This window comes from Aspergillus costaricaensis (assembly GCF_003184835.1).
Source record: "Aspergillus costaricaensis CBS 115574 unplaced genomic scaffold BO79scaffold_18, whole genome shotgun sequence".
NCBI classification, from domain to species: Eukaryota; Fungi; Ascomycota; class Eurotiomycetes; order Eurotiales; family Aspergillaceae; genus Aspergillus; species Aspergillus costaricensis.
Genome location: NW_020291818.1, coordinates 1 through 209,242, shown reverse-complemented (window position 1 = coordinate 209,242; position 209,242 = coordinate 1). Strand labels below are relative to the sequence as shown.

The window sequence follows — 209,242 nt, the reverse complement described above, 5'->3', positions numbered from 1 at the left end:
CCATTGCCCCATTGGTTGATAATAAGGCGACCAAGGAGTGCTATATGAAGCTGGACATGATGTAGAGAAGAAATCAATATTATTCTAAAGCATTTTGGATGGAGAATACAGTAGGGTTTTGGTCTTTTCTAGGAGTACTCAGACTGGTAAGTGGTTAATGAAGGGTTAGGTGGGTAGGAAGGGAAGTCCATTGACTTTTTCCTGTCGGATAATGGAAGAATGAGGATTGAAAAGAGATAGAATGAACAATGTTCTAGTTAGTATTTGTCCTTATCTGCTTTCCATTAATGACTTTCGCTTTGTCTATCTCTTGGCGCAGGCAAGTTCATATTAGAATGGTATCGGAAAACATGTGAAATGTAGTCCTAAGTCCATCATCATGCCGGAATAAAATGTTCTGTGGTACTATCCCTACTAACCATGTCCAGGACATATTAATACCTCACCAAGTTACTGGGCATGAGTCAATCGATCGATCTACTCCATATGCCTGCTGTAAGCATCTCTAACCACTACTCCTCCCTCATATCGTCAAAACCCTAAACAATGATCACTAATCAAGGGGCAATGGCGCATCTGGGAGCGCGTCAGACTGAAGATCTGGAGGTGGCCGGTTCAAGCCCGGCTTGCCCCATCCTTTTTTGTTGTGAATTTTTCTTTTCTTTATCTCTACGATTTTTGACTGTGGATAATTTGCATCTTGTGGGTGGAGGAGATGTTGTGGGGTTGTTGTAGATTGCGCTAGCTGTACATGGTTAGTCAATGTTCATGAGAGTTTCTGGTCGATTATGTAATTCGTTAGTTGGTGGGTTGGCTGTATGCTGGTGAGGGAAGATTCCTTTCCTGTGAAGGTTACAGCATTATCCATTCAAAGACAATGTTCAAACTCAATTTGTGGGGAATAGTTTGCCTTGGAGTATGTCAGGGAAGGACAAGTGTCGAAGCAGTCGCGTGGGTGGGGTGATATTGTAGAGCGGATTTCGCCGGTTTGGGAACTTCTTGAGGCTGAGGTGGATGTAGAAAGTAAGACCCAGTTGAGTACTTGCTTTGGAGGCATGGTAGACAAGACAGATATACCATGAAGTGAAGTGATGGGCAGTACGTGGTTTTGTTTAACATGTTGCAGAGCCTGATTGTTTCAGTTGGGATGTTCTTAAGCAACTCCGTGGCTTCCGAAGGACTGGGCAGGGAACGAGCAGTTTAGGTGTTTGCGTACGGGGCATATCTGCGTCAGTTGCAATACAGTAAACTGAAAAAAGATACATTCTAGTCAAGTTCAACAGTTAGATGCATGCCAATGTCATCATATCGATCTTGGTGCAAATACCATTAGTAGCAGACAGTCGACGGCGCCTAATGTTAGTAAATGCCTCAGTCTACAGCCGTACCAGCCAACTCCAAATCGCAATCACCCATAAATAACACCACTATAGTATGCTGAAAGTCATCACAGAATAATAAAAACAAGAAAGAATAATATATAGTGCGAAAACTTCACACTCAACGGTCGGGTTCGCTGCATAATGTATACTTTGACGTTTGCAAAAGGGCCTACAAGAGTAGTTAAAATGTGTCACCTTTCACATAATCGGGGCAATGGCGCATCTGGGAGCGCGTCAGACTGAAGCTTTAACTTCGGCCCACAGGCTTCGTCCGAAAGGATGTCTCTGTAAATCTGAAGGTGGCCGGTTCAAGCCCGGCTTGCCCCATTCTTTTTTTTTCCCCGTTCTTTTCGGACACGGATCGATCCCGCACCATCATCCACTTCAACGTAATCTTCTTTCTGGGTCAGACCTCATTATCTTTTATTTGTTTATTATTTTTGTCTCTTCTTTAAATTCGGAATTTTCTTACGCCGCCCTTTTATTTAGTTCAAGCCCCTCAAACCTTTTCGATTATTGCATGTTCTCCCATCTACTTACCTCACAGATAATCCAGCCACCCCTGACTTGATGACGGTCTAAAGCCGCAATTCAACATGCTTGTCTTATTACTTTTGACATTCTTTCGGACATTCGCGGCATGAATATTCAGAAACCTTGTTTTAAAGCCGTTGTATGTCTTTGGTCATGCGAACGTCCAGTCTTGGATGCACACAAACAGCAAGAGCTTAGCTTGATTCATGTACTCACAGTTCGAATTAATTATTTCGTGAGATAATGAAAGTGGCACATATTGGAATCTCCAGATGGTTATGATGCTTTCCCTTCTTCTATTTCCGTCTGGGCTGCCACGAGAAGTGAATCAAGAGCGAGGTAAAGAGGGAGTGTGCGTCTACTATACGAATATGTAAAGACAGGGCCGTGACTTGTTCTCACAATTACACATTGATGGCTGGGAACACCCACTGCATATCTACTAAGACACATGATAAAGGCTTGTGCATACTTTATGCTATTGCTTTCATGTGCTGCTGATCTGAGAGCAGGTACTGCTGATGGTCATTCACATCTGCACAGCAGTAGATCAGTAGGGATCCCCCGACATATTGGGTGCGACTGCTGCACCTACCATTCAAGGCACAAGTTGAGGCAATGGCTTTTCAACATAGGAAGAGTTTCCATCAAGCCAAATGGAATGAAACAAGCAGAAGGAACTCGGAAAGTCCATGTACATCTGATGTAAACTCCATGAATATGGATAACTAGTTTTAGACACGCTGGGATATAAATCCATCACCATCCCCATTCATAAATAGACGCAAGAGGTCATGACATCCAGCAGCGAGTGAACGAACTACAACCCGAAAAGACCAGCGTCTGAAACTGATTGGGATAGTTGCTCTTCAACACCACTACACCACCCTTGTCTCATATTCAAGATGGGTTGGAAATCACGGTTCCCGCCCCCTAAGCACCTCGGTGGGCGACAGCTCGAATTTGGATCTCAGATAGCCAAGTTATTGGATCATGCTAAGATTCCCTACGTGGCCTGCGGAGATTTAATGAACTTGCATTACCATAATGAGGGCATTGCGACTGTAAGGCAAACCAACCATATAATAGACTGAGAAAGAAATTGAACAAGGCTAACTGATCGACAATAGGCATGTGATATTTGCTTTGTGGTTCCAGACGATCGCCTGGATGCCACTATACGAGCGTTGCGAGTTGCTGGTTTATCCGAGGATCCTTGTACTGCTGGTGACATTGGTTGCTGCTGGGCTAAAATCCCAATTGAATACCCTTATCCGTTCCCGTGGCCTGCCAAACACTTCCATCGCTATGTTAAGGGAGGATTCGACGAGAAAGTAACCAGGTGCTATTCTGTCGGTTTGCTTCGGAAGTCCCAGTGGCTCTGGCTCATGCCCGATCTTCCCCTTGAATTTCCGGAGCCCAATGACCCTAATTTCATTCTCTCTACAGACCGCCGTCTTCCTGATTGGGATATGGATGGTTTCGGCAACTCCTTCTATCCCATAAAGCTGCTCACTCCGGCGCGTTGGATAGAGTCATTGTTTAGCCTGCATATCAGAGATTTGAGTGTAGATCAACATTTTGACGAACCCTGGTACCATTATGTTGTGGAGTTCCATGAACGACTTGCAAGACTACTTCCTCCGGAACTTTTTCATATTGACCTCATTCAACAACCTTTTCGCACCTTATATATAGAGGAAGCGGACTGGCGTAGCGAATTGGACTACAAGCACTTGTTGATGGACAGGTTGTGGAAAGAATGGCAGGAAGCTGGTTCTATGCCAGACCCCATTTACCCGTTCAATATCGAAAGGTATAAGAAGAATGTCAAGGAGAACAGAAATGTGTGGTTAATGCAAGAATGGATTGATGAGATCATGTCCAGTTAAATTCCAGAGTCGATCTTTCACTTACCCACGATACCTTCCTCCTTTCCGCTCTTCCCACCAGAAGATGGTTCCATCGAGAGCTTATCGAACAGAGGGGCTAGATGGGGTGAGCTTAGGCTTCAAAAATCAAATGTATCATTTTAATATAGAGCATGATTACTTACCAGGTTGTTTTCTAGAAATTAGTGATCAAGATGCCTGCCCTTCCGTTTGCGTCTCTCCTTAGTAAGGAGTACACTTCCTTTTCCTGGTTTGTCCCTGAAGAGAAAGTAATGAAACCCACTTTCCCAGCTTCTTAGTAAAAAGTCAGAACGAAAAAAGGGATGAGACAAGTAGATAATTGAATGGCATATGCTAATTAACGAATGGATGTTGTATGCACTACTATATCACTTCAGCTGTAGCGCTTTCCCGGTCAGAGATACTACTTTGTACTGAACACATAGCTGCGCGACACCACAGACATTCTGGCCCTGCCTTGACGTGATGTTACGAAGATACCTGCTCACTAAATCCGCCAAACAAGCGGCTAATACACCAGAATCTATTATATCTAATCTAGAAGATGTATGTATTCAAACAAGCAACTCTGGCATGAGATAACTGGTGAGGACCGGAAAATATATCCGCACTTGGGGCTTGGTGAACATGGCAGACGTTACTAGGGTCTATCATGGCCTTCGGGGTTGTCGTATTCATTAGTATTCCTAAAAATGGATGACATCGTGATTAACATTTGCTTAACTCTGAATTACCGTGTACCCTTGCATGAAATGGCTCAGAGCCTGCTTGGAAGTAGTCGGCAGTCCTCTCTCACTCCCTGTCATCTCTGCACGTATCAAGACCATAACAAAAGTAGGCCAAGGGAAGGTGTGCTCCTTGTTCGCTCCCCACCTTGGAGTCTCTTCACCAAGCTCTTTCTGTGCCTGACATTGTCTTAACAAGTGATTAGGAAGTACTAAACCGACTCCTTGTTGTTATTCAAACCCTACTCCTCTCACTTGCCGTCTCCCCTGTGCTGGTTCACAGCACACACTATGCTAACCCCTGCAAAAAGCAACCCACGAACAAACCAGAAGCACTCAAATACCGCTAATAAAGACTTAAGTAAGTTACCAGGGTACAACGCTGTTCTGCTTGCTTATCATTCTGGGCTTCCCATTGATGATCCTTGCTAGGGAACTACTGCTAGTAACCAGGAGTCTCCACTGGCCATTGCCACAGGCTTAAGTTTACGTGGCAGGGTGGCAAACGCGGAAGACAGATTCCGATCAGATGCTGTTGGAGGTTTAGATAATAAGTTAAGTAGATTGACTAGGGACTCTCTGCCTATCGCGTTGCTCGAGCGGGCTGCTGACCGAAATCTGACACACTGACCGTGAATATAGGACTGCCCTAGATCATATGTTCTGGTAGACTTGAAGATTGGACAAAGATAGAGATTGTAATCAGAATTGGGCAAGGGATGGTCCGTGGTGATTACTCGTTTGGGTGGGTGCTGAAGGTGGTTGGCGCCCAGTGCTCTTTTCGAACGGGCCAGACACAGGGTTCATACCAATCCATAGCAGACTTGGAGAGACAAAGACGGCTCCATCACCACGTGTACAGTCACACAGTCACTAAGTAGACAGAAAAGACAATCTTTCGCGCGGCTGCCGGGTAATGCTTCCGGTAACAGAGACAGCAGTTGAATTTAGACGGCTGACTCCGTCTCGCCCGTCGACCCACCCTCTCAACCATGGAGCACCAGCTGTAGCCAAAGACGCTTATGCGCCAAAAGCACGTCTGTACATACGACAGTCAGGAGAAAAAACGGCTAAAACAGGGAACTTCGTGTCCCAAGGATCCAAGTTCCTTGATTTGCTCCATGCCTCTGTCCCCCCTCTCTCCCCTCATGGGGCCGGGTCCCTGGCTCCTATTACGGAGATGGAGGGTGGGGACGACTTCAAGCTCGGTGGTTCTGTCGATTTGGGGCCTTATCCCGAACTGACACGGCAGGCCATGGCTTTATAATGCTGCATAATAACTGTTTCACCGCAGGTCATGATCATAAACGCTCATCTGTTCTTCTTTCTCTGTCTCAGGAACTCAGAACACTATCCGGATAACATGGAAGGCTTCAACCGCTCCGAGTTTCTAGGCACGGTATTCGAGTCTACAAAGCGGTAGGTTCAGCTAGCAGTAACTTGACGCTAAGGAATAAGTCTGACCTTGACCGTAACTCTGTTGGGTAGATATGGAAACTTGCAACCCATTGGCTTGGGGGTGTATGGCCTTGTTTGGTAGCCTCTGCCCTGTTTTTTCTTGATTTCTACTGGGAAGGGGGAGAGAGAGAGGAATTGTGAGTGAGTGAGGGTGAGTGAGGGTATGGCTGACATTTCAATCCAGCTCGGCACATGATCAGATTACGGGACAGGCAGTCGCCATCAAAAAAGTCATCAAGCCGTTCGAGACTGCCACAGTGGCAAAGCGTACCTTTCGAGAGGTGAAACTCTTGAAGCATTTTCGACACGAGAATGTATGGCGGGCCCTATCCATCTACCTTTAAGACGCCTTCTTCATTCTGACAATCTACAGCTCATCGGTCTTTGTGACATTTTTGTCTCTCCACTGGAGGACATGTAAGTACCCACAAACCCTCCATGCCATCACACTGGCACTGACCACTATCTCTCAGATATTTAGTGACTGAACTCCTTGCGACGGATTTGAATCGGTTGATGAGATCTAAACCCCTGGAACCCCAGTTTGTCCAATACTTTACCTACCAGATCTTGGTAAGTCAGCGGAGTGGTAACCCCAACAGAGTACCAATGCCCAGAAAGGACTAACTTAGCCTCCATAGCGTGGTCTGAAGTACATCCACTCCGCCGGCGTTATCCATCGGGACCTCAAGCCTAGCAATATTTTGGTTAACGAGAATTGCGACCTGAAAATATGCGATTTTGGGCTCGCACGAGTGAAGGAACATCAGATGACCGGCTATGTGTCTACACGCTATTATCGAGCACCGGAAATCATGCTGACATGGCAGAGATACGGCGTGGAGGTAGACCTCTGGAGTACCGGGTGCATTCTCGCCGAGATGCTCTCTGGAAAGCCCCTGTTTCCCGGGAAGGACCATATCAATCAATTCTACTTGATTATCGACCTCTTGGGCAACCCTCCTGATGAGGTCATCGATCGAATTTGCAGTAAGAACGTACGTTTCGAGAAACCACCATTATAACAGCCCCATGCTCACCTGAATGATAGACGGTACAGATAGTTAAGTCACTTGGGGATAGACAGCCACGCTGTCTAAGGACAATGTTCTCGAGCGTCGATGAAGCTGGTATGTGATGTTCTGTTTAGGCATGGATGATGGACTCCCCTACTTACCGAAACTTGCGGTACAGCCGTGGACCTCCTCGACAAGTTCTTGGTCTTCGACCCACACGCCAGGATATCGGCCAGCAATGCTCTAGAGCACCGCTATTTGCAGATATATCATGATCCTACTGATGAGCCCAGCGTCGAAAGACCATTCGATTGGTCGTTCGACGGCGCTCGACTCTCCAAGGAGACCCTCAAGCTTATGATGCACGTTTCCCCGGTGTCTTTAATCTATGCGTACCATCTCCTAACACAGAGCATGCAGATATGCAGAAGTGCTAGATTACCACCAATCCGACGAATTAGCCCACCCAGTTACCCTTGCTGAGGAGCCGATGTCCGGAGCTGATCTACTCCCGAATTTCAGCACATTTCCCGTGCCAGGACGGGAGACCGATACAAACCCGGACTCCACGTTTAGCCTCTTGGAGCCTTGGTCCACGTGGGACATTGGAGGCCTTGACCTATCATTACCAGCATCAGATTACGTGGATCCAGCTGGTCCTAGTTTACCGACAACAATTGGGTGAGCATGAAAATACCAATTACAAGGTTAAGCCCGGGGTCGAGCAGATTTCTTAGGTTCGATACCCCGAAAGAAATATCTAAATGGCATGATGAAATCTTGGACTCTTCCTTCACCCTTCCCTGTTGAGAGTACTGGATTATATGGGACAGATTAGGAGCCACATCTTGGCCCGCGCGTTGTAGTGGAGTCGTGCACATTCCCCAGCTCAGTAAAAAGCGAAATACTTTTCGTCTAAGGGTGCGAACAGACAACGACAGTACTGGTGCCCCAAGAAACGGGATAGTATGGGTCTTCAATACTTCTTGACGGCCATTCCGACGGCCAAGCCAGTCGTACTCTCAAATCCGCGGAGTTGCGCGAATCTTCTTTGACGGGCATATTCTGGAGCGTTAATGGTAATTCCAGTCATGCATCAGGCATCCTCAACGATATTATGTACTGAGTCGGAACTAGGGCGTTCGACCGCATGATTCGCCGGGAAATTAAGCATTGGACTGATAATTCATCCCATCGCGAACGTCGCAGCACGCCTCGATCTTTGGGGAGATAATACGGAGATGTGGACAGCCAAACTGGCCCAGTTCAATCGATTATAGTAAAGAACCCACCGCTGACCAGATTAACGCCCCGGCCGAAGGTGTCCGAAGGATAGATGCACCTCCTTGCCTCATTAAGTCTAGTTGTGTACATCTGAACTTAATCTGGTAAAAGCATCACTCGCCACCTTGGTTACCAAGTGCTTATTAACCATAGGCTGTTCAACAGGCGATGCCACGGCACAGCTCAGTCGTCTGACAGGATAATTTCCAAAGTAGCTCACAGCTAACTTGGCTGATTAGCAAAATCAGCCCTTAGTAAGTGGTTGCGGTGTACACAGTAAGTAAATGGACCTTTTTCCAATGGCCTCGTCAGTCCGAGGGGGGTGGCAAGAGACACCCACCCAAGAGAGTGTGTACTAGAAAAGGCCTCCCACGCAGATCTCGTACGGTGGGGCTGACTAGGCGATAGGCCATCAGATCTATCTAGTCTAGATCTACTCTCTACGGTTTGAGAGCCTAAGCGAGGTGGGGAGTGGAGACGGTCATGCCCGGTGTGCACTGGGCCACCCGTTATCTGAGTCTGGGAACCACCAACGAACTAGTCTAGTCTATCCCCAACACTTGAACACACTAACACCATGTCAGTCAACCCTTGTTGAGTATTTCCACTTGACTGACGGAGAGTCATCACAGTTAAGCCCCGTTTTTTTGACTCCACTGTCAGGTGGCAATGTTCGCCCTGCCAATTCCGTCTCGTCCATCTACTTTTCGACTGTGTACCACGGGAATAAAAGCAGTAGTCTAGTCAAGTCAGTACTCGTACTCAACAACTAGACGAGCGTCATGTCTTATTCTCCACTGACTTCAAACGTTCAGCCCTGGTGGATGAATAGAGCACTTGAAGTACGATAGCATGCTGGCGGCTCTGTCAGCCTCTGTGGCCGCCAACAAGGGCATCCAAGGCGTCGTAAAGCTCCCATAATCTCTTCCTTTCATGTCCCTCCTTCAGTGTGGAGATATCACCATGGGTTTGCCTACAATACCAAACAGCACGCTCTTATCTGTCTTCCACCGCAGCTACCCAAGAAGGGTGGCATGCAAATATGCTGACATGCCTCAACACAAGGACGGTTTTTTTTTGATTCGGAAGGCTTGTGTACGTACTGTGAGCACCTTTCGGTGCTGAAAGCCGTCTTCGGAAGTCCCGAAGCTCAGTATCTGCTACCAGCCCCACCGATAATACTTAGAAGATGCTAGTACTGAAGCCCTTGGAACCACCGCCTCGTCTGTACGGGGTAAACGCATTTCTCTCCTGTCTGACTGAGGTAGGGCTCGGCAGTGCTTTTCCGGCCAAACATCCCAGGTTAACAAACTCTATCATAGAAGATATCTGATCTTCCCTCTTGCTGCTATCAAAGTGTGGACAGGCCACATGGGCACGTTTTGACGCTCCTTGGGGGGATGTTACTTCTTATATTGTGGAATTGGACCTTGCAGCTGCACACAGCAAATTCAACCACCTCCAATGGTTGATGAGACGGCGAACGATACGCACTCGTAGATGTCATCATACGACGTTCAGCTTTCTGTGGATTTCGGACCTGATACCTGGTCGGGCAATCTTCTCCCTGTCTCCAACTCTGCAAGAGGCTTAGCGGAGAATTGCTCGGGCCCGAGATCGGCCAACCAATCCCAATCATCATCAGTACGTGTTAAGTACCACTTTTCAAAAATCACCTGCAAAGATTGAAATACTACTGCTTATTTACATTGTACTATTATCTGTCTGGTACTAATTAATCTTCCTTCCTCATTAGCCAATCCACCTGGGCCAAATGCATCCATCTATCGATGGGTTCGGATCGGCAAAATACCACGAGGGGTCCACATGATAAGCATCATCCTCCTATGTATTACCCATCCTGAGCCTACTGTGTATGGTTTAGGACTGAATCCCGCCTACTCCGTTAACCCCTCTTGAAGTTACCACTAGACTATGCCATGCCATGGCACATGGCCTTCCTATAAGTGAAACACTTGAGCATATTTTCCCCCGTGGAGACCACATCCCCACCTGAAAACCGGAGACCTCCACTTTCTGGTCTCGACCTCGATCCACAGACTGGCTGGACTTTCCGCATGAAGACGTCCTTACTACAACCACGTTCAATGCAGACCAAGATAGAGTCCATCCACCACATCTTGCTAGAGGTATCAGAGGAACCGACTGATCTCTACGTCGCAATGGAACTTCTTTTATCTACAGCAGCGAAAGCTCCCTTGTCGCAAACAAACGTGTATACCAAGGAGTGACATTTCTGATGCAAATAAAAGCTGGTATGCTAGCCATCATAGCAAAAAGTGTGTCATAATGATGAACACCCATTTCGTCCATGTATTGTGCCTTTTCTCAGGAGTCTGGGTTTCCCGAAGGAAAAGAAAATAGAGAACAATGATGAACGCCATTACACCAACGCCAACACACCAAGAACGCCAGGGCATGACATATGGCATAGGGAGGTTGGAAGACAAAGGATTAGGATTGTTCTCAAGGGGCTCATCTTCCAACCCGTCTGCCAGATCATCCTCTCCGTCCATGGACTCATCTCCCATCCCGTCTGCCAGCTCATCCTCTCCGTCCATGGACTCATCTTCCACCCCGTCTGCCAGCTCATCCTCTCCGTCCGTGGACTCATCTTCCACCCCGTCTGCCAGCTCATCAATATGGAGATGGAGGGCCGCACGCCACTCTTCACGCGTCCTCTTCTCATAGTTCCATCCCAGATCTATGAGCCTTGTCAGCTTCGCCTCCAGAGCGTTCCTCTGCCCATCCTCCCACCTAAACTGTGGATCAAGCCTTTTGGCTAAGTTCCACACCTGGGAGGATTTGATGATTGTTTTAGTCTCTGAAGGCAACAAGACCTCCATCAAAATGACGGAGGGGAGGTCAGCAAAGGGAATCGCCTCTCGCGGAACATATTGCAGCTGATGTACTTTCCCAAAAGCCTGGTAGCAAATTTGAAGTTTGAGGTCCCTAGCCGTGGGCGACAGCTGCCGTGGGGATACAGTGTCCAAGGTGCAAGAGATGCGATTGGAATCTTCCACTTTCATATTGAAAGAGCAGCCGTCAGCATTCGACATACTCGACATTGAAAAGTATCCGGATTGGTCGAATATGAGGTCCGCCCGGAGCGTGACTGGCGGAAGTTTTGTGTTGACGAGTATTTCGATTTTCTATTACACCACAGTGAGAAAGCTTTTCAATCAAATAGCTAGGGGTGACAGAGATGGGTAACCGAATGGAGAAGGTTTTCATACTTCCAGTGACCTGTCTTTGAGATGGTGGCTAATGCACGCCTTTCCGACGACTAAGACCTTTGCGGATTTGAAATCCTCATAGCGTCTTAATACGCCGAACAGCTCCTGCAAAACTTTGTGTGAAGCACCATCGGATGTCGAGGTCATTGAGGGATTTGGTAGGGGGTCGGCGGAGGTGGCAGTAGCAATGGCAGTGGTGGTGGTGCGCTGGGGGTGGCTCATCTTGACAGGAGAAAGAATCTCAGGTCAAGTAAGATAATAAACTAGAGTGGTTGAGTTGAAGGAAACTGAAAATGAGGTAGAGGACTTGTGTATTATGACAATGATTGTCTTGCAGCTTTGCATTGCCGCAGACTACTCTATACTTATACTAGATGATCACTCATGATGGAAGCAAAATGGCACATTTGAGAGTGCGCCTCCGACGCGGCAACCCCCCCCCCCCCCCCCCCCCCCCCCCCCCCCCCCCCCCCCCCCCCCCCCCCCCCCCCCCCCCTCCCCACCCCCAAAAGTCACCCCGACCACCACATCCCTCAAGCCCGAATGCATGCACAGCGATCGTGAAGTGATGTGTTGGCATCAATAGGGTCTGTGACTGCGCTTCGCTTAACGTAACCTTCGTCATCGTAAAGACGATAGCGGACATGTTGGCCTTTGAAGGTTCAACGCTCCAACACAACTGGCCCTGTTTCTCATGCAAACCCGGGCAGCAGCAGTAGCCGAGACCGCTCCGATGAAATAGATCGTCCGATCTGAGTTGTTGGGCTAACCGGTGTTATTGAACTTTGCAGTTGGTGTGGAAAGGCACCGCGTATGTTACACTAAGTCTTAGTCGAACGCTCAATGGCTGGTAAGCGATGTCCGCTCCGGGACTGAGTGAACCGATGAGTATCCGGGCTATCATCAGATTTGGACCGCTACCAGCCATGCAACCATCATATCAGCAGCGTCGGTATGGTGAGGTACGATGCTCTATGAAATTTTGTCAGCCAGCGAAGGGGGAATAGTCAAGTCATATCATAGAGCTCTAGAGCGAGCATAGTGTGATAGAGACGATGCATCGATGAAGGGGAAGGGGAGTTTGGTCCAAGCGAGGAATGCGGGAGCCAAGCCTCCATGACAGGCTATCCATGTCCAGTATATTGAGCTTGAAGCTTTGGGTCGATCCGTGTTGACCCGGGAAAAAGGAATGAAAGATTGACGAGTAAACCATTAAGTGCTGCTTACTGCTAGAGACTGGAAACACAGAATGTGAGACATAGCCTACCAGACCAGATCTCTCGTATAGACCGCTTCCTGCTCTTTCTACCTTTAGCACTTTTCTCTTTATCCGCTCAAGCCGCCATATGTATCTTGGATGGCTCAAGTAGGCCTGCCAGCTCCGTGACCAGCCGTAGGACCTCGCAATACGTATAATGACACATGGGATACATGGCGGACTTACCGTAGATATGGATCGCCGCATTCTAAATGTATTGTATTAAACAGCAGATGGATAGCCAGCGGAACGAGGGATTGTGAAGAAAGCTGGAAAATGCTGAAACAATGACCAGTGTGATCTATCTCTCCTTAAGCTTTTCGCCGTTGGATGAGAAGAGAGGCGCTGGTGCTCCGGACCCGGTGGTCGAATACCACACCGTACTGTAGGGAGCCTTCAGCCACAAAAAGACATTGAATCCTGTGATTATCCGGAACAACCCGTCCTCAGAAGCTTCATCGATGCGGTCAGAGCGAGCTGACGAGTCCAGAAGGCTCAGAGCAAACGGTTTGGAAACGGCGTGAGATAAGAAACGAGAAATCACAATGACAGGCGTTTGAATGTAGTCAGCATACGTCACGCGAGCAGCTTTACAGCTCTGGGAATTGACAGGGTTGGTAGCTCGCGGAACAGCCTATGAGAGTTGACCTGGCTAGACACAAATCATACCTCTCCATCCTCAGCGAACTGAGCAAGCAGCCCTCACCCACAAAGTCGGAGGAGCAGGCACTTCTCAGGGGTAATCCAGTTCCCCGTAGAGGTTGCACTTGTCCAGTCCTACTCAATCATGTCAAATATTAGAGGCACAGCAAGCTCTAACCGATCAGGTCACGGACTTCAAGCCACAGCACGCAGTAACTGACGGCCATATCCTCCGAGCAATGTATGCTCGGGCACTAGGCCTGACCTGGTCTGTGTGCTGCTGCTTTCTACTGGCTATCTCGCCGGTTAAGGATTGTGCGACGATCTACTGTCGTCATCCTGTGGCTATCTTTCATAGCAAGGCAGAGCGCACCATCGCCCTCTGAATAACCTTTGGGGGACGGCTGAACTGGTCATCTGGTTTCGCGACGCCACCTAGATCCAGAATCGTAGAGGTGTAAGATACTTATCAACTTGAGACACCAATCACAAGTCACACCAAGTATTGCGCCCATTCCACCTATCAACCTTTCCAGGGAGATGATATCATTGAGCAAATTCGGTCGCCGGCTGCAACTTTAGCGGCGTTACTCATCAGTTATAGTACACAGACACAGTGGGCCCTTTGAATGGACATCCGGGTATGGCACCATGACATCGGCTCCAAACAGCCATGCAGATCCCCTAAGCTTTCAATCAGCCATAATCCCAATAAAACTGAGAAGAACTGAGTTCCTCACCTCACATACTCTACGTTAGTAATGATCTTCGGACTTTGTATCACTTAATAGATCGACAAGAATACGGGCCCTGCAGTCTGGTTCTAAAAGTGGGCCTAGGCTCTGCTATGGCGGGATCAGTAGAGTAGAGAAACTGCATGTACGTTTGCTGATCATTTCATTCTTAGTTGAACTGGCTTGTCAGTAAGTAGATTCTCAGACCGATCGGTCTCTGGTGGCTGTCATCGTCCGCTTTTCTTGGCCCTTCCTCTTCTCACTTCAGGAAACGGCTTGTATCAGGACGAAGTGGGAAGAGAACGAGCACGTGCAAAAGACGCTGGCTTGTTAAGCGGTGTGGTAGAATGTGGAAGCACGCATCTTTTGGACTTGAGGAGGGCTAGGGTGGTGAGATGATGAGCGTGTAGGGAAACTTGCGGTTGAGATGCATGGCGGGTGCATCACCTGACCTGCTTTAGCATGGATTCTATAGACGGGTGCCCAAAGTCCCTGATGCGATCTTTATATATCTGAGAGGCTACTCCGCTTAGCTTTGAATACGGTTTGATTATGCGGCATAATTACGATAAAATGAGAGAGGTAATAGCATCTTCAGCCAAGGGAGACATATTTAATAGCATCCTCTAAGCTGCAGCAGGAGTAGATACATAGCATAATGACGACCCGGAGATCGTGTAGATAATCGTGACGATGACCGAATTAGACATAGATACCCATGTTCGTGTCCTTCTTCTTCGCCTGTACTTCCGAAATGGCATCCACGTAGTTCTCGTGTCCTACTTTGCTCATGCCCTTCCGGAGAGCAATCATACCCGCCTCCACGCAGACAGCCTTCAGCTGAGCACCGCCAAACTCGTCGGTACTGCGGGCCAGTTCCGCCCAGTTAACCCGGTCATCCACGGCCATTTTGCGGGAGTGAATCTGCAGGATGTTGGCTCTCGCCTCCTCGTTGGGTAGCGGGAACTCGATCTTGCGGTCCAGACGACCAGAACGGAGCAGGGCGGGATCGAGAACGTCGACACGGTTCGTGGCCGCGAGGACCTTGATGCGATCATCCGAGGCAAATCCGTCGAGCTGATTGAGCAGTTCAAGCATGGTTCGCTGCACTTCACGGTCACCGGACTTCTCGGAGTCGAAACGCTTCGTACCGACCGCATCCAGCTCGTCGATGAAGATAATGGAAGGTGCCTTCTCCTTGGCAAGGGCGAAGCAGTCACGAACAAGTTTCGCACCATCACCGATGAACATCTGCACCAACTGCGGACCGGCGAGCTTGAGGAATGTGGCGTTCGTCTCTGCTGCACAGGCTCGGGCAAGAAGTGTCTTACCCGTACCGGGAGGTCCGTACATTAGAGCACCTGTGAAGTGTGTCAGAAAGCCCGTACTAGGCTGAAGAGACCAAGGATTGCATACCTTTCGGTGCCTTGATGCCAAGCTTCTTGAACCTGTCAGCCTCCTTCATAGGCCATACGATAGCCTCCACAATCTCCTCGATTTGCTTATCCAAGCCACCAATGTCGGTGTACTTCTCCGTCGGCTTCTCATCGACCTCCATGGCCTTAACACGGTTATCGTACTCGGCAGGTAGCGTATCCAGGACGAGGTATGAGTCCTTGTTGACACCAATGAGATCACCAGGCTTCAACTTCTCGTGATCTACTAGACCAATGAGAGGGAGATAGATAGTCTGGCGGGTCGACGTCTTGATGACAGCCGACTTGCCCACCCGTGTAGCATCAAGGTCAATGTTCGCCCCCTCCTCGGCAGCCTCAGCTTCAACATCCAAATCCAAAAGCTCGACGACGTTTCCGACCAGGTAGGGTAATTGCCTATCAAGAGAAACAGTTAGTAAATGACCCGAATTGCGCCGCAATTGCCACCGCGTCGAACAGACGCCAGCGGAACTGAAGGCCACGGGACTCAGAGCTTACCTGTTGTTCTCGATCTTTTCTTGGTTATCCTTAACTTTCTCTCGCATCGTGTTTTGCTCGTGGGTCAGGCGCTGGTATTCGCTCTTCATTATACGCAGCTCGTTCTCCAGCATCCGCCGTCGTTTGACGATGTCCGCTGTGCTCGAGCTAAGGATCTCTTCGTCCAAGAGTCCATCATCCTCATCTTTCTTGGCATCGGCATCTTTCATCTCAGCATCTCCTTCACCTTCGGGCTTCCTGCCTTCGCCGTCATCTCCCTGGTCCTTCTTCTTGTCTCTCTGCTCACGCTCAAGGTCGTCGAGGTCTTCCAAGGTCGACATGGTGGAAAACTAGAGTGCGGGCGTATGAGGTTAAAAATCGTAATAAGAGCGGAAAGGGTATCTGGATCGGGGGGTGGGTGTGTTTTGTCGAAGGTGATGGACCTAGGGAGAAAGGGTTGGGGAACTTGAGCTGTGTTGGAGTCGTGATGCTTGAGCTCCGGCCAAACAACGTCAGCTGTCTTGCCTACGTCACGTGATACCATTACAAATAGCTTGCGCGAGTCCGCTTCGGTAAACACTGCCAACAACGCTCAATGAGCTTTTCTAAGCCTTGAAATCTACAAAGGATCTAGGATATGTACACTAGAACAACCAACTGATGTTAATGTACAGTTATCAGCTGCCTGCACATACCCCCACGGAACAACAGGTTCAAATGTAGTAGTTGGGGTTATCCAGGGACCACTGGTCATTGCCGATGTTTCTTAGGACCTCCTCGCGACCGAATTTAAGAAGACGGTATCGTGAGATGAAGTCATCATTGTTTACTGTCCAGTGTTAGCATGTTGATTTTTCAGGACAGGGATACGATAACAAGAAGCATGTAACGGAAGGCCAGCAAAACATTCAGAAAAAGGAATTCACAGCAGTGAAGGATACTTACTATATCCACCGCACATCCTGCGCTTTCCTGTAAATTCCGAGCGACCGTGAAGCATTCTCCAATTGTCGAAGACTTGGGGAAAATTAGTCCTGTTCGCAAACATCGTTCCCTGCAACACTTACTGAGGGCTGTCCCTGGTTCAAGCTGTGTCCAGATCTCCATGTCTTTGCGACGAATTATCTCGTCCCAGTGCCGTGCGGCCGTATACCATTTGACCTGTTCCTCCCAGTTCCAATTCTTCTTGGCGGCTCTGTCATAGTTGTTCCAGCGAATCTGAAATAGCCGTTGTAGTTCAGGGTGAACCTTAAGGACTGGAGCTTGCTCCGCCGGTTGCACGCATACGTCCTCATTGCCACTTGAGTGGTAAGGGTGGTTCGTTGACATCAATACCTCGAAGTCTTGTGGGCTCTCTTCACGAAGAATCGAAGCAGCCCGGAAACCATCAACAAGTAGGCTGGCGCCGCCATCTCCATTGGTATGGGATAGAAGGTGGAATAGCTGGAGCCTCGCAGGATCGGTGAAATAGGTGTTGTCCGTATGTGCTCCGAGAAATTCTGTCGTATATGCGGTGTCCTTGAAGGTCAAGTCGGCTGTGAAATCCCAGAACCCACCTTGTAAACGGGAGAGAGTCAGAAATCGACACAGTAACGGCCAAGGATGTTGCCTTACCGTAATGAGTGTTTCTGATGAAAGCAATTCTCTTTAGGAGAGCTTCAGTTGATTCGGGGTTGGTAGGAACTCCTTGTACAAAAGCAAATCCCCAGTCGTACTTCGCAGTGTAAGCAAGACTTTCTGGTTAGCAATGGAGTCATAGCTTACAATTCCTTCAAGCCAGTCACGCAGAGCACCATCGTCGGCCATGATATCTGCGTAAGGAAATGTGGGAAATGTACTGTCTCTGCCCGGAACGTATGATTTGATCTCTCTGAGTCGAATTAGCATTTCAGCAAGGGTAGCCACTGCAGCTCAACGGTTGAAGTACCTGAAATGTAGTTCTGACTTCGGTTCCAGCTTGGAAACAGGCTTGTTGGAATGGCTCTTGAGCCACGGAAATGGATAATAGGCATGATGCCCGTCCGACCCTTTACAAAGTCAACGTCCACTGTAATATGACGGGATAATGTTCGCTTACAGTCTACCTTCACACCATCCTTCTCATAACTGAGATCTTTGATACGGATATCATCAGGTATCTGTATCAGATAATCATCAGTAACTCCATCCGTAACAAGACATTAACTTACTGACTCACCGCAAACGTATCAACAGTTCGTTGTCTTGTGTCTGGATGGATGCATTTGGAACATTGGCAGTTGTCCCTAAATATAAGTAAGTTACTGGTCGTGCACATGCGCTACTCTAGCTTTTGGAACGCCCACCGGAGCCAAAACGTCCCACTGTGTGATATTAGCATCGTGATTCAATTGATTCCATATCAAGGATCCTTACAAATTGCTGGCTTGACCTTCATGACCGAGCTGCAACGCCTCCCACTTTTTGTTCCTCAAGTGGAGAGGCCAGGGATCCTCGTTATCGCTGCTAGAGGGTGTGGCCCGGGCATTTGCCACTGATGAATTCGCGCGTACTAGCGAAGGGAATCGAGTTGAGACGGATGATGACTTGTAGGTCTTTGAAAAGAGTGCACCCCGGTATCAGATTGCTACTCTCACTGGATTTGGTGATCTGCCTCTTACCATTCTAACATATTTCGGGGTAAATGATGACACGGCACGCGATGTGCTAGTACCTCGGTCAATCATCACTGTATGTGCGGGAGTCCTTGGGCGTCATACCTTGCATGATTCAAGGGACCAAGTGCCCTAAGGAAGGAGAGTCTGGCCACACTGTACATTTTGATCTTACTATACACAAAACTGAGGATTATTGATGGGAAACAATGGATCTCCACAGTGTCACCCCATATCAAGCCCCACGTCACGTGCGGCCGTCAATTAGGCCTCGGCCCGCCATTCTGATCTTATCTTTCGTTTGATTCCAGTGTACACGTAGTAGATGGCCGATGAACTCCATTTTATGATTGATTATCCATAAAGTTGCTGGTTATTAAATAGAAAAACAGCTAGCGACAGATCTCTACACTCATTGAATACACCACAGGTGCCAATCATAGCTTGCTTCTTGGGTTGGTAACCTTCATCAGACAGCAGCCATTGCTCAGAACTGCCTTGCCCTTACCATTCTTGGTCACGAATCGAATTTCTTCATACCCATCTTGAAGACTGCCCGTTCTCCAGATCTCAGTGATAAGCTTGTCACCAGGTATAACTGGCGAAGCAAAGCGCGCTTGGATCTCCTTAAGATTCTTCGGATCACTACCACCGAGCTCTCGCAGAACACCATGGGCAGCGGAATTCCAGCTGAAGAGGCCATGGACGATGGCGCCACCGAAGCCCATCTTCTCGCCAGGCTCGGGAGTAGCATGTAGAGGATTGTAGTCTCCGTTGAGTCTAATCGGCGGTATCATTGTCAGCATTCAAGGATCCACCTTGTCCACTACGCTAGTACTCTTATGTGGCTGGGGCGGTATCTTACCGATAGAGATGGGCTGTCTCCGGATTCGTTTGGACTACATGAACGGCATCTGGCTGCTTGCCTTCAGGTGGGGCATAGTTGGCATTGCTGGGGCCTAAAACCCATCGCGTCAATAAAAAGGATATTTGATATAACAAGTGCTTTTGGAAGCCTTACCTTTCGGTCCACCCCAGTTACCCTGGCCAACGAAGAAACCGCTGCTAACAGTTCTTGAGTAGATCTCGCCTGTCTCATCCACAATAGTCTGTTCTGTTTCGATGACAGTGCCAGGCTTGCCCTTGTCATAGACTCCAATGACCTTGTTGCGCAACTCGAACTTCTTACCCTCGCTCGTGGGGGGCAAGGGCTTAAGGATGGTGAGCTTGCGCTGGCCGTCAACCACGCGGCGATAGTCGAACTTTGGAACACCAGGGATAGGGGATCCGCCAGAACGGGCATAGAAGTCCGTTACTTCTTGATCAGTGAGCTTAAACGCTGTATTGAATACGTTATTAGCGAGGAATTCATGTCATGCAGCTGAGGGACATTAAACCCAGAGAGTTCATATCCGGAACGTAATCCTTGAACACCGCGATACTTCACTTCGTAGAACCGGGAAATTATACATACGAAGAATTATAGGATACGTGGGAAAGACCGCGAAGTTCGGATGGAGCTCCTGTGCGAACCTCAGTAAGAAAATTGTGTAGTTAATATGAGCATATAGAATGGAACTCACGTAGAGAAAATGCAGCTCATCGGCCTTGCAGCCGATACTGTAGGCAAAAAGTAGAGCGTCACGCTTGAGCCAGGACACCTCCTGGCGAGGGAATTCATGACCAGCTCCTGGGGTTGACATTATGGAAGGTCGATTAAGATGCGATAAATTCACCAAACACAACTAAGGACAATGGTAGGGCCTACGGGGGACGCTTCTTTATCTGGAGGTCGAAGATAGATTGATGCGGAGAAAGGCCCCCAGAAGGGGCAGTTAGTGTAATCCATGCCGTTGCGGGGCTCCGGCCAAACCGAGGCTCGATCACGTATCAGCCGATTTGGCCGAGAACATTCCCTATCCTATTACTGATTGTTTTCTACCAGTGACGAGACTGTCATACCTTTCAATGCACACTAAGTTTTGTTTCTTATCATCTGAATGGCAAGATGAATGTAATGACTTTAAAAGAAATTATCAGAGGTAGTGAACCGGTTAATTGAACTTCGTGAGATTAATGGACCTGAAGCTAAGTAATGCATAGACAGAACGTCGGAGGTGTGAGACTGAGCGTCGACTCGGGGTATCTACTTGGGAAATTCGAGGAGCTTCATAATCGTCCTTTGGAAATCTTCTCTCCGTACCGCGCCAACTGATGATGCCGTTGCCTTGCCTTCCGTATACGCCGAGAAAAATGATGAAAAATGGCATGACTGAAATCAAAGGAAGTCCAAAATATAACCTTCCATCAGACCGACATCCATACAAGTGAACTTCCGTTAAAATGCTATGCTGCCCACAGGGCAGAACCACTTTATGTTACTGGTGAACATAAATCGACTCCAAGCAAAATAGCTAAGCAACCGAAGAAACAAGGGATGGCCAAGAATTTAGCACCTGCGAGGGTTAGCACATGATGAGTTACTCTGACAAGAACGATTACTCACATCCTGTAGAAGCAGCTGCCCTCGGAGTAACGGTTCGGATCCGTGGTCTCGAACTTGTAGGAGATGCTGATGTCAAGGTCGCGCTTGTTCTTATCGTTCGGCTTGTTCTCGAGAACACCGGAAACAACTTCCTCCTCTTCGACGGTCAGAACATCGCGAAGATAGAAGACGGTCTGCTTCCAGTGCGTGTATTTGGCATGGGGACCGGTGGAGAAGGTGATGGGCTTGTGGCATGCGCCAAATTCAATATCGAACCAAGCGATCACTGCGTGGATGAAGTCACTGCGCTTGGCAGGAAGCGAAAAGGGTACCTTGAAGACCAAGTCGGCCGGAGTGACAGTGTAAAGATCAAGGGTGATGATGGGGCAAGGGTCGGTAACGAGCGCCTTCATCTCGACAGTGTCGACAAGGGGCTCGGTAAGGGCAATCTGCTTCATCGGGCTGTAGTTGAATCCATACACATTGTCCCAGACTAAGATCCATTAGCGTCCCAAGTTCATCGAAAATAGTGGCGCCAAGTGAAGTGTGCTTACATCCAATTTTGTCATCCTTGTACTCGCCATCCTCGATGGCAGCCAAGTACATGGTGGCCTTGTCGGGGAAGATCTTGCCGCCAGGAACAAGGTAACGGTCACGGGCGTAGAGAACGGTGTCCAACATGCTCTCATAGAGAAGGAAGTAGCCCATCCACTCGGAGATGATGATATCAACCTTGGGATAAGGGAGGACAACCTCCTCCATCTTTCCCTGGAGCAGGGTGATCTTGTCCGACAAGCCATTCACAGCAACAATCTCACGAGCCTTCTCAATGATCGACGACATATCGACACCAATCACATGCTTGGCACCTGCCTTGGCGGCGAACCTTTTGAACCAAATGTGTTAGAAATATCCCGTTGTTGACCAGTCGATCGGCTTGAACATACATGCTGAGAATACCAGTTCCGCAACCGACATCGAGAACGACCTTGTCCTTGAAAATGTGACGGTTCTGGTAGATAGAGTCACGGTACGATCTAGTACGAACATCATCTTTCTAGAAAACCAGTGGTGGTTAGCGATAGTCAAGGCGTTGTAGTTAGAATTGTACTTACAAGCATCTCCTCATGAATGCCTGAGCGGGGTCCGAGATTAGCCACATCCGACTAAAGTTACTTAGGTCATTGATAGTATTTACCATGGTGATCATAACTGTGATTTCTGTCAGCATAAATGATGCGAGGAAGACTTCTTATCTTGGCCATACCTCGTGAAATAACGCACTTCAGCGTGGTCCATGCCTACCATGCGATCAGCGCTGCTGGTGGTCATGGCAGCAGAGTCTGCTTCTCCGGCCATATTTGCGGATCGGTCGATTTGGTGATGGTCGATAAGACAGAAGGAAGAAGAGGCAGAGGCACAGTAAGAGAATAATGTGCAAGGGGAAAGATAGGAAAAGCCGAAGAAAGAAAGAAAAAAAAAATGCTATACAGCTATGTTATGGAGAAAAAGATATGGGCGCCTCAAAGATCCCTTCAAGCGCGGCCCTCTTTTTTTTTAACTTTTGCCTTGTTAGGAATTTCTCCTCTCGATGGCAACTCCCGCTAAATCCGATAAGGTTAGCTCATTTCATTGAGCGCTAGTCCCAAGTCGGACGTATCATGTGACTCATTAGCCCTTTGTCGTGACTAGGGCTATCCCAGCCAGCATGCCAGTTGGCGGTTAGTGATGGAATTTGGCGCTGGCCTGCTGTTTTCTAGAATGATTGAATGATTTGGCCACCGGTACAATATCTAGGGGATGCCGGTTTTCCAAGACTAGTTATTTATCGAATGTCATATAAAGACTCGTATGGTCGCGCAACTGGTTTTCCGTATGTTGCATGCTACTGGTGGTTCATAGTAGTACCGCGTAAGATTCCCTAGCATGAACGGAAACAAGCACCCCAAGCCTGGTGCTGAAACAGATACACTCCGGGAAAGTGGGGCTGGATTGCCTACTTTGTAGATTGAGTAGAGTTCACAAATGAGCTTGAAATGATCTTGCTTCTAATACTGACTATCTACATAGTACGTATAGTGTACGGAGAATAGATGCCTTAGAAGGCGTTGCCAAGCTGTTGTTCCATTGTTGCCGTGCGCGATGCCGCTCCGCCCCCGCCGGAGCTACACGCCGCCCGTCTAGCGTCTAAGCTGTTAGTTTCACTCCTGAAGCTTCCCTTCTCAACTAGAGTGCCATACAACAACCACGAAAAAGCACCATGTTTATAGGAACGATAAGGAGGAGTACTTACTGCTGCTTCCTTTTCCTTCTCATTGCCGCTCTTATTGGTAAAACGACAGCCTCTCTTGGTGACCACCTTCCCGACTTCAAAGAATGCGTTAAGGTACATCAACCGGAACCTCATAGCATCCACAACCCGGGAGCCAATGGCTAAGCAACGAACAGGTTTGCCAGGCTGAGAATTGCCAGGATGGCAATGAAGTAATTCGTGAGTTTTATGAGCATTGCTTTTTGCCAGCTTGGCTACTAACCAATTGGCTGTCAGCTCTCCATCTTCGCCTCATGCTGTGGACATGCCCTTCCGAATGCGATTATACCTGCCAACATGTCGTGACGGACCGCCGTGTCGCTCGTGATCCTCCCATGTTGAACCCAGTATTACAATTCCATGGTAAATGGCCATTCCGCAGAATCCTGGGGATGCAGGAACCATTTTCCGTTCTCTTCTCTTTGTTCAACTTTCTTGCCCACTGGCATGGGATTGGACGCATTCGTGAGACGGTACCAGCTTGGCACTCCCTGCGGCCCTATTACATTGCCTTCGGATACTGCGGTTTGGCATGCTGGACCTTCAGCGCGGTGTTCCACATGAGGGACTTGTCCTTGACCGAGAAGTTGGATTACTTTGGAGCGGGGGCTAATGTCATGTATGGGTTCTACCTTGCACTTCTTCGGATCTTTCGTCTGGACCAGGAGAAACCTAGACACAAACCAACTTTACGTCGTCTGTTGACCACGGTCTGTGCTCTGCTCTACACATTGCATGTGTGCTACCTCAGCTTCTGGTCGTGGGACTACACATACAACATGATCGCAAACATCGTGATAGGGATGGCCCAGAACATCCTATGGGTGGCATTCAGTATTCACCGCTATCGCAAGTACGGCAAGGAATGGATGGCCTGGCCCGGAATGATTGTGGTGTGGATTATTTTGGCTATGAGCCTCGAGTTGCTGGACTTTCCCCCTTGGCACGAGCTGATTGATGCGCATAGCCTTTGGCACCTTGGAACTGTGATCCCGACTGCTTGGTGGTATTTGTGAGTTTATGCTGGAATCTGACCATAGGTTTACTTCGCAGCTAACAATTGCGATAGGTTTCTCATCAAGGATGTCCAAAACGATGTGGCGGGCGATAGGCTGAAAGCCTAATTCAGCTCAATGGCTCGATCCGAAATATCTGGACACGCATGACCATTTATCACCCGGTCTATTGGTCTAGCTTCGTATCACCAGTGCAGGTGATCGGATAGTAGTAGCTTGTATAATATGATAGAGTAGTAGTTTTCAAACCAACCGCGCCAGGTAACCAGCCAATAAATTTGGGCATTCCTAGTATTTATTATGGGCGATTCTTTTTGCTATAGTTATGCTCATTGAATACCAAGTCTAATCAAGACAAAAGAGAGAGGTGAATAGACATGCCGTGCCATGCAATGCTTCGACTCCATTCCTCCCGCTTCTGCATTGCACCACACCATGCCATGAATTGATTGTTGCGGGTGCCTCACCGCCCACCGCTCGGGACCCTGGGTACGTAGGCAGTAACAGGGGAACAGGGGCAGGAAACTAAACCTGAGCTGGACGGAGCGTGTCTCACCCAATCTTTTATTTGACCCTCCCCCTCTCTCGTTTCTTTTTTTTATTGTGGTTCTACCCCCCCCTTTCGCTTCATATTATATGTTCTCTGAACCCCCGAGGTCTCAGTTTTTCAAGTCCTTTTGGTGCTAGTCAACTTATCCTTGGTTTAGTTTGCGCCACAATGGCGTCCCCGGCTATCAGAAAGGCGATCGCTGAAGCGGCGTCGCAGTACTCCAAGCCCGAAGGGAAGGTCTTTCAATATGGTACCGCGGGGGTGAGTTCGTTACTCCATGAATTCCGACTCTTTCAGATATGAAACAAGATGTACTAATTACCTCCCTTACTTGCAGTTCCGTATGAAGGCGTAAGTTGCTCCCCTACCGATAAACACCTCGAAGGATCGACCCCGCCTCCACAATACCCCGCGACCGCCCTCTTGTTTACACTTTGACCAACGCATTGCCAGTGATCTCCTCAACACCGTAGTCTTCACCGTGGGCTTGCTTGCTGGGCTTCGTTCCAGAAAGCTTAGTGGACAATGGGTTGGTGTCATGGTCACTGCCAGTCACAACCCCGCGGAAGATAATGGCGTCAAGTTGATTGATCCCATGGTGAGTCCGCTGTGAACCTCGCCAGCTTGGAGTATGTGCAATGACATGATAAGTGGCTAATACTGTATAGGGTGAAATGTTGGAGGTAAGCTCCCGGAGCTGTAGGATACTGAAATGCGACGACTTTCTCACATCGCTGTAGGCTGAGTGGGAAACTTATGCCACCAGACTTGCCAATGCCCCGCTTGACAAGGTCGGTGATGTCTTTGACGAACTCATCAAGGAGATCGATGTCAGCATGGAGAACCCCGCTCGTGTCGTCTTCGCTCGCGACACTCGTGCCTCCGGCTCGCGTCTGGTCTCCGTCATCAATGCCGCCCTTACCGCTTCGGAGGTCGAATTCATCGATCTGAAGTACATGACCACCCCTCAGCTTCACTATGTTGTGCGCTGCAAGAACACTCTGGGCACCCAGTATGAGTATGGCGAGCCCACAGAGCAGGGCTACTATGAGAAGCTTGCCGAAGCTTTCAAGAGAGTTATGCGTGGTGTTAAGGTCAAGGGCTCGTTGACCGTGGACTGCGCGAACGGTGTTGGTGGGCCCAAGCTGAGAGAGCTCATCAAGTACCTGCCCGGCCCGGAGGAGGGTGGCATGGATATCAAGATAGTTAATGATGATGTCATTAACCCTGATAGCCTGAACTTTGAAGTGCGAAACTCCCTCTGTTCATCCTGCTTCTATCTGCATACTGACTGGCTTCTAGTGTGGTGCCGATTATGTCAAAACGAAACAACGTGCCCCGCCTTCCTCCAAGGCAGCTGCTCTTGACCGCTGTGCCTCGCTGGATGGTGACGCCGATCGTATCGTGTACTACTTCATCGACGAGAGCAACACTTTCAGATTGCTTGACGGTGACCGCATTGCCACCCTTGCGGCCTCCTTCATCGGCGATCTTGCGCGGAGCGCTGGAATTGCGCAGAAGCTCAAGATCGGCGTCGTCCAGACCGCTTACGCCAATGGTTCCAGCACGGACTACATCGAGAAGGTCCTGAAGTTGCCTTCTGTTTGCACCAACACTGGTGTCAAGCATCTGCACCATGCGGCCCTGCGCTTCGACGTTGGCGTCTACTTCGAGGCCAACGGTCACGGTACCATTACTTTCTCCGAGACCGCCTTGAAGACCATTAAGAACACTGAGCCCCAGTCTCCTGCCCAGCAGCGCTCCCTTGAGTGCCTTCAGGCTCTTACTGACCTGATCAACCAGGCGGTCGGTGATGCCATCTCCGACATGCTTCTGGTCGAAGCTATTCTTGCTCACAAGGGCTGGAGCCCCAAGGAATGGCTTGCTACTTACACCGACCTTCCCTCGCGACTTGTCCGCGTGGAGGTCGCAGACCGCTCCATCTTCAAGGCTTACGATGCCGAGCGCAAGCTCGAGTCGCCCCCAGGCCTCCAGGCTAAGATTGAGTCCCTCCAGTCCCGCTACAACAAGGGCAGAAGCTTTGCCCGTGCAAGTGGCACGGAAGATGCGGTGCGTGTCTATGCCGAGGCAGCAAGCCGCTCCGAGGCGGACGACCTTGCTACCCGTGTCGCCAACGCCGTCCGCGAGGCTGGCACTGCCAAGGAAACATTGCAGTCTGCTTGAACCCATACTGCCTTGGAATGACGGACTGCTCTAAATAGCAAAGCCCGATTCACCTGCAAAAAGATATCAGATATACTTACACAAATGGCAAGCGCATGAACAGGAAAACTCTGTTCTGCCTTGCAAGCATCCTGGGAACTTTTACGAATGAATTTATGAAATTAGTCTAATCTGCATTGAAGCAAAAGAAGTTGCATTTGATGTTCTCAGATCCGTTTTTATGTTTCAGATACATTCTTCTAGCATTTCTAGTTGATTGAAGCCACATCTAGACTTTTATAAACAAACGTCGACACAGCAAGCAGGTGAACAATCATCAATTTTGGGTATTAACTTCGTAAAATGCAGCCGAGAGGTTAAGGTCTTTCAAGCCTAACCCTCCTCTTGATCCATCTCATCCCGAGACCGTTTACCACCAAACTTCTTGCCCCTGCCTCCCTTCTTCTCATTGTAATCCTTCATATCCATGATCGCCTGCCTTTGCGCCTCCGCGACATTCTCACCAAGCACCATGACCTCGTCCTTAGGGCAGTCATACTCCTTGAGCTTCTTGCCCAGAGCACCTTCGATTCTCAGCCAGACCTCAACATCGTACTGGGCGACAAAGCTGATAGCAAGACCACTCTTTCCGGCACGGGCAGTACGGCCGACACGGTGGACATAGCTGGGAGAGTCTATAGCACATTATAACATTAGCCGAATCCAACAATATTACACCCATAACAAACGATGGGGGGTATACATACCACCCGGCAAATCAAAGTTAAGCACAACATCAACCGACGGAATATCCAAACCACGAGCAGCCACATCCGTCGCGACAAGGATATTCCGACTACGAGCACGGAACTTGCCCAGCGCACCAAGACGAGCCGACTGCGAAAGCTGGCCATGTAGCGGAATAGCGCCGAAGCCAAGCGCACGAAGCAAGAAGGCAAGTCTCTGCGTCTCGTTCACCGTCCTCGTGAAAATAATCGTACTTTGGCCGGCGAACTCGTTCAACAGGTAGACGAGGTACAAGTCCTTGTGCTTCTGGGGAATGAAGAGGTAGGATTGGAGGAGAGTCGAGACGGTCTGGTATTTGCTTGTGGAGACGGAGACACGGAGCGGGTTGGAGAGGGAGGCACGTTGGAGGGATTCGACCTTGGAGCTCATCGTCGCGGAGAAGAGGAATGTGCGGCGCTCGCGGGGCAGGACTTTCAGGATCTTGTCGAGCAGGGGTCCGAAGTCCATGTCTAGAAGTCGATCCGCTTCGTCCATGACTAGGTACTTCAGGTTGCGGAGGGAGAATCCCTTGGTGTTCTCCAGGTGGTCGAGAAGACGACCGGGGGTGGCCACGATGATATGGGGCTTCTTGCCCAGGGAAATCGATTGGGATACCATGTCCATACCTCCGACGATGACGCAGCTTCGTACGCCCAGGCTGGCGCCTAGGGACTCGAAGGATTTGGAGATCTGGTAGGCGAGTTCTCGGGTTGGGGCGAGGATGAGACCGAAGAAGGGCTGGGGCTTTTCCATCAGGGCTGTGCGAGGATGTTAGTTATTTGTTCTAGTTATATTTTATAGCGCCCAAGAAAGGCAATGCTGTGGCTAGAAACTTACCCTGTAGGATGGGAAGAGCAAACGCTGCCGTCTTTCCACTTCCGGTCTCTGCAAGACCGATCAAATCACGGCCTTGAAGAGCCAGAGGAATCGACTCCCGCTGGATAGGCGTGGGCGCTTTGTAGCCCATGGTCTCGCAAGCCTCGCATAGCTGTTCAATGATTCCTAGCTCCTTGAATGTCTTGGTCTGTCCCTCTTCTTGTTCTTGCTCTTGCTCTTGTGCTTCCGGTTCTGGGGATTGCTCTGGGGTGGAAGATTCGACATCGCTCTCTTGTGCGGGCGCAGGCGCAGGTGCAGGTGCCTCACGGGCGACCTTGCGCTTCTTGACTCCAGGCATAATTTTTTGTATGTGTAGAGAATATCTTTATCTGGCAGCAGCGAAAATTCAAAAAAACTTGTCGACATCATTGCGAAAGTAAAATAATGTATAATTTTAGGCGCCGCAAAATCGTTGATCCGGGCTCCTCCGCGGCTTTGCTCCGCTCATACTTTTTCTTCGGGTCAGAAAAAAAGTCACTGCCCTGAGAACATCCCGCCCGGAGCGATTATTATTCCTCCGTTGTTTTCTTTTTCATCTTTTCGCTTTTGTCACCATGGCGAAGGCACGTACTAAGAAGCGCACTCATGTTCGCGCGCAAAATGCTACGGCTGCTGCTGCCAAAGGCGGCACCGCATCTATGAGCAAGACTCCGAAGTCGATGGTTATCCGTGTCGGCGCTTCAGAAGTTGGTTCTAGTGTCAGTCAGTTGGTCAAGGATGTGCGAACGATGATGGAGCCGGATACGGCTGTTAGATTGAAGGTGAGTTTAGAATTGTTTTGTTGACAGGTGGATGAAGACTAATGGTATCGGTTGTTAGGAACGCAAATCAAACAGACTAAGGGATTACACGACTATGACTGGTCCCCTTGGAGTCACACATCTTATGCTTTTCTCCAAGTCGGCATCTGGAAACACGAACATGCGTTTGGCGCTTACGCCCCGTGGTCCGACATTGCACTTCCAGGTCGAAAACTACTCCCTATGCCGTGATGTTGAGAAAGCTTTGAAGCGCCCGAGAGGTGGTGGTCAGGATCACAAGACGCCTCCTTTGTTGGTCATGAACAACTTCAACTCCCCCAACGCCACCGAGGACTCTAAGGTACCTAAACGTCTGGAGAGTCTCTCAACGACCATCTTCCAATCTCTCTTCCCCCCGATCAACCCTCAAGCCACTCCCCTCTCTTCCATTCGCCGTGTGATGCTCTTGAACCGTGAACTCGCCCCCGAGGGTGAGGAAGAAGAACACTATGTGTTGAACCTCCGTCATTACGCCATTACTACGAAGAAGACCGGCGTTTCGAAGCGCATTCGCCGCCTCGATCCTAAGGAGATTCGCAACAGGGAGAAGAAGGGAGCCGCTGTGCCCAATCTGGGTAAGCTGGAGGATGCGGCGGATTATCTGCTGGACCCGTCAGCTGCTGGGTATACCTCGGCCAGTGAGACGGAAATGGACACGGATGCTGAGGTTGAGGTGGCCGAGAGCACCACGAAAAAGGTCCTCTCGAAGCGCGAACTGCAGCGCATGAAGGCTGGAGAGAAGGAGAAGGCACAGAAGAAGCTGAGCAATGCTCCGGGAGTCGAGAAGCGGGCGGTCAAGTTGGTTGAGCTGGGCCCTCGTATGAAGCTCCGCCTGCTCAAGGTTGAAGAAGGTCTTTGCGAAGGTCGCGTGATGTGGCACGATTTCATCAAGAAGTCGGAGGAGGAAGTTACCAAGTTGGACAAGAACTGGGATCAGAAGAAGAAGGAGAAGGAGCAAAGAAAGAAGGAACAAAAGGCGAATATCGAGAAGAAAAAGCAAGCCAAGGCTCAAGCTAAAGCCGAAGGCAAGGAGGTTGAAGATGACGACGAAGATGATGTTGATATGGATGAGGATGATGAATGGCTCAGTGATGACTTCGAAGATGACAATGCGGAGGAGCAGGAGAACGATGATGAGGATGAGGACGAATCGATGGAGGAGTAAACAGGCGCATTTTCATCACCTTGAAACGGACTCTCAATGTCAAGCAGCTCATAGCCCAGCTGCTACATCAACATCCCACGCATTACTTGCTTCTGCCGTTGACCCTGAGAACTGGGCGCATGCATGTGAAGCTATGATAGTGGAGACCAGTTACATTTCAGTGACGAAGCCTGCGATGACAGACGTGACTCTTTCTTCCTTTGCTCGTTGGCATTGGGAGTACTGGTGGCCACGGACGAGAGGGACTGAGTTTTTTAAAAAGTCTCGATCAGAATGTTACGAGCCATGACCGGAAGTCTCTCGTGACGTTCAGCAGGCTGGCCATGACCGATAGAAGTACCAAAATATACCCACAAATCCTGCCTATGATTTTCTATATTCGTACATGGAAGAAACTTTCTCATATCATATCCCTATTTACACGTAGCAAAAATGGCTCGTAAACAACACCCATGATCATACTAGTTCCCTCCCTGCAAACAAAACACGGATCCTCTACCAATACCCACCCATCCACCTACTTCCTCAACTTCTCCTCGACAATCCTCTCCACCATCTTCTCCAACATCTTCATATCCCCACCGGCAGTACCAGCAAAGTACCCCTGCACACTCTTCTCCACATACTTGCCCACAATATCAATCTCCACATTCACATAATCCCCAGGCTTCTTCGCCGCCGTGACAATCTTCTCCTGCGTATACGCAATAAGCATCACCTCAAAGTACCCCTCCTGACCATCCACAACATTCGTCACCGTCAAACTAGCCCCGTCCAGCGTAACATATCCCTTCTCCACGATATACCGCATCACGCCCACATCGCGCGGCTGCATACGGAACACCAGCGCATTGCCCTCCGGTGTCACGGAAAGGATCTTGGCGATGGTATTGACGTGGCCCTGCACGAAGTGGCCGCCCATGCGCGTTTCACCCAGGACGGCGCGTTCGAGATTCACGCGGGAGTTTGTCTGCAGGGAGCCGAGATTCGTGCGGCGGAGGGTTTCGGGGGCGACGCCGACCTTGAACCAGGTCTTGTCGAAGGCGGTTACTGTTAGGCAGGTTCCTGTTTTTATGTAATTTTATTAGTTGAATGGGATTTCTCCTTGGGCTCCTTGGGGGGTGCTCGTGGGGGGTTCGTGGGGGGGTATTGTTTCGCGATTTTGGATGGAGTGGGGGTAGGGGGGAGGGGTAACGATGGAGAGAGAAGGAAGCAGAGGAAAAAGTAGAGATCGAATGCAATGGGAATGATGGTGAGTGTAACAATTGATATCATGCGATGCGATTCATACCATTAACGGCTATACTGTCGCCGAGATGGCAATCTGTGAGAATCTCCTCACAGTCGGAGATGGTCAAGGATGTACCCCCGCCCCCGCTTGAGGAGGTATCGAGAGGCTCGAGGGACGAGACAGCTGCGATAGAGAAAGGCAATTAGTTTTTAATGTTAGGGTATTCATGATCGCAGTGTAAAGAACTCACTCCCGATTTTCTCAACAAGACCGGTGAACATGGTGGAAATGGGTACAAATGTAAAAAGGTAGAGTCGATGCCGTGGTTGCGGGCGGAATCAAGCGGTTGTGAGAAGGAAAGTTGAGCGGAAAGCGGACTTAATGTACTTGACCTCGGCTGCGAAGCTCCGTCGGCGAGGTCCCCGAATGGGAGCCAGCGCTTCTACTTGATCTCCCCTGTAGCTTATTTGGAGAACCTTGCATTGTCGATTATAATTTATCTGCCCACTGTCCTTTTGGCTGAATATTGCTCCAACTATCATTACTTTTATGGTCTATCATATTATTTAACATCGCATCTTTAAGCCAGCATTAGAATCAATCATGAATCTCACGGCCGCATTGAGGGTACAGCGGGCTTGCGTTGCCCGTCGCAGCATCTATCTTCCCCGGCGGACGACGCAATGGCGCAGCTATTCTTCTGCTGTTTCGGATGATACACTTCCCTTGAAAGGTATACGAGTTTTGGATATGACACGAGTTTTGGCTGGTGTGAGTAGTAGGATTGTCGTCTCCAACAGCGTTGGGTTGGAGATGTAACTAACATTGTCCCCGCAGCCATACTGTACCCAGATTTTGGGTGATTTAGGGTATGTTCTTCCACATCTCACAATTACTATCAAGGCAGTGGGGGATCTGACCGGGATGATACCATATAGAGCGGATGTTATTAAAGTCGAACACCCCGTGCGCGGGGATGATACTCGAGCGTGGGGTCCCCCGTACGCCACGTACACGGATGGGTCCGAAGGTCCAGGAGAGAGTGCCTACTATCTTGGAGTATGTTATGCGGTCTGCTACTGCCATACCATCAAGAGCGCAATTGACCATTGTGACTAGGTAAACCGCAACAAGAAATCAATTGGTCTGTCTTTCGCTCATAAGTCCGGTGTTGAGATTCTCCACCGGCTGGCGAAGGAATGTGATGTCCTCGTGGAAAACTACCTTCCTGGTAGCCTTAAGAAATATAATATGGATTATGAGACCCTGCGCTCCATCAATCCTAAACTTATCTACGCCAGCATCACCGGATACGGTCAGACTGGGCCATACAGTAACCGTGCGGGGTACGATGTCATGGTGGAAGCGGAGATGGGTCTGATGCACATCACGGGTAGTAGGGAGGGGGAGCCGGTGAAGGTAGGCGTTGCTGTGACCGATTTGACGACTGGTCTGTACACATCGAATGCCATCATGGCTGCCTTGCTTGCGCGAGCGAGAACTGGTAAGGGACAGCATATCGATGCGTGTCTGAGCGACTGTCAGGTTGCGACCTTGGCGAACATTGCCAGCTCCGCTCTGATCAGTGGTAAGAAGGATTCGGGAAGATGGGGAACCGCACACCGTAAGTGGATTATACCATGTGTTCGAAATCTAGCTACTGACTGTCTGTAGCATCCATTGTGCCTTACCGAAGCTACAAGACGCTCGATGGCGATATTCTTTTCGGAGGCGGGAACGATAGACTGTTCGGTGTGTTGTGCGACCGACTTGGACACCCGGAATGGAAGACGGATCCCCGATTCGTTACCAACAGTGATCGAGTAAAGCATCGTACGGATATTGATGGTTTGATTGAGAAAACTGTGAAGCAAAAGACCACACAAGAGTGGCTTGAGATCTTGGAGGGCAGCGGCATGCCCTATGCCGCGGTCAATGATATTCAGGGAACGTTGAACCACTCCCACGGTATGTTATACATCCAACATAAACCGACTCCGTGATTATACCAATGTGCTGATAATGTATACATAGTCCAAGCACGAGGCATGGTTGCAGAGGTTGACCATCCAGCCTGCGGACCCATCAAATTGGTGAATACACCCATCAAGTATTCCCACGCAACCCCTGGCATCCGGACACCGCCCCCAACCCTGGGACAACATACGGACGAGATATTGGGGGAGGTACTGGAGTATGGCAAGGACGATATTGCTCGGCTGAAGAAGGATGGCGTAGTAGCATAGATTGTATCATACAGTAGCTCTGATCGTCCGACTTATCGTCCGACTTCGCTTGGTCGATTGGTCTAGACTGCGTTGAAGAGCCGGTGGTCCGGAAGGTCACGCATCTGCAGGAATAATCCCTACATGGTTAGTTTTTCGTGCGACTACCGGCTCATCCGCGCTGAAGAGTTCCGGATATCATAGAGAGATAGCTAGAAGAGAATAACCTCAAGCCAGCCATGCATATTGGACAGTGTGCCGCTGGCAGTTACGCAATTAAAGGAGCATTATTGCTTTTGACAATAGAAGGGCGGTTCTGTCAAGGGCGCGGGGGATGGATTCCTCAAGATCACGTGATGGTATATAAATCTGGGTCCGTTCATGATGACTTCTCTTGTCGCACTCCGATAACAGTGAGGACTCAGGTGCAGTGTCCAGAGCAAGTCTACTAAGACGACTGAGCAACTGTGCACATCGACCCGACTTGGGGATATGTCACCGCACAATGGAGCTCCTTCCTCCCAGGCGTCTATAGAAACAGCGCCTTCATCAGCCCACGGAACACTTCATACCACTACCACCACTTCTGGCTCACCCCCTTCTGATTCCTCGCGCAGCGTCAGCATTGGTTCCTCCCTGGGACTGCCTACCTCCTTACCCGGACGGCCGTCGAGCGTACACTCAAAGAGGGTGGAGATCCCCCGGCTCTCTGCAGCTACTACCGAGTTACTGGCGCGGGTCACCGGGAACCTCAAAGGACCACGGCAGAGAAATGATAATGATAGATTTGTTACATGGAACCCATCAACAGTTACTCGGACGTTCGAAAGCCAGAATAGCAACTCCACAATGGGGAAAATGAGGGCCTCTTCTACAATTATTGAATTGCCTACGGCGCCGTTCGTATATTCGAACACTGTGGCGCCACCGGCGGTTCCTCAGCCTGCCTCCCCAGCGCCTCAAGGAACTACAGGAGACATAGTAAAGCCTACAAATCTACCCAACCTCGCCCCAAAACCGCCCAGCACAACACCAATTGACGCAGTATCAAGACATTCAGGGTCTCCAGTCCCGGTCAATGTCGACCTAAAACGCACAAGTTCAACGCCCGTCGATGCAGTATCACGGCAGTCGGCGTCTCCAATTCCAGTCAATATCGCTCCAAAACCAAGCACAACACCTGTTGGTGCGGTTTCAGCACCAACACAATTAACTACACCCATATCAGCAGAACCCACAGCTGAGATCAAAATTGCCCCTAAACCAAATGGGACATTGTCGAATGGTGCAGCACCAGCACCAACACCTTTGCCTACACCACAGGAGCCACAGCCAGCAGCAAAGTCCAAGAGGCCACAAACCGCAGCTGGCTCGCGCCAGCGAAAGGGTGCGGCAAATGGTACCAAGCGCGGCAAGAAGCGCAAACGAAATAATGATAGTGATGGGGAAGATATCATAAGGGCCGGTGACTCCAGTAGCGACGAATCAGATGTTGCACCAACAGCGACGCAAACAAAATCTGGCCGCTTGGTCAACCGGCCTTCGTTATATGTACCTGCACCGTCAGCTCCTGCGGTAGCCAAGGAGGTAAGCAACTCGGCGGACGCGTCTGATTATGCAGCCATCGCACGAAAGCGTAAACGTATCCACCGCCGAGGGAAAGATGCGATCATCACTTGCTTGCATTGTCAGAGGGGTCATAGCCCATTGAGCAATTCGATCGTATTCTGTGACGAGTGCAATGCCGCATGGCATCAGTTGTGTCACGATCCTCCTATTGGCGCAGACGTTGTTGCGGTCAAGGAGAAGGAATGGTTCTGTCGGGAATGCCGGCCTGTCCAAATTTCTGTCATTCAGCCAACAGTTGTGCGGAGCAATCCTGACCTCACATCTGGGCCATTAGTCTCTAATTATCCTCCGCTATCAATTCCCAAAGGCGAGGTGGGTGCAGCGGAATTTTCGGCTGATGAGCGACGAGGCTTCCTGTCGGGTCTGTCGCATGCAACCCTCGTTGAGCTCCTGATGACTATTTCGGACAACAATCCGATATTGCCGATGTTTCCTGAGAATATGAGGGATCTCCAGTCATCCAAGTTCGCGTTTCGATTGCCAATTTCCGACGCCCCGACTCCGTCGACATCGGTGTCGGGTAATGTTTCGACAAGCAATGGTACAAGGGATTCCGCGTCTGCGTCTACTGAAGTAAACAAACACAATGAGGACTCTATACCCGAATCTACGTCTTCCTCGTCTGCTCGAAGGCAGCATGAGGAGATCTCTGATGACGACTCGGAATATGAATTTCAGGAGCACCGGTTGTATCCACGCGCTGGGAACGGGTTCCGGCTATCGCTAAATGTGGATGACATGGATATCATGCGCGAAGACCCTGCTTGTCCTACCTTCAGCTATTCGCTACACGGACCTGCGCAGGTACGCGCTCAGCTAAACGAAATGGTTCCAGTGTGGGGAACATGACACCAGCGTCAACTTCATTTATATTTACGTTCACCTTTGGGTCTACTCTTGACATTGGGCACCCGACGTCTTAGATTCTTTAGATCATCTTCATCGCTTATGTGGTCTAGCGAATTATAGATATGTGAAGCGTGTGAAGCTTTGGGTTAGCAATACAATACACTATCTGCTGTGCAACCTTCAATACGCCAAAGATGACGCCTCCCGATAATTCGCCGCTACACAAAGTCAAACGCAGATTTCGGACACATTGAACATGGAGAAGCCTTTAGTTGACCACCAACTACGAGCTCTCTGCCAGTCTTGGCTGGCGGGTCCCAGACAATGCCTGCAACACCGTGTCGCGGTCTTGACACGTTACAACCGGTGTCATCCACATCATAGAATAGCAGAATATCTGCACGACTTCCCTGGTTCAAGGCCAAGGCCTCGGATGACGAAAGTCCGATTGCTGCGCGAGCTCTGGTTGACACGCATTCGTACAATAGCTCGGCATTCGCCTTGGTCCCGGCTTGATAGACACCCACTCCTAGACACGCCAACGACAGGGGATCTTCAGAGCCCCAGGGCGTAAAAGCGTTGCCCACATTGTTGATTCCGATCACCGTGTCCAAACCAAACTTGTTTATCATCTCCAAGACCTGCAATGTACCCCGTGGTCGATCATGGCTTTTCGAAGATGGTGGAGAGGCCATGTACATGTCGCTCGTCGGTAGCCCAACAAAGCTGACTGGAAGGTCATTGTCCCGGATCTCTTGTGCAAGAAGCCCCCATTTTTCATCACTGAACAGCGTCAGTCGCGTGCAGTGCCCCAGCATGACCCGCTTATCTGTTGACTGCGATGTCCACCCCTTTTCCTTCAGCGTGTGCAAAACAAACCATACCAGTGCCTCCTTCCCAGTATCGAGGTTATAGTCGAGATGAAAGTCCACATGCTTTCTGCACTCTAGGGCACGCTCAATCGCCCATATAATATTCTGTTTCGATGCATCGATCGACGACTCAACGTATGGTGTTGTCCCGATGACATCCACCTGCGGCTGTCGCACGGCTTCTTCCATGAGCCGACGGTTATGGTTCCCGTGCTCACCCGAGAATATCGGGTCCTGCGCAAATGACACTATTTGCACTGCACATGCCTCTTTCCACTCATCCTTGAGAGCGATACCGGCTTCAAGACAAGTGAGGTTTACAGTATGATCTACCTCCACGAATGCCCTCATCGCCGCGACTCCTGCGGAGACAGATCCGGCAATCAGCCATTCTCCGCGTCTTAGGAGATCCTCCCGCGTAAACTGCTGCTTTGCTTTCGTGGTAAAGGATAGCGCTTCCGCGAACGAGCCGGTGGAGGGAAGAAGATGTGCATATTCGGGGGAGTTGTGGATAAATGCTTTATCGAGGTGGATATGTGGGTGTGTCAGAGCTGGGAGGGCGAGTGGTGCGGTCTGATCCAATTCAGCATTGGGGTGCGGGGTGATGGATGTGATGATGCTGTGCGGAGAATCATGGGGGCGCGAGATGGCAATGTCCCAAGTTGAGTCTCTGCTGAGGAGTCGGACATTCTGAATGCGCTTGACGGGTGTAAGAGTAGGCGGAGGCATTTTGGTATATTATATTATATTGGGTTAAATGTTGTGGGTGATAGAAAGTGGTGTTTCGGGTGATAGCAGTCTATGGCGGAGCTCGCCGCACTTTGTATGTATCCATCGGCGATCATGGGTCGCTCATCGGCTGTTCATGACACAGCTGACGGCAACGTAAACATAAGATTTAACTGAATTATCAATCTTTGAAATCAAAAGTTCCAGATAATCAAGGCAAATGCACTATGCATGCCTTACACAACCTTAACTCGGCCACGAGCTGAGCTGAATTGAACTGAACCACTCCATCAGCAGCCCCACATCTCAATCATCTGGCCGGAGCTTCAATCTTTCTCCTCATTCCCTCCTCCAAGCTCCGACTGTCATAATCTCCAATTGACACCCTACAAACCAGACCAGAAGTCCACACTTAATCCTCATCTACCACCGCACCCAGTAAGTCACTTATCACACCCTCTATCTAAGCGCCGACAACTCCTAACCAACCAATCACAGACCCCCAACCCACCACAGAAGCCGCAAAACACCACCACCACTCACCACCACCACAACCACTGCTATACACAACACCACAACCCCCTACCATGCCCCCAACCACACCTAAACCATCACCCAACCATCCCTGATACTCCCTCCCGCAAAATGACCACCCCAAAACTCATCCAGACCCACCCCCTCCAACCTACCACCAGCACCACCAACAATCCCAACACAAACCCCCCCCTAACCATCGACCTCCTCCTCACAACCCTCACCCGCACCATCCTCCACCCCATCCCATCCTACATCCTCCTCCTCTGCCTCCGCGCCCAAGCAACCCCCTACACCTCCCTCCCCTTCATCATCGCCATCATCTACTCCGCCCTCCTCACCCTCATTTACATCCTCGGCACACTCAATCAGCAATTAGCCTACGGGGCCCCGCGCACCGTCGATCTCTCCAATGAAGTGGTGGTCGTGACGGGCGGTGCGAGCGGGTTGGGTTTACTCATTGCGAGGATATATGCGCTGCGTGGCGCCTCCGTAGCGGTTTTGGATCTTCGGGGCATATCGGATGAGGAGGTCGAGGAGATGGGGTTGGGGGGGTGTTTTGTTTGTGATGTTTCGGATAGGGGGGCTTTGGAGGGGGTGGTGGGGAGGGTTGGGGTGGAGGTATGTATATCTCTTTCTTTCTTTTCTTTTCTTTTTTTCACTTCTACTTATGATATATCATATATGGTGGGAGGAAGGGAGTCTGGTATTTTAATTGATTGATTGACTGATGGCTAACTAACTTGATGGGGTGGGTAGTTGGGCACTCCTACCATCTTGATCCATTGCGCAGCTGCAAGAATCAACGGTCTACCCTTGCAACAGCTCTCTCCCGAGGCTTTCCAGAAAACTATCAACACCAATTTACTCGCCGCCGTTCATGCCTATCAGGTTTTTTTGCCGTATATGCTGGCTGCGCCGGACGGTGGAACCATTGTTACGGTGAGTTCGGTGCTCGGGCAGCTGTGTGCGGCTGGCTTGGCGGATTACTCGGCTAGTAAGGCTGGGTTGAGCGCGTTGCATCGCTCGCTTGAGGCCGAACTTCGACAATCCGGGGACGATGCAAAAGTGAAGATGGTTCTGGTGGAGCCGGGCCAGATCTCAACGCCGCTGTTTGAATCCGTCCAGACGCCCAACCGGTTCTTTGCCCCCGTGCTAGAGCCAGTCCAGGTCGCGCAGGCTATTGTCTCGGCTGTCGACAGCGGCAGGGGTGGCGTGATAAGGTTGCCTGCGTTTGCCATGCTGGTGAACTGGTATGCGGTGTTGCCGGCGAGCGTGCAGCGCTTGGCGCGGTACCTGAGCGGGATTGATGGCGCGGTAGCACAGGCGTCGTCCAAACCCGGCAGGGCTGATTCGTCCAGCCAGCAGTTGCAGACGGAGTTGGATCACGTGAAAGAGGACTGAACGACGAAGCTGAAGAACAGCTGCAATAAGAATATACCCCAACTGTATCATGTCCATGCAATGTATATATACTTGAGACACAATTTAATTGGTCTCTGAGCGCAGCCGTTCCGCACGATCATCCAGATGGACGTCCCGGGGAGAGCATTTATTGCTCCTTGGCCAGGATCATCTTCTCGCGCTCGCTCTGTCTCTTGGGCAGGTTCTCCTTCTTGGTGTGCTTGCGCACGTTCTCCTCGCGTCTCTTGATCGCCATCAGCTCCTCCCGCTTGATCTCGCGCGCCTTCTTGATCGGCTTTGGCACGTGACGCTGGCGGCGGATTCGGCGGATTTCCGGCATGTGCGAGTATCTCTGGATCAAGGCCTGGTCATACTCGAGCTTGGCCCGTTGACGAGCGCTCTTTACTCCGCTGCGGTCGGATGCGTTTGCGCGCCAAAGGCGGATGTTGCCGTCGTCGGAGCCGGACAAGACGTACTTGTTGTCGGGTGTGAACTTGGCGGAGAAAACACTGTAGAACATAGTCAGCATTATGGTTTCTCGGAAAAGGGAACCGAAAGTAGATACATACCGTTGCATACGCTGGGTGTGGTAGATGTCGCGAGAGTGGCCCGTGGATCTGTTCCACAAGCGGATCGTCCGATCGTAAGAGGCAGTGACAAGTTCCTGACCGGTGGGACTGAAGTCCACATCCATCACAGCGGCGACGTGGTCCTTGAGCACGTTCAATGCGCGATCCATCTTGCGCATGTCGAACATGTAGACATTGTGGTCTTCGTTGGCAACAGCAAAGTTGAACGCTTCCATGGGGTTCCACGAGATCGCGTTCGACGCCAGGCGGAGAACCATCTTGTGGAGAGGGGACGATGTCCGGAGGTCGTACATGATAATCGAACGGTCAATACCGGTAGAACCAAGGATGGAGGTCTCTGTCTGGTTGAAAGCGATGGAGGTGATGGTGTCCACGTTGGTGGGCCAGTGAAGGGTCTGGGACGGAGTGGAGGAAGGACGGGAGAGATCGTAGATAGAAATCTGAGAGGAGGATGCGGCGAAGTAGGGCAGATCCCGATGGTGCGTGAGGCAGGTGAAAGCGCCCTGGCCCAGGTAGGTTGCTAGCGGTGGTGCTTCGGGTGCCGAGTTGTACGGGTCGAAAAGCTTGACGGTCTTGTCGCTCGCGCAAGAAAGCAACTTCCGATCGGGGGTCCAACACACACCCTTGACGATGTTGTCGTGTGCCTGGGTGTTCCAGATCTCTCCCTGGGTGGTCAAATCCCACACCTTGACTACACCATCACCGCTACCACTGGCGAACCGTTCCAGAGAGCCTGGATCCTTGGCCATAGTATACACACCGTCCACATGGCCTTCGCCCATCTGGCCCAAGAAGGGCGCAGCGAACAGGCGCTCTAACTTGGTAGCATTGAGAGCACGGGTGTATTCACGAGCCCGCTCGAATGGATGCTGCGCCGGGTCGAGGTTTCGGGGCTGTCGAACGACAGCGGTTCCCGGAGCCTGTTGCGAGGAAGTGGGACGAGAAAGAGCTTTGATTTTCTGAGAGATCTATTAGTACCTATCCGGAAGACTATGAAGCAATTTAGATTGACTTACCATGGCGTCCGGTGGTTTTCTCTGCAAAGGAAGCTGGAGGAAAGAAAACTAAAACTATATCGGACATAAAATTTCCAGGCGCTTTTTTTCTACTGGGCGGGTACCGCCGATTCTGGTTGGCTCGCCAAGCCGCGGGCGGTGAGGGCGGCAGCTGCAGCTCCAACCGCCAGTGACGATAGCCAAACCTGTAAGCTTCCTGTCCTGCCATCATCCTCTATACCTCATCATCTCATCTCTCATCGTGTCTAGGGCCTTCCTGCTCTGTGCATTACCTGTCACCCCGCTGGCAGATTGAAGACTACCCGCAATCCCTCCAGATTTCCTCCGCCGCCCCTCACAGCCCCGATCTAGTCATGGCACCCTCTTCGACGACCGCTGGGCGGATAGACGAAGCCCGGGGTCTCGTGAAGAGCGACCCTTCCAAGGCCGGGAGCATCCTCAAGGAAATTCTCGCGCAAGGTCCCGGTTCGTCTGAGGCCTCATCGCGCGATTACGAGAATGCCCTGGTGTTGCTGGGAGAGCTCTACCGGGACCAGAAGAAGCCCCACGAGATTGCCGAACTCATCAAGACCAGCCGCGATTCTTTCTCTTCATTCGCCAAGGCAAAGACGGCTAAGCTGGGTATGTTGGACTGACCGGGTTAATGTATTGCTTCCAGGATTGCTAACCACCCGTCCTCTGATAGTCCGCCAGCTGCTGGACCTGTTCAGCGAGATCCCGAACACCCTCGATATCCAAGTCTCCGTCATCCAATCATGCATTGAGTGGGCCATCGCCGAGCGGAGGTCCTTCCTTCGTCAGAACCTCCAGACTCGCCTTGTCGCCATCTACATGCAGAAACAGACCTACTACGATGCGCTCACCCTCATCAACTCCCTCCTCCGCGAGCTAAAGCGCCTGGATGACAAGCTCATGCTAGTTGAGGTGCAGCTGCTGGAGTCGCGGGTGTACCATGCATTGGGCAACCAGGCCAAGGCACGTGCTGCTTTGACAGCAGCCCGGACATCGGCCGCCTCCGTCTACACGCCGCCGAACCTGCAGGCCGGTCTGGATATGCAGAGTGGTATGCTACACGCCGAGGACAAGGATTTCAACACGTCATTCTCCTATTTCATTGAGGCTCTGGAAGGGTACAGCTCACTTGATGAGGGAGAGAAGGCCACTGCGGCCCTCCAATATATGCTGCTATGCAAAATCATGTTGAACCTGGTGGACGATGTGACGAATTTGCTGGGATCGAAGCAGGCTCAGAAGTATGCCAGCCCGCGACTCGAGGCCATGAAGGCTGTGGCGCGTGCTCATGCCAACCGGTCCCTAGAGGAGTACGAGAAGGCGCTCTCGGACTACCGGTTCGAGCTGGGCAGTGATACATTCATCCGCAACCACCTCCGCAGACTGTACGATGCCATGTTGGAGCAGAACCTGATCAAGGTTATTGAACCTTTCAGCCGGGTTGAGCTGGACCACATCGCCAAGATGGTTGGACTGGACACGCAGCAGGTGGAGCGGAAGCTCTCCCAGATGATCCTGGACAAGGTGATCATCGGAGTGCTTGACCAGGGGGCTGGATGCCTGATTGTCTACGATGAGACGGAGCGTGATCAGGCATACGATGCTGCATTGGACACGATTGAGAAGTTGAGCAATGTGGTGGAAGAGTTGTACACTAATCAAGCATCGCTGCTGGAGTAAGTAAGAAAAGGCAGATGATGCGTGGAGGGGGAGGTGGTTATTGAGTTAATGGCTTGGAAATGAAACAGCATTACTACAAATGAATATATGAGGATCGTTGATCCTATAACTAGAGAGAAGTAATTATACAGAGTAGAGTGTAGTTTGATGTGGTTACTGGACCATCCCAAAGAGGAATAGCGCGACCGCGGCAAAAGAATCGCGAAAGCAAGTGACTGACTTGCTTCTGTTCGTCCGCCCAGCAACTACACGCCCATCTCTCCGGCCCTGCGCGGTCTGTCTCATCGCCCCAAGGATCTCCATCCTCCAATTCGCGGATCTTCCCTTGCGGCCTCACCGTCTCATCACGGACCAACCATGAATGCCCCGATCCCACCCAACTACGGCCGTGGGTTCCCCCCACAAGCCGCCCAACGCTCCCCTGCCACGCCTCGTCGCGGTCCTCCAGGTCCTGGTGAGCCTCCACCCTGTAACCCAATCAAACCCCGGCGGAACTTTTTCTTCTAACTCCTTCTTCTCCCTCGTATAGCTGCTGCGATGCCTGTCCCCATGCCTCAGCACGCCGTTCCCCCTCAATACATCCCTCCCCAGCGCAACATGCAGCCTCCCAATGACGCCGCCCTGCGTCGCAGCCGCAAACCCACCGACAAGAACATCCCCGACGGCATTGAGGAAGTAATCATCGGCGAAGGCGTGCAGCAGTACAAGAGCCTCCGCGACCTGGAGAAGCGCCTCGATGCAGCCATTGTCCGTAAGCGCCTGGACATCCAGGACTCCATCAGCAAGACTGTCAAGAAGTACCGCACGATGCGCATTTGGATCTCCAACACTGTCGAAAACCAACCCTGGCAGACTGCCAACGGTGCCGCCCCCGGAAGCAACCCCGGCTCTGGACGGTACAAGGTGCGCATCGAAGGACGTCTTCTAGACGACGACTCCGACCCGACCGCCCCGGAGGACAGTGACGACGAAGCTACCGAGCAGACGGACAACGGCGATGCAATGGAGCAAGATGGACCTAACGCCAATGCCACGACCAAGAAGTCGTCCAACAAGCGCTCCAAGCAGCGTTTCTCGCACTTCTTCAAATCCATCACCGTCGACTTCGACAAGTCCTCCACCGCCAGTCCGGAGGAAGTCAAGCCAATCACCTGGACCAAGCCGCAATTACCCCCTAACACCGTCACCCTGCCACCCACGGCAGACTTCGACTCGATGCAGTTCGCCCGCGCGTCACAGGAGAACCTGAACGTGACATTCAGTCTCGTGCGCGACGAGACACCAGAACGGTACAAGCTCAGCAAAGAGCTAGCAGAAGTACTAGACGTGGAGGAAGAAACACGAAGCGGCATTGTCCTCGGCATCTGGGACTACATCCGCGCCATGGGCCTACAAGAAGACGAAGAGAAGCGACTCGTTCGCTGTGACCATCGTCTCCGATCGGTACCTTAACCTCCCCTCTCCGTTTCCATTTAAATCCAACATCAAACTAACCCAACCCAACCACACAGATCTTCGGCCGCGATCAAATGTTCTTCCCCCAAATCCCCGAAAGCATCGGCCCACACACCAGCCCCATCGACCCCATCCACCTCCCCTACACCATCCGCGTCGACGAAGACTACCACAAGGACCCGACCCCCACCGTCTACGACATCCAAGTCGCCCTGGAAGACCCTCTCCGCTCCAAGATGCTCGCCCTCACCCAGAACCCGCAATACACGGCATCCATGCGCCAGATCGCCACGCTAGATGACCAGGTCGCTCTCATCGTGCAGGCCCTGACGCACTCCCGCGCCCGTCACTCCTTCTACACGGCTCTCAGCAAGGATCCCGCGACTTTCGTCCGCCGCTGGATCAACTCCCAGCGCAGAGACCTGGAAACTATCCTTGGAGAGGCGACGCGTGGTGGTGGCGAAGATGCTAGTGGGCCTGAGTTCCGTCGTGGTGGTACAGATGGCGTTTGGGATACGACTGTGGCGAGGGAAGCGGTTCGGTATATGCTTGCGAAGCCGGAGGCGGCGATGGGGAGGTGATTCTTAACTAGGTAGTTTACTCGTTAGGATTGGGTGCTAGGAGAACATGTGGTATTAAGTTAGTGATGTGTGAACTGGTGTATTATCTGATCAGCGAGGAAAATAACTCTTTACGAACGATACTAGTTTAGTTAGTCGGTTGAGTTGGGCTTGTTTGTTTGATGGGGGCGCTTTCGTGGTGTTTTTTGTCTTTGGTTGGTTTTGATTCCGGGATGGATTGTTTCTCTCAGCTTTTTTTAGTTCCCTTGTCATCTATAATGTATTGCTTGGTTGAAATACAGATCTTATCTGCCGTGGCTGTAGTAGATATATATATTTGGGATTAGCAGTATGAAGACCGTATGATAATTGCACAGGTCTATAGTGGTGTATGGTTATATATATTGTAGTAGTGTTGTATGCCGTTACTCGTTTCATTTATATTTCTGATACTGTACTGTACTGAGATCTAAGCAAGATAGCAACTGCACAAGAAAACAAAACAAAAACAGACTAAAATGAGCAAACCTATTCTCCTATCCAGATCAACTCCTTATCGAAAAGACATGAATGCATGGATTTCGAATCAACTAGCTTTCCCATAACATAACATCGCGTTATATAAAATATATCCTCTGATGCTTGGAAGCCGGTCTCGCTGACCTATCTGGTCGGCTGTAGTAGGTGTAGATATCAGTCAACAAGCTGTGAGACATGCCCTCGCGAGCTACGAGGCTGTCCATAGTAGGACTGACGGTACGATGAGGGATGTTGTTCCTCTTTGGTTTGTTGCTGCTGCTGCCGCTGCTGCTTTATTGAAGCATGTAACAGAAACAAACTAGGATGACAACTGGACCTTCCTCTTCCTCAGTTCCTCGAGCCCCGAGTCGACAGCCGAAGCGACTTTCTCCTCGGTAATTCCATCGAGGAAAGGGCTACCCTCCTCCTGTTCCAGCTTGGAGGCCGCTTCCAGGACGACCTTCTGCGTGATTTCCTCCTTCAGGTTGCTTATTTGCTCCTCCTTGGAGGGCTTACCGGCTGGTCCGGACTTCTCAGCAGGCCCGCGGAACCGCTTCAGGACGGTCTCGACCATCTTCGAGAACCAGAAGTAGTTCAAGAAGTTAAGGACCACGTTCGAGATCACGTAAGTCAGGACCAGCCAGGTGGGGACGCCGCCGGCGGTGAAGGAGGCGTACTTGGCCATTTCACTGCCGCTGCCTCCGCGGACTTGGAAGACTTGAGAGGTGATATCGACGGGTTCAAGGGGAGTAGCAGCTGCGGTGGCATCCCAGGTCTGTTTCAAGGCGTACCACATGTCCCGATAGACGGCGACGGACTGGTAGGTACCCCAAAGGAGACGGCAGCTGAAGAAGGTGAAGAGAAGCATCATGCCATTGTACCACTGCAGGTTGCTGCCGGTCATGTTGACCTTGTCGAGGAACCAGTGGATATTGAGGAAGGGGCTGGAGAGCTCATAGAGGATGAAGACAGGGGAGTAGAAGTTCACGAATGGTCTCTGTGATGATAGCACAAGTCAAATGATTAGCTTATTGACGCATACCGTAAATCTAGAATAGGTCACAACTCACAAATCCGAAACTGAATACCCACAGGGCGCTAATGCCATGGAAAAGCATTCCGATTCCAAAGAGCTTCACGTAGATCGTGCTCACGATCAGATCGTAGACAAAGTATCCGGCAGCGAAGGCGGACACCAGTCCGCAGGCACCGGTGTATCCATAGACACGTTCAGGAGTGTTCATAGAAGCCCGGTCTTCATCGACAAACATGACCCAAAGGGCCATGCCATTGATGAAGGTGCTCTGCACCAGCGAGACGACATGAACATCCCAGTTGAGCTTGGTCCGGGGATTGAGTTTCGGGTAGTGACGGGGAAACAACACCGGAGACAGAACGGGGGACAAGATAAAGTGGATAAAGAGGTAGCCGGCAAAAGCAATAACGACTTCGTGAGCATGCTCCGTCAGAGCCGGAACGTTGTAATAAAGCGCCCAAGGCTCGACGAAATCCCGCAGCCATGCTGGCGGGGGTGGAAACGGATCCAACATGCCGGTTGACCGCTCCTCCGACCAAGCGGAGAGAAGTTAGGATGAGAGAACCGGAAAATTAACCACTCTTGCAGAGAGGAGATAGGGGAGCAGGAGAACAAGACAGCAGAGGAGAGAGCAGCAGGAGGGCGGAGACTAGTGAGGTTAGTTGGTCTAGAAACTAGCCATGGTGGAGACCGGAGACGTTGGAGTTTACCGACCGAAAGGAGAGAAGTAGTAGTAGTAAATGAGGAGTGGCCAGGGACAGCAGGCACCGAGGATCTATTTATCTCTCGCCGTCGGGCCAGCCAAGGACGGCAACCGATGCAGGCATGCACGCATCCAGGATGAAGCGAGTAGCGACAGTTGATGCAGCAAGGATTGAGGAGCCAACCTCTAAACACAAGAAGCGCCGTGAGAAACAAATCCGTTGGGGATTCGGCGCTGACTCAGCCGCGGTGCATGACCGTTGGCCATGTGACTCGTTGCTTCTTTGATCTCCATCTTCTACAGAATAAATATATTGAATCGTGGTTTTCCCTCAAATCAGCATATCAAGTCCATTATTAACTTCCACTCGCTGAATAAGAAACATAGGTACATCATGCATAAACAGTCGTAAGAAACATAGGAGAATACAAAAGAAAGTAACCCGTATCCAACCCCTTTTTCGGATTCATGTCCGACACACCAATGATCCTAATCTATACAGCACTCAGCTCAGCCAAATGCTCGGATGATTCGTTTCAGGAAAGCTTCCAAATCATGCTGCTTGCTCTCATCCCTTCATTACTAGGGTCATGCAGCAGAGTCGGGAGGAGCCCTCGTGCTCTTAGAGTTTCATGCCGCGGCACTCGTGACCTCGGGTCCAATACCACTATCGCTGTGCTGTCCGTAGACCACCATCTTCGAGCCCTCCTCATCCAGCTCCAACGCCTCGTCCGGCTCATCTGCCTTGGGCGTCTGAGCGTCCTCCGCATCGGAGTCCTCCGGTTCGTCCGCGACCGAATGCAGCCCTGTGGAGCTAGCGGCGCTTACCCGCCGATCGGCGGAGACATGGCTACTGGTACCATAGATCATGCTATCCGCGTATGTTCCTGTGTAGCTGGTTCGTCGCTCCGTGCCTGCGTCACTCTCTTCCCCATCCTCTTCAGGAAAGACCTCGTTTTCTTTATTGGCAACGGAGCTTCGGCCTCCCCAAGATGCCTTCCGCTGAGAGACGTTGGATCTGACGGAATGGCTCCGCTTCAGACTGGCAAACCCACTGGCGCTGCTCACCTGCCGATCTCCTGCACCGCGATTGCCTGTAACGTTGCTCAGACTGAAGATACGCCGTTCCTTGCTGGTGGTAGATGGTGCGACAGATCCCGCCTGGGACCCATTCGTTCCTCGCTTTCTCAGCGCTAGCCCAACGCTACTGCCGAGGATGCTACGGGCATCTTTGGCGGTGCTGGCATTGCTGGCAACACTAGGCCCGCGGGCGCGAGATCCGCGCTTCTTTACGCCATTCGGGCGACTCAAGAGAACACTGCGAGCGTGGTCGAGAACGCCTTCCAGGATTCGTTTTTCGAGATGGTCTGCACGATCCTCCATAACTTGCATTTCTTCATGACGAAGCTCGAGTGCCATCTCCAAGCCAGCGACTTCCTTGCTGAGCTTGGTGGTCTGCTTAGCAAGGTCATCCTTTTCAGATTTCAGAGTCTGGATGATGTGCAGCAGAGAATCCTTCTCCTCCTTTAGGGTCAAGATTTCTGCCTCCACCTGCTCGCGCTGGGCGTTGCGCCTCTCCAATGCAATCGCTGCTTCTTCGGCCTCCTTACGTCTCCGCTCGTTGTCTTCAGCCACCATGGCGGTCTGGGCGGCAAACATCTCGTTCATCCGACGGGATGTGTCCATGATATCCTTGTGCATCTCGTCCAACTTCATCATTTGCGTAACTGATTGATCATTATTGGTCGCATGGTCGATGAGTACATCAAGCTTATCGTGCACCGGCCCAGTAGAGTTAGTGGCGTGGTCCAGAAGCTCGCTCAGTTTCTCGTAGACCTGGCCATTGGTACTCGTAGTATGGGTCAGAAGTTCGTCGAGCTTTTGATGTACTTGGTCATTCGTAACGCGTTCGACGAGGGTATTCAGGGTCTCTTGGACCTGGCTACTTTTAGCACGATCGAGGAGGTCATTGAGCTTTTCCTGAACATGAGTATCATCATATTTCTCGGGCTCAGGCGGTGGCAAAGCAGGGAGTAGAGGAGTAATGGCGGAGGGAATCGTAGAAAGGTCCATCTTGAGGTCCTGCGCCGATCTCTGGGAGTGGTCGTAGTGCTGTCCGACAATGGAAAGGATCTCTTGAATGGACTCAAGCACCTGAGGGTGGAACTCGTGTAGCTGACTTTCAACACGATCGGTTGCAGCTGCTGCACGCTCGAGATCCGAACGAGCCTGCTCCTGTTGAGTCTTGACTTCGTTGTGCATCTCTTCCATCTTGTTGTAGGATACATCGACCTTTTCAAAGAATGTTTGCGCATCTGTGCACATGCGCTCACAAGCCTCGTTAACGCTGTTGCCCATGGACCCAATGACAAGCCTGATGTCTTCGGCCAGAGCCTTGGTATTGGTAACAGCCTCAAGATGCGCATTATCACGTTCTGCGCTCTCAGAGAACTTGGAGTCGATAGCAGTCTGAATAGATGACTGGACCTCGTCATACTTGGCCACGATCTCACCGAGCTTTTCGTCAATCTTCGAGCCCAGTTCGACGATAATGGCGGCTCGGGTCTCGTCATGCTTGACCATCGCAGCAGCATCACGCTCTTCCTTCTCTAGTTTAGTCGCATCCTGTTCGCCCCGGGCGCGCTCGAATTCGCGGTTGATCAGCTCCGTGAGTTCGTTGACATTCTCAACTGTCGTGAAGCTTTCGGCAGACGCTGCCAGGCCTTCAAGTAGCTGCTTGAGTTCACTAAGCCCCTCATTGCTACCATCCAGCTTGCTCTTCAGCTCGTCTCCGAGCCCCTCCACGACAGCCCGAGCTTCCTCGATCTTTTCGGCAAGCCCGGCGTGCTCAACCTTTCGAGCATCGAAGGCTTGTCCCGTCATCTCGTTGTCAGCATCAACCTTCTCGCGGAACTCAGTAACAAGTGCCGTAAGATCTTGAATATCGGTCTTGGTCGGCAACGTCTCAATGTCGGGAAGCTTGAGCTCCTCGACCTGCGTCTTCACTTCAAAGATCATGGCTTCCACGGTCTGCAGGTCCGCCTTGACCAACTTTTCGGCATCGTTCTCCTCCTCCGTTCCCTTGCCCTTCAGTTCGTCAAGAGCGATCCACATGTCTTTCATCAGGGTCTCCAAAGTACCAATTTCAGACTTTGTGGGGCCGTCCGATTCGAATCGAGTGCGAAGTTCAGACATGGCTTCTTTAGTTTCTTTGACGATACCTTCGAGGTTTGAAAGCTGCTCCGCTCTTGCGATCTCGTCAGGGGCAGGGAACGTCATCTCATCAAGCTGTGCCTTTGTGTTGCGCAGCAAGGTTTCAATGGCGTCCGTATCCTCCTTCTTGGCTGTCGCCTCATCTGCAGGCTGATCACGAGCGACGATGCCTGTTACTGAGCTCTGAAGTTCGTGTAGTCCAAGGAGGACTTCATCGAGGTGCTCTTTCTTCAGCATGTCTTCAGGAGCCTCCGCAGCGCGGGGAGCTGACTCAATTGCCTCGACTTTGACTTGAAGTTGGGTGATAAGGGCCTTCAAACCTTCAATATCGTTGCTGCTGGTGGAATCAACGGGTGGAGTGTCACTTGCAAGCATCAGTTCACCTCCACGAGTCGTCTCGACTTCTTCGCTCTCTTTCTGAGCTTGCCTCAGCATCTCAACATCTGCCTTCAGACTGCCAAGCCCTGATTTCAGCTCATCCAGCAGCTCCGAATAGTCGAACTCCACGTTCTTTTCCATGAGTTTTGCAAGGTCTTCACGAATGGTGCCAACACCATCGTTCAAGGCTTCGATTACTTCACCATTAGTGAAGTTGTCGCTTTCGACAGTCTCTTTGGGCTGGCTTTGCTCGCCCTTGAAGCTGTCGAATCTTTCATGCAGCGCAGCAATAATCTCATCCTTGTCGGTCTTGGGCTCCGTAGGTTCCGCACGGACCAAGGTCATGTTCATTGAGTGACGGAGTTCCTCAAATTCTTGTTTGATAATGTTCGTAATGTCGTCGATATTCGTAGACTTGTGCTGCTCAGACATCTCCCGGATTGCTCCAAGGATTGCATCACTGTCTATGCCCTTGTGTTGCTCGGACATATCGCGTACAACAGCAAGCACATCATCATTGTTGGCTGCCTTGTGTTGCTCTGACATTTCACGGATTGCTGCAAGAATCTCCTCGGTGTTTGTGCTGTTCTGCTTTTCGGAGATTGCATGGATGGCAGCAAGAATCTCCTCGCTGTTCGTACCGCTTTGCTTCTCGGACATCTCACGGATGGCAGAAAGAATCTCATCACTGTTCGTGTTGTTCTGCTTCTCGGAGATTTCACGGAGGGCAGTAAGAACTTCATCGCTCGGCGCGTCGGGTTTCTGTTCGAACGCTGCCGCAACTGCGGCAAGGATTGCATCATTGTTGGCAGACTTGTGCTCCTCCAACTGTTCACGAAGAGCTGCAAGGATATCCTCTCCAGGCGTACCCGCCTGCTTCTCCGACAGCTCGCGAATAGCCGCAAGAACATCATCGTTTTGCGAAGACTTTTGCTGTTCGGAGATGTCGCGGATGGCGTCGAGAATTTCGTCCTTTTCATTCGGTGCGTTGTTGCGAATTAACAAGGAGCTCATGGTCTGGCGCAGATGCTCAAATTCTTTCTCCATGGCATCAAGAAGTTCTGGAGTATCCGGGTTACCGCGAGGCGCATTAGACATGGCGGTCTCGGTGATCGTCTTCTCCATGTCAGCCTGCAATAGGCGGAACCCTTCCTTGACAGTGTCCATGATCTCATGCTTCCCGGAAGCTTCAGCTGCAGTTGAGGCGTAGCCTTCCACTTCCTGTCGCACGACAGCAATGCCATCTTTGATAGCGTTAAGCAACTGCTCCGAGCTCTCTTCACTAGCACCGAAATGTTGGCCCATTTCCCCCTTTATGCCATCGAGCTGCTCCTGAACACGTTCCAGCATCTGCTCGCCGACGCTTTGGTTCGCCTCATTGGCCTCCGCCAGACCAGCCGCGATAGCCTCCATAAGATCATCCCTGTTGAGTTCGATCTCTCTCGTGATTGAGTTCTGGCTTTCCATGCCTTCAGCGATGGCGTGCAGAATCTCTTCACGGGACACAGTAGGTTGAACGTTGGTGCTGACGACCGACTGTTGTGCAATGAATGCTTCATTTATCACATTGGCAACGTCATCCTTCGTGATGTGAGGGTGTTCGATGGCTTTGGTCGCTCCAAAATGCGCTTCTAGTCCTTCCGAGAGAGCACTCAAAATCTCATCACGACCCAGCCCAGAGTCCAGGGTGTCTCTTGTTAGAGCACTTTGGGACGTGACGGAGTGTGTGACGGCTTCTAGGATCTCATCGCGCATGCCATCAAGGTGTTCGCGCTCCACGCCCCGAGGTGCAGGAAGTTCGAAACCGGCAAGGCATTCGTGAATTGTTTGTACGATCTCTTCTTTCGTAATGCTGGGTGGTTGTGCGAAGCTCTGCATTCCAGCCTGGACAGCCGCCAAGACTTGGTCGTAAGTAACGGCATCCTCGTGCTGCGGCCTATACTCTCTAAGCCCTTCTGACAAGCACTCCAGGATCTCGTCTCGTTCCAAGCCGAAGTTTTGCAACTCGATCTCAGGCTTATATGTCTCCCAGGCTTCCCTAACGGTCTCTAGGATCTCTTCCTTTTCCATATTAACACCGTGGGGCTCGGCACGGAACTGAGACAAGTCAAGCTCATCTAGAGCCCTCTTGACGACAGAGTAGAGTTCGTTGCCATTCATGGCGGCTCTGAAATCCGAGATGGATGAAGAGTGGTGCCTACTCTCATCCATAATTGAGGCGAGTTGGTCTCTAAGCTCGTGCAGGCTATTTTCGACAATACCAGCCAGCTCTTCATGAGTGGGACGATCCGGCCTATCTTCTATAGCGCGGGAAGTCCCAACTCCTTCGATTTGGCGAGCCAGATTCCTTCCCATTCCTAAAACTTCTCCTCGTAGTTCTCGTACAAGAGCTTTGACCTCGTTCGTCATGCCACCCCCTTCAATGACGCTAGTCTTTACTCGTTTCATGATCGCTAGCATCTCGTCTGCCATTTCGGGATCGGCGGGCACCAAAGAGCGTTCCGCGGGCCGGACGTTGTGGGTTTCTATATCGGGAGAGTATGCATGTTCGTCGTCCAGCGACCTTGTTCCGGAACCATCTGGCTCTCCCTGCGGAGGGACGCTGTCGGCGCCGGCCCAAGCCTGAGAGCGTACCAAAGCCTTGTTTCCCGGGTCGTCCTTCACATGCTCGAGAATCTCTTCAAGCATCCTCGTGATCGTCTCATCAGTTGATACTTCGTGGGTTTCGGAGACAGGCCTGGCTTTGATCTCCTCAACCATTTCTATAAGCTTGTCTTGACCTTCCTTCGTCCCCATCTCCCGGAGGACCTTCTCTAGTAATGCGATGCTGGCGGAACCATCAGAGATAGGCGTAGGAGATCCACACAATTCGCGCTCCATTGCTGCGGCAAATGGATTAGGGCTTGACATTCGTGGTGCTGAATAGCTCTTCTTCGAGCTCGGAGAACTATCCGGTTCCCTATTGTTAATACCGTTTTCAGAACCCAGGAGAGTACTGAAGTCCCACCTTGTGGCAGCATCAGAATCAAGGAACTTTGCGGCTAGGCTGGAGGACAAGTCACGAAGGCTCTTGCGAATATCCTCATCTCGGGCATTAGTCGCAGCCTTGAGACTGACCAGGTCCGTGGCATTGTCTTTACTTCGTCGGCTTAGTTGAGCCATTTCGCGCTGAAGGTTACTCGCAATATCTGTCAGGCTGAGTATCTGGGTAGATAACGATTCGAAGGTGTGGTTGTCGGGGCGCCTAGGCCCAATAAACGGGTCTGCATCGTTACTTTTTGGTTTCGATGGCTCGACGCTCTCGGTAGGCAGCTGCATGTTCTGCAAAGCTAACATCGTCGCCGACGGAGGTGTGCTCTCGCCTAGGATTGGCCTTGAAAGGTATCGATTTGAAATCTGCAAGTTAGGCAGCTCCTGTTCATTGTCGCGCGAGTCCGCTGAGCCAGGAGCTTTCACGGGCGTTAATTCATGCTGCTTAGGGCTCTGATCAAAAGTCGATGCGCGGAGAGGCCGTTCTGGTGACCGGCTCTCAAGATAGTTTAAGAATTCATTGCGAGCATCTGTATTCTGTAGCGACTGCATGCGCCTGTGAAATTGGCCCTTGATGAGGGACTTCTCTGGGGACTTCGGCGGCATGGGGTTGGTCGTATACGGGCTCGGTGCGTTTTCGCGCATCTTTTCTTGGAAATTCGCCGCCACGGCTTGGATGCCTGGGGAGACATTTCCTCTTGTAACAGGGCTAGTAGCACTGGGATTCATGGGGAGCGGAGGGGGTGCCCGTTCGGGATCCGAACTGTCCCACCTTCGTTTCCACAGTCCACGGTCAGTCTGATGCGTTTCATAGTTATAGCCCAAGAGAGCGGCTCAAAGATAGAGTTTGCACATACATGGGCACCGATTGATGTCTAACGACCAGTTCCCGGTCGCGGGACCCATCTCGTGTATGCGTAGGCATCATGTAACTTAATCGTCGTTAAAGCAGAAAAAACAGGGTATGTCTGTCGATGTTGGATATAAAGCAAGTCGATCGAGGGATATCAGGAATGTGCGAGAGGAATGTTCGTCAAAATCAAAGCAATCGGGGTCGTAAAGGGCATATCAAATCGTCAAAACAAAAACTAAAAAGACGCAGGAGGGGGGGAATTGAAAGACAATAGGCGACAAAAAACAGGAACAGGATATAGAATCTAGAAGGAAGATGATGATACAAATGCGCTTGCTATGAGAGATGAGGGGAAACAAGGGACGACGAAACACAATGCGACGAGACGGTTGCAAGAGACCAAGGAACACGAGCAGGCTCCAGAGGTTGAACAGTCAATATAAGAGACAATCAAACATCCAAGTGGAGTTCCTGGCTGAAAGGAACGGTAGCTCATGGGGCATCAACGGAAGCCCGATCCAATGTGCGGCGTACACATCGAAGCTCCCGTCATAGCAACCGACGGTCCTTTGGTTGTCCGGTAAACAAAGAGCCAAGACCCGATCGAGGCGGTGAGTTTGTCCGACCTCCCCGACATCTCGGGCACTAGTCCGTTTGGAGAAACCTTCCCAACTCGGCTAGTAGCCTTCAGTCGGTAAGGTGACCAATGATATTTTGGCGCACAAAGCCCTGAGCCCTCTTCGCTCAGAAAAATAGAACGTCCAACGCGGAGAACCTCACTTACTCGACCGAAGCACATCGACAACCACCCCATCGACCTCCGCTCACCGGGACTTTCACAATGAAGTGTTAGTGAAATGCTGCATCACCTCGACTCTTGATTTTTCTCGTCTTCGAATCCAAACTGACAGGATGTTACGATAGTCATGAAAGTGGGCCGTGTGGCCATCATCACCCGTGGCCGTTACGCCGGTAAGAAGGTACGACAACCGATTTCTCCATTTTCTGGCGAGGACAGACATATATATATACCCCGAGGTGGAATGGATTGGAAGGAATGATTTTTGCCGACTTGGGAAGAAGAAATAAGTCTTCGATTTGCATGGGAATGAAATCATCGAGCGGAAACGCGATTTACGGACGAACTACCACGGGGAATATAACGAACGGAATGTGCAAGGATAGATATGCTGACGAGGGTTTCTTTCGCGAATGACAGGTCGTCATTGTCCAGCCTAACGACACTGGCTCCAAGGCGCACCCCTTCCCCTACGCCATCGTCGCCGGTATCGAGCGCTACCCCCTCAAGGTCACCCGCCGCATGGGTAAGAAGACCGTCGAGAAGCGCAGCCGCATCAAGCCCTTCATCAAGGTCGTCAACTACAACCACTTGATGCCCACTCGCTACACTCTCGAGCTCGAGGGTCTCAAGGGTGCCGTCTCCACCGAGACCTTCAAGGAGGTTTCCACCCGCGAGGATGCCAAGAAGAACGTCAAGAAGGCCCTTGAGGACCGCTACACCAGCGGCAAGAACCGTTGGTTCTTCACTCCTCTGCGTACGTCTTACTCTTATCACCTTTTGCAGCTACGTTGGCTGGGTTAGGTTCGCAAATGCTGACGGTTCTACAGGTTTCTAAACGGGGTAATTTGGGGCGTTTTGTCGTTTGAGCGCGCAGGGTCTTAGATGAGGCAAAGGGAAAATGAAAAAGCATCGAAGACGTCCGGTTCAAAAGCATGGGATCACGTGAAGTATACCATAGCACGAGAGAAGAATGGGAATGTATCGATGTACAGGTCCAGGACTTGACCAATTTTTCTTATCATGAGGGAGGCCACTCAGATCTGGCGTCCGTCTCGAAATGAAATGGAAAATATGAACAAATTCAACTTTTTTTTTGTGTTTCGGAATTCTCGGCTTCCCAGGGGTTTCTTCCTCTTTCCAACAACGCATGGCACAACCTAGCGCAGACAAAAGAACGCATCCGTACTACAGCAGCCGGTCAGGTCGGAAAAGATTACCAAGTCCGAAGTCACCACGATTCGCTCGATCATTCCAACCAGAAGCATACTTATCATCTTGGAACGAAAGAATGCCATCGAATCATCCGACATCACAGGCCCTTCCAAGTTCCCCCTGTTTGCTTTGTCTTGCGAGGAAAGGAAGGGAACATGTGTGTGTGTCGGGTCCGATCTAGATTTGGAAACCTACTTCCGTTCAACCTACCGAGCTTGTACTCCCATCCCCGCACGGCCGATATTCCCCGTACATGAAATCCCAGCCTATCCCACATGTTGGGGTAAAAAGCGGAGTTCCATGGAGAAGCATATATCCCCACCTGTAGGAAACGTAGGCCAGGCCTATATTAGGGGATTATGTCATATTGTGTAGATACGGTGCTCATCCTTTGGTTCCGTCTAACGTGCGTAGTGGTGGATTAGTGCAAGGAGGCCATGTTCACTAGTGAATGTAGCACGGATGATGTTGCCCCTCCGTCTAGATGACGGTAGCACCGGCTTCTGCGCCTGAACCAAACAAGCTAGGTACCAGAAAGGTAGGTGTAGCGCCAACCGGTGCTGGCAAGGTACTACATGGGGGTCCCATGTAGCCGTGGAAATGAGGAGGTGCAATTAGAGGTTGCGATCTGTGCACGTCGTTCCTTACCCGAGAGAGGGAGTAGCCGTCTAGGCGTGCGACAATCCCTCAGTTTCGGTCGTCGATAATGACCGGGTATTTTACGATCCTGGCAGCATGGCAACAACTAGGATGGTTAAAGCTACCGATGGGAATCCTTCAGGACATGTGAAAAGGCCATTGGTTGTTGATATCTACGCGGCCGGCGATTGCAGCAAGCAAGCCACCAGGAGTCGGCCGTCCAGGTTGTTGGCGCCTTTTATCTCATTCTGCTTCCGATCGCCGGGTAGAGACACAGTGGTGGTGTTGAGGGAGGGGGTGACCTTACGTCCGGACTGGGCGTCAATGATAAATCAGATTTTAAGCACAAAGATACTGCATTATGCTTCAATATGTCAAAGTTGATCGGGATCGAGGTTTATGAATTGACCTCCGGGAAGGCTAGCGTCGACCGACATGCAGCAGCAAGACAATCAGACAGCATTGGAAAGTCCAGCACGGTACGACCATTGTCGCATGAACACAAGTACGACGCACATGGTCAGCACTAGAAGAGACTGGCCTGGAGGCGAGCCCGTGGAAGATACTACAATGGGGACATATTCTGTCGAAGCTTGCTCAGATCTGGACAGCACTTGCAGGACTGCCACCACACGGTTGGCGTTGGTAGCGCCCAAGAGGACGAGTGGATCAAGCTAAACCCCTCTCTATCCCAGAATAATCTACGGAGCAGTCTGGATAGTAAGATGTCTTCCACGGAGAAAGGTGATGGTTCAAAGGGTCAAAGGGTCAAAGGGTCAAAGACGCCTCCAACCCCGGACCTGAGACGAGGTCCAGGCGCAAAGACGATGATGCCTGCACTTCCCGCAGGAGATCAACGAGAGCGATTACCCATCTGGTACAAAAGGAAAAGCAGGGGGAAAGCAGTAGTCCGTTTTCCGGATGTACTGATCCTCAACGTTTACCCTCCAGCTGGTTGCTTCTTGAGACTAGTACTCCGGATCGTTGGGGTGGAATTTTGGGGATCCGGTTTCCTTGTGACAGTCACCGTGAATAGGCGCCCTGATAAGCATGCGGCGCGAACCACGGCGGAGTCCTGTTCTTATCGGAGCCACGAGGAATTCCAGTCAAGGGCCACTGTAAGGTTATCAATTCGTGCATGTTTCCAAACGAACACTTAAAGGATGGCATATAATCACGGCCGGTAAGATCAAGATGGATAGGGAAATGACATTAGGCATGAGGAGTGTGTTCGGGAATGAACTACAATGACAGTTAGTGTAGTGTATGTAGCAGGAAGACCAGCCGACGGGCGATAGAAAACGACTAGGGCCGCCCGACCCGCAATCACATGCTATCAGCCCATCCCGCGATTCCAAGCCAGAAAACCTTCCAAGTCAATCAACTGTTCGCAACTTCCGGATTCCATCATCATCCACACTGCACTGCTGCAACTACTTTCAGCCTATTGCCCCGAATCAAGGCCCTAATTTGCTGTTCCGATGCCTGTCGTTCATTTGTTTGACTTGGCTCTTGCCACTCCGACAACGCAACCGTTACCGCCGTTATCGAGACCAAAATCATGAATCGTTCGATTCTCATTCCGTTCCAGTCATGACTTACTCTATACATGACTAAGAAAGAGGGAACCATGTAGGCACAAGTGCGGGTGGCTTGCTCGACACGGCCTTCCGAGGGGTCTGAACTCACTCTGTCCAGTTCTGAATCCTTATTTCATATCCTCGCTGCTCCGCGATAGCGACTAGTACTATGTTCAGTGCGAATTCGGATGCGAGCTGTCGGAGGAGCGCGAGCGCACGGAAGGAGATGCACGATCCTGGTCAATCCAATCTTGGGTCGCGTTTTCTCCAGGCTCATCCCAGGTTCCAGGCCCTGCAGGTGAAATGATAATGACGATGAAGCCGCCGGATTGAGCACGCAACAACTAACTCCGTCCTACGACGGTCTAAAACCTCCTGGAACCAACGGCTGGCTTGCCCCTCCATTCAAGCTCCAAAAAGCGACTTGTTCACCAACGGGCCCGCTATCACATGCTGCCAACTCGCTCTCGCTCTCTTTTTCTATTTCTTACCCAGAAAAATAAATAAAATATTTATTTTTTTCTATTATCTCATGATAAATCACACTAACATAAAGAAAGACAATAATTAAAAAACTAAAATAAAATTAGCACAGAAAAAAATTTCACAAACAAATCAAATCACTCAAGCCTCATAAATCCTAGCTATCGGATCGACTGATGGCGTGTTCGCTCTTCTCTCCTCTGAACCTACCTTAAATTTAACTACGGTTCACCTCTTTCCGGTCCATCCCAACTGCTCCCGTATTCCGTCTTTCCTTCTGCAAATGTAAGTGATGTCCTTTCCCCTCTCACCCCTCCATTTCCTTTATTATCCTCAACATCCCCATCCTCCTCACTTTCCGCTTCTTGTCACCGCTTCTTCACGTCTGACCCTCCATAGCTTGTGTTGTCCACCAGGACCTATATAGCTTTGAGCATTCTATTGTCGGGTAAGGGTTTATCTTATCGCTCCGCTACTCTATACTTCCTTTCCTATACTAATGCGATTTTCATGTGATAGAAACTTATGCCTCACGCAGAAAACGGCATAATGGGCGAGAACTCTGTCAACGGGGAGGCTATCCACTCCCAATTCCTCGATGTAAGTTATCCTTATGCACGATTGTCGATCGATTCTAACATGCGCTAATCTCTATTTCCTATGGTAGCACCTGACATCCTATCCTGTTGTCTCCGACTCTATCACCGTCATCAAGACCAACAAGTACGCCGCGAAGTCTCTGGAATATGCCGACCAAGGCTACTCTCGCTTAGCCAAGCCGTTCCTCCCTTACTTCTCCAAGCCGTACGGCTTCGTTGCTCCGTATGTCGCGCGCGTAGATACTCTCGGAGACAAAGGCCTGAGCAAGGTTGATGAAACGTTTCCATTCATCAGAGATGATACAACTACGCTCAAGGGATCGATCAAAGATGGTGTCTCATTCCCAGTGCGATTCGCTTATGACCTAAAGGGTCATGTTTTTGACACTTACAGTTCTGAGTACAAGAAGTGTGGTGGGGACGGAATGGTTGCGAGCGGCAAGGCCGTCATCACCACCGGCTTGGTGCTCTCGCAGGAGTCGCTAGCCTATATCAGCTCCTTGCTTCAGGCCAAGAAAGCCCAAGTTAAGGATGCAGTCAACGAGAAGACTGACAACTAAACTCTCGCAATTGTTAAACTTTATTTCTGTTTCAGCTGGTCTGTTGTCTTGCGATGAGGTAATTCTTTTGCGTGTTTGTTGTTTAGATCGTTTTGCTCTGGGAGGCCTGTCTCCTTTATTCGGGTTGTCTTGGACATAGGCGGTTGCGTTCAATTCTCCACGTGCTCATGCGGCTTGCATTGGATACATACACAGGCTTGGTAATGGTAGCTAGGGATTAATTGACTTTCATGAAATGTCCGTGCCAGAGGTCTGTGGTAGATCAGTAACAAAACAGCAAAAAAGTAGTATGACAAAAAGATCTCCCCGACTGGGAGTCGAACCCAGGTCTCCCGCGCTTGTTCCTGGGAAGGATTGACAAGCGGAAATCATGACCGTTAGACCATCGAGGATCTTCGTTGTGGAAAGCCTCTAACTTATGCTATACTAGCAGGGGCTACTGATTTATCAAATAGCAAAGAATTGCGACAGCTCAAGTATTCAGACATATACATAAGGCAATTACAACCATCCATTGCTTGTACATCTAACGAGAAAAATAAAGAGGACTGTGACCTACCCACACGCAGAAATACACTAAAAAATATAACAATCCCACAACAACTCCCCACTTCCAAATCAATCAAACTTATCTACATCATACCTCCGACGACGCTCCGTCAGGATAGATACCCAGTCCAATTACATTGATCTCCCCCATAACCCTCCCTCTACCAACCAACCCTTATACTATATACCCTATCAACAGCAACCAACCACATCCAACTACAACCGGAATCCCAAAAGTAACTACATCCCAGAACCAAACTACACTTCTACTCGTACTTGGGTACTGGATAGATGGTAGCAACCGCCCCACTTAAAAAGCCCTAACCGGTCCGAAAGCAGCCACAATTCCCACCACCAGCTTTAGCCTTATGTAGTCAAATTATTACCTGAATGATATATCAAATCCTCGATGGTCTAACGGTCATGATTTCCGCTTGTCAATCCCTTTCTGGGAACAAGCGCGGGAGACCTGGGTTCGACTCCCAGTCGGGGAGGATTCCTTTTTTGCTTTTTGTTTTTTGGCTTATTGGGGATGGGGTTGATGGTTGGAGGTGGGTAGTGTTGGCTATGTGGGATTCCAATGGCTGGATTCAGGTCAAGTCGTTGAAGCACTGAGCACGATGTATTATTGGTTATGGTTGTTGCTGATATCTTCTGGGTGATAAGGATAATATTTACCTTGATTAGAATGTTAGGTTGTACTAGACAACTTCGCGATCAATAAAAAGTAGAGAAAATCCGTATATGGAATAACGGATAGCATCTAGGAAGTATTCAATTCTGTGCTGATTCGGTGATGGTGATTGCTATTTGGCATGGACCATTTGGTGCCCTTAAACGACGGTGCTGGTGCACCCAGCTACGGAAAAGTAGTGAATGTCTTGTGTGATTAGCCCGATGTTGTATCTGAGACCTCGTCCAAGGCGTGATGGAATAGTTCGGCTATAGGTAGCATAGTCTGCAGGTCTGTGTGCAGAGCGCTAACATTTTCCGGTTTTTCTGCGAAGAGCCGGGATTTCCTGGCTGGGGATCAGAATGGTTTTTGAGAACTGTTGGTAGAGATTGTCCTGGTCACCTACGATATGTGGCGCGGTGTTTTGGCCTTGATCACTTTGATAAACGAGTAATGGGAATTCGCATATCAAGTGTTTCACCGACAGTTGTCCTTCCGTTGTCACGCAGAAGTGATCAGGTAAGGGTATTCTGTTTTACACCCACGACCCCAAGCATTTCTTCGGAGTCAACGACATACGTCTTGGGTACCTCCTAAGCAGTTTTCAATATCTCTTCCTCTGTACTGCAAAGTTAGAATGCTTCCTCTTCCTCGCCTTCCACCTCAGGGTGGTTTGTCTTCTAACGAGCCCAATTGGGCGTATATGAAGGCCCTTCTTTGAATTATAAAGCCGGCCTCGTGGAGCCGTGCCCGGATATCAGCCAGCGGCCGGAAAGAACCCAACAAATACGGCGAGTCCGGCTTGTCCCTCCTAAGTAAAGGGTTGTTCTGGGCAAATTCAGGAGATCAGGTCATCTTTGTTGGCTTACTATTCGTGATACTGCATTAGAACTCTGCGTAACCACGAGGGTTTCCGAGGTCCGCACTGCTTTTCCTGCTCTAACCATATGTTGGTGTAGTATTTAGCTACCAAATGATCTACCTCGACTTGAGACACCACCACCACCAGACTTGGGTTAGTTCACGACATACGATGGACACGAATGCTAAGGGTAAATTTTTCTCTCGACCTTGGGTACGGAAATCGAAGGGGAAGTGCTCTCTATCATTATAACCAGAACCAGAGTGAGTTACTCGTCAGGATGATGCACCTCACAGATCTTTATCTCATCGCTGGACTTATACTGACAATACCAGTATTGTTGCTTCTCATGACCTAGATGGACTGGAGTTCGCTTGCGAGGAATGTACCGGATAGCTGGTGTCCTGGTTTGAGGACATTCTCATATCCGATTACCCAGATGCCCACATTCTTAGCTTTTGTCCATCACCAGATGCTATTGCCATAAGCCTATTCACGGTTACGGTTTCCGGGCCCAGGGTAGGGAGTTGTTGAGCTTGATTCAGCGGGAAGAGAGGACAAGCATGTTAGCTCTTTACCTGAACTCCAGTGCATCCATGCGATATTAACAGTCCCAGCGTACAGGATCAGAAATCATTTCTCTTGCTTCCGGAGTGGGCAGCCTCATTGTTGAACAGGTTTGTGATTAATCTCGGTCCTAAAGCAAGCAAGTATCCTGGCTAATGCTTTTTTCTCGGAAGGCGTTAGTGATTGCTCACCACGATCAAAGGTTTAAATCGATTAGACACCAAACATCGTTCATTGTAAGGCACATTGAGGACCACAGCTGACAGGTAAATCTGGTTCATTTTGGGGCTAGCCGATGTCTGACAGGGGTTGTTTCTTGAGGTCGAAGCGCTGAAAAAAAACTGAAAAATCATGGGAAGATCTCAGCCTAGGCACAGCTGTGCGACTGAACCAGCAATATGGATGGGGGATCACGACGACATTGTCCCACGTCACTACAGCGCTGGAAAAAATTTATAGTTCTTTTTCATCGGTTGCTGGGCGATACAAGACAGCTACATCTGAGAAAGTAGTGGCTTTTCGGGCAGAAAGGGCAACCGAGGAAGTATTGAATGAGTGGCAAATTCTATCAAGCCGAATCAGGCGTTTGACAATTCCATTTTCAGTTGGTATGTGATAGTCACTTACTTCATGACAGTCCTAGAAGCCTCGGTCGTGCTGATTTCGAGTATATCAGATTCTCAACAACTGTCGGACGCCCGTGTTGCCCGCAACCTGATACTCTCCAGGTTTGCTCCTTTACATGATCGCAGCCTGGTACCCTCTACCTATAGCTCCCAGATATCAAAGGTCCTAGAGACCAACGAGACTTATCTGTCTTGGAGAGATAATGGTAATTCTGAACTACTATGCGTCTACGGGGGTGAGATAACCGCAAGTGCGCCGTTAAGAGGTCTATCAGCGGGAGAGGCCGTGGTTACAGCTTACTTATTGTTTGGGGAGGTTCCATACTTCAAAAGAACAATGTCGACCGTCTTGGAAGTGCTGATATATAGGATCCTGGCTACTGTTATACCTGCCTTTGATGTCATTCAGCCCAATCTAGACTCCTTCGGTCAGATGCTGAGTCACACTCACGAAGAGCTATGGATACTTGTTGAATCCTTATTGTTGTGTCACGACATCAAATCCGTCTTTTATGTGATTGAAGGAATTGATATGTGCGAAGACGAGATAACAGATCATTTAGAAGCACTTGTGGCGTTGGCCCACGCCCGAAGTTTGTCCTGCAAAGTGCTTGCCACCAGCCAAACTCTCAACAATGCAACATCTGGGAAAGCGACTGTGATAAACCTAAATCCACTGATGTTGCAGCGTCAAAATGTGGAGTATATTATCAGCCTCACGATGCGAACCTTTGGGCCACTCACCTGGGGCTTCGCGGAGCTTGAGCAGCTAATTGTTAATGCACTTCCGGAATCAGCGACACCTTCGGAAATCAAGATGCGACTGCAAGTTTTATTACATGTTGTGAAACCACTAACTACATACTCAATTGAGAACAGCTTTATACTTCAGCAAAAACCACTGCCAGAACTATATTCACAGATACTGGGTCCGCTGAGTGCTCTAATGCCGTGGGTGCGCAGAGCTTTGTCTTGGATGACGCTTAGCTTCCGGCCGCTTAACGTACAGGAACTAGCCGTTGCTGTCGTGTGCCGGGACAGCCTACCAAATCAGGAGATGCTTCGCCATCTACCTCTTGATCTCGAGGGTGATCTAACCCGTGCCTTGGGACCGCTGATTGATGTTCGCAACGGCCAGCCTATGTTTGCAAACGAATCCGTCAAAGAATATACCCAAAATGAGCTCACAGCAAAGCTGAACTCTGGTGGCGACTATAGCTGCGATGTTTTAACCCACGCCGACTTGGCTCGTAGCTGTCTCACATATTTGAAACACTCTGGGGTAGCTCAAGCGGGCCCACGAGAAGGATGCCGGACTTCCTGGGAGCAGAGTGCATTGGATTTCAGCGAGTACGCAGCACGATACTGGACCTACCATTACCGCGCAGCAGACAACAGAAACGTACTTATCCGTGACATACTGGACTTTTTATCTCAGGAAAAATGTAGGAATCGTTAGGCAGAGTAGTAGCGGACCGCGCACTGTTTCAACAGCACAGACTGCTTTGAGTCCACCCCACTTACTCTTGCTGCGGAACATGGCCTATGCGAAGTTGTCCATGATTTGATATCTTCCAGCGAAGACAAGTCTGTTTCTTCAAAGAAAATGACTGAGGCATTAGAGATAGCATTGCAATTCGGCCACCTGGACGTGGCCCGTCAGTTGCTACTCGAAACGAACCCATCAAACGAGTCACTTGTTCTTGCTAGTAGAACAGAGGATACAGAGCTAGTCTCTGATATACTTCAAAAGCTCGGTGCTCCGGCATGTACCTGCCTTGAGTCACTCCAAGCAACGGTCATTCGTGGAAATCTTCAGGCAATTGATATATTGCTGCAGCTGCTTCCAGACGTATCATCAGCTCTCGAAGTTAACCCCTCCCTGTACCTCGACGCCATCAGGTCAGGAAAAACCGAGGCTTTGAAACGCTTACTCGATGTAGGACGTGCACAGTTACCGGTGGAAGTTGGGTCAAATTTGCTTGGCTTGGCTGCCCGACGAGGCGATATCGACATCATTCGTTTGATCCAGGCCGAAGGCTCCAGTACAGACTGGAAAGATGAGAATGGCTGGACGATATTACATCATGATGCTGCTGACACTGGGCGTGATAACGTCGTCACAGAACTTATATCATCACACGACCCCGAGGCCAAGGATAATGGTGAAATGTCGCCGTTGCATATCGCTTGCAAAAACGGCAGCACATCCACATTCATTGCACTTGTGAGGACGAATAAACTTAGCTTCAATGCGCCTACCGCTTACGGAGACCAGCCAATTCATCTGGCCGCGGCGGGAGGCCACCTCCAAATTGTGGTACGTCTTGTGCAACTGGGAGCCAATCCAAAGGTTCCGAACCGCAAAGGGTTCACGCCTTTGCACTTGGCTGTTCAAGCGGGTCATCTCGCGGTTATTCGGGAACTTATTCGTCGGATAGGAGACCCGTCGTCGGCCAGTGTGATGGAGGAAGGTGCTGACAGTCGGGATTACACTAGAAGCCTTGGTAACGATGAGGAAGAGAAAGAGGAGGCAGGGAGCAGTAGCGATGGAGACTCCAAGGAGGAAGAAATTCAAAACTATGGGCTCGAACCAACCCCATTACACTCAGCAGCCTCCAGAGGCTATGATGATGTAGTAAGGGAACTTCTGGAGACGCACGTTGACATCAATTTCGGGAACCACAATGGGAGTACTCCACTACACCTGTCAGTTCATCACGGGCACACGGCTGTTGTAAAGACGCTGCTTGATGGAGGGGCAAACGCAAGTCTCTGCGACCTGCATGGACGTTTACCGATTCATATAGCCTCTGAAGGAGGGAATATTTTCATATTCCGGGCCCTTCATTTGGAACATATGTGAGAGCGGCCGATGACCGAGACAGAACCCCATTGCATATTGCTGCCAGACATGGATATGAGGAATTGGTCGAGCTTCTGCTCCGTCAAGGAGCTGAGCCCAATCCTAGTGATGTTGAAGGCCACACCCCGTTATTTTGTGCAATACAGAGCGGAAACCCGCGAGTATTCAAGGCTTTGCTGAATGCCGGTGCTAGAATTACTGACGCAAGCCAAAGCCAGTCTACTTTGATTCGAGAGGCGGTGCGTGCTGGACAAGGTAGTGATGTTATTAAGTTATTGATGGAAGCTGGTTGTGACCTGCTGGGATAACGTCTATTGAGTAACTAGATGAGATGTGTGCAGCATTGCAGTAGGAAGTATGTATTGTCTCACTAGCTCTTAATTTATTCGCGTCTTGGGTTGTCGGTCGGTGGTAGACAGGATATGATGATTTGTCGTGTGGGAGTATCTAAAATAAGACCTTGATTAGAGATGTATCTCAGCCTTAGTACTTTATTATCTAGATTGGGACATGGTGATGGAAGGGAAGGGAGATAGACTCTGTAGGGTTAATAGGTTAGTACTCTCAATCTGCATGACATAGGATAACCGCAAAGAGTACCATGGGATATATGATCCAGTAAAGGCACCGTCTATGGCTTATCTAGCAAAGAGTCAACGCTTATATGAATGCTTCGGTCAATACTAAGAATACTAATACTTTTGTATGTGTCTGATCGAAGCTGTCCATATGCAGAAAATATCATGAGATCGAAGTAGTTCGCTTGCAATCCAAGCTAATTGCTGATGAGTAGGGGTTGGAGGATGACAGAATAAGTAGGCACTTTATAGCACTAGTCAGTCTGATCGCATATTCTTTATTCCATATCTGATATACTTCAATGACTCAACGGTAGAACCACCATCGACAATAAATGTTAGTAAGTACATGATCAGAACCCAGAGAATAACACTACATATTCCAAGTAAAATAGAGGGCCATATCAAGCTCATGCGAGCTCTCTTTAGCCACCCCATATTCTATGCATGTCACTTTTTATACGTCTTGCAAGCCAAGAAGGCCGGTTGAATATCGGCACAAGCCAGAAATCTTCACAGCGGTACCACCACAACTTTCAGTGCATTGTCTGATAGCTTTGTGTTCTTAACTTTTGCACTATATTATCCTTGTACCTAGAGGGGTCTAGTACATACGACCATAGGGTGTGGAAAACAGGGCTTCCCGTCCGCTCAGCCGTACTTAAGCCACACGCCGGGAGGTTAGTAGTTGGGTGGGTGACCACCAGCGAATCCCTTCTGTTGTATGTATTCCTCTTTTTTTTTATGTTTTTTTATGTTTGTCTACCGTGTTGTCTAGCATTCTTCCCCCTAACCCTCACTGGGCATATCGTACCATTCTCGGTCTGATGGTTGGCGTGTTTGCATATGAAGAGTATCCCGCGTGCCTACACCCGTATGTTCAATGCTATCTCGAAGCAAATCCGTGATGGATCATCACTTACAAAATGCCGAAAGCAGCGCCAGGAGCAAAGTGATTCATTTCGAAAGGTCTCAAGAAGCGCTTGTAGCATTGATTCTGATTAGCTAGTCTCATGCCTGACAGGATCCTCATCGGGCGGGTCAAGGTCGTCAAGAGAAGCTTTTCGGGCGTCTGCATGTTTGAGTTTTGAATACGCCGTGGCTTGCCTGTGTCACTGCAGTATTTCCCATTTGACTTTATATCCGCCATAAGATCATTGTTGACTTGGCAGAACGATCTAGGCTAACAGCCTTGTCTTTTGGCGCTCAACACACTTCTGTCCGGAGCGAAGCGAGGTTGTTTTGAAAGGTCATTTTCCGTTCATCTCGGATACAGTCAGTTTCGACACCCACGATGTTCTTGTCCAATACCCCGAGATTAAGTGGAATTGGTGATTATGTGAGGTCAAAATGATCAACTGACTGGTATGTCCAGCACGTGCCCCGGGGCAAGATACGGGGGTTGGGAGGTCGGGGATCCTCGTTCCCGGCTTCAATGTCTCTCTCGTCGACACTCTCCATCCACACCACCGTGCAAACAAACCTCTGAAGAAGACACAGCCAGCAACTCAACAGGTCGGTGGCTCAATTCCATCAAAGGGAATCTGTCAGGCCAAATTTCGATAGATCATGGATCAAAAGCCGAGTTACCCATCGACGGGCTCCTTCGTATCTGTCAACATCGATGCGATTTGCGCGACCAGCTTTTGCGGGTTTACAATTCACATCTTTGCTTTTATCGGAATATAATGCGTGGAGTCCATCATTAGCTATGACTTGTTGCTCTCTGGGAGAGATCAGCAAGGGAAAGATACGCTATTAATCAAGCAAGTAAGATTGTTTTACTGACAATTCGAGATACGAAGCAAGGTGCTTCCTCCTTTACACGGTCCACTGCAGACATCCTCCTATCCAGCGTCTTCCTCTATTATTTGTATGTTGATAGCCTAGATTATGTTAATAAGATAAGTCGAACACCTATGCAGCTGTGCCATTGAGGTCCTGTCATCCGTGCAACACCCGAGCATGATGGCCTAATATACTGTCATCCGACCAACACCACGTATCGATGTGAGATAGAACACTCAAGTTTTTTCACCGACAGCAGGTTTTAGCTGCAGCTCACTGACTCATAGTGTGATGCCGCGTTCGGAAACCGAGCCGAAGTTGGACGAGGAGCTCGCTGAGAGGCCCGATAGGATCATCCCGCCGATGATCCTTCAGCCCAGGCCCGTAACCCAATCTGGCCCCCGCCATATGCCTGACCGACTATATCTCCAGCACCCCGCTCTCTTTTGGCCTCTGCTACGCACGGATAATGCTTATTGCTAGCAGAACATAGTATTAACTATGGCACTCGAGCAAAAGTCGGCCGCCTCCATCGCCGAGCAGCCCTGGCGCTCAACAGACTTGCAAGGCCCATCTGACCTCAGCGCTGCGCATTCCACTGTCAGCTACGGCAGACCCCGATCATTCGAGATCGTTGAACCACCAGCCCAGATCCCCACCAGCACCTTTCACGTCCGTGACACTACTCCCCATGATATATTTCCAGATGGTGGAACTCGGTCATGGGTTGTTGTTCTGGGGTCCTTCTTTCTACTCATGAGCAGTTACGGCATGATGAACTCTACTGGTGTCCTGCAGAGTTATTTTGCCAGCCACCAGCTCTCGGACTACACTAGTAGTGTCATCGGTTGGATCCCGGGTCTATTTGTCTTCTGTGGCCTAGGCTTGGGCGCCCAGGTTGGTCCGATGTTCGACAGGTACGGACCTACGGGCATTCTCATCGCTGGGACAGCCTGCTACGTCGCGGGCCTGCTATTGATGGCCGAATGCCAACTCTACTGGCAATTTATCCTGACCTTTGGTGTTCTCACTGGCATGGGCGCCGCTTTGCTGAGCACGGCTGCCATTTCTGCCGTTCCCCATTGGTTCGATCGCCGAGTTGGCTTGGCCATGGGCACGGCGATGGCCGGAGCGGGAGTTGGGGGTGTGGTATTCCCCTGGGTTCTCCGGGCAGGGTTCAAGGACCTTGGATATAAGTGGACCATGCGGCTACTTGCATTGATTGTGGGGACCTTGTGTGCAATGGGAATCGCTTTTGTTCGTTCTCGTCTACCGAGGAGCCAGAGTAAACCGAGCATCAACGTACGTGCGTTCCAGGATGCCAGGTTTACTTGGTTGACCATGGGAACTTTCGGTAAGTCCAAGATTTTCGGTCTCTGGTAGAATAATATTAGTCTGCTAATGATCTGTAGTCATGGAGCTGGAAGTCTTTGGCTGCCTGGGTCTTTACCCGACATATGTTGTAATGCAGGGATTTGGCACAACCACCAGCATCATCCTTCTGTCTATTTTGAACGTGTAGGAGCCGACATGATACCATAACTATGAAAATCCGATCAAATCTGATGCAATTCTCTAGGTGCTCTACCATTGGTCGCCTCGTCGCCGGTGGTGTCGCAGACAAGTATGGGCGAATCAACACGCAGATAGGACTGCTCGGCCTGGGTGCCGTGGCGGTCTTTGTCATCTGGCTACCCTTCGGAAGCAAGTTGGCGGGACTCTATATCTTCAGCTGTGTATATGGGTTTGTTTCCGGTTCCTTTATTAGTCTGGCGCCAGCTTGCATCGGTCAAATTTCCAAAGCCAGCGAAGTGGGAGGGAGATTCGGGGTTTGCTATCTGACCGTCAGCTTTGCGTATGCCGCCCGAACTATTGTAGAGGAATGTGCTAATACATCTGAGCAGTACCCTAATCAGTATCCCCATTGGTGGTGAGATGATCGAGACGGTCGGAAAGCAGGCCATGGTGGCCTTTCTCGGTGCCGTTCTGGTCATCGCGATGGGCATGTTCTCCATGGCGCGGTGGTCGTGCCTTAATTACCGATGGCGGTGGCAAGCTAAAATCTAATTATTGTTTGGTGGGAATCCGGTGCGATCAAGTGAGTAAGATGCATTGGGCGATAAAAGTTCGATATTTCGTTTCAACTTTCGGTGTCCTTTTCTATCTAATATCACCATTTTGCTAGCTTTCGGGGTGTTCAAGGCAGTCCTGGCGCCATAACAGTCAGTGGCACATAACTAGTGTTTTCATGTCTTTCTGGTTTCTGTGAAGCTGGTTTCATTGGGCGCATTCACCCCGTGCATGTCATCGTGTTGGGGGAAATTTGGGGGAATCCTTGGCTGTTGATGTCGCCGGAAACATCGAGTTAGGGCTGCGCGGGAATATAGTGGCCGTGATTGGTGCATCGATCCAATTAAATTCATATCCCGCCGGGGCCAACCCGAGCAATACAAGCATAGGTTATTTCTTATTACTGGCATATGGTAGTAAATCTACTACAGTCTACGTAGACTTCTGTAACTGACCTACAGGTATAGGCTTCCTATTACGGCGTTTGCGTTGAAGATGGATGTGGGCGCACGTACGTTGGTGGTCGTGTATATGGCGAGATCTCGATAATTGTTTTGCTCGTTCAGGTCTATGCCTACCCAGTGATTATAACGTTGGTGATAAGTGGCAGTATCTATTCTATCTGTGGTAGTATTTAATGTGCATATGGTGATCTGCATATTGTCATGGTGTCAATGTCGCTGTAGACCGTTAACGATAGTGGTGCCGTGAATATATAACGGCGGGAACGTGTTGAGCTGGTATTACTACTAGTATTAGCAAGCACCGACAACCACTCAGCGCACAGCTTGACAATCAAACTGACACATAAACTTAGCATTATTAGAGTATCCTCATTATCATTTACACCGCCACCCCAAACAACACCCTAAAACCAATAGAGTCAACGAAACTTCCCTCAAACGCAACATGAACCCCCAAGTGCTATCTCCAAACATAATGTCAAAAATACCAAAATCAACAAATCAAATCCTCGATGGTCTAACGGTCATGATTTCCGCTTGTCAATCCCACTTCGGGAACAAGCGCGGGAGACCTGGGTTCGACTCCCAGTCGGGGAGATTTCTTTTTTCTTCCATCTTTCCTTTTTTTTTTGTTATTGCTATTGATTACCCCAGCTCCCCCCTGACCACCTATTGGACCCAAAACATTTCTTTCATAATCGTATTTGGCATACCTGCCACTAGCTCGTCCATGGTACTGCTGCAAAGTGTAGAAATAACTAGTCGAACTAACGCTTCATAGAACAAAGAGAACCGTATACTGAAACCATCCAAACTAGGCCCTACCACTATGTGGCTAAAGTTATTTTTACCCACCAAACAAGACAGTCTACCCCGTAAAACCACCAATCCAGTAATTAAACAACAATTTCAATGAAAGCTCAAAGCACACATCAATTGCTGCGCAACCAACCTGTAGTATCAAACCCTTATCGCACCCGCCAAGCACCCATCACCCAAATAGGATAAATCACGCCCGCCGCGCCCCACCCGAATCTAGTCGCGCCGCAGCGCGTTCCACCGAACAAAGGAAACCGTCGGCAACAATCAATACGCCTGTCCTTACAGACAAACAAACAACACAAGAAAAGACAGGACGAGACCAGATGCTCATTGCGATGTAGACTGCCAATATAGCATCCACATACAACTACAACACCCACTCCCCCACCCAGATAGAGAGAAAGAAAAGAAGACCAGAAGAAATGGCACCTGCCCGTAAACGCCGCGCGGTATGTCACTCACACACCTATACACCTCACCAAGCTCAAGCCTAACATGTAACTGCATGCAAAGGTCCCCGACTCACCCAGCGAAGAAGACGACGTTCCCACGCCCGCGACGCAACGACGCCGGGTAGCGGCGGCGCATAGCGAAGACGATGGCGACGACGACGACGACAATGCCGGTTCCGATGATGCGTACGATACGCGAGCGCCCAGTAGCACGGACGTGATGGTGAAGAAGATGGTGCGGTTAGCGCTAGCGAGCGAGTTCTCGCGCCTGCCGATCCGACGTTCGGATATTAGTATTAAGGTGCTGGGGGAGCAGGGGACGAGACAGTTCAAGACGGTGTTTGAGGAGGCGCAGAGAGTGTTGCAGGAGAAGTTTGGGATGGAGATGATGGAGTTGCCGGTTAAGGAGAAGGTTACGGTGCAGCAGAGGAGGGGTGAGTTTTTCTATCTAATTCTTGTGATGGGGGTTGTGTGAAGGAGTGTATTGGCTAACTGGTGGATGTGGATGTGGATGTGAACAGCTGCGCAAAAGGTTGAAAAGCCTTCATCCACGAACAAATCCTGGATAGTGACGACTACGTTGCCGACAAAGTACCGGAAGCCCGAGATTTTGTTGCCTAGTAGGGCGCCGATGGAGAGTACATATACGGGGCTGTATAGTTTTATTATCGCGGTGATTGTGCTTAATGGGGGCACGATTCATGAGCAGAAGCTCGAGAGGTATCTGAAACGGACTAATACGGATGCGTGGACGCCTATTGATCGGACGGATCGGTTCTTGCAGCGGTTGTGTAAAGAGGGGTATTTGGTGCGCAATCGCGACGTGGATGGTGGGGAGGAGGTCATTGAATATATCCTTGGGCCTAGGGGGAAGATTGAGGTGGGGACGAAGGGGGTTGCGAGGTTGGTCCGGGAGGTCTATGGACAGTCTGAGGGTAGTGAGAGGGATGATGAGTTTGAGATCCGGTTGGCGCGGAGTCTTGGGCTTAAGCAGCCGGAACCGCGTGCCCAGGAAGAGCAGGCTGAGGAGGGTGGTGGTGGTGATGATGAAGAGGAGGGCGGGAGGCAAAGGCAGAGGCGGGAGCAGCCTAGCCGCCGGGTCAATAGGCGGCTGCCTGAATCTGAGGCCGAGGAGGAGAGTGAGGAAGAGGAGAGTGATGGTTGACCACCATGTCTTTCTTTTTTGTTTATGTGATGACTTGTTGTTTGTTGTATTGTTTGCTAGCTAAATTCTGTCTGAATGATACCCGTTGATTATGGTTCGTGACTTGCATAGATTGCTCACCTGGTATGGAAGAAGATCATAGTTGGTACCAGCCCAAAACACCACTGATGATTTAACAAGAATTCATATTAGACCCGCGGACTGGCCGCATGCATCCGAACAGCCATCTATGCTTCGAATACAGGAACAAAGTAATCATCAGTGGTATATCTATGATCAAAAAAAGTCGCTATACACAGTTGTTGCCGTCTATTCGCTGTCACTGGCGCTGTCGTGAACCGATCCATTGTCCGCATCCTCCCTTAGCCCCTCCGCCATGATGTACTCTGCTTGCTGTAGCGTGGTCTTGATCCCCGGGTTATTGTAGACGAGCTCAGCTGGTTTCTGACCGTGCTTGTTCCTGACACGCGGATCACAACCGGCTTCGCACATCATCTTGATCATTTCCTCGCCTACTTCGGCGTCTTTCTCGTTCGCATAACGCACGGCGGTATGCAGCGGGGTATCTTTGTCCAGACGGGTGAGGGGGTCGCATTCGAAGTACTGAATATCGAAGAGGGCGTCCATGACGTCGTCTGCAACACAATGTCATTAGATTAGCATGTGTATAAGGCAGTGCTGATGCCAAGAGGATAGGGCTGTGGTCTCAATGAGGGGTGTTCACTTACAGCTACCGTATGCAGCACATATGTGAAGAGCGTGGTTCCCCATCGAATCCGTCACACCGTTGAAGAATTCGGCCACTTCTTCATTCGACTTTCCTTCCATACGCTCCAGGACACTCTCTATCAAATGAGGCTGATCTCGACGGCAGGCCTCTACGACTAGTTCACGGGGGGAAGCGCCCTATGCAACCAATGCTTGTTAGCAATGGAACCGGAGTGGGGGTACTGCAGCACTCACTTCGTCAGCCATGGTTGGTTGTTCTTGGGAAATGACAAGTGTAGAGTATGACAAGTAGCTGTATCTTGAATAGTCAAAGGTGGTTGCGCGGAGGGGTCAAACAAATGCCGCAAGTATGGGGCCGGGTTAGCCGCGAAGGTGGTAAAGGAGGCGGTGTCGGAAACGAGGACTGGGGATCAGCAATGCCTCAAAGCAACTGAAACAATCGACGTAGTGTTTCAGGGTAGTGAGTCAGTAACCCTGAACGGTGAGGGAAAACACAGAAAGCTTTTATCGATGTAGATTCCTTGCAGCTGCGTTTGAAAGTACTATCAGTAGGATACTGTCTCCTATTGTTGTTCCCCGCGGCCGAGCATACAGTGCAGTGGAATGGATGCATGACTCCCGCCGCGGACAGCCATTCGGAAGGGAGGTTACTCCGGCCGGCCAGGCAGCCCCGCGTCCAATCGGCGGCGGTGAATCTCTCCGCCAACGAAATCGCCGGTCGATAAGAGCCTCAGCAGCTAGCCGGCGATTATCGTCCAGATCGCTGCGACCCTTACTACTTGCGCCGGACAGTGGCAGCTGCACCAGTCCCGTAACCGCCTTTATGAAGGCTATGCTATGCGAGAATTGTGCTACAAACTGACTGACTGATTGATCCCTTGATTGATTGACGGACTTTCACCCAGGAAGAAGCAAGCAAGCAAGCAACATTCACGATGCCGTTGACCTGTTAGTTTTCTCCTCTTGCAGCCCCTACATCTACAGTACTTGCTAACCAACCCTCGCTTTTTTACTTTCCAGTCTGCCCTAACTGCAGCAATGCGCTCACGATCTCTCGTGCGGAACCAACCACAAGACATCCCCTAGGCGTCAATCGATTCGAATGCCGCACCTGCCCATACCAATATGCCCTGGACCAGAGCTGGTTTGAGAAGACACCCATGAAGCAGAAGGAAGTGGAAGATGTCTTTGGAGGCAAGGAAGAATTCGCAAATGCAGATAGCGTGGCCAGTAAGTCACAAGCCTGGAGGGGCACTTTTCCCTACGGTTGTTGGAATAAACTTGGGGGCTTGGGGCTAATGTTGTGCTTTCTCTTCCCTTTTTCCCTACCCGCAGCTCAATGCCCCGCAGAAGACTGTAATGGCGACCGCGCATACTTTTTCCAGCTGCAGATTCGGAGTGCAGACGAACCGATGACCACATTCCTAAAGGTGGGTGCGCACCAGCGGCTTATGCGGTTCTCATGCATCTGGCCTGACATGCCTTGCTGATTGCGGTTGACAGTGTACCACGTGTGGTGCCCGATGGAGAGAGAACTGAGGCTACTCCAGCATTAGAGTTTGGACTATGGAGATATCCCTGGAGAACAATATGTGTTGTTCGAATAATAGAGGGGCGGGGGATAACGTAGAGGAAGAACGGGAATTTTAGGAAAGGGAAAAAAAAAAGGGAAGGCTGGTGCTACGGTGTATGATTAGGATGATGATCTGGGCCCCTGCGATTGTGGTTGTTCCCATTTGCGATGATTTACATCGAGATTACTAGAGATACCCCTCAATGGATGATGACACCAATCCATAGCAACTACTATACAAGAGTGGTTAAACTACACGCCTACTCCCTATTGGAGTGAGCTAAGAAAAGTATGTCAGATTAAGCGCAAAAGAAGAAATTTTCTTCCCGCCTCGTTGATCCAATTTTTTTTTTTTTTTTTTTTTTTTTTTTTTTTGTATTTAATTTTTTTTGGGACCATTTTTTCCGTTCCTATTCCCCCCTCCTACAGAATTTGCCGCCGCCAACAAAATCTACGTACTAACTATTCATGGTAACCTGGCAACGGCGGGCAAATAATGGCCCGATTGGGATTGGCCAGATCCAGGTAAGCTACCAAGTTAGTAGGAGTATAAGTGGTACTTTGTAGAAAGGATCCTTTGTGTGTGTTGTTTCTGGTACGGTACCAAATCTTGAGTCATTTTTTTCTCACTTCTTTTTTCTCATCCTCAAAACAGCCACTGTCGGGGTCCCAAAGAGGAAGGGGGTTGGTTAAGAATGGGAAAAGAAAAAAGACGAAATAAAAAGAAAAGAGAAAGGCTAGATACCTAACCGCACTGTCAGGTCAAGACACTAAGTGAGGGGCAGTGATGATGGCAAAAAAATTGATGTGGGCAAGTGAAAAGAAAAAGATTTTCTCTCACATGTTTTGCCGCACCAGCCATCCCACTATCAAAAAGCGATGATGTTTGAGATTGTCGGGTGTCCACATCATTTTTTTAGTGTGAATCGCTAGTAAGAATTTGAGATATTATTGAGCATCAACCCATGATAGCGAGTACAAGTCCCGAGTAAATACCAACATTGCTATACTCCCACTGCTGATGCTGCTATCTAGTTTGCTACGTTGGTCGTTGACCTCACAAGGATTTCCACCAAAAAAGTGGACCGGGCGGGCGCCACTCGGCCGTGCCACAGCAGCCTGAGAGCGGACAAATAACAACAGCCGCTTGCCGCGGGGTTCGGTTGCAAACATGACCAAACAGGCCAGGCCATCATCAACCCACCGCTGCGTTGATGCCCAGGATTTCAGTCCAATAATCCACTATTTACCAACGGATAGAGCTAGATGAGTTAGGTCCAGATAGATAGACAAGAGGACCGGAGGGAGGGGACCGAGAGAGAGAAAAATTTTCGATGAAAGAGTGGTCAAGGTGGGGTCGTAGTTCGGCGCTCCGAAGGCGAGGAACCAAGGAAAGGCGAGAAAAGGACAGGCTGATCGCGCAGTCGTTGCTGGGCTGCAAGCGTGTCCAGTAGAGTCTGGAAAAGGCTCCGCCGTGAAGATTCTGCGTTGGTCCCGCACCTGCGTGGTGGGGGCATTACCCCTCCATGTCCAATGAATACAAGTCAAAGCCAAGGGTTGAAGCCCGCCCGCTTAGTCGCCTTCTCGCTTGACCCCTCCATATAAGTATTTCCCCTCCTCCCCCTCCCACAAATTTTTCCTTTCCCTTTCCTCCCTCGTCCGCTTCAGTACGTATATCTTCCCCTCCCATCTCTCTCTTCCTTCCTGTCTCTTCTCTCTTTCTTCATTCATCCCTCTCTCTAACTGACTTTGTTGCTCAGCACCTCTACGCGTTCTGGCCGTAGTATCTGAGCAATTTTTTCTACAGACGTTTTCTATCTAATTCCAAAAAAGAACTTCGAGTTCATTCACAACCGTCATCATGGGGTAGGTTCAGACAACAATCCATCATCTAAGAGAGGAAGGACATCGGCTAACGGCTATCTTCTTCAACAGTAAGGAGGACAAGACTCACATCAACATCGTCGTTATCGGCCACGTCGATTCCGGCAAGTCCACCACCACTGGTCACCTGATCTACAAGTGCGGTGGTATCGACCAGCGTACCATCGAGAAGTTCGAGAAGGTAAGGAGGATCATACATCCAACAGGATCATATCAAGACACGGTACTAACTACATCCTACAGGAAGCCGCCGAGCTCGGTAAGGGTTCCTTCAAGTACGCTTGGGTTCTTGACAAGCTCAAGTCCGAGCGTGAGCGTGGTATCACCATCGACATTGCCCTCTGGAAGTTCCAGACTGGCAAGTATGAGGTCACCGTCATTGGTATGTACTCACAGAGTTCTCTCTTCATCAAATCAATATACTAACGTCCATCTTAGACGCCCCCGGTCACCGTGACTTCATCAAGAACATGATCACTGGTACCTCCCAGGCTGACTGCGCTATCCTCATCATTGCCTCCGGTACTGGTGAGTTCGAGGCTGGTATCTCCAAGGATGGCCAGACTCGTGAGCACGCTCTGCTTGCTTTCACCCTCGGTGTCCGCCAGCTCATCGTTGCCCTCAACAAGATGGACACCTGCAAGTGGTCCGAGGACCGTTACAACGAAATCGTCAAGGAGACCTCCAACTTCATCAAGAAGGTCGGATACAACCCCAAGGGTGTTCCTTTCGTCCCCATCTCCGGTTTCAACGGTGACAACATGCTCGAGCCCTCCCCCAACTGCCCCTGGTACAAGGGTTGGGAGAAGGAGACCAAGGCCGGCAAGGTCACTGGTAAGACCCTCCTTGAGGCCATCGACGCCATCGAGCCCCCCGTCCGTCCCTCCAACAAGCCCCTCCGTCTTCCCCTCCAGGATGTTTACAAGATCTCCGGTATTGGAACTGTTCCCGTCGGTCGTGTCGAGACCGGTATCATTGCCCCTGGTATGGTCGTGACCTTCGCTCCCGCCAACGTCACCACTGAAGTCAAGTCCGTTGAGATGCACCACCAGCAGCTCAAGGAGGGTGTCCCCGGTGACAACGTTGGTTTCAACGTCAAGAACGTTTCCGTCAAGGAGGTTCGCCGTGGTAACGTTGCCGGTGACTCCAAGAACGACCCCCCTCTTGGCTGTGAGAGCTTCACCGCCCAGGTCATCGTCCTCAACCACCCCGGTCAGGTCGGCGCTGGTTACGCTCCCGTCCTGGACTGCCACACTGCTCACATTGCTTGCAAGTTCGCTGAGCTCCTTGAGAAGATTGACCGCCGTACCGGAAAGTCTGTTGAATCTGCCCCCAAGTTCATCAAGTCCGGTGACGCTGCCATCGTCAAGATGATTCCCTCCAAGCCCATGTGTGTTGAGGCTTTCACTGACTACCCCCCTCTTGGTCGTTTCGCCGTCCGCGACATGAGACAGACAGTTGCGGTTGGAGTCATCAAGGCTGTTGAGAAGAAGGAGGGTGGTTCTGGCAAGGTCACCAAGGCCGCCCAGAAGGCCGGTAAGAAATAAGCTGGTGCAGGGTGAAAATGGCATGATGAACCTTTGATGATCAAACAAAACAATGGAATTACGGAATTAGACTTTAAGTTTATGTAGTTGATCCTACAAAACTTGAATTACGACTCGTTTCGTTCATTTGGCTCGCATCGTAGGCAATTTGTAGAGTTTTCCGTTTTCGGCTTCATGAAGCTGAAGTAGTAAATATTTCTATATCGAGATCTTAGTAATCTGTCATCGGTAGATGACTAATCATACTCTAACCAATCACAGTGCTTCTGATTCGACGTCCCCCGCAGTGTAGAACTTCGACAAACAAGCCATATTAACTCTCTTGATACATGTTTGAGATGTCCTCGCGACATGAGCTTACGTCAAGCCTCTGTTGCTTCTATAATTACATTTTGCTCTATTTTATAGATGTTTGTGTTGTAACTACCAAGCTCCGACCTTATCATGCCGCAACTGCCCCTAAGAAGTCCACGCAACAGTCATCATCTAAACCGCTTAAGTCAGCGTCTCCGACATGCCATCCATGTCTGTAGTTCAACGTAACCAAACAATCCAGCTTCAATTCATCTTCACCGTCATCGTCGTCAGCCCTTGAATAATTCTAAAGGGCATCAGTCGTTGATACCATCGATTCCATCGAACGCATTACGTCACTACAATAATATTACTTCAACTTAGATGAGGCCATGAACTAGCCACCATCAATTGAAAATGATACCGTAATGTCACTTGAATCCTTGATTGATGGGTATTACAGGTGACAAATGTCGTCGCTGTCTGTACTTAACTCACATAGTCTGCTTATATGTTGTGCTATTTCGAAGTGATTGAGGTGAAAATCATCGAAAGAAAGACGAAGAAGACTGACTACGAAACAAGTAGCAGCTGTATAAACATTACTTTGTCGCAGTGAATTGCTCCTAGTAGGTGCTGATGACGAATTTGATGGTCGCTTCTTTGGATATTTCAAGATCTACTACTCACTTTGGTGGTATCAATCGAATGATATGACCATGACCGGGGGTAAGTAGATGAGATATTGAACAGGTTGCTTGCGTGGTTTACGTGAAGGCGGGTGTGCTGGATGCTCTAGTTATATGTATGTGTAACTACTTCCTACTGGAAAAACATCCATTCCTGTTTGTACATCATCGCACCCATACCCGACCTCTTCGGTGAGTGCAGCTTCTAAGGATCCAAATAAGATTTTGCTCTTCTAGAGACGGAAACCACTCGCTTGGAAGATGAAACCTTGAACTGTGATATAAATTTCTAGTGGACCAATATTTATCTACTCCTAAAATTTCCTACCACAGCTTCATGATATTCTCGGAACAACCAAGCTTATCTGTCTCTGAAGGAGAAACTTCTCTTTTGAAGACAAACCCGCTCTTCTAGACGACAAAGTCGCAAATGCTTTGTCTTTTACCAGATGGATAAGCGCACTAGGAGCGGTTTCTGACATCCAGGACCTGTATGAGTGGCATAAGAAGCACGCCAGCCAGTGGACATCTCAACTTCAGATCTATCAAACGAACCACCACCAAGTCCAATCCCATCACACGATGCATCTAACAGGCTACTGGATCTACGCTATTAGCTATAGTTACTCGATGCCACAGGCTGACGTCAAAACGCTCAATGCAGATGGTACCACAGAAAATAAGAAAAAATCTATCAGATTCAGGCTGAGCATAATAAAAAGTCCAGGGAGTCAAAGTCCCAGGCAGCGTTGGCGCGACAAATCACAAAGCATCGCACAGATCTGGAGAAGTCTGGAGAAGATGTTCTCTACTTGACTAGGCAGACTAACGTTGTGTTGAGGAAGCGGATGCTGTTCGTCACGCTAGATTGTGTCGATGGGGTCTGGGGTCTTGTGGCGGAGGACGCGTGAGGCAATTTGTGAGAGCTATAGTCATGATACGATCAGCGGATAGAGGCTCTGTAGACAACTTTGTGAACGATGGAAGAAAGAAGCATTGTGGGGGGGAGGGGGGAGGTGAAGGATATGCGCCATTGACTCAGATCACAAATGTAGGAAGATCAAATATAATCAAATATAAAACTAAGAAGTACACGTACAAGTTACGGCAGAAGGGATTCGCTGATGGTCACCCACCCGAACTACTAACCTCGCGGCGTGTCAGTGTGGCTTAAGTACAGCTGAGCGGACGGAGCCCTGTTCTCCACACCTTGTGGTCGTATATACTTGTATAGCTCCTAAGAAGGTATAGCAGGGGCTTGAACCGAAAGAATGAACAATCTAACAATGTACGAAAGTTGCGGTGCTTGTGAGGCCCAGCCTCCCATGCCTTTCTCGGGTGATATTCTCACGCGATCTATTCTGCTTCCGCCACATTCGACAGCAACAGCCTGAACCTGTCGGAGATTGCCAAAAAGATAGGGAAAAGAAATCTGCGGAATAATGAAGGGACATAAAACTGAGAAAGGTGTAGAAGGGGTTAGTGTCCAACCTAGAAGATGATGGAATCGAACAGGGGCTAGCCTGATACACGAGTGCTAATACAATTACATCGAAGCCCTCACCGTAGATCAAGTTTCTGTCCTTCGGGTTTATAAGGTTCTTATAATGAATACATAACCCTTCCCCCCCCCCCCCCCGGGTGGCATATGACATCCCAGTAGTCTGAAATACTCAATAGCCAGTGACTTGTGTGCCGTACTCTAACTAGCCTTCCTATTTTCGTGGGATATGGATAGTCTTTTTGTGCAATCTGTGGTTTTGCTTTTTCTTTGCCTGGAGCATGTGATATAGAGGAAAGAGAGTTGGGTGTCCAATGTCAATCTTACCAATCCTTGTTTAGCATTAATATTTACAGGCTACTAACGACTGACCTTGTCATTCAGACAAATCTACAGCCTTTTCGTCAATCCGTACTTGTTGGTGTAATTCACGGCCCTTCTTATATCAAAAGGATCGTATAATCCACCCATGAAGCTTACAGAGCCTATCTAGCCCCCACCCATTCCCATGTCTCAATAAATAGGGATATAGAGAAGGGTAAACATTCTGATAAAAACGAATCTTCGATCACAGCACCGCTATCATCAACACTTGGGGATCTCAGTCCCCTGTGCACCAGGCGCTTTCGGCTAGAGCGTCAGGCGTTTGAATCTATCAAGCAGAGGCTCAATCTTATCTAGTAGAAGCAAGAAAAGGAATCAAACCGTATTACATTCAGTCTGTAGGAAGATGATCCTGATCTAATCACATGCGATCTGAAGACGTAGGAGTAGAGCGCCTACCTTCCCTTTTAGGAAGGTGCCTAAATCCCACTGTGTACCAATACGGCTCCCTGTATGACCACTCCATGAAAACAACCATTTTAAGGATCAAAATATAATGTGTCGTTCCCACTGCACTCTCCGACAGCATCCACGCAGTTTCTACACTTTCAGTAACAATCTCAGCATCATTTTTGTACCCAGAATCTCCATAAGCCTTCTTACTACCCCGAAACCACCGACTTGTTGATAATGTGCAGTCCAACTAGCAAGGCCTCTCTCACTACGGATGCACCACTACCATTATCACCATCGCCATCAGATGGATTTGAGCCGATGCCTTTTTACTGCTTGCCACTGTTCGTCCGATGGCAGTTTATTGGAACGGCACCCGATACCTTCGTTGAGCTCATAGCGCTCAACCTCGGCAATCGCCAGAGCAAGCTCCGCCTCCTTTACCTTCTCCGGGTCACCCTTGGCTTGCTTTAGTTTGGCTTTAGCTCTTAGGATGCGGGACTGCAGCTTGGATTTCTCTTTGTGAAAAGGATCGACTGCCCTTTGGAGGGCTCTTCTCTCGTTTCGACGCCTGTTCTTCCGCAGTATCTTCCGCTTTTTCGGTGGATTAAGGGCCCTTTTCTTAGCTCTTCGCTCCCGCGCTTTGAAAGCTCGGCGTGCTCGCCTCTCTGCCTTTTTCTCCTCGGGAAGCGCATCGTACAACTTCTTGTCGATACCCGGATTTTCTCTGCGTCTCCTCCGTTGATATTCCCTGTTTTGTGGTCTCCGTGCGATATTCTGGGCCTTTGTTCTCTTGGCTTTTTCAGGGTTCTCCTGCCGCCACTTTCGCATGGCGTTCCTAGTGTATTCCTGGAAGCGCTCCACTTGTTCCGGTGACATTCTGCCCCTCCACTTTTTGTAATAGATCCGTTGTTTCGCGGCAGCAGCCAGCCGCTTGGCTTTTGCCACTGAGCTCTCCACTTTCGTGGCCTGCTTCGTAACAGGATGGAAATCATCTTCTGAGAAATTGTACTCCCAAGTGCAGTCATCTGGGTTGTCCACCGCGTTCGACTCGCTGGTTGAGGCAAGGGCATAACCGTCTTTACTTTCACTATCGGCGGTCAACCCATCATCGGTCAACCCATCATCTGTTATCTCGCTGTCGTTGGTCGTCTCGCTATCGTCTGTCATCTCGCTATCGTCGGTTATCTCATCCGCTCTCGACTCATCCGCGGCTGTTGATTCGTCCGCGATTGTCACTTCGCCTTTGTGGGGGCTGAGATGAAGATCGATATTGTACATTGTTCGGTTTCTCTTAATGCAAAATGATTTCTTTGACTGCACTTCAGGGTCGCAGTGGGGTCGATGCGACTCTAGCATGCACGAGTGCGTGCATGCCCCTAACCAACTGAAGACCTCATTAGGATCTCCATACACGCATGCATCCTGTAGGTGCCTGGGGCATTTCGGTGCGTAGCCCCCCAATATTGAACAGTATATTGCTTCTGCGAGCAGGCATATCGGTCGTACAAAATTGACGAGGTCTGCATCTGGGTCATCGCCCCATGGCATAATGAAGAGTGTAGCGAACCTGCAAGTCCTGGGAACAAGTTTCTGATGCAAGACTTGGTACTGAAACGAATTTTTCCTATTTGGTAAGACATAATTGTCAGATGCAAGCATCAATCATTGCTCCGCTGGCGTAGGCTTACATTGACGTGGTGGGTTTGGTTTCATGGTTCCTTTTTCGTCCTCTGAGCCCTCTATTGTATTTCCCGGTTGCTGAGCCTACATATAACCAATGCGGCTTGTCTTCGGCATTTACTACTTTGTCCTGGTAGATGATCTTCAAGTAAGCACCGGGTTGGTCGGTGTCCGTCCAATTTAGCGTCATGAGGTCACGTAATGTTGGCGGAGATTCGCTGTTAAGAAGGTCCTTGAAAGTGGAGATGGTGTAAGTGTTCATCAGTTGAACAATCTGGCAATCCTCGAATGCCGCTAATGTGTCATGCCAAGGCTCTGCTTTAGGGAGCCTTCGGATCTCCTTGACTGTTAGCTCAACTCGGGCCTGGAAGTTGGGGTATTCATCAAAGCCGAAGTTTTCCAGGGCATTCGCGCATGGCATCTGGAATTTGCGGCTTCCAAAACCGTAACTTTCGAGAGTTCTATTCTTTTTTGGATGCATTGGCGGAAAGGGATACTGGAGTATTACTGGAAGAGCGAAGGATGGTTTGTATGAGAGAATTGGGATATGGCCATCCTGGAGGGGAAAGCGCCCAGCTATTTAAAATCCCAGAACCTTTGTGTTGGTAAATGCCTCCAAACGGCTGTTACCGGCCTATAAATCGTCTAAGTGGACAGGAATCTGGCCTTCCTGGATGGGAAAGTCCGCAACCGCCCCAGATCTAGACGGTGTATGGGGACATATCTAAATGGGCGTTACTAGCCTGTGTATGAGGCATGAGACCACGGGATGCTCCGAAAATGACAATCCGTATTGGAACCAAAAGGAAAAAGCCTTGCCGGTCTAATCGAGCTCGGAATTTATAGCTTAGGCACAGGTACTAGCCTTGCTGATGATGTCGAGCTATGGAGGAGGGCTTGCTGTTGCTGTTTGATTACTCTATGCCGTAGGACCATTATCTCATAATATCCCGACTGCCAACTCATACGCTCGCTGATGTCTTGTCAAATTGCATATAATATCATTTTGCCAGCAATTTGACCCATCTAATGTGTAGTCGTATACGACACAAATCTAGTGAGTTGTTTGTCTGAGCGAGCAAGCCGATCAGCATCCACTCAAGCCATGTACGCCTCCATCGGCCGTATATTTACATGACCCCGTTCCAGCTGCAGTGGCATTCTTCCCTGGATACAACACCACGTTGTCGTAGTCGATATTATAGCACGGATTTACCTCTGAGCACGAGACCGTCGAGACCACTGACTTCTCAGTATCCACCCATCCCGTAAAATTGACAAACGCAACATTGGAAATTGACATCTTGCTTGTGCCCGCATAGGAGCCGTTGTCTCCACTGTCTTGGCTGATGGAAGGGCCAGCGCTCGCTCCCTGTACGTTGAAGTTTGAAAAGAGGACGTTACGAATGCTGCCCCAGCCATCGCCGCGAGGCACACCGGCGCTTTCGTAGGAACTTTGAGGGACGAGAGCTCCCACCCAGGTTTTGAGGTAGGCGCTGTTGTGCATGTCTTCGTTGTATCGAATAATCTGATCACCATTAGTACTACTGATGATGGTGGCCGGGAAATCATCACGTACATTGACCTTGTCCACGCGAATGTTAGCTACGCTACTATCTTCCAAGTATTGACCCAAGCTGCCAATCGCTATGCCGTTGCCACCACGGCAGGTGACGTTCTGAATGTCAATATTATAGGAGCGAGGCTTGATAGCGATGCAGTCATCTCCACCTTGGTAAACAAAGTTGGTGAGCTGGATGTTGACAGCGTCCATAGTATCTGAATACGAGACACTAGTCAGTCCTAGTACAAGTCACTGATAAGGATGGAAAAACATACCGAAACCATCCGTATTCTGCACCCAATTGTCACCCCACGGGGCATCCACAGCCGTGGCATTGCAGTAGATGTTGTTGAAGCGCATATTAGTCCCGTTCATGATGTTGATACTCCATAAAGGCGGATCCTTGACGTAGAAGCTGTCAACAACCACTTCAGACACGTTCCAGAAGACAAAGGGCATCGGACGCCCCGGCTGTGTGTCGCCCTTCTCAGCTGTGTACCAAGTATTTCCATTGCCGTCGATGCCGCCGGTGCCATAGCCATTGATGGTGATGTTGTCGCCGCTAATAATGAAGCCCGCATGGTGGTTTTGGAACGCAACTGGGTAGGAGTTGTTACGCCAGTAGGTAAGATTGTCGGAAAACTGGACCGAATCAGTGTTTCACAGGTCACGAGATGGGCACTGAGGAAGTCTTACTGTCCACTTTCCCCGCCATTCGATTGCCACATCCTTCAATGTTGGATGCAGTCTTGTCGCAATCCAGTAGGATTGGTCTTCGGGGAAAATGATGGTACCTCCATTGCCACACTCTTCGAATGCCGCCATAATATTGGGGACGTCGTCACGATGGCCTCCGTTTGCTCGCACGGTGCAGACATTGTGATTGTTTTCCACATTTCCTGCATGGCCAACAGAGGCCAGCCCCAGAAGCAAGAGCGAAACCGAAGCTGCTAGTTGCATTATGAACGCGGGTGATGCGCGCTGTAAGTGTCTGGGAGCATTGGTTCCTTTATTGAATGCTGACCGGGGCTTCCATTAGAGGTGATGGACGATCAGACCAGACTTCGGTGCTACTTCTACCGAACTACAAATCCCACTAATATCCTCAATTTCCCTGTGCGGAGAAAACCCGGGGAGAACTTCATGCACTGGCATTCGAATGACGCCTTTATGCACGATCGACGGGCTCTCTGTAGGAAATTCCACCAATAACGCCGGCAATCCCACTAGCCTACTGCTGCACAGCCAACCAACGTCGCCCCCTGAACGTGTGAGAAAGCTTGCCTGTTCGCTTATATTTGATTGATTCAATCCGCCATTCAGCCGAGACCGACCTGACTAATTTACCCCAGACTGCCCCGTTAAGCCAATCGATCCGTCCCGCACGAGCACGCCAGCGATATTAATCCTTCGAAGCTAGCGACCCCTCTTCGCTTTCTGGGCAAAAGCCCGGGGGAACATTATCTCGAGCCGAGACGTTTATATGAACCCGCGTGTCTGGTGGAGAATGGATGTTGCTCGGTGTGGTAATTGGTGCTGCAGTCTGCGGAACAGACAAGACAGCAACCATGCGCTGCCACAGGCTCTTGTCGGGCGTGCTCGCTCTACTTCCTCTCTCAGTTGCTCAAAGCTGTTGGCGCAACACCACTTGCTCTGGTCCGACCGACAGCGCTTTCTCCGGGCCGTGGGAGAAGAATATTTTCGCACCATCGTCGAGAACTCTGAACCCTGAGAAGCTCTTTCTCATTACGCAACCGGATAAGACGGAAGACTATACCCCATTTGCACTTCATGGAAACGGGTCATTGGTGGTTTATGACTTTGGAAAAGAGGTTGGCGGCATTGTTTCTGTAAACTTCAGCTCCACAGGCACTGGTGCACTAGGTGTGGCCTTCACCGAAGCGAAGAACTATATCGGAGAGTGGTCGGACTCGTCAAATGGAGGCTTCAAAGGCCCCGATGGTGCACTCTACGGTAATTTCACCGAAGCCGGAAGCCACTACTATGTGATGCCGGATAAGAGCTTGCGGGGTGGATTTCGCTATTTGACTCTTTTCCTGATCACCAGCGACAACTCCACCATTCACATCGAGGATGTGACCTTGGAGATCGGCTTCCAGCCTACCTGGTCCAATTTGAGGGCCTACCAGGGGTACTTCCACTCCAATGACGACTTGCTCAACAAGATCTGGTATACTGGTGCCTACACTCTGCAGACGAACGAGGTGCCGACCGACACGGGGCGCCAGATCCCGGCGATGGCCGAAGGCTGGGCGAACAATTGCACCCTTGGACCTGGTGATACGATCATTGTCGACGGAGCGAAGCGTGACCGTGCGGTATGGCCGGGTGACATGGGCATTGCTGTGCCTTCGGCGTTTGTGAGTTTGGGCGACTTGGACAGTGTCAAAAATGCGCTGCAGGTTATGTACGACACTCAGGTAAGATCACACCATTGCGATTGTGCTATTTCTCAGATACTAACGCTATGCAGAACAACTCGACAGGTGCATTCGACGAGTCTGGCCCGCCGCTGAGCCAAAAAGACTCGGACACGTACCACATGTGGACGATGGTCGGGACCTACAACTACATGCTCTATACCAACGACAGCGATTTCCTCGAGCAAAACTGGGAGGGGTACCAGAAGGCTATGGACTACATCTACGGCAAGGTGACTTATCCCAGCGGCTTGCTGAACGTCACGGGCACGCGCGACTGGGCCAGATGGCAGCAGGGATACAACAACTCCGAGGCGCAGATGATGTGAGCAATGCCCTACTCATGCACTCATTACCTTCTAACAATCCCAGCTTGTATCACACCCTCAACACAGGCGCAGAGCTCGCTACCTGGGCCGGAGATTCAGCCGACCTGTCCAGCACCTGGACTAGCCGAGCCGAGAAGCTGCGTCAAGCCATCAACGAATACTGCTGGGACGAATCCTACGGCGCATTCAAAGACAACGCCACCGACACCACCCTGCACCCTCAGGACGCAAACAGCATGGCCCTGCTCTTCGGGGTCGTGGATGCGGACCGGGCCGCCAGCATTTCTGAAAGACTAACGGACAACTGGACCCCGATTGGAGCCGTGGCGCCCGAACTGCCAGAGAACATCTCCCCGTTCATCTCCTCGTTCGAGATCCAGGGCCATCTGACCGTGGGACAGCCACAACGAGCACTGGAGCTAATCCGTCGTAGCTGGGGATGGTACTACAACAACGCGAACGGCACACAGAGCACGGTCATCGAAGGCTATCTACAGAACGGCACGTTCGGGTACCGCGGTAACCGCGGGTACTACTATGACACCGCATATGTGTCACACTCGCACGGCTGGTCGTCAGGACCGACGTCGGCGCTGACGAACTACATCGTGGGGATAACTGTCACATCTCCACTGGGGGCGACCTGGCGCATTGCCCCGCAGTTTGTCGATCTACAGTCCGCCGAGGGTGGATTTACGACCTCGCTTGGAAAGTTCCAGGCTGGATGGTCAAAGACAGACAAGGGATACACGCTCGACTTTACGGTTCCGCACGGGACCCAGGGAAACCTCACACTGCCGTTCGTCGGCACTGCAAAGCCATCTATCAAGATCGACGGGACGGAGATCACCCGGGGGGTGCAGTATGCCAACGCGACAGCGACAGTGACGGTCAGCGGAGGAGGAACGTACAAGGTGGAGGTGCAGTAGCGGTAGCAGTAACTACATTATCATTACATAGTACTTATACTAGGACATTAAATAGCATAGTAACCTTCAATCCACCTCAATGCCCACCAAATGCTATACTACCTCAACCGTCCAATCAGGGCAGCTCTAATCACGTGTCCCTAATCATCCGATCCGCTCACTTCCACCGCATCCCCATACTCCAGACTTTACATCCATCTCCAACCCAACCAATTCAACCAACACAACACACACACAAACAAACAAGATGCCACCGATACCCCCTTCCCTCCGCGCCGCCCGCGCTCAATGGCGCACCTGCGCCCAACACCTTCACGCCTCCACCAACCCCCCCAAAACCCGCCTCTACAGCACAACCCGCACCCTCCGCTCCACCACCAGCACCACAGCCAGCAACCCCCTCCGCAGCGCCGCCCGCGCGCCCCGCAGCCGCGAACAAGACCTCGCGCGGAGCAAACGGTCAATGTACATCTCCGCGACGGGGATGATCGTATGCGCCGTCGGAATGTACGGGGTGATCAAAGCGGACGTATTCGGTCTGGAACAAACCACCGCCACCACTACCACCGACGGAGTCGAAATCGAGAACACCACCACCACAAGCGGCAGCACCAAACTCGACGGCCCCAGCACGGGCTTTCCCACAAAGCCCACGCTAACGCACATCCAATCCGCCAGCGGAAACCCCGACCAAGTGGAGACAGGGACGAGCTCGATCCCGCATTTCCCGGCGGTGATTCATCTGCCGAAGTGGTTGGAGAGTGAGGATAATAATACTCCTGCGTCTGCGACGGATTTGCCTGTGGAGAGTAATGGTGAGGGCGAGGAGGAATACCATCTCCTAGGACTGGGTATTCGGACTGTCTCATTCCTCAATTTCCAGGTGTACGTTGTGGGATTGTATGTTGCGAAGGAGGACTTGGCGGAGCTGCAATCGCGACTTGTGCGCACGGCGGTGCATCCTCCGGGGAAGGGCACGGAGTCGGTGATTGATAATGAGGTGGGGGCTACGGCTGCGACGTCGTTGGTGTCGATGGAGAGGGAGAAGTTGAGGGAGTTGTTGTTGGATGCGGAGAAGGGGGAGCAGGCGTGGGATATGCTGTTGAAGAAGGATGGGTTGAGGACGGCGTTTCGGGTTGTGCCGACGAGGAATACGGATTTCTTGCATTTGAGGGATGGGTGGGTGAGGGGGATTACGGGTAGGGCGCAGAGGTATAATAAGGTTGAGGGTGGTGGTGGTAAGGGGGAGTTTGAGGGAGAGGAGTTTGGTCAGGCTATGGGGGAGTTTAAGGGCCTTTTTGGAGGTGGGCAGAGGAAGAGTGTGCCTAAGGGACAGGTGTTGGTGTTGGCCAGGGGGAAGAAGGGCCAGTTGGATGTGTTGGTTCAGGGTGGTGGTGAGGGGAAGGATGCACTGCCGGATAGGTATTTGGGTAGGGTCAAGGATGAGAGGGTGAGTCGGTTGGTGTGGTTGAATTATTTGGCCGGGAAGAATGTCTCGAGTGAGGGGGCGAGACGCAGTGTGGTGGATGGGATTATGGGCGTTGTGGAGAGGCCGGTTGGGACTGTATAATCCGTCCCTCTGCCCCCCTCTCTCCCTACATTATTTCTTATGTTTGAGTATTTAGTGTATGTATGTATGTATTATATATGATCTGATCTGATCTGATAGCACCAATCAATTATCTATCATTACTCCCCTATCACTGCTTCGCAGACAAATCATAGATGGGATGGAATCTACAAAGCACCAGCAGCCTCCAACAACCCCTTCAGCTCCGCACCCTTCTTGCTCTGCAAGTCCGAGTTACCACCAATGTGCTTCTGGCTAATGAAGATGTTGGGGACGGTGCGCTGGTTGGAGATTTCCTGGAGGGCGTCCTGGAGGTCGGCTCCGTCGGCTGTACACAGCACACACATATATCAGCACACGATTTCCATGAAGAATATCTCTCTCTCAAGAGAAAATGGAGGGTAAGGGGAAGGAAACTTACGCAGCTGATCCAACTCAAGAGCAGTGTACTTCGCGCCGAGCTCATTCAGCAAGTTCTTGCTTGCTTGGCAGTAGGGGCAGTAGGATTTGGAGAAGACGACTATATACCATAACATATTAGCAAATCGGTTTCTCCACACAACGTTACACTAATACATCATGTATGACACAATCAATGCTGGGATGGGGGTACCTACCAACGCCATTCTCATTAATCAAGGTCTGGGCCTTAGTCTTAGCAGCGGCGGACATGGTGGGAGAAGGAGCGGCAAAAGAGCCGAAGAGACGGGTGAAGATGGAGGAAATGGTGGCGGTATTGACTGGTAGTCTAATCTAAAAAGAAGAGAAGAGAAGAGAAGAGGAGGGGGAGGGGGAAGTGGGGTTATTTATAAGATTGGGTGGAATGGGTTTAATCAAGGTTTCAGCGGGATGATGGAATCGATCAGATAGGATGGAATAAATTAATGAATTGAATGGATGAATGATGGAATGAGGAGAGCGGATGGTCGGATTACGCAAGGTGCGCTAGGGTGATTATGTAATGGGGGGTGCTGGGGGGGTGCTGGGGGGTGGCTTATTAATGACGGGTCATATGGGGGGTTCTAGAACGGTTACTTAACTATGTATATTGTTGGATGTATACTGTTGTTGTATACTTGCAATAAATGTTTAATATAATTGCGAACTTTGTCTATAACGATATGCACAAAGAAAATCAATGCATGTTCAAAGGAAAGACGCGTGATGTCGTAATGACCGCTCAATGCAGGTGCACAAACACTGGAATCAACAGATAGGGAATCAAATGAGAGTAAAAAGTCTCCAAGGAACGACAAGAAGTAAAAGGTGGATAGCTATTAAAATCCTAGTCAGATCAAACACCACCCAGCTCGCTGAAAAAACAAATCCACAATGCAGGAAATAGGTATCTTAAATGACGGACATATGCCACTCAAAACGAATGCGTCCTCCCCCTACATCACGATGCAGCATCCGCAGCCCTTCTCCTTCGGCGGCGGTTCCTGCGCAGTCACCACTGGCGGGCTCCATTTTGGCTGCAGCGCCGCCTGTGGTGGTTCATGTACCCGCGGCATCGTGCTGTAGCCCGTGCCTGAGTTCGGCCGTCCAGACTCCTTAGACGGTGTCTCCAAGTTCGGGGTCTTCTGCTCTTGCACTTCTTCTTTCTCCACCTTTTCGTTCTGTTCGATCGGCTCCGGCTCCGGCTCCTCTTCCTTGGGTGCCGGCTTCTCAGAGGGCTGTGGCCCGTCTGGCCCGATGGCTAGCGGAGCAAACTCCCGATCATATGTGGTAGGCGTCTTGCCCTCCTTCTCCCACTGCTCTTGCTGCATGCGTCGTGCATGTGTGGGAAGAATCTGCTGGTCAGGCGGAAGACGTGGATCGGGCTTGTACATCGTCGCCAACCACGGCGGGTCGCCTTCTGGCCGGTTAATGGGACGATTCTCGGCCGCTTTAGTGGCCCGCAACGTGCTCGACGGTGCCCGGCTTCTCGGGGTCGCCTTTCGTGTAGTCGACGGAGGAGCCGACGTCTTGCGATTGGTAGCACCGCCCTTGGTGGTCTTCCTACCGGCCGCATTTTGTAGGGTGTTCCCGCGACTGCCAGGCCGGCTCCCTGCCGGAGTAATGTTCTGGGCAGAATCCACCGACATCGGCTCGCTAGCCCGACGGGGCATCCCGAAGGACAAAGCATCGTCATCCCCGTGGGTATTCGCGCGGCTGCGCTGCTTGGAGAATTCCCGTCCGCCGTTCTCGGGATTGGGGGAGACCGGTACTGGGATACCCGAGGGAATGGGTATCCGCGAAGAGCTTTTGCGAAGTCCGGGGTTGCGGTAGAAGCCAGCCGCTCCATTGGCCATGCCCTCTTCCTGTCGACGAGAATCCCACCTTCCACGCTCTTCACCTTCTTCTGGGAAGGTTGGAGACCCGCTATGTTCCCGGAGCTGGGAATCGCCGTGCAAACTGGGCCAGGGTTCCAGTTGCTCGGTCGGTGGGGAGCTGGCAGGTGTTCCATACGAGTCGTAGTTCTTTGCGCGCGTCTTGTTGCCCTCACCCGCCCGACGTTGTAGCAGAATGGCGGCCTGCTGCAGCTCCTCACTCTCAATCTTGGCCAGCTTGTCGCGATGGATCCAATTGTCCTGGTCGATCTCGTCCGTATACATGCCCATTCCCTCATGCCACTCGCCGTGCCTCACCGACCCCTTTCGATAAAGAGAATCCGTCGAGTCTTTGACATTGCCGGCGCTACGACTGGCTACATCGTGTCCGTAGATCGAGCGTGAGCTGCCTGCTTCACTTCCGCGTCGGCTGTGGCTAGCTTGTGGGCGGCCCCGGGAGGTCAAGTGCTCGTGAGCATAGGCGTGACGCGATAGCGAGGAGCTGCGAGAGCCCTTGGAATTACGCTCCCTGGACCTGGCGTGTGAATCGTGGGAGGACCGTGATTTTGAGCGATGCTTAGTACTCTACCGAAACCCAGGTTAGCATGCCAGTCCGGCTTTTGGCCCGCGAAGGCCCGAACGATCGGCGCGATTGCATCAGAGCACCGCAGAAAGGTATGTCGGGAGTGTAACACACTTACATCCTGTCGAATCGGGACAGCGTACTCCCACTGACCCCCATCTACGCTGGGTGACGTCCAAACATCTGTCGTGTAAGTCGCGGTAGCTGTCCCCGCCATTCCAACAGCAATTATTAAGATTCAGTCAAGGCCAGGCCAGCTGGAACCCGTGGTGCAGCGAAGGTGCGTGCAGGATGATTAAAGAGAGTCTGATCACTAGGTGAATAATTTTTTTGCCCTTCCCGTCTTGTTCCCCGATCAGGCCATCCCAGTAGCGCACAGACCAGAAACAGCAATCGTGCTGGACCGTTTGTCTCGAAGACCCCCTAAGCCGAGACTCCAACAAGTGTATGTACGATGTGAGGGGTAGGTGGTTGGGAGATGGAGGGCACGAGTCGGTGGGAAAGGGGGGGGGGGGAAGAAGCGGAACACGAGAGATGCTCCGAAAGGAGGAAATCGTAAACAGCCAGGGAAGTGGAGAAGCCGGAGCCTTAAAATTGCAGCGCAATATGTAATTTTCGGGGGGGTGGAAGAGGAAGTCAGGGACCGGCGGGATGGGTACCGTGGACGTAACTCCGGGCTGGGCACTATTATAGGCCGACGGCGGTTGGCAGACGGCTAGCAGTGTCGGGATCCGAGAATCAGGACCGGTCGGGGGATTGGAAGAAAATGGAATGGTGTTGAGGTAGATGAATTAGGGGGGAAGTTTAAATGGATAGGAAAAGAAGATGGATGAGCTTCGATGAGGGGCAGAGAAGAGTCAAGAGTCAAACGACTGGGAGGAGGAGAAGAGGAAGAAAGAGGAGAGGCGGAGAAGGAAGAAGAGGAGGAGGGGAAGGAAGAAGTCCAAGGAAAAGGAGTGGTTGCAAAGAGATGTGGCTGGACCCGTGGCGCCAAAACTGATTCGTTGACACTCCGGGGGGAGCTGATTAAAGAAAATCTCAATAGAGATAGTAAATAGGTATAAGATGAGGAAGAAAAGAATAGAGGAAGTGCACTGTCCAAGGGTCCCAACCCAGAAGAAGCCGAATGGAAGGGAAGAAGAAGGGCTAAAAGATGAGAGGGGAGGAGAAGAGGAGAAACGGGAGGGAGAGAGAGAAAGAGAATAATGTCGAGAACCAAGACAGAGAGGCAGAACAGAGAGAGAGAGAGACACGGGGGGAAAAAAAGTCCCAATCTCCTTCAGGATTAGCTTCCCGGTGACTATCAGACAAGCCTAGAACTGGTCTGGCCAATCACTCCGACCATCGCCGACTAGAAAAAGAAAAGAACAATTCCCAGCAATTGCCTCGAGAACTAAACTGTGTTAAACTAAACCCAAAAGGAGTACATCTCACTGTCGATCCATCGTTACCCAACTGACTGGCACCGAAAACTGTTCTTTTTTCCCTGTCTTCCCCGTCAACGTCCATGTGTGCAGTCTATCTACAGTATTTCTGTACTTTTTGCCAAACCCTGCAGCTGAGCCCTCACATTGCTTCCATCTTATTTCCTACATACTATAAATATTTTTTTTTTCTCATAAATTGAGGGAATTCAGTATATTGAGATCCAAGTTCTGCCTATTGTTTGCCTGTCTGCCTTGAGCACCGAGGAGCTGGATCGATACAATATGCAATTTCCCCAGTGACGGGTCGATATGACATCGAGAACGCCAACCGAGGCTAATTCAAGTCACATCTTTGAGTTTCTGTTCTCGATTGCGTTGTGATACATCTCTCCCATCTTGCATTTTTAAGCGAGGCCACTAGTTCAGTGATCCGCCTGGTAAGTAGGAAGTAGTAGATCTCCCATCACACACCTTCCACTACTAAGTACTGTACTGGCTGTACTAGTAGACACCGTTAGTATGATCTACCCAATCCCTGCCAGTTACAGTCCCGCGGGATTAAAATAAGAAACCATGACTCTTATCACTCTCTCTGCACATTACAGAGGTAGAAGCAAAAACTCAATTCTTTACAAAAAAATAAATCATAAATAGAAGTTGTTATCCCCAGTTCCAATCTGATAGCCTCACCATCAAAAGTCGGGTAAATTCCCAACTTACCTGTAACAACCTCCTTGCCTTTAACCTACCCAACCCAACCCAACCCATGACCAAACAGTACCAGTATCGCCCATTACCAACCAGCAACTTCTAATCACCAGATGGCTTGCTCGGTGGTCTACGCCACGGCCGCTGACAGGCTTAACATTAACGTCAAGGTTTGTTTTGACCAAGGTCATCCTGAACTTTGAGGGTTGTGTCTTAACCAGGATATCCTTGATTGACCTGACCGACCATGAGTGAGTGTTGTGGTTGGCTCGGAGAGTGTCTTGCGCTCAGGATCTATTTCACCGCATCCGAATACTACTTACTCAGTACTTACTTACTTGAACACGTGGTCCACATGTACTTATGTATGTGTGAAATATATGTAAGTAAGCAAGTGGTAGAAACACACTGATTTGTACGGACTATCGCAATCATTATCCTGCAAGGAACCAACCCCCAACCACCAGCCTATTCAATTTTATCGTCCGGACGCCGTCCCATGCAAATCATAGGTAAAACCCGCAGCATTTGTATGTATGTGCAGCATGAACTCAGTTGTGGTAATGGTCTCGATGCACGAGGGGGGTCTATCTGTTCTAGATAAGTAGCTCCTGGATGGCACCCGACAGACAGACCCTAACAAAGCAAAGCAAATGAAGATAGCAAAAGGTTAATGTGTTCTCTATTTCGTTGTATTATTATGATCATCTTTCCCTGGAATATTCCCATCGCTCATGTACAGAAGAAAAAGCAAAAGTTGCATAATTTGCCAGCCGCGACGTCTTATGTCCTGCTGACCTGGTCCAGACTGTTGAGCGCGTTCTGAGCTGACTTTACAAGAGCCCGGCGCGCATCACGGATTTCCTGCACACCGTCGGGGTTGATGTTGTCCGCATTCAAAAGAACCTGCGCCAGAATCGTCTCCGTCAGCTTCTTATACTCGAACTCGCGTGACTTGGCATCCGCCGGTGTGTTCGTGATGTAGTCCTCGCAGAGAGGAACAAGCTCCCGCTGCAGATACGACGACAGGGCGTTCACTTGGTCGATCGGGTTGTTGAACGACTTCAAATTGGGTGCTGGGGGCGGCATGCCGGTTCCGTTGGACGGGCGCGGAGGTTCTTCGGCGGGAGGTGGGAGGCTATTTGAACCGTCGCCTTGCTTTCCGCTCTTCTTCTTATTCTTGCTGTTGCGCTTCTTGTTCTTCGACTTCTTGCGACTAGATCCCTCCTGACGGGCGGATTCCGCGTTCCTGTCAGCCTCCGCCTCGGACAATTCACTGGGCGAGCTCTCCCCCGGCTCCACTCCGGAGACGACACATAGCACTTCCGACTGTTGTTTGAGACCCTCCGACCGACACGGCAGCGAGTCGTTGTCCAACAACTTCCCCTTGTAGAGCAGTTTGATCCGCTTCGGATCAGGGGTGCGCGTCGCCTCCGCTGCCCGCTGTCTCAGTTGACCCACGCTGAGGGCGCCGTCGTTGATAGCGTAAGCCGGGAAGTGCAGATCGTACTTTTCCTTGCGGTGTTTCAGAATAAGAGTGTCGGGCTCGGTGTCCTCCGCTCCTGCGTATTGATTGCGATACGTGTTTGCGGGTGGGTTGACGATATCATCTTGTGTGATGTAGCTGTAGTCGTTGTCGGTGACTTGGGGGGTATTGTCGACGTTGGTGTAACCGCGGCGCCAGAAGTTGGCGAACGGAGTGCGCCAGGACATGACGAGAATGACAATTGTACAGACGATGAGGGTGTAAGCGACGGGTGTGGTGTATGCGGCGTCCGGGTGGTCCGCTAGTAGTTCGGGCCAAGGCGTAAGCAGGCGCAGGGGAGTCGAGTCTTTGGCTGATGAGAGCGTGGCGATGAGTTGATGGTGGAAAGTGTGCAAGGACGGAGGAAGGTTGGTGGTGACGTGGTCTAAGTAGGATGCACACGTCTCGCCCAGCGAGGACAGAGAAATGTGCGAGAGCAGCTGGCTCATGGATTGACGGCCAGGGCACGAGGCAATGAAGGGGGATGACGACAGGGGAAGGGCGTGTTTGAGGTCATGGAAGATGGCCACTTTAGCTCCGGACCAGGCAGATAAGGCGGAGAGGGCTTTTTTTTTTTTTTGCCGCAGCCGCAAATCCTGCGGTGGAGCTGCTGCTGCTGCCCGCAATCGGAGTTGCGCAGTCAACTTACTTGGGTGGTACTACTTACTAGTTACTTGTTGCTCAAGGCAGACAGGCATATATCCTCCAGTAGTAGTTACCACTACTAATGATCTCCTGACAAGGCTGCTGTGCCTTTCTCATTGCTTTTTTCCCCCTTCCTCCTCACACGACAAACAACAACACGAGCCACACCATGTGGTCTTCAAGGCTTACAGGGGAAAAGCATAATCTGCCAAGCCAGTGACTCAAATCTATATTCTCCCCGCCCAGGCATACTCATACTATCTATACTACGATATCACCACTGGAGAAACATACCGCATCAAAGTACTACTTCAATATAACACCCAACAGACCAAACACAACCAACCTACACACAAGACCCTACATTTACCCCCTCTCCTTCATAGGCTACCAGCCCATTTGATCGACCACACGTGGCAATGCACCGCGCACGTCAGATTGGGTTTCATTTTCGCAGAAAAAAACACCAACCCTTTATTTATTTAATATTTTGTACTCCTGGAGCCTTACAGGCAGCAAACCCTCAGCTGCTGAGTGGCAAAAACAGTTCTAGAGGTGAACAATGAAAGTTACTTACCTACCGATCGACATGATCCAGAACTAAGTCTGGCTATCCATGTCAGACTAACGCTACAAATACGAGGACAGGACATTGACCCCGCCCGTCAGAGCTCGTTCAGTATGATAGTTAGGTACCAGCAGAATACAGTAGTTAGATCAAACTTTGGCTCGAGAACAGCGATCGGATAGACATTTATTTGGATAGTGAGTTTGGAGAAGTTAAGCCTTGTGTGTATGTAGTATGTTGAGTTCTTCACCTGGGGTTAGTGTTCTATTATCTCAAAGGATACCACCTTCAAGTGAAAGAGTGGTGCTATTCCTCTTACCATTTGCCTAGAACGTTCATCAGGCTTATCCATCCATCCATCCATCCATCCTGTGTAAGCACGCCCCCTTGTCTAAGTGATATGCATATGCATTCGATATGACCAGCAGGTGTCAGGTACCTACCTACCTGCTGTATCATGCTGGACATGGTGGATTTAGCTTGCTTGCTTACCCTGACTCCTGCAGCGTGATCGACATGGCACTAAAACAGGTGAGTGGGTAGCAGGTTATCTAGTAGTAGGGTTCCCCGCAGCCGTTGTGATCGGGAGAGCTCATGCTAGATGAGATGAGATAGTATGAAGATAAAAGGTTGATGCTGATGCTTACTGTGATATTCATGGTGTTTGTTGGGTATCGCTAGTACTGCATTGAGAAATCAGTATGATGCTGGATACTAACTGTGGCTAGATGTGAAGCGGCTGGGGTAGTCTACAAACAAAGTATACAGGATAAGCGCAAAACTGTCATTGAGAGCTATATATACTATGTACATCTATAAACATTACCATGTAAAAGTGTCTACCAGCAACGCCTTCGCCATGCAGCAAGTCAGGTTACATTACCGACCGGTCAGTGTTCTTACAGTCGGACTCCGCCAGGTGCTGGTCGACCACCAAACCACCTTGCCAGTCCGCTATCACCTTCATTGCTTTCACTGCCCATCCATCTGGGGAGACGGAAGGAGTCGCCCTGCAGCCACTGGGGCTTGCTGGCGGTTTCAAATGTGTTCCTCACTCGATGAGCGAAAGACTGGAAAAAGTTATCTTCATCCTCATCTTCCATCAACGGAGTCGTGGCGGGTGTACCTCTGGAGGCCCGAGGGGTTCTAGAATTCTCCAGCAGCGCGGTGCGAGAGGAGGAGAATGCTGGCGTGTCATCGTCAATGCGACTGGACGGGCGAGGTGACCGACCGCCACGAGGGGAGAGTCCCAAAGAGCCGAGGCCGTTGAGCTCCCGGTCGATAAGATCACGCCCCTCTCGCCACCCACCTAGTCCGTAGCCACCGGGGTTGTTCTCCAGATCATCGTCTTCTTCTTCCAGAAGACCCCAGCTGCAGATATTCTGGACGCGACCGTAGAGATTGAATAGGGTGGCACCGATAGGCACCAGAATGAAGACCGGGAAGAAGTAATCAAAGCCCTTTCCGAGCGGGGTAAGGTCAATGAACCGGCCCAAGAACTTGTAAAAAGTAGTGTTCTGCCGGACGGTCGCAGGCAAAAAGGTCAAGAAGTTGTAAGCGATGGGAACTGTCAGTCTGGCGACTAGCCCCGCATACCAACAGGCGCTCTCCCCGTACGTGTTTCGGCGGACCAAAGCACGGTTGCCCCACACTTTGGCGTCGTTGACACCCACTAATGCTGCCGAGCACATGTACAGCAGCCAAGCAGAGGCAATCAATTGGCGCCCAAAGTCGACCGGCGCAGGCTCCTTGTGGTAAGAAACTATAGAAAGCGTCACAACGGATAGCCGAGGCGCCAAGGACTTGACCAACTCCGACCAGACAACGCACACGGAGGCCGCCGAGAAAACTGCGCCTAGTGCAAGTCGTACGTTTGGAATGACATGCACATAGAGGTGGTAGCGCATATAGGGACTCAGGAAGTTCAGGCTCGGGAGCCAAGATGCTCGATGGGGGGAGTGAATAAACTCGAGCTTCTTAGATGCCGACGCATTGAATATTGCCTGCATGTCTGCTGCGGATAGGACCAAGCGATCCCACTCATCGACGAAGCGAGCCTTCTGATGCCGAGCGCGCTGAAGACGTCGGGTCAAGTCCGCAAGGTAACGTTCAGTAATGACGGCAGGGATAGTGCCGGGCCCGTCCGCATGTTCCAAGAGCCCCGAACGCAGCTCGGGCGGGTTCGAGGTCTCTGCCAATTCATCAATCCATTCCTGAAAATCGCGAGCGGTGCCCGTTTTGCGACGCTGCAATTGAGCAACTTGCGACTCCAAGCTTTCCAGGTCATTAATGGCGTCCATCAAACGGTCGTGCAGTTTCGGAGCATGTGCTTGGATTCTCCGCAGACGACCACTGACGTTGGAGTTACGGAAGAGCGTGCGGGGAATGGACACAAGTCCGTGACCCATCAGATAGATGGCCAGAACCAGACCCCAAACATATGCAAGAGCCATCACTAGCGTCTTAATCGAGGTGAATTCAAAACCATTCTGGATCGAGATGTAGATTAATCCGACCGTTGCACAGCACAGAACAATCAGTTGGTACCGCGCATTGGAGCGAATGGAATATTGAATGCGACCTTTCGGATCACGGTAGCCCGAATCAATGTATTCTCCGAGTAAAGGAAGGATGGCCCTGAGAGGAAGTAAAGCGTTAGTGGTTGATCTAGATTGTGACGGTTGCGATCGGACACATCGTGCTGCACATCACCTACCATGTCAGCACAAAGATTAGCCAGTAAGCGATGCGCCAGGAGACGAGAATTAGACGGTCGGGTAGCCAGATGGCCGTGGGGCCTCCGCCATCGCGCGAGCTCGATGCTAGATCAATTGGTACTAGAAGAACTACACTGGCCGGAAGCGCGAGTGCAAGGAAGACGGGGATGGAAAGGTAGGCCGGAGTCGCGCGGAGAGTGAGAAAGCGTCGCAGAAGTAACAAAACTAGCACAGAGATCGTAAGGAGGGCCAAAGTAAAAAAGACGCTGGACCCCACGGGAACCGGTGATGCGGAAATCATGGCGATTCTGGAGGGGCGTTCGACATGCGGCAGCGGAGGAAGGAGGTAGTAGGAGTAACTAGTCGCAGTACGGGGTAATCCAGGGTCTTGATCGATCGGATCAGTCAATCAATCAATAATAATCATCGTAAGTCAACTTAAAAAGAGAGACTGTTTGACCCAAGAGATCCAGGGGGGTTGCAGAAGCATGCAAAGAAGGTTTTGGGGGCTAGACAGGACGCGGAAAAAAGGGACCGGACAGACAGAGAGGTGATAATGGAAACGAGGACAGTTTTATGGATCATCTCATTTCCCAAAGCTCGTCGTTGTTGGTCGATGCTAATCAAAGTGCATCCATCTGGTGACGACAGCACCCGCGTCACGTGGTATCACCTGACGTGTCCCGCTGCTAAAAGAAGCAACAGGCGGACGAGTACTTTTAAGGCACTGTTTAGTTAGGTCCACTTGGCTGACGCTTTTGCCCGCATTCGACACTAGCCCGATGGATACGGACGGATGATCACGGCGGTGCCTGCGATCGACTCCGTGCCTGGTCGGTCACCCGTGGGGGAAGTTGAAACGGGAAGGATGGGAGTTCTCACGCTGGGGTGTTATGGAATGAGATATATCATCCCATTTCATTGCTTGATTTTTCTTAGAACATGACTGCCCTATATTTTCAGAGTTGTAGAGTGGCATGGTTAATACCTCATCCTATGAAGTGCAGTCCGGCATGCAAATACAATACTGATCCCGACCAGCCCGAAGCACCGCGTGTTTCAGCCGCCGCTTTCCCTGCTCACATATTCTTTCCTCTTTCTACTTTAAAGGTTGAAGGAACACCTTACCAGTTCATTCTACCCGCCACCCAAACTCTGTCCTTAGTTGTAGAAAGATAGAAAGAACACTCCCCCAAGGCTCATGAACAAGATCTCTGAACGCAGAGATATCGATGTTAGCTTTGACTTCGTCTTGATCAGGGGAACTGTGAGGTGAAGAAAGTGTTGTGGAACATGTTTACATTTATAGTAATCTGATTTGAGGGATGGAAAATGAGAAATGGAAAATGACGAAAAATGGATTGGAAGGGGGGAGACAGCATTGACACACCCACAGTCGCCCTAGTGAGTAGGTCGTACGGTCGACTGGCAGATGGCCATGGCTTCTATTCGCGCATCGGAACTTAGTAGTCATTTTTGGTCTGCCGCGTACGGACGCTATGTGCTATTACTTCATTTGGTTCAGTGTCTGCAAGGTAGACACTCACTTTATTGAGCTAGCAATGGATAGACCGGAAAGCAACAACCGGAGCGTAAAGATCAAGTATTGTAGGACGGTCCTTGTTACCGCACTTCCATCCGCACAGACAGAGACAGCTTGGTTCAGACTCCTGTTGGGATTCCTACCTACTTGAAAAAAAAATTATTTGGACGCAGGAACATCGATCATTTCAGTTGACATGACTTTGGCTGTAATGCAGTGGACCCAAGCTGAGAATGATTGCAGTTAGTTCATCTGACTTCAGCTCGCCCTCTTTGAATATTAGTGCAGGTTATCTACTAGTAGACTGCTATCTATCTAGTCCCTGGGTAGGCTATCGTCCCACGGAACCAGAGGGATTGCCAGTAGTGGGGCATTTGTACACACGCGCCTCTAGAAAGTCCGATTGAGTAGCGGTAGGAATTATGGATGGAACCAGGCAGCCGCTTTCGTAGTAATACTCATAATTATACAGAAGAGACATCCTCCCATTTGGTAGACCACTTAACGACTCGGTGGATATTTCGTCGCTTAAGGTGTGAGGACATCCGTATTCAATGCGGAAACATCCAGACAAAAAAAGAGACATTTTTATTTCCAAAGGTTCATGCACACTAATTGGGTGAAGGTATGGGTGGAGGGGGGAGGGGACCTGACCAACCGACTACTCCTTCAGGCTGTGTACTACGTACTACTAACCAGAATGGTCGGCCCCTGTGCGGGATATTGAGACCATTGGAAGAGTAGGGTGAAAAAAGAGGAAAAAAGAAAAGAACAGGAAAAAAAAAAAGAAAGAAAGAAATGAGAGGAAAAGAAAGAAAAAAACATGAAGCATTGATTCGATGCGGAAGGTCTGCGAAACCAACATTTCTTGGCCTGACAGACCTTGCGTCCCTTTCAGCCAGTCACCCGGACCAGGCCAATACGGTACTAGTAAGTAGACGGATAGTTAGTAAGTAAGTAGTAAGTAAGTCGGTAAGTTAGTTCAAGTCACCTTCAGTCAGTCATTCAATCAATCAGTCAAGAGTCAGAGCCAGTCATGATGAACTGAAAATGGGCAGGGGAATGGTACCGAGGAAAAGATGGCCCGCTTTGGTCGTCCCCCCATCTCTGCAGCCGTCATTTGCACGACACCCAACTCTGTTTTCTTCTATCTTGTGAGGAAGAATCCATGGATGGAGACTGCGTCAGAAGATAGAAGAAAGGGACAGTCAATACATTGACTTATTGGATGAAAGAATAAAGAAGAGTATTGATTCGATACAAAGTACTAGTTAGTCATTTAGTTAGATAGTTACTTCTACTTAAGACTACATACTGGTAATGATTCTTTGGAGAAGTATCTATTGCTTTTACTTACATCTCTTTTTTTAAAATACCAAGCGACGGGAAGAGGGTGTACCTTAAGCAGGCAGCCCACTCTGGACCTACGGCAAGTAGAAAAGATACCCACTTGGTCCTAGTTGAGGGACTAATTAAGTTTCCCTAACCTTGCCCGACCGACGACGAGCACCAACGGGCAGATCCCCAAGAAGGGCCTTGGGAAGTCTAGTACCTGTTAGTCTGGCTCCTCTCGGCCACACTAACCCAAACTCGCGCCTTAGGCACACCACTCCCATCAATTGCTCAATTACCTTACCGTTACCATCACCCAAACTTAGACTTCCTTAACCCCCAGCACAGCATCGCCTGCCCTCCTCCTCCCTCTTGCCCGCTCGTTTTCTCCCTCCTTCAAGCGGGATCTTCAACATTTCTTGCCTGCTTCCTCCTCCTCCCACCTTCAATCTCCCTTAACCACAACCCCCCCTCTCTATCTTCCTCATTCTCCCCTTTGTTACCCATATATTGGGATTTGTCGAGGTTATTATATTCTGTTGTTATTTTTTGTTTTTTCATATTTTCTTTTCAAAAGATTTCCCTTCCTTTTTTTATTATCTTATTATTTTCGATTTCCTTTTCTTATTATATTTTCCTTTTTCTTTTTGTTTTTTACCCACTCAATTTTACCTTCTTCATAACCCGGCTATTCCTCCCTTCCTAGTCTAATTCCCTGGTTTCGCGATCTCCGCCTTTCCCACCCTCTCACTCACTCTCTCTTTACCACTCGAGTTTCTCAGACCGATTCCTCTCTGGCTGTTTATTTCCTTTCTCATTGACCACACACCCCTCCTCTCTCTCTCTTTTTTTTAAACTATTGCTATTACTATCACTATTCTCTTCGGCACTTTTTTTTTCCTTTTTCCTCGTCTCATTTTCTCTACATCTAATCCTGCCCTCCCAGCTGACACGCTTGTCGAACACGCCACCGTGCAGCTGGTTATCGGGTTACCTGTCTTACTGTAAACTCAGGTATGATGATCCCCTTCTTGACTCTAGCGTCCTCCTCTTTCCGACCGTTCGGCTTTTTGCGCACTTCTGCATTCATTCACTGCCAAACCAGAACGCTGGAAATTTACTGCCCTGCTGGATGCTTTTGCCTTTCTCTTTCTTCTCTTCTTCTTCTTCTTCGTCTTCTTGTTCTTCTTTTGTAATATCGAAGCAACATCCTAACTTGTTCATTTTTCCTTCTTCCCGCTTAGGTTTCCGAAATTACCTCGTCATTTCTCCCCGTCCTGCCACCCATCTTCCCAACTCTTAGAGCCCCGGGAAGCTCCATAGTCATCGAGACGAACGGCTCTGCACTCACTGGCCCAGTGCCACTGCAACATCCCTGTCACTGATCCAGCATCCACCGGACTCAATCCTGCTTAGTCTGACAACCCCCCCCCCAAGCCACTCCCCCCGGGCATCTGCCAACGAAACCGCTCTGTCTGAACACTGGTGCCCGAACGCCTTGTTTCCCTGCTGCGTTGGTCCCCCGTGTTCTACCGCCGTCCCGTGCTTGTTCCTATTGCTCGTCTTCTTTCGTTTCACCCCCATCTACCTACCTGGATTTACAGCGAAAGCCCACGCCGCAACCAACTCAACAGTCTCGGACGCGATCAACCTGCGACGAGACTCATCTGCATCGTCTTCCCGTTTTCCTTTCTCTCGTGCCCCCTCAGGCCCCACCGCCGGTCTCATCCCACTTCTCTCTCGCACCGACGACGTCTGCTGGAAGAGCGCCCGTCTACTTTGACTTACAATTTCGTCTATCGCATAGTGTAGCGCTTGGCATTGACGCCGGCGAATGCTGACACCCACGGACGGCTTGCGCGGACTACTCCTCGATCCCCATTGAGGGGGGTTGTTGACATGAATCCGGCAAACTTCCCCAATGTTGGCGGGGCCATGAATGGCGGAGTTAAGCCGCATGGCCAAATGCAACTTCCGACAAAACCTGAGAATAACCAAATAATCCTCCAGCAAGTCGCACAGGCGCTGCAGGCACAGGGTCAATATTCCGGTTGGCGAGCGGATGTTCCCATCAGAGAGCGAGCACTCAAGGTGTACCAAATGTAGGTTCCCACCATGCGCATCCCTGTCGTCACTAACCTGACTCAAATAAATTCACTTGCACCCCTCCCCCTCCTTTCATTCCCTAAGAAGTGGCTGGTGCCTACGCTAATCCATCACCTCCTAGGATCACCTCACTGCGTTTAATCCAGCCTCGTATAGACATGCAGAATGCTGCGCATGCTGCCTTGACCTTCGAACAGAAGGCATTCAAAGAGGCTGGCCAGAAGGTAGATACTGTTACTTCCCTTTACCTTGTGTTACGTGGGCTCTAATCATGGCGTCTCTCAGGCCGATTACGAAAGGGAATGCAATGAGAAGCTCCTTCATATTCGCGATACTCGTGCAAGACAGGCAGCGGTAATGCAAGGTGGGATGATGCCCCAAGGGCAAGCTATGGGAATGCCTGGATTGGGACAGCCGCCATTCAACCCGCAAATGAATCGCCCCGTGCAAGCATCGCCTTTGCCCGGACAACAGCAAATGTCGATGGGCATGGGTGACATAAGCCAACAAGCTGCAATGCAACACCGCCAGCAAGCGCAGCAGCAACATCAGAACATATTACAGCAACAGCGCCCGCAACAAAAACCTGCGAATGGGGCAGCGCTTTCGGACGATTTAAACACCCTTTCCGCTTCTGAGTACGAACAAGTTTGTCGCATAGCGAGTCAGATCATCTCGAAGACCTCGCCAGAGGATCTCGAGAAAATCAAGATGAACCTGCAGAACATGACACCCGAGCAGCGAGGGTATTTGCAACGGAAAAACATGGACCCGATCACTTACTTCTTTCGCTCTCAGGCGCTCAACCAGTTGAAGAGGTTCAAGAAAAATCGGGGTGATATTCGCCCGCCAGGTGCTGGGGTTGATCCCAACGGTGCCATGATGGGCGACCCCATGATGAACACACAGCGGCATATGTTTCAGAATATGATAAACGCACAACGCAACTCCTTCTCGGTAGGCAGCCAGCAAGGCTTGGATCCGTCATCGTTCATTGGAAATGTTGAGAACATCCAGGGACAACAGGCCGATGGGTTGCGCTCTCAGGAGGCAGGCCAACTTGTGGTGCCCGCAAGCTCTTCCCAGATGAATCAGCAACCATTCACGACGCCGCAGAATATGTTCCAGGTCGGACAGCAGCTTGGCCAGGGCGCGCAGGCAAATATAAACGGCTCTGGAATAAGCCCACAGTTTCTAGCCCAGCAGCATGTGCAGAATGCACAGACTATGCCGCAGGATAGATCTCAACAAGCATCTCAGTTCCAGGCGCAGCCACAGCCACAATCCCAGTCAGCGCAAGACCAAGCACGGGTGCAAGCAGCTGCCAAAGTACAATTCGCAATGTCTCAAAACCAACCTGGCGCGCGAATGCAGCATCAAATGTCCCAACAAAGCCCGGCTATGCCCATGTTGAATCGGCCAATGGCTCCAGGTCAGATTTCTCCGCCACAAGGAACAGCGCAAGTCCGGCCTCCGTCCCGACCCCAGGGAATGGGACAACAGCCTGGGAACGTTCAGATGAACGGACAACCGTCTATGCAAAGACCACAGATTCCACCTAACCTCCCCCCGCAAATCCAGGAGCAACTCAATTCGATGAGCAACGAACAGTTAAGCGCATTTCTCATGAACCATCAACGGCGTGCGCTGGCAAACAACCAGGCCCTGGCTAGGGCAAACGCCTCGCAGCAGTCCATGCCCATGCAGCAGAATCTATCGCAGTCGGGTCAAGGCCAGCAGATGATCAATGGCCAAATGATGAACGGCCAGATGCAAAATGGGCAGAACCTACGAGCGTCTCTTAATTTGCAACAACAACTTGCGGGAATGGGTGGTGCCCAACAGCCTAACCAGATGCTGCCAGGTCAGATGTCCGTCCAACAGCGACAGCAACAGCAGCAACAGCAGCGCCAGCAGGATCTCTATAAGCTTCAACTTCTTCGTGCGCATAGCGGCGGTATGGAGATGTCTCCCGAACAGGTCAAAGAAATGGATCGATTGCACTTCCCGCCCGCGATATTGAGCAACAATCCGAACATCTCCTCGGCTGTTCCGAAAAATATCAAGACCTGGGGTCAGCTGAAGCAATTGGCGGCCACAAGCCCGCAACTGCTGGGAGGCGCCGACATCACGAAGCTGCTGGCGTTGCAGAAACTCCATCTCGCTCAGATTCTTGCTCAGTCCAAAGAGAATGCTCGCAACCCCGAACAGGGTGGACAAGGCCCTTGGATGCCGACACCGTTCCAGGGGCAGCCGCAGCCTTTGATGAACCCACAGCTCCAAGCTGGCCAGCAGCAGATGCCAATGAATATGCCGGTTATGCGTCCCATCTCCGCGCAAGATATTCAATTGGCCCGCCAGCGTTTAGGCAGTCAGGTGCAGAACCTGAGCGATGATCAACTCCGCGAATTGCTGCATAGAAACCGACAGAAGCAAATACAGGCGGCCCAGAGTCGAGCGGCCCAGGCTCTTGCCGCCCAACAGGCACAACAACAATCTCTATCAGCACCGCAGCCCCCGGTTACTGTGCCGCCCTCCATGCCTCAAGTCAAACCGGAGCCGCAGCCCTCACAGCAAACGGCGCAGCAGCCCCAGCAAAATTCGACTACAAAGGCTCAGGCCCAGTCTGTGCCGTCTGGCAAGAATGCGAAAGGGCCTGTCGCAAAACAGGCACAGAAAAGGAAGTTGCCACATGATGAGTCTACAGAATCTCAGCCCACTCCAGAACAGAAACCCGCCCCTCCCGCTCCTTCTCAGGCGGGAGCAACCCCTACACAGGCAAAGGCGAATATGCTTTTCACTCGCGAGCAATTGGCTGCTATGACGCCCCAGCAACGCGCACAGTTCGAGGCACATTTGCGCCGGCAGCAATCTCAGCAACCTCAAGGCCGTGTTCCCATCAGCAGAGCGCATGCAGAGGAACAATGGAACAAGTTGCCAGAAAAGTTAAAGCAGTTGTACAACGAAATTGCTAGAAACACTCCTCCAGGGGAGCCTGTATCCATTACGCCAGAGCAAAAGGCAACCATGGCGCAACAGCTGCGGGAGATCACTGACTACCTAAGTAAAATGGATAATCTTATTCAATTTCTGGCTACTAAAATTCCCGGACAAGAGAAGAATGTGCACAGTTTGCTTTCAATGGTGAGTTATGCGCTTGCTTTCCCTTTCCATTATATGTGCGGTTCGTTCATTACTGACGATGCTTTCCAGCGGGTCTACTTAATGAGGCAATTCAAACCAGGGCCTGATTGGACTCTCAATGACCAGTTCACAATTTCGCCACAATATCTGGGGCTCTACACTGGTTCCATCAAGAGGCTGTTCCATACCATGATTGCGCGCGTCAACCAACAGATGCCAGGCCCACGGTTTAGCGTCTCTCAGGGAGCACCTGCGCAACAGGCCAACCAACCCAACATGCCCGCCCTGAACGCAAGCAATCTGCAGCAATTGCAACAGCAGGAGGAAGCACTTCAGCGTGCCCGCCGAGCCTCCAGCCAGACTGTTTCTGGCGCTGCTGCCATCCCCCAAGCCCCGTTTGGAGCGCCTTCTCCTCAAGGTGTTCCCCATGCCTATGGCCCGGGTAGTGTTCCTCCGGAACAGCTGAAACTTCCTCCCCCCAAGAAACGCAAGCAGTCCCAAACCGGAGCTACACCCATTTCTGCGGCGCCAACTTCCAAGGCGCAGGCAGGAAAACCGGCCGATGCACGGACGACCGGTGCAGCCTTGGGTGGGGCATTTAAGTGTAGTGTCCCCGAGTGTCAGCATCACTACCAAGGGTTGGCGACGCAAAACGCCTTGGACAGGCACGTTGCAGAGGCTCACCAGGTTGAAGAGCCCATTGAGAACCCGCTGGAGTTCGCTTTGGAGAGCTTCCGCACCTGCCTCGTGAAGGACGAGGATAAGAGTGGGGCTCCAGACCTGAAGAGCATCCCGCTTGTAAATGGTAAGGTCGCTGCAACCTCGTCACCTTCAAAGCACGAGGTTAAACTCGAGGCGGCCACTCCAGTGCCCACAAGTGCGGCCGCCATGGGGCGAGCTCCCAGCCAAGTAGGACCAAAGCCTAGTTCGCCAGCATCGAACCAACAATTGACGCCTCGCACGTCCACCGCCAAACCGGCAATGCCATCTCCCCTCAAGCCAACCGCCGGCAAAGACGGCAAGAAGGAGCCGGCCAAAATGGCTGAGCCAGGGCCCTCTGCGGACGCAACTCCCCAAGATCCATGGGCAAACAGCGCGATCTCTCTCGACGCGATACAGGATACCTTCATGGAGTTCGCCGATGACGGCGGCCTTGGATTCGGTGCTATGGATGAATTCCTCAACCCTGAGATGTTTACCAACACGCAAGCGAAAGACACACCGGATTCTGTTGAGACTGGCCTCGTAACCCAAACACCCAAGGATACCGAGCTTCCGAAGACGGATGATCTTAATGGTAAGACCGAAGGGAGTGAGGGCAGCTGGCTTCCAGCGGATTGGATTACCTTCCCAGGCCGGCTAGAAGATGGAATTATGATGACGGATCCATGGGAGGAATTTGATTGGGATCTGGTCGACCGCAAAGACGGGGCGATCAACGTTGACGATAGCGGCATCGCGATATGTGCGATATAGGCAGGTAGCCTGTGACGAGAAGCTTTTTATGATTTGAGCCGGCGAAAGGCGTGCGGATTACTATGTCATTATGGCATGGACCACGAATGATTATTGTACATTAAGCCGAGGAGGACTTGTCACTTCTAGTTCGTGACGTCTTGTGTGTTTCTTCTTCTTTTTTTTTTCTTTTTTTTACTTTTCACTGGTCGGTATTCTTCTGGCGCGGCGTTGGACGGAGCGAGTGATAAAAAAAAGAGGGTTTATTTGCTGAGTCGCCCTGGGAGCAAGGCTCTCTCGGGGGATGGTTTGAAGAGTGAGAACCGCCACGGCCTGGAGAAAGAATTAGGGCTGAGGAGGATAACTGGATGTGTATGCCATGGCTGTTTTGAAGCACCATCTAGTCTAGCTTTAATTATACCAATATTCCATCTGTATACATCTCGATGCATTGCATACTTAGTCCTTAAACTAGAACTAGAGTTAGTTAACTAGTCACTTTGGATTATCCGTATGTATGTCAGCCGTAATGATACGCCCCATACGGACCCGTGACAAGACCCACTCCGGGATCAGCTGCCGATAAGGTTAGCCTGTCCACCTAAAAGCTGTGGCTCTTCTTCCCCATGAACTCTCCCTCCATCTTCCACCCATCATCCTCGTCTGCTTTGTTCCGTGTTTCTCCCATCGATTATCCTCGGTCTTCCAGGATGGGTGCTCAATAGCTCCCTGTTTGCTAGCTTCCTTCCGACTATCAATCTCGTCATTCGACTTGAATGTGCCTTGAATTCCTTCTTGCCCTCCCACCCATCGTCAGCTTCTCCGGACTTGGCCAACTAACCCACTCCCTCCCTCCCTGTGACCACCTTATCACTCCACCCACGTGAGCCACCGAGTGGCTTATCTATCGCCCTTAGTACCTCCCCTCTACCTCCTCCCTGCTTTGTACTATTCAACAACTACTCCTTTTGTCCCTCATATTCTTACCACACTCGGGGCATCATGGCGAATAAAGCTGCCGTTCCATTCCTGGTGACGATGATGCTCGTCACCGGGGTGTGCAACACCATCCTCAACAAATACCAGGTCTGACTTCCCTACTGTTCTATGCCACACACCTCTTCGCTCACCCGATGAACAGGACATGCAATGCGTCTGGAATTGCGACTCGCCCTATCCCAAATACCGTCGCACCTTCGAGCAACCTGTTATCCAAACGTAGGCATTCCCCTCCTTGCCCTAGTCTGCATATGTCGGCTCACAATCTCCCTTGGATGGCAGTATTCAGATGTTCACCGGAGAAATGGGAAGCTGGCTGGTGATTCTCATGACCTGGCTGTATCAACGGTATCTTGCTCCGCGCTTGTCCAACAACTCTTCGCCTCTTCTAGCTGGTGGTTATCACCCTGTCAACAATACGGAAGGACTCGACGATGAGGAAGATTATACCATCAGAGGGCCAGAAGCTTCAGATGATGTCACGAAGCCCGCCACGCTAGCAGACGGTCGCGTTCACCTTCGAGGATACAAGATCTTTCTTCTTGCTGCACCAGCGTGCTGCGATATCGCGGGCACAACTCTGATGAACGTCGGGTTGCTCTTTGTTGCTGCCAGTGTCTACCAGATGACTCGTGGTGCCCTCGTTCTATTCGTCGGCCTCTTCAGTGTTCTTTTCCTCCACCGCAAACTTTATCTCTATCATTGGTTGGCGCTGTTCATTGTGGTCTTAGGCGTTGCTCTGGTCGGTCTTGCAGGTGCCCTCTTCGCCGACAACCAAGGGCACGACGTCACCCAAGGAAGTGCTGCCGCCGTAGTAACCCATGCTATCCGAGAAGTCCAGGCAACAACGCGGTCTCCGGAAGCACTGAAAGCTGTCGTTGGTGTGCTGCTTATAGCCGCAGCCCAGATATTCACTGCGTCCCAATTCGTTCTGGAAGAGTGGATCTTGGAAAACTATGAAATGGACCCCCTCCAGGTCGTTGGCTGGGAAGGTATCTTCGGGTTCTCTGTCACCGTCATTGGCTCGATCATCTTGTACTTGACCATCGGACGTACGGAGGCCGGCCGCTACGGCTACTTCGATGCGAAGGAAGGATGGAGCCAGGTTTTCCATAACCGAGCAATCGCCATGTCCAGTTTCTTGATCATGATCAGTATTGGGTGAGTCTCTTCCTAACACCCCTCCTTATCCGTCAACAACATACCAATCAAGACAATCTCAGCGGATTCAATTTCTTCGGTCTCTCCGTCACCCGCACCGTATCCGCTACTTCCCGCAGCACTATTGACACCTGCCGGACCCTCTTCATCTGGCTCGTCTCCCTCGCTCTGGGCTGGGAGACCTTCAAATGGCTACAAGTCGTCGGCTTCGCGCTCCTCGTCTACGGAACCTTCCTCTTCAACGACATTGTGCGCCCGCCGCTCAAAGCCTGCCTTCCTAGTTCTCGCCGCGACCAAGAGATTCTTCTCCCTGAAGAGCCGATTGAGCATATGTAAGTTGTTCGGCTCACTTCATCTTCGCATGATACACATCACACACCCAACTCGAAACGAAGAGTACGTCATCTTGATCGGTGAAGTCACGTGTCTCTTGTCCTTGACGGACCAGACACCGCTACAGGTTTTGTTTGATACTGGATATCTATCGCTCTCGCAATACAAGTGCTTCATGTTCTAGGCATGGGCATATCTCTGTCATTAGTTGATTTTTGGTTTCATTATCGGCGTTTCAGTTTTGGCTGTGTTGCTCTAGGAATACAAATTGGATTATAGAGGCAGGTACTCAGGCATGAAGCCGCTGGTGAGTGGGGTTTGTTTCTGGGAAACAATATACAGTATCTCTTTTCTTTGGTCTTATGTTCGATTGGGCTGTGTGTAACTGGCGTCTCTGAGATTTGTTGGCTTAGACAACGAGTCATATACTCGGAATGTGGGTATATAGAGAAAGTAGTGGTCGTAGTACTAGCTCGGTATAGCTGAATCCGATCGTTAAGAGTATCCAGATTCCACCTGGTTACCCCTTCATATTCTGTATCTAAGCTGTTTGCCTAAACCCATCAATATAATAGGTGTTATAGTACATAGGTCCATCTATAGAATTAACACTTGGATAGATCAATCTATAATCTTCCTCTTAACGCAAAAAGAAACTGTCTTTAAACAGAAACATAAGATGAAATATGCAATTAACCCGACTGATGATATACAATGCCAAACCAACAAGCAGGGTATATAGAATGTAAACATGTATATGTGTATGGTAGTATATATGTAAAGCGAAATGATAAGACAAGCTCAAATGATAATGTACGTCGAATATGGTATGTTACAGACTCGGGATAAGATGTTGGTGGTGGTGCTAGGTAGGTCGCGGGGGAGATTTGTAGCCAACCGCTAACAGGGCTTTTGGGCTTCGTGCGTCTAGACGAGGACGTAAAGCGCACACATCTGTGGTAGGTTAGAGTTGATCGAGAACTCCGGGTGTGAAGTTGTTGGTAAGCTTACCAGTGATAATCCGAAAATCATAGATAGCCAGAAGAAGAGGTTCTGGATTGAGTCAGTATTTGGTTTGGGGCACAGTATTCAGGAGGGGAAAAGTACGTTTAGTGTTGTCTTTCCACGGACGTATTTGGACTTCTGTACCGCAACGATAGGTAGCTGGAGCATCATCGCTAAGAAACCGTAGCCGCGGAGCTTCTTGGTTATGCAGCTCATGACTAATTCGTGGGCAATGGCGCTGACGAGGAAAGTGATAAACATGGCGACCGGCTTGGAGAAGTTCGATAGCGAGGGAAAGTATACATGGCGGCGGAGGAAGTGGTGAACGGGGATGTTCCATTCGCGGGAGAACTCGAGCCTGTAGCCAAATTAGTCGCCATCATCAAAGAGGCTTTATAAGCTTTCCCACTAACCAGTCGCATGAATTCCACCAGTCTGAGTAAAAGTGACGATCAGCGAAACAAGTTAGTTCCGCGAAGGCGCCCAAAACATATTCGAAGATCACCAGGAACACAAGAAGAAACGTGACCATGAAGGGGAACAGAAGCATGCTGATGGTCTCCGCGAGAATCAGGGCTTTTTCGGCCGCGCTTGACACCTTGTGCAATTGGATGTTGGCCTCTGTCAGGACAGGGAGGATAAACTCTTCGCTTGTCAATGTCAATAGGAAAATGCATCCGAAGATAGCCAAAGTCTTCAAGCCGATTTCGATCCACCGTCTTTCCTTGCTCCGAGGATATTCCAACTCGTAGCAGAGAGTGGGGCAGAATACAAAGTCGACATAATTAACAACGGTAAGATTCTGAGGATAGGTGACGTTTCCCATAGGAGAGGTGAGCTCTGTGGCCAAGTCCTCGCGCAATTCAGCGATCGACTCGGAGCGCGCATGGTGGCTCGCACGCCGGGCTACCGAGCGTCGACGGGGGGATGCATCTGGGTAGGGGATTGGCGCTTCCAATGAGACTTTCCCTGGCTTGTCGAGCGACGCTAGTCGACGCTGCGTCTCGCTCAGATGACCATTGTAGAACGCATAGGAGTGCACCTTCATCAGAATGGTTAGAGTATGAAGGGTGAAGAAGACCTGGGCCGTCCAGGTCCAGCGCATCATAAACGGCCAACTACGAGCCTGGTTAGCTGCTGCATCTAGCCGAAGGTACAGTGAGATGCCAACTTACTTGATCCATAGAATGGCCCAGCCTGCCTCGAAGATGCTTTGCACGACCATGCCACCTCTTCCCCAGCGCATCAAGCTACCGCTTTTTCGTATGAGATGGTGGAGCGGCAGGACCACTGCGCTACTGACCACCATGGCCACGTCACTGAACCCCATGGACCACACGTTTTCTGACAACAGGCTCCATACTCTGATCCTCAGGGGATAGCCAGTATCCTTGATATTCCGAAGCATCGTAGTAACGACCATGATAAACAATGCAATCCAAAATAAGGTATAGAAGCCGCGGAAGTCGCGGTACTCGCTGCGCGGGTCAAAATGGGATACTCGAGGAACATAATCGATTGTATAAAATATTCGAGTCCGGGCTCGTGCTTGCTTTCTTGCTGTGGAGATTGAATGCGCGGAGGGGGGAGCATCGTCGGGGACCGGGGTTGAGCGGCCACTAGTAAGGAAAGTTAGCACCAGCCATTCTAGTAATTCCGTATGCAAGTACTCACCTCGAATCAGCTTTATCCAAGGGGGAAATTGCCGTCAAATCGTCTAGATTCTTCGACCCCGGAACGGCACGGGGCCGTAGTAAAGGGGAGCCATTAGGTGGTTGAACGGCCGAAGACATGCTGCGGGCAGGGACAAAAGCAATAGGAGGAATTCGTCGGTTCACATGGATCCAAGGAACCGGAGAGCCAGCACCCCAATAGTTATATAGATAGACGAAATCTGACACATGCAGAAAGCTGACACAGACAGGAAGGGGGGTGAGTGCTGGACGTTTGAGGGTGGATCCTATAGCAAAAGACGGAGTATGACCGCGGGCTGGTAAGGCTGGCTCGTGCAGCGGCCGATCAGCAGAAACGAATACGAAACTGCGCGCAGACAAGGAGACGTAGGGCGGAAGTCTTTTGCGATCGACGGTATCAGGTGTACAGGCTTAATGCAGGGAGTAAGACGGATGACACCTCATGAACAAGGCTTGGAGCGTGGTACAGTAAGAAAATGAAAGCCAATGGCGGCTGCAGGGGGCTAGATAAACTACATGGTAGGAGTTCATGAACAAGATGTCCATCGCGGAATGAAATCATAGGGGGAAGCCATTACGGAGTACTTCCAGCCTAATATGGCAAGTCCGTTGCCTCCTTCACCGCCTACTGCCTTGAATGTTGAATGAGGATAGCCTCGGCAGAATCCCCCGCAAACTGTATAGCTTACAATACAAATACAAACAAACATACTATGACGCAAGTATAGAGCAGTTGCATCACACGCTTCCAATGTCTCACGTAATTTATAGGCAAGAATGATGACTAGTAGTCAGCTACATCTGCCCCTTAAGACAAAAACCTCACTAACGCGGTGAGGTGTACTAAGATTATCTTAGTGTGGCATGAAACAACGGCGGCGGGTGTGGCTGTGAATAGCCAATATGCCGGGATTCGGCATTTTGTATATTGGAAAATAGTAATTGCTACGGTCCTTGTCGGACTTGTAATCCTAGTTCTATTCAGCTGTTATTTTCTTTGAGATTTGCAGACAGATATCACATTGCAAACCAATAAACACCTTGAGTATCCGGAGATATCATGACCTTAACGCCAATCCGCTTCATTCAGTTTTTAAAAGACATCACAAGCTCCACGCCTCATGCCTGTATGGAAGGGCGCGGAATGGAAATAGAAAATTAGAACCAAATCTTGATCAGCTCCTCACTGACTGCACTTGGCGTCAAGACACCGCTGTCGGTAATCAAGGCAGAGATCAGATGGGGGGGAGTGAAGTCAACTACATCAGCACTGTCTGCCGTTTTGACGGCCTTGGCAACAGCTGCATCCGTAGACAAAGCTTGCTGTTGCTTCGCCTCGTCGGCAACATCTTCTTCAGTCTTGAAATCGATCACGCGCTGCTCAATCGGCAAATCATACTGGCTGAGCGGGTAGATACGGACGAACTTGTGGCTCTCCGCCACAACGTAGAAGGGTTTGCCCATAGCCTTAGCAAGAAGACCGATCTGGTAGGTTCCCATGCGCGACACGATTCCACCGTTTTCAACCACACCCTCGGCACCGACAATGACAGTGTCGGCCTTGCCCATCGAGTATGCAACAGCCGACTCCGGGATCGTAGCGACAGGAACACCCTTCGCCCGGAGAGCGCGCACAGTCTCCATACCCTCCGGCTCATCGGAATGCGCACCAGTACCCTTCGCCGATGACAGGACATAGATCACCTTGAACCGCACTGCCGATGGGCCGCCCTTCTCATCCGCAGCCTTCTGTAGCAACGAAGCGACAACTCGCGATCCTCCGTTCGTCAAAACTGTGCTTCCATCGCGTACAAAGCCTCGTCCAAACGCCGCGATCTTGTCTCGACTCTCCTTCGCACGCCTAATGAACAACCGTCCGTTGGACAGAAGATGCGCCCTAATCGCGTTGAAATCACCTGCGGGCCCGAGCTGTCCGGGTCTCTGCAGGGTAGTGATCAGGTACCGCTGGAAGAGGTCGGTTCCAGCGGAGAGACCAATGGGGTTCGGGATTGACTGTTTCAGGTGTGCAGTAGATTTCTCGAGAAGGTCGAGCGTCTCGGATATCGTCGAGGAGGGAGAGTTTGTAAGGAGTAGTACCAGAGCTTCGATAGCTGCAATTGGCATAGTCAGGTCGGGGTCGGAGCGGAGCAAGTCATTGTAGGTCGCGACAATGCTGGAAAGAACAAAGATTAGCGATCCAAAGGACTAGAACTTCCTGGATGTGAAGTAGGTGACTTACTCGAACGGCTTGGCGGCGGCCGATGTGGGAGCTGCCATGATGTCTGAAGAACGCCGAGAAGCGATAATACTCCGAGAAGTTGAGAGCCGTGAGCTGGAAAACCTCGCGTTCACAGCAGGAAAGCACTCTCTAACACTGGTTCACTGTCCACAGGTAATTCCGCTGTGGCCGCCGCAAAGAGTCATCGAAAAAGGGAAGCGTGGAGTAGGTTTGCATTGTTTGTCTGTGATGCCCCTCTCCCACCGCGCTAATCCGCTTCTGGTTGCCATGCGAGTCCTGCGCAGTAAACAATCATCATAACATCCATCGAGCGGGCACCAATCTCGCCACCACTCTGCCTTGGCCGTGTTCGAGTGATTTCTGTAGCTCATCGTCTTAGCTTGGACTACGAGGAACAATGGCGTACGGCAGCCGAATGAGCCAGCAATTCCATGGCTCCCAGCAACACCACAATAGAGGTCGCAAAAAGGAGGATGATAATGATGCTCTCATGCGCCTGGTCAGTTCACGGTCGAACAAGGCATCTTCGCTTACAATATCTAATACTGCTAGCAGCCGGACAAGGAAATCGCAGGATGCATTAATGACATCGGCATCCCTTTCACCGCCGCCGACTTGATCAAGCCAAACCCGCAACAGATTCAAATGGTCTTTGAATGGTTTGCTGAGCTCCTCATGAATATGACACGCGAAACCGTAGAGCCAGCGATGCGAGCTGCGGCGGACGATATCTGCGGCGACTACCCCGACATCGTACCTACTGACACGCGCAACCTCATGGGGTTCTTTACCAGCTTACGGCGGTTGATGATGGAGGTGCGTATGAACCCGCTTTACACCGAACCAGACGAGCTCAGTCGGATCTAACTTGGCATACGGCGATATAGTGCGGTGTCAATGATTTTATGTTTACCGATCTCACCAAGCCTACGCATGATCGACTCGTCAAGATATTCTCCTATCTCATCAACTTTGTTAGATTCCGCGAATCTCAAACGCCCGTTATTGATGAGCACTTCAACAAGGGCGAGAAGGTCAAATCGCGCATTGACACCCTATACACGGAGAACCAGGAGATGGAGCAGCGCCTCGAAGAAATGCGCCGGACTATGAAGGCCAACGAGGCACAAGTTAAGGACAAGGTACGACGTAACGACGAGTTGAAAGCGCGACTACTCGAACTGCGGCGCAACCAAGAGCGAGTGGCCGAGATGCTAGAAAGAGCCAAGGCGGATAAGGCAAGACGGCAAGCGCAACTCGAGGAGAAGACAGAAAGGGTCGTTCGTACGCGGCAAGAAGTTGAGAAACTGCGTCCTTATGTAATGGAGAGCCCCATTTCTCTCCAGGCCTCGTTGAGTGAATTGTCGGAGAATCTCCTCCGCGAGAAAGCGCAAATCGATGCGATGGAAAAACGAGCGAGGGCTCTGCAAACATCATCAGACACGTTTACGGTCGTTAGTAACGACGTGCAAGCCTGCGTGCGCCTTCTCGAAGATATATCCGTGGAACTGCAAAAGGAAGATGATGAAGAGTCAAGGGCCTCTAGAAATAGAGAAGCCATTTCCGAGCGAGGGAACAATGTTAGGGAGGTGGAGCAGACCGAGAAGTTGCTGCAGCGGCAGCTGGCACGATGGAATGAGAGGATCGAGGCTCTACGAAAGAATGCTCAAGAAAAAGCGGAAGTAGCGCAGGCGCGTATGGAAGAACTCCGGGAGGTCCAGAAACAACTTCGGGAGGAGCGAGCTGAAAAGCAGCGCGACATGGAGCGGAGGAGAATTCGGATCGAACAAACTGAGAAGAAGGTAAATATCTCTTGTTTTCTTTGGCTTTACACACTTTACTAATTTTTTCCCCAGATGGCCGATCTCAAGGAGAACATCGAGAGCGAAATTCAAAGCGCTCACGATGAATATTTGAAGTTGGAATCACATATCAAACTCTATATCACGGACATGGAGAAATGCCTATAAGTTTGGGAATTCATTACGGTGTCAAATCGGGAGTTTAGGGCTGGTTCAAGGATACCCGGTTGATTATGGGGGTTTACATTGTCTTATGTTACATATCTTGCTCTATTACTGTCATTCAAATCGTCAGACGTCTATGATTGTAGTGTCTGTAATCGGAGCCTCATTATCATTAAATTCGAACCACCGCTGCACGACCCTTTGAACTGGCACTCCACCCCCTCGATACGAAGTATTTTCTTCTCCAACCCGCACAGAGCTGTTCAACAGCGGCACCTGCGTATGCCATGACACCTCCCCCCTCCCAATCCCACTCCCAACCCCCGTAGAATCACCAACATCTCTACATTCACACAGCACAAGATCCATCCCCCCTCGGTCCGCCACCTCCACCACCGCCGCAAACGTCCTCGACAACCCCTGAGCAGAGAACTCCGAAGTAGGAACATGTAAAGCCAACGGGTTCAAGATAGCCATCAGAGGTGGTGGTTGTTTCGTCTGCCTTCCCTTCTCCTCGGCAGTAGTAGTCAACAACTCTCGCTGCAACCCTACTCCATCTTCCGGCAATCGTATCACAGACAAATACGCTCGAAGATGTTCCAGCGTAGGGCAGTACACTAACTTAATGCTGCTTGATTTGGACAGCACCCCGATGGTGTTTTTAGTAAGTATGTGGTTATGTTGATTGTGTTCTTCAGTTCCGGGGCCTGAGGCGAGTAGTAATTGCTCTAGGAATTGTTCCTTTGTTGAGCATATGAGTAGTATTGTGGTGGGGGCGTCTTGGGTGATGATGTGTTGGAGGAACTCTGTTATGCGGTCGCTGGTGGTGTAGATTTGTCGGGTTGGGGGTGGGGTCATGATAAATAGTACTAAGTGGTGTTTGATTCTGTGGATAGATTGATAGACGGTTTGTTACTATGTAGGTGGATGGATGGATGGATGAGTTGTGGAGTGCATTAGCGCTGAGCTATCTACTTATGACTAGTAGTCTAGTAGTCTACCTAGTGGTTGGGTTAGGATTTGCAGAGGGTGGTTGAACCGTTTGATGTGGCGCTTCTGATTGGTGCTTTTAATTGCTACCGCAGCATCTATAGTACCGTAGAAGAGGAAGGCTCGTTCAGATCTATACAACGTGCCCCAGTTATTATCAAGTTTATATGAATTTAATAATGCAGCTCCGTCAGCTGCAATTGGTTGACCGTTTACCTGTTTACTTGAACTATATCCAGTTGGTGCCGAGAGTCAACTTAGATAATATATCAGACAACAATCACATGCCACCTAGTAGGTCTAATTGGAGCCTTCCCTTACTCTACCTAGTACGGCTAGTGACTATCAGCGCTTACCTGCTCCGTCTATTTGGTCATACACTAGTACTGTTCATGTCATCTTTCTTTCTGGGCATTGAAGACAAGCAGAGGGTGTGTCCTATCAGCATAATGAGGCGTGGGAAAGTACTAGATTAGCTTCGAATCAAGAAAGGTTATAGCAACTGATAACCGGAAGACACTATAGTAGATGCCTCCACACTTAATCTAAGGTTCCATCATAACTGGAGACTATCTACAGGGGTGTATAGATAGCCTTATGCACGCCGAGCTGGTGTACGCAATTTCTATGTTAGTCGGACAGTTACACTAAGTGCAACGATGGTATGACTCAATCGGAGTGATAGTCAACTAGATCCCTGTCAATTACTTTGCCAATGTCTTCTTATATATGGGGCTGATATAATCATATCTCAATGGGCCTTCTCATATCACTACTTATGTATCTAGTAGTATGTCATTCAATCGAAGACAAACTGTGGCATCGCTTCCTCTTCATTCTATTCCGTATTATAATCTTTTCAAGCCCTCCTGCTGGTGACGAGCAGAGATATGCATTCTGAGAAGGGCGGTGACTCAAGCTACACGATGACGGCGGCTGTGCCTGACCACGATGCCATTCATCCTTCTACTGACTGTCCAGAGACGGTGCTATCCAAAAATGGCACAGCCGATGACAATTTACCCGACCCCGAACAGACTCAATCATCAGCACCCATAGAGGTTGACGGTGGTTATGGCTGGATCTGTGTGCTGTGCGTCTTTCTGGTCAATGCTCATACTTGGGGGATCAACAGTGTAAGGCCTCACTCATGGTCTTCTAGACAAGGCTTATTTGCTAACTCTTGTCGCAAATAGGCCTATGGTGTCTTTCTGGCCCACTATCTGGACACAAATACATTCCCAGGAGCATCAGACCTAGACTATGCCTTTGTCGGAGGCCTCTCCCTCAGTATGGCTCAATTCATCGCGCCAGTCGCAACAATCACGACTCGAATGTGGGGGACAAGAGTTACCTTGATGATCGGTATCACATTGCAGACCGCGGCATTGTTGGAAGCGTCATGGGCGGGTCAGATATGGCAATTGTTCCTCAGCCAAGCTCTGCACTTTGGATTTGGCATGGGCATGCAATTCAGTGCTACTGTTGGCATTATTTCTCAGTGGTTCACCCGCCGTCGGCCCCTTGCCAATGGTATTGCAACGGCTGGATCGGGAATCGGAGGCCTTATCTATTCATTGGCTACAAGTGCCATGATTCAGAGATGGGGTATTGGCTGGGCTTTCCGCATCCTGGCAATCGTCTCCGCTGCTGCATGCGGCTTCTCTGTTATCATTGTAAGGGATCGAAACAAGGCCATTGGGGCTGTTCAAATCGCCTTCCATACAGAGCTTTTAAGAAGACCAGAGTTCCTGCTCACTTTGGCCTGGGGTTGCTTTAGCGTGTTGGGCTACGTGGCCCTTCTGTTCTCCATTCCCGACTATGCAACCACCGTAGGCCTGACCGCATCTCAAGGCTCAATTGTTGGTGCCATGTTCAGTCTTGGAGGAGGCCTTGGGCGACCTGTTATAGGGTACGTCAGCGACAGCTTTGGACGGCTGAACACCGCTCTTGCTTGTACCTTTTTGGCTGGCCTGTTTTCTCTCATCATCTGGGTCTTTGCCAAAGATTTCGGAGTCCTCATCTTCTATGCGTTGATTAGCGGTCCTTTTGCTGCGACCTTCACGACTACTGTAGCTCCAGTTGGCGTGGAGGTTGTGGGATTACAACTCTTGCCATCGGCATTGTCGATCTTCTGGCTTTCAGTCGTCATCCCGAGCACATTTGCTGAACCGATCGCTCTTTGGCTACGCACCGACAACGGAACTAACTTCCTGCATGCCCAGATATTTGTTGGCTTCATGTTCATGGCAGCATGCATTTGCCTCGGACTTGTGCGAGCCTGGAAGGTATCAGCGCTTTCCAGCTCTGATGCTGACGGCGATCCTCTCAAGCAGGAAACCCAGATCAGGGACGATGATGCCGTGCCGCGAGAGTCCGTTGTGGGAACGGCGAGCAGCGTGCCTAGTATCACAAGTAAAGCGAAGATTGTGAATGGATTATTCACGATGGCGAGAGTTTAAATCATGTAGACCAAGATATCTGGGATGAAGGGGTCACCCTACTTCACCATTCTATGGATAGGAGCCAGTTAGCCAACTTCGTGGCTTCAGGCCATGATCCATCACCTGATGTTAATATATGAGCAGGTTTTGCTAGACTTCGCTGATCACGTCATCTCTATTCAGAATATTGCTTCCTCCATATCAAAACACGACGTAAAAACAACAAATGGAGTTGCCATGCTCTAAAGCGACTTCTCAGTCACACAGACATGACGCCGCAAGTCATAAGCCTCTCCCATCGAAGGCCGTCGAGACATCTGGTTGTTTACTGCAGGTAAAATTAATAGTAAATTCTATGTAGAAATTAAAAATATCATTGATAAAAATGATATATCAAGGGGGTGAACGATAATAAGTCCTCCTAATCTCCTGCTTGGTGATGGTTACCGAGATAGCAAGTGGGATTAGCGGATGATGGAAAGTAGCCGTAGTTAAGCACGTTACCCAATCGTCATGTCAGCTGCCCGCCCGCCGCCGCGGAACTCCCAACTTCCTCCAGCTCCCCTCTATTAGGGACACCCCCCTCCCCAGGTCTGATCTGTTATTGCGTCTATGCGAAGGACCTCGGGGCCAAAATGGAGACCATTTCCAGAATATCCACGATGCTGGAAACAGGTAATGTCACCGCGGACAGTTGCTCGCCAATTGTCCTCCGCATTTGGACAAATCAACTAACTGATCGTGCGAGCAGCTCGTGAGCTCACCCTCGAAGCAGCCCAATCAGCAGCCCTGAGTAAGGGGTCTAGCACGGGTTTATCGTCTCGGAATCTGGCTACTGCTCACATCAAAAAGCTTCTGGATAGTCGGAATGACCGGGAGGTCCTGGATGGCATGCGCCGGGTGATTACGGTAAGGCCCCGAGATGCCTAAATGCAAGAATCCATTGTCTAACGCTCTTTTGGTTTTGCGCCATATAGTTGATGTACCGATCCGAACCCTCCCTTCCTTTCTTCTCAGCTGTGGTCAAAAACGTGGCTAGTTCGAATCTTGAGGTCAAGAAGTTGGTCTACATCTATTTGGTCCATCATGCGGAGGCGGAACCGGACCTTGCGCTCCTATCTATCAATGCCATCCAGAAGTCGCTTACCGATCAGAACCCCCACTCGCGGGCTATGGCGCTTCGTACAATGTCCGGAATCAGAGTACCAGTCATCAGTCAAATTGTGTCCCTTGCAATCAAAAGAGGCTGCGGCGACATGAGCCCACATGTTCGCAAAGCCGCAGCACTGGCAATCCCAAAGTGTTATCGCCTGGACCCGAGTACACTCCCTCAGCTGATTGGGTATCTTACTACTTTGCTCGGTGATAGCCAGTACTTTGTCCTCGGGCCTGCTGTCGCCGCTTTCCTAGATGTTTGTCCGGACAGAATCGACCTCATCCATAAGCATTACCGAAGCCTTGTCAAGAAGCTCGTTGACATGGACGAATGGAGCCAACTCTCAACACTGCGTCTTCTGACCTTTTACGCCAGGAAGTGCTTCCCTCGCAAGGTCCAGAAAGGCAAACAGGCAGTTTCTAAAGGCTTCTACGAGGACGATAAGGCGCCGGAGAGCAATGGTGATGATAACGAGCATGAAGTGCTTGTGCTGGATCCTGATCTTGAGTTCTTCTTGCGTACTTGCAAGCTGTTGCTGCAAAATCGCAACTCCGCTGTGATTGTTGGCGTTGTCCGGTGTTTCCTTTACCTCGGCACTCCAGAGTATCTCGATGCCGCCGTTGGTCCTCTAGTTGCGCTGGTTCGGAGCCCACAGGATACGCAGCATGTTGCGCTATATAACATTGTCGCCGTTGCCCTAAAACACCCCAAGCCGTTTACGAAATACACTACGCACTTCCTGGTCCACGCGGTAGATCCGCCTCATATCTGGCGCCTCAAGCTGGAAGTACTCACTTTACTCTTTCCCCACTGCGGGCTGCACTTGAAAGGCGTGATCCTCAGCGAACTGGAACACTTTTCTCAAAGCTCGGACCCAGACCTAGTGCGAGAAAGCGTGCGTGCTATAGGACGCTGCGCACAGAGTGAACCTCGAAGTGCTGATCATTGTCTCCGCGTTCTTTTGAGTCAAGTTACGAGTCTGGACGACAACCTTGTTTCAGAGTCGTTGACCGTTATCAGACACCTCATCCAGCAGGACCCACCTTCACACGAGAAGACAGTGATTCAGCTTGTCAAGCATTTGGGATTAACAAAGAATCCCGATGCCAGAGCAACCATTATTTGGCTGGTCGGAGAATTTGCCGGTGTGGCGCCTGAGAGAAATATTGCGGCCGATATCCTGCGCATTCTGGTACAAGACTTTGCAAATGAATCCGAGGCCGTTAAGCAGCAGATCATCCTCCTGGGGGCTAAGGTATATTTGCATCATCTGTTGCGAAACCCTCCAAAGGAGGTGCCGCCACCAGAGCCCAAGCCTGAGAAGATCGTCAACGAGTGGACGGAGAACGAAGAGGAGCGGAAAGAGGATTCAGGCGACGAGAAACCGCAGAGTGATGAACCCGAAGAAGATAGGATGACGCTGCTCTGGCGGTACCTTCTTCTCCTTGCTCGATATGATCCTTCCTACGATCTCCGCGACCGTGCCCGCCTATACAAGGCTTTGCTCGCTTCTCCTTCTTCTACACAACTGGCTAATCTGCTATTACTTGCCCCAAAGCCTGTTCCACATGCCCCAAGCCCGTCAGAAACACGCAAGGACCTGCTGATTGGCTCCTCGACCCTCGTTGTTGGTCCCGACGCTGGAATGCTTGGTTTGAATGGCTATCAAAGCCTCCCTGAATGGGTTGAGTCCGGACAAGAGCCCGACCCACGCCTCCGAGAGAACGATATTAAACCAAACGTGGTAGAAAAGTCCTCCTTGACTGCGGGCGAGCGGCTTGATCGAGCCCTTAAGGAGCATGAAAGTACCGCTGCAACTTCGGGCAGGCAACGGGATGGTCGCGGAGTAGCGGGTGCCTCCTCAGCGAAGGGGAAGTCACTCGACCAGTGGCTTGAGGAGCCCGAGACGGAGACTGAGGAAGAGACAGAAACAGAGGAAGAGGTAACCGACTCTGAATACGAGGAAGTGACGGACGAGGAAACGGACGAAGAGGAGGAAACAGATGAAGAATATGAGACGGATGAAGAAGAGCAGGGGCAGAGTGCAGGACTCTTGAAGCAGTGATACCCAATTGGAGAGATGGGAAGAGCATTTTGTACAGATTAGCTGCATAGACCAACTTGATATACTTCCAATTCTAGATGTGACGGCCTGCACTCCGTATTCAAATACTTCACTCTAGTACAGAATATGGGTGCTGGCAGGAGATCTTTCGTACCTCCGGAGCACCAGATCTGAAAGCCATTATGCATAATGTAGCCTTCTGATAGTTATATGCTGGCAAAGCCACCGAGACAAGCGATGTATGGATATTCACACCTCCAACCGCCAGACTTCATCGATGATGCGGACGGAACATCAGGCGGTGCCACCCGGCAGAATGTGGCCAGGAATCCCTCGGCGGGTTGAATGGGCTTTCGTGCCTGTCGATAATCCTGGTTTGCTTCATCCCCATCTGTTAGAAGTACAGAGTCTTTCCGAAATATGGATTAAGTGCAGCGCAAGCTCTCCGACATTTTACTCACACCCCTCCGAACCCGCGTCTAGGCCCTGCTCTTCCCACACCGGTCACAGGTCGCCCCCTGTGAGACGCTCACTCCTGCTCCTGCGTACTGTGTGCCGTTGGCCATGATGCGAGCTACTGCAGGAACCTCTCAAACAAACATATCCCTTCGCGAACCGGAACGACTACTATTCACTCTCCGCTTATAATAGCGGTGTTTTTAAATCCGTTGATCATTTCTCCTTCTTTTTGGGCACCTATACACGACTTACGGTGGACTTCTGAGCCTCCATTTTCTGTTATTGAGCGCAATTGAACGTTGCGCGCTGCATGAATATACAGATATCTTTGAATCTCCTGAGTTGATTAATATATCTGCTCCGAAATGCCTGGATTACCAGGTAAGCATTCTTTCCTCTACTCGTCCTGTGCGGCCCCTCACCATTGGATCAGCTAGTATCGACCTCGACGAGTGCATTGAGAGACTCTACCGGAAAGAGTTGCTGGCAGACTCGGTGATCGAAGCGATATGCGCCAAGGCGAAGGAATTGTTGATGAAAGAGAGCAATGTCGTCCACATTGCGGCTCCGGTCACGGTGGTCGGAGATATCCACGGACAGTTCTTCGACATGATTGAGATATTCAAGATCGGAGGGTTCTGTCCCAATACAAACTACTTGTTTCTTGGTTAGTATTCCGCGTGATATTATATTGGTCGTTGGCGGGGAAAGAAGGGAAATGGGCAGCAACAAGAAAAGGCGTGCCGATCCCCAGAGAGAATACGGTTTATGTGCGAGCATGAGTGCTGACGGACGTTTTTTCTTCCAATTCAAACAGGCGACTACGTTGATCGAGGCTTGTTCAGCGTGGAGACAATCTCCCTCCTCGTGTGCTTGAAACTGCGATACCCCCAGCGCGTCCACCTTATCCGCGGCAATCATGAGTCGCGTGGTGTAACGCAATCATACGGATTCTACACGGAATGCGCGCGCAAATACGGCAATGCCAACGTTTGGCATTACTTCACGGATATGTTCGACTTCCTGACCTTGAGTGTGGTCATCAATGACCAGATCTTCTGCGTCCACGGCGGCCTTTCCCCATCCATCCACTCCATCGACCAAATCAAAATCATCGACCGGTTCCGCGAGATCCCACACGAAGGTCCCATGGCCGATCTGGTTTGGTCCGATCCCGACACCGAACGGGATGAATTCTCCCTGTCGCCGCGTGGAGCGGGCTATACGTTCGGTGCGCAGGTGGTCCGCAAATTCCTCGAGGTCAACAGCATGTCGCATATCCTACGGGCTCACCAGCTGTGTCAGGAGGGATATCAAGTTCTCTACGATGACCGGCTCAGTACGGTCTGGAGTGCACCGAATTACTGTTACCGGTGCGGAAACCTAGCTAGTGTCCTGGAGGTCAGTGATACAGGCGAACGGTATTTCAATATTTTTGACGCCGCGCCGGAAAATGATATCCATCGGGGCGAGCAGCAGGCGCAGCAGAACAAGGATGGCCAGAGTCCGGTGATTGACTACTTTCTGTGATACCCTTCTTATCTTTTTCCTTCTAATTTTTTTTTTCTCGATTCTCTTTACTTTTTTTGCCTGAGGTTGCTTTTTTGCTGTTGTTTTTGCTTCTTTCCCTTTCTTTTCTTGTGTCTTTTTTTCAAACCCACATCCTCTTACAAATCATTCATGGATCTTCTTGGGGAGTTTGGTAAATATCACAGGCATTTATAGACAAATATCCCATGGTGCGATGTACGACAGCAAGATGCAGTTAGAAAATTTAGAAAAATTAGTCAGTCACACATAGGATTTCTCGGTTCCCAGAGGGGAGAAACAGAAAAAAGAAAAAGGCCCAGGACAGGATAGGACCGGGCCGGGCCGCACGCAAAACGGCCCTTAGTATGTATGCATGGTATGCGGTCATCGGAATGTAGTAGATAGGGCGATTCTAATCCCAGATACTCAAGGCCATTCATCAAGAAAAACCTTGCAGACAATAAAAGAGTTGTAAAATATAATATTGTATTCCAAAACTCGGACAATAGTAAGATGCGGATAGGGAGGTAGGTCCAACGCTAGTAAAACTGCGAAGAAAAGGCAGGGATATGGTGTGATGTGCTTGCGCTTTCTCATGGAGTATGATATGGGTAGGCAGGGTAAACAGTTCATAGTTTCATATATGAGAGGGTGGAAAAGAAAGAGAGAAAGAAAGTTGTGATGGGAAAAGCCAGAAAGCAGAGCCAGTCCGACTGACTATTCTAAACGACAAAATTCATTTCATTCTTTCTACCAGTCCTTGGCGATGTCGAAGGACCACTCGAACTGGAGGTGGGTGTGGTTGTCGTCGTCGACGAACTTGGACACGGCGTTGTAGTGGCCACGGAACATCATGCCCGAGGGGGCTTCCTCGGCGTTGACTGGGTTGGGTTAGTTACTGCCATGTCTCTATTTTTGGTCTTTTTTTTGTAGAGGGTTCTGGCTTACACTTCTTCTCGTAAACGGGCTTGTCGGTGGTGCTGGGGGCGTAGCTTCCCTATGGGCGAGTGAGTACTTGGCTTACATCCTACCACGATTGTCGAAATTAGAGCACTTACCAGCATCTCCTCGTCCTTGCTAACTCTGATACCCTTGCGCTTCACCACCTGAAGGTACTTGAGACCGCTCAGAACCTCATGGTGCACCTGGAAGACGACCTTGATGTGGAAGGTGGCACCCTCCTTGATCGTGAAGGGCTTGTCCTTGAGGGTCTCGAGCGCATTGGGAGTAGACAGGTCAATCACAACATCGGGACGTCCCTCCACCTCCAGGGCAAGAGACTTGATGATGCACTTTCTGGGGTCATTGGGGTCGCCAATGGGAGTTCCAGTGGCCAGACCCAGAGAGGCCTTCCAGCGGTTGAGAGACTCGTCGTTCGCGTCTGTAAATGTTCCGAATTAGAGAGAATTCAAGGCGGGTGGATGGTTCCAATGGAGAAAATAGGGTTATGCAAGAGACACAATTGCCAATCTCAACGGTGGAGTGTCAGAAATGCTTGCGATGTACGTTTGACGGGATTGAGCAGCAAGCAAGGGGGCGGCGGCGATGTTGGATGCCACGAGGCTACTACCACGGGGAGTGGGAGGGGTATCGGATTGCCAGGGAGAGGGGCAGGCGAGCGTAGATAGCACATACCAAGGTTCTGGTACTCTTCAATGGTCTTCTTCTCTCCGACCTTGAAACCCTCGGTCTGGGAGGCAACGAGATCTTCTTCGTGCTCGGGCATGATTGTTGTTGGTGGGGTATTTGGAGATAGGGGGGAAATGGGAGGGAGAATGCTGATATTGCTCCTCGCAAACGGGATATATAGACTAGGAAAAGGTGAGTCTTCGTCAGAGGGGACCAAGGAACATCGCACATCACGTACCAGACGATAGGAATACAGGAAACTGCTGAGGAGAGAATTGTTTAGGGATGTTTTGGAGTGGAAGCAGTGGACTAAAGTAACAAGTGGGGGGGAGGGAAAAGAAAGGCGGTGGAGGAGTGGATGGGAGTGGATGGAAGTGGATGGGCCAGACCAGACCTTCTTCTTGCCTGGTGTCCGCCGAAAGATTAAGGGGAGCCAGAGCAATCCATGGAACAGGCCACGCAATGGGTATTTTTGGAATGGATGATAATTTGGGGATCTTGATCCTTCTTTTGACTTCACGATCCTGACGAGAAATGAGACCATGTTAGGTTGCTCTACAAACACCGAGGTCCATCTCCCTGGATGGAATGCCGGAAATGAGATGTCATGGAACTGCTACAGTCTGGTACCTACCATTGAGTATTAACTGCACTTGGAGGTGAATTTTTTGCTCGGGTTCGATTGGTTTGGATGGGATACTATCTTGGAAATACTCTTATAGATGCTTGATAACTATCCGTTCATCTGCTCAGTTTAAGCCTCTTTATCCGGATGGCTGCCGTGCAATTTACAGTAGCTTATTTCCTCATCCACGCCTAATTCCCGGTGATGAAGTCTGACTCTGACGATTGGGCGAGAGATGGTGGGTGTTTGCGTGCTGTACTTAATTCATCCAACTCGATTGAGGCTCTACTACTATTATTATCCAATGTGCTTCAAGGTGTACCTAATGATACTAGTAGTGGCTGGGTTGAGCTACCTTACTATCATATGAATGGCCATAGTAGTTAGGTTATTTATATCGCTGGTATACTAGTACTAACCACATACTAGTACAATAATATGTCTAAGACAAGTCTGGACTTCGAGTGCTCAGGTTACTACTAGTACTAGTACTAATTACTCATTTGGAAAATTTGCTTCAGCAATTGGAAGAGATACTAAGCCAGCGGTTAAGCTGTTTCATGCTTTGCAGCCATGGTGGGCGTGTTTCATTCGAATCCAGTGCCCCGAATGCACCAAACCCAAGTTGCCTGAATGTCCGACTCACGGCATATTGCGCATAGGCATTATGCATGGTGTATGCGGGTGGCCCAACTCAGCACCAAATACAAATTCATGAATTAGTTTCAATACAATTGAATCATTGCCTTGGGCTTGAACCAGTAAAGGCAAGGTTCTTCTGGTAGAATAAGTAGATAACCTTACGCGAACCGCAGCCATGGAACCCATTACAAGGAACCCGAAAACAACAAAAATCGTAATGGATTGGGCGTCACGGGGACAACCGGCAGCGGTGAGGCGTCAAGGCAGCGATACCATGATGAGCCAAACACGTCACAACAGATACCGGGGGATGGGCCGGCACCGCAGATACTTGCTGTTTTGGCTTGCCCCACCAAAAGCTAAAATCATGATTGGTTCATTGCTGCAGTGGTGTCACAGTAGCGCGGTACTGTGGGGGTTCCCAGACGGTCACAGCCGGTCACGGTGGGAATCAATCGCCCTCCCCAATTTGCTTTCGATTCCCTGATTATTTTCCTTCCCCTACGCATTTCTTTGATCCTGCTTATCGAACCCGCGCCCTGACTTCCATTCCATTATCACCTGGGTCGTCGCGGCTCTCTGCCTGAGCGTTCCTATCCATCACCCGCTCATCTCAACCCGCGGTGTTTGTCTCTGTGCGCCCTCTTGTGGTGCCGTGTTTGCTTTCGCGACCTACCTCGCCTGGAGAGCGCCGACAGACGCGCCTGCAACGTGGCCGCCGTTTTGGCGACGCATCTTCTCTCATCACCAACCCTCATCCGATACCCCTCGCTTCTCCATTGACCCTGCTTGCGAGCCTGATCATTCATCATGGTGCGCTCATTGCCGAAGAAAAACAACCCTCTCATCCTTGCGGACGTGGCTCCTGCTTGTAAGTTATGATTCCAGCTAGCGCCCGAGCTCAGACTCGATCGTGGCATGCCGATATCTCCACCAAAGCGTGCGCCAGACTAATCTGTCTCCTTCTACCTCCTGCGACTTCAGACGATGAACTTCTTTCGCGCCGTCGTCTGGGAAAGACCAACCTCGCCGTGAAACCCACCCAGGTTGGCACGTCAAATGCGACAAAGCCTGAAAACCTCGGCCCCTTCGAGTATGCACACTTGCGCGCGCCGCTGCCTAGAGACCTCAAGGGCTCCGAGATCTTCCCCTCACACTCTCCTCAACAGCATCCCGAAACCTACTTTTTGATGGTAAGGATGGCCGAGAATGAATTAAATGTGATGTCATAGAATGGTTGTTGACCTGTCGCTATAGAGACGTAGCAAAGATGGATTTGTCAGTGCTACCGGAATGTTCAAGATTGCCTTCCCTTGGGCAAAGCTCGATGAAGAACGGTCTGAGCGGGAGTACCTGAAGACTCGGACAGAGACTAGCGAAGACGAGATCGCCGGCAATGTTTGGATCTCGCCTCTGCTTGGTAAGTATCACACTTCAGCAGATATGAACATTGTTCTGATTACTTTCAGCCCTTGAGTTGGCAAAGGAGTACCAAATGTACGACTGGGTTAGGGCCCTTCTCGATCCTACCGACATCGTTCAAAGCCCCTCGTCCGCGAAGAAGCAAATTACCCCGCCACCTCGGTTTGATTTGCCGCCGATCGAAGCCCCGGCCATTCTCACTGCACCGCGCCTCCGTAGGGGACGGTCTGCTTCTCCAAGCAAGAAATCGACCTCCCCGCGTAAGCCCCGCCAGACTCGCGCCATGAAAGAGGCCAACGCTGCGGCGACTAGTGCTGCCAACGCCAGCCTTCAGTCTTCTTTGGACTTGACGGCTTCCACCGTGGAGTCGGAATCGGTCACCGGCACCGTTCATCAGAGCGTTGAAGTGGACGGCGACGAGAAGCCCGCTCCTACCCCGAAGAAACCGGCATCCGCATCCAAGGCGAAGAGGACGGCTGCTCGTGCGGAAGAGCCCGAGGAGAAGGAGCAGGAGGAACGTGAGAAGGTCAAGGTCGATGTTGAGACCAACGCGGAGACTGTTGACGAGGCCAAAACCTCCCAGACCACCGTTTCCGTTGAGATGCCTATCAGCCTTCCTGAGGCACCGTCTGCCGCCGATACCGAGCAGATGATCGCCAAGGCGAAAGAAATGGTAGAAGAGGCGGTCAAGCTTCAGACCGAGACGGCGGAGCCCTCGTCGGCCAAGGCAGCCCAGAAGCGCAAGACGGAAGTGCTCAGCGACGATGACGAGGAAGAAGATGAGGAAGCAAAGACCCTCCGTGTGAAGAGGGCTAAGGTTCTGGAGGAAAAGCTCAAGCAGGAGCGCGTGCGGAACCGTGCTCTTGTTGGCGTTACGGCTGCCTTTGCGCTTGCGTAAGTCTTGCATGACGCCAAATCTTTTAAGTATATTGCTAACCTGCTTTACAGCGCCTCGATTCCGTATTTCTTCTAAAAACCCTAGCCAATCTGGAAGCAAAATTGTCGTGATTATGCGCCGTGTCGGCTTGCCCACGTCCAGCTCAAGTTTGGACAAATCCGCCATCGATTCCACCACCTTGGAAAATCTCCCCCTTATTCCCCAACTGCTATGGTTTTGAACGATGCTTAATGGAGAAACAGCCGAAGCTGTTCCTTATCCGTTCACAATTTGCCCCTACTCTGGAATTCATCCGAGTTCAGGCTTTGGCCAATCCACCCGAGCGCATCACGATCCCTAAGTCCCAATTGAAGTGATTCTTGATGTATCGTATTGGCCGCGAATATTTCTTTACTAATGATGCCGTCTGGGTGCGAGTGATGTGGTTCGCACGGGGGATTGGCCGGTGAGGTCCTGGCGATCGAGGAAAGCCTTGGGTTCGTTTCGTTCATTATCTATGCCGTTTCTTATTATCTCCTGGATACCTGATATACGCCTCTATAATGTGGTTTTCTTTTCCTTTTTCTATTTTCTGTTCTACACCATTTGGACCGGGGCTGTACCCTGGAGTCGTGATGCAATCGGGATGGTTTGACTGGATTGTGTTCGGAGTTATGTCATTGTTAGGTAGATTTGCAAATGATGGATATGCAGTAACTATGAATTGAAAATTGCCATAGTAGGTATTTTGTGTAGCACTTAAAGTATAATATAGATAATTTAAGATAATAGTAAGATGTCCTGCGAACGCGAACCAGTCGGGACGGTTCCGTCCTGCAAACAGGCTAAACATCGTCATTCTCTCCGCCTGTTCGGAGCTCTACCAGAAACTCCAGTCCGCATACCACACTCCAGATAACGAACCCAATTATCCAGGCGATGCCATGTCGCTCCCCGGTCTCGATCTAACACAACCCTCGGCGGACCGCGAGTTCGCCCCGGCCCCGCCCTCTCAGATCAGCCTCTCCAAGGGCTCCGAGTGGCGGTTCGAAGTTGCCTTTGGCACGACCGTCCGCGTAAAGGTGAGCTACCATAACCCCCCCTCCTCAGGCAATCTCCATATCTCCCCAATTCACAATATGAGACAGCTGACTGACATATCTACCACCTGGAGAACTAGCTCTTAGCCGGAACCGCCGAACTCTTCGGTACCGAACTAGCCCCCTCCCAAACCTACACCTTCTCCGGCACCAAAGCAGCAATCTACACCTGGCATGGATGCACGTTAGAAGTCAGCGCCGGAGAGGTCATCACCGGCCTGGACAGCCTCGCTCCGGGAGGAACGAATGGAACAGCGACGCGCGGACTCGGCGCGGGCGGCTGCCAGAGCGAGTACGTGGCGGAGGAAACACCGATGATTGAATATGCGAACGTGCATTTTGCGCTGGAGACACTACGACAGGAGGCCAAGGCGACGGGGAAGGATGGCCCGCGGGTGCTGATTCTCGGACCTGAAGACGCGGGCAAGACGAGTCTTTCGAAGATCTTGACGGCGTATGCGACTAAGGTGGGCCGGCAGCCGCTGGTGGTTAATTTGGATCCTACGGAGGGAATGTTGAGTGTTCCGGGGACGTTGACGGCTACGGCGTTCCGCACGATGATTGATGTCGAGGAAGGCTGGGGAAGTAGTCCCATGTCCGGGCCGAGTGCGGTGCCGGTGAAATTGCCTTTGGTGTACTTCTATCCGATGCAGAATCCGTTGGAGGCCGATGGGTCTGTGTATAAGTCTATCGTGTCGAGGTTGGCGCTGTCGGTGACGGGGAGGATGGCCGAGGATGAGGATGCTAGGGAGACGGGCATTATTGTGGATACGCCGGGGATTTTGAGTCAGAGTAAAGCTGGGAATGTCGAGATGATTAATCATATTGTGACGGAGTTTGCGAGTGAGTTTTTCTTGCACCTGGTGAAGGTGTATGCGCTGACATGTTTGGCACAGTTACGACGATTCTGGTTATCGGCTCCGAGCGACTGTACAGCATCATGATGAAGAACTTTGATAACAAACCTACGGCCAGTGCGTCTGCAGCGGCGTCGGATGAGCGTATTTCGGTGATCAAGCTGTCCAAGTCCGGGGGTTGTGTTGATCGTGATGCGGCGTTCATGAAGGCTGTCAGCGAGTCGCAGATCCGGACATACTTCTTCGGCAACCCAATCCCTTCAACGGCATCGGCGGCGCTGTCACTGTCTGCGTCGTCGTCGTCGACAAATGTTACGTTGTCGCCGCATGCGCAGCAGCTGGACTTTGGTGCTTTAGCGGTCTACAACTACACCATTGCCTCAGCAGAGGAGGACGAAGATGAGTACGACCCGTCGCAGCTGGGTACCGGCGATGCCTTCCTCCCCGGTGGGAGCAACGACGTGGACCTGGGACAGACTCCGCAGGAAGAGACCCCGGTAGCACCGACGCTGCCTGGGATTGCCGGACCGGTGAAGGAGACGGTGACGCCGGCTGGGTCGTCCAACGTGCCACTGAAGAAGGTGCTACCTCCTGCGCCGACAGCGCTGGCTAATTCGCTGCTGGCCATCACACATGCAAGCTCGACGGCCAGCCCGGCGGATGTGCGCGATGCCAGCATCATGGGCTTCCTGTACGTAGCGGACGTGGACGCGGAGAAGGGCAAGATCCGAGTGCTGGCGCCGGTTGGAGGTCGCGTGCCACCGCGGGCGATTGTATGGGGGAAGAAATGGCCTGGAGAGGTGGTGGGCTTAGTGGGATAATACCTAGTTACATAGCAGATATATTATGGCAGATATTGTATTGCATATCCAAACTCCATCTTCTTGTCGTATCTACCCCAGCAAGGTCTAGATCCCTTACATGCATACCAGACATGCTCCAACGGGATCGCCGCATACCTCCGCTCCGCCTCCTGACATTTCCCCAATTTCAACCTCCTCACCACATCACATCGTCGAATACATTACATTCACATCAACTCTCCTTGAAATTCCTCCACCGACACATATTCACCATGGCCTGACACCATCCACTCGCTACACCGGCCTCCACCCACAAATACTACACACAACAACAACAACAACAACAACAACCACAACCACAACCACACCCAACTCACCTCCGCACACCATCCTCACCACATACCCAAAGAACCACCCACCCCAAGCACAATCAAAGCAAAGCAAAACAAAGCAAAGCATGCCCCGCCTGCACCCAACCTCCCTCCTCCTCTTCCCGCTCCGCGTCCTCGCCATCCCATTCACATCCCTGATCGCACGCATCCCACACCTCCGCTCCCGACACCGCCGCACCCGCACCCTAACCATGCTCCTCCCATTGCTCATCCTCCTGCTCATCCTCCTCGCCCTCCTCCCCCTATACATAATCTACCGACCACCACACGCCCTAATCCGCTCTATGGCGGAGAAGTATCCGGATACATTATGGGAGATACCACTCCCCTACAATACTCCCAACACCAAGAACAAACCAGAAGCGAATGGTGGGAAGGAAGAGAAAGAGAAACTCATCGCCCTAACCATCGACGACGCTCCCAGCGCCTACACCCTCGACATCCTACACGTACTCCAAGAATACAACGCACGGGCGACATTCTTCCTCATCGGGTCACAGATCCCCGGCCGGGAGGGGATACTCCACACGCTAGTGAAAAGCGGGATGGAACTCGGGAACCACGCGATGCACGACGAGCCGTCTGTGTCGCTGGGGAGGGAGGTGCTGGAGCAGGAGATGGTGGAGGTGGAGGGGGTGATTGCGAGGGTGTATGAGGAGGTTGGGGTGGAACGGCCGAGGGATGGGAGGGGGGTGGTGCGGAAGTGGTTTAGACCTGGATCGGGGTTCTTTTCCGGGTGGATGAGAGAGCTTGTGAAGGGGCTTGGGTATAGGATTGTGCTTGGGAGTGTGTATCCGCATGATGCGCAGATTGGGTGGGCGGGGGTGAATGCGTGGCATGTCAGGAGTTCGGTTAGGGAGGGGAGTATTGTTGTGATGCATGATCGGAGGAGTTGGACGGTTGAGGGGTTGAGGAGGGTGTTGCCGGTTTTGAGGGATAGGGGGTTTAGGGTTGTTGGGTTGGGGGAGGCGATGGGGATTGTTGATGCTGCTAATGCTGCTGTGTCTAGTGATGGGGGGAAGGAGGATGATTGATTGATTGGGTTGGATTGGATATCAGGTGTACAGGTATCATCAACACTAACATACAGGCGGGTTCCTGACAAAAACACACACACAAACACGAACAAAGAATTACATGGTATCGAACTACTCGTTTCGCTTCCATTCCTCCACGTTGCGCCGCATCTCTCCCTCCACGTCGTATCCTCGACTCGCGTCTTCCAGCAATTCCTCCTCCCGGTCCCGGTAGCGTTGCTCGGCGTCGCGCCGGCGCAGCGCCACCTGCTTCAGATACATCAGGTCGTTCGACTGTACCGCCTCGGCGAACTTGGCACGCATGCGCGGGGAGTACAGCTGACAGCTTGCTTCGCGGCACCGAGACGGTCCGTCGCCGGGGAGCAGTCGCATGGACGTCGAGAACTTGCGCGCGATGGGATGTTTGGCTCGGACCAACGGCCACACCACGTCATCGTAGCAGTCCTCGCACACTGTCAGCTCTGGCAGTTGCGGCATGTAGTGCCACGTGCTGAGGATCCGTCGGTCCCGCCGACAGTCCCGCAGCACTACCTTGCGTCGAGCGTACGAGAGGAACTCGGTTACGTCGGGGCGCAGCATGTGTTCCTGGTCGGCGCGGTTGGCCGCTATGTCCAGGCAGTCGATGTACCGGACAAACCGCGGGCTGTCTGTCAGAAAGTCGCAGGCTCGTTCCTGTTTGGTGGAGCTCCGCTTGAAGGTATCCCGGTGCTGCGGCATCAGGACGCGTAGGTTCCGCACGCAGGCAGAGCACACGTTGAACTGCGGGAGGTACATGTTCGTTTCCGGGTCCACAATCCGGTACCAGTGCTGCTCGGTGATAATGCGTCCCGGGCATGGCTTGATGCTGAGGGGTGGTCGCGTGATCTGGTGCAGCAGTTCGAGGTGGTCTAGCTGCTTCTTGAGCGTCTGCATCCATGCCAGTCGGGTCCAGGGCTCGCTCATGGAGCAGCGGATTTTCTCTCCACGGGATCTGGGACTGGCTAGGACGAAGTGGTCGCGGAACTCCGACTTGCGCATTTGCTTCATGCATGACGGGCAAATATTCAAATGAGGTAGTCCCTTGACTGTGTGCCAGTCCTGGTATCCGGCGATGGGAGTCGATCTGGGGCAGGGCGGGAGGAAAAACGGCCGTTTGGGCGATGTTTGACGGACAGCATCCTGCGATGAACTTCGATGGCGAACAGCGTCCTGTGAGGAGCTCCGTCGGCGTGGTAGTGGCGGTGGCTCAGGAATATCTTCGGGAGTCCGTGGGAGCGACGAGGACCTCTGCGGCACGTCATCCAGGAAAGATACGGCCCGCCGGGCTGGCAGCTGAGCGGTTGACTGAGGTTTGTCGCTTGAGATTGATCGGCCTGCTGGCTTAGTGGCCAATCCCGGGCGTGGTGGAAGTTGTGGTGCCGGGGCTGCAGCTGAGGAGGACGCCTCATGTTCATCTGCATGGCGGTCAGTAGCTGGCTCCTTGGGCGTCGACGTGGACCTAGGACGGGTTTTTGGAGCGGTGCTCTTCGGCGTTGCAGTGACAGCAGGGGTCATGGATGGCTCCGCGGGAAGTTCAACCGGGACACTGGGTTGATCAGTAGACGGGGGACTAGGCGTCTTCGGCACATCGCTTGAGCCTCCCTTGGCACGAAGTTCTTGTCTCTGGCGGATTTTCTCTTCGAGCCTTTCTGCCACGGAGAGTCCAGTGGACGACTTTTTGTCCGTTTGAGGCGCGGCAGGTTTGTTCACAGGTTCAGGCTTGGTCTTGGACTTGACTGTAGCCGAGTCGGACTGGTAGCCGGATTTAGTGGTCAGGGCGTCGGCGGAGCGGCCATGTTTCACACTCCCGAATCTCCTGGGCAACGATGGAGTAGACTTGCTTTGTGTGACGGCAGGGGTGCGTATGTTCGAAGCTCTCGAGGCATCCCGGGAACTCTGGGCTGTATCCCTCTTAGGCGGGCTGTCTCTCTGGGCTCTAGTATCCGCCCTGGGGCGGCCTCGCGTCGTAGAGTCCTGCCTCTGAACAGCTGGCTTCTTAGGTTGGTCCTGGGGTTTCTCTCGACTTGCAAGTGGCGCGGACAACGAGACTGCCTGGTCATCCCCGACAAGGTAGAGCATCGGGTCCTGTTTCTCATCCACCGGGGTTGGCGGCCCTACGTTGTCCTCGGAGCTGCTGTCACGGCTGAAGTCCTCATAGATGACGGTCGTCTCCTCATATGAAGAGTAAGAGAAAACATCCACAAGGACTGGGTATTGGTCGACAGTTCCGCGGGAGCAAACACCTTCGAGTCCGGGCATTTCTCCAATTTGGGACGATCCGTGTAATTCGCGGGAGAGGGAAACAGCTTCGTCTTCCACACATGGCGACGGCGGCCAGTGGGTCTTCTTGCGCCAGCGCAAGCTCATCTTGGTGGTAGAATACATTGGTAATAGAAACAGAAGAACAAAGAACTTTTAGCAAAGAAAAGCAAAGCTCCAACGGGAAAGTATCGGTCCTGGGGGCTATCCTGCGGTGGCACGGTGGATCAGAAATACTTTCCGGGCAGTTGGCATCATATATCCGTCGAGCATCGGACTCACTCGAGAAAGGGTCTCGAAAGGATGAGCAAGAAAAAATAGCAGACACACACACACACAAGAGCGTTTGGCAAACAGCAATTGGCACGGGAGTGATCCAGATGGAACAGAGAACAGTCAATCAACTCGCAGATGAGACAGTCAGACGGCCTAGGGGTCCTTTGTGAGCGGCTAGAATTATGTATTAAGCGATGGAGAGGTTAGTTTCTGATGTACACACCCCAGGAATCGGGGGAGTTGCGAAGAGATTTTTCGAGAGGCTATATAAAGTAGACAGACCCCAATGGGAAACCTGGTCGGGCAGCGCCTCTCCGGGGATGGTGGCCCTATCAGGGCCTGGGCTCAGACATTGGGCGTTAACAGGGAACGAATCAATCCCGCTAGCCCTGAAACATGGCGATCGTGGCCAGACGTCAAGCGTTGGGAACGAATGGATCTCCTTTAGCCATGTCAACAAGGAGTCGCTCATGAAACCATCCCATCCCTATGCAGGTGAGGTCAAGTGTGGTCTGTCAGACTGTGGGACAACCTGTGCTGGCAGATTCATTCATTCGCTATCCCCGCTTTCCGTCGACCGATTAGGTACGCTGACGGGCGAAAGAGATTTTAGTCTGCGGGAAAGGCGCCACTTTCGAGTATTGGCGTGGATGATTGTTGGTCTAGTATACAGTAGGCACAGCACGTCGTGAGCCCGACACGCTTTTTGGCAAAGCCACACAGCCTCCGCTCAAGGGATACCGGGCAACTCGGCACATTGGGCGTCATCAGCTACTGGTGCCACCTTTTGGGATGAGCTGCATGCCCCCTGACCGATGATGCTGGGGAGATCAGTAGCTTCCAATGATGTACGATTCACTGTTGGAAGCGACACTGCTATGACATCAGTGGGAAAGACGGTGAAAGAGCAAACGGTGGCAATTTGCATAACGAGGCGGTGACACAGGGGGGGGCTGAGTTGTCTGGCTGAACTGGAAGATGCATAATGAAGTTGTCCGCGGAAGGGATGAAGAGGGTGAAGGCCCAATTGATGGAGGATGAAGACAATCCGGAATGCTTCTGGAGAAGCACAAGTATATGTCCCGATCGGGAATTTATGAACTGAGGAATAATGTCGCTATGCGAAAACTGACTCAGCTGTGTACGGCACGGTCCGTCGGCAGGAAGCCGGAATTAGTCAGCTATATTCCCGACGGTTCGGACTTGCAGCCGATGGCGTCACTCCGTCGGATGAAGAGGTGGCCATTCTATGGACTCTGGAATTATTGCCAGAGAGTAGGAAAGGAGTCGCTGAATAGCTGAAACAGCGAATATCAATGGGCGCAGTAGAAAATACCGACCGAAAGGTCTGCTTCAGTTCCCGGTGATACAGTGCGGAGATGCATCGGACATCCTGACCAAATATCCGCAAGCGCAACGCAGAATAATGAAGAACTGCGGGGAAGAAGCGCAGAAAATCAAGCTTCAAATGACGGGACTCGACTGCCTCAAGTCGCGGTCCACTTTCGGCAAAAACCAACCAGCAGGACTGTCCAGCTCCGTCAATCGTAGCCGGGGGAAGAACTTCCACCTCCCCCCACCCGACTATCCGGATATACTTAACCCACCTATTGTCCCACCCCTCATCGCGCAACTAGAAATACCCCCGATTATCCAATGCCCCTCCATCGCGTCTTTCCTCGTCTTATCCGATCCTTTATCCCATCCATCACTACCACTATTACCTCAACACTGTCTTCCCCAGCGATTCAGAGACTCTCCGCAATCAACTCCCACCTCCACCCCACCATCGCATCCCCCATCCGCACCCTCACCACCATGTCCGTCCCTCAAACCATGAAGGCCGTCCTGGTCGAGAAGCTCGGCGGCCCCGAGGTCCTCGAATTCAAGGCCGACCACCCCGTCCCCACGCCCAAGGAAGGCCAAGTCCTCGTGAAGAACAACATCTCCGGCATCAACTACATCGACACGTACTTCCGCACAGGCCTCTACCCCTCCGCGAAGCCCGAGATTCTGGGTCGCGAGGGCGCCGGTACCATCGTCGCATTGGGCGACGGCCCCAACCCCTACAACTTCCAAGTCGGAGATCGGGTGGCCTGGCTCAGCACTGGCGGATATGCCGAGTACACGGCGGTGCCGATGGCCAAGACGATCAAGATCCCCGAGGGGATCACGGACGAGAACCTGATGGCGTCATTCCTGAGTGGATTGACGGTTCTCACGTTGGCGAAGGAGACGTATCCCGTGCAGAAGGATGAGTGGGTGTTGGTGCATGCTGCGGCTGGCGGGGCGGGAACCCTGATGACGCAGGTGCTGAAGGCCATCGGTGCGAAGGTCATCGGAACGGCTGGTGGCCCTGAGAAGTGCCAGCTGGCGAAGAGTCTGGGTGCCGATGTGGTGATTGATTACCGCAGCGAGGAGGGCAAGGATTGGGTGAAGCAGGTGAAGGAGATTACGGGTGGTAAGGGCGTTGATGTTGTTTTTGATTCGGTTGGTAAGGATACTTGGGAGGGAAGCTTGGAGAGCGTCAAGCGCAAGGGTACTATTGTTTGGTTTGGCAATGCTAGTGGTCCGGTGCCGCCTTTGCCTTTGCAGTAAGTTGATTTCTACTCTGGGTGGTATTATGAGCTGCGATGCTGATGGCTTTATAGGAAACTCTCCCCCAAGTGTGTCAAGGTCGCTCGGCCTCAACTCTTCGGCTACATTGAGACTCGCGAGGAGTTCGAGTTCTACGTCAATGAGCTGTTCTCGCTTCTCCTGTCTAACAAGCTCAAGGCCAAGGTTCACAAGGTGTACCCCTTGGAGGAGGTTGCCCAGGCTCACACCGATCTGGAGGGTAGAAAGACCACCGGCAAGTCGATGCTGAAGCCTTGAGCTGGTGCAGATGCTATGAATATATGTTCCAATAGAAATCAATTTGTTTCGACTATCTAGAAATGAGCCGTGACTAAGATGAGAATATGATAGTAGCTGTTAGAATCCTAAGAATTGAGCTTCCGCGGACAGGCCTGCTCTGGCGATGCTCACAGAGTAACAGACGAGTCATCCTCTCCATCACTCTCTGCTTTGGCTAAATCTCTCGGCTCCTTCCATCCAAGCATCAAGTCATTCACGAGAGGGGTGTAGTTGGAACCATACGTTCTATACGCATCCTCGAAATAATGGAATCCACAGTTCAACTCCCATACCGGAGTGATTACCTTCATTCCCGGGTAGCAGTACTGAAGTATATTGTCCTCCATGAAGAACTCAAAATTCTTTTCCGGCTGCTGTGCCACTTGCTCCTCCGGGCTGAGGTCGAAATCAGGCATACCCGGATCTCGGTAAGCCCTTGCTAGCAGCTTTCCGACGGGAACAAGATCAGGAGCGTGCGTCAGGTAGAACTCGCGGACGTCTTCTCCGGGAGAATGAACAGCGGTAATTTCAAACCCATCAATATCCTCAATACGCACTGCGCACAGCGTATCATTCTCGGTCAATTCCTGGAACCGGAGGGCATGACGATTCTCTCCCGCGCCGGCGAGGGCGAATTTGACGATTTTGCGGGCTGTCTCAGTCGTCAGGCGAGGCGCATCGTCCTTGGAGTTTTTCCATTGATTGTCCTCCACATATGTGTCATGGAGCTCGCCACCGAAAAGCAAGGAGCAACACGAGTTGAAGTCACCAGGGCTTTTGGCCATGAGTTGGTGATTGTTCCACAGCTCCCTTGTAGCTATATCGCAGGATGTCCTGGCCTGGTCGATATTATCTTTGTACTCCGGGCATACATCATGGTAAAGGAGGTAGGAGAGGAAGTTTCGAATGGTGACTGTCGCCAGCTTAATCATATCTTCGGTTTCAGGATTGAAATAGTATGGAAAGAAGGAGGTCCTATTACGAGTCAGTCAAACGTAGTTTCAGGGCGTGTGACACTCCTACAGAAACCCGCGAACGACTGCATCAAAATCCACGGTAAGATTAGATCTGTCCTTGCCTACACTGGTCATTGCTCGCGCTTGTAGGATTTCTTCGCTGTCCAGTTGCTGGAGGTCACGGCCATCCAAACCACCGAACATCCTCTGACCCACGTTCACCCCGCCATACGCCAGATATTTCAGGAAGACGTCTCTTCTGTCTGACTCCAGGCGCCGATTCTTTTGGTAGCGTAGAAGGGCATCCTCAATTCGGCTTGGACTAGTCAGTATGAGAGCCAAGTTCATGAGGTGGCAAGACTTACTGAGTGAGAGGTCGCGAGCTTCACGCATATTGCGGTTAGCAGGTGCCAAATATGGAAGTTTGGGGACATACACATTGTAGAGCTCCTTCTCGGCGCTAAATTCCTCGGGGGTAATGGGTGCGTCGACGTAGTACTCTTCGAAACCGGTTGGCTTGTTCTGTGGAACTTAGTCTGGCTGCAATCCGTTGCATCATTTAGTGTTCTCACCTTTCCACGCTTGCTCTTGGGGCGCGTCTTGCTCTTCTTCTTTTTCTTCTTGGCCTGGTCAAACTCAATGGGCAACTCCTCGAGTGACTGGAATTTAGGACTGTTAGGGGCCGAATCTGGTTTATCTTCCGATGTTTCTGGTGATCGGTCCGTCTGCTGAGGATCGTTGATGGTTTTCGATGCAGCTGGGCGAAAAGGAAGCTTTTTGCCAGTATCTGAAGGATCATGAGAGTCCGACATCGTGAGTGCAGTAGCAGACCCCTGAGATGAGATAAAGAATAAGGAATCGCCCTTAAGAAGAGGATGAGGGGATGGAGGAAAGTGAGGGAAGATAAAAGAGAGAGATAAAAGCTGGAGGGGTAACCTGGACGTGTGGGAGATGGAACTCGGAAGTTGCACGAGGAACACCGTGAAACATTGTTTTGAAGATCTTTAGTTTATTGACAGTAGATTAGATCTGAGACTTCCTGGATTCACAGCCAATGATGGAAGAATCGAATGTGATAGAAAGCACCGACAGTGAAGCAAGTAAGAGGGATTCACCTGTTAAATAACTGGGACAAAGCCGGTTCCTTCCATGCCAGCATTTATTAGGCTGGTAGATGCCGTTCATACCATGAAGTGATATCGATACCTCAAGAGAGATGGTAAAAGTCGCATTGATTGGACTGCTACAGATCAAGAGCATTGTGAAGATTCATGTCTACGGATGAATGGTATTGATTTAGCTCAATACATGCCACATTGACTAGGCACCAAAAGCCAATTCCAGCTATGTGACTATTATAGGACAGTGTAATACCACAACAATGGGCCATATTAGATTCTTTCTGGGCCTTGCCTGCCCAGAGCCTACCATTTAGGCCTTTGCTAAGGTCAGTACTAAGGCCCATCCTCGAGGCGACTTTCAGGGAAGATGGCGTTACTGAGTGCTGCGATTAGGTTTCTGCTGAGGGAGAACCAAGCGTTGGGTGAATAATTGTCTTGGAAATCGAACCAGATAAGAAAAGTGCTTTGCTTGGGGCGGCTTTCTACCGTAGTAACTATGAGATGACTCTGCTGCTGATTGTAAAAAGTAGTTATCTGCACAAGGGCCAGGCGTGGGAGATATATTGAAGTATGAGCAGATCCATATGCCAACATCATGCCGCTGCATATTGCGAGCTTGTACTGGAAGGGGGATACTATCCGCAACGGTGATGGAGCATTGGCAAAGAGAGGATATGAAGCTTCCAGCAACGATGGTGGTCTGCCAGGATAACCGGGGTCAACTCTCACTGCAAAGGCTTCAGCCGCATGATGCTGCTGGACACGGTGGGCCTGTTGCTGGAGACCAATTCAAAGACAGTGAAGGTTTCCCATTACTAGGGAATCCCTGCTGCAACCCAAGCCATCCAGCCTCGTACCAATATCTATAGCTCCCTCACCCCTCTACTCAAATTGTTGCCAGCGCGTGGAGCAGATGCCCGCGTCGGTAACTCCGAGGGACGTAATCTATTGCATCAACTGACTCGCGCATACCAAGATCCCGAGTGTCTGAGCCCGAATCTGCGAACCAGCTGCTGGAGCAAACAGGGGTCAATGACAAGGCTGCCATTAAGGCAGCCCGACAGCTTATTTAGCGGGGTGCAGATGTTAAATGGCGCAATTCCCAAGGCAACACCCCTTTGCGCGAGGCTATGCGAGGGGTGGTACGCACTGGGAGGGTGAGTCTACAGGTCATGTCGAGTCCTACATGCCAACAAACATCTGCCGCAAGCCCCTGGTGCATTTATATTAATTCGGAAGATGCGGGGGTCTCAATGGATCAGATCAGTCTAGCAGGAGAAACCCCAGCGACTTTCCTCAATTGAAGTTGAGGAAAGTCGTGAGAAGTTGCAGCGGGAGATGAAAGCGCAACAGTGTGCAATGAGAGGGCCAGAGAGAAGGAGGAGAAACGATAACTTGAACATACAGCCTTGTCTGTGTAACTGGCTGTGATGAACTCAGTGCCAGTCGAAATTCCTGGGCGTATGGATGACATATGGCTTTCGTACATAGACTCCTATCATGATGCAACAAGCAGATAACTCACCATCACCACCATATAATAGAATTAGTCAAAAGATGAGTGAGTGAATTAGACCATGACTCTCTATGGCACCATATTCAAGCAGGCTGAAATCTGGCACCAGTATAAGCTGACGTGCTGGTTATTGGTAATATTCTCAGCAAAGCGCGGGTGAAATCCAGTGGAACAATGAAGTATAGAGAAGAACTTCCAGCGAATGATCGCCGGTATGCGGCATCATAGCGCCTGATATTATACTTCCTCTGGGCTGCACTCGAGCCTTCTCGGATGATTACATTTCTAATACCGACCATTCCTTTGAGTTCATCTCGGGGATCCCTGGGCGGTGCAGGTTTGCTCGGGCCGCCTTGTGTTTCTTTGGGGGAAAAGGTCAGTCCATCATCCAGCACAAGAAGAGCGGATGCTTGCATGATTCTCCGCGGTTGCACGTCACTTCAGCTCGGAACAAAACCAGCAACTTCCACCACTTCTTTTCACTCACCACCACCACCACCTCCTGTGGCTTGTCCCTCCTTTTTCTGCCAACCCTTTGTTTGCCCTGTCGACCTATTACTCTCTCCTTTGTTTGATTGCCCTCCTTTCCCTCCTTTTACTCTTCTCCGGCATTTGCCTAGATATATATACCATATACATCTTTTTTTTTTCTCTTCTCCCTTACCCGACTCGTCCTGCGCCCTTCCGCATCGCTTCCATTTCTCATTACCCGTGACTCAACTCATGCGGAATGCCGTCTAGAATCCAACGGTCTCTGTTGGACAGTGAATAATCCCTTAGTTCTTCGGACGCCCAATATGTCTTCGTCGCGGTCGGATAGTTTGAAAACCCAGAAACTGGACACCGACAGCTTTGTCGCTTTTGACCATGCCGCCGCTGGCCAGTAAGTTCTACCTCTCCGCCCTTGCCGCAAGATACGAGATGCTTCATGGCCAGCACTCCTATTTTCTCCCCCTCCCCAAGAAATGTTCGTTTGCTCTGCATACGAGTCGGTACAGGTTACTGACGTCGTGCTAAAACTACAGCGACGGTGTCCAATGCACTTTGTCCGGCTCCTTTATCGCAAAGCCCTGCACCCCCGAAGAAGTCGCGTTTTACGAGTCTAGCGCCCTCCACCCGGAATTCAGAGAGTTTATCCCTACATACATAGGGACTTTGACCTCTGCCGACCAGCAGCAGTTCTCCGCCATCGAAGCTGCGCAGCAGTCCGGTGCGATTGTTCTCCCCGGATCAGACTACTCCTCGACATCGGGCACGCCGGGCGCGACCGCACCAGCACAGCCCAGCGCGGCAACCTCGGGATCAGCGAGTACCGCGCAGGATCTACCATGGGTTCCTTCGAACGGGAAGAAGCTGGAGACAGGAATATCTATTGTGCTGGAAAACGTGGCTTCGGGGTTTAAGCGGCCGAATGTTTTGGACGTGAAGCTGGGCGCAAGGCTATGGGCTGATGATGCGCCGCCTCAGAAGCGAGCGAAACTAGATGCTGTATCCCAGGAGACGACAAGCTCAAAGCTGGGATTCCGGATTGCGGGAATGAAGGTCTGGACAGGCGTGAGTGGAGAAAGCGACGAAGGAAGTAAAACCGATCCGTATGCTACGAAATACGAGGGTTCCGAGGGGGCGCGGGGCGAGGTCATCGAGAAAGATGGATATAAGCGCTACGACAAGTGGTATGGGCGGTCTCTCACTGAAGACACTGTTATAGAAGGGTTCCAAAAATTCCTTGCTGGTGCCAAAGCTGGGGCCGTTGACCGCTCCCAGTTGGTCGCCCAGAGATTGGCGGACGAACTGAAAAAGGTACAGCATGTGTTGGAGTCAGAGGAAAGCCGGATGTATTCTTCAAGTGTTTTGATTGTATATGAGGGAGATCCAGAAGCGATGGAACATGCGCTTGTGGAGGAACAAAAGCCCCGGCCTGAGCGGGGTGAGTCCGAGGACGAAGACGAAGACGAGGAAGAGGAAAACATGGAGTTCCACATCCAGCAGGGCGGGTCAATCCAGGTGGTTGATATCCCGGTCGGTCAGGGAATCAAATCGCACCAGGCAATCAATATCAACATCGACCCCGAAATGGCCGAGCTGGCCGATCTGGGAGACCTGGGGGATCTAGAAGATGATGAGGATGAGGATCCCCCGAAGGTGCATGACCTTCGTCTGATCGATTTTGCCCACGCCAGTTGGACACCAGGTCAGGGGCCGGACGAGAATGTGCTCAAAGGGATACGGAACTTGATCAAAATCCTGTCCGGACTTGCCGTCGAGTAAGTGTACGATATGCAGGCCAAGGCATCGAAACTCGCGGGCGATTTAGATGCTATATGAAACAATTTGGTGTTAGCGAATATACAAATGTACATCAATTATATGGTACTGAATACCGTTGCATAATAAAACATCTTAATGTTGAGGATAGGACATGTTCACAATTCACATGAATGAGCGCTGTGCACATGGCTCGTAGGCTTAGGTTAATAATACCAAAGTGGGGAGCCTCTTACATCAACCCAAGCATGTTAGCTCAGGGGAAGAGCGCCGGGCTCATAACCCGGAGGTCCCTGGATCGAAACCAGGACATGCTATCTGATTCTTTTTTTTTTCCTTTTTCCCATCTGCTCTCTTACCAAGACAACCGAACAACAATCAAATTGTCCGTACAGACTCTCTTATTAATCTCTTCTGATCTGTTACGGTCTGCTCCTTGACAAGGTTACACGTCATCCCTCAAAGATATAGCCTGACTTCGTTGGTCCTTTTCTTAACCTTCCAAGACTCTATACTAGCGGGATAACTTACATTTTGACATTGTCAAACATCACTTCATCACAGGGTGTGCTAGGAATAATCTTAAAGCGCAGTAAACTATATATCATGCTAGAGAGTGCTCTGCGTGGGACACTTCTGCGGGATTGTATGCATCCTATATTCTACTATTCCAAGTAGCAGACTGTGGAGATCTCACAAGGTGCCAGAAAACGACGACCTACAGACCGTCGCTAGAACAACGCAGTAAATACAAAACAGCCCTGCTAATAGCCAAGTTATGATGCTGACTTGGCGAGGAGTTGCTACTTGTGCTATGTGATCTATACGAGGTCTCCACTGATTTACGATAGCACATGCCTACATCACTTGCCAGTATTATGATGAGCTGGCAAGTTTGATGAGAGGACAACCTGATCATGTGGAATATTAAAATATTAAGTTATATCCCGATAGAGGAGTATTCTGCTTCTATCTATGCATCTAGTAACGAGTAACTACACTTTCTCCACACAGGATATGCACGGAACCAACCACCAACGATACTGAGGTTCCTCATTCCTCATATAACACCATATGATAAATAGAAAATCACAGTCCACCATAGAAATCACAAACAAGAGATCTAAAATAGAAGTTGAATGGGAGGAAACGTACCTCTGTTTGTAGCCGGACATATGATATCACGTGAAGCGGCCGCACATTGAAATCTAGGAACAATCACACATTCATCCATCCATACCCTTTTGAGTCATAATACTTACAACACAACTCCCTTCAACCAACCCAGCATGTTAGCTCAGGGGAAGAGCGCCGGGCTCATAACCCGGAGGTCCCTGGATCGAAACCAGGACATGCTAACTAAATGATTCATTTTTTTTCTTTTTGTGTCTCATGCAGAGTGGATTCGCGATGTCACGTATGGAGTAGATATGGATACTACCGCATTTCGCTCTTTTTACTCGCTCACCAAGTCGGCAGTCGTTATTTTTTTATATGAATTATACTAGCTACCTGAAATATCTATAAATTCGTATATGTATTCAAATAACAAGAAATCCAATAACTACGAAGACCTCATCAGTTTATATCATGCAAATAAAATCATAGACCATGGACCAGTCCCCATACCAAAGAAGAAAATCTTACATAATCCATCCGCCCTCCGCTCCATCTCAAACCCATCCCAATCATCCATCGCAAACCCGCCGGTCCGCATCAGCCAAAAGCCAACAGCACAAAAAAACCAAAATGTTTCCCACGCGAGCTCTCTTCTCTCGCTCGGTCTGGAAGGGTGAGTCTATTCCTTATCCCTTTATCCATTTTCCTGGAGAAATTGAACCCAAGTAACACGCATACCTACAGGCCCGAACATCGTCCCGTACGTCGTCGCATTTATTTCCCTTTCCTTCCCTACCTACATTATAACCTGTTATTAACACCGCAACTCAACGTCATTACCTTCGACTTTTATTCAATCAAACTCGCCACGAACACACATACGATGGATATAGAGATGTATGCTAATAGATAATGTGGATTAGTCTCCCTCTCCCCCGCAAACTCCCCGCTCCGCCAGGAACACCTCCGATCAAGACGCAGAAGCGCGGCGCTACGATTCTGCCTAATTTCGTGGGATTGAAGTTCCAGGTTCATAATGGGAAGATTTATCAGGATGTTGTGATTACGGAGGAGATGGTCGGGAGGAAGTTGGGGGAGTTTGTTGCGTGAGTTTTTTTTTTTTTTTTTTTTTTTTCCCTTCCCAAGCTTTTTTCTTTTTGTTTTGTTCTTGCTGGGATGGGATATGGAAGGTTGAGGAGGTTGGAGGCCTCAGATGTTAGGAAGACGATTGGAAATATTCGGGGAATTGAGAGATTCGATTGGCCTGTGATAATGATGATGGAATTGCTGCTAACTGAATGGTTTCGATAGGACTCGGAAGAGATTCACGTATAAGCAGTCGAAGAACAAATGATTGCTTTTCGGGTTGTGGATGGTTTTCTCGCTATGTGGCTATTCTGCTGTGTGCTCTGAATTGGAATCTTACTGGGTCCTCTGTGATATGGGGATAGGTAGATTGTCAGCTTAAGAGACATGGTAGGCAAGCAGACAAGGCAGACAGACAGACAGGTGGTGATTTCATATTGCATGGCTAGGCTCTTTTTCTTATTATCTCGGGCGTTATATCCAGTTCCTTACTGCTTACTCTTCCACCAATGTATATCTACGTGTTGCATGTAAACTACTACTAGACACCCCTTAAAATCAACAGGTCAATGGACTTCTCAACACATAAAGCACAGAATATCAAGTGACTTCTATTATTGTCTCAGTTATTGTCTTCTTTCTTTATGTTTGTTGCCGCCCTTCCTACCATATCATATCATATCTCGATAACTCCGCCCTAAACGCCTTTTGTATATTTCAAACTCGGCCCACATGCAGGATATCGTTCGGCCGTTGCCCAGTATTTTACGCCAGCAAGCAAAGGTGAAAAGAAAAAGTAAAGTAAAACAGCACATCCCATCCCATCCCGTCCCCGATCTACCCATATCCCCATGCCCATGCCCATGACCATGAACATCCAGCACGTTTGCGACAAACAAAACCACCCAAAGCATTCCCAAGGTGGAAAGGGAAAGAAGGAAAAAATATCACCGATAAAACTCCCCCCTCTTGACACTAACCCCATACTCCGACACTGCCATACCCAGATCCTCCATCGTAAGCACCGTCCGGCCCTGTCCGGAACCTCCCGACCCACCACCTCCGAACCCAGGTCTCTGGATTCCCAAGTGCGTACCCGCTTTGCCCTTTCCTGCATCGCCGCCTGATACGCCTGTCGCGGCACCAGCGGACCCCACACCTGCAGCGCCGGCGGGCATGTTCAATCCCGAGGCGGCGTTCAAACTGCCCATGGGGTTGCTGGCAGAAGAGCTGTTGGAGGCGCGAATGCGCGCGTACTGATACGAGTCGGCGGCAATATCCGCAATGAATTTCTGGGTTGCGAGAGCGAGGAGGCGGGCGAGGTGTGGTGGTGTTTGATTGGGGCCGTTACCCGGAGGCGGGAGACCGGCGAGAGTGAGGTAGTGGGCTGTTACAGCGTCGGGGATCTAAGGATATTCATGTTAGTAAGATATTGGACAGAAATATGAGGTGGAAGTAAACGAGGGTGGTAGTGGAGAGAAAAAAGTGACATAGGAGGGGAATCCAGGTGGAAAGGCAAGATAACTTACAATCGGCGCATATTCATCCATCTTGCCCATGAACTCCCGCAAGCTGGTTTCTTTCTTGGCAGGCGCTGCGGCGGCCGCCAGAGCATCCACGGAGGTGGGCGCGGGGATGGAGTTTTCGGTCGCGGCGGCGGCGTCATTGCCAGCGGGATTCTGATTCGGCATGTTGGCGGTGTTGTTTGCGTTTAGGTCGATGTCTTGTTCGATAGATGCATCCAGGTTGTTGTCACCGGTGTCTGGTTCTTGTTTGGGGACGACAGTCGCGGAGGAATCTTGCGATGCTGCGGGAGCTGGAGCTGGAGCCGGGGCGGAAGTAGGAGGAGCAGCAGCAGCAGCAGCAGCAGCAGCTGGAGGGGGAGGTTGCGAAGCCGATGAGTCGGCCATGGTGGTAGTGTTAATAGTGAATGAAGGTGAGTGGTGGTAATGGGTGGTTGGTGGCTGGCGAGCAAGGGAGGGCCGGCCAGAACTAGTCCAATAGTGAATGAAGGAGCGCGTCGGCGGTCAGACAATGAGCCGGGATGGCGGTGGTGCGCTGGTTCTGAGTTACCAGCACAAGGGAATAAGCTGCAGGGGGGTTGTGTGGGAGGAAGACGAAGAATGAATGGGACTTGAAGAAAGATGGATGGGATGGCGGAGAGTCGACTGGTCGGGTCGCGCTGCCGGAGCGGAGAGCCATTCGTCTCTCTGCTCTTGTCCGCGGTCGGCCCGATTCTGTTACTATAGTGTATGTATCTTTCTGGCTACGTCTACAGCAATTACATGCTTGATATTGGCCAAACAGTCAATTCATAAAGTACAGTCTTGCATTAAGTCCCTAATTCTGCCTCGCAATTACGAAAAATGAACAATGTTGGTACACAGCCCCAACTCTACATGGCCATTCGTCTCCCCAGCAAGCAAAGCACCCTCGAGACCCCCAATCAACTCCCCCGGACAGTCACATCGGTAATCAACATAATCGCTAGAATAGATGTCGCAAAAGGAAACATAGAACGCATTTTGATACATGTGGAAAAAAAAGCAAAGAAGAATGAGATAGACATTGAGCAGAAGCATAGACACAAGCCATGACGGACGCTTTATTGTCCAAGATGCATATTGGGATCAACATGGTCTTGATGGTGGGTATGATGCGGGTGATGTTGGTGATGATGATGGTGGTGGTGATGCTGCCCAAAGGCTTCACCATGCACCTCCTGTCCCAGCGTCTGCATCAGGTTCTGCTCGGCTGTCTGGTCAAACGCCGCATGCGCTCCAGCATCTGGTGGCAGTGGCGATGCCGACATATCGTGGCCGTGTGTCATGCCAACCGGCTGCGCATGTGCACCGGCAAGCGCCATCATGCCCTTGATGCCTTCAACATGTGCCTTGTCCTCTTCTCCCTGCTTCTTCTGCCGTTCGCGGGCCTCGCGTTTGGCTGCCTGCGCGGGGGCACGCGTCTTTAGCTCTCCAGTCACAAACTTAAGGTAATACGGCACTTCAATGCCACTTTTGAGGAAGAACAGCTTCAAGTTCCGCGCCTTGTCCTTTAGTTGAACCTGGTTGCGGTCCTTCAGCGCTTCGCTGATAGTGCCTCCCGGGCCAAACATGGCAAGAATCTGACTCCAGTGCGGGCCCTTGACCCGGTCCAGCCCGGCCATCAATGCGTTCTCCTCCTCCGTCGTCCACGGCCGACGCTGGCTGGGCAACCCAGACTTGCGGCTGCTAGGCGACGACTTGGCAGATGCCGCCATGCGCGCGCGCTCGTAGAGTACTTGAGTCGGCTGAGACTGCGAGTAGTGTGGTATCCCCGGCATATAGCCATGGTTGGCTGCGGCTGAGTTGGGTCGCGGAATCGAAGCAGGAGTCACATGGTTGTATTGCTGGAAGTTGGCCTGCAGGGGGCTTTGCTGGAAAGTTAGTTGACCAGGAGGTTGCTGGTAACCGGACGGAGCGGGACTATGATGATACGGCTGCTGGTGAGTCTGCTGATGCTGCATCTGACCCGTGGGCTGGGCAGCAGAATAGCCATGCAGAATCTGGCCCCCCTGCTGCGGCGCATGCTGAGGAGGTTGCTGCTGAAGTTGCTGGGGTTGATGCATCTGATGCTGTTGTTGGTGCTGTTGTTGGTGCTGCTGTGGTTGCTGCTGCGACGGTTGCTGTTGCTGGTTCTGTTGGGCCTGCTGCTGCTGGGAGCGTCTCAAGCCGTGGCCTTGCAATGCAATTTGCGCCGCACGAGCCGCACGCGCAACCAAGTCGCCGTGCATGTTTCTGTCAACAGGAACATCAGGTGGCTGGGTTGAGACGGGGAATTGGCCCTGCAAAGGAGCATTGGACGGCTGTGAGTCTCCGTCGGACGAGGATGGTTGTCGACCCTTAGCGGTCTTTTTCGTCTGGCTCATCGTTAGTACAGGCACGTGCAAAGATGAATGATGGGGATTCAGACCTGTTGGTTGCTGATGGTATCGAAGTTCTTGGTGATGTAGGAGCTCAAGTCCCGAAGAAAATCCTCCCAGTGGTACTTGTCCGGCAAGGCCTTCATGGCTTCCTCGTTGTTGACGTCGCTCAGCAGAATGTCACGGCGCGAACCGGCCCGCTTGACAAAGTCCGCTTCACTTGGAGCCAGCTGACGAGTCCCTGGACGCCGATCAAGCAGCTGTTGCTCCAGCTCATCGGGAAACAGGTCGTAAAGCAGCTCGGTTCGGGTTCTTTCCGAATTGTTCATCGATGCGATGAAGGCCTGGGTCTTAAGTTCCAAGAACAAGGCACCCTGCACCTTGAGTAGACGGCCACCTTCGGGAACAAACACATCAAGGAAGTTATCGTTGAGTTCCGAAAATCCGATCTCCTGCGTGCCAAAAATACTGGAAACAAAGGAAGCTAGATTGGCTTTGCGAATAATATCGATCTGGGAGGATTCGGTGAGCTCCAGCTCTGTAGGCGAAAGGAAGGACTTTTTGCTCGAGTAGACTTTTTTCGTATGATCGAACAGCGACCGCATGGTCGCATAGGCTTGGCCACTCTCGGTCTCGGGTTCGGAAACGAAGGAAGTGATTTCCTGATACGAGGACTTGGCTAACAGCGACAGAATCTGGGTTGACTAGAGACATCGCGGGTTAGAATTCTGTAAGCAAAGTCACGCGAAGTAAGTCGCGACTTACCAAATTGTCAAGAATGGGCAGACTCTGAATCTTCAGGTGTGAGTTGGCTTTGACAAACACCATGCCCTTCGGAGGCGACGCGCTGGAGGTCTCCGCCAGTTGCTGCTGGCCTAACACACATTGTTCCTCCACTCGTTCTGCGTGATTCATGATACTTGAAATCACAGTAGCCATGTCCGAATCAATATCAGCACTGCTTTCTGGTTGTGGCACCGCGCTTTCTGCAGATCCTTCGATGGGAGCGGGCGTGTCTAGAGGACGGTCCACGGGATGGTCCACAGGGTCGACAACACCAGAGCCTAATGCAGATGCCAATTCTTCTTCAATCTGATTTCCCGGTACTTGATCTGCAGTTAAGGTGGTCGGTGGAGGTGGTAGTGAAAGGTCAGCTGGCTCGGATTCGAGACGGCGTTTCTTAGAAGCTGGCGGCGAGAGGGAACCGTCATCTTCCTCGAGAGGGTGAGACATTTTGGGGGAAACTGCCGTAAATTCACGTCAACCCTGTGAATGGAAACAAACAGGGCATACAGAAAGTCTTCATCACTGCAGAGGACTGGCCCCAGGGTGTTTGATTTGAAGACAATCTACCCAGGGAGCTGTCGGGGCCAGCGGGAGCAGAGACTCCTTCGAACGGCGCGCAGGAGAACTCACCATGAGCGGCGGAATCGGTCACGGAGGGAACAGGCAACTCAGATGAGGCCGCCTCGTCGAGAGACGGGTCTGTACCTCTCGTGTCGACCATGATAGGAACAATTCCTGATGGAAGGGATAGGCGTTGACTTCCAAGAGCAGAAATGAGGGCTTAGGGGTAGGGCGCAGGCGTAGGGCTTTTGGGAAGTGTTAGATTGAGAATCGCCCCCTCAGATTTTTCCTACTTTTTCCCTCTCCGCCCGGTCGGTCGGGGAACTCGGCTGGGGGTGTGGATTCCAGCTCCATTATTTCCTGGGGATACTTACGATATAGATAGTACACTAGTTGGATTTAATGTTCTGTATTATTTTCAAATTCTATTTATTTATTTTTCTTCCAGTATAATGAAAGACAACATATCCAGTTATGTTTGTTTGGTCATTCCCAGGTCTGTTGTAGTACTTCTGTTGTGTTTCCCCGACCGTCTTCCTGGCCTTTCCTCTTTCGGAAACCCATTCTCTTGTTTGCCTGGGTGCCTGATCCTCCACTTCTCTCTCTCTATACTCAAGATTCTACTGTTACTTCTTCTCTTCTTCCACCACTCTCTGGTTCACACCCCATTTTGAATCCGGAACAGGCTTCACTTCTTGACTATAAAGTCCCTTCCTAGTGTATCATTTGATCACTTTTTGACCCCTCAGTGGTAACATTCATCCAAGGTTACTTCCGTCCAATGCTACTCTATCCATGCGTCATAGACTACCTCCTATCTCTTTCTAGACCTCTACCTTAAACCATTGCAACACACTGACGTGCTCTAGCTGCTTTTTTAAGGATGATTGGAGAGTGGTACAATGGCATATGCAGAACGAACTCATCCCTGAGGATGCCAACAAGTGACAGTAGATAGACGCGTCTACCACTATAGCCATGTCGAGAACACCTCCTCCTGCAAGGGTCTAAGTTAACCTATCTCTATAGCATCTATAGGCATGATTAGGGATGCAGACACAGGACTGGTGTGTTCCGAGCAGCTCAGCCCTGATTGTCGGATGGACAAAGGCAATTCCCATGGTTCTTGATTGTAGGCAAGATTATTGCGCTGTTACGTCCGTGGTCTGTACCAGACGTTAACCGACCATTGGAGGAGTCCAGACACGGACCGGTCCTTGAGTTTGACACCTCTAGAACCCTCCTCGCCCTATATTCCATGAGCACTCCCCGCAGGTTCAACATTTTCTATGTGACCCGGTTCCGTAGGATGTAACTACCAGTGCTGCCAATGCTTTTTATCTGGGGCCCTCCCACTGTTGGATGATCGACACTCATTCGTGTATACATGATTGTGCTTGGTAGTCTTCACCCATAGTGTCGACTGAACATCTTCACTTTTCATGAGAGGCCGACTTTAAGAAGCCCCACAATGCTTTCTACGCGCCAGTTTGTCGCCCTTGCGGCAATCCTGCAGGCAGCTACTCAGGCTTCAGCTCAGGACCTGAAAGAGCAAGTTTGGGCGGTATTCGCTTACACTCTATACGGAGACCGTGTCCCGACAGCCCTGCCTCGCCCCAATATTTTGACACCATATGGTGCCAACACACTGTATGAAGCTGGGTCTGCTTTCCGAGATCGATATGTTGCAATCCATTCGACCGATGTCAGTCCGAGTACGAGAATCGAGAGCATCTCTACATATGCTCTCGAAGATGAAGATCTTGATATTCTGTCTACCACCGATCCATCGGTCATTGCGTCTGCGCAGGCTTTTATGCAGGGGCTATACCCACCTCTCAACGATACTTACGACGTGCAATATCCTGACCCGTCGTATCTCATGGCCAATGGCAGCTTTGCGACTGCCCCTATGGGTGGCTACCAATATCCACCCATTGTCACCGTGAGCTCGGACGACCCTCAGTCGGTCGTGGTGGCAGGCCAAGATAATTGCTTCCTGCATCAGATCGCCAATGCTGACTACCAGGCTAGCACGGAGGCTCAGCAAATGATACAGGAGTCTGACGCGCTCTACAACCGTCTTTACATCCAGGCCCTGTCAGGCGATTTTGACCGCTCTTCGGTCAACTATGCGAACTCCATTGCGGTCTCCGAATTCTTAGAATACCAGCTCTTGCACAACGAGACATTGTTGCACAGCGTCAGCCAAGAGGATATAAGGCTTGCGCGCTGGTATGCCGATCAATACACTTTTGCAACAAACGGCAACTCGGATACATCATTGTCAAGCCCAATCGATAGCAGTGCCATTCGCACAATTGCAGGCCAGACACTAGCCGGAAATATCTTGGATGCATTCGACACCAATGTTCTTTACCGGGGCACCAGTGGGAAACTGACATTCGTCTTCGGAGGCTACGAGCCTGCTGTCGCTCTTACCTCCCTCGTGCAACTTGCATCCCAGGAAAATGGAAAATTCTATGGACGACCTGCGCTCGGGGCCTCGCTCACCTTTGAGCTCTTTAGTCTGGAAAACCAGTCATTTCCAACCTATCCTGACCCATCTCAGCTTTATGTGCGGTTCCTCCTGCGCAATGGAACAACATCACCGGAATTCCAATCTTACCCGCTTTTTGGTCACAGTCCCAGCAGCATCGAAGTTCCCTATAGCGAGTTCAAGGCTGAGATGCAGACCTTTGCGCTGAATTCGACGCAGGAGTGGTGCCTCCAGTGTGATTCGTCTTCGTCAGCTGTATTCTGTCCGGGTGTCCTGGATGATGAAAACGATGGCCCGAGTAGTAGCGCAGCCTCTTCCTCCGGACGCAAAGGAATCAGCCCCGCCGTTGGAGGAGTCATCGGTGCGATTGTGACTCTAGTTGTCGTTGGGTTGATTGCTGCTGCCGGGTTCCTGCTGCTTGGGGTCCGAGTACAGCGTGGACGCAGGCCGAGCTTGGAGGAGATTAAAGGAGGTATTGATTTGGGAAGCGACTCGAACTTGGCCCTGCGGGAACATGCTGCGCCGCCAGCAAAGACGGCAAGGCCTTGAGTCTGGATCTACGGGCAGGCTGATGACCTTGATATCATGGAAAGCAAGATGAGTATAATAATACAACAGCGGTCTTATGTGATTTTTAGTATTGAATACATGTTGCTCCATTTCAATACAAAAAGCTATATTCCATATTGGGAGAAATTCATTCTACGCCTAGTCGCAATAGCTCCGGGGAACAGATGGGGTGACACAGAGCAGTCAATATAGCTTGATCCAACGTTTTGCAGGAAAAGCCATCATAACACTTTCAAGAGGTCCACTTGATTATCGGCCCTTTTTAGCCAACTATTCCATTATCAATAAAGTAGCCAGGTGAGTCAAGGGTGCTTTGAATAATTCTTGCCCATATGTGAACTTGCTAGGTGGTAGTGGTGGTCAGTAGTAATAGTCGTAGTAGTCGCAGCCTGGTACCTTTACATCCGAGGGCCACCCTCCGCTCCAGCGATTGATTATCGGAGGCATATAGCATCGAGTACTCTATAAACCAAAGCTAAACCAGAGCAAGTCATGAAACTACCAATTTATCATATCATTGACCTCCTCGAAAGATGCAGCGAGTCATCGATAAACTAACTACCTTGCCACCTTGGTACCACTGAAGTGTCGCAACACCATGTGGAAGCTTTATTCTATGGGTGACTGAAGACGAAGTCTACTAGTCACCAACCTACAAGCAATGTTTCCTTTTAGGACTCGCAATTGCTTAGGAAACCCGATAAGAAGGCTTCAACCATCGTTGTTGAACTTGAGGCGACATATCCACTGATTGCGGAGGTTGATCAGTCTTCTGAGTTGGATTTAAGATATTCAAGAAAATTGGGTAGAGCACGTCTTACATCGCGGTTTATAGGGGCTACACTTCTTGGTGGTAATACGAATTGTCAGGGCGATGGGGGGACCTCTGAAGGTCAGCTGCGCGGGAAAGTAGTCAGACGATATATCATGTATACATATTTCTTTTTGAGCCACTATTTTGAATAGCAGGAATACTCAGATAGCATTAACAAAGATCTCCGGTCAGTGCACGAATGAGATTTCAAGGGAACCTGCCGGATATAAACATTGAGATATGTGTATGTGTGTATGTCATTGATAAAAAAAAAAAAAAAGATCATAGTGCACAAATTGAAACAGCCTCGGCCTAAATTGTATGTGTAAGACACCCTTCGGGGGCACGATGTAGGGGTGGGTATCTAGCGTAGACATGAGGAAACATGAGGGAACATAAGAAGTACACAGTGGCGAGTTAAGAACAACTTTAACAGAAATCATATCAATGACATGAGAGGCTCGCATGACGCCAGGATAAACTGGACAAGGAGACAGATAAGAGAGAGAACAAGAGAAGAAGGATGACTACCACCCTCGATCCTTGATGGTAGCGATAAATTTGGCCCGGAGGTACCCAGAGGGCTCCAGCACCCTTTTCAGCACGGGAAGCCACCAATCCTCTATAGATTCATGAATGACCGTTGCCAAGGCATACTCCATGTATTCAGGGAAAAATCCACTGTACCCCCAATCGATGATGCCGGTGAGCTGGCCATCTTGAACCATAATATTCCGCGCAGACAGATCACCATGTGTCAAAACGAATTTTGAAGGCCTCTTCTTCCTCATCTTAGGCAAGTATCGCTTCCAGAATGCCTGTTGGTAAGGAAACTTAACTCTGGCAAAGCACCACTCATCAAATTCCTCTTCTGAAGCAAAGGGACCCATGTCATTATTGTGCAGGCGGTCAAAGAAATTATATGTCGTGACATTGCCAATACGGCCAATATACGGCTGGGTGTGTTTCCGCATCTCTTGTACCTTGAAAAGGTGAGCACACAAATTGCTAAACCAGGCAATGTAGGTTATGAAACCTACCTGCTGCTTGAGTTGGAGTTCAATGTTTTTCTTCTGAGACTTGGTTAAGGTGTGCCAGACTTTATCAAGCGAATCGCCAGGCACCCGGTCAGTCACTGTGGCTATGACACCCCTCTTCACATCATAGCAACCGCGTACCCGAGGTGTGAGGATCCCTTTTTCATGGGCATACTGCATCATTTCAGCTTCCGATCGCCTGTAGTCTTCCTTCCGGTTCACTTTCACAGCGACCAAGTTACCGCTCGTGGTTCGGGATTCCACCACGCGATTCCCCATATACTCGTAGAGGTCTGTGCCTTGTATGATGCTCCGATATTCCTCCAGCTGCTTAGCCAGGCGGGCCTCAATCTCCTCTATCTCCGACATGTTGTAGATGATGGCGAAGTCGTGAGGGTGAGTATGACTGAGGGAAGGAAGGAAGTGAGGTCGCGAACTACTGTTGGGCGTCCTCAAATGAGCCGCCCGCGCGCGCCATGGCGCGACCACCGGAACGGAAGAAACCTCCTTTTCTGCTGCTATTCTTAGCGCGGCGCTTAATAGTCCGGCACGTAGTTGGCTGATTGCTCCTAGCTTTTCGGTCCCATCCTGATCATCCTGATACACTCCGTCTTAGAGGATCAGGCCAGACATGGCGGTTTCCTGCCCACTCCCGAACCGCCAGGAATTGGTGGGGAACGGCAATGGGCTGGACCATCTTTCGCCGGCGGGTATCGCTTCCCCATCATTCCGTAATGACCAACGGATCTGGTATCACATCTTCATCCAACTTCTATTTCAGTAGTTCTGTCACCGAACTGGCCTGACCTTGGCCTCCTCAGCCTTGTCTGCTTCTTTGGATGGCGGCGATAAACCATTGAGTGCCATCCTTCGGACAACCTTTCGCGCCAAATGCAATGCCCTTGGTTGGCCGGTAGCCCTACTCCTCAGGCGCCGAGTTCTGAATGAAAAGTTGTCGCCATCCAAGGCGAGCGCAGCGCTGCATTGGCAGCCAATGATGCACTGTTGAAGTGGCTCAGTTTGAAACATGATGCTATCTTTTCTGGCACAGCTGAGCATGCAATATGAAGCCAATAGCTCTCGATCCTGATTTCAAAGGCTCTGGGCCTTCGTCTATAAAGGCGACTCCCTGGGTGCCATGATGCTGGCTTTGGATCATTCTTGACAAAACGCCTCTGAAGGCCTGAAATCACTCGACAATTTTCGTTGAATCGGTGCACTCATAACCCGGTGGCTGGTTTTGTTCGTTCATTGTGTGTGCCTTCTACACCACCCAAGGCTTTGGTGCACTCTCTATGCTTCACGTCTAAGGCCCGGTCATTCTAGCTTCTAAATCAAATAACAAGTATGTTCTAATTACAGACTGCTACAGCAGGTGCTAACCAGCACAGACATCCTTCTTCTCTGTTCTTCCATAGCATCATTGGGGTCAAGATGTCTCAGAGGTCCAGCCTTAGTTCGATTCCCATGGTCAGCACTGAAAAGATGCCCCTGCAATTGGTAGCTTGGGGACCCGGCAGTCTCTCGCACTGGGCAATCTTTGTGCCCTATCAAGTGGGCTATCCTAATGGAATACTCTACCATATCGGCTATGAAGCCAAAAGCAGTGGCTTCTCATGTACTGCAACTACTCGGCTGTCCAAGCACCATTTCCAAGTTGCCAAGAGTGGACCCAACAAATCCTTCACGATCCCCAGGGCCTTCGCTACTTTCGCACAAGTTGAGGATGCAGCGACACGTGTGTTTGAGGACTACAAGAGGTATAACCTTGTTACTCGAAACTGTCAGAATTTCGCGCTTGATATCTTACTGCGGCTACACCAACTCTACCCCTCGAGTGTACCGGCCAGCGCCATTCAAGACGTACGTCGCCGCGGGACTATATCGACCTTTATTGCCTCCATCACGCGAAGGGATCCAGTGGCTTATCCCGAGTCTGGAGACCGGCCCGGCAATCCTAACCGCTATTCGATCGACTAGCGGTCGATTTGCTACACAACTACCTGAGACACTTTTATATAGCTTTATGCTGCGTATGTGTTTACTGTATTTGCTATGTTGTCACTGTACCTGGGATCAAGCTGCGTTGTTGGATTGATACGTTTGACATTATGTCTGATTCAGTATACCATTTCTTGGTCCGCTTATCTCTCCTGCATAATGCTGCAATTTTCTTTTGTGGTTTGGCTTCATGTCTGCCTGTCTAGTTGTCTTATGTCTTCTACTTATTTATTTCAGTCAAATTGCAACTGTTATCGTTCATACAGCTTTGTTAATTCGTATATGTAAAGAAACCCTCGATTCGGCGTGGACATTGTCGCCGTACTCCACTCGAGAGGATATATAGTACTTCGAGGCGGCCATCTTGTATATAGCCTTCTGCCACTAGCCCGATGTAGTAACAACCGCGCACGGGCACTCACTGATACCCAAACGGGTATAGTGCACGGGATTGCCAGAGGGACCGACCGATAAAGTTTCCCGCTGGTTGATACCGTCATCGTTCTTCGTCCATCAGGCAGATCAATGGAATGCTAGCAATGCTTGTGAAACATTCTCGTCATTGACCATTGTTCTTACTGCAAATTTTTTCTTCAGAGATTTGGTGGCTCTGGTCTCTCGCTGAATCAGGGGACTGAAGCATCTTCGAGGGACCGATAAGACTCAATATCATTGCCTCTGCTTAGTTCCCGGTTTGTTTACAAACAACAAACCTCGTCTCTCTGCATGGCGTAGACTCGCCCTGGTGGCAGAATGCGAACCCAACGATTTGTGGTCTGGCTGGGCACATTTGTCCTCGTCTCCCTATTCCTCATTTTCTTCAGAGGTCCCAGCCCCTCACCCTCACCTATTGTGGACCTCTATCCTTCTCCCGATTCTCGGCCTCCGACTGCTTTGCAGAGGCCCCCCGTACCGTCCAATGCCCAGCTTATTGAACAGTCTGACCTCCGAAAGGCTGCTCAGCTGGACAGTCTTCATCCGATTGCATCGCTTGTCAATAATGCGGAGCAGCAGTTCGATCGGCTACTGTCACGTCAATCGAAGACCTTGGCTCAGGCTGCCAATGAATATCGAGAGCGTTACAACATGCACCCGCCCCCGCATTTTGACAAATGGTTTCAATTTGCCAAAGATAGAGGAGTTCAGCTGATTGATGAATACGATACAATATATCATGCTCTGTTGCCATTTTGGGCCCTCGAACCAAAGACTATTCGCGATCGGGCTCGCGAGACGCTGGGCTTCGACAATTCTATGATCGGGGTACTGATCAGAAATGGATCTGTGTCACTGGTGGAAGGCGGAGCATTCGAGCAGAGCTGGCAGCGCAGTGCCACCGCTAAGATGATCGAAAGTTTTGTCGAGTATCTGCCTGATATGGATCTTGTATTCAATGCCCTCGATGAGCCGCGAGTCGTTGTACCCAGCGAAGATCTCCAGAGGCTGGTTGCAATTGCGAGAGAGCAAGTCTCTCAAATTACTGTTACGAATACCATGCCCAAAAATGCATGGTCAGATAGACCCAGCGACTTGAACAAGGGTGACCGCATTGATGAAGTGCGTACTACCCGTTTCAATCGATTTACCCGTCAGTCCACGTGGAGTTATTCTCGGTCTTCTTGTCCAGTCGACAGTCCGGTCCGCTCTCTTGATGAGCAGGCCGCGGATAATGTAAACTCCTACGCTCAGGGCGAGTTAGGATTTATATACAACACTAGCGCCTTTTCTGACATTTGCAACTCACCTTCCCTCCGCCACAAGTATGGGTTCTTTGACCGGCCAAACAGGTTTGAGGCTGTACATGACTTGTTCCCGGTCTTCTCGCAGAGCAAGATCTCGAGCTACCAGGACATCCTGTACCCAAGCCCTTGGTACTGGTCTGACCAGGTACCTTACGAAGAAGACAAAGATATGGAGTGGAATGAGAAGAGCAGCCAGATGTTCTGGAGAGGCTCAACAACTGGAGGATACTCCAGAGCTGGAGGCTGGCGGCGGCAGCATCGACAATTGTTCGTCGGCAATGTTAATGCCCTCAATACAGCCAAGATACTGTCCAAGACTGAAAGTAACCAATGGAAGGCCAGAGGAGTTGGTCGAAACTCCTTTGCTGATCTATTCGACGTTCGGTTCACGTACATTGGCCAATGTGATGACAAGGACTGTGCCGCCCAGGGAGAGTATTTTGATTTGGCGGAACCGGTTGATCAGCAAGACGCTTGGGCGTACAAACATCTGCTGGACATGGATGGAAATGCGTTCAGTGGTCGGTTCTATGCGTTCTTACGCAGCAGGAGTCTCGTTCATAAGGTCTCAATTTTCCGCGAGTGGCATGATGAGTGGCTCAAACCCTGGACACATTACGTACCTTTGAGCCTAACTGGAGATGATTATCTGGAGGCAATACGATACTTTGAGTCCGAAGAAGAGGGCAGAGTGATCGCACCAAGACTGGCTCAGCAAGGCCGGGAATGGGCGCAGAAAGCTCTTCGGAACGAGGACATGGAGGTCTGGTTCTTCCGACTTTTACTAGAGTAAGTGCACTCTTTGTATCTTTTGCTTTCCTGATACTAAAAACCCATCCAATAGGTACGGGCGCCTAGTTGACGACAACCGACATGACCTGGGCTTTTCGGTCTAGCTTTGTATTATGACTGTCAGGTTTTGCTATTTTGCTTTCTGTCTTATTCCCCATTGTTTAACGAACGTACGATATATATGGCGTTTTGGAGCTTTTGCTATGATGAGACGAAAATTTGGAATTGCCAATTGATGTGTGTATATATGACTTACGAGAAACCGAAAATGAATTCCACATCTCAAATTCTTAGTTATGCTGTTGCCCTGTACCAAACACCACTGCACAAAAATCCTTATACTCTCCGAATTAATTGTGGCCCCGTTTCACATGTTGCGGGTCCCATCTGAGCGGGTATTAGGTCATCGGGCCCCAGTCCTCTCGTCTCTTCCTCCCATAGAGTTACTTTGGTTAGTTCCAGAGAAAGAAGAGCTTGGGTGGCGGAGACCTCTTCCAGTCTCGGAATTTGCCCCATTAATAGACAAGCACTAACCAGCACTGGGTAGTTTAAAGCTATCAAACACACACTTACCATTATGCTTGCACACCAGCCAAGAACCGTTTCCCCTCCACCTCAATCCTTCCATCTTTTCCACTAAGATCCTCCCTCCCTTTCCCCTATCCTATCCGGACTAGTTCCGTCAGGTGGATCTTCGGTTTGCTTTGCTCTGGTCTATAAATTTGCCTCGGCCTCCGCTGGTTAGTTGTTATCGTCAGCTCTGGCATCTTCTTCCCTTCGATTTCTTTGTTTCCTTTTCCTGCAATCTTTCAGTTGTCGGACTTTACTTAAGTTCTGTAGTGCTGGTGATTGAGATTGATTGTTTGACAGTTTCCGTGTCTGCATGGGATAAAATACATGCATACTGCATCATGACGCCCACAGCTTGGGTGCTTGGAAAGCTTAAATCGGCTGTGATTCTGACATATGGGTTGGGCGGACTGTTGTTTTATGGCCTTGTTGCTGTGAAACTGGGGTATTTTTTTAAGCAGACTACTGAAAAGGAGGAGTTGGAGTTGAAGATCGGTAAGAATTTTTGTCTATGTTGCTTTTCTTTGTTTTACGTGCTATGCTGGGACTGTGCGGGGGACATAAAGCTGATTACATTTGATGAATCCTAGCGCGCAACAAGTTCTGGGACTTGTCCAAGGATTGGGATGGCTTTTCGCATCATATACTTAGCCTGAAGAATGGATTCAAGTTTCACTACGTTTGCAACGACCAGGGAGCCTCGGTGGATCAGGATAAACCTGTGGTTGTCTTTATCCATGGGTTCCCTGATAGTTGGGCCATCTGGCGCAATGTTCTGAGCTCTTCGTCTCTTCAGCAGTCTGCGACGCTCATTGCGGTTGATATGCCGGGATATGGTGGGACTGATAGCTTGGCTGATTACTCGCCTACTAATGTGCTCGAGAGTCTGACGGAATTCATCCTTGCGATCAGAGCCAAATATGGCGTGGATACGGAGGCTGGTATGCGCCAGAAGAAGCTAGTTGTTGTCGCGCATGACTGGGGCTGTGTTGTTTCTATGCGACTTGCGGCTGAAGCTCCTCAGTTGGCGGATCGGTTTATCTTGAGTAATGGCCCATTGGTACGTTATTGCTGAGATTCTATGGGTATGTTCGGTTGTGCTGATGATGTTAGCCTGCACTTGCCACGTCCAACATTAGTCGTCTGTTGTCTGCATCTGTTAAGATGTTGAAGACGGCCTCGCGCTCGCCGATCCAATCACGTTCGATGATCTACAAGGCCTTTGCCACCATGAGCCCCGTTTACCGGCAATTCTTCAAGTCCAAGTACATCTTTGCTATGCAGCTGCCCATGCCTCTCGTTCGGTTTTTCGGAAGGGGTGGCAATTATTCCTTCCTGAAGCTCATCCACAGAGGCTCCTTCGGAAAGCAGGAGTATACGTCTCAGGATGCTGCGGAGTGTTTTGCTAGCTCCTTGGGTCCGTCAGTTGCAGAATCCGGGACTCAGACCGCTGATGGCGAGCAATATCCCGAGTCACTGAAGAATGAGCGCGCACCGTCGAGCTTCCAGCACATGGCCTGCTATTACAGAGATGGAACTGCTTACGCGCGTTGGGACAAATCTGTTGAGACGATTACTGCCTTGCACAGCATCGCGAGCGGTAGCGGTGCCCGTCGTGCCAGCAGCGGGGCTGGACTGTTTGATGACGGACCCAAGGGGGCCCTGAAAGCCTGTGCGACCGTTATTTGGGGCAAGGGAGACATTGCCTTGGAGCCGCAAATCTGCTTGGATGGCCTCGCCGATTACCTTGTCGCAGACAGTCAGTTGGTCGAGCTTCCACTCACGGGACACTTCACTCCGATGGAACGGGAGAGCCAGGTTGCCTTGGAAAAGGCGGTTGAGTGGGCTGTCAAGGGCGAGAAGGAGGACATCGGGGCGGTTATGAAGGCTTGCTATCCAACGGCTGTAGTGACTCTTCGGAAGTGAACTGATCCGATCGTGTTGTTTGCTTGAAATGCTATTTTAGGACGGATGGTCCTCCCTTTGGCCTAGTCCTTCCTTAGTTGTTGTGAATGTTTTGCCGAGACTGGCTCAGCAGGTGCAGGGGGACACAAAGCCAGGTACACGGTTTCTTGTTTCCGCGCCGAGACCGCTATCGGTGCACTCCAAGGGGGAATTAAAGAGTGCGGACATGCAAGGGGCATTCGCGGAGGTTGGCTGTCGGTCTGGCTTCTAGGCTGGTCTGCAATCGGAATTCCACAGCTTCTTTCCCTTTCTCCTTTAATTAGACGGGAGTTTTCGCAACGCAACGTGCATCACCTCCGACATCCGGTGAATGAACGGCCGGGAGGAGCAAGCGTCGGTGGCACGGGGACGCGGCCTGATGCAGTTGAGCTCTGCCGCTTCCTCACCAATAATCCCTGGCGTTGCCTCAGACCATCCCCAGCCAGTGCGCGCGCATTGACTTTTTCTTTCCCCCAGAGTAGTAGTCCCGAGCCACGAACGAGCTCTCCTTTTTATTTTATTTTTTCTTTTCTTGTATTTTCCATTCCCCATCATTCAGCAAGCACAGCAATTCAATTCAGTTGTCGTGTGGGTATTCGTAAATCCAACCAGAAAAGAAGTCTGGTACCATCCGCATCTTGACTCCCCCAGCCTCCCAAGGACTGCTCACAGCCGGGCCCGACTTTGCTGATTGCTGATTATGCTGGCGGGCGGGGTTTAGCTCCAAACGTCACCTGCGAGTGAGGGGGATCGTAGTAATTTGGGGGTGAACTAGCTCAGTACCTCCTAGACTAGCTCTCAACTTCCTGCCTTCTCTCCTCTTTGCTTTCCTTCTCGTCTTCTTCGTGCACCTCACACTCGTTTGTTTTTGTTTCTTTGCATCACTCCCTTTTCTCGTAGCTGGTGGTCTCGTGGATCGCGCGGCTCACCTCCCGCCGCAATGGTTCAAGAAAGTGCCGTTTACTGCACTGTATGTTCCGCCTCCTCATCCCGTGATCACGTTGCCTGCTACTAATTGGTCCCCCGACAGCTTCTACTGAGTGATCACTATCTCCCAGGTATGCTTGCTCCTGTGACTGTCAGACTACTGTTCAGAGCTGCCTTCCTGACTTGCTTCCACTCAATCTATAGGCGCCACCGTTCTTGCTCATTCTCTTCGCGACAATGGCTCCAAAGCTAAGCTGGTTGCTCTGTTCACCCCGGACAGCTTGCAGCCAGCAACAATCCAGGAACTTCAGGTACGCGCGCGCATGCTTTGTTCACGCGAAACAATTCCCACCTCACAGGGCCAGTCACTGACTAGCGCGCCTTAGGCTGTCTATGATGAACTAATCCCCGTGCACCCTCTGACAAACATCACTCCAGCGAACCTCTGGCTCATGGATCGGCCGGACTTGATTGCAACCTTCACAAAGATCGAGCTCTGGCGCCAAACACAGTACAAGCGCATAGTCTACATTGATTGTGATGTGGTCGCACTCAGAGCGCCCGATGAACTCCTAGAGTTGGAGGTGGATTTCGCAGCGGTTCCAGATGTAGGCTGGCCGGATTGCTTCAACAGCGGTGTTATGGTGCTCCGTCCTAATTTACAGGATTATCTTGCTCTCAGAGCATTGGCAGAGCGAGGTATCAGTTTCGATGGCGCTGATCAGGGTCTTTTGAACATGCACTTTCGCGATTGGCACAGACTGAGCTTTTCGTACAATTGCACACCTAGTGCGAACTACCAGTATATCCCCGCCTACAAGCATTTTCAGAGTACGATCAGCATGATTCATTTCATTGGTGCTCAGAAACCCTGGAATATGGCGAGGCAGGTGGAACCAATTCAATCTCCCTATAATCAGTTGCTGGGAAGATGGTGGGCTGTCTACGATAGGCACTATCGTCCTGTTGTGACTACGAGTGTCAGTACTATCCCGTGGATAGCCATTGAGGCATCTCTACATAGTGTCCATGAGCTAATTATACCAGCAGCCAATCCAGCTACCTAAGCCTGTGCCTACAATTCAGGTGGAAACCCCACATCAGGATTTCTATGGGGGTCACCAGGAGGATGTACAGCCGCCGCCGCCGCCGCACAGAGAGTATACGGAGTATGTGTCTCATGAGCAAGCTCAAGAAACACACTTCGAACCGTCGTCGCAAGCGCAATACGTACACCCGCAAGAACATCAACAGATTTCTCACCAGGACTTCGCGCCGTTCCAGCCAGCTCAGCCACCAACTCAACCACCAGCATCGGCACCAAGCTACTCTACACAAGTTGCGCACGAGGCTCCACAGGTGCACCAAGCGCATGAAAATTACCAATCACATCCTCAACAGAGTGTGGCAGCACCAGCTCCCGAACCTGCGCCTGTAGCAGGCTCAACAATACCCACTGAGCACGAGCAACGACAGGAACAGCGTGCGGTTGAGAGTGCACAAGCACCAATCATAAGCGCTGTTCCGCGGTATGTTCGTGGGGAAGAGCATGTCACGGCATACATACACCCTCAATCAGGCGAGACATCATTTGTAGCCCATAGCGAGCCGCAATCGCGTGCACATGAACCTAGCGTGCCATCGCATATACAAACACCTCAGCCACAGTCACAATATTTCCAGCACGAATACCATCAACAGCCTACAGAGCCAGCCAATGTGCCTGACGAGCAGCCACCTGCACCGCCATCTCCGAAACCTGAAGTACAGACTACGTTTGAGCCGCCCAAGGCAGAATGGGATGCATCCAAGTAAGCCACTGAGGAACTTATCTAATTGCTTATTGCTAATGCTTCTAGGGAACCTCCGCCACTAAACACGAAGCCAGAAGGTATCGCTTTGGAGAAGAAGACCTACGCCATGTCGCAGGATGAGCAGCTCTTCCAGCCTCCAGAATCCTATCCGGAAGCACCAAAGAACATGTACTATGAAGTCCCAAGCACCAAGCCGGAGCCCGAAAAGCTTGCCCAGGTATTTCCCTGGGAGACTCGTGCGCCTAGACCAACGCGTGTATTCCCAGAAGACGACCAGAGCTCAACTACATTTACCCTTCCAAGATCATTCATTGAAAGCACGGAAGACGAGTCTGGCCCGTCACCTGATTCTCGAGTGACGTCCTGGACATCTGAAGATCCAACTGAATCCTGGGACTCTTACACGCGGTCTAATGCTTGGGACGAAATCCCGGAGATCCAAAAATACATCCAATCCATACAACAAGCCCGCAAAGGCAAGGTGCAGGTGCTCACCGGCGGCCCATCCAGCACAGGACAGAGCCTAGTATCCGGCCAAGAAAGGTACACTTTCAGCTGGTCCAACAATACACGGGTGACAGACTTCCCCAGCGAGCAAGAACGGCCTAGCCTTCCCGTAACCCCGGCACCTATTCGCAGGAAACCCCCTATCCCAGGTGAAGAAGACTCCGACACAGGCTTACTTCCGCCCGCACACGGTGTGCCGAACCAGGAGGACTGGGTGGGTATCACGGTTGATATCTTTTTGCATCTCCTTCGAGCGACGTACTTATATTGGAGATTTACAGAACCCTACAGTCGGCCTCGAGGACCTTCGTCGACGTCAGTCCGAAGTGTTGGACAATCCAGATTTGCTGTTTGAGCGGATCTTGATGCGCTCATCGGCTGCTTCTGGTCATGCTTGAGGGAGTCACAGTCATGAGTTTACGTACGATATTATGTATGAAATGCGTTTGGTTTGAGCATTGATTCTTCTTATTCATTCCTCGGCAATGCGAGTTTTATCTTTATCCCTTAGCTAGCTGTCTTTTGTTTTGCATTTTGTGTTTTGTTTGTGCACACAGCATTGTTATCTTCGCTAGTGCTCTCTTCTTGTTTGTTCCTTCTATACCTTGTTTGGCATTGTACAGTATCTTATTGACCCACATGCATATGCATCCGATTGCTGTGTTGTTTCGTTTTGCGGATACAAACTGTTACTATGCCATACATTAGGAGCGCATCCTTGTGATTTTAATCTGCTTTGAGTGTCTCAAGACTGAGTTGACGACTGTTATTCTATGTTTATTAATACTGTGGTTTGATTGAGCGAATGAAAGAGCTATGATGTGTTGTGAGAATTTTGCGCTAGTCAGCAACTCCTCAACCTCCCAAGAATATTCACATGCCCTCGTCTAATCTAGTTCACAAACAGCAGATGGATATCGAATGACAAGACGCCATACAACTGAACGCAATCACCAAGCTAAGAATAAGTAGGGGTGGTATAAATAAGAAAAAAAGACAAACAGCGACTCAGATCAACACCGCTCCCCCCGGACCGAGTAAACATGCGACGTCTTGATATGACAGGCCTTACCGGTCTTATCGTCGAAGATGGAGAAGCCGTGCGTTGCTGCGTTGGGAGGAGTGTATACTTTCAATTTATCGAAGTTAGCATGCCATCACACCCATAGTAATCATCACGATATGATAGGTAGACCTACAATGCAACGACACGGCATAATCATTAGGATCCGGATTCGAGATCCTATGAAGGCCCAGCTGTAAGATGCGACTCAGTGTTAGCCATGCTACACCAAAGATGATACCCGGTCCAATCATCATAACAGGAAATATCAGACGAACCTTGTCGGACATATACGTAACCTGATTCTCATCGTATATAGTCTCCTTTTTTATTTGCGGTGGAGACGATTCCCCATTTTGGAGCTTGTCTTGATCTGGCCAGGCATAGAGGGTTTCTTTTAAAGAGCCTTTTAGAATCTACAAAGTATTTGAATCCGGTGGTTAGCTTTGTGGGCGGATGACCTCCGTCTTATGGAGAATATAGTAGTACCTTCATGACGCAGTGCGCATTGGCGTGATCATGTATTGCGCTTCCTTTTCCGGGACTCCAGACTAGGATGAGCTTTAGCATCATATGTCAGTATAGATCCGTGATAGTACTTTGCCTTTATGCCATTGTACATAAGAACGGCGGATAAACGCAAGCAAGTACGAGCAACTCACCAAATTGCTCTTGCCGTTGCCCTCATCGATGAGGTTCCTTGTGTAGTTCTTCTTTGAGTCTCCCAGCGCAAAGGAAAGCCATTCATCTGGGTTTGAATCATATCGTTCCATTAAGCGCAGGATGTCCATTGGATCAATGTCATCGGAATCTAGACCCGAGCTCGGACCCAGAGCGTCACTTAGATCTTGGACGAGGTTCTCGAATCCATTGCTGGAAGAGGAGTTAGGTTTGGAGCGGGTGTCTGTGTTGATGTATGGCATGTTGTCTATGTAACTTTGTTCTTGTGAAAATTAATGCTTTTTTGCTTTTCCTTGGTTCAGTGTTGTATGGTATAGATATTTTCGGTTATCGGAGGATTCGGAAGGAAGTATAGATAGATGGTGGTAAAGACAGTGTGCAGAAGGAATGTGTAGGTGTCCTTGAGTGAACAGAATAAACTTATGAATTGGATGCAAACAAGAATAGTAACTCAAACAGCATCCATTGCAGCCACTAAGAATACGAGTCACCAGCCAATGTATCTGAACGTTAAGAATTGCGTGATGGTGGATATGTGGGATGAACCCCGATCCCGGCGGAAGGAAAAGCTCTTGCCACAATCGCCGATAAGCGTGGATTGGATGCCTGAACATTTTATGCCTGAGGCAACCTCCCCGCCATGTGACGAAGCAAACGGACAAATGAAGTGGCGGCCACAATTTCAAAGATTGTATCTCCACCATTGCGACTGACATACCGCGAGCGTTTTCGTTCAGGTTTTCTCACCACGACACCCGTTGGAAAAGGGTTTCGATCGCTAGGGCAGAAATCCTACAATTTTAGATTTCCTTGATTTTCTTTCTTTTGTCTTGCATAGTCTCTTTTCTTTTTTTGTACCGTGTGCGAGGGGTGAAACTCGTATAAAACCGCCAAAATGTCGACAACCGTGGAGAAGGTTGGATAGCCCGCCACTATTGCTCTATTTTATTTCTCTTTACTGTTCATATTGAAAGTTATAATATCAGACTTGATTATGCTGACTGTCTTTGTGTGTACAAATGTAGATCAAACAAGTCGAGGACGAGGTTCGCGCCGAATGCCCGCTAAAATTATCTTGCGCCGGAATTCGTATACTGATCGGTTATTCAGATGGCTCGGACTCAGAAGAACAAGGCGACGGCTTATCACTTGGGTATGAGACGAATGGGTTTGGAGGTGGTACGAGAACAGACAGAGCTGATGGTATCGTGCAGGACAGTTGAAGGCCAAGCTTGCTAAGCTGAAGCGAGAGCTGTTGACTCCGACTGGCGGTGGTGGTGGCGGCGGTGGTGGTAAGTGGAGAGTGACTATATCGAATGGATGTGTCAGTTATTGACTATTGGATTGCTAGCTGGTTTCGATGTCGCCCGTACCGGTGTTGCTAGTGTGTATGTCGCATGACAAGTCTTGAAGGAGTGTGGGATATATACTGACTTTGAATAGTGGTTTCATTGGTTTCCCGTCCGTCGGAAAGAGTACCTTGATGAGCAGATTGACTGGCCAACATTCCGAAGGTTCGTTGCAGGCAAGTCCCAGTCAATGGTATGGTGCTAATGGTACTTTGTCTAGCTGCTGCTTATGAGTTCACGACTTTGACGACTGTCCCTGGTCAAGTGATGTACAACGGTGCTAAGATTCAGATTCTCGATCTTCCTGGTATTATTCAGGGTGCCAAAGATGGTAAAGGTCGTGGTCGACAGGTCATTGCAGTGGCCAAGACCTGCCATCTTATTTTCATTGTGCTCGACGTCAACAAGCCACTAGTCGACAAGAAGGTCATCGAGAACGAATTGGAGGGATTTGGTATCCGTATCAACAAGCAGCCGCCCAACATTACTTTCAAGAAGAAGGACAAGGGTGGTATTGCCATCACAAGCACCGTTCCTCTGACGCATATTGATCACGACGTGGGTTTCCAGAAAACAAAGTACGTTGACGTGCACTCGGGCTGACTTGGATCATTAGGAAATCAAAGCTGTCATGAGCGAGTACAAGATCTCGTCGGCAGATATCGCCATTAGATGTGACGCAACGATTGATGACCTTATTGATGTTCTTGAAGCTAAGAGTCGGGCTTACATTCCCGTCGTCTATGCCCTGAACAAGATTGACGCTATTACGATTGAGGAGTTGGATTTGCTGTACCGGATACCTAACGCCTGCCCGATTAGTTCTGAGCATGGCTGGAACATCGACGAACTTTTGGAGATGATGTGGGCAAAGCTCAACCTCCGACGCATCTACACCAAGCCTAAAGGAAAGGCACCCGATTACACGGCCCCCGTGGTGCTCAGAGCGCATGCTTGCACGGTCGAGGATTTCGTAAGGCTCCCTTTACCTCGGCAGCTCCGAACATCCTTGTTAGACGGGATCCGCTGACGCGCAATCAGTGTAATCAAATTCACAGGACGATCAAGGACCAGTTCAAGCACGCTATTGTGTATGGTCGCTCCGTGAAGCACCAGCCGCAGCGTGTTGGTCTGTCACACGAGCTGGCAGACGAAGATATCGGTTCGTACTTCTTCTTTAGCTTCAACCTCAAACACGCGATCATTAGGATCTCCAGGGCTAACTAGCGGGGGTGTGAACTGCAGTGTCGATTGTCAAGCGGTAAATGAGTCTTTACTGGAGCGCGAGTCCAATCCTTGAAGGATCCGCTTTTATGAACGGGGCGAGAGCTATGGCGAATCGAAATCGGACTCGAATAGGGAATCGAAATCGGTAGCGGTGTTGGGGCTGCTTCGCCAAGTATCAGGTCCAAGAGGCCCGGCCCTTGTGACATATTTCCGTGAGATGCCATAAGGATTGTGATTGGGGGAAGACGAGGTGCGCACGGGCAGCAAGAAGAAGCTGGCGAACGCCGCCCTGGAATTTCAGCACGATCACTCGTCTGGAAGACGGAAGCCTGGATGGGATAGACACCATGGAGTCAGTATGGATCGGAGTGCTTCTCTTCTATCTACTATTATCCAAATCTGTGTGATGCGCGATCCTCTTTTAGGAAGGCGAAGGAGGAGAAGAAAAAACAAAAGCGGCTTTGGAGGCAGGGAGTTTTTGTTACGAACGCTGAAAAAAAGGACTGGAATAAGGTACTATTTTCTTTTTCTTTCTTTCTCTTCCAATCTGTTCTCCTGGATCAGCGGTACTTAAGTAGTCCTGCCGTTTTTATATTTTTTTTTTTATTTCTTGGGGTTTCATCTTTTTTTTCTTTCTATTCTTTTTTCTTTAAATTTTTTGGAGCGTTCCTTCGACCCATCTATCCATCCATCCTTGGTTGATGATGTACTATGGTCGAAGCCGGGTGTCCCGATCCGAGAAAAAAAGACAAAAGAAAGAAAGACAAGAAGATCGGAGATGTTCTAGATCTAAAGGCCCAGACTAGCATTTCCAGTCTCGTAGACCAACATAAACTAAACTAGACTACCTACCACACACATACTTCCATTTCATGCGCACACAGATCAATCGAGTAACTCTCGAACCACTAGTTAGTAGTTACCAAGTTCCGTGCGGAGGGATTTGCTTCGCTTACTACTTACTACGTACTTATACCACCTACCTTTCGGTTCCTTTCCTCCAAATTAATTTGATTTGATTTAATCATGATTGATTGATTGACCGACCGCTTCCTTCCTTCCTACCTGGCCCAGGCGCATTTCAGTTGTCTGTCTATTTATTCTCAGATCTAAGTTTCAAGGCCGGGCTTCCACATCCACATCGCTTGGACCAGCCGAACCCAGGCTTGTGCTTTGATTACTAGTTAGTTAGCTAGTTAGCAAGCAAGCAAGCAAGAAACTCGAAAAAGCAAGATAGCAAAAGAAAAACCACAGCGCACGTCCCTCTGATTATTATTACTGTTATTTCTTATTTTTGTTTGGTTCTTCCCTTCCTTGCCGGGTTTCCTTCCTTATTGCTCTGCTTAATGCTGTCATTTATCAGGAGTGGGAAGAGAAGCTATGATTCAGGATAGTAATGAAGATGATCCATGCGCTCGATGCTAAGTGCCATACATACGCACTGTCCACATTCCCCGTGCTTTGGGCTATCTGATCATCATAACTCTTATCACCTGGTGATTTTATGCTGCTGCTGTGCTGTATGTATGTATGTGTATGTGGCTAAGTATGTGGATAGAAGGACTGAACACATTTAAGCATTGCTTCTACTACTGCTGCGCTGGGATCGGATTTGCGATTCGATCTAACTTATGCGAGGGGGTGGTAGTAGTAGTCGTAGTAAGTAAATGAAGAAGATACCCTCGTCTGGTCTGGACATTAGTATATACTACCTCAATGCTAGATGTAGATGGATAGTGTTTTAGCAATTTGGATTGGGACAGCTCGCTGGGTTGTTAGTCGAGTAGTAGTGATCCCGATTTTGAGACATAGAAACAAAGGTAAGTAGATAGATAGTAGGCAATCAGGAATCAATCTGAATTAACTCCTAGGACGGTGCTATTCTTACCGTTCGCGACCAATTTAGCAACTCAGGAGTCAGGTCCAATCAAGATGGAGAATGGTGGTGGCTTTTCTTGGTCCATTCTAAACGAAGGCTCCATTTATACGAGTGGAGGGCCAAGATTGGAACGCCTTTGGGGTTAGTTAACGTAAGTAAGTAAGCAAGCAAGCAAGAAAGAAACTGGAGATCGGTGCGTTCATTCTAGTTAATATGTAGCTGTTGCTAGTTAGTTTACGGGTGGATTGAGGGGGGAATTGGTCGGGCACGACTGCCAGGCCAGTCTCCCCTAACGTAGTATTCGAATTGGTGCTGTGGTTATTTTTTGATATTGAAATAGATCAATTAATATGGGATAGTAATGCCATGCCCAACTTACAGTTACATAGTACTCTTGTAGTACCTGACCTTCTGCAGCTAATGGCTGCGCCTGCAGATGCGGACAGGGTCTGGGGTACTTGGGAGGAGAACACTTCGATAGGACACACTCACCTCCATCCAGCAGGGATTATTGTCTTATTAGTTGACTAGTTTAAGTAAGTACTTGGTAGTAAGGTAAGGTACTGTAGTAATGCGGTCTGCCCCCTTCAGCCGAGTCTTCATTTATTTCTCATTTGCTGGGATGACGTACCTGTCATGACCGTACGGTACAATTACCAGGAGAGGGGGGTAAGTACCGATACCTACTATACCTACTGGAGTAAGTAGTAGTAAGAGAGGCGGCGTATGCGGTCAATCATTAGCCATCGTCTAGATACTTAGTTAGTATCTAGACCATGGCGTCAGTGGTTCAGAAAGTTTCTCTCGGGTTTGCGATCTTATTCTTTTCTTTCAGCGGGTTTCTCGGAAATATGGTGAGCTTGTAGCTAGTATCCTGGGTTCAATTCGGCAGTTACTAAACAGAGTAATTGTTCGCCTTCGGATGAGAATGGCTTAAACATTTCACTACCTTGCCTATCATCTAGTCAGTTAGTAGGTTAGTCTCTTAATTTTCTTTCTAATTACTATATTGCAGGACATCTCCTCATCTCTCAACGACCGGATAAGTAATTTGGTCAGTGTCAACCACTTCCCCCCCCCCCCCCCCCCCCTGGACCAATGACCGGCTCCAGGCGAGGCTCTTGATAACCGACTGCTCAATGCGATAATGCAGGTTGGAAGTTTTCCTCGGAGTATAGAGTACCCTGTGCATGGCTACTGACCGTCTCTCAAGAAGCGGTCTGCGCGGGCGAGCGGGATGGAAAGAAGCTGTCATGACGGGCGGCAATTATTCCCTGCACATAACAAGACCTCATTCCTATAAGATCCGGGAAATCCCCTTCAGTATTACTAATCCTGCGAAGCGGAGCTTGTCCTGCGCCTTACTTCAAAGTCTGCGTCCTTCTGCATATGACGGGCGAGTCACCGTTGCTGTTAGTTAATGCACGACTGCTTTTTTTGCGGCGGGCTGGGTGGGGAGGGCAAGGGAAATGGGCTAGGTTGTATACAAAACTTGGTAGCGATGGGGGAAGGATGCGTGAGACCCCCCAGCAGGAAATGGTGGGAAGGAGGGGCAAAACTAGGAACGAAATTAGGGAGGACAAGCCCGAGCTGGAGACACTAAACAGGCTGGAAAAGCAAGCGGACAGGGAACCTCAGCCAAGTGGAGCAGTTTAACATGGCTGATGATGATCATTTCAGCAGATAACCTCATGCAGTGATGGGGTGCCGTTCTCAACCCCGAGTATCTCCAGGAAGATGATGAATGGCCAAATGACGAATACTGATGATCTAGCGAAGATTGGATAATGCATCCGATCGAAGCGTCATTTTTTACCACCCTGGTCACTTGCGAGAGAACATTGTCTCCTGATGTTGAGATCTGCTCTTCTGCTGCGGCACAGCCTCGACAGACAGGCCGAATGGATGTCTGAAGAAGGCCTTGCCAAGCGTCATGGCTGAAATCTTCCCTAGTCCCCGTGATTCCCAATTCTCAGTGCTCCATAACACCCAGAGGAATTTTTGCTCATCAGATGACCGAAAATGCACCATCCGACGGACGTTGATTCCCACTGGAAAGTGGAGGCTACATTGCATCTGAGTGCTTTTCCTTCTCCGCCCGTCTCACCTTATTTGCCGGGAATATCACGATGCGAAACGGCCTCGCACAAATGAGCTTTCTTGTTACGCCATTTCTCTTCACCACCGTCCCTTCCAGGCAATTTTGCCTTGGATAACGCGGTATCCTCGGCCCTCACCATAGCCAATACAGCCATGGTGGCTTGCGCTGGTCAACACACAAAGGAAACCCCACGACAAGGTCGTTGTTTGTGATCGATAATGTGAGGAATGGCGCTTGAAGCGGAGAAGGTATTGTAAAGGTCAAGGAACCCTTATATCGGCGATCGGAAGACATGAAGATGGGTAAGTAGATGGGTAGGTAAGTGGTGTATGTTACCTGTTCCGGGATCGTAGGATCTGGTCAGGCAGGCGCGAACTGCACCCGCCAATCTCCACTCCGATGTAGGCCTCAGATCTCCTCGCTCTTTTACACACTTTCACTTACACACACATACCTCGGTCTTTCCTGATCCCACCGCTACATAGTCGTCCAGCAGATGCCCGCCACCGTCCACTAGTTGCTCATGGTTCAATCTGTCCTTCCAAAGTGATGTCATAATCACTGAGACATTTATTCAGGCATTCGTCGGACTCGGAAGTGTTCCGTTTAGGACGAACCACCCCTCTCCTCGAATCCCACCATGGGCGGTTACGGTGGTAATTAGCCAGGTAGACTGGTGGCACAGCGGTGCACACTGCATGTACCTGGGACATGCTACATTGGAATAAACGAATCCAGTAGAAGCCCCCTTGACTCCTGCAATGGCTTGTGTACCTGACAGATATCTATTATTGGTCTGGTAAACCGGTAAGGCTACCACGAAATGGTGCCTCATTCGGTGCCTGTTGTCGCAACCCCCGGCCCGTCCCCGGCCATTCCCCTTTCCGATCCTCTCCTCTGCTATGCACTTACATACCCTGGTCCATGCGAGGCCCTGTCGCTGAGCGGATCATCAGATTCAGCCAGTAGAAGTTCGGCTCTAAGCGCCGTCACCAGCAGCTGCTGGCCTCTACTATGACCTCAATGCTTCTTGTGCGATATCCTCCCTTTCCTTTCCCACTTCAGCTTTCTTTTGGAAGGGGCGAAATGCAACATCTTGAGAACTGGACCGACCAGGCAGAAGCGAGTCAGAAAGAAAAATCTGTGTGTGTATAGAGTATGTGTGACTTTCATCAGTATACATCAGTGAAGCTAGCAAACCTCCCTCCACATTGGAAGGGTATACTGGATTATCGCTTCATGTGGTAACGTTTCATAAATTCCAAATAACCAGCTACTCTGATTGGATATACAAGCAGATCATCTGTTGGACATTCGGCTGTGCTGCTACTCACGGAAAGTGGCAACGACCTTGAAAAAGACAGTACTAGGGTTCATGGTAACAATATCCGTTGTCTCAGGGAGCATTGCTTACAATCAATATCAGCTTTCGTCAGCTTTCATACTCATTGTTTCATTGTATCCTTTCATCTTGCTGATACACCTAATCTTATCATTATATTACTTGTTATAGACTTCTGTCTATGCTGTCGCTTAATTTAATTTCATATACATCATACCGTGACGGGTAGTTAAGGCTCGACTGGGCGGCAAATGTATTACATACAATCACTTAGTACCTGACTCACGACAGCAGCCTCGTGGCCATCCGCCCAAGCGGGGCGGATTGGCAACGGAAGATGCAACCAGAAATGATTCCAGATCAGTCTCACATCCCCGAAGGGTACAGCATACGTCCTTACATAACGTTTGATACAAAATACGGGGAACTCTTAGCCCCTAGTACTATTTGGGCACTATTGAAGCCCCAGTAAGGCTGCACTTGCAGGGAGACCTGTCGCGTTCCGCTCAGGGCACCCAGAAGTCGCACGGCAAGAGGGTCGAAGTAGAATGCAGTACCTTTTTTCTTTCCTCCCCTCTTCTAATCAGTACCTGGTCAGTTTATGTTGGCTGATAAGATATACTGTTTTAGCGGACATTTGGAGGGGAAAGAAGGAGGAGGGGGGGGGCGCACTTTGACAGGAAGTTAATTCCAACCGTCCGACTCCGACTCCGACTCCCAGGGAGTCAGACAAGTAGGGCTAAAAGCTTGCAATGATTCGCAGTGGACTGAAAGTTACACCGGACCTAGGAAAAGTTTTACCCTCGAATGATCAATGGCCGATCACTATCTTCACGTTCAAGGCGGGTAGGTAAGCATGGCCCAATGCGTCGAAACTCTCATCCGCCCAATCCATCCCCTCTGTTACTCACACAACGGAGTCCCCCCGTGCCTGAATTTCTTCCAACCCTTTGCTATTTTCATATCCCAAGAATCTTCTTTGCCTTTGCATTGCTTCCAGAAGACCAACAACTGCCCCTCCTCAATCCACTCCCCCCCAATTTCTCTGGGTACGACTTGTGCGACGATTTGCATTGCTTACTTAGGTTGTCGGCCCGGAGTGGACCGCAGCGGGTCCTAGGTGGACCGTGGGGTCCTAGCTCTAGGACCTCATGCTGGTTTGAACTTCAGTCGTGCTAAAAGGAACCGACTCTCCCTGACTAGAACCCATCCGGTCTGTGCACCCTCTGATAGGGGGAGTCTGGATTTCAACCCTGGTCAACCCCCATGTTAGCATGGCAGACAAAATAAATTGAAATCGGTCTGCCGCCTCTCATTCGTCCATATAATCGTCTGACGGTATTTTCTCGTGACAAAGTACTATGCAGATCGCATTTACTCGCTGATGACTGGCTGTCGGCATGGGCGTCGACTATTGGTGAGCAGGCCCGAGTCACTTTCAGGCAAAGAATAGAAAATTTAGAAAAGATGGAAAAGAAAAACATACACAGTATGATTGAATAATCATTATTCATCCGGATTGCGCTAAGCACTAGGAGAGCGAGGGAATTATACGGAATTCTCAAATGTGTGAAGTCTATTATGCCATGGACGGAAACTCGGCGTCGGAATCATATTCTGACAACCTTCCTAATACCAGTAAGGTAACAGAAACTACTTCCGAAAGTGGCAATCTAGCTCAACCAGCTGCACCACTCAGTCCTCATCGCCTTTAGTCTCCCTGAAAGATCGACCGCTTTTTGCCGGTGTCAATGTTTCTTCCTATTCCCTTTTCTTCCCTTTTCTTATTTTTCTTTTTTCCGTCTTTTGTCATTTTTCTTTTTTTCCCTTTCCTTTCCATCCCCCCCCTCTCTTCTCCTCACAGGCCACTACTTCCTTACTATCTCCTGATGCCCAGTACTTCTACATTTCCAGTGACCTTCCCCTCATCTCATGCGACCAATCCCCTGGTCTCCACCTTCTTCAGTCAGATCTGACATTCGGTCAACGCCACAAAGCGACATGGACCGGGCAGTGCTGGGAATTGAGAAATCCCACTTATCATCCTGGGGACTATCTCCAGTAGGAAACCGTTGGGATTTCGCCGCTTGATCATGAGCGACATTCCAGTATAGTTTCGAAGTTCTTTCTTTGTCCGCAAGTATGTCATGCGGGCATTTAGGTTCAGCGGTTTATCGATCCGTTCCCCGTTCCGTCAATTGAACCTTGGTTTGCCCTCGAGGGTTCCTCTCAACCTTCCATAACTTTTGTCCAAGCCGATCCCCTCATCTATTCGTTGGTGCCTGGTCCACTCACATCGCTCTTCGTCCCAGTTGCGGGATATATTGCTTCGAGTATGAATGTTCTACAGGATGGATGGAAGATAAGACGCGCAACATCCATCTAATTAATCTGAAGTAGAGGCGAGACAAGCCAACAATGGTCAAGAAAGCAAAAAGAAAGTACAAGCTCCTCTCTCTAAAACAAATGAAAATTATAAAGATGGAGAGACAGATAATAGAAATCGAGCTCTACTTCTTTCAATTGGAAACAGAGGATAGGCAATTCAGAGAAAGAAAACAGACATAGACAAGAAAAGAAGGAGAAAAAAAGGTTAATTGTCCATTCTCGTAGTTGACCTATCCCTTTCATCCATCCACCGTTCAATTGCCCTTTTCGAGTTATCAACGAGATTATCATGGATACCAGGTTCTGCTGCTCCACTTGAAATCGGGTACGGTCTCTAAGTACCCAATGTCCTCTCAGTGATATCGACTAACCAAGTATATCCTGCGCTAGGCCAACGGTCATTGGTGTAGTTGACCGCCAGTGTAACACCAGGAAGCAAAGGAAAATCTCTGCGGTGGGAGGGGAAGACACACCTCCATCATCATGTCATTCTGTCAAGCTCGGGGAGCCTACTGCTGTTACTTACTTTGCCTGATTGCTAGTAGTTAGGAACGGACCATTCGCAACCACGATACGAGCCGTCATGCACGATACAGGATGCTGGCCCGATGTGGTACGAGGCCTTACCATGCGTCTTTAGTGGTATTTGGTCCCAAAGGCAGATCCCTGCTGGTCAATCTAGATCCCTGCCAATCAGCGGCAGTTCCCCCACCCATCATCTGGTTGGGGTTTAGCGTGCCTGCCTTTACTCTGAATTACTATTCGATTTCGCGGCCCAATCGTCGTGCAAGACCTGCGTCTTTTTATTTTGTTATTTTCAATTATTATTTATTTTTTCTATTTTCTGATTTTATTTTTCTTATTTTTCTTTTTTCTTTTTCGACTATTATTTCCCTCCCCCTAAACCTTCCCTTTTTTTTTTTTTTTTTTTTACCCCATTTCGCCCACAGCTCCAGGTTTCTCGCTATCTGGAAATCTGGATGTATCGCATCGTCGGCGGCGGCCTCGTGTCTGGCTGTCCGTAATAATCTCCTTGGATAGATCTGATAGGTTAGGTATCAACGAACCGGGGGGTCCCCTCCTCAAAATCGGTGGGATCCAGCCCTTCGATGTATCTCAGTAACTTAGTAGTAGTACTTAGTTTCCTGATAGGAGGTCCTATCTATCTGTATCGATTCTCATCGGCTGATGCAGAACAGGAAGCAGGTTACCTAGAACATTTACGACTTACTACTAGTACTAGTAATCTCCAGTCAGGACATCTGTACGGAGGTTACCGACTGATCTACCAGCTAGAACCTGAAGTAGTAGGAGTAAGTATACCACGAAATACGCTCTAGGTACATTTCCCTTAGTTCGTACTCAGTAGGTAAGTACTGCACAAACCTACTACATCCATGCATTGGGTATTACTATATCTACTACTTTGCTACTTACTTTCCCTTCCATAACCTACTGCAACCACTGCCACTACTATACTTACTACTACTGCCTTCTCCGCCCAGTTTTGTCCGTGAACTGACGTACCTCCCGACGTACCTTACCCTTTTACCTCCCAACTCCTAGTCGTTGTTTCCTTCTCCAATTGATTCTCTTCCTTCCCTGATTGTCCCTGTGCCGGTGGCCTGGCCTGTCCCTTTTTTAAACTCCACGCTTTACCCACCCGCCGCACTTTCCTCCCACCCCTCCCCATAAGACGACCCGCCTCTCCATTTTTCCGTTCTTTTCCCCCCTTGTACAGAAAAAGATCAGACTCCAAGCCTGCTGCAGGTGTCTGGTATGCGCTACTACTCTGGGAACCTTTCCGAACTACGAGTGTGAAGGAGATTTGCTCCCGAGGATCTTCGCTTTCCATCCACTCCAGTTGATGCATGCGAGCGCCTCAGCTTCCGTAATCGCACCATCTCCCTCGTCTATCCTCCGTTCAAGCTCGAACATGCGTCTGCCTACCTTGTCTTGGCCTTAAGCTGTCCGTCGTTACTGGACATTCCTTTTATTTGCTTTTTTCACCCGTCTATCGATTCCCAAATCACCCGATCTCGGTCTTTATAACCCTCTATAGTGCGCCGATAGACTGTCCTCGTCGGGCACTGACTTCGGTGCAACCATCACCACCACTCACGAACAATTGTGATATCACTATCCCTCCTAGTCTCTCATCCTCCGCATACAGCCTCCACGCTTAGGGCTCGCTCGCCAGACATGGACACAGAGAGCAGCCATGCGCAGGAACATGACTTTGCGCAGACTTCCTGGCTTGATATAGGTGGATTCAGTCCCTCCGAGCAATCTCCAACGCTGGACTACCAAGCTTTTGGATATGGAGTCGTACCACTAGACCCATCCTATAGCGTCGATATCCCTCCACCTTATGAGGGATTGCCAATAGCCATGCCTCCACCCCCGAGTTCCTGGCCTAGTATGCTTTCAAACCAAGGGCCATTCCCGGAACCGGGCATGTCAGCTGTACCCTTGATGCAGGCACCACCCACACTTGCCCCGGTGCCAACTATTCCAGCAGTTCCTCGCAAGGCATCCATTAGCAAGGCATCTACTGGCAAGTCGACGACCGGCAAATCATCATCCGGCAAGTCATCCAGTGGAAAGTCGAATAGCAACCCAACGCCTCGCAGGACTCTGACGGATGAAGACCGTCGGCGGATGTGTCTTTATCATGAAGAGAATAAGACAGCCAAGCAAACAGACATTGGAGGTAAAGTGTTCTCTGATCCTACTGAGGGAAGATTCTTTAGACTAACTAGTGCAATTTGCAGCATTATTTGGAGTCGAAAGAAGGTAAAGTCACCCTTAGAGGATCCCACTCGCTGAAAATATCGTCTAACTGGCATGATTAAAGTACTGTCTCAAAGGTCCTGCGGCAGAAGGATAAGTACCTCAATCCAGACGATGGCAGTCGATCTCCCATCAAGCGTGCCAAAGGAAGAGTCCCAGACATTGAAAAGGCTTTGTCTAATTGGGCGCGGAACTACCAGAAACAGGGCTACCCGTTGAACGATGAGATGATACGTGAGAAGGCCCTTTTCTTTGCTAGTACCTGTGGCAGTTCAGACGGCAAGGAGAAGGTGCTAAGTACCAGTTGGTTGGAGAAATTCAAACGCAAGTATAATTTGATGGGTGCAAGGAATCGCAAGGGCTCCTGGGCCAGCACAAAGAGCGAATCGGATAGCCCTACTTGTTTGAGCATTGATTCAGCACTGGCGTCCGCGGTCCAGTCGCCCACCTTACTCTCGCCTACATCCCCCACAGGCTTCCTATCACCATTGCCGCTATCACCCGTCCAGAGCAATGAGAACATCAGGGGCGAGCTTGTCCAGAGTCTTGCAGAGATTGCAAGTGACTATCAGCACACGCATACCAAGAGTACAACCTCGCTGGACACAACATGCTCTTTCTCTGCCGGGGTTACCAGCCCGACATCCACTTTCGTAACCGAAAGTCCATTTACTCCTACTAGCCAGTCCCTTGGTTCATCCGCGGATGGCAATCCCACCAGACCACGCAGCCAAACATTTCCACTCAGTTCGTCCGACCCGAACCTTTTGTGCCCTGATGAAAACTCCGAGCATTTGACAAAAGCCGCACTACGACAGTCACTCTCAATCTCAGAACATCAACCTCCCCTTGAGGAACATCACGACCAGAAATTCCTCCCAGCACTTGATACGTCTGCGAATACAATCAAACGCAATCGGAGCAACCCGGAATTCAAAGCCAAGTCCATATATCCACCATTGTTCTCGAAGTCCAACACTGTGTCTCCGGTTAGCTCCCCGGGCTCGCCAACCCAGGATGAAGCTAGGAGAGCACTAGAGCTCGTGATGAATTATTTCAAACAACAGCCGTCAGGTCTTGGGGCAGATGATTACATGACAATTGGGAAGTTGATGGAAAGGCTTGAGCTCGCCAAGGCGCAGCAAGTGACCCTTCCAGGGGGTCTCACTCGAATTGACGAACATGACGATTCACCTCAATTGAACAGGAAGAGAAGCATCCACAGCCTTGGCTAGACAGTCCTGGCTTGCCGGTGATCTCCCGAACCATGGCATCATAAAATGTAGCGACTACATGTGATCACTACCTTTGGCATATTATCCTAATTTTTCTTCGGTGTTTCTCTATTGCTCTTTTCATTATACCACATATGATTTATCTTTACCGGGCGGTCTTCTGCTTTAACATTGCATTTTTATGCCAGATCGAACAATTTTGTGACAGTCAGTGGCTCTGCGATACGGCCGAGGCCCTGAGAAAAATCTCTTTTGTTGATGATACACCGCGCGAGGGCAACCTCAAATATCCGGTCTAAAGGGAAGGGAATCCAGGTGCTTGGTCCTGTTCGCAGGAACTTTTGGTGTTGAGAGGAGTGTCGCTTTGGAATACAGCCTTGGGATTTGTCTTTTTACTATTTGGCTCATATACTTCTGTCTCGAGATGAGCATATTATCCAGAACTTACCCGCTCGCGCGGATTTGCCTGCATCTGCATTTGTGTCACTATTCTGTACCTGTCCTTCCTTGTTTTCCTCTGTTCATTGAACATCGTTTGAAATCCTGGTGCATTAACCTGATGTGCGTTGATAGGGCTGCCAGCCGGGGTAAACTTAACTGGCAAACAACCTGGAGGACCCGTGATCATACGGTATCCAGACTAATTGTGGCTTTTCTTTTTTTTCTTTTCCCTCTTTACTTCTCTTCTTTCTTATTTGTCGTTGCTTTAGTGATTAATATTTTTTCACACCGCATTCTGCGCTATTCCCACCAACTAATATCTTGTTTGATCCTCCCCCCCGGTCCTTTATGCGCTGTCTCTGGGGAGATGAGCTGGTCTGATTCGACAGATAAGGCACCCATCCATAAGGGACCCTGTCAGGTCCTTCTTCGGCCTGCCAGCAACCGGGGCTTTCCCCCTCCCCACGACTAGCACGCCTAGATCGGGAGGCCTTCTCATTCGTTGACTCTTCTGCAGGTTTGCCTCGTTTCTTTTTTGACGTTCGGCCCAGGCAAGATGACATTTTTGTACCATCCGGGTACTTTGTCTGTCTGTCTGTTCATGCCGGCATGTGTTTGTAACCATTACGTATCATACTACTACTACCTATCTACTATGCTGTCGCTCTTTTTGGCCATTGGTGTATTGCTACTACTACTACTACTACGTGACTGTCTTGGATTCATGCCATTGGCGGGTGGGGTCGAGAAAAGAAAAAGACATCTTTGCAACGCCTTTATTCTGGGGCATGCATGAGAGTTGAGCTAAGGGAAATGTTTACTTCCACTTAGTTTGGGCCCACATTTTTCTGGTGACACGCCCTAGTTGCCACCAGAAGCCACCACAGCTTGGGCACGTGGTGATGGAGGGTTACATACCGCTTATATGAGTGGCTTGAGCACTACTTGTCTACGGGATTTCAGCAAGAACTGAACCCTGAAAGAAGGGTTATTATGCGATATTGGTATCATTAACATTACTATCCTAGGGGAAGGGAATATCTCGATGTAGCGCTCCGCGTACACTGTACGCCGTCTATGAGCCCGTATGGGTAGGCGGAGTCAAGTTAGATGCCAGGGGTACCCCCCTGTCCTCCATTAGCTCGGCGATGCTGCGCTCAGACAACTCCGGAAGGAGCTTTGTGAGAATGGCTTCTATGATGGAATATATTAAATGCTTGTTGCAATAATCATCGGCAAAGAGGTCGAGAACCTCCTCAACGGCAGCGAGTAGGAGTGACTCCTCGTGGCCGCAATCTGCAGGTGAGACCGTGGATGACGCCTGGGGAGAGTCGAGCCAGGGCGATTCAGGCTCGTCGGAGCTATTCAGTCGCCCTGGGCGTCGGGACGGCGGGTTATGCTCGATAGGAACAGACGGGACACCGAAGAAACGACGTGCGATTGGGCGAGGAAGCCGGGAGAGAATGCTGGCCGCACAGCGTCGCTTGATAGAAGCGACGTCGGGCGTGGAAGGCCGCGGATCCGGCGATAAGGGCGCTGTCGCGGAGACACCAGACGAGGAAACGCTACTGCAAGCGTCACTTGCGCCAGCGGCGTCGTTAACAGACCCTTTCACTATAGGAGATGCTGGAGGCTGCACGGACAGCTGCGGCGCCGAAGCCGCGGCGCGACCATCTGCCGCTGTGGACGCTGGTCGGGCGTTCAAAGGAAAGAGCGCGGCCCTAGTCGCAAGAAGCAGGTTTGGAAAAAGGGCGGGGGTAAGGACATGATCGCGGATTGTCTCGTGAAGGAACCTAGTGGAGAAAAGAAAAACGTAAGAAAAAAGAAAAAAATGATTTTTTGAACAATGAAAATGAAGTGGAAAAACGATAATTAGGTTCAAGGTAAGGCAATCATCCCGAAGGGGAAACAGAAGGAGTCAACAGTCGAATCACACGGGGAGGTCCGCGATAGCCCCGAGGTAACAGTTGACACTTGACAGAATCTCAGACTGTGGAGAAGCGGTTTGCCCCATCAGGATAGTAATGACGGCCACACTCCGATAAAGTGAGCAAGTCCAGTAGCACTAGCAGAGGGATCTGCTTGGCTAAGGGGGGCAGTACAGGAGCTTGGGCCAGCCATTGGTGCGAATGGAGATGCTGCCAGTGGTGAAGATGACGACAAGGTCGCGGACTGAGAGCATAAGCGCCTCGGATTCGTTCATCCGTCCAGCAACAGAGCAGAGAAAGATGACGATTCAGGCGTTGTTCGGGGGAAACCCAACCTGGGCGCCCTCCGGAAGCGTGTCTGAACGCACCATAGGGCCCCGGCGAGTCATGGCCGGGATTCCATCTCAGAAAGAAAAAGAATATGGGGGCGAACTAGGTGATTGATTGGCTTGAAAATGAAGAACAGGACGAGATTCCGCCCTATCCATGCAATTCCCCAAGTCATAAAACCGTTTCGCTCAACCAATAGGTGCCTGATCGTCATGATTCATTTTGAAGGCCCATTAGCGTCGGTCCGTGGGCCAGGACCTCGACTACGCCCATTTCCAGGGGCAGGGATAGGCGGTCTTCGCTCAATTTAACTTCGAAGGAGGTGGTCGACTAGCCGGTAGTGCGAAAATTGCTTTTTTCGTTGCGGTTCCCACCCTCTGAATCTTTGTGCGATCGATGCCGCGATCATTGTTTGACTGCCCCTCCGACCAGGTTGTGCACGGCACAAAAAAAGAGAGCTGGAGCTGGACGGGACGGAAGGGCCGGGCCAGCCCACGGCCCAAATTGTCAGACCCATTGACAGACGGCAGCAGACTTGCAGACCAAACCAGGTCCAACGGAAGAGCAATTTAGAAAGTAAGTAGCAGTTCGGTATGTCCGAAGACACCCCAGTCCCGGATGGCATGACCAGAGGATGTCAAAGCTCCTCCTTTCTTCCCCCGGGGGGGAGGAGGAAGAGGGGGCACAGCCAGCCAGCCAGCCAGCCCGCCCGTCCAACATGCTAGCTAGCAGTTTAATCAACTGGAAATTTGATGTCTGCAGAACTGGCAAGCCAGACGAGAGTCCGGTGTCACGTAACGGACGGTACCCGTCTGGTATGAAAACAGTACGCGCCGGTCACAGTCGGTAATGACGAGACGGCCAGGGGCTGGACAAATGAGAGTCGAGAAGACGAGGGCGGGCGGGGGCTGCCATCCACCAGGCGATCAAGTGATCGTTGCAGCATGCGCGCAATGCGCATCCCACCTGCATACTCCTGCTGGCCCGCCGTCTTTACTCCAATGGCTTGCTTCTCGACCACTGCGCACCATCATCCTCTCTGACCATCACTCTCGCAAACACACCGGTCGCCGCCGCCTGTGTAGATCATGGTTCGGAGATCCAACCGTACCGATTCTCCACAGTTGGGAGACCACATGCCCCTTAGGGTCGCGCCGTCTCGCGCTTCGAAACACCCATCTGAATCCAACGGCCATCCGTGGCCTGTAGGAGATTGCTTGCGAGAAATGATGGAGGGGGGTAGGGTTTGGGAAATTTCAAATCGGGATGTGCGACTCACCTATCAAGAACACTATCCGTATCACCCAATTTACCTGGACCGGCCAGGATCAGATACTGGATCAGTGCGAGCATTCCACACAGCCAAGGCATCCGCTGCGGCACATCCATCACTTGCGAGACCATGCCATACAATCGGTAGTCCAGCACCGGGCGCTTCTTGGAGGTTGCGCACGAGGGGGGTCCGTCCGCGTTGCTGGTTGGAGGGCATGGTGTCAGGGACGCAGTAACCGGAGGAGCGGATGCAACGCGAAACAGGCCGATCACAATGAAACGTAAAGTCACGTAGATCATGTAGGCATATTGTAGCGCTTGCCAGATCCAGTCGGGAACTGGCACTTGAACTTGAGACGACGAATGACCTTCCGTGAACGCTTCTTGAGAGAGAAGACCGTACTTGTGAAGTCTGGATCGCTGACGCATCGTTGCAGTCGCTGCATCCTCCTCCTGTTCATTGCGCCCTACTCTGTCCACCACCTTCGTGATACTGTCCCACAAGAACCATCCTTCGCTGATTTTCCCGGCCACTGCGTTGCCCAGCACAAGATCTGCCAGGATGTCGCCGAGCAGAGTCCGCAGAGAAGCATTTTCCAGGTCCTCCGTGGGAAGTAGCACCGCTAACATGCCGTGAACCAATAGTTGTCGATAGATTGATTCATTTTCTCTTTGCTGCGCAACAGCTTGAGCGTCTGATGGGTCGGGAATCGGTGAGAGGCCTGGATGCGGATTCAGAGCATGATAAAGCTCGCGGAGCGGAGGAGATATCGAAGACTGTTCTGATTGTTGCTTCGCTAGTCTATATGCTATAGACAACCAAGGCCGCGGTCAGCTCATGTACCCCTCCTTACGTCGGACAAAACGCAAGGTCTTACATGTAATGTGCCTCTCAACGAGAGCAGGAATCTCATCAAGAAACAGCTGCGCAACATCGGCCTCGCGCAACCTCTGCTCAAGAGCGCGGGTGCAGTGTGCAATGACCTGAAGGAGTTCGTTCACGAGCACCTGATCCGATGTGATCTTTGAGTACCAAGTGTACACAAACTCCTTGACGATGATGGCAATCAGCGCATAAAGCTGACGATCTACCTCATTCGAGCTCGTAAGTGGAGGCAGCAGATCTTCCGGAGGCTGAGGAGTAGTGGCACCCCCATGGTTACCAGCTTGGGGACATAGGACGCGTCGAATTAGAGCAATCGTCGCCTTGTCGCTCGTCGCATTAACTGGATCCTCTCGACTGGCATGTTTGACTGGCTGCGGGCGCGTCGGAGTTTGGGCAAAAGACTGCAGAGTTGAAGACGAAGGCACAGCCGTCGACTTCGAGCTGGAGGTCGTTGGGCCAGCTTTGAGATGCGACAGCGGATGGAGGCCCGGGCGGAGAGGGTCGCTGGTCATCTCATCGCAGGAAAGCAGGCAGAACGGGAGCAAAAAGAGTAGACCGTTATGATACCTAGTATGTACAGAGCAGATATAAGGAATCAAGCAGTCGGAGAGAAAGGCGCTCCCGGTGAGAATGCCATCAGGCAGGGGAAGCAAGAGCAGCAAGCCGCGGCAACTGCGACGGACTTGGAGGGATGACGCTCTGTCCCTACCGTATCGGGAATGTAGGGCTTAGGGCTGATATAGACCCGTGCCCGCCGATAAGGCTTATCGGCACGGGGTTTTCTTATCTGTCTGCAATCCCCGCAATTGCTTTTCGCTGTCATCTCGGCGTCCCCTCTTTCTCCCTTTTTTTTTTTTTTTCTTTATATCTTTTGGTAGCGCTATACAATGGCTTCCTCAGTGGACACGCCGATCCCCCTGTGGCTGGACTGTGATCCGGGTAGGTACTTCTTTTCCATCCAAGTGTAGCTACGCTAACAAGCCTCCAGGCCACGATGTGAGTATAATTTATGACTCAGAGAAAATCAACACATGGTATACAAGGTTAACCACTCAAGAGTTTTGGCCCATATATAGGATGCTTTCGCCATTCTCCTTGCTGCACACCATCCCTCGCTGAAGCTTCTCGGTATTACCACCATTCACGGCAATGCCTCCCTGGAGAATACCACTATCAATGCCACTCGGGTCTTGGAGGCCATCGGCCGGCCAGAGATCCCCGTGTACCCCGGAAGCAAGAAGCCCTTCTGCAGACCCGCTCTCCATGCGCCCAATATCCACGGTAAGCATTGCGCATGAATGTTCTTTCACTAAAGCAGAAGCCCGTGAGAATAACCTTTGCGAAATATAGGTGACTCTGGTCTGGACGGTACCGACCTCCTGCCCAAGGCCTCAACGGCCCCGATCACAGACAAGAACCCCATTCTGGCCATGCGGGATGCCCTCATGGCGCACCCCAAGGGTACACCATGGGTTGTTGCAACCGGCACACTGACCAACGTTGCCCTGTTGTTCGCGACTTTCCCCGAGGTTGCGGAGCACATTGCCGGTCTGACCATCATGGGTGGAGGTGTTGGTGAAGGATTCACCGACGCTCCCATGAGCAGACTCGAGGGACAAGAAAACAGAATTGGCAACGTCACGCCCCTTGCTGAGTTCAACATCTACGTATGTCCCCTATGCTACTATATCCCAAAGCCACCCTCTCTTAGGAGACCGACCTCCTGTAACTACCATTACTAACACCATATAAAACCAGTGTGACCCCGAAGCCTCCCAAGCCATCTTCAGCGACCCAGTCGTTGCATCTAAGACCACCCTGATCACACTCGACCTCACCCACCAAGTCCTTGCCGACCAGAGCGTCCGGAACCTCGTCCGCCACGGCGTGGACGATGCCTCCGTCGAGCCCACCACCCTGCGTCAGATGCTATACGAGCTCCTGATCTTCTTCGCCAATACTTATGAAACCGTCTTCGGTCTTTCCACTGGTCCTCCCCTGCACGACCCCCTTGCTGTGGCGGTCATCCTGTCGACATTGAACCCTGCCTACGCGAAGAGCCACCCCGGCCAGGTCCTGAAGTTCGACGACCGCGGCGGAGAGCGCTTCTCCGTCAACGTTATCACGGACGGACTCCATGGAACTGACATTGCGCTGGTGGGCTCGCTGGGTCGGTCTGTGGTTGAGGCGAACCCTAACGCGGTTTGCATTCCCCGTGGTGTGGATCTGGATGCGTTCTGGAATATGATCAATGACTGCATCAAGCGGGCGGATCAGTGCAATGCGGCAAGGAAGGCCTAATGATGTTTCTGCGGCAGATGTATGCAGGACTTCACTTCTTTCAGAGGCGATATTTGATATTAAAATATTGAGAAAAGCTTCTCAACGAATAGTACATAGATTTATTAGATAGAAGAAATACTGCATAGCCCGTTTCATCATGCTGTCGTATAGGTCAATACTATCTATTCACGCTATGCTAGATACACTAAAGAACTTTGAAGAAGCTACCATTCGCGGATGCCCCCATCAGGGCCAAAGAATTCCTTAGGTGCCCAGGGTTCAGAATTTACCGCCAACTGCCTGACCAGCTTCTCATTCACGTCGATTCCCAATCCCGGCGCCGTCAGAGCATCCACGTATCCATCCTTGACGGAGAATACGCTAGGATCCTTGACATAGCTAGTAATATCATATTCGCCCGCTTCCGTATTATAGTGCATCCCCAAACTCATCTCCTGGATGACAAAGTTGGGAGTCGCCAAATCCACCTGCATACACGCCGCCAAAGCGATCGATCCCAGGGGACAATGCGGGGCAATTGCAACATCATACGTTTCAGCCATGGAAGCTATGCGTCGTAGCTCGGAGATACCCCCGCAGTGAGCGATATCGGGCTGGAGGATGTCCACACTCGCGTCTTCCAGGAAGCGTTTCACGTCCCAGCGGCTATAGAGGCGTTCACCGAGGGCGATGGGGCAAGACACTTGATCCGATAGCTGCTTGATGGCTTCGGGGTGTTCAGAGAGGAGCGGCTCCTCCAGGAAAAGAGGGCGGTGCGGCTCCAGGGCTTTGGCGAGCTGTTTGGCCATTGGTTTGTGGAGGCGGCCGTGGAAGTCGAGGGCTGCGTCTAAGCCCAGTGCTTTGACGGTTTTCAACCGTTCAACGGAGGAGTCCAACGCACGAGGGGAATCGAGCCAGTTGATGTCCTCGGTGGCATTCATCTTGATGGCTTTGAAGCCTTGCGCGAGACGAGCTTTCCCGGCTGCTTCAACATCGGAGGGCCGGTCTCCTCCGATCCATGCGTAGACGGACAGTTTGTTCCGGACTTTGCCTCCGAGGAGCTGGTAGATGGGGACGCCAAGGCGACGGCCCTTCAGATCCCAGAGTGCGATGTCAATTCCTGAAATGGCGGACATGAAGACCGGGCCTCCGCGGTAGAAACCCAGACGCCAGGCCATTTGCCATATGTGTTCGATGTCACTGGTCACTCAAGATTAGTTGCATGCTTGCCCAGCAGGGAGGGTGGATATGTACTCGGCTTCGTAACCTTGGAACCGCTTGCAGAGAGCATTTAATGTGCCTTCGACGGCCTCGGTATGACCTTCTAGAGTACTTTCGCCCCAACCGCATTGGCCATCTTCATCGACAATCTTGACGAAGAGCCAACGGGGAGGGACGCGGAAGTACTCGATGGACTTGATCTTGACCATGCTGGCGAGTGACTATATTTGCTGGTTGATGATGGGTCGATCTGCTGGTAAGCTGGCAGGATACATAGCGTAAAGTTGACGCGATGAGACAATATGCGATATTTATTTATGATCGTGAAGGGAAATCGGAGTTGCTCCGTCTACCAGGCCGAATTACCGACATGGCTCCATCACGGAGAGTATGGATAGATGGGTCTCGCGATGGTGCAACTTGGCGACACGGCATCCGATCGACCAAGACCAGACCATGCAGGATGCCCAGGAATGGGATGAGATTGGCTTTGGCATGAAACGCACCGTTAAAGCCATAGTGGACTCGGCTTATAGACGGACGCTGTCATCCTGCATTAGTTCACATAATTCCGGGGTGCGTGAGGTATTCAAGAGTGGAGTTCGACGAGAATCCCTTGCATGTTTCGCGAAGATGGATGAGACGGCTGTGCAGGACTTCCCCTTTGGTTGGAAATAAAGTGCGTGGCGTGATGATTGTTGTACATAGATATCTAAATGGTCTAGTGGAGTATAACTACTATGGGGCACATCCGGGGTTCTGTCCAGGCACAGAACCCAACGTCGGAGGATGGAGGGGGTGAGCCCCGTTGTGTATGAGGAATGTTTAACATGTCAAAGACAAATATGCAGCGATGGAGAAATTCAGCAAGTACAAGGAAGGCATAAAGTCTCCCGAAAAGATTGTAAGAGAAAGTAAAGGAAGAAGTTCAAACGAGAAGTCGGCGAGGGGTGCCCGATTAGGCAATCCAGTGACTCGGCGGCTTTTGGATTTGCTTCCTGCAAGTCAAAAACCTCCATCTTCTTCCTCACATTCTGCTGCTTCGGCATCGCCGCTCGTCGTTCACACCCTTCCAACGGTCGGGAATTTATGTTTCACTCGCTCCAGCTCCTTGGTTTGAGCTGCTACTTGAAAGGGGATTTTGTCTCTCCTTGAACCGCCTCCTGGTGGATGCGATCTCCCATCATCCATCTTCCTCCCTGGCGGACTGCCTCTCCGCCGCCACTCGATCTACACCTCTTGCTTTCACTCAGATCATGCCCCCCGTCAACTCGCCATCGGTAAGTTGTCACTACTCGCTCTGGCCCTCCATTTATGTCGATTGTTCCTGCGTATCCCGTACCTCGGGACGGTCGCCACTATGACTCTGCGCAGACCGTGGAATTGAGGTACCAAGCCGATGTTGTGACGTGCCTTGCCTTCTCGGTTGATGCCATCGACAGAAGAGTTTCGTTTCCACTCTAACCTTCTCTCCTTTTATCACAGGATCCCCCCGCTCAGTCGTCTTCTGCTTCTTCCTTTCGGCCTTTAACCGCGCTCTCCTTGCCTGTTCCCTCGCTCCCCGCAGCCGTGTCCGATGACGCTCATGATGATAACGTGAGCTTTCTCCGATCTCGTGTGCGCTCCCCACCAGACTCGACTTCTTCACTTAGTCGCCAGCGCCGTCGTCGACAGCAAATCGCGTCTGATTTCGATCTAGAGCCCATGGAGCTGGATGATCCGTCCCACTTGCGCATCGAAATTAACCGCCGCATCCCCATCGTGCGCCGTCAACGCGACGCCTCCGGCAACCCCAACTTGACCAATCTCCCCAACTACGAAGGTCAGATGTCGAATTCCCGCTCAGTATACGGCTGGGCTCCGGCATCCGATGATGATGACGATGATGTAGGCTACGAGCCGCTTCACGACAGTAACACCATCTCATGGTTCGGCCGATTCTCCGATCGCTACGCGGCTGCTCGTCGCCACGCGCGCCGGGATGCCGCTGGTCGAAGTCCCCCAACACTGCCAGACGAACCGTCTGACGGCAGTTCCAATCGCCAAAGCGACCCGGCTCTTTCGACAACAGAGGCTTTCTTACAGTCGGTGCGACGCCAACAGCGGGGTTCACGGACACGCGCGCGGGCGCTTCACGACTATTTATTAGAGCGGGAACGGGCTTCCCAGGATTCGGATGAGAGTCGAGAGCGACCAGGCCCTCCATCAGCCTCACGAGCATATCGCTTCCTTCCCAGCGCCCGGGGCGAGTCGCAACGATATTTGACGCACAACGACTTACGCGCTCGGATAAGCGCTCACCGACAGTTACACATGGACAACCCTCCGAATCCACGGTTGAAGGAGACCATCTTATATCTGGATCGCCTGCGGTATTCAACCTCGTTTGAGGAAAGTCTCACTTCAGCGGCCGCAGGGGGGTTTGTACATACTGATTTCCTCAATGGGAACGAGGATGACTTCATCCTCGATATCAGTTCGATAGCGCCGCCGCCGGAAAGTTCATGGCTTCGTCCGGGTATGGTCTTTTCGGGGTCGCAGCGGGCTGCCAGCAGTGCGAGCTCGCTTTTCGCACAACGAGGGCTCAGCCCGTCGGCATCCCAGGACCCAATGATTGTCAATGGGAGTGACAACAGTCGCATTAGTGTATATACCGCAACAGGACGACGGTACCTGGCCAATAATATTTACCACCTCGGAGGTGGTAAGGACGAGAACTGGCCAGTCAAGGTCACCATACATAGTATCAACCCGGACGATATGACGCTGTCGGGTACCATGGAGGCATACAACATACCGGACAAAACGACGCCGGCGCATGATGCACATATCGTCACATATCTGGAGGGAGAGATAATCGATTTTAACAAACATACGCTCGAAACAAAGAACTTCAAAGCAGATGCGGAGATTGACAGTACATATTGGCGGGAGTTGCAGCCATTCAAGAATCTGAGCGATGAAGAAATGACGCGGAAACTCGTGAGCCGGAAGTGGATAACGGAGCAGTTATCCAAGCAGTGGATACTGATGAGATGGAAGGGTGAGTTCGATTGACAGAGGCTGTAAGGCCATACTAATAAGGCTCTACAGAACGCTGTTTCATCACGCCCACCGACTCCCGACAAGGACTGACGATTTCGGGATTCTACTATATCTCACTAAACCGGCAGACTGGACATATCGAAGGGTTATATTACGACCCGGGCAGCTCGCCATACCAACAGCTGTCACTGAAACCAGAGTCGAAGAAAATGGTGCGTCCCTCGTACGGGTTCCGCTAACCTTAAAAACAGCACGGTACAGCTGTCTGTCACATATGTCATATGTAAACTGCTAATCTTGGGGCCCTGCTTATATTATGGCGTTTGACGGGACAATGTTTGCATAGCCGGGTGTTCTTATACCAGTATCAGCATTCATGTCAAATTGTGCAAATATTACCCAATTACCTTACACAGATCTACACGTTGTGCATCTACACCCAGAAAGAAAAAAAAAGTAGAGTACCATGATCCGTCGATTGCTTGATCCACGCTATCACAAAGTGAAACACCCAAATCGTAGCTAGATACAACAAAACAGGTGGGATAATATGCAGACAGCAAGAGACACGCGCAGCAGCAGCACGCACGCACACCCGAGAGAGAAAAAGCCCAGCAGCCCGTAAAACCAAATTCACAAACCCCGTCCTTTCTCCCCCCCAAAGATATCCCTTGACCACCACTAGACATATAGAATCCCCGCAGACCCTACACCACCGACCGAACCACACCACTCAAGGGGGTAAAAAAAAAAAAGTGTGGAAACCCCTACTACCATCACCCAGACATCACTTCAATATAATGAAATGAGGCGAGCAATTTACTGCTCAGTCTGGAAGTAGTTAAGGAGGACAGAGCGCTCCTGAGACTCCTCACCCCAGTCCTTAACGACGACGCAAGAGCAGTTGACGACCTTGCGGGCGTTACCCTCACGGTCGAGCTGGCCTAGACACAACCATTCGCATTAGCAAACCCATCCACACACAGCACCACCCGTCAGGGTGTAACAAATCTTGTTTCAAGGTACTTACAAAGACCAACCCACTCGCCAAGCATCTTTCCATCAGGGACCTTGATAAGGGGAATCTTGTGCTCGGAGCAAAGAGCCACAACAAGCTTCTTGTAGGCCTCCTCCTCGCAGCCCTCGTTCAGGACACACATGTGAGCCTGACGACGGTCCAGGGCCTTAGCGGCCTCGCGCAGACCACGGGCAAGTCCGTCGTGGATGAGAGAGATACGGAGAACTCCCTTCAGGGCATCCAAGACGGACATCTGGCCACCGGCGCCAGCGTCGGCCGAAACCTCGACCTCATCGGCGGCGACAACGGGGTTGGATTGGGTCTCTTCTCCGTCCGACTATAACATATATCAAGACATTGGTTAGTTAATTGATTGATTCATTGATCGTGGTGGTGTGTTGTTGGTAAGGTAGCTGGTAGCAGAGGGGGGAGGCGCACCATTTTGATGATTGTGTTGTATGACGAGATGTCGGATTATCCTCAAAGAGTCGAGGTAGTTTGTTCTTGTATAGACTAGTAGGTGGTGGTGCTCGGCCTGTGGTGCGCGCAATTTTGGGCTACTTTCTCGCTAAATGTGTGCCCTACGCATTAGTCATGGTCACGTGAGGTGCGATAAGGTTAAGGTTGTTGATATGTCACGTGATCTGTATGTATACTTGCGATACTGCGGTACTACTCAGATAAAAAGAACATCGCTACGAATATCGCTACGAACTTCAAGACTGATTATCCAACGTCTCACATCAGGTATCATAGTCATACATCAAGAATTTCACCTGTACAGGCTAGCGTCAAGCTAAAAGAACGCTGAAGCACAAACAATTAGACGTATGTACTAGGCCGGCTGTGTCCATAGCCGTTAGTCAACCCATTTCCTCCCAAAAGCCCGGGCGCCTCCTCGATCGGCGTCCCAGATATATGTCCATTAGCCTGCGGCAGCTCAAGCACGGGCTGCGGCTTGGGTTCCTGATCAATGTGCATCTTCAGAAACTGTATGTCCAACCCGTGAAGGTGCGGTATGTGGGGAACGAGATCCATGAAATCAGAGAGCTAGATACGTCAGCGCGTGCTCAAGCAATTGGTTTGTCAGGATCAACATACCTTAACCCAAAATACATGTTCCATCTCGAAGTATTTGGGTCGTGCTTCGCAGTCTTTTTGCATGATCTGTTCGAAGGACGAGCTAAGAAACTCCGTCTCTTCCGCTTGAACCAGCATCCTTCGTGTGACACGCCACAAGTTCATGCGTTGCGTAGGTGTTGCATTGCGTTTCTCCCATGTGGCATATTGAGATAACTGAAGATCATTCGTCGCCAGCAATGGTGCGACGAGATAATTCGGAACCCATTTTTCCTCAGCCACCGCCGGTCCGCAGGATGGATCAAGCTGCTTCGTTTCAGCAGTCACCACTGGCATGAATTTCTTGAGCCATGCATGACTCTTCGCCAGTGGATCATTCGAGCCCACGAGATTTGCTGCAGCTCTGAGTCGACTGGGGAGGGCGTCTCGCCGGCGTTGTTCCTGCTCTTCCTGCTCCCTGCGCAGTTTAGCAAGGCGCTGCCTTTCTTGTTCGAGGCGCCTCTGGCGCTCGTCCTCAGCTTGCTTAATCCGCCGTTGCTCCGCCTCGATCCGCTTGCGCTCTTCCTCTGCAGCCTTCTCCTGAGCAATACGAGCCTCGCGCGCTACCCGCTCTTCCTCTTCTACTCGAGCCTTCTCCGCTTCGGCCGCTAAGCGTTCTTCTTCTGCCTGTCGCTCTGCCGCAGCTTTTTCGGCTTCTTTCTGCCGACGCGCTTCAGCTTCGGCTTGGGCTTGGGCTTGGGCTTGGGCTTGAGCTTGAGCTTGAGCTTGGGCTTGGGCTTGGGCTTGGGCTTGAGCTTGAGCTTGAGCTTGAGCTTGAGCTTCGGCTTCAGCCTTGGCTTTGGCTTCCGCCTTAGCCTTAACTTCCGCCTTAGCTTTAGCTTCAGCTTTGGCTTTAACTTCAGCTTCCGCGGTGCTTGTTGAGTCCTCCATGGGAATATCTTCTAATCCTTGAGTCTCGACCTTTTCCTGCTCCTCCTTCACGGGGTTCTTCTCTGCTGCCCTCGAGGGAACGTCAGGTTCCCTCGATCGTTCCCGTTTGGGCTCTACGGCCTGAGTGTCATCCCTATGACGGGCAGGAGTCTTGAGATCTTCCGAGGTTGGATGGCTCTTCTTCACACCTCCGTTGGTAATGTTAGGTGTACCATCCTCCGACAGCACACGTCGTTTCTTCTTCTGGGTATCGCGCGGGTGCCGTTCGGCATCGGTATCACGGGATCGCGGTCGATCGGGACTAACACTGCTGCGTCCGCGTTTCAAATGCGGCGGTCCAGGTCTGGAAGTAGCGGATTCGGAAGGATCGGGGCGCGTCTTGGTATTCTCATCTCTCCCCGAGATGGATTCGGGCGGGGGTAAACTAGGGACTCTCCTATCACGGTCTGGGGGCCGTCCGGCAATTAAGCGTCTCCTCTTGGGCGCTTCATCGCCACGACTGGATTCGCCGTCCCTCGCAGAAGATCCCTTGAACCGAGCCGGTTCCGAACGCGACGCGTCCTGGTCGCCTGCTCCAACATGGGCAACCTTCGGACGAGGTGCACTAGATTTCTCCTTTCCATGAGCCATAGCTTCTCTCCGGCGCTCCTTCGAAAGTGCATCTTTAGACGAATCTCGACGGCCAGGGCTCGCCATTGCTTTCCTAGGCCGACCTCCCGGTGACGGTGACTCTCTGCGGCCGGTTCGCTTGCCTTCCTTCTCCCTTTCACGCACTCGTCGCGGAGATGAGAATTCGGCTTTGCGCTGCTTCTTTGTCCGGATATAGTCGTCGTATGCATCACGCAGAAGATCGTATTCTTCCTCCCAATTATCAGCCCTACGCTCCCGAGACAATTCGAAGTAGGTACGGTCCTTGTGGAGACGGCGAGTCGGATTGAAACTTGGTTGAGCAAGGAGCAGTTTGATCACGGGAAGGTTGCCTCGGCCAATCGCTGCCAACATAGGGGTGTTGTATCCCGGCTTTTGAGAGCCGCCCGGTACAGGATCTGGATCCGGATCTGCATCGCCCATGCCAAGTAGAAGGGACAACACTTCATCGTGACCACCTTTGGCTGCGGCGATCATAGACTCAGGATCCGCCCTTTGCCCGACATTAAGAATGTTGGCTACTCCAGCGATATCGCCCTTGGCAGCGAATGCTTGTAGATTCTCTGGTGTAGCCTTGGTCCACAGTAGATCATTCCGAGTAGCCTCGCTCCTGACACTCTTCCTTTTGCTCGTGATACCAGCATAAGGCGGACTTCGTTGTCCACTGACCGGTGGCGATTCACGCGGACTATTGATCGCAACCCGACGGGAGGACGTTTCCCTATTCCCAGATCCTGTTTGTTCTTCTGAGCGACGACTCGGGCGTGGGTTCGCCTTTGCTTCCTCAATCACGCGCCGGATCTCGTCGTACTCCTCCGAGTCTGAAGGAATCAAATCGCTGGGCTCGTCGCCTTCAGCATTGACTGCGCGGGGATTTGCACCGGCCTGAAGCAAGAGCTTGACAACATCAAGATGCCCGTTCTCAACGGCATCTATCAGCGGCGTGTCCCTGTCGATGTTCCTGGTCTCGACCTCACAGCCAGCCTCTAGCAAGAACTTGACAATGGACGCACAACCTTCCAGGGCAGCAATCTGTAGTGGTGTATTTCCCGCATTATCAGCAACATTGAGATCCTCCGGTCGTTCGGCATGTCGAGCCATGGCTACCTCCAACTCCTGGGCGGCACAGGCACGTGCAAGTCGCGTCCGGCCATTTTGATCTCGCTGTTTCTTGTGCCCCATAGGCCGTGCGGGAGACGCTGAAGCACCATCCACAGACGCAACCTTCCGTACATAGGCACTGGGCAAGGGAGACCCGCTGGTAGATGAGGAGACGGACTGTCTGTCTTCGGAACTCTGTCTGGGCACCCCAGAGATGAGCGGGGTGGGTGCCTTCCTCTTTCGTTGCAGATCGCTGCTGAGCTGAGGGCCGGATGCTGTCCGCTTATGAGAACGAACCGGTGAGACAGATCGATCGTTCGGTGTTGGGCGAGGGAGAGAAATCCCGTTCAAATCTCGTCGCTCCCGGTCGCGAGGGGCTGCCGAGTGATGTTGACGTGCATTTCGACGAGCATCCGCCTCCGCGTCGACACTCTCGCTGAAGCTGCGCTTCCTTGACGTTCTGGGGGCGGATGTGATCGGATGGGACGATTCGACTCGACTGGGCACCGTCTGGGGTTCCTCGGTCTTCTCAATCTTAACTATGGGGGCAGGTGGCGAGCCAGCCCTCCGCTGAGGGCTGGCCGGGCGCACCGGACGGTCGCGTTCACTGGGCACATCATCATCATCGTCCGCCGATTTCCGCTTTCTCACTTGCAAATCATTAGGAGGAAGATCGCTCTCTGCGGCATCAGCATGGTCATTTGCATCATCACGTCGTTTCGGTTCATGTTTTATGAACTTCCGTCTCTTCTCAGGCGACAGAGATTCGCGGCCCGATTGAATTATGGTTTCTGCCTCCGAGTCAGCCTTGGGGCTCGGTGGCCCATCGCCGTCCCCGACAGCAGGATCTACCTCTTTAGCGGGAGCATCCACTTCCTGAGCAACCGGGGGAGTGGTCCTCTTGGAAGGTGGATGACCCAAGGTAGACTGGTGGTTCACCTTGACAGCAAAAGCGCTTTGTCCGGCATCCAGGGAAGCTGGCAGGGAGGAGACAGCCTCAACATCACTCATAGCGGTAGCACTCGATTTCTGGGGGTTCTGCTCGTCATTTTCGGGGGCCGTGGCGGACTTGAAGACCCGTGGTCAGATACACCAGCAGTTGCGCGCGGAAGCTGGTGCTCGACCACGCTGAACGTAAATGAGAAGTGACAGCTTATTTCCTTTCACCGGACGAAAAGAAAGGTCGGGGTGGTAGAGAGCGAGAGCGAAAAGGGTGAACAGCCGGGTCGATTGAACAGTGGCGAGAGGGGCCAGAAAGAGGTCCAAGGTTGGTGGTGAAGTCAAGAGAGAGGGTAGCGACAGGATAGCAAGTAGTAGGGAATTCGGTCGGGAGGTGTAAAGAGGAGTCGAAGTAGTAATTAATCGGACAAGATGAAGGAGAAGGAGGGGGAGGGAGGGGAGGAAGAAGAGGGGAAGAAAATAAGAGTTAAGAAACTAAGCGGATGGTTTGGATGGGAGAGTTGGAAGGGGGGAAGAAGAAGTAAGTAAGTCGAGAGGACAGAAATAGTGGAAGAAAGAAAAGATGAAAGAAGATGGGAGAAGTTGAAACGGCCGACGGGCACTGGGATGGGCGAAATTACCAGGTAATGGCGGTCCCGTAGTGGAAGTTGGTAGCAGGACCAGGGCGGTAGGAGTAGTTCGCCGTCCGTGAAGTTAGTTGGGTCTTAGTGGATGGTTAGTGAAGATTTCTGGAGGATCCGGAGGGCGAACTAGCAACAAAAAAGGGTAAAAGAAAAAAAAAAAGGGATTCAGAATAATCAGAAGTTGTTATGAAAATAATTGTGACTAAAAAGAAAGAGAAACTGGAGAAATAAGAATACAAATAAGAAAAATAATATGATCCTAAATGACAACAACAGCAGCAGCAGTAGCAGCGACAGTCAGACAACAACAACAATAACAACAGTCAAGACCAAATAATCATAATAATGATGATAACAGTAATAATAGTAGTGCTCCCGTAGTTACTGGACTAATCACGCATTGGGGTGGAAACGACGACCCCGAGGGATGAATGATGATTGCTAGGAGTCATCCGCCGCCGCCGCAGCCAGCAGCAGCAGCAGCAGCAACAGCCAAAGCAGCAGCAAGCAGAAGAAATCAATCGATCGTTAGTTCATCGTTCGAGTCGTCATGGTCATAGTGGTCATAGTTAGTATTCGCCCCGGGAAACTTACCACCGGGGGCCTTGCCATTTGGCCACCGGCGGAGCAAATGCCTTTCGCTAGTTGGTTAGTCATAGATAGTCCCCCAGTCTGACCAAGTACGGTACAGAAATTCAGGGTATTGAAATTCATTTCGTGAAATTGAGGGGTGGGCTGCTGTTGCTGTTGCTGCTGCTGCTTCTTGCTGCTACTGTGGCCTGTGGAAAGTGTGGATTAAATTGAAAATAAATTCGATAAATAGATAGCTGGGGATGTGACAATTCGTGACCCGCCAAGTAAAGTACTTACGTTTATTCGAACCCCATGAAACGGCAAATGATGAGCAGTCATGGAGCAGAAGAGGGCAGGTCTGTGTTGATTATTACCACACTGCCGTTTTCGCAGACTGAATACGGACGCAGACGGGATGTATCTACCCTATAACCAGGTACTAGTTGCAACTATGACACCTTGGAAAGATGGAATGGATGGAGACCAGTTCAGCTACTGCTGACCAGACTGACTTACCTTCCTTGATCCTTACGTACAGCGGGGGGGGGGGGGCAACGCCAGTCACCATCCATCCAATCCCACCTCCGACGGACAAGTCCAGCTGCAGCCGTGATTGAAGCGACCCGACCGACCGGGGGAAAAGCCTGCTCTTTGCCTGCTGGCCTTGTTGGCCTTGCTGGCCGGTTCTGCCTGAGGGTCGAATGCGTCGACTCGCGCGACCCAGATCCAGAAACTCAAAAGATTAGTACACAGTTTTTTAGTTAGTTAGTATCCTGCGAGAAGGCCCAAAAGCGGGCGGGGATGGGCGGTCAAGACCAGTGACTCTGTCGAGGAACGATGTGGCGGAAAAAAAGATCTAACTGATTTTCCCTATTCATCTCTTTTCTTCTTTCTCTCTCGGTTTTCCTCTTCCTTCGCCGGCCGGAGCTGACTGCATAGTAGCCGCCCACTTTTTTTTTTTTTTTTTTTTTTTTTTTTTTTTTTTTTTTTTTTTTTTTTTCATTTTTACTTTTTTTGGTCGGGTCACTCACTCTTGCGTCTGAAACTCGGGCTCTGGAACGGAGGAGACGGAGGGAGGAGGGGGGACCACA

The 209,242-nt window shown here is 50.6% G+C and overlaps 72 protein-coding genes and 7 non-coding genes across 79 annotated transcripts, besides 4 other annotated features; 46 read left to right on the top strand and 33 right to left on the bottom strand.

Moving 5' to 3' along the window:
- Positions 1-561: 561 nt before the first annotated feature.
- BO79DRAFT_t146 lies at positions 562-634 on the top strand. The gene has a single exon. It is a non-coding gene; the product is annotated as a tRNA-Phe (tRNA).
- A 956-nt stretch (positions 635-1,590) lies between these two features.
- Positions 1,591-1,709, top strand: BO79DRAFT_t147. The gene has a single exon. It is a non-coding gene; the product is annotated as a tRNA-Phe (tRNA).
- A 715-nt stretch (positions 1,710-2,424) lies between these two features.
- On the top strand, positions 2,425-6,045 carry BO79DRAFT_266800 (uncharacterized protein; the record flags this gene model as incomplete). Its single annotated transcript, XM_025686991.1, has 7 exons — positions 2,425-2,556; positions 2,655-2,707; positions 2,752-2,980; positions 3,047-3,798; positions 5,001-5,113; positions 5,313-5,410; positions 5,506-6,045. Coding segments are annotated over 7 exons (1,500 nt in total), but the record flags the coding sequence as incomplete, so codon positions are not given.
- Positions 5,918-7,957, top strand: BO79DRAFT_174293 (mitogen-activated protein kinase mpkC; the record flags this gene model as incomplete). Its single annotated transcript, XM_025679737.1, has 9 exons — positions 5,918-5,973; positions 6,043-6,090; positions 6,197-6,326; positions 6,386-6,429; positions 6,486-6,585; positions 6,654-7,010; positions 7,064-7,142; positions 7,207-7,390; positions 7,449-7,957. The coding sequence occupies 9 exons, from the start codon at positions 5,918-5,920 to the stop codon at positions 7,711-7,713; spliced, it is 1,263 nt and encodes a 420-aa protein (XP_025538851.1). The 3' UTR covers positions 7,714-7,957.
- Positions 7,958-10,960: 3,003 nt separating this feature from the next.
- Positions 10,961-11,791, bottom strand: BO79DRAFT_174292 (uncharacterized protein; the record flags this gene model as incomplete). The annotated part of the gene is made up of 2 exons (XM_025679736.1): positions 10,961-11,485; positions 11,570-11,791. Coding segments are annotated over 2 exons (747 nt in total), but the record flags the coding sequence as incomplete, so codon positions are not given.
- A 2,999-nt stretch (positions 11,792-14,790) lies between these two features.
- BO79DRAFT_209402 (proteasome regulatory particle base subunit RPT5) lies at positions 14,791-16,592 on the bottom strand. The gene is made up of 3 exons (XM_025682594.1): positions 16,138-16,592; positions 15,620-16,035; positions 14,791-15,564 (listed from the first exon to the last, which is right to left on the bottom strand). Exons 1-3 carry the CDS (start codon positions 16,455-16,457, stop codon positions 14,906-14,908), a joined length of 1,395 nt encoding a protein of 464 aa, XP_025538849.1. The 5' UTR covers positions 16,458-16,592; the 3' UTR covers positions 14,791-14,905.
- A 237-nt stretch (positions 16,593-16,829) lies between these two features.
- BO79DRAFT_149732 (putative trimethyllysine dioxygenase TmlH) lies at positions 16,830-20,452 on the bottom strand (the record flags this gene model as incomplete). Its single annotated transcript, XM_025678593.1, has 16 exons — positions 16,830-16,945; positions 17,062-17,133; positions 17,184-17,672; positions 17,731-17,830; positions 17,881-17,986; positions 18,044-18,143; positions 18,194-18,254; positions 18,314-18,380; positions 18,441-18,458; positions 18,511-18,689; positions 18,756-18,823; positions 19,258-19,529; positions 19,615-19,708; positions 19,771-20,088; positions 20,224-20,272; positions 20,333-20,452. The coding sequence occupies 16 exons, from the start codon at positions 20,450-20,452 to the stop codon at positions 16,830-16,832; spliced, it is 2,229 nt and encodes a 742-aa protein (XP_025538848.1).
- A 29-nt stretch (positions 20,453-20,481) lies between these two features.
- Positions 20,482-20,895, bottom strand: BO79DRAFT_149198 (uncharacterized protein; the record flags this gene model as incomplete). Its single annotated transcript, XM_025678576.1, has 2 exons — positions 20,482-20,665; positions 20,801-20,895. Coding segments are annotated over 2 exons (279 nt in total), but the record flags the coding sequence as incomplete, so codon positions are not given.
- On the bottom strand, positions 20,803-22,763 carry rmtA (protein-arginine omega-N methyltransferase HMT1). Its single transcript, XM_025682593.1, has 7 exons — positions 22,502-22,763; positions 22,433-22,446; positions 22,350-22,369; positions 22,182-22,291; positions 21,789-22,120; positions 21,256-21,727; positions 20,803-21,205 (listed from the first exon to the last, which is right to left on the bottom strand). Exons 1-7 carry the CDS (start codon positions 22,591-22,593, stop codon positions 21,199-21,201), a joined length of 1,047 nt encoding a protein of 348 aa, XP_025538846.1. The 5' UTR covers positions 22,594-22,763; the 3' UTR covers positions 20,803-21,198.
- A 706-nt stretch (positions 22,764-23,469) lies between these two features.
- On the top strand, positions 23,470-24,822 carry BO79DRAFT_174279 (PGAP3/PER1 family protein). The gene is made up of 4 exons (XM_025679735.1): positions 23,470-23,620; positions 23,683-23,725; positions 23,783-24,557; positions 24,615-24,822. The coding sequence occupies exons 1-4, from the start codon at positions 23,495-23,497 to the stop codon at positions 24,667-24,669; spliced, it is 999 nt and encodes a 332-aa protein (XP_025538845.1). The 5' UTR covers positions 23,470-23,494; the 3' UTR covers positions 24,670-24,822.
- A 457-nt stretch (positions 24,823-25,279) lies between these two features.
- On the top strand, positions 25,280-27,588 carry agm1 (phosphoacetylglucosamine mutase PCM1; the record flags this gene model as incomplete). Its single annotated transcript, XM_025679734.1, has 6 exons — positions 25,280-25,372; positions 25,449-25,462; positions 25,565-25,709; positions 25,780-25,794; positions 25,852-26,358; positions 26,414-27,588. 6 exons carry the CDS (start codon positions 25,280-25,282, stop codon positions 27,293-27,295), a joined length of 1,656 nt encoding a protein of 551 aa, XP_025538844.1. The 3' UTR covers positions 27,296-27,588.
- rrp3 (RNA-dependent ATPase RRP3) lies at positions 27,589-29,257 on the bottom strand. The gene is made up of 3 exons (XM_025681171.1): positions 28,898-29,257; positions 28,042-28,818; positions 27,589-27,969 (listed from the first exon to the last, which is right to left on the bottom strand). The coding sequence occupies exons 1-3, from the start codon at positions 29,232-29,234 to the stop codon at positions 27,668-27,670; spliced, it is 1,416 nt and encodes a 471-aa protein (XP_025538843.1). The 5' UTR covers positions 29,235-29,257; the 3' UTR covers positions 27,589-27,667.
- A 183-nt stretch (positions 29,258-29,440) lies between these two features.
- On the top strand, positions 29,441-31,265 carry BO79DRAFT_245807 (Brix domain-containing protein). Its single transcript, XM_025685498.1, has 2 exons — positions 29,441-29,697; positions 29,756-31,265. Exons 1-2 carry the CDS (start codon positions 29,491-29,493, stop codon positions 30,899-30,901), a joined length of 1,353 nt encoding a protein of 450 aa, XP_025538842.1. The 5' UTR covers positions 29,441-29,490; the 3' UTR covers positions 30,902-31,265.
- Positions 31,266-31,312: 47 nt separating this feature from the next.
- On the bottom strand, positions 31,313-32,465 carry BO79DRAFT_196011 (riboflavin synthase). The gene is made up of 3 exons (XM_025681170.1): positions 32,383-32,465; positions 32,193-32,315; positions 31,313-31,966 (listed from the first exon to the last, which is right to left on the bottom strand). Exons 1-3 carry the CDS (start codon positions 32,411-32,413, stop codon positions 31,419-31,421), a joined length of 702 nt encoding a protein of 233 aa, XP_025538841.1. The 5' UTR covers positions 32,414-32,465; the 3' UTR covers positions 31,313-31,418.
- Positions 32,466-32,651: 186 nt separating this feature from the next.
- BO79DRAFT_174269 (CaiB/BaiF CoA transferase family protein) lies at positions 32,652-34,587 on the top strand. Its single transcript, XM_025679733.1, has 6 exons — positions 32,652-32,903; positions 32,970-33,001; positions 33,071-33,191; positions 33,252-33,756; positions 33,807-34,100; positions 34,167-34,587. The coding sequence occupies exons 1-6, from the start codon at positions 32,736-32,738 to the stop codon at positions 34,376-34,378; spliced, it is 1,332 nt and encodes a 443-aa protein (XP_025538840.1). The 5' UTR covers positions 32,652-32,735; the 3' UTR covers positions 34,379-34,587.
- Positions 34,588-34,789: 202 nt separating this feature from the next.
- BO79DRAFT_238090 (uncharacterized protein) lies at positions 34,790-37,034 on the top strand. The gene has a single exon (XM_025684775.1). The coding sequence runs from the start codon at positions 34,850-34,852 to the stop codon at positions 36,833-36,835; it is 1,986 nt and encodes a 661-aa protein (XP_025538839.1). The 5' UTR covers positions 34,790-34,849; the 3' UTR covers positions 36,836-37,034.
- Positions 37,014-38,436, bottom strand: BO79DRAFT_174261 (putative zinc metallopeptidase; the record flags this gene model as incomplete). The annotated part of the gene is made up of 1 exon (XM_025679732.1): positions 37,014-38,436. One exon carries the CDS (start codon positions 38,434-38,436, stop codon positions 37,054-37,056), a length of 1,383 nt encoding a protein of 460 aa, XP_025538838.1. The 3' UTR covers positions 37,014-37,053.
- Positions 38,437-38,808: 372 nt separating this feature from the next.
- Positions 38,809-40,517, top strand: BO79DRAFT_174260 (short-chain dehydrogenase/reductase family protein). The gene is made up of 3 exons (XM_025679731.1): positions 38,809-38,874; positions 38,935-39,591; positions 39,730-40,517. The coding sequence occupies exons 2-3, from the start codon at positions 39,082-39,084 to the stop codon at positions 40,372-40,374; spliced, it is 1,155 nt and encodes a 384-aa protein (XP_025538837.1). The 5' UTR covers positions 38,809-38,874; positions 38,935-39,081; the 3' UTR covers positions 40,375-40,517.
- BO79DRAFT_20354 (rRNA-processing protein SOF1) lies at positions 40,449-42,004 on the bottom strand. Its single transcript, XM_025681729.1, has 3 exons — positions 41,981-42,004; positions 40,944-41,923; positions 40,449-40,883 (listed from the first exon to the last, which is right to left on the bottom strand). The coding sequence occupies exons 1-3, from the start codon at positions 41,981-41,983 to the stop codon at positions 40,523-40,525; spliced, it is 1,344 nt and encodes a 447-aa protein (XP_025538836.1). The 5' UTR covers positions 41,984-42,004; the 3' UTR covers positions 40,449-40,522.
- Positions 42,005-42,189: 185 nt separating this feature from the next.
- Positions 42,190-45,953, top strand: BO79DRAFT_174253 (SWI-SNF complex subunit). The gene is made up of 5 exons (XM_025679730.1): positions 42,190-42,601; positions 42,666-43,668; positions 43,915-44,126; positions 44,202-45,115; positions 45,184-45,953. The coding sequence occupies exons 1-5, from the start codon at positions 42,334-42,336 to the stop codon at positions 45,706-45,708; spliced, it is 2,922 nt and encodes a 973-aa protein (XP_025538835.1). The 5' UTR covers positions 42,190-42,333; the 3' UTR covers positions 45,709-45,953.
- A 151-nt stretch (positions 45,954-46,104) lies between these two features.
- On the bottom strand, positions 46,105-48,106 carry BO79DRAFT_174248 (TLC domain-containing protein). Its single transcript, XM_025679729.1, has 3 exons — positions 47,957-48,106; positions 47,277-47,891; positions 46,105-47,203 (listed from the first exon to the last, which is right to left on the bottom strand). Exons 2-3 carry the CDS (start codon positions 47,754-47,756, stop codon positions 46,526-46,528), a joined length of 1,158 nt encoding a protein of 385 aa, XP_025538834.1. The 5' UTR covers positions 47,757-47,891; positions 47,957-48,106; the 3' UTR covers positions 46,105-46,525.
- Positions 48,107-48,285: 179 nt separating this feature from the next.
- BO79DRAFT_287958 (uncharacterized protein) lies at positions 48,286-55,866 on the bottom strand. The gene is made up of 2 exons (XM_025688640.1): positions 55,424-55,866; positions 48,286-55,338 (listed from the first exon to the last, which is right to left on the bottom strand). Exons 1-2 carry the CDS (start codon positions 55,492-55,494, stop codon positions 48,576-48,578), a joined length of 6,834 nt encoding a protein of 2,277 aa, XP_025538833.1. The 5' UTR covers positions 55,495-55,866; the 3' UTR covers positions 48,286-48,575.
- Positions 55,867-56,187: 321 nt separating this feature from the next.
- BO79DRAFT_209384 (60S ribosomal protein eL27) lies at positions 56,188-57,551 on the top strand. Its single transcript, XM_025682592.1, has 4 exons — positions 56,188-56,267; positions 56,344-56,399; positions 56,639-56,975; positions 57,049-57,551. Exons 1-4 carry the CDS (start codon positions 56,261-56,263, stop codon positions 57,054-57,056), a joined length of 408 nt encoding a protein of 135 aa, XP_025538832.1. The 5' UTR covers positions 56,188-56,260; the 3' UTR covers positions 57,057-57,551.
- A 3,109-nt stretch (positions 57,552-60,660) lies between these two features.
- On the top strand, positions 60,661-61,294 carry BO79DRAFT_149725 (putative pathogenesis associated protein Cap20; the record flags this gene model as incomplete). The annotated part of the gene is made up of 2 exons (XM_025678592.1): positions 60,661-60,735; positions 60,803-61,294. 2 exons carry the CDS (start codon positions 60,661-60,663, stop codon positions 61,292-61,294), a joined length of 567 nt encoding a protein of 188 aa, XP_025538831.1.
- A 302-nt stretch (positions 61,295-61,596) lies between these two features.
- BO79DRAFT_t143 lies at positions 61,597-61,686 on the bottom strand. The gene has a single exon. It is a non-coding gene; the product is annotated as a tRNA-Asp (tRNA).
- Positions 61,687-62,246: 560 nt separating this feature from the next.
- BO79DRAFT_t148 lies at positions 62,247-62,337 on the top strand. The gene has a single exon. It is a non-coding gene; the product is annotated as a tRNA-Asp (tRNA).
- A 4,830-nt stretch (positions 62,338-67,167) lies between these two features.
- On the top strand, positions 67,168-67,419 carry BO79DRAFT_122645 (ankyrin repeat domain-containing protein; the record flags this gene model as incomplete). The annotated part of the gene is made up of 1 exon (XM_025677949.1): positions 67,168-67,419. A coding segment is annotated over one exon (252 nt), but the record flags the coding sequence as incomplete, so codon positions are not given.
- A 1,109-nt stretch (positions 67,420-68,528) lies between these two features.
- Positions 68,529-68,592: a sequence feature (Protein overlapping with rRNA (BO79DRAFT_218343, RAK87994.1) was converted to a misc_feature.).
- Positions 68,593-68,630: 38 nt separating this feature from the next.
- Positions 68,631-68,749: a sequence feature (Protein overlapping with rRNA (BO79DRAFT_218343, RAK87994.1) was converted to a misc_feature.).
- An 80-nt stretch (positions 68,750-68,829) lies between these two features.
- Positions 68,830-68,881: a sequence feature (Protein overlapping with rRNA (BO79DRAFT_218343, RAK87994.1) was converted to a misc_feature.).
- A 57-nt stretch (positions 68,882-68,938) lies between these two features.
- Positions 68,939-69,093: a sequence feature (Protein overlapping with rRNA (BO79DRAFT_218343, RAK87994.1) was converted to a misc_feature.).
- A 1,207-nt stretch (positions 69,094-70,300) lies between these two features.
- Positions 70,301-72,183, top strand: BO79DRAFT_238084 (MCT family MFS transporter). The gene is made up of 4 exons (XM_025684774.1): positions 70,301-71,157; positions 71,216-71,321; positions 71,383-71,658; positions 71,708-72,183. The coding sequence occupies exons 1-4, from the start codon at positions 70,305-70,307 to the stop codon at positions 71,868-71,870; spliced, it is 1,398 nt and encodes a 465-aa protein (XP_025538828.1). The 5' UTR covers positions 70,301-70,304; the 3' UTR covers positions 71,871-72,183.
- Positions 72,184-72,843: 660 nt separating this feature from the next.
- Positions 72,844-72,934, top strand: BO79DRAFT_t149. The gene has a single exon. It is a non-coding gene; the product is annotated as a tRNA-Asp (tRNA).
- A 522-nt stretch (positions 72,935-73,456) lies between these two features.
- BO79DRAFT_195974 (MAGE domain-containing protein) lies at positions 73,457-74,776 on the top strand (the record flags this gene model as incomplete). The annotated part of the gene is made up of 3 exons (XM_025681169.1): positions 73,457-73,608; positions 73,673-74,045; positions 74,133-74,776. The coding sequence occupies exons 1-3, from the start codon at positions 73,582-73,584 to the stop codon at positions 74,774-74,776; spliced, it is 1,044 nt and encodes a 347-aa protein (XP_025538827.1). The 5' UTR covers positions 73,457-73,581.
- Positions 74,777-74,824: 48 nt separating this feature from the next.
- On the bottom strand, positions 74,825-76,074 carry BO79DRAFT_174231 (ankyrin repeat-containing protein ANK1). Its single transcript, XM_025679728.1, has 3 exons — positions 75,740-76,074; positions 75,505-75,682; positions 74,825-75,411 (listed from the first exon to the last, which is right to left on the bottom strand). Exons 1-3 carry the CDS (start codon positions 75,749-75,751, stop codon positions 75,086-75,088), a joined length of 516 nt encoding a protein of 171 aa, XP_025538826.1. The 5' UTR covers positions 75,752-76,074; the 3' UTR covers positions 74,825-75,085.
- Positions 75,844-76,320, top strand: BO79DRAFT_149749 (uncharacterized protein; the record flags this gene model as incomplete). The annotated part of the gene is made up of 3 exons (XM_025678595.1): positions 75,844-75,892; positions 76,033-76,151; positions 76,234-76,320. 3 exons carry the CDS (start codon positions 75,844-75,846, stop codon positions 76,318-76,320), a joined length of 255 nt encoding a protein of 84 aa, XP_025538825.1.
- BO79DRAFT_209379 (DNA-directed RNA polymerase III core subunit RPC11) lies at positions 76,291-77,293 on the top strand. Its single transcript, XM_025682591.1, has 4 exons — positions 76,291-76,453; positions 76,526-76,735; positions 76,841-76,935; positions 77,009-77,293. The coding sequence occupies exons 1-4, from the start codon at positions 76,441-76,443 to the stop codon at positions 77,042-77,044; spliced, it is 354 nt and encodes a 117-aa protein (XP_025538824.1). The 5' UTR covers positions 76,291-76,440; the 3' UTR covers positions 77,045-77,293.
- Positions 77,294-78,838: 1,545 nt separating this feature from the next.
- BO79DRAFT_174224 (elongation factor 1-alpha) lies at positions 78,839-80,524 on the top strand. The gene is made up of 4 exons (XM_025679726.1): positions 78,839-78,944; positions 79,014-79,143; positions 79,206-79,344; positions 79,401-80,524. The coding sequence occupies exons 1-4, from the start codon at positions 78,940-78,942 to the stop codon at positions 80,507-80,509; spliced, it is 1,383 nt and encodes a 460-aa protein (XP_025538823.1). The 5' UTR covers positions 78,839-78,939; the 3' UTR covers positions 80,510-80,524.
- Positions 80,525-84,382: 3,858 nt separating this feature from the next.
- Positions 84,383-85,051, bottom strand: BO79DRAFT_174223 (uncharacterized protein; the record flags this gene model as incomplete). Its single annotated transcript, XM_025679725.1, has 3 exons — positions 84,383-84,521; positions 84,594-84,908; positions 84,975-85,051. Coding segments are annotated over 3 exons (531 nt in total), but the record flags the coding sequence as incomplete, so codon positions are not given.
- A 2,812-nt stretch (positions 85,052-87,863) lies between these two features.
- Positions 87,864-90,716, top strand: BO79DRAFT_238079 (putative alpha-L-rhamnosidase B; the record flags this gene model as incomplete). The annotated part of the gene is made up of 4 exons (XM_025684773.1): positions 87,864-87,885; positions 88,524-89,458; positions 89,512-89,783; positions 89,831-90,716. The coding sequence occupies 4 exons, from the start codon at positions 87,864-87,866 to the stop codon at positions 90,714-90,716; spliced, it is 2,115 nt and encodes a 704-aa protein (XP_025538821.1).
- A 166-nt stretch (positions 90,717-90,882) lies between these two features.
- BO79DRAFT_20169 (chalcone isomerase domain-containing protein) lies at positions 90,883-92,330 on the top strand. Its single transcript, XM_025681594.1, has one exon. The coding sequence runs from the start codon at positions 90,964-90,966 to the stop codon at positions 92,284-92,286; it is 1,323 nt and encodes a 440-aa protein (XP_025538820.1). The 5' UTR covers positions 90,883-90,963; the 3' UTR covers positions 92,287-92,330.
- A 12-nt stretch (positions 92,331-92,342) lies between these two features.
- Positions 92,343-93,152, bottom strand: BO79DRAFT_209377 (glutaredoxin). The gene is made up of 3 exons (XM_025682590.1): positions 92,904-93,152; positions 92,708-92,806; positions 92,343-92,614 (listed from the first exon to the last, which is right to left on the bottom strand). The coding sequence occupies exons 1-3, from the start codon at positions 92,956-92,958 to the stop codon at positions 92,454-92,456; spliced, it is 315 nt and encodes a 104-aa protein (XP_025538819.1). The 5' UTR covers positions 92,959-93,152; the 3' UTR covers positions 92,343-92,453.
- A 234-nt stretch (positions 93,153-93,386) lies between these two features.
- BO79DRAFT_195953 (uncharacterized protein) lies at positions 93,387-95,614 on the bottom strand. The gene is made up of 2 exons (XM_025681168.1): positions 95,300-95,614; positions 93,387-95,183 (listed from the first exon to the last, which is right to left on the bottom strand). The coding sequence occupies exons 1-2, from the start codon at positions 95,396-95,398 to the stop codon at positions 93,681-93,683; spliced, it is 1,602 nt and encodes a 533-aa protein (XP_025538818.1). The 5' UTR covers positions 95,399-95,614; the 3' UTR covers positions 93,387-93,680.
- A 2,306-nt stretch (positions 95,615-97,920) lies between these two features.
- BO79DRAFT_245786 (BAG family molecular chaperone regulator) lies at positions 97,921-99,539 on the bottom strand (the record flags this gene model as incomplete). Its single annotated transcript, XM_025685497.1, has 2 exons — positions 97,921-99,406; positions 99,509-99,539. 2 exons carry the CDS (start codon positions 99,537-99,539, stop codon positions 98,100-98,102), a joined length of 1,338 nt encoding a protein of 445 aa, XP_025538817.1. The 3' UTR covers positions 97,921-98,099.
- A 1,414-nt stretch (positions 99,540-100,953) lies between these two features.
- On the bottom strand, positions 100,954-103,072 carry BO79DRAFT_149772 (LMBR1 domain-containing protein; the record flags this gene model as incomplete). The annotated part of the gene is made up of 2 exons (XM_025678599.1): positions 100,954-102,691; positions 102,771-103,072. 2 exons carry the CDS (start codon positions 103,070-103,072, stop codon positions 100,954-100,956), a joined length of 2,040 nt encoding a protein of 679 aa, XP_025538816.1.
- A 4,316-nt stretch (positions 103,073-107,388) lies between these two features.
- Positions 107,389-112,463, top strand: BO79DRAFT_20123 (uncharacterized protein). The gene is made up of 4 exons (XM_025681554.1): positions 107,389-107,748; positions 107,874-107,976; positions 108,038-110,896; positions 110,966-112,463. Exons 1-4 carry the CDS (start codon positions 107,546-107,548, stop codon positions 112,370-112,372), a joined length of 4,572 nt encoding a protein of 1,523 aa, XP_025538815.1. The 5' UTR covers positions 107,389-107,545; the 3' UTR covers positions 112,373-112,463.
- A 542-nt stretch (positions 112,464-113,005) lies between these two features.
- BO79DRAFT_238073 (putative nucleotide-sugar transporter) lies at positions 113,006-115,333 on the top strand. The gene is made up of 4 exons (XM_025684772.1): positions 113,006-113,437; positions 113,493-113,569; positions 113,633-114,511; positions 114,574-115,333. The coding sequence occupies exons 1-4, from the start codon at positions 113,354-113,356 to the stop codon at positions 114,845-114,847; spliced, it is 1,314 nt and encodes a 437-aa protein (XP_025538814.1). The 5' UTR covers positions 113,006-113,353; the 3' UTR covers positions 114,848-115,333.
- A 350-nt stretch (positions 115,334-115,683) lies between these two features.
- On the bottom strand, positions 115,684-117,685 carry BO79DRAFT_287941 (putative sterol o-acyltransferase (APE2)). The gene is made up of 6 exons (XM_025688639.1): positions 117,524-117,685; positions 117,025-117,468; positions 116,263-116,967; positions 115,952-116,207; positions 115,856-115,897; positions 115,684-115,798 (listed from the first exon to the last, which is right to left on the bottom strand). Exons 1-6 carry the CDS (start codon positions 117,640-117,642, stop codon positions 115,772-115,774), a joined length of 1,593 nt encoding a protein of 530 aa, XP_025538813.1. The 5' UTR covers positions 117,643-117,685; the 3' UTR covers positions 115,684-115,771.
- A 987-nt stretch (positions 117,686-118,672) lies between these two features.
- Positions 118,673-119,926, bottom strand: BO79DRAFT_287940 (translation initiation factor eIF2B subunit alpha). Its single transcript, XM_025688638.1, has 2 exons — positions 119,783-119,926; positions 118,673-119,716 (listed from the first exon to the last, which is right to left on the bottom strand). Exons 1-2 carry the CDS (start codon positions 119,818-119,820, stop codon positions 118,702-118,704), a joined length of 1,053 nt encoding a protein of 350 aa, XP_025538812.1. The 5' UTR covers positions 119,821-119,926; the 3' UTR covers positions 118,673-118,701.
- Positions 119,927-120,104: 178 nt separating this feature from the next.
- Positions 120,105-121,821, top strand: nuf2 (kinetochore-associated Ndc80 complex subunit NUF2). Its single transcript, XM_025679723.1, has 4 exons — positions 120,105-120,281; positions 120,338-120,598; positions 120,670-121,584; positions 121,639-121,821. The coding sequence occupies exons 1-4, from the start codon at positions 120,180-120,182 to the stop codon at positions 121,750-121,752; spliced, it is 1,392 nt and encodes a 463-aa protein (XP_025538811.1). The 5' UTR covers positions 120,105-120,179; the 3' UTR covers positions 121,753-121,821.
- A 54-nt stretch (positions 121,822-121,875) lies between these two features.
- Positions 121,876-122,607, bottom strand: BO79DRAFT_195931 (uncharacterized protein; the record flags this gene model as incomplete). Its single annotated transcript, XM_025681167.1, has 1 exon — positions 121,876-122,607. The coding sequence occupies one exon, from the start codon at positions 122,605-122,607 to the stop codon at positions 121,876-121,878; it is 732 nt and encodes a 243-aa protein (XP_025538810.1).
- A 1,022-nt stretch (positions 122,608-123,629) lies between these two features.
- On the top strand, positions 123,630-125,201 carry BO79DRAFT_195926 (MCT family MFS transporter; the record flags this gene model as incomplete). Its single annotated transcript, XM_025681166.1, has 2 exons — positions 123,630-123,875; positions 123,936-125,201. 2 exons carry the CDS (start codon positions 123,630-123,632, stop codon positions 125,199-125,201), a joined length of 1,512 nt encoding a protein of 503 aa, XP_025538809.1.
- A 560-nt stretch (positions 125,202-125,761) lies between these two features.
- On the top strand, positions 125,762-128,488 carry BO79DRAFT_174184 (AP-3 complex subunit beta). Its single transcript, XM_025679722.1, has 3 exons — positions 125,762-125,858; positions 125,935-126,092; positions 126,161-128,488. Exons 1-3 carry the CDS (start codon positions 125,819-125,821, stop codon positions 128,402-128,404), a joined length of 2,442 nt encoding a protein of 813 aa, XP_025538808.1. The 5' UTR covers positions 125,762-125,818; the 3' UTR covers positions 128,405-128,488.
- Positions 128,489-128,862: 374 nt separating this feature from the next.
- Positions 128,863-130,622, top strand: BO79DRAFT_245777 (serine/threonine-protein phosphatase). The gene is made up of 3 exons (XM_025685496.1): positions 128,863-129,244; positions 129,297-129,530; positions 129,681-130,622. Exons 1-3 carry the CDS (start codon positions 129,229-129,231, stop codon positions 130,391-130,393), a joined length of 963 nt encoding a protein of 320 aa, XP_025538807.1. The 5' UTR covers positions 128,863-129,228; the 3' UTR covers positions 130,394-130,622.
- A 144-nt stretch (positions 130,623-130,766) lies between these two features.
- Positions 130,767-132,336, bottom strand: BO79DRAFT_174176 (rho GDP-dissociation inhibitor). The gene is made up of 5 exons (XM_025679721.1): positions 132,261-132,336; positions 132,029-132,204; positions 131,452-131,774; positions 131,342-131,390; positions 130,767-131,274 (listed from the first exon to the last, which is right to left on the bottom strand). Exons 2-5 carry the CDS (start codon positions 132,117-132,119, stop codon positions 131,144-131,146), a joined length of 594 nt encoding a protein of 197 aa, XP_025538806.1. The 5' UTR covers positions 132,120-132,204; positions 132,261-132,336; the 3' UTR covers positions 130,767-131,143.
- Positions 132,337-134,099: 1,763 nt separating this feature from the next.
- Positions 134,100-135,684, top strand: BO79DRAFT_149189 (KilA-N domain-containing protein; the record flags this gene model as incomplete). The annotated part of the gene is made up of 5 exons (XM_025678575.1): positions 134,100-134,160; positions 134,274-134,482; positions 134,547-134,709; positions 134,759-135,605; positions 135,660-135,684. 5 exons carry the CDS (start codon positions 134,100-134,102, stop codon positions 135,682-135,684), a joined length of 1,305 nt encoding a protein of 434 aa, XP_025538805.1.
- Positions 135,685-136,512: 828 nt separating this feature from the next.
- Positions 136,513-138,384, top strand: BO79DRAFT_195912 (cleavage polyadenylation factor subunit CLP1). The gene is made up of 3 exons (XM_025681165.1): positions 136,513-136,670; positions 136,769-137,531; positions 137,585-138,384. The coding sequence occupies exons 1-3, from the start codon at positions 136,533-136,535 to the stop codon at positions 138,364-138,366; spliced, it is 1,683 nt and encodes a 560-aa protein (XP_025538804.1). The 5' UTR covers positions 136,513-136,532; the 3' UTR covers positions 138,367-138,384.
- A 187-nt stretch (positions 138,385-138,571) lies between these two features.
- Positions 138,572-139,831, top strand: BO79DRAFT_266721 (chitin deacetylase CDA4; the record flags this gene model as incomplete). The annotated part of the gene is made up of 1 exon (XM_025686990.1): positions 138,572-139,831. A coding segment is annotated over one exon (1,203 nt), but the record flags the coding sequence as incomplete, so codon positions are not given.
- Positions 139,780-142,539, bottom strand: BO79DRAFT_209366 (uncharacterized protein). The gene has a single exon (XM_025682589.1). It carries the CDS (start codon positions 142,160-142,162, stop codon positions 139,889-139,891), a length of 2,274 nt encoding a protein of 757 aa, XP_025538802.1. The 5' UTR covers positions 142,163-142,539; the 3' UTR covers positions 139,780-139,888.
- Positions 142,540-144,148: 1,609 nt separating this feature from the next.
- On the top strand, positions 144,149-145,204 carry BO79DRAFT_149220 (quinone oxidoreductase family protein; the record flags this gene model as incomplete). The annotated part of the gene is made up of 2 exons (XM_025678578.1): positions 144,149-144,924; positions 144,982-145,204. The coding sequence occupies 2 exons, from the start codon at positions 144,149-144,151 to the stop codon at positions 145,202-145,204; spliced, it is 999 nt and encodes a 332-aa protein (XP_025538801.1).
- A 110-nt stretch (positions 145,205-145,314) lies between these two features.
- On the bottom strand, positions 145,315-147,061 carry BO79DRAFT_266717 (uncharacterized protein). Its single transcript, XM_025686989.1, has 5 exons — positions 146,754-147,061; positions 146,618-146,703; positions 146,547-146,564; positions 146,249-146,497; positions 145,315-146,200 (listed from the first exon to the last, which is right to left on the bottom strand). Exons 1-5 carry the CDS (start codon positions 146,991-146,993, stop codon positions 145,354-145,356), a joined length of 1,440 nt encoding a protein of 479 aa, XP_025538800.1. The 5' UTR covers positions 146,994-147,061; the 3' UTR covers positions 145,315-145,353.
- A 574-nt stretch (positions 147,062-147,635) lies between these two features.
- BO79DRAFT_218316 (uncharacterized protein) lies at positions 147,636-148,476 on the bottom strand (the record flags this gene model as incomplete). The annotated part of the gene is made up of 2 exons (XM_025683412.1): positions 147,636-148,079; positions 148,453-148,476. The coding sequence occupies 2 exons, from the start codon at positions 148,474-148,476 to the stop codon at positions 147,636-147,638; spliced, it is 468 nt and encodes a 155-aa protein (XP_025538799.1).
- Positions 148,477-149,352: 876 nt separating this feature from the next.
- BO79DRAFT_174160 (inositol polyphosphate multikinase) lies at positions 149,353-151,161 on the top strand. The gene is made up of 2 exons (XM_025679720.1): positions 149,353-149,701; positions 149,844-151,161. Exons 1-2 carry the CDS (start codon positions 149,616-149,618, stop codon positions 151,084-151,086), a joined length of 1,329 nt encoding a protein of 442 aa, XP_025538798.1. The 5' UTR covers positions 149,353-149,615; the 3' UTR covers positions 151,087-151,161.
- A 167-nt stretch (positions 151,162-151,328) lies between these two features.
- On the top strand, positions 151,329-151,400 carry BO79DRAFT_t150. Its single transcript has one exon. It is a non-coding gene; the product is annotated as a tRNA-Met (tRNA).
- A 969-nt stretch (positions 151,401-152,369) lies between these two features.
- On the top strand, positions 152,370-152,441 carry BO79DRAFT_t151. Its single transcript has one exon. It is a non-coding gene; the product is annotated as a tRNA-Met (tRNA).
- Positions 152,442-152,832: 391 nt separating this feature from the next.
- Positions 152,833-153,556, top strand: BO79DRAFT_149696 (mitochondrial 37S ribosomal protein uS19m; the record flags this gene model as incomplete). The annotated part of the gene is made up of 3 exons (XM_025678590.1): positions 152,833-152,879; positions 153,126-153,308; positions 153,514-153,556. 3 exons carry the CDS (start codon positions 152,833-152,835, stop codon positions 153,554-153,556), a joined length of 273 nt encoding a protein of 90 aa, XP_025538797.1.
- Positions 153,557-154,235: 679 nt separating this feature from the next.
- On the bottom strand, positions 154,236-155,394 carry BO79DRAFT_238057 (putative TFIID and and SAGA complex TAF10 subunit; the record flags this gene model as incomplete). Its single annotated transcript, XM_025684771.1, has 2 exons — positions 154,818-155,394; positions 154,236-154,694 (listed from the first exon to the last, which is right to left on the bottom strand). The coding sequence occupies exons 1-2, from the start codon at positions 155,196-155,198 to the stop codon at positions 154,236-154,238; spliced, it is 840 nt and encodes a 279-aa protein (XP_025538796.1). The 5' UTR covers positions 155,199-155,394.
- A 244-nt stretch (positions 155,395-155,638) lies between these two features.
- BO79DRAFT_195892 (putative MYB DNA binding protein (Tbf1)) lies at positions 155,639-158,779 on the bottom strand. Its single transcript, XM_025681164.1, has 4 exons — positions 158,606-158,779; positions 157,955-158,433; positions 157,240-157,893; positions 155,639-157,186 (listed from the first exon to the last, which is right to left on the bottom strand). The coding sequence occupies exons 1-4, from the start codon at positions 158,694-158,696 to the stop codon at positions 155,894-155,896; spliced, it is 2,517 nt and encodes an 838-aa protein (XP_025538795.1). The 5' UTR covers positions 158,697-158,779; the 3' UTR covers positions 155,639-155,893.
- A 1,228-nt stretch (positions 158,780-160,007) lies between these two features.
- On the top strand, positions 160,008-161,680 carry BO79DRAFT_266710 (uncharacterized protein; the record flags this gene model as incomplete). Its single annotated transcript, XM_025686988.1, has 1 exon — positions 160,008-161,680. One exon carries the CDS (start codon positions 160,008-160,010, stop codon positions 161,583-161,585), a length of 1,578 nt encoding a protein of 525 aa, XP_025538794.1. The 3' UTR covers positions 161,586-161,680.
- Positions 161,681-162,640: 960 nt separating this feature from the next.
- BO79DRAFT_174150 (phosphotransferase family protein) lies at positions 162,641-163,877 on the bottom strand. Its single transcript, XM_025679719.1, has 2 exons — positions 163,461-163,877; positions 162,641-163,403 (listed from the first exon to the last, which is right to left on the bottom strand). Exons 1-2 carry the CDS (start codon positions 163,824-163,826, stop codon positions 162,948-162,950), a joined length of 822 nt encoding a protein of 273 aa, XP_025538793.1. The 5' UTR covers positions 163,827-163,877; the 3' UTR covers positions 162,641-162,947.
- A 750-nt stretch (positions 163,878-164,627) lies between these two features.
- Positions 164,628-165,612, top strand: BO79DRAFT_209361 (uncharacterized protein). Its single transcript, XM_025682588.1, has 2 exons — positions 164,628-164,802; positions 164,849-165,612. Exon 2 carries the CDS (start codon positions 164,892-164,894, stop codon positions 165,435-165,437), a length of 546 nt encoding a protein of 181 aa, XP_025538792.1. The 5' UTR covers positions 164,628-164,802; positions 164,849-164,891; the 3' UTR covers positions 165,438-165,612.
- A 599-nt stretch (positions 165,613-166,211) lies between these two features.
- Positions 166,212-168,257, top strand: BO79DRAFT_195888 (putative capsule-associated protein CAP1; the record flags this gene model as incomplete). The annotated part of the gene is made up of 2 exons (XM_025681163.1): positions 166,212-167,989; positions 168,045-168,257. The coding sequence occupies 2 exons, from the start codon at positions 166,212-166,214 to the stop codon at positions 168,094-168,096; spliced, it is 1,830 nt and encodes a 609-aa protein (XP_025538791.1). The 3' UTR covers positions 168,097-168,257.
- Positions 168,258-168,678: 421 nt separating this feature from the next.
- On the top strand, positions 168,679-170,816 carry BO79DRAFT_195885 (alpha/beta fold hydrolase). Its single transcript, XM_025681162.1, has 3 exons — positions 168,679-169,057; positions 169,153-169,622; positions 169,676-170,816. Exons 1-3 carry the CDS (start codon positions 168,904-168,906, stop codon positions 170,486-170,488), a joined length of 1,437 nt encoding a protein of 478 aa, XP_025538790.1. The 5' UTR covers positions 168,679-168,903; the 3' UTR covers positions 170,489-170,816.
- Positions 170,817-171,446: 630 nt separating this feature from the next.
- On the top strand, positions 171,447-174,152 carry BO79DRAFT_149512 (glycogenin; the record flags this gene model as incomplete). Its single annotated transcript, XM_025678589.1, has 7 exons — positions 171,447-171,476; positions 171,537-171,564; positions 171,638-171,744; positions 171,820-172,413; positions 172,481-173,244; positions 173,293-173,968; positions 174,036-174,152. 7 exons carry the CDS (start codon positions 171,447-171,449, stop codon positions 174,150-174,152), a joined length of 2,316 nt encoding a protein of 771 aa, XP_025538789.1.
- Positions 174,153-174,620: 468 nt separating this feature from the next.
- On the bottom strand, positions 174,621-175,996 carry BO79DRAFT_19949 (putative cysteine dioxygenase Cdo1). Its single transcript, XM_025681420.1, has 5 exons — positions 175,480-175,996; positions 175,307-175,378; positions 175,096-175,233; positions 174,954-175,011; positions 174,621-174,883 (listed from the first exon to the last, which is right to left on the bottom strand). The coding sequence occupies exons 1-5, from the start codon at positions 175,738-175,740 to the stop codon at positions 174,768-174,770; spliced, it is 645 nt and encodes a 214-aa protein (XP_025538788.1). The 5' UTR covers positions 175,741-175,996; the 3' UTR covers positions 174,621-174,767.
- A 220-nt stretch (positions 175,997-176,216) lies between these two features.
- BO79DRAFT_195878 (GTP-binding protein RBG1) lies at positions 176,217-178,147 on the top strand (the record flags this gene model as incomplete). The annotated part of the gene is made up of 10 exons (XM_025681161.1): positions 176,217-176,414; positions 176,524-176,544; positions 176,609-176,651; positions 176,713-176,790; positions 176,850-176,886; positions 176,942-177,012; positions 177,068-177,405; positions 177,464-177,820; positions 177,889-178,009; positions 178,056-178,147. The coding sequence occupies exons 1-10, from the start codon at positions 176,394-176,396 to the stop codon at positions 178,145-178,147; spliced, it is 1,179 nt and encodes a 392-aa protein (XP_025538787.1). The 5' UTR covers positions 176,217-176,393.
- Positions 178,148-187,822: 9,675 nt separating this feature from the next.
- Positions 187,823-190,024, top strand: BO79DRAFT_19836 (centromere binding protein B). The gene is made up of 3 exons (XM_025681336.1): positions 187,823-188,497; positions 188,559-188,580; positions 188,642-190,024. The coding sequence occupies exons 1-3, from the start codon at positions 187,987-187,989 to the stop codon at positions 189,810-189,812; spliced, it is 1,704 nt and encodes a 567-aa protein (XP_025538786.1). The 5' UTR covers positions 187,823-187,986; the 3' UTR covers positions 189,813-190,024.
- Positions 190,025-191,261: 1,237 nt separating this feature from the next.
- On the bottom strand, positions 191,262-195,402 carry BO79DRAFT_238050 (PXA domain-containing protein). The gene is made up of 4 exons (XM_025684770.1): positions 194,662-195,402; positions 193,791-194,505; positions 193,576-193,653; positions 191,262-192,046 (listed from the first exon to the last, which is right to left on the bottom strand). The coding sequence occupies exons 1-4, from the start codon at positions 195,179-195,181 to the stop codon at positions 191,329-191,331; spliced, it is 2,031 nt and encodes a 676-aa protein (XP_025538785.1). The 5' UTR covers positions 195,182-195,402; the 3' UTR covers positions 191,262-191,328.
- A 135-nt stretch (positions 195,403-195,537) lies between these two features.
- BO79DRAFT_174132 (uridine-cytidine N-ribohydrolase) lies at positions 195,538-197,096 on the top strand. The gene is made up of 5 exons (XM_025679718.1): positions 195,538-195,608; positions 195,658-195,665; positions 195,746-195,950; positions 196,020-196,336; positions 196,428-197,096. The coding sequence occupies exons 1-5, from the start codon at positions 195,557-195,559 to the stop codon at positions 196,968-196,970; spliced, it is 1,125 nt and encodes a 374-aa protein (XP_025538784.1). The 5' UTR covers positions 195,538-195,556; the 3' UTR covers positions 196,971-197,096.
- Positions 197,097-197,100: 4 nt separating this feature from the next.
- BO79DRAFT_174127 (mandelate racemase/muconate lactonizing enzyme family protein) lies at positions 197,101-198,435 on the bottom strand. The gene is made up of 2 exons (XM_025679717.1): positions 198,207-198,435; positions 197,101-198,152 (listed from the first exon to the last, which is right to left on the bottom strand). The coding sequence occupies exons 1-2, from the start codon at positions 198,380-198,382 to the stop codon at positions 197,177-197,179; spliced, it is 1,152 nt and encodes a 383-aa protein (XP_025538783.1). The 5' UTR covers positions 198,383-198,435; the 3' UTR covers positions 197,101-197,176.
- A 994-nt stretch (positions 198,436-199,429) lies between these two features.
- On the top strand, positions 199,430-201,457 carry BO79DRAFT_229001 (GID4/VID24 family protein; the record flags this gene model as incomplete). Its single annotated transcript, XM_025684010.1, has 3 exons — positions 199,430-199,453; positions 199,674-201,216; positions 201,267-201,457. The coding sequence occupies 3 exons, from the start codon at positions 199,430-199,432 to the stop codon at positions 201,455-201,457; spliced, it is 1,758 nt and encodes a 585-aa protein (XP_025538782.1).
- Positions 201,458-201,663: 206 nt separating this feature from the next.
- BO79DRAFT_195865 (40S ribosomal protein eS12) lies at positions 201,664-202,769 on the bottom strand. The gene is made up of 3 exons (XM_025681160.1): positions 202,675-202,769; positions 202,249-202,573; positions 201,664-202,162 (listed from the first exon to the last, which is right to left on the bottom strand). Exons 1-3 carry the CDS (start codon positions 202,675-202,677, stop codon positions 202,038-202,040), a joined length of 453 nt encoding a protein of 150 aa, XP_025538781.1. The 5' UTR covers positions 202,678-202,769; the 3' UTR covers positions 201,664-202,037.
- A 289-nt stretch (positions 202,770-203,058) lies between these two features.
- BO79DRAFT_149759 (putative histone deacetylase complex subunit (Hos4)) lies at positions 203,059-207,006 on the bottom strand (the record flags this gene model as incomplete). Its single annotated transcript, XM_025678597.1, has 2 exons — positions 203,059-203,286; positions 203,338-207,006. The coding sequence occupies 2 exons, from the start codon at positions 207,004-207,006 to the stop codon at positions 203,059-203,061; spliced, it is 3,897 nt and encodes a 1,298-aa protein (XP_025538780.1).
- Positions 207,007-209,242: the final 2,236 nt, after the last annotated feature.

Excerpts from the sequence above, each read along its gene's own strand:
- BO79DRAFT_209402 (XM_025682594.1), bottom strand. The coding sequence starts at position 16,457 with ATGTCGACCTTGGAAGACCTCGACGACCTTGAGCGTGAGCAGAGAGAC. Across the intron at positions 16,036-16,137 it reads GAAAAGATCGAGAACAACAG|GCAATTACCCTACCTGGTCG; the intron begins GTAAGCTCTGAG and ends TTCTCTTGATAG. Across the intron at positions 15,565-15,619 it reads TGGCATCAAGGCACCGAAAG|GTGCTCTAATGTACGGACCT; the intron begins GTATGCAATCCT and ends CACACTTCACAG.
- rmtA (XM_025682593.1), bottom strand. The coding sequence starts at position 22,593 with ATGGCCGGAGAAGCAGACTCTGCTGCCATGACCACCAGCAGCGCTGAT. Across the intron at positions 22,292-22,349 it reads GCATTCATGAGGAGATGCTT|AAAGATGATGTTCGTACTAG; the intron begins GTAAGTACAATT and ends CTGGTTTTCTAG. Across the intron at positions 22,121-22,181 it reads GGAACTGGTATTCTCAGCAT|GTTCGCCGCCAAGGCAGGTG; the intron begins GTATGTTCAAGC and ends TTGGTTCAAAAG.
- BO79DRAFT_174279 (XM_025679735.1), top strand. The coding sequence starts at position 23,495 with ATGTTTATAGGAACGATAAGGAGGAGTACTTACTGCTGCTTCCTTTTC. Across the intron at positions 23,726-23,782 it reads GGATGGCAATGAAGTAATTC|CTCTCCATCTTCGCCTCATG; the intron begins GTGAGTTTTATG and ends ATTGGCTGTCAG. Across the intron at positions 24,558-24,614 it reads CCGACTGCTTGGTGGTATTT|GTTTCTCATCAAGGATGTCC; the intron begins GTGAGTTTATGC and ends CAATTGCGATAG.
- rrp3 (XM_025681171.1), bottom strand. The coding sequence starts at position 29,234 with ATGCCTGGAGTCAAGAAGCGCAAGGTCGCCCGTGAGGCACCTGCACCT. Across the intron at positions 28,819-28,897 it reads TGCTCTTCCCATCCTACAGG|CCCTGATGGAAAAGCCCCAG; the intron begins GTAAGTTTCTAG and ends ATCCTCGCACAG. Across the intron at positions 27,970-28,041 it reads TAACTTTGATTTGCCGGGTG|ACTCTCCCAGCTATGTCCAC; the intron begins GTATGTATACCC and ends AATGTGCTATAG.
- BO79DRAFT_245807 (XM_025685498.1), top strand. The coding sequence starts at position 29,491 with ATGGCGAAGGCACGTACTAAGAAGCGCACTCATGTTCGCGCGCAAAAT. Across the intron at positions 29,698-29,755 it reads ATACGGCTGTTAGATTGAAG|GAACGCAAATCAAACAGACT; the intron begins GTGAGTTTAGAA and ends ATCGGTTGTTAG.
- BO79DRAFT_196011 (XM_025681170.1), bottom strand. The coding sequence starts at position 32,413 with ATGTTCACCGGTCTTGTTGAGAAAATCGGGA. Across the intron at positions 32,316-32,382 it reads TCTTGTTGAGAAAATCGGGA|CTGTCTCGTCCCTCGAGCCT; the intron begins GTGAGTTCTTTA and ends TCTCTATCGCAG. Across the intron at positions 31,967-32,192 it reads CGACAGTATAGCCGTTAATG|GAACCTGCCTAACAGTAACC; the intron begins GTATGAATCGCA and ends ACATAAAAACAG.
- BO79DRAFT_174269 (XM_025679733.1), top strand. The coding sequence starts at position 32,736 with ATGAATCTCACGGCCGCATTGAGGGTACAGCGGGCTTGCGTTGCCCGT. Across the intron at positions 32,904-32,969 it reads TGACACGAGTTTTGGCTGGT|CCATACTGTACCCAGATTTT; the intron begins GTGAGTAGTAGG and ends TTGTCCCCGCAG. Across the intron at positions 34,101-34,166 it reads AACGTTGAACCACTCCCACG|TCCAAGCACGAGGCATGGTT; the intron begins GTATGTTATACA and ends ATGTATACATAG.
- BO79DRAFT_238090 (XM_025684775.1), top strand. The coding sequence starts at position 34,850 with ATGTCACCGCACAATGGAGCTCCTTCCTCCCAGGCGTCTATAGAAACA.
- BO79DRAFT_174260 (XM_025679731.1), top strand. The coding sequence starts at position 39,082 with ATGACCACCCCAAAACTCATCCAGACCCACCCCCTCCAACCTACCACC. Across the intron at positions 39,592-39,729 it reads TGGGGAGGGTTGGGGTGGAG|TTGGGCACTCCTACCATCTT; the intron begins GTATGTATATCT and ends TGGGGTGGGTAG.
- BO79DRAFT_20354 (XM_025681729.1), bottom strand. Across the intron at positions 40,884-40,943 it reads CACACCCAGCGTATGCAACG|TGTTTTCTCCGCCAAGTTCA; the intron begins GTATGTATCTAC and ends TATGTTCTACAG.
- BO79DRAFT_174253 (XM_025679730.1), top strand. The coding sequence starts at position 42,334 with ATGGCACCCTCTTCGACGACCGCTGGGCGGATAGACGAAGCCCGGGGT. Across the intron at positions 42,602-42,665 it reads GGCAAAGACGGCTAAGCTGG|TCCGCCAGCTGCTGGACCTG; the intron begins GTATGTTGGACT and ends GTCCTCTGATAG. Across the intron at positions 45,116-45,183 it reads GTGACCATCGTCTCCGATCG|ATCTTCGGCCGCGATCAAAT; the intron begins GTACCTTAACCT and ends CCAACCACACAG.
- BO79DRAFT_174248 (XM_025679729.1), bottom strand. The coding sequence starts at position 47,756 with ATGTTGGATCCGTTTCCACCCCCGCCAGCATGGCTGCGGGATTTCGTC. Across the intron at positions 47,204-47,276 it reads GGGTATTCAGTTTCGGATTT|AGACCATTCGTGAACTTCTA; the intron begins GTGAGTTGTGAC and ends CTATCATCACAG.
- BO79DRAFT_287958 (XM_025688640.1), bottom strand. The coding sequence starts at position 55,494 with ATGATGCCTACGCATACACGAGATGGGTCCCGCGACCGGGAACTGGTC. Across the intron at positions 55,339-55,423 it reads AGACATCAATCGGTGCCCAT|GTGGGACAGTTCGGATCCCG; the intron begins GTATGTGCAAAC and ends GTGGAAACGAAG.
- BO79DRAFT_209384 (XM_025682592.1), top strand. Across the intron at positions 56,400-56,638 it reads GCCGTTACGCCGGTAAGAAG|GTCGTCATTGTCCAGCCTAA; the intron begins GTACGACAACCG and ends CGCGAATGACAG.
- BO79DRAFT_238084 (XM_025684774.1), top strand. The coding sequence starts at position 70,305 with ATGGCACTCGAGCAAAAGTCGGCCGCCTCCATCGCCGAGCAGCCCTGG. Across the intron at positions 71,158-71,215 it reads GTTGACCATGGGAACTTTCG|TCATGGAGCTGGAAGTCTTT; the intron begins GTAAGTCCAAGA and ends AATGATCTGTAG. Across the intron at positions 71,322-71,382 it reads CTTCTGTCTATTTTGAACGT|GTGCTCTACCATTGGTCGCC; the intron begins GTAGGAGCCGAC and ends GCAATTCTCTAG.
- BO79DRAFT_174231 (XM_025679728.1), bottom strand. Across the intron at positions 75,412-75,504 it reads ATGTGCTGCATACGGTAGCT|ACGACGTCATGGACGCCCTC; the intron begins GTAAGTGAACAC and ends ATTGTGTTGCAG.
- BO79DRAFT_209379 (XM_025682591.1), top strand. Across the intron at positions 76,736-76,840 it reads AAATGCAGATAGCGTGGCCA|CTCAATGCCCCGCAGAAGAC; the intron begins GTAAGTCACAAG and ends CCCTACCCGCAG. Across the intron at positions 76,936-77,008 it reads CGATGACCACATTCCTAAAG|TGTACCACGTGTGGTGCCCG; the intron begins GTGGGTGCGCAC and ends TGCGGTTGACAG.
- BO79DRAFT_174224 (XM_025679726.1), top strand. Across the intron at positions 79,144-79,205 it reads CCATCGAGAAGTTCGAGAAG|GAAGCCGCCGAGCTCGGTAA; the intron begins GTAAGGAGGATC and ends TACATCCTACAG. Across the intron at positions 79,345-79,400 it reads GTATGAGGTCACCGTCATTG|ACGCCCCCGGTCACCGTGAC; the intron begins GTATGTACTCAC and ends CGTCCATCTTAG.
- BO79DRAFT_20169 (XM_025681594.1), top strand. The coding sequence starts at position 90,964 with ATGCCACCGATACCCCCTTCCCTCCGCGCCGCCCGCGCTCAATGGCGC.
- BO79DRAFT_209377 (XM_025682590.1), bottom strand. The coding sequence starts at position 92,958 with ATGTCCGCCGCTGCTAAGACTAAGGCCCAGACCTTGATTAATGAGAAT. Across the intron at positions 92,807-92,903 it reads GATTAATGAGAATGGCGTTG|TCGTCTTCTCCAAATCCTAC; the intron begins GTAGGTACCCCC and ends TATGGTATATAG. Across the intron at positions 92,615-92,707 it reads TCTTGAGTTGGATCAGCTGC|CCGACGGAGCCGACCTCCAG; the intron begins GTAAGTTTCCTT and ends TGCTGTGTACAG.
- BO79DRAFT_195953 (XM_025681168.1), bottom strand. The coding sequence starts at position 95,398 with ATGGCGGGGACAGCTACCGCGACTTACACGACAGATGTTTGGACGTCA. Across the intron at positions 95,184-95,299 it reads CTGTCCCGATTCGACAGGAT|AGTACTAAGCATCGCTCAAA; the intron begins GTAAGTGTGTTA and ends GGGTTTCGGTAG.
- BO79DRAFT_20123 (XM_025681554.1), top strand. The coding sequence starts at position 107,546 with ATGAATCCGGCAAACTTCCCCAATGTTGGCGGGGCCATGAATGGCGGA. Across the intron at positions 107,977-108,037 it reads TCAAAGAGGCTGGCCAGAAG|GCCGATTACGAAAGGGAATG; the intron begins GTAGATACTGTT and ends GGCGTCTCTCAG. Across the intron at positions 110,897-110,965 it reads TGCACAGTTTGCTTTCAATG|CGGGTCTACTTAATGAGGCA; the intron begins GTGAGTTATGCG and ends GATGCTTTCCAG.
- BO79DRAFT_238073 (XM_025684772.1), top strand. The coding sequence starts at position 113,354 with ATGGCGAATAAAGCTGCCGTTCCATTCCTGGTGACGATGATGCTCGTC. Across the intron at positions 113,438-113,492 it reads CCATCCTCAACAAATACCAG|GACATGCAATGCGTCTGGAA; the intron begins GTCTGACTTCCC and ends CCCGATGAACAG. Across the intron at positions 113,570-113,632 it reads GAGCAACCTGTTATCCAAAC|TATTCAGATGTTCACCGGAG; the intron begins GTAGGCATTCCC and ends CTTGGATGGCAG.
- BO79DRAFT_287941 (XM_025688639.1), bottom strand. The coding sequence starts at position 117,642 with ATGTCTTCGGCCGTTCAACCACCTAATGGCTCCCCTTTACTACGGCCC. Across the intron at positions 116,208-116,262 it reads TGGTGGAATTCATGCGACTG|GCTCGAGTTCTCCCGCGAAT; the intron begins GTTAGTGGGAAA and ends ATTTGGCTACAG. Across the intron at positions 115,898-115,951 it reads GTGGAAAGACAACACTAAAC|AACCTCTTCTTCTGGCTATC; the intron begins GTACTTTTCCCC and ends GACTCAATCCAG.
- BO79DRAFT_287940 (XM_025688638.1), bottom strand. The coding sequence starts at position 119,820 with ATGGCAGCTCCCACATCGGCCGCCGCCAAGCCGTTCGA. Across the intron at positions 119,717-119,782 it reads GCCGCCGCCAAGCCGTTCGA|CATTGTCGCGACCTACAATG; the intron begins GTAAGTCACCTA and ends TGTTCTTTCCAG.
- nuf2 (XM_025679723.1), top strand. The coding sequence starts at position 120,180 with ATGGCGTACGGCAGCCGAATGAGCCAGCAATTCCATGGCTCCCAGCAA. Across the intron at positions 120,282-120,337 it reads ATGATGCTCTCATGCGCCTG|CCGGACAAGGAAATCGCAGG; the intron begins GTCAGTTCACGG and ends TACTGCTAGCAG. Across the intron at positions 120,599-120,669 it reads TACGGCGGTTGATGATGGAG|TGCGGTGTCAATGATTTTAT; the intron begins GTGCGTATGAAC and ends ACGGCGATATAG.
- BO79DRAFT_174184 (XM_025679722.1), top strand. The coding sequence starts at position 125,819 with ATGGAGACCATTTCCAGAATATCCACGATGCTGGAAACAG. Across the intron at positions 125,859-125,934 it reads ATCCACGATGCTGGAAACAG|CTCGTGAGCTCACCCTCGAA; the intron begins GTAATGTCACCG and ends TCGTGCGAGCAG. Across the intron at positions 126,093-126,160 it reads GCATGCGCCGGGTGATTACG|TTGATGTACCGATCCGAACC; the intron begins GTAAGGCCCCGA and ends TGCGCCATATAG.
- BO79DRAFT_245777 (XM_025685496.1), top strand. Across the intron at positions 129,531-129,680 it reads TACAAACTACTTGTTTCTTG|GCGACTACGTTGATCGAGGC; the intron begins GTTAGTATTCCG and ends CAATTCAAACAG.
- BO79DRAFT_174176 (XM_025679721.1), bottom strand. The coding sequence starts at position 132,119 with ATGCCCGAGCACGAAGAAGATCTCGTTGCCTCCCAGACCGAGGGTTTC. Across the intron at positions 131,775-132,028 it reads TGAAGAGTACCAGAACCTTG|ACGCGAACGACGAGTCTCTC; the intron begins GTATGTGCTATC and ends GAACATTTACAG. Across the intron at positions 131,275-131,341 it reads GCCCGTTTACGAGAAGAAGT|TCAACGCCGAGGAAGCCCCC; the intron begins GTAAGCCAGAAC and ends AACCCAACCCAG.
- BO79DRAFT_195912 (XM_025681165.1), top strand. The coding sequence starts at position 136,533 with ATGTCGCTCCCCGGTCTCGATCTAACACAACCCTCGGCGGACCGCGAG. Across the intron at positions 136,671-136,768 it reads GCACGACCGTCCGCGTAAAG|CTCTTAGCCGGAACCGCCGA; the intron begins GTGAGCTACCAT and ends CTGGAGAACTAG. Across the intron at positions 137,532-137,584 it reads TATTGTGACGGAGTTTGCGA|TTACGACGATTCTGGTTATC; the intron begins GTGAGTTTTTCT and ends TGTTTGGCACAG.
- BO79DRAFT_209366 (XM_025682589.1), bottom strand. The coding sequence starts at position 142,162 with ATGAGCTTGCGCTGGCGCAAGAAGACCCACTGGCCGCCGTCGCCATGT.
- BO79DRAFT_266717 (XM_025686989.1), bottom strand. The coding sequence starts at position 146,993 with ATGTCGGACTCTCATGATCCTTCAGATACTGGCAAAAAGCTTCCTTTT. Across the intron at positions 146,704-146,753 it reads CCAAGAGCAAGCGTGGAAAG|AACAAGCCAACCGGTTTCGA; the intron begins GTGAGAACACTA and ends TAAGTTCCACAG. Across the intron at positions 146,201-146,248 it reads GCAGTCGTTCGCGGGTTTCT|GACCTCCTTCTTTCCATACT; the intron begins GTAGGAGTGTCA and ends GACTCGTAATAG.
- BO79DRAFT_174160 (XM_025679720.1), top strand. The coding sequence starts at position 149,616 with ATGTCTTCGTCGCGGTCGGATAGTTTGAAAACCCAGAAACTGGACACC. Across the intron at positions 149,702-149,843 it reads GACCATGCCGCCGCTGGCCA|CGACGGTGTCCAATGCACTT; the intron begins GTAAGTTCTACC and ends CTAAAACTACAG.
- BO79DRAFT_195892 (XM_025681164.1), bottom strand. The coding sequence starts at position 158,696 with ATGGTCGACACGAGAGGTACAGACCCGTCTCTCGACGAGGCGGCCTCA. Across the intron at positions 157,894-157,954 it reads TGCCCATTCTTGACAATTTG|TCAACCCAGATTCTGTCGCT; the intron begins GTAAGTCGCGAC and ends CGATGTCTCTAG. Across the intron at positions 157,187-157,239 it reads ATACCATCAGCAACCAACAG|ACGAAAAAGACCGCTAAGGG; the intron begins GTCTGAATCCCC and ends ACGATGAGCCAG.
- BO79DRAFT_174150 (XM_025679719.1), bottom strand. The coding sequence starts at position 163,826 with ATGTCGGAGATAGAGGAGATTGAGGCCCGCCTGGCTAAGCAGCTGGAG. Across the intron at positions 163,404-163,460 it reads AACTCCAACTCAAGCAGCAG|GTACAAGAGATGCGGAAACA; the intron begins GTAGGTTTCATA and ends CACCTTTTCAAG.
- BO79DRAFT_209361 (XM_025682588.1), top strand. The coding sequence starts at position 164,892 with ATGTCTCAGAGGTCCAGCCTTAGTTCGATTCCCATGGTCAGCACTGAA.
- BO79DRAFT_195885 (XM_025681162.1), top strand. The coding sequence starts at position 168,904 with ATGACGCCCACAGCTTGGGTGCTTGGAAAGCTTAAATCGGCTGTGATT. Across the intron at positions 169,058-169,152 it reads GGAGTTGGAGTTGAAGATCG|CGCGCAACAAGTTCTGGGAC; the intron begins GTAAGAATTTTT and ends GATGAATCCTAG. Across the intron at positions 169,623-169,675 it reads TCTTGAGTAATGGCCCATTG|CCTGCACTTGCCACGTCCAA; the intron begins GTACGTTATTGC and ends TGATGATGTTAG.
- BO79DRAFT_19949 (XM_025681420.1), bottom strand. The coding sequence starts at position 175,740 with ATGCCATACATCAACACAGACACCCGCTCCAAACCTAACTCCTCTTCC. Across the intron at positions 175,379-175,479 it reads GCAACGGCAAGAGCAATTTG|CTCATCCTAGTCTGGAGTCC; the intron begins GTGAGTTGCTCG and ends ATGATGCTAAAG. Across the intron at positions 175,234-175,306 it reads ATGCGCACTGCGTCATGAAG|ATTCTAAAAGGCTCTTTAAA; the intron begins GTACTACTATAT and ends AATACTTTGTAG.
- BO79DRAFT_19836 (XM_025681336.1), top strand. The coding sequence starts at position 187,987 with ATGGACACAGAGAGCAGCCATGCGCAGGAACATGACTTTGCGCAGACT. Across the intron at positions 188,498-188,558 it reads CAAGCAAACAGACATTGGAG|CATTATTTGGAGTCGAAAGA; the intron begins GTAAAGTGTTCT and ends TGCAATTTGCAG. Across the intron at positions 188,581-188,641 it reads TTATTTGGAGTCGAAAGAAG|TACTGTCTCAAAGGTCCTGC; the intron begins GTAAAGTCACCC and ends GCATGATTAAAG.
- BO79DRAFT_238050 (XM_025684770.1), bottom strand. The coding sequence starts at position 195,181 with ATGACCAGCGACCCTCTCCGCCCGGGCCTCCATCCGCTGTCGCATCTC. Across the intron at positions 194,506-194,661 it reads CGTTGAGAGGCACATTACAT|GCCTCTCACCGATTCCCGAC; the intron begins GTAAGACCTTGC and ends ATCCGCATCCAG. Across the intron at positions 193,654-193,790 it reads ACGGATAGTGTTCTTGATAG|GGGCATGTGGTCTCCCAACT; the intron begins GTGAGTCGCACA and ends CGCGACCCTAAG.
- BO79DRAFT_174132 (XM_025679718.1), top strand. The coding sequence starts at position 195,557 with ATGGCTTCCTCAGTGGACACGCCGATCCCCCTGTGGCTGGACTGTGAT. Across the intron at positions 195,951-196,019 it reads CCATGCGCCCAATATCCACG|GTGACTCTGGTCTGGACGGT; the intron begins GTAAGCATTGCG and ends TGCGAAATATAG. Across the intron at positions 196,337-196,427 it reads TTGCTGAGTTCAACATCTAC|TGTGACCCCGAAGCCTCCCA; the intron begins GTATGTCCCCTA and ends ATATAAAACCAG.
- BO79DRAFT_174127 (XM_025679717.1), bottom strand. The coding sequence starts at position 198,382 with ATGGTCAAGATCAAGTCCATCGAGTACTTCCGCGTCCCTCCCCGTTGG. Across the intron at positions 198,153-198,206 it reads TTCCAAGGTTACGAAGCCGA|TGACATCGAACACATATGGC; the intron begins GTACATATCCAC and ends TTGAGTGACCAG.
- BO79DRAFT_195865 (XM_025681160.1), bottom strand. Across the intron at positions 202,163-202,248 it reads TGGCGAGTGGGTTGGTCTTT|GCCAGCTCGACCGTGAGGGT; the intron begins GTAAGTACCTTG and ends GGTTGTGTCTAG.